General features: G+C 37.5%; 3 protein-coding genes across 3 annotated transcripts in view; 1 reads left to right on the top strand and 2 right to left on the bottom strand.

Annotated features, from left to right (window-relative positions):
* Positions 1–9,239, top strand: part of CLN5 (CLN5 intracellular trafficking protein) — a gene marked incomplete at its 5' end in the record, with an annotated part of 10,492 nt that extends 1,253 nt beyond the window's left edge. Inside the window, 3 exons of the mRNA XM_082496403.1 lie at positions 1,347–1,512; positions 4,073–4,298; positions 8,046–9,239. Of these exons, the coding sequence (XP_082352529.1) occupies positions 1,347–1,512; positions 4,073–4,298; positions 8,046–8,557 (904 nt within the window). The 3' untranslated portion in view covers positions 8,558–9,239. The remainder of the gene's footprint in view (positions 1–1,346; positions 1,513–4,072; positions 4,299–8,045) is intronic.
* Positions 9,240–15,117: 5,878 nt separating this feature from the next.
* Positions 15,118–32,651, bottom strand: FBXL3 (F-box and leucine rich repeat protein 3). The gene is made up of 5 exons (XM_082490189.1): positions 32,453–32,651; positions 27,535–27,898; positions 24,601–24,723; positions 21,351–21,522; positions 15,118–17,079 (listed from the first exon to the last, which is right to left on the bottom strand). Exons 2-5 carry the CDS (start codon positions 27,895–27,897, stop codon positions 16,436–16,438), a joined length of 1,302 nt encoding a protein of 433 aa, XP_082346315.1. The 5' UTR covers position 27,898; positions 32,453–32,651; the 3' UTR covers positions 15,118–16,435.
* A 13,149-nt stretch (positions 32,652–45,800) lies between these two features.
* On the bottom strand, positions 45,801–253,940 carry MYCBP2 (MYC binding protein 2; the record flags this gene model as incomplete). Its single annotated transcript, XM_082498138.1, has 82 exons — positions 45,801–46,604; positions 47,694–47,859; positions 48,063–48,170; positions 50,388–50,597; positions 51,622–51,729; positions 52,239–52,427; positions 53,533–53,636; positions 53,886–54,018; positions 56,359–56,487; positions 58,177–58,278; positions 60,023–60,142; positions 63,864–63,960; positions 64,243–64,526; positions 67,384–67,650; positions 68,969–69,049; positions 70,015–70,113; positions 70,252–70,491; positions 73,070–73,135; positions 73,759–73,983; positions 74,655–74,811; positions 75,411–75,571; positions 78,170–78,319; positions 79,505–79,704; positions 80,127–80,284; positions 81,961–82,128; positions 82,784–83,028; positions 83,835–84,004; positions 85,299–86,948; positions 100,270–100,395; positions 104,383–104,515; positions 114,414–114,554; positions 115,312–115,428; positions 119,621–119,718; positions 121,841–121,956; positions 122,409–122,464; positions 126,738–126,950; positions 128,697–128,841; positions 129,187–129,359; positions 130,654–130,703; positions 134,555–134,642; positions 137,638–137,756; positions 138,110–138,335; positions 139,782–140,000; positions 140,956–141,056; positions 141,870–142,012; positions 143,873–144,051; positions 144,568–144,699; positions 145,464–145,670; positions 146,841–147,032; positions 148,693–148,914; positions 149,891–150,165; positions 150,790–150,982; positions 153,069–153,165; positions 154,708–154,791; positions 154,874–155,008; positions 156,055–156,146; positions 157,901–158,028; positions 158,129–158,254; positions 159,374–159,546; positions 162,014–162,173; positions 162,524–162,728; positions 164,690–164,807; positions 170,947–171,028; positions 171,464–171,583; positions 180,393–180,500; positions 189,912–190,013; positions 192,156–192,301; positions 193,014–193,218; positions 193,969–194,127; positions 194,839–195,003; positions 197,277–197,481; positions 198,547–198,623; positions 199,440–199,578; positions 200,767–200,840; positions 205,190–205,286; positions 209,112–209,183; positions 209,453–209,695; positions 209,929–210,125; positions 211,484–211,637; positions 216,457–216,672; positions 227,025–227,100; positions 253,633–253,940. The coding sequence occupies 82 exons, from the start codon at positions 253,938–253,940 to the stop codon at positions 46,489–46,491; spliced, it is 13,830 nt and encodes a 4,609-aa protein (XP_082354264.1). The 3' UTR covers positions 45,801–46,488.
* Positions 253,941–288,358: the final 34,418 nt, after the last annotated feature.

Genomic DNA, 288,358 nt, shown 5'->3' with positions numbered 1-288,358 from the left:
TGGGCTTGCTGCTTGTGAAGGGAGGTGTTATAGTTTAACTGCTGTCTAGTGCGCGGCTGAAGTTTTGAAAGCCTGTTGTGTAATTCCTAGCAGTTCAGTTTGTATCAGGTGATGCCTGAAGGAGTCGATCTTGGCAGTCACGGGTCCTTGGGGGTTTTCCAGCAAGTTCAGTAGTTGCAAGGCTGGGTCTCGGGGTGGTCAAAATTGGGAGTACAAGCCTGTCGGCGTGAGACAGTCAGAAACATGGTGTTTTAATGCATCTTAACGTGCTTGTCACCTTCTTGTCACATGCAAGGTGCAGTGGGAGGGGAAATTGAAAATTTAAGATGTGGAGTTTAGAAACAGATCTTAAATATGTGGCTGGCGTAAGTCTGTTTTCTGTATGTTCTTTTTCCAGCCATACTCTTTTTTTTTTTTTTTTTTTTTTATTTCTTCCCCCCCCCGCCTCTGGACAAAACAGAGGCAGACATGATGAAGTACCCAGCAAGCTTAGAGAAGTCGTCCACTGGCCGTACTATGGCTCAGGAAGTCCTGTGTCCCTGAGTCATCTCATAGCTGTGGTATTTGTACCATTCAATAGCCCTGGGCAACTAAGTGTGTTTAGACTCTCGGGCTGTGCTCTGGGCAAGCTGTGTACACCAGTCCGTCTTGGTAAAAGGAATATAGAAACCTTGTTTTAAGTAAAATACAGTGAGTGAATTTGAAGAAAATTGGGAAAAGAAGACTTGTCAGAAAGGTTTTTACTGTTTGTACATAGTGTGATATGTAAGCAGATTTGGTCTTCAGTTTTTGAGGTTTAATAGGAATGATGAATGGAAATGGTGATCGTAGGTTTTTAGGCCTCTATCTAATAGAGGAATAGAATATTTCTTTCTGATATTGGCAATATTCTAGAGTTAAAACAACTCCATCTGGGAAGCTAATACTATAGAATAGTTTCCTGGTGCAAACTGGTGAATCCCTGTGTAGAGAAACTGCTGGGAGAATGTTTTTGAGGCAGCTCTCAAACCACCCTCTACGCAGCATCTATGTGTCTGTGATTTTGTTGAGTATGTCACCCTTTGTAATCTACATCATGCCCACTCCTTAGCTATCAGCACTGTGTACAACATGACTTGCATTTGCAAGTGCTGAGTCCGTAAGTCCTGTGTCTGCTGACATGCACACTGGCAGCCTTATGAACTTGTGTACTCCAAATGTTGCAGCGTCTGGATCACAGAATCTGTCTCTTTGGGGGTGGCTGCACACTTGAGCTCTCCCACTGAGATCCTTAGGAAGCCATGAGGCAGTTACTCCAGCTGTGAAGCTGTACTTATCATTCTGTGTGCTTCTCTTTCTCAACACAGGCGCTTTGATTACCGTCCAAAAACTGATCCTTACTGCCAAGCTCGTTACACCTTCTGTCCCACTGGCTCTGACATTCCAGTTATGAAAGAAGAGGATGTCATTGAAGTGTATCGATTACAGGCTCCAGTATGGGAATTCAAATATGGGGACCTACTAGGACATTTGGTAAGGTGGTGGTTTTGTTTAACAAAGTTAGAGGCAAATTCAGATGAACTCAACAGCAGGTGTCAAGAATGGGAGCTGTAAGGCTGGGATATGCTTGTATGGAAGAGTACTGAAACACACAGGCTAGGCTACGTATAGGGAGGATACCCAAAGAACTGTAAGTTTCTGTCGTGGTTTAGGCCAAATCCACCACTGGGGACCCGAGGGACCCCAGACGGGACCGACAGATGCTCCCCTCTACCCCTCTACAAAGAGAGAGGCAGAGGAGGAAAAAGAGACTTACGAGTTTAGAAGAAACTAAACTACTTTAATGAAATATTAATAATAAAATAAAAAGAAATAATGAAAAATATATACAAAACCGTATCAAGCTCCCGAGATGACAATCACGTCACCGGCTGGCACTGGGGCAGTCCCAGGCTGGACTCAGTGACGGACGGGAACTGGATTCCGGATCTGGAGTCAGGATTGGGATCACAGGCAGACAAACAGAGTCCTCCTCAGACGTCGGCCATTGAAGGAAGAGCCCGTGACCCTTTGATCCCTCAGCTTTTATACTGAGCGTGAGGCAGATGGGATGGAATACCCTGTTGGTCAGTTTTGGGTCACCTGTCCTGTCCGCTCCTCCCTGCAGGTGGGACCCCACTATGCTTTTCCGCTTCCGACCCTCCAACGGGGCAAATAACAAAGTTGGTTGGCCTTGGGTGGGATAGCAATAAGTATAAGCAAGAGCCTCTCTGCATACCATGCCTGGGCATCAGCTATAAACAATTGGTCTTATCACTCTGAGAGAGTGAACATTGTCTGCACAATATGCAGTTAATTTCAGTAGTTAGAAGAGGCCCAGCTAAGAAGCGAAGGTACTGAACAAAATTGGTTCTGTTTTACCTCAAACCAGGACAGTTTCAAACAAAGTTACAGAATTTAACTCAGCTAAAGAAAAGAGCGTGATCAGCACTGCTGGTGGCTTTGAATGTGTTCCCTCATGGAGCTGCGCATTGGGAGTGTTTTATATTAACACACCATTACATTTTGGGTGTCTTTTTTTCTGCACTAGCACTGCATCAAGAAAATACATTTATTTGTCCCCTTATGTCCTGGGGGCGTTGGTGGACAGCCGGCTGAATATGAGCTGGCAGTGTGCCCAGGTGGCCAAGAAGGCCAACAGCATCCTGGCCTGTATCAGGAATAGTGTGGTGAGCAAGACTAGGGAAGTGATCATCCCCCTATACTCGGCACTGGTGAGGCCCCACCTCGAATACTGCATTTAGTTTTGGGCCCCTCAGTACAAGAAGGACATTGAGGTGTTGGAGCACGTCCAGAGAAGGGCTACAAAGCTGGTGAGGGGTCTGGACGACAAATCTTATGAGGAACGACTGAGGGAACTGGAGAAGAGAAGGCTGAGGGGAGACCTTATCACCCTCTACAACTACCTGAAAGGAGGCTGTAGAGAGGTGGGGGCTGACCTCTTCTCCCTGGTGACAAGTGACAGGACGAGAGGAAATGGGTTCAAGTTATGTCAGGGGAGGTTTAGATTGAATATTAGGAAACACTTTTTCACTGAAAGGGTTATCAAACATTGGAATAGGCTGCCCAGGGAGGTGGTGGATTTACCATCCTTGGAGGTGTTTAAAAAAAGGGTAGATGTGGTACTTAGGGACATGGTTTAGAAGTGGTTTTTGTCAGGGTAGGTTAATGGTTGGACTCGATGATCTTAAAGGTCCCTTCCAACCTCAGCAATTCTATGATTCTATGAAATGCTCGCTTAGTGTAATAACTTTTCTGTTGTTAAAAAATTTTGTATTTGCATGAACATGGATATCTGTCAGAAAGCTGGTCAGAATGGTGGATCATAGGGAGTTGGTTGCTTTTAGGGTTGTTTCTTTAATGTTACGATCAGTATTGAATTAAAGTCTCCATTCATGGAGTCATGCAAATATGAATGAATCTCAACTCTAGTAATATTTATAGCTATAGCAGTAGCATAATTAAGCTTCAAAGCACGATCCTTAATGAATCAAGAAATACTAGTGAACATGAAATAGCAACATCAAAACCAAGCACACAGAGTCAAAAATGGAAATAGCATCAAATATCATTATCTCAGTTGTTAAACTAAGGTTCAATTTATTTATTTACTATACAGCTTTTAAAATAAATATCTCATTCCTTTTGTGTCTTTCCTTACTAAGATCTGGTTTTGGTAACTCAGTTCTGCTCTTTATTTCTTTGATACCCCTGTGAGGTTAAGGATTCAAAAGTAAGCTTGAGTTTTGATGGTGAGCTCCCACTGTGTATCTGCCTCCAAATAACATAATTTACAATGGATGGATATACAAGCGCTGAGACAATGTGACTCTGTGATAACAGTATGTGTGTGATACAACCTAGTATGTTATGCATCAGTGCTACTGAATCCAAGATGTTATAGGAGCCCCTTCCCCTCTTCTCACTCTGTTACACAACAGCTCACAAGTGTCTTATCTTCTGTACAGGTCAAGCCAAAGTGGGTTTTTTTGTTAAAATTTTGGCTTTGGGGGCTTTTTTTCTGCTTTTCCAGAAAATTATGCATGATGCTGTGGGTTTCAAGAGCTCTCTGACAGGCAAGAACTACACAATGGAGTGGTATGAGCTCTTCCAGCTTGGGAACTGCACATTTCCACATCTCCGACCTGGCATGGACGCACCATTCTGGTGTAACCAGGGAGCTGCCTGCTTTTATGAAGGAATAGATGATGCACACTGGAAGGAAAATGGAACTTTAGTTCTCATGACCACAATATCAGGTAGGTTTCAGATGCTTTGGACGGTGCTAATATCATAAAATACAGAGTCAGCCTTGTCGTCATGTAAAGCAGCATCTTTTAATTTATGTTTTGTAGGTTATTCACAATGTTAGTCACTGATGCTAATTTCAAACCATAATAACTATCTCTGCACTTTCTTTAATGCAAAGTGGTATGAGACTGCTGCCTTCTGAACAACACACACTGAAGAGTTGTTAAATGAGAGTCATTTGGTGTTGCTGCGCAAAAACACTTGAGTCTCTTGAGTGTAAAAATAGCAAAACAGCTTATACAGAATCATTATGGACTCTTTTCACATGGCTTCACCAAAACAAAGCCTTCTATTGTGAAGTGGGAGATGACTGCTGAGATAGAAAAACTGGTGAATATGTGTACATTACTGAGCAAACAAATAAGGCATATTTAGAAATAATCTCAAAAATATAAAAAATATTAATTTCTATTTGCATCTCCCCCATTATGTGTTATAAAAACTGTGCAAATATCCCCAGTCCTCTGTTGGGTGTAATAGAACAAAACCAGGATTTATAGCTATAAATGTGTGGATGATCACCAGAATAGCTTCCTGGTATATAATGAACACTGAAATTCTAAAACAAAAAGATCATTTAAATAAATCTGGTTGATTACTAGAAATACAGTGAATGACTTATAAACAGAGTCCCCTGAGGACTTAGAGTTGCATTTTGTGTGACCAAACCCACTGACTCTCGTACAAGGCACAATGGGGAGTCAGTTACAGCTGGTGTGATGTGATGCTTTATGTCTGCCCGCTTCCACCTTTAGCAGCTTTGCTGGACTCAGTCTGTAGATAACCTACCCAGTGCTGCTAAGAAATTCTAGGCTGTTCTTTAAGCAATGAAGTAAGCCGAGCTGCTTTCCTATGAGTTTATAGCTCATGACTGAAGTCTTTGACGCCTGATATGGTTGGATTCTCTTGTATGAATAACAAGTTAAATATTTTCATACGGTTGTGGAACTTGTAATGCTTCCTGCCCATGTGGATTATTTGGTGCCTAAGAAGGGTGAGGTTATGCTGGTGCCTTGCAGAGGCAGTGTTGCGGTCCTCCTTGTCCCTCTCGCTTTCTGTTTCCATGAAACTTTCAGGAAGGTAGCATCTGTGAGAGTTTTGAATTATCTGAATTTGACTAGGAATCTGAAAGTTCCCATGGAAGAAGGTGAATGGGTGCAAGCGCAGATGGACAGCATCCTGAGCTGAACTTGCTTCCTTCAGAGAGCAGGCAAAAAGCATCTCATCTCGCGGGAGGGGGCTTTAATGCATGAGACAGCTGCACCCTCTTTGTCCTTGCGAGATCCTACGGAGCTGTTTGTCAGCAGTGTCAGAGACCACAATGAGGCATTTTCATTTTCTTTTGAAGCCCATCAGCCAGGTTAATGTTACTTAAGGGCATGCTTCTTTTGTGGAAATAGAGCAGGAACATCCAAAGTCTGATTTTTGACTGTCTAGGCATCTTCCAACAGATTATCATGGAACCATGCATTAACCTGTAATATTTTTGTTTAATTTAAGATGTTAAGGCCAGAACTTCATATTAAGTACATCTTGGTCTTGTTAGGAAAAATGCTTTTTAATAACATGCCTTGCAGAATACACACTAGGAAGCTAATCTGGTAGAAATTAGAGAAGATAAAGGGGAGCTTCAAGCCCATCGACAGTGTATAGTAACTACAGTTCCTGATACAGATTTAAATGACTTGTTGGTTTATTAAACCAAGTCATGGGCAATTAAAAAAGAACGTATCCAACACATTCACTGAACAGAATGATTACTAATGTTTACTGTGAAGCCCAAAAGCTCTGAAGTGTGAAGAACAGTTATAGTGGGGTAGCCTAGGAGGTGAATGTGCAGACCTTTAGTTACTCTGAGGTAGTAGCTTGCGCATGTGCCTTACCTTAGGGTAAGCATGAGATTTGTTTACTCTCTGATGAAGAGTAGACCCAGCAATCTGACCTTTGCAGTTTGTTTTGGAGGGAGATGTGTGGCATACAGTGCTCTTAATTGGTCTTGAGGAATGCAACGTTGCAGTGAATTTAGACTTAATGCGAGAGGCTGGTTGTTGTGTGCAGGGTGGCGTTAGTGACACAGATCTGCGTGATGTCTGCCGCCCCTGAACTGCGAGGTAACTGCTTGCAACAGTCTTGCCTATCTTTCAGCAGCTACCAAGCCCAGTTACTGTACCCACAGCAGTGACACTGGCAGCTAAAGAGAGGTCGTGGCTTGGAATGCTGTCATGATTGCAAGCTGTCATCTGACTGTCTTCTGATGTATCACACAAAAAGAATGTGCAAAATTTGGCTGTGCTATGAATGCAAGGTGCTAGACAGATTTGAGTCATAGATAGTTGTACCCTGTGGCCCGTGGAAAGAGAGGGCAGGAAGGGCTAGGCTGAGGTGCGGTGCTAGGATTATGGAAAAAAAAAGAAGGAAGATTGAGCCTGGAGAAGAAAAGGCTCCAGGGAGACCTGATTGTGGCCTTCCAGTACCTAAAGGGGGCCTACAGGAGAGCTGGGGAAGAACTTTTTACTAGGGCATGTAGTGATAGGATGAGGCGTAATAGCTTCGAACTGGAAGAAGGGAGATTTAGATTAGATATTAGATATGAGGGTGGTGAGGCACTGGAACAGGTTGCCCAGAGACGTTCTCCATTAAAAGCACTATTCAGTTAAGACTGTTTCAGAAATAACAAGAATCTGACTGTAAATAAAAATTGATTTTACTATCAAAATTTTATATTACTATCCCCCGATAGGATGAAGGGGAATGGCTTCAAACTGGAAGAGGGTACATTTAGATTAGATATTAGGAAGAAATTTTTCACTCTGAGGGTGGTAAGGCACTGCAACAGGTTGCCCAGAGAGGTTGTGGATGCCCCATCCCTTTAGCTGTTTAAGACCAGGCTGGATGGGGTTTGAGCAACCTGGTCTAGTGGGAGGTGTCCCTGCCTATGGCAGGGGGGTTGGAACTCGATCTTCAAGGTCCCTTCCAACCTAAACCATTCTATGATTAGTCCTGTGCTTCAGCTCTGTTTTGGAGAGACAGATACATCACATGCCTGGAGCTACCACAGGGATGGGCGAGTTAGAGATGTCTTCCTCATTCCAGTTGTGAAATCACCAGAACACTCCAAGCATGTATTCTAAATAAAAAAAATAATCCACAAGGTCTTTAAGTTTACTGGTCTTCATGTCCCACTCATATCATTTGGCTTAGTTCACCTTTGCTAGCTGAGGAGCTGCTGAAACAACAGGGTGTCTCAGCTTAAGGTTTCTTGTGTGGAGGGGCACAAAAACTTCTGCCCCAAATTGCTGAATTTAGTTAAAATTTGAGGAAGTGCAGAAACACCTGTTGCACTGGTGAGCACTTTGTCAGCATCTCTTGTAGATTGTACTACCTGCCCTGTTTGTCTACATGGCTAAAACAAAACGAGAAGTGTCATGGTTCCCTGACGTTTGGATGTTCTGGCATAGTAGTGGGAAATGGGGCAGAAAAAGAAGTTACAGTTTAAATAACTTACATGTAAATACAGTTTATTCAGTGGGGTATCACTTCTCCCTCCAACCTAAGCCTTGTGTCTTTGTACGGCTAGGTAATGTTTTAGGTGAACTTTTGCAGGGAAGGGAGGCGAACCTTAAAATAGATGAAAAATATTTTGAGTCATGTATTTGTTACCTTGTCTCTGTAGTACTTATTTTTATCTCTTATAGGAACTATGTTTAATGAAATGGCAAAATGGGTGAAATACGACAATGAGACTGGCATTTACTATGAGACCTGGACAGTTCAAGCAAGTCCCGACAAACAATCAATAGTGTGGTTTGACTCTTACGAATGCTCTAAATTTATACTTAGAACATACCAGAAGCTTGCTGACTTAGGGGCTGTATTTAGGAAGATACAAACAAACTATACCAGCATAATTTTATTCAGTGGAGAACCAATTTATTTGGGAAATGAAACATCTATTTTTGGACCACAAGGAAACAAGACATTGGCAGCAGCTATAAGAGACTTCTACTATCCCTTCAAACCTCATCGGACAGTCAGAGAGTTTTTTGTGGATCTTTTTAAAATAATTGATCGTGTCATCTTGAATGGTCAGTTTTACCTCTTCTACAACTTGGAATACTGGTTTTTACCTATGAAGTTCCCTTATCTCAAAATAATTTATGAAGAAGTCCATTTACCTACTGGAAGCAAAACATCCTTTGGTGTATAATTGCTTAAAGAAGAACTGAACTCGCCCTTATGCCAGAATATCTTTAAGGATTTTGGAGCACTACCAGGGTGGTATTAAAGCGTTGTGTGTTTCACTGCTAACTGTAAAAGTTGTGTTGGGAAGGTTTTGCTAGACCACATGCAAGACTACACTTTTTTATTATTATTATTATTACTGCCTTCACAATACATTCATGAATGCTTCAGTGTCTCTGACTTGGCCACCTTCTGTGTAACCATGGACACCTGCTGCCTGAAGGTAGGCTGATGTGACTCCTCTTGGTGAAACTCTGCAGTGCCAGAGGGTGGATGGGAGACCACGTGCCTGCTCTGGTCTTAGACACACTCTACATACATGGCCACGTGGTGACAAATAGCACCTGACCACCCACAGAGATGGGACACAAGCATTACAAGGACCTTCTGGTCTGAGCAACTCAGCTGTCCATGTGTTGGAGCTAATAAACCCGAGTGCCTAGATGTGCCCAGTTCCTTCAACATGTGCCTTACGTGACTGTTTCTGTATTTCTTTGGTTTGTACAACTGGGACCTATGAATGCTTCTCTGGTTCACGAAGTAGGTGTGCAGAGGGGTGGGAAGGGGCAATGAATCCATTGCAAGGTGGCACAGGTGGTATCTGGTCAGCACTTTGTTTCCTTCACCTGCACTGTAAGCACAATACAGATGGCTCTTCCTAAGACTTGTGTGTGAGTTTTCTAGCACAGATAGAAGGGAAAGAACCTGTTTTCATGTCAGCTTTGATGCATAACTGCAGTGTTCTAGCAGACTCCTGTCTAAAAGTCTCCTTGAGGCTTTGATTAGGTCAGTTTCATAGAAGTCACATTTATATTCCTTTTACATTTCTTTAAAAAGCATGGAATCCTTAATATGAAAGAAGCAATGGCAGTTTGTAGGATGTCAAAGTCACAGTTAGAAATCAGTGCTTGTCACAGATTTGCCTATAAAAAGTGATGGCAGCCTCTTACCAACAGTGATGCTTGCAGTCATGGTGCTGTGCCAGCTGTGGTGTCCTTTGGTCCCATTCCTGGCTATGCCTAGAGCAGCTTGGCAACTGGTTCCCTTTAACCCCAACTGACCAATGCCAAGGGAACACTGGCTTTCTGGAGAGCAGTGAGATGCCTATACACAAAAAAAAAATACATCTGCAGCATCATGATCATCTCCAAGTGGACACAGCTCACTTTTTTTTTTTTTTAAACCAGTTGCAGAATGAGTAGCACTCCTGCAGAGGTTATTACTGCATCACGGCTAAGTAGTTAACAACAGAGGAACCCAACTCTGCATTTTATCCGGTTGGAGCGGAATTAATAGCCTGCTCCGGCCAAAGACAGGAGTACACAGTGATTTGATTCAAATTGTAAGAATAGCAGAAAATTGACCTTGTGTTATAAAAGTCACTAAAATTAATTAGTTGCATTGTATTATTATGTAATGGGATGAGCATGAGAGCTATTGTGAGAGGAAGTAGGTGATGAGAGCACCTCTGTTCTGCAGGGGAAAGCTGCTAATTAGTTCCACTGTTATGTGAAACTTCATCTTCTACCTCAACTTGAAAGAATCACTGAAGCCAAAGTCACAAGCCCGTGCTTTAACTAGCACAGCTTCAGATTCTTTAGATTACCCACCAAGAAGGTAATCCAGGAGGAACTAGGGAAGATAAAGGGGAGCAACAAACTTGTCTACAGAAGATGCATTTTTGTTGATGCATGTTTTTATGACACAGAACCCCTCAACATTGTTGAGTCCACATTTATCCTCTCAGGAAAAAGCCCCAACCTCAAAACCAGTGTCCCAAGCTCTGTAGGGGAAATAGGATCATGGAACCAAGCCAGTAGAAGTCCCCAAAGCTTCTTCTCTAGCATTTGCTACAAAGCTTGTAGCATCGATGCAGCTAGAGAGACCTTTTGGAGCCTGAAGCAGATGCCATGGTGAGGTGGGTCATGCTCTCTCTCTTCTAGTCAGTAAAAAGAGGGTCTCTGCTCAGCCTGACAGTGCTCTTCCTTCTCTGTGCAGTACTACTTTGTCTTCATATGGGATCTAGGGAGCCTAGACACCAAATTAATTCTTTTCCCCTAACAGTTGGGATATATAGAAGAGCGCCGCACAACTGGAAGTGCCAAATCCTCAAATGCACAGGAAAGGGTAGCTGAATCCCATCCATCAAAGCTGCCTGGTGCAGCTCCTAACGAAACGATGGGTGTTTCTGAGTTTCTAGTTTCTGAGACTAGTAGTGTCTCGAGAGATTATACCACAACTTGACATAGCTGACTAGTTACGGAGGTAAAACCTTCATGATTATTGAAGAACTTGATCAAAACCAATGGAAGTCTTTGAAAGAAGTCATCACTTTTCATGGCTGTGGGAAATGTAACTTCATGGTTCTGTCAGGACAAGTTTATAATATCTTGGGCTTTTTGTAACTAAAAAAACAGCCCTTCTCACTTTCCTAACTTAATCTGTACAATCTGCTTAATTTAGCTTGTTTTACTCTAACCCTAATACTCTGGATGGTAGAGGGAGCCGCTTCAAGGAAAAAGAGTTACATCCTACCATGTATTAGTTGTAAATTAGAGGACAGTAAATTTCAAGCAACAAAAAAAGGTAAAATGAAGACAACTGAACAGGGACACTGCATCCCTTCCAGTCAGAAGCAGGAAGAAGCAACTATTTAAGATAAAATATCTGAGTATATTCTGTAGTAGGTCACACTGACAATCATTTGATGATTCCTCCGTGCAGCCATGTGTGCATACAAGTTTGTGCCTCACTTTGGAAAAGGAACTCTATCATCAGTTTTAAGGTACTAATTACCAATGTAGTAGTTGTCCTCCATGAGTTTCTTCTGAGGCCAGTATTTATTCCTTCCATAGGCACAATATTTGGAGAGAGGACTCCTCACTTTCTCTGCTTCTCTCCATTTAGGAGTTTTAAGGTTCTGAACAAAAAGCCAACTGTTCAGAGGGAACGCACAGCCAAGCGGAAATAAACTCCACCAGCACAAACTGCAGTTCTGGAAGAGGTGCAGTTTTTGAAGCTGACCAATTATTGCACTGAAAATAGTTTCACTAATGGTTAGACTGAAGTTAGTGAGCGCAGTGCTCTCTTGTAGGCAGAATCCAGAAGCCTTGAGTTAGGTTTGTAAAGTTAGATCCAAAGTAACACTGAAGTGATGAGTAGGCTACTTCTGTGAAGTTTAGACAAGCCCTGAATAGATTCATAAAAATGACACTTTTATCACTTAAAAAGCTAATGTTGGCAATAGCTAACAGCTTCTGTACACCTGATAATCTGTTGTTGTTTGTGCCTGTAAACCACCTGTTTAGGTCAAGCATTTGAGGTGGAGATCTTCCTGCTGAAAGCCCCACAGGGGAGCAGAAATAACAGGATCACACCTGACATTCCACTCACAACCAACTGGTGATAGCACTTGCCTGATGGTAGGAACCAGGGGCTGTCCTAACTGCCCGCTCAAGGATAAGCTCCTACCTTCTCTTTTACCAGTCTCCAGCAAATGTGTCATTACTCATGTTTTGAATGCAGGAGGTACCAGCCACTTCAGCTGTGCTTGGTTCTGTTCTCCTCTTTTATGTGTGCTGCAGTTAAGAGTAGAAATACGCGATCATTTTGTATGATCATGATCAACAACCATGAATGTTGCATCATTCTGCAATACAAAAATTTTTAAGTCTGCACAGTGGACTTGTGCAAAGCTGCTTAATTTTCATACCCCTGAGCTGCTCAGGGCTGTAACTTACACTTCACTCCAGGAGGGTTCTCAAACAAGGCAGTTCCTGGCTTGTCATATATCAAGGTCAGACAGGGCATGCGGCTCCTGTTCTCCGAAGGGCCATGCAATGAAAACAGCTGGTACAAATGCTTCCTGCCTTCCTCCCCCCCTCCCCCAATCCACTCACAGATGTTCTGGATTAGGAGAGCTGCCGCCTTCAGTACGATAACTGAGGATGGTGTCAGTGATGTTGAGGTTCTTCTGGTTTTGAAGTAACCACAACTAGGGAAAAAACTTGAAACGCAGAGCTGATTTCTGTTCTTCCACTTACAATTTAGACTCTATTGTAAGTCTAAAGCATAAAAAAAAAAAAGGCCCACCAACAGCTGCTAATGGCAAATTAGGAATATCAGATTGTGAAAACAGACCTTACCAGCCATCCAGAGATCATGGTATTTTCAGTGTAGGATAAACGGCTAGAATGAAAAGAATCCTATGTCATGTTGTGCTTAAAGCACAGGTGGAAGACGAAGCAGAAAGCACACCACAGCCTCTGTTTCAAAGCACATGAACTGCAACAGCCAGCAGTGGATGTGATCCTGCAAGAGAAACCTAACGAAAAGAATGAACAGATGAACGTACAGAACATCTAAGGTTAATTGTGGTTTCCCTGTCCTAGTTTTGATACTATTAAACTTCAATCATATCTCCAAGGAATTTGTTTCTACAGCACCTGTATTTTAGGAAAGTTAATCTACAGTTTGTAGTCTGAACTACAGACACTGAAGTTTTGAGTCCCTTTAAGGTTTCACAAATTTCCTCATTAAACCAGTGCTCCAGTTTTAGGTCCAGCAGCAGTGCTTACTTTTACCATTCCGTGTGCAACCACCCAGGCCAGCCAAAGATCAAGACAGATCTCTCTGAAGTAACACAACAAAGTTTAGGTTGTAGTCAGGCCTACTCCAAATATAGAGGCCCAGGCAAACCCTGCTTTAAATTCACAGGAAATTAATTTGGCACACATCAAACAACAATTGGAGTAGATATAGCTAATTTTTATACCTATGTAGTTAGATCAGTTTGCATAGTATCAGTGAAAGTTTCTGACTAAAAATCCCTCCAAAAAGAAAAAACAAAGAAACAAACACTGAAATGCACAAGTTTGTAGCTTTGGGTAAATCACAGGAAATTACAGAGCTAATGTAAACAGCTGCTCTTAAATCATTCACCTTGTGACTTTTGATACAACTTCTCCCTGTAAAATAGCACAGTTGGCCAGGATTACCCCAGCTGTTTGGCATCAACAGCTTTCAAGAGTAATTTTATATCCAAAACTAAAACCCACAGTGGTGTAGCACTTGTGATCAGAGGTGAGATTTGGCACTGCACACATTAACAACTCAAACTGGACAACCAAAACTGGACAACCAAGCTAACGCTGGGCTATCTACTTCTGAAAACAAGAAATAAAGGTAAACACAGGAAAAAATATTTTATACAGCTATAAGACACCTGTGTTCATGTTTCTAGTGAACTTCATGACAGTCTGTGGTACTCATTACTACTACTGTCATGGATTATTTTTTTATTAATTTTTTCCAACATGTGTACAAGGCAAAATAAGAATTGTACAAGATTTGCTAAAAAGGAGCATTGTAGCTTTTCCCTGAAGCTACTTACAACATAGGCTTGCCTGGGAAGTTTGTTTTATAGCTGGATTATTTGAGATCAGGATGCTGTAATTTGATTGATGTATAAAACCTGCCAACCATCACTGGAAGAGAGACAACTGCTTTCAAGTGGTTTTCTTATCCTTGAACATTTTGATAACCGTTATGATACTGTGTCACATCTACGAAGGAGTTTTTGAAGTCTATGCAACAAGATGGAGACCTCCTCAGGAGAGGGCAGCCAAGTACCTTGCTGGAGAAAGCCATTCCACTACAAGTAAGCATAAAGCCTTCAACTGCTCACGTGTTCCCCACCTGAGGATCTGGCGGAGGTCTCTCTGTGGGAAGCAGAGCACTGGGTTTCAGAGACGTGAACTCCAGAAGCGAGGGAACTCGGGTATTTAGGCTGTGTCCTGCCTTTCAGTTGTTGCCACTATCACAGCAGTGAGCAACAGACCAACTTACCTTGCCAGCATCAGGACACCAGCGGTCAAGGTCCAAAGAGGTTTCAGCTGCGTTACTAATGAGATTACTTCACAACATTAATTTAGTGAAAACATGCCTTCCTCCCCAGATTAGTAGTGTTACTCCACCTTTACCACTCAGGCAATTCCCAGTCAGAATATAAAAAACACTGAGCTTTTTTAGTTTTACAGACTAAATATATTGACACCTTTTATACAAATAGAAGCTAATTATAGTATTACATTAATTTAACAAATTCTAATACAAAACCCGTGTATTTCATAAAATGTGATCTTTAAATCAAAGCTCTACAGAAACATACAACTCCCATATAAAGATGTCCAGTCTGCTGAGCAATCATTGCTCAAAATACAGTTATGAACTTAAATATGCTCGTAAGTGTATTACACTTGAACTATACATTTGGATAAACATTACTGAAATCAGAAATGAAGAAAATGTACTTATTACCAGAACCAGCTGTACAGCTCAAATGAGAAGCCACCGGCTAAGTTCGATACAGCCCCACAGCTGGAGCAGCTTTGCCCTGCTGGTGGTTGACCACACCTTCCAAGATGTTCAGCAGTCACATACTTCAGTGTTACCAACCAATAACGCAAAAGAGAAAAATAATGTAACTGTTGGCGGTAAGAAATGAAGACACAAGACACTCCCAGATCACAGGCAATACGTTGCCTACACTGATTACAGACTAAAATCTTTCTTTAATGAAATTGATTTACCAAATATTCAAAACAAAAATTTTTGCCTACTGCTCTACCTCACGCAAGTTTACTGCTTTTAGCAGTTTTAAATATTAAGAAATCATCAAACTAGCTGAATTAAAGGTATACAAAATGATCATCTATCAAACAGTCACTTTATACATAAACATTTCTGAAACAGATTTACAGTATACAATTAGTTTATACAGCTTAAGCAACTGTTACAATGTCATTTCTCTCCAATTGAAAGCAGCCAAGAGGTCTAAGATTTTGTTAAAAGGTTCTTGGTCACTATTCAAATTTTAACTTTCTTGTCTCACGCTGTTCATATCCACGTCATCACATTTAACACTGCAGGGTTCATTTAATAAACTATACATTATTCCATCTAACCCTATGCTGCAAAACCAGTTAATGTGCAAGAAAAGCTCATTAACTCCCATGTGTTTTTAAATACAATGTATCTACATTTTTCCCCAGAATGCTTTCGCTTCCTGAGCTAGACATAAAATACCTTAAAACAGGTTTAGACACAGATCTGAGCCCCCATAAGCAAACTACATTAAAATGCATAGAGGGGGGGGAAAAAACCAACCCACACCACTTTTGGTAGCTCGCACTATTTGTTTGCGCTCTCAATACATTTTAAATGGATCTAATAATCTGTTGAATAAGGTAGCAAACTTAATATTTTAATTGTCTAAACTATATTACTGTGTATTGCTCTTGCCTGTTATGACTTTTATATAAAAGAATGTGTACATTTCACAGCCTACTAAATACTCCTTATAATCTTAATCTTGTCATCTAGGTGACACGATTTAGAAACGCTACAGTCTGCAACAGAAGCATGCAATTTTGGTGGGGTTTTATTTGTTTTTTAAGATCAAATCTGATCATGCTCAATACTAGTATCTAAATCAAAGAAGGACAGCATATCAAAACTGATATTCTGCAGTTACATTTTAATTTTTTTAATACATTTTTTATTTCCATCAAAGTTTGAGGTCACTATCAATGAAAAAGAATAAATCTGAAACAGAAAACAGGTTTTTGTTTGGATGAAAACAGGTTTTGGAGCTAGCCATGATTTCTGTTTTTTAATCTGGATTTCATAAATCATTTTTGAATAAAAAATTACTTTTCTAATCAAGCAATGAAGTCACTTATAGTAAAAACTATAGTATTAAGTAAGCTTATACGGTAAATTGCAATATGGTAAGCTTGGGTTAAAGGTGCTATTCCATCCACCCTGAATTCTTTTAAGGACTTTACCATGTGGGCATCATGTCTGGAAACCAGACTCTACCGAGATGCTTTGAAACCTCCCAATGAATCTGCTCTAAGCTGTATTTTTGATCAGGGATCAAAACTTCCTCCATAATAGAAAGCTGAGAGAGACGACCGCCACACATCTTCACAAACTCAACAAAGGCACTGCAAGAGACTTCACACTCTCCTAGGCCAACAGCTGAGAGATACTTGCAACGTTCTGCAATACGGATCAGCTCCTCATCCAGTGGCCGCAATCCGTTGGCGCATACCACCAGTTCAACTAACCGAGGACACGTCATCCCAACGCGGCCAAGTACATCTTTGCTTACCGATCTTCCAAAGTAAAGGTGAGTGACAGGTATTTCGTAACGAAAGAATGGGTCAAACTCTTCTTCGTACAAGAAAAAGTACATTACTAAATTTACTTTAGGAGAATGTTTGATAAAAGCGTCCCAGCTGCTCTTCTGAATCGTGTGGAACTGAGTCTGTCCAGGATTTTCACTGACAACATCAATGCGTAAGTGTTCTAACCTGACATGTTTTTCAGAAGACAAAGCAAGCAGAAGCTCATCACTCAGCAGATGGTAGTTCAGCGCCAATTCACGTAAGCCATGACACTGGTCAGCCACACAAAGGATACCTGGGAAAAGAGAACATTATGAAAGGGGTTACACAGATAAATATATTAATACCTGAACAAGAAACCTAAGACTGAATTTGTTCATGTCTGTCAAGAGGGTGCAAAGACCATGTATTTCAACATGCAGTCAAGACCTAACATCAAAACAAAATCATACTGACAACCACAGCATGAATCTTTTTCACATAAGCATGGCCTTGTGATTTCATTGTATCTACACAGTAAGATACACATACACTATGCAACCACATCGCTATTTTGCTAGGGAAACATAAAAAAGTTAACATGTTGCATTGTATACTTTCCTGTGGGAGCTGATTCTCATGTGACAAATATATAAAAAGCATACTCTTGACTGTTCTGCCATCTTATAAGGCCACATACACTTAAATTCAATTTTGTAAGAGGGGTTTACTCATAATAAAAGTATCTCCCTCGCCTGCTCTGGAAGAACTGATGTCCCTCTCTGTGGCTGAAAAAGCAGCCATGAATGAAAACTGAAATCACCTGAGTGATGCAAATGTAAAATGAATGCCAGATTTTAATTCAATACAGAACTTGCTGCTGTCAGCATTTGTTCTTTCTAGCAAAGTATAAATATTTAAATTTGGAAAAGCAAGAGCAAAAAAGAAGGAAACACCAAAAATTGGGAGCAGTAATTCCTAGAACAGTGATTTTCAGACTCTCTGTTTAATGAATCAATATAACCTGCTGCTCATGGAAGACAAAGACATTAACAAAAAGCATTCAGTTTAGTCTATAAGGTTTCCATTCATCCAATTTCCTGATACAAGCAATGGTACCCACACTGGTAACAGTGCTAAAATAAAAAAAGCACTAAAAAAAGCATACTGTTCTCTGCATTTCATGTGACACAGAAAACTGCACGAAATTGAGGATACAGTCTATCCATTAATAGAGATGAGAACATAGCATTTAACATGCAACTGAAAAACCTGAACTCAGTACACTATAGCTTTGAAGCAATGGGAAGAAGTATAGAAAAAACAGCAGCTATTTTAAGATGCAGTTATTAAACTCAGAAGCCTATATTGAACCTAAAAACACTTTAACAAAATTACTGTAAAAATACTGCATTGCATGAATACACACACCAAAACGTATGCATTTTCCACCTGAGGATCTGCAAGAACACATGCATCAGAACCTCTTCGAACTGTAAATACTGTCATTTCAAATATGAAAAAAATTGTTAAATGAATAAAAAAGCAGAATTTAGGTAAACAGGATTTTAACCCAACTCTTATTGCAACCATTTCCTGTAAAAGCAGTTTATATATGTATGCATACCCATTACTTCATTCAGGGGCAAAGGGATGGTATCCAAAATGAGGGAAAAAAATCCACCTTTTTTTTTTTAATTAGCCTACAAAATTAGAATAACTAAGTATAACTACAAACTTGTGTGTACCTTCTACATGTTCCAGAGATCATTTCCTGTCCTTAAATCATAAAAAAGTTATTCTTACAGTAATACTCCCATAAGGGCCACTATGACCACTCCATTTAAGCAGACTCAGGCATGCTGCTTCATAGTAACTAGGTCTCTTCACACATGAAATATTTTAAACAGTTTCAAGATTGAGATACGTTGTCTCACCACTACACAGTTTCAGAAAATAACTTGCTATAAATTTAGCAGCCAAACAGCTCCTTACCCAGTCTGCCCTTCAAACAATCTTTGTTAACTTTAAGGCTATGTTATTGACCATTGTAATGCAAAAAGAGATGAACTGAAGTTCAACTTGCCATGACGTAGGCACTGCCTTTGTGGCACCAAGAGATAAATTGCTCTAATGTCATACAGCACAGATTTGCATCACCAAAACCCTCTACTAAACTGCTAATGCAAAGACACCCGACACACACTCTTCTCCCCTACTCCCCCACTCCAAGAGAAGCAACCCTCCTACCCTTGAAGCCGAGCAGAAACACAGCCTTTACAGAAACGCTTTCAGTTCCCTCTGTTCCAATAGCTAGCATTTCATGTCATAGACAACAGCACATCAACATGCATTTAAAAGTAACCATTACTTTGTTTTATAAGGTACTGCTGCAGTTCTAATGCAATTTAAAGTTCAGAGGGGAAACAGCAAGCAGAAGAAACTTCAGAGCTTACAAAGGTAAGAAATACATCACTGCCTTAGTTTCTCCAGCCCAAACCTAAACGTGCTTCTATCTTTGTACAGTAATTTAGGGATTATTCAGAGCATCTTCTGGAATCAATCTTCTTCCTTTATCCCTGCAGTAGTGGAGTCTCTCTTGCACTACTTGAATTACTCTCCTCTGTCCTTCACTAACAAAATCCTTAAGAACTGCTCTAGGACTGAACATTACCCCCACCCCCGAACTGCAATTTGAAGGCATCTTATACAATTTTAAGTGCATCTGTAAGTAATTAGTTTTGCATAACTCATGGCACTTTTGGGTCAATTAAAAGTTTTTTCCACATTTATAGCAGCCTGCTAATTATAACATTCCCATCAGGGAAAAAAAAAAAAAAATCCAGGTAAGTCTTGGTGCTCCAAGTTTCTCATTTTCCTTCAAAAGTCTCATTTTTGCAGCCTGCCTGCTCTGAAGCTAACTACCTTCATACCAGCTCCTTTCTTATGTTCCACTTTCTTCTCCATCTCAAGGCACACCCAGACACCTGAATTAAGTGATCAAATTCTCCTGCTGTTTGCTTAGCACTGTCTGGTTTTGTCACTAATGCATCTGATCCCGTTCTATTCACCTCCACTCCATGAAGGACAATAGCAGTTGTGCTCCTTGTCCCTTTAACAGGCGTTGCCATTTCTTACCCATTGTTCCTTCAATTTAAAACATCGTACAAAATACCTCAAACAGAATACACCAGTCAAACAGCTTCACAAATGCATGTCCTCTCCCAAATTATCAAGCGTACGATGTCTTGTAAAACCTTCTAGCAAGGATTAGCCGCAAGCCAGCAAAGTCTGCTACAGCTCACAGTTTGCTCTTGGATCCAAGTCCAAGGAAATCACTCTCTTTGCCTACCTACAAATTACTGCTGGAGCCTCTTCCTCTTCACAGACACATTATGGCTCCCTGTACTTCTCAGACATGAGGATTCTCAAATTAAATGTTAAGTCAGAAAAAAAAAAAAACAGTCACTCAAGCTAATTTAAACAACCCCCTGTCTATGATTACAAAGCTTTGAAGGAAATAACACTCTGGTTAACACGCTGGTGAACGCTCTGTCAGAAAAATCTGCTGCAAAACAAACCTGCCATTTCAGGACTTCTTATACAAAGCCAAACACTAGGTTTTGTCTGAGAGCTAACACCTGCAAAAGATACTAAGTTTGTGTTTTGTTTGTTATCACTACAGTAACATGCCCTCTGCTACAGTATCACTTTCCCCACTGGTGAATTTTACATATAACATACCTAATATTTACAGTTCCAACATATTTGCATGGAGAAAGTTATGGTGACTATAGTATTTTCTACTTATCCTCACGAGAGGAATTTAATTAAGTTGCCAGCATCTCATTTATAATTCCTCTTCCATTTCTCAGTGAAAAACTGATTCACAGCCCATCAACTTAACACTTAGAATCTTAAGCTTGCTGTGCACTGCATAAATGTTCCACAAACATTAATTCTATGAACTTCAACAATCTAAGTGCTTTCATTGCAATACGAGCTGGCTTCATGCTTGCTACAAACACACTTAGAGTGCTAATGAAGTAAATTTGGTAACAGCAAAAGTTCTGCAGTGCTCAGTCTCATCTCCCCTTTGTTGACACTGTCTGCACTTATCCTCCAGTAAAAGATTAAACTGCTTTCTTTCAGAATGACTAAACCAGCATCTTCATAATCCATGACATTGCAACACTCAAAACCCATACATAATGAACCGCGGAAAAGGGACTCGCGTTCTGAAAAGCTTGATCATACTGGAATACTTAAATAGTCATTGCAGAAACAGTGCACGATGAAGTCAATACATATTCTTTTAAGTTCCATAAGAAGTTAGTTACTTGTCCAGAACAGACATGCACTATTTTATTAGCTCAGTAGTCACTCTGCAAGTGGTGGAATGGACAGATGGATTGACAACCTGTTGAATTAGTATTTTCATCAGTGACAGTTGCTGCAGATTCATCCTCACTGTCACGCCACCCCTACTTTTTCAGAAGTTTACTGGTTTCAGACAGCATTTAATGCATACATTTAAAAAAAAAAAAAAAACACAAAAAAAAACCAACCCAAAACACAGTAGCTTACCAGCTGGAGAAACATGAGGACAACTGCTCATTTTCAACAGTTTCAACGTGTCACTGTTGTTAGCCACTAGCACTTTGAGAGACGGATCATCTACGGGTGTATCGTCAATCTTAAGTGAAGAGAGGGATTTGGAGTTTACAAACACCACTGTCAGTGCAGAAATAAAGTGAGACTGGAAAAAAAGAAAAGTTTAAATGAAACAGTAGTATCTGAAATGAAAATCTCAATGGTTTTACACTGTATACGGCAGTGCTAGTTTTCTTTTACTTACTGACAGCATTTGCACTAAAAGCATTCTTTTGATATTGCATAATTAAAAAGCAATACCAAAATTGACATATTTTTGAGTAGAGGAAGTATAATAAATTTTTGCTATCAGTCTATGTATTTGGCAGATCAGAATGTCTAACATTAAACATAAATGAAGAGCCTGACCCAGGACAATCCACTATACAAACTTAAATCTACAGGAAGACCACAAGCAAAGAAAAAGCTGAGAAGCTCTAATTTTGAAGATAATTTGCAAGTTGCAATCCAAAAGAAGCACCTTCTAGAACAGGGATTTCCACGTGGCGAGTTGTGCTGCACTGGTGAGATGCAAACACAGTCAAGAGTGGCAATCCTGTACTGTTAAGATGTGTCCAAAGCCAAACGTTACCACTGCCTGTCTACCATCCACACAGAGTATTTAGGGTTTGAATGGATTTATCTTGCAAAGCCAACTGGAGTGGTCCAAACAGAGCCAAGGTGCAGGTGATCAATTAATTACCCATTAAGCAGCATAGACAATGTAGGTGCAGTACTCGAGGTTGCTCCTCAGTGTTTCTACGTAACCACTGAAACTCAGCAGTAAAGACAGAGCCCAGGACACCTTAACTTGAGAAACAAGGACAAAGCAGATACAGCAGTGCTTGTAGAAATCATTGGTGGCACAACAGAAGTGAATAACTAGCTTATCTTCATGACTTCTCACAAAATTGACTGAATAGAAGACTTAAAAAAAAAAAAAAAGTACTTCCTCCATGCACTACATTAAGCATTCCATAAAATTATCTGCTACTTTGATTTCAATACTGTTTCACTCAGCCACATGCACCTGTCGAATCCTGAATATAGTTATCTGAGAGAAGGCAGCAGTATTTGCTCACTTTTCTGTTACGTTTGTAATTTTTGCTAAAACTCACACACGATTTGATTTAGAGCAGGAATCAATATTTTCACATTAATATAAACTGTCAATGTCAGTTCATGCAAATGGAAACAGAAAGTTCAAATCAGAAGCATTAGGCATTTTGGCTTTAGGGACCACTCCCAATTATACTGACAATAGGTTGGTTGTATACATTACATACTGAAGAAAATGTCCTTTAATAATATTTCCACTCTGTATTGTGAAAGTTTTAGTATAGTGTTTTTATTCTCTGTATTTAGGATGCAATTCCCTTCACTAAGAAGATGTTAAATAGAAAGACAGAGAAAGCTAACCATGTTTACAAAAACAGGTAACTTGAAACTGTAGTTTGAAGAGCTAATGGATGACAGGCAATATCCCAAAATGTAAAAGCTGGTGATTTAATGTCTTTTCAATATTGCCACATATACAGCCTATTGTATGATTCTTTAAAAAATTCACGTAGAACACACTTAGCAAAAAAACTAGGCAACACAATGCTAAACGTGATTTATAAATATGCCAGATGTCACTTTACTTGAACTCAGAAAAGCATTGATGAAGATAATGCAAAGGAGTTCAGACTTCCTATACAGTCTGATTAAAAATAAAAAATAAGGAAAACTGTGTAGTGTTAACCATTTTTCAGATCCACTCATCTTTGCCTGCTTGTCAGCCAATGAGCCTGTTACTAACAGCTTCCCACAAGAACTTACTCATGGTCCAATTCAATTCTTTAGCTTCCTTAGTGGTCTAAGAAACTTTAAAAATCATTGCTGGTACCATATGTCAGTGACATTATTGGAGTGGTAAACATCAAAAGGCAAATTATGGCTACAGTTGATTTTGGCTCATTTGGAACGTATTTTTTTAAAGGCCACATGTGAACCTGTTAGGAACAAAAAAGGAAGCCTGTATTTTAGAAGCCTTGAAGCTGAATAAGACCATAGCGTGAATGACTACAAATAATTATTCAGCAAGCTGAATAGGACCATAACATGGTCCAATGAAAACTAAGTAAAACAGCTAAAACAGCATTCAAATTAAGAAATAAAACAATATACAAGAGCTGAAAGGACAAAGTACTGCTAACACACTGAGACTGTTTTTTTTTTTCCACTACGTTCAGGTTTTCTTACAGTCACATCTCAAAGCACATCAAAAAAGGAAAAAATCATACCAAAACTAATTAAAGACCTGGAAAGACTCTTCGAAAATTAAGGATTAAAATACATATTCAAGAGAATTACATGACGCAGCTGTCAAGGATAATAATTGATAATCCTTCTGTAGCTAACCTTGCTTAAACCCTATAGCCTACTTCCCTTCCTGAGGCTGTCCCTACTTCTTCCTTGTCCTTGTTGCCATCATCAGCAATGACGTCACCGAGATCCAGCTAATAGTCTAGCTGTATCTGGCCCTTCACATATATGCAGATTGGATTCAAGAAGCGAGGCTGCGAGACATCCAAGACATTCCTGTCATAGAACAAGCAGCCCAGGTTACACCAACCACTCTCCTGCTCCTCAACAATAGTACATTTCTATCTCACTAGCAGGAATTCTTGTTTAGAAGCATATATGAGATTTGTTGTCTTCTAGATTAGATGCCTTCTAACAAAATCTAATTTTTCATGATCATATAATGATCACATAATTTTCTAAAGAGAGCTCAATGATAATATAATCCCTACAGCAAGTCCACACAGATGAAACGCTAGCACTCATTTGATTACAGTTGTCTCCTAAACATCCCCCATAGTCCTACATTACAATAAGACAGATGGGAATTGTCTAGCCTCCTGACTTGCAACATATTGCCCAGTATTACATCGAGGTCAATAGACAGGCAGGACTTGGAAGAACCAGGTCAGGACTAAGTTCTGACATGATACACAGAATAAGTAAAACAGTTGTCCATCTTGGTTCAATATCTTAGTTGCTCCCTTTAATAGAGCCCAGTAATGAAGTTTTCTTTACCAAAGATTTGTATTTTTACAATAAAACTTTACGTAAAGTTATAGAAATACTGTATGACTGCAATACTTGGCTATAGAAAAAAATATACATATTAAAATACCTTCGGTAAATCCATGAAGCTTGGCCGGGCAGTTGAAATTAGCCCAAGTGTTTTCAGAGAGCAATTCACAAGCTGTGACAAAATATCACAAGCAGCTTCTGCAGATTCCTTGCTACTGTCCACCTTAAACCAAAACAGATTTATTTTTCAGAAAACACTGCTTAAAACACACACTCCTTATGAAAAAGCAGAGTAGAGTAGACGTACTTGAACATTTGTTTTTTTTTTTTTTTTTTTCACTTTACCTTCTGAAACGTGATGTCAATAAAAAACACAAAACGCCACACTGGGAATCCAACAATGTCATTCTTTTTTCCCCCAAAAAAGTACATAGCAAAAATCCAAGATAATTTGCTATAAATTTAACACCATCCTAAACACTTTGGTAAAATTTAGCATGGTGAGGGGTCAGCTAAACAGTTTGTTCCAAGATGGGAGGTATCTAGAGCACAAGTCTTATGAGGAGCAGCTGAGGGAACTGGGGTTGTTTAACCCAGAGAAAAGGAGGCTGAGGGGAGACCTTATCGCTCTCCACAACTACCTGAAAGGAGGTTGTAGCGAGGTGGGAGTCTGACCCCTCCTCGAGACCCTTGGTCTCTTCTCTCAAGTAGCAGGCGATAGAACAAGAGGAAATGGCCTCCAGTTGCTCCAGGGGAGGTTTAGGTTGGATATTAGGAAACATTTCTTCACCAAAAGGGTTATCGAGCATTGGAACAGGCTGCCCAGGGAGGTGATTGAGCCACTGTCTATACAGGTATTTAAAAGCCATGTAGATGTAGTGCTGAGGGACATGGTTTAATGGTGGTTTTGGCACTGCTGGGTTAACAGTTGGACTTGATGATCTCAAAGGGCTCTTCCAACCATAACAATTCTATCATAAGATATTCAATCCACATCAAATAATAAGAAAGCGGAGGTTCATTTGGGTCCAGAGCCTACTCCACTTCCTCTTTACATTATTCCTTATCTGAATGCAGGAACTCTATAAATCTTCTGGTGTGTGAAAAAGCTGCTTCCTTTTACCGTGACTCAGCTCATAACATAGACCTGCTGGAGAGTTAAGTGCATTATCACATGAGCCTATACAACTGAGCCTTCATCATTAATATCACAACAGATATGCAATGGATACTCTGGGGAAAAAAAGAAATCTTCATTAGTCAGCTTGTTACACAACTGAATCACTTAATGTGCCTCCAGTGGATTTTCCCCAACACTCAGATGTGCTTTCTGGATAACCTCTTATATACAGTAGGTGTGACAGCTTTGCAAACCTACAGAACTATAAAAAAAAAAAAATTCAATCTTGTGATCAAGTTTAAGTCTACCATAAGCCATGCCACCTTGTCACTAACTGATCCAAGTCCAATGAATTGTTCTTTTTGTGCTCAAACACAAGCTGAAAAACCTTGATTTTCAACAATCCAATCTTTCCTCACCTCCAAAAAATGTCCCAAGTTTTCAGCCTTGACGGAGTAGCAGTCAGTGTTATATCCACTTCCTTGTGATTATCCTTACTTAGTATTTCCTATGATCTAGTGTTCATTTTGCAACACTGAAGGAGAACGGAAGGGACACGTGCAAGAAACGACACAGGTATCACCCAATCACTGAAGAGCACCTGAAATCCTTCAAAAACATTTGGTGCAAAGCAATGCAGACTGGAGACAGACACTGGAAGGTGATTTATTTGGACACTGATAAAAACCCTGCAAAACCTATAATAACCAGTTTGTATCTGATACCACATTAAGCAGTAGCAATAAACATGAACAGGCAGAGGTGCCCCAGCTACACACATGCTGATGACTCCTACATTAAAACTCCCAGATCTCAAACAAACAACTAGTAAGTCTACCTTGCTGCAAAGTAATTTCCTTTCCAAATTTGTCACACAGCCAATGCATAGGCAGCCATGACTGCTTCACAGCACCCTTCCAAAACAGTGATATGTAGGCTAATGTTAAAGGTTTTCATCTGCTAAAAATAATTCCATGATGTTAAAGCCAGTTCTCACCAAATGGTATTCCTCGGCCAAGCAGAATCAGTAGATATACCATTCTGTGCAAATCCCATGAACTTTTTCAGTTAACTGAAACTTAGCTGTGCTGCCTAGATGCCATACATGGACAATCCCACATAATTACTACTAAAACTACTAGTTGCTTACTAGTAGTACTGAAGTCACTATCTGTGCATTAAAAGTTTTTTTAATCATGAATATTAGATCCAGCTCCCTACAGGATGTGAAATGGAGAAATGCTCTATTTATGTATCCTGATAAAACTTAATTCTGAGGCAGGTAACCACATGTACAGTAGTATCAGAACTGAAGTACTTCTGCCCACTCATCAAGGCAAAATTCTAAGCAGCTAAGATGCTATAAGAAAAAAAGGAAAAAAGAACACCAATCCCCACCTAATGGAATTAAGACAATGAAAAGGTATGTTCAGAACTGCTATTCCAAGTTTTGATCCCAAAAATATATCCAAATAAATAAATGTATTGGGAGATAACCTCTATGTCTATATGCCCATTTAGAGATCCCATTTCTTCAGTATACTAGGCCTGAAAACAAGGCTTACTACACTGAGAGCTGCCATATTTCTTTTTAAATAACTGACAATCCTAATCACAAAACCAACACCATAGGCTTTTCCTAACAGTTAGTGATGTTCTTTAAATTTCAGCATGTTAAAATGTTTTGATCACAATTGTCAATTACCACTTATCATCAGTATATCAATTACTGACATTAAATCATACTTCTTGTGCTTTTATATATATAGATGAACCATCAAAACTGTCTCAAAAGTATCAGAGATTTCCTTAAAACATTCTGAATAAAATAGGAAAAAAAAAAAAAAGAACTAAATTTGACAGACGCTTTTTTTTTTATAAAATCACTTTTAAAAAGCCTCAAAAATACACTACCTTGAAGCTTACATACTGCAGGTGATTGGAATGCCTCTTTATTATTTGTTTGATTAGTTCAGGATGTGTTGCCCTCAAGTAAGACGTAGCTGGTTGATTCAGTTCAAACTCAAAACACCTCCAGAGATCAGGCATGTGAAACACTTGGTTCCAGCTTCGGCAGACCTGTGATGCATGAGCACGATCCAGAAGGGGCAAGTACTGAAACACCTGCAGGATAATGTCTTGAAGCAGGTTCGCCCAGTCAGGACTCCGCACAGCTATTGTTTTCTCGTCTAAAACCTTGTGTCTCTTGGATTCTTTCTCAGTTGTTTCTTCAGATGAACTGCTGTTGGCATCATTAGTTTTCCTTCCTCGTTTCATTCTATAAAAATAATACAAAAAAAAAAAACCAACTATGTTTTTTGTAAATGTAACAGAGCTGAGAAGAACAATATTAATAGAAAACTGTGGAGGTGAAGAAGCATGTTTTCTGTAACCACACTTTTGCGGGTTTTTTTCCCTCCCCTATATGAAGGAAAAAAACCCTCAAGTAACAATGAATTTGAAGTGGTAGTCTAAAAAGAACGTTACCATCTAAACAGGTACCTTTAATATTACTTCTTTAATCATTAACAGTGTTATATTTATTTATAAATACATATTTATAAACAATATAAAATTTATAAACAAAAATTTGTAACATTGCTTTTCAGTGTTTCACTTTTGTGTTTGAGAACACTTTGAACCTAATTTGTTTTACCGTTTTGTTGATTATCACTCTACTTTCCTACTAATGGAAAGATATTCTTCTAAGCAATTTTGTGAATGCTGACATTCATATTGATGACCCAGTCCTATTCACCAGAAACAACATTTGAAACTAGATGACAAAAGTCAGGCAAGAAAGTAAATAATGAGTGTGTGCATGTCTGCAGGCAGTGCATCTTGCAGATGTTGTATCTGTCCAATTAATTTTTATTCCCAGACAGGAAGAACCTTTCTGTTTGTTTATTTCTAAAAACATTACTTCAATATGCACCTATTTTAAGTCTGTATCCTTAAAAACATATTTCATTAAGAACACCAGTGTGCTTTCATTTTTCCAAATAACTATTAAATAGGGATTATGAAAGATTTCTAGTAACAGTCTGGAAGCTTCAACTCACAAAAAAGTTTACAGAAGAGTCAGCAAACTTGCTTCAAAATCATATTAAATTCATCAAGTCTGAAGCAAAAGGTTTTCTTGTTCTCAGTAGCATACACTTCTCCCATAGTGGTCCCACTTACACAAGTTCTACCATATATTACATTATTCAAGAGGAAAAAAAAACCCACCACTACATACATCTGAGATAAATCTAGCATTGGGCTTTGATCAGTGTTCTTTTGTAATGCCAGCTTACAATTGAACTTAGCATCCAATCATTCATTTTTAAAAGCCTCAGTGCGATGAACATCATGTCCTAAAGGGCTAGGAATGAGATCTCACACTAAACTACAATACACACAACTCTGGTCCCTAAAAAGGTAAGAGAATTCAGGGGTGGGGTGGTCTTGATATGTATAAGCACCCCCCAGACCCCATGATTTTTGTAAGATAAACATGGACTTCATACACAGTGAAATCATTCTGGTTTAACATTCAAGCACAATTACACACATAAGATTATCATATACTCAGTTCATTTGGGACCTGAACAATCAACATGCCCTGCTACATACTGTGACTAAGTAAAAGTTTAGAAGTCTTTTTTTTTTTAAAACTAAGTGTAATACACCAGACATACAAGTGAAAAATTACACTGTTTATCATCAAACGCATCATAGATTATTTTTTCAAAGCCAGCATCTCCTTGCCTCCTTTAAAACACTTTATTCCTACCTACTCACATGACAAAAGCAAGCTATCACTTATGGTCTGAAGTTATTCATAAAATGACATAAACAAACCTGAACATACTGTCATGAAGGACCGATGAACAGAATTTGTCTCTCAATTTTTTTCAACCACTAGCATTTGAGAGCAACCATAAGATGAAAACACTACTGGGCAAAAATCTCTACTTGCTTCCTGAGAACTACTTACTGTGATTCACAGCTCACGACTATGAGACTACGCAAAACATGACTCTTGTGCTGAAACAAGCTTTCTACCCGAGAGAGTTCTGTTGCTGAGCCACTAACTTCACTGGTACAGAAGAAAAGCAAGAAAACTGAATAGTGACTTAGAGCCATCTGCAACTAATAAAACAATGAAGTAACTGGATTTTGCAACTATGAAAACTTAAAACTAATCAAGAATTAGATTAGCAAATCCGCTGCAAACCTGTCATGTTTGTGTTTAACTGCTAAGAATAGTCCAAGAATATTATTTCTAATGCTAGTCTGAAATGCAATATTCCTTTAAACTTTAGGCTAAACAGATATTCCAAACAACTAGGCTATAACGAGCAATTACCATATGCAAGCTATTCACTTGCCAAATTTGGGATAGCGTGTTTGATGTCTAAGTCCTTCCAAAGCCATCTCTTGTTAATCTGTAAAAAACTGCACAAGGTAACTGTTAGACTTGGCTCTCCAAGTCTTCCTTTACAGAGATCCTGCGTCATCTTTTGCTAATAAGGTAATATATGTGCATAAATTTTCTAGTTAGTTAGGCTACTTTTACCACAGCATTAGAGAGTCAAGCATTTTCTCCCTTATTACATTATAGGGGCTATTGTGCATGTACAGTGGAGTTGATTCACATACACAGCACCTTTACTACAACTGATCTCAAAGACACGAACACTAGATCTGGCACTTTTCTTAAAAAAAAAACACAAAAAAAAAAAAAAACCAACAACAAAACCCCACCAAAATCAGGAGTGAGCTGCCACTGCCAAAGCAGTATGAAATTTTCAGCTGCAAAAATAACCTCTGAGACACAGCTGACAGAAGTGGACTGGATCATCAACAGCCAACTTAGAGGTTACACCTCTGAGCTAACTTTGATGAGTTCTAAGTAGTTAATATACGCTTGTTACAGATCAAAACCCACTCCTGAAGTTGTGGGGTACCATCTGAAGTTTTTATAGACAGCCAATGAAGAAGAGAGACAATACAGCCATCACTAGAGCTATACTGATGATGAATTTCAGATCACAATCTTCCAAGAAAATAAGATGCTACGCGTTCTAAGTGACAAGGCTTGAAAAGTAGGGGATGGTAAAAGATATTTCCAGACAACTTTTTTTGTTACTGACATTTTGGATGCTCCTGTAATTGAAAAGAGAGAATAACTAAGTTTTGAAAAATATTTCCTTGTGGCACTTTTTCAAAAGAGAAAAAAGTATCTAAGCTGAAGACCAAAAATTATGATTTTAAGAGTCAGATGACTGTTTGTCACCTAATTTCTAGTTAATTTGTTCATCTAATTTTTGTCATCTTGTTTCAGAATTTAAAGTATTGAAATAGCTTTTTAAAAACATAACTGGTTTCAACCTCTTAACATAACCAACAATAAAACAAATACAAATTTGAAAGAATGCGTATTTACCTACAGAAGATCACAGTAATCTAAAAAATATTTATAAAAAAACAGGGCAACTTAAGAGAGTAAACCTTTCTGCAAATTTAATACAGGAACAGGCAAATTCAATTAGGCAGTTCAGTTCACTTTGTTTTATGCATCTGATAGTCTAAAGACCTAACCATTCAAGATCACCTGCTATAGGTGAACCTGCTCTGGCAGGTGGGTTGGACTAGATGCTCTCCAGGGGTCCCTTCCAACTCTGACCATCCCGTGATTTTAAACCCAAGGCCAACAGAAATAATTTTGCAACGAGGAAAACACTGATACAAAATTCCGTGCTAGCATATTACAGTACAGGTACAACCTATTTTTCAAACAGTGATTGCTTATCACTTCTTGCAACACTTGAACTATCAATCTTGCTTTTCACTCTCTCTGGAACACTCAGGACACACTAAGCATTGATCAGATTTTCCAAATTGCTGCTATAATCAACTTCGCTTTAAAAATCTAAGATCTTGACAGAAGGGAGAAAAAAAAACCCAGTCAAACAAACAAGCCCCAAGAAAAAGAAACCCCAACTCTATCGGGGCAGAAAGATTTGTGAAATCAGGGTGCCCAACTCCTTAAGATTTTCCAAGTAAATTTCTCAACCTATTATAATAACTTTATTCTGAACTCAGTGTTCTGAACTCCGAATCTGGGCGCAACCCACGCTATCTTGTTTGCAATACAGTCATGTTCATCCACAATCACATAGTTCAGTCACCGAGTAGGAGGAGGAGCAAAGCACATGCTGAAGATTGTTTTTATTGCTGAGTAAGGTGCAGACAGAACGCAATGGCAGTTCAAATAATAATAAAAAAAAAAAAAAAACCACACAACCAAAACAAAACCCAAACAACTATGCACGGCTGTTTACATTCTGCGGATAACGCTTTCTCATGAACCAGCCTAACTGAGCTCGTTGTGTTGTTTCACACCTGAAGTTAAAGGCTGATCTAGAAACAAAAGGAGTGCGTGCGCTAAGGGGGACGGACCGAAAGAGGGGGCGACCCGGACATAAACCGAACCCCGAATCACCGCAAACAACTAGCTCTGGCTGAAAACAATGAGGGATTTACCATTCATGACTGGAAGCTGCGAGGCAGCGATAGTCTATGAACACCCAGGGTGGGTTTTAAGCCCCGGAGACGCTTCACCTCAGGGCCGGGTCTTTCCGGCCCAGCCCGGCGCCGCGGGGCTCGAACAGACCGGCGGGCGGGGGCTCCGCTCTCGGGGAGGGCCCCAAGCCCTGCCGCCCCCACTACTCCGACCCCCCGGCCCTTCTCCTCCCTACATCAGCAGCGCAGCCGAGCTCCAGAGGAAGGTCCTGCTGCGCTGCTGCTGCTGCCGCCGCCCGCCCCCTTCCAGCCCCTTCACCTGGCGGCTCCCTGCTGCGCTTCGCATTAACCGGGACTCGGGCCGCGCTGGCGCCTCCGCTCCGGCCACATCGGCTCCCTCCACAGCACCACCTCCTCCGCCGACCGGCTGTCCGTTCCGTCCCGCCCGCGTCGCTCCTTCCTTCCCTCCCTCTCTCTCTGTTTACTTCCCAGGGGCGGAAGCGACGCAAACCAGCCAAAATGGCGGCGGGCGGGCAACCAGGAAGGCGGTGCGTCCCCCCTTCCCCCCCCCCTCCGCGGGGGCGGTGCAAGCCAGGCGTTGAGGGGGCGGTTGCCCGCCGTAACGGTCGTCCTGCAGCCGTTATCCCGGCGGCGGGGGCCTCTGCCGCCTGGTCCCGCTGGGGGCAGCGGCTGCCGCGGGGGACAGCCGGCTTGTCCTGCTGTCCTTTTGCCGCCTGCCCGGCTGTCTGGGCTCGGCGCTAAGCGTCTCCTGCCTCGGTGTACGCCGCGTCAGCGGGCCGGCCCTTGGCTTCGCCTGGCTACCGCACTGCGGGGTGGCAAGGCCCGGGCTGCGTGGAGGCCTCCCCGCCTGGTGCTCGGCGGCCGGGAAAGGGAGGAGTGAAGCCTAGCAAAAATAGCGGGAGTAATACTGGCAGAGGAGTTGGATCTTCATCACCGATAGAGCCAATTAGATCAGTGATTTGGAAGCTCCATGTCGGAATGAGTGTAATGGAGAAAGCAAACAATCAATGCTTCGTGTGCCCAGCAGGCACTGGGAATGAAGTGCTTGGGATATTGCCAGGCAAAGCAGACAAAAGTGATGTGTGACCATTCCCTTGGGTTGCAAATGCTTTGTCGTGATGAGTTGCCTGCATACACGGGGCATCACGTACCACTCAGTTTTCAGTCCGGTACATGACTGAAATTTTTAAAGTTGTTAAGCTTCCCAAACTTTTTTTTTTTCCCCCAAGTTCTAATAAATTGCTGCTTGAATTTTTCATTTCAGGCTAGTGGGTTACGATCCCAGTTCCCATCATTAAGTTTCCTGGAAACAGCCAGATGTCACCCGATGCTCTCCCCAGTTTTGAAGTGGCTTCAAAACCAGCTAACAGTTCTTCAGTGATCTCTCAAATGTCGTCATCCCAGAGTTCTTCAAGAAGCACTTTATATGAAAAATTCATAGCATTTTCTTGCATACTTAAAGTCTGTTAAAAATGAATATTTTTTTTTTTTTTTAACTTTCAGTTCTAAGGCTAGTTCCTTGAGATTATTGGTGGGAAAAAAAAAACAACTTCCATAGAAACAGCAATGTTTTTCAGTGAGAAATACTCATTTTCATTTTGAATTTCTATGAGAGAATATTCTCTTTTTCTCCAATTCAAAATGTCTTGAGATATTTACTACAGCTCAGCCTTTATAGTTCCGTGTGCATTTATAAATCTACATCCAGCCTTCAGCTTTTCAGGAAATGCAATAAAAATCTGGAAATAAAAGGTGGGTTATCACCTCACCTTGAGCAGTTTAATGCGCATCTCAGACATGCTTGTCATAGCACATAATAGCAAATATGTGACTGTGTAATTTGTTCAGTTACACGGAACAGCTGCACAAACCTTGGTAGATAATGAGGTGTGTTTATGGCTGAAACCAGTGCTTTCAAGAAAACTGAAATAACCGTTTTGCTGTCCCCACCTGGAAATGTTCAGTGTCTTCCATTCTCGCTGTTTAGGAATTCTCCTTTCAGCCCCACATTGCAGTTCATAGCGGGTTCTCTAAAGGTGGGAAGATAACAGCCCCCAATTACAGTTTCTAGTAATGACAATTTATATTTGCAGGTATACAACTTGCAAGCTGCTGGAGATGTGGGAGAGGAAGGTAGACTTGGACTGCAAAGGGTTGACCCTGACCTGGGCCCAGTGCCTGGGGAGAAGGATCTATTATTTATCAATGAATGTGGTGCAAGCAGCTGCCACTTCTCCTGGTTGCCTTTCTTATTATTTTCAGGTAGCATTGCGCTGATGATGTGATGTGACTGATTCATGTCTTGTGAAGTCGGTAGAAATACCTTTTCACTAAGATTAGTGCTCTGATCAAATTCTGATGTCTGCAGAAAAACAAAAGGAACACCTTGTGGCAAAAAAAAATGTCTTTTCTATGTCTGTGTAGAAGTCTCAGGAGATGTAACAGGGCAGCAATTTCATTATTTTAAAACCCCTACCGCATTACCTGAGTTTAGATATATTGCCTTACTGGGGGAGACTTCTTACAGCACCTTGCAGTTTTATTTTGCTGCCTGATATTTGGAGTAAACAAAGATTGCTTCAATGCCTGTGCTCGTATTTACTTTGTTGTAAGTGCCTGTGTATGTTTTAGGCACACTAAATGTAGGAGGAGAGGGCAAGTGCAGAAGGAGCTCTCTCCATCCCACTATTTGGGGGCACAGCAGCCAAAAGCAGCAGGAAAGGCAGCCGCAGCTCTGTACTTGGAGCCAAATCAGGCCGCAAACACAGTACAGAGCACGGCCAACAGCATCTGTGGTGTCTGTTGGCAAAACATGAGAACCGGGGAGTTTACCAGAATTGAATAAAACTACAGGCAGCTGGTGGTATGGGCACCCTTTTCTGGCACCTGGTGAGCCCCCGTGGCTGGCTCTGACTTAGCTGGTAGGCAAAGCCATGTGGTTTGTAGAGCTCTTGGACTCTGAGGTAGCTGGACCAGAGAGAGGTGGAAGCAGGTTAAGAAAGGTCCAAGTAGCAAAGGTCTAAAGACAGCATTCAGAGATCTGGGCTGGTCTGTGAAAGAGCTGTGTTGTTGCCATCTGTGGTAGGGTCCCTTGAAGCTTTAGTTAGTAACTTGAAAATCTTTAACAGGTATGTCTTCATTAGGTGGTTTCTTTGCCTTACTTATCACTAAACTAACAGCAGATGAGTTTTTGAGAGGAGTATTTTAAATCATAGAAGCATAGAATGGTTTAGGTTGAAGTGACCTTGAAGATCATCAAGTTCCCACCCCCCTGCCATGGGCAGGGACACCTCCCACTAGACCGGGTTGCTCAAAGCCCCATCCAGCCTGGTCTTAAACACGTCCAGGGATGGGGCCTCCACAACTTCTCTGGGCAACATGTTCCAGTGCCTTACCACCCTTAAAGTGAAAAATTTCTTCCTAATATTTAATCTAAATCTCCCCTCTTCCAGTTTGAAGCCACTCCCCCTCGTTCCATCACTACATGCCCTAGTAAAAAGTCCTTCCCTAGCTCTCTTGTAGGCCCCCTTTAGGTACTGGAAAGCCGCAATAAGATCTCCCCGGAGCCTTATCTTCTCCAGGCTGAACAGCCCCAATTCTCTCAGCCTGTCCTCATAGGAGAGGTGCTCCAGCCCTTGGATCATCTTTGTGGCCCTCCTCTGGACCCGCTCCAACAGGTCCATGTCTTTCCTATGTTAGGGGCTGCAGAACTGGACGCAGTACTCCAGGTGGGGTCTCACGAGAGTGGAGTAGAGGGGCAGAATCACCTCCTTTGACCTGCTGGCCACATTTGATGCAGCTAAGGATACGGTTGGCCTTCTGGGCTGTGATCACACATTGCCGGCTCATGTTGAGCTTCTCATCAATTAGCACACCCAGGTCCTTCTCCTCAGGGCTGCTCTCCAGCCATTCCCCGCTGAGCCTGTATTTGTGCATGGGGTTGCCCCAACCCAGATGTAGGACCTTGCACTTGGCCTTGTTGAACTTCATGAGCTTGGCATGGGCCCACCTCTCCAGCTTGTCCAGGTCCCCCCTGGATGGCATCCCTCCCCTCCAGTGTGTCTACCTCACCACACAGCTTGGTATCATCGTCAAACTTGCTGAGGGTGCACTCAATCCCACTGTCCATGTCTCCAATAAAGATGTTGAACAGCACGGATCCCGGTACCAACCCCTGAGGAATGCCACTTGTCACTGGTCTCCACTTGGACATCGAGCTGTTGACCACAACCCTTTGAGTGCGCCCATCCAGCCAGTTCTTTATCCACCGAGTGGTCCATCTGTTGAATCCATGTCTCTTCAATTTAGAGACCAGGATATCGTGTGGGACAGCGTCAAACACTTTGCACAAGTCCAGGTAGATGACATAGGTTGCTCAAATGATAAAGGTGAAGTTATTTTTTTTGTGTATACTTTTAATAGTCCAGGGGCCTGTACTGAGCCCTGGTATGCAGAAACGAGACTATTGAGGAAACTACTTTGTAATTTTTTATTTTTCCAAAAGAGAAGAAGAAGCTGTCTGAAGTTTCAGCCTTTCTGGTCGGAGAGTCACACACTTATGGCAGATATTTGAAGCAGCCCTCACTATGAACATGTGAAGATGAGGAATAGCCCACAGAGACCCTTCCATAAAACCCAAGAGAAGGATTGCCGGTAACAGCCTAGCATCTAACGGGAGATCTCACCACGTCACGCTGAGGTCATACAGGTACACCTCTTCCTATTTCAGCTGACAGACTACCTGCCTGATGAAGCCTGCAGCAATGTTGCAACTGTGAGATCTTGGTTGTAAATGTTGCAGCTTTTAGCACTGAAAGTCTCATCTGTGCTGATTTTCTGGCTACATTCAAGTAGCTCTGAAGCAGTCACGCAGCAGCTGTACTCCACCGTAGGGCTAGGAAAAAAATGCAGAGGGGAAAATAATAGAAGCAGTTATAAGAGAGTTAAGCAACAATAAAATAGACCAGATCCAGCTATGATGGAAGTACGTGAGGCTGGCAGGGCACGAGTAGCCCACTCCAATTTAATGAAAATACAAGCTGTGAAAAATACAGGGAGATAAGTGTGATGAGTCATTGGCTGAAGGACCTGTTCTAGGTTGCCTGTGACAATCTTACTCCTCAGCAGACTGTGTTGAAAAAGAAAAGGACAGGAAAACAGAACTTGTTCTTTAACAATTCTAAATTAAGATATGCAGTTATTGTTTTCCAGCAATGGATGTCATCATTAGGGCATGTCTTTTTTTTATCCCCTATATGTCTATACAGGAAGATTTTCCAGGGGGTGGGGAGAGCTTACACTGTTAGAATACAATGTTAGGGACCATAAAATAAGTATATATTACCTATCACAAACAAGACCTTATAAACAGGAGCTGAAACTCACATGTTTTTCAAAAAGTAGCCACAGGTAAAGTGGTCCTTAAAACAGAAAGCCTCAACTTAAGGCCTCTTAGCCACAGAAAAATCAAAAAATAAAACTAAGGACGAGTGACAGCAGAGTAGAGCGTTGCCTGCAACAGGCTGGTTACTTGATATTGTTGTTCATGCTTCCATAAAAGCTGCTTTAAAAGGTTCCTCAAAACTCACTATCTAAATATTATTTCTGTCTCTGGAGTCTATAGTGATTGTTCCCGGATGAATGGCTCAGGTGGTCGCTTCGTAGTTAAAAGCTATCATATCACTCTGCTATATTTTGTAAGATAACATAGTAAAAATGGCCGTTTGCTGGAACATCTCTGATACAGGAGTATCATGGGCCTGGCTTTGTCTAGGAGCCCATACAAATGGGCTGAACATGCTGAGCCCTGCAAACAGCAGCGCAGACAAGAACTGAATGTTTCCATGATGTGGACCACGGGTGATCAGCTGACAGAAGAATACTACTGCTGGAAAGGGGTAGCACCATCTCATTGATGGGTTGACCTGACAACATGCAGATAGAGGAGCTTTTTGGTTTACTGGAATTTTCTCTGTGTTCTGTGGGTCTCTGCAAATCACTTCAGCTGTCTCAGCCAGTGGTTGAGGAGTTAACATAATTAGTGAGCTAGCAGTGGTAAAGTTAAAATCCCAAACAGGCTTATTGCTAAGAGGGAGCTAGCATTTGTATTAGGATTGGCCTTGGTACCAAGGCACTGAAGGAGGGTGCCTTATGTGGCATGTGAAATGGCTTTTGCATGGACACCCTAATGCTGGTTTTCAGATATGGGTCCCAGACCCCGTTTCTAACTTCTGTGTCCCAGCACTGGGGGCAAAATCCAGGTATTATTCATCAATTCCTTGAATGTACGAGTGTATCGGAAGAACAGATCCAGTGTCCTGCCGGTAGGCACTTATTCATGGGAAATGTCAAATTCAGTCAGCAGTAAGGCACTTGGGGCTTGCCAGAACGTGGGATTTGGCTAGTGGGCCATACATAGTTGTGCCCAGCCTCCATCAGGAGGGAAGTAAAGATTTATGAACCCAGACCATACGACGCCATGCCAGGAGTATGGGAAAACCCAAAGTAGTCTTGAGAGTAACCATGTCTTGAACTGGGATGTTGTTGCTCAAAACCTGTTTGTATTGGGGAAAATGGGGACAGACGTGGATGCAGATGCAATGTATCATCCTACATTATGTGTATTGCAGAAAAACCTATGGGAGTGAGTTGCATTTATCTTGTACTTGGCATTATCCCTGATGCTATTACTGCTCGTGGCAGGGTCCACTGGTACAACCTGCCTCCAGGCAAATGCTTTTAAAGGGTTGTTCAGGTTCACCAGTGAAGTTTCTAAGCCTCGTTGTTAGGAATCAGCATTAGGATGGCAAATTACTGGTAGTGGACTGTGGTGGATTAAAAGACACGGAATCCAATATGCAGGATCGAAATCAGCTTTATTAAGCAAGTGTGCTCTTTATATACTTTTCTACCAAGGCCAGTAATTTTCTACTTTACTTGTTTACACCATCGCGTACTCTAAAAGATCACGTTCCCACTGAAAAGGGAATCTCTCCTCCTTGTGAGCAGCACCTCCTTATCTAGGGAGTTGCTTCACACAACTTCATCCTCTGCCAAAACAGTGCTGCAGCTGCTTATTCCTCCCTATTAGTTCTACCACACTTAACCCTTCTTTTGCCCCAAAGTGGATGTACCCTGCCCTGCAGAAAGGATAAACTGTGCAGGGGAGGATGCACACAAAGCTACATCATGCTGTCTCAGGAAAGGAATATTACTGAATGAACAGAAGGAGAGGTGGAAATACTAGCCAAGAGCTAACATGGGCTAAGGATGCTGAAATCGGCTGGTCTGTCCCCCAGCAGGGAGCTCCTCCCCTACCAAGGAGTGGTGCTCACTCATGCAAATAGCTACAGCAAGAAGCCAAGCTGCAAGCAGGTAGCTGCATGGGGGATTCATGCAAAAAGGGAGCAGTTTGGCTCAGTTTGGCACAGCCCCAGTTGACCCTTAGCAGGGCAGTGTGCTTTCCTGTAGCCTCAGGTGCAGCAGTAGAGCTCGGGGTTCAGGGGCTACCTGCACCACTGCCATCCCTGCCAGATGGGGCTCCTGCAGGCTGGTTTGCTTCTCTGCCACATGTGATTGAGGAAGTCCATGGACGTAGCCCTGCGTTGGCGACTTTACTGATGTCAGAACAAACTGGAGCTGTAAATAACTGACCTGTGGATGCTACATTTGTCATTCCAGTGTTGTCTACCTTGTAGAGCCTTGTTTATTGTCTGGTTTGACTTATAGATAGGTGATGTGCTCTATGTAGAAGAAAAAGGGCAAGTAGTGACCAACAGAAATGATGCTTTGTGTATATCAGCTGTTACACCAGTGTCCAGGGAGGATGGCGCAAATGGTTGTCCCAGTGGGCTGCAGAAAGGAGTGGGAGTGTAGAAGCAATGCCATGATGGTGGTAGCAAATGGCACTGTGTGTGCTGCTCAGTGGCTAACCCAAAGCAATGCCTCAAGTACTGTTTAAGGCTTTTGGTGGCCAACCCCCTGTTAGGTCCAACATGGGAAGAAACCATTACATCCAAAGTGACTGAATTTCAGCTAGTGGCAGACAGCCTAAACGAAACCTTGTGGCAACAGCACAGAGCACCATCTCAGGTGCCTCCTCAATCCCAACAGACTGCAGAGGTGGCTGTTACCTGAGAAGACTCACTGGCTAGCTGCTGGGGGACATCTTTGGGGGATTATCAGTGACTTGTGATGCCCCGTTATACCTGATTGATGTGCTATTGATTGTAGTCTGTTTGTTGTTCTGTATTTGGTTGCATCTATGTAGGTATACCTGGTGAAGATCCTGCCACCTGGAACGCTTGGTAGCACAAGTTCATCACTAGACCCCAGCAGTGAGAGGCGATGTGCCAACGCAGCCCTTCTGGTATGCCTTGGGCTGAGGGACATGGGGCATCTGTGGTACAACTACTGCACGCTCAGTCACCTGCAACGTCTGGCATGGGTTAAGGAGGGGGCTGTGGCAAAAACCGACAAAGTTTGAGTTATATCCTGAATGACTGGGTGATCCTGAAGCTCCCTACTCCCTATCTAGCCTCTGCGTAGGTGAAACAACGAACTAACTTAGTACAATGTGATTAACGAAGACCGTTTCGTAAGGACCAAAATTATCAGGCCCTGATGGTGACTGGTTAATTGTCTGTGCCTTATTAACTTTTACTGTTTATTTTGTGCTCAGTGGGTGGATACACCCGTGAAAGTTTAAGCTATTTGTAAACTAATCGTGTATGATCCGAGTGGGAGTACTGTGGCCTCACCTTGGCCAGGGGCTGAGTTTGGTATGAATTAGCTGAGTGTGGTGAGCTGTGGCAAACCGGGTGGTGCAGACAAGAACAGAGTATTTCCATTGCGTGGGCTGTGGATCAACAGCTGACAGAAAAGCACGTGAGACTGCTGGAAAGGCATACAGCAATCTTATTGTGGACTGATCTGATTAGTGGCCTGTGCTGGCATCTGGCTATAATCGCCGGTAGAGATCGGTGCGGGGGGAGATGCGGTGACGTTAATGTCTGACACAGCGTAGGAACTGAGTGTCCGAGGTGCAACCATTATGCGTGGAAGCTGCACTCTACCCAAGAGCCTGATGCTCACGCTCCACTGTGCCATCTCCCTGGAGTAGTAATTGGGGATGGTCAGTCATGTGTGAGAGAAACATTTCCCTGACACTGCTTATCCCTTACTCAGTCCACTTAATAAACTCAACATAGCAGTGTTGTGTCCTTTCCCCGCTGTAATCTCTGTTTCCTAAATTAATACTTACATTAACCTAAAATGAAAGAGAAGGCTGGAAAATTAAAAACCATTTTTTTTGGGTTTTTTTTTCCCCAATTTTTTTTTCTAATTTTTTCTAACACTCAGAAATTTTCTATAAAGGATAGTGGGTCATACACCTTGGATTTATCTGCTCTCTGTAACTCATTTTTCCATAATTTAAGATCCACAGGGATCCATGTCAAGAACCTATGCATAAAACCACTTCAAATTATGTGCATTAATATTCCACTGTAGTTAATTTGTCTTTCTTCAACATCCTTTTTGGGCAGAAGTTTTCTTTTTGTATTTTCTTTTAATGATTCCTCATCAAGTCAGTTTACAATTAGAAAGATGACATTTCTAAACCAAATGCCCTCTGAATTAAGTTTCTATTGCAGACATCTAATCTATGACCTGGGAACATGGAAGCGCTGAAATCACTGTTGTAAATGCAGCTGTGACTTTTATGTATATGTTGACACCTGCATTTATGAGCACTTAAAATAAGGTCCCTCTTTGTGTACTTACACAGGAAAAAAAAATTCTTCCTTTTTGTAACATCTTATGTTGGCTTGAAAATGGTACAACATACACTGTACACCGGATTGAGCGGCAGTGCCCAGCCTGATTCAGGCACTGCTCCTCCACACGGCAGCTCCGCTCCTGCACACTGGGGTGGAGGAAGAGGCTCCTAAAGTAGAGAAACAGTAGCTAGAAAGCAATGAAAGGAGAAAAGGGGCTTGTCTGCGGTGGATTAGGACAGAAACCAGCACCTGAGAGTCCTGGTGAAGAGCGGGGGTGCAGTGACATGAGGCTTTGAGTGCAGATGAGAAGTGGGGAGTGAGGAGGGGGCCGGGTTGTGAAGGAGAGATATATCTGAATAGTGTGATAGGGAGAAGCCTTAACAAACACTCAGGGCTCTGTGCTCCTCCAGCTTCTGTCCTGTGTACACCCTGTTGTACTCTAACCACTGGTATAATCTAAATTTACTGCAGTACCTCCCAACTCATGGCTATATTAATTCTGATATCCATACAGCACATTTCTTGTATGATGAGAAGAGTCCTTAGAACCATTCGGAAGTGACTCAGGGTGTGTCTAGTAGGAGTTCACAGGTTGTACATACAGGATCATCGAGTACTGAGTAAGGAAGTTACTTTTTCAAATAAAGACACTTGGTCTTTCTGAGGTCCATAGTAGGTCTTCAGGAAATATCTAGCAATATTAAAAAATGAACTGTCAAACCTCAGGCCACAATGTCTACCCTTTACCCACCAGAATGTGTGGAGCACTAGGGCAGAGGAAAGGCTGATGATCTGTTTACAAAAAACCCCAATTAACCAGGGAACATGAAACCACAAACATGGAAGAACACTTCAAACTTTGACCTTTCACTCCTCATATCTCAATATCTTCTCAAAATTATCCCTGCCCCGGTGCTGAAGGCTGTGGTGTAATGGGTCCAAAATATTCCTTCTGCTTCAGACTGCAGAGTGAGTTGTGATGACTTTAACTTGAAAAATGCACGTTGCAGTCATCTACATCTGAGCTATTGAGGTGGCTTGTGTTTTATATTGAGATGAAATGAACCGCATCCCAGAAGTGCCTGCCCCTCTTCACTGAAGATGACTACTTCTGAGGTAAACATCTACAGCATGGACATAATCTGGACAGGTCAGTCATATTCTGTTTCTATAAGTGAAGTACAATGTAGGAAGAATCTTGATGCTTTAAGATGGTGAATAAAAACACCACATTGACTTCCTCTTAACATTCAAATAGAGTTAAACATGATTTGCAATTGTTGATGACTTTTTTGTGAAATGAAGGGCTTCATCATTGCTTAACCAATCTGATAGCTTTTTATGATGTTATAACTGGTTGGCTGGATGAGGGGAGAGTCGTGGATGTCATCTACCTTGACTTTAGCAAGGCTTTTGACACTGTCTCCCATGATATCCTCATTAGGAAGCTGAGGAAGTATGGGCTAGATGAGGTGACAGTGAGGTGGATTGAGAGTTGGCTGCGGGACAGAACTCAGAGGGTTGTGATCAGCGGCACAGAGTCTAGTTGGAGGCCTGTAACCAGTGGTGTCCCCCAGGGGTCAATACTTGGTCCAATTTTGTTTAATGTATTCATTAATGACCTGGATGAGGGAATAGAGTGTATTCTCAGCAAGTTTGCTGATGATACCAAACTGGGTGGGGTGGCTGACACCCCAGAGGGCCGTGCTGCCATCCAGCGTGACCTGGACAGGCTGGAGAGCTGGGCAGAGAAGAACCTAATGAGGTTCAACAAAACCAAGTGCAAGGTCCTGCACCTGGAGAGGAAGAATGCTAGGCACTAGTATAGGTTAGGGGCAGACCTGCTGGGAAGTAGCTCAGAGGAGAAGGATCTGGGGGTTGTGGTAGACAGTAAATTATCCATGGCTCAGCAATGTGCCCTTGCTGCCAAAAAGGCCAATGGAATCCTGGGCTGCATAGGGAAGAGTGTGGCCAGTAGGTCGAGGGAGGTCATTCTCCCCCTCTACTCGGCACTGGTGAGGCCACAACTGGAATACTGTGTCCAGTTTTGGGCTCCCCAGTTCAAGAGGGACAGGGAACTGCTGGAGCGAGTCCAGCAAAGGGCAACTAAGATGATTAAGGGCTTGGAGCATCTGCCTTATGAGGAAAGGCTGAGAGAGCTGGGACTCTTTAGCCTGGAGAAGAGAAGGCTGAGGGGAGACCTTATTATGGCGTACAAGTATCTAAAGGGTGGGTTGAAGGAGGATGGAGCCAGGCTCTTTTCAATGGTTCCAAGTAACAGGACGAGGGGCAATGGGCACAAGTTAGAACACAGGAAGTTCCGTTCAAATACACGGAAAAACTTCTTTACGGTGAGGGTGACAGAGCACTGGCACAGGCTGCCCAGGGAGGTTGTGGAGTCCCCTTCCCTGGAGATTTTCAAGACCTGCCTGGATGCAGTCCTGAGTAATGTGCTCTGGGCAATCCTGCTTTAGCAGGGCAGTTGGACTAGATGATCTCTAGAGGTCCCTTCCAACTCTGAAAATTCTGTGTGTGATTCTGTGTGTATGTACAGGACCAATCTGTCTCTTGGCTACTTGCTATTCTTTATGTCCATTGCAAATTAAGTTTTATCTTGTACTTTTTCTCCCCTGCTATTCATCTGTAGTAATTTGATTTTGTTTCCCTTTTTATTTTTAAAAAATATGTAATTCCTGACTGGGCCAAGCTGACTGCTTTAGTACAAGTTATATCCTGTTTGCACTAGGATAGCTGCTGGCTGTGATCTTAGTATAGTTGGTTGTTCTAAAGAAAACATCAACTACCCTAAATAATTTTTTTCTTTACCCTTGATTCCTACAGGATCTTACTTAAGACTTCTGTCAATTTACTGAATATAATTTCTTTATCTTGTTTTGTCTCTCCTTTCCTTTCAGAATCATGAATGTTGTTACTTCATGGTTGTTTTCATCTAAACCGCCTTTCGGTCATAATCAAATCTAGTAAAGCCACTTTCTAGTTGCTTTCTCAATGTCATATAGCTTATTTATTTCAAATATATTCCAAGAACTTACCAAGCAGCCTATCTCCTGATGTATATCATTCCATAGAGATACCCACTAGTTAAAATTCCTCACCGTCACAAGTTAGGTTGTTTGGATGACTGTTAGTTGCTCAAAAAACTGCGTATTTCTTTGCACGTCTAGCACAAGCCCTACGTTTGACAACCTTTGTCTCTATGCCTGCAGCTTCTCCCACCCCCACACTGCTACTGCGAGTAAGATAAATTGCACTTCGGAGGTGTGTCTTTTTTCCCAGCTAAAGTGCAGACAGATATATACATTATAGATCTGTGAAGTTCGGTGAGATGGATCCCATGGTTCCAGTCTGATCAAGGTCCTCTGACCTATCTGGGTCCCATCTACCTATACCCTATCTGTGAGAGCAGTTGTTCGTGTCTTTACTTGAAGTTATAGTTTGCTTTTCAATATAGAGGAGTAAAGGACTTGAGACTCTGATTAAATGAACATTTTGGGATCCATGGCAAAAGGCTATTTGTCCGAAAAGCAGGGGTAGTATTTGACTGAAGAGTCTTAATAACTGATAAAAATAATTTAAATGGAGTCTTCTTTTGTATTTTAAAGCATCACTGAAAACTGAAATGGAAATACAATACTTCATGTGAATGCTTGTACATTTATCCAGCTTAACTTTTGAAGATTTGAGCAGTGCTTTTTATGTCTTAAGTACTTCCATAACCACCAGTTTACCCAATAAGCTTTCCTACTTTTTAAAAGAACCTGCTGAAATAGTTATAAAGACCACACCCCTCTTCCCTGCCCCATGTAAAAAACATTTCTGAAAATGCAGGTTTACACATTCATTAGACTTTCACTGTATAAAAATGTACAGTGGCTTTATTGACATGTACATTCCATTATGTTTACAGCTGCAAGATATGAGGCACACTCAGTATTGCACTTCATTAAAATTTCAGGCTCAAACATAACCCAGAAGTTTAAATGAAACTGCTGTTGTAATTTAATAATTCTTATACAGGACAAACATTGATACCTTTATATACAGTGTGATACTTGTTACATTTATGCCTTCCTAACACAATTTTTTTTTTTTATAACAGTCTAGGAAATAAACCAGAATATTCCTCTTTCCCATCCCCAGTTGTGATGCGTTACAATTATACAAGATTACAAAAAGTCAGTATACAATAATCAATTTTTTTTTCTTTCTCCTGAAAGCCAGCATCATTCATAGTCCACAGACACAAAGATCCTTTAATAGCAATTATTTATTTGTAAATGTCCAATGTTTCCTAGCCGATGACTGTAATGGCCACATGCAAACACCTCACAAGTTTTGATGTCTCAGTTCAAAAAATGTCAATATCTCACAGCAAGAATTATGTACATGGTATTTGGCATCCTTCTTGCACTGTAAATTGTTCCTTTTATCTGGGTTATGAAATGGTCCCATCCTCATCCCAGCTGGACTTTATTTTCAGGACACTTGAGGGATGAGGGCACCTGTTTTGCTCTGGTAAAAAAAAAATGCTAGTCTAAAAAGTGTGAGCATTTCTGCAAACCCCACAACCCAGAGCAAATTCTTCACCAGTGGGTGGATGGACAACATGAAGTGGACATTCTGTTCCTTCAAGTTGTTTACCTTTGGGACCTACAGTGAATTTAAGGGTGAAGGGAAAAGAAAATTAAAAAAAAAAAAAAAAAAGAGGAAAAAAAGATTAATGCTAGCAGATTATGTTAATAAACATATATTACATTTCCTCAAAAAACATGCAAAGTGAAAGTAATACATCTATAAGATGAATTCATAAGGCATCAAAAATGAAAGCTTAAGAAACAGCAGATAGAAATGTGGTTTCACACAGTCATATTCAAGCAAGAAGTCTAAAGGCTTAATAGGCCAAGAGAAAAAAATGTCAATTAGATCTGACAAAATGTAATAAAAAACTGTTAACTCCTTAAAATAGTTATGTCAAATGCTGAAATGTTATTTGAAGAAAAAAACGAAATGATCAAACTGCCATGTAATTTAAAAAAAATCAAAGTAAAAAAAGACAAAAAGCTTTTTGGGAGAATCACTAAAATAACTTTCATCTCATTAATGCTGTGGAAGAAATTAGCACAATCTAAAAGCAAAGTCGATAAATATGAACAAGAATTACACTCTGCAGTAAATAATAATTTTAAGGTTATATCAGGATTTGTAAATTTTTTTTGTTTACTTATTTCATGTAAATATCTAATCAAAATATCTCTTTTTTTTTTTCCCAACAGCAACGTAAATTATATGATTTATTGAGATCAACTCAATGGCACATAAAGTTACAAACTAAAGCACTGGGGCAACAGTTTGCACATGACAGGTACCTAAGTATAGATAGATCATTTAACAGTAGTATGTTAATTTTTTCCAATGAAATTTTAAGACATCATTACACATCTGAAGTCTGAATGGGTGTAGGTAAATTTAAATGTCTTTCTGTATTGAAGTAGCTAATGTTTAAAGGATCAGTGTGATGACATTGCCTGTATTATTGCCATAAAAACAAAAAAACCAACCCCAAACCACGCACAGAACAAACCTACTCTAAAATCATTCAAGATACTGAATTTAAAATCTGCATGACTGATCCTGTGTTTTTTCCTAAAAATTATCAGCAAGAAAAAATAAGAATATCAATTAGAAGTAATTACTAGTGTCAGAATTCAGTGTGGTAAATTTGCTTTGTAAAAATACTACCTGCAGGACAGTGTGGGAGTTCTTCTTTAGGGATGCTTGTCATTCTTTGGAAATCATCATGGCAAGCATTGCAAAAATGCGTTGTCCCAAAACAGAAAAAAACAGCAACTGAACAGCAGTAGCGGCATTTGTACTCTAAGAAATCTGTACCGTGTTTGGGACACATCTAAACAGAAAGAAAACAAATGCCGATAAATGAAGTAGCCATGCTGTAACAATCCAAACAATACATTTCTACATTTGGTAGTATATATTAATATTATACAATATTATAGAATACATATAATTACAAATGACTGTGAATTATTGTACAGCTCAGGTACTTGGAGCTTCAGAATGAAATAACACGAAAACAAGTTCTTTGCTTACCTGAGCCCTTGAAACATCAGAGCATGCACCACAAATAAGCTCTCTTGGATCATAGTCATCTCCTTGTCCAGCCTCAGCATCACAACGAGCTTCGCCACCAAAATAAGCCTGCATTTCATATAGGAATGATTGGATATTAAACCAGAGACAACTATTATTTCAAAAAATTCAATTTGTAAGGAGAAAATGATGAATAAGGGTCATTACTGTAGCCTCCACTATTCTGGTATCTCTCGACTGACTCTAGATACATGTTTTTGAGGCGCTAAGACAGTGTCTCTCAATCTCAGGACAAACAAGACCAAAAATTGTGCAACGTACTCTGGTCTATGCAAGCGAATTTTTTTTTTTTTGCAAGGCTTTTGAAACAATATTTGGATGCTCTATGAACTGTATTTAAGAAAGACAGGACTGAAGCTGAAGGCAGCAAAGAAACATTCTACCATGAGGGATTTTTTACTAGCCAAAAGGAGTATCAGTTTTTATGCTTATGTGGGATCCCTTCTAATTAGAATTTTGCTATTTTTTACAAATTCATGCTAGTTTCTCATCTTATTCTACCAGAACACACTGAGAAAAAAATTGCATCAAGAAAGACTGCTAACTCCAATGAATTTCCTCATATACTAAAGCGTTACTAAGAGTAACTGAAGTTGTTACTAAGAGTGACTTCCTTCCTGCGTTACCATCTCATTAATTAATTAGACAATGCATAAAATTCTTGCTCTCAGCAATTCTCGCCTTTTTGCAGCAATTGTAAAAGGCAAGTGGTCCCAGGGCAACTATGAGGAAGGAAAAATTTAAGCAGGCCAGCTTCCCCCAAGCTCTGCAGACTGAAAGGAAAAAGGAGAGCCCTATGGAACGTATGTCAGGGAATTAGGTAGTACTTTGGGGTGAACAGCTGCTAGAGGAAGGAAAGAAGTTAGAAATTAGATAGTTGAATGTCGCGGTTCAGACATATGGACACAGTACAAAGGGGAATAAGATACAAGGGAAGGAAAAAAAGAGGGAAATAAAGACACTGAAATAACTGAGTGTTAAGTGTTGGAAAGAAATCATAATGAAAACCAGGGACAGGAATAAAAACTGGAGAAAGTAAGATAATAACAAGTATTTTTGTAAGGGAGGCACTAGGCAAGTTACTAAAGGATGAGAAGTGAAAATTGATTAACTGCGGGAGGCATGAACAAAAGGGAACTGAGTAACTGTGGTAATGACATGGAAGGATTCATTACTGCTCTTCCCTAGCACATGGAAGGGAAGTCAATCCTTTCTCCTCTTATTTCCAAATTGTGCACTGAAGATGCACTTATGTGCATTTAACATAAAAAATTATTGGGGTCTCCCTTGAAAATTTTACCCTGAAATTGCCTTATTCCATTCATTCCTAAGGAAAAAGATGTGATCAAGATGGGCACTAAAATCAGCTTCAGATAAAAGAAGCTATGGGAGGGGTCCAGTGAATAGCCAAAATTTCTCTAACCACAGAGAAAGAATGTTTGTCTTTGCTGGTGGGAAATCAGGGACTGTTTGTATACAATTTTTGTCTTCTGGATAAATTTCATATCCTCTACCTGAAGAAAACTGTACATATATGACCTGGAGTCCAGCAGGCTAGATCACGCACTTCCTTTTTCTTCTCCTTTTTCATTCTTCTAATGCATCTGGCCATCATGTCCATAGTTGCTGCACTTCAAAAGCCCTCAAGACGCTAAGATCTGAACTTAGCGCAATCGGTTAAGGATGGCACAGTTTCCTTATCCCCATCCTGAACAACTGCACTATCATGAATCTAAATGACAGAAGACTCTTCCCATCTTTTGAGACGATTACTGGTGAGAACCACACCAACAGGCTTGCAGTAGTGGTCATTTTTCTGCCCCAAATTCACTGTTTACTGCAGTTCCAATCAACTCCAGGTTGGATAAAAGTAATATTTAGGTGGAATCTTAGTGAGGAACTTTCCATATCAAAGTCAGAATGAAACCTATGTTTATACTATTTTAATGTTCATGTAAAGTATGAGTTGGAAGTGGGACAAAGGACGGTTGGTGTTCTAAGACAGTATCATCTGCACATTCTTCTAAGACGACTATCACCTCAATATGCTTTTGATTGCTGAACTGCTCTATATACACTTTTGAGCTTTACAAGATATGATACTACGTACATCTAATTTGCTCAACACAATTATGGTTTAACAGCAATTTCTTTTCCTGCTTTCCTACTCCATACACAATATATTAACTATACATTCCATTCTTTAAAAAATTACTTTTGAAACTATAACATACATTTAATTTGAGAACGTACTAATCGTCATACCTTTTTGCACTTGTAGCAAACGTAATAAGCGTATCTGTTCATAGCATAGCCAGCTGGGTCATTATAAAATCTAACACCTGGTGTTGTGATGGCCTCACTCTTGTGCAACCCTTCATACTCCAATCTCATTAGCGCTTTTCTCCTTACATCTTCATATAGTTCTTTGATTGGATCAAGCAAATCCTTTAATACTGTATGATTGATTTTGTTCTGAAATAAAAAACTGATTAAAGTATCTTGCACCTTTATTACAACTGTGATAATTTGTGTCGTGGTCAAACACAAATAGTGTAAAATGGATGTCATAAAAACCTAAGAGCTCAGGCAATGGACATATCAAAAAAATGGCTGATACTTTATTTGCTGCAAAAACAGTAACCAGGAATGCTTTTCACATGGCCTTTTGTTATATGAAATCATCAGCCCTTACAACAGACACTAACAACCACAGAGGGATGGGTAAAGAGTACATGAAATATTCACCACAGCACAGGAATATTCTGATTGTATGTTTTTTCTAATTTTGGTCCTTTTTGACTTACTGTTCAAGCGATTAAGAATGATGACTGACAGTCCTCTATGCCAGCTCTTTATCATAATTTAATAGTCACAAGCTATTGCTATAAATTACCCAAATACAGCACGGAGGAAGAAACACAGCATGCAGAAATGGCTGACCGTTCACAAATTTTATATTCTTAGGGTGTTAAGGTGCTCTCCTTCCCAGCAGCTATCATATGCTTTTGCTCACAGCAATTATGATCTTGTAGAGTACAAGATGAATTTTTAGTAATATAAGCTGAATTAAGTGCATACATTCTTCAGCTCTGTCCCTCTCATACTGAAAAGCAAAGCAGCTTTAAAAGGGGTTAGTAAAATAGAGAAGCCAAGTTTCCTGCTTCAGATGATCTGCATTAAGATTACTTCTTCCCCCCCTCCTGTTGGCCCCAAATATTGGGAATTTACAAGCTGACAAGGCTAAGAATAAAACAGCTTTATGTCTGCTTTATGCTTTCTATTTCAGAGGACCTTTACTTCAGGGAACAGTAGAAGAAGGTAAAAAGATTCATCAATGACACCTTTTCTTGAGTGACATGAGAAATTAAGGAAGCAAATGATGTTAAACTAATTTATATTGTAACAAACAATATATAATTAAAAAAAAAAAAAAGAAAACCAAAGACAGTATTAGGTAACTTGTTTGATGTAGGCAGTAAACACATAGCTCATTTACCTTGCAAATAGGACAGGACATAAACCCAAAAGTTATCCTTGGCCCAAGCCACCTGTTTTCTAGTACTCGTTGACAGCACTGCAAATGGAAAACGTGGCTGCAGTCCAGCTATAGAAAAGAATACATAGAAGTGAACACTGATGTTACATTAACCACTAAACCAGAGTTATTTTCTTTTAAGTGGCAACATATATCAATTCCAAAATTAATTTGTTTAAAATCCTAGAAGACCCCTATTTTTGTCTTAACAAAGAGAAAGAATATAATATGGTCGTTAAAGTCATAACCTTTCCATTCCAAACCCACCAGTGGATATATGAATTATATATGAAGTATATCCATTAATTACCTCAGCTGTTTTTTCTCATTTTTAAAATAACATATATTTTGAATAAAATACACACAAGAAACTAAATATAATCTGCTTTGTCAAAATAGCAGTAATGCCAGACAAAAAGAAAGCTTTTAAACTAACTTACGTATTGTTACAGTGTCTGTTTTAAAATTTTAGAAACTATAATTTGAGGGACTTAGTATTTTAACTTCTTACACACTTAACATTACAACCGTAATATTAATCTCTTAAAGAGGGGGGGTGGGTGGGGGGGAGATAAAACCTGGATGGCTGGTGCTGCTGAAAGTGCTTCAGTAAAGCAGATCATGCACATGTCATCAGCATCTTGTTTCAGAGTTGTAGCATTCTTATCGCAACCATGCAAGCATGGCAAACAGTGCTCTTCATTCTTAACGCCTCCACATGGATGACCACAGGGGTGTGTCTTGCTGCAGGCAATTTTAGCATACTCCTATTAAAAGTAAATAATTATTCTTTTTTTTCCCCCTCCACTGAACGGTTTGATATAGTGTCGCTTGTTGAAGGATTGTTGGTTCATGCAATAAACTAAGACGAGAGAATCATGATTTGTGTTGTCTACTGCTACGGCAGGTACTTGGGAAAAACTGCACATTTTGTGTACTGGAAGTAAAACCGATACCTTTGTTTACTTATGTTAGTCCTGAATAGCAATGGCATAATGAAACCATAATTTTTTATATTTTAATATTTAATTTTAATAGAAAGAGAAGTAGTCTTTAATCTGTATTTTGTATAAGCACCTCCTGCAAAAACATTGCTTGCCCTTCATTAACAGCCTTTAAGATGGCTGCAGGTTTTGGTCTTTCGGGAAAGGTATGAAGCAACCCACTCTTGAGAACACTTTATGAGCTGATCATTAACCAGCATAAAGCACTTTTGCATGGAAATGGTATTTTAACCACCTCCGATTCCTGTCCCTAGTAAGTAGAAGACTTATAAAAGTTGCCCAGAAGCTAACAATGAATTAATATAACAATAATATATATTCAATAGGCTGAGAGAGAAAAAAAGGAGACAGATTTGCCACACAAACAGAAATAAATAAAGTGAGATAAGAAACTGGTTAGGACTTGGCCTTCTACTAATTGTATCGATACTGTAGGGCACAAAAGCACTCAGGACACACAGATACAGTTGAAAAACCTGGCCAAGTCTTAAATGTTCTATGCTCACATAATAAACAGGCTGTTATGCACACTACTTTTTTATCAAGCTTTCCAGTACAGTAGACTTTATGTTGCCAATGTATATTTTACTCTATACTTAGAATGCTATTGTGAAAACTTGAGATACTTTTGAAGTTAATAATGAAACACTGTTGGTGTTTGTAGCCCGTAATTAAACTAAATGCTTACAAACTCTGAAGTATTTGAATTACAATTTAATATTCAATATTAAAACCTTTTCACATGAGAGGTCTGATTTAAAATTGGCCACAGGGATGAACAAGGTTTACTCAAAACAAAGAATCAATTTGATCCTGCAGTCTCTTCTATTTATGTAATTCATGATGATTGATATTTGGTAATACACACCTGGCAATCTGTATCAGAACAAACACTTCCCACTGCTGATAATTCTGTTCCACTCCTACAGCCACAGAAACGACATGCTTCAGAACTGCTGGTGGTCGGTTTGCCTAGGTCCGCAAAAGTAAACAAACCCCAAAATTGTTGTAACGAAACATAAGGGACCGATATTCTAACAGACATCTCAGCAACAATCACAGAAAACCAGAAAACCAGCAACCCTTAAACTGTTTTATTAACAATAAACAGCATCACCCTAAAGCAGTGGAAAATCCCGACTGATTTTTTTTTGGACAGATGCTTATGTAAAAGGTAAAAATAATCAGGATGAAGAGCAAGTAGTAACAGTTGTGTTTTACCTGTCTGTTCTCTAAACTCTACCATAGCCTTCATAGTTTTGGAATCTGCTAATGCCATCAGCCAGAAAAGTTTGGTCCTACCACAACCCTCGTGGAGATCAACTTTGATAGCTTCTTCTTCTTCTTTGAATACCTGTCAGGGTAACCAAAGAGACAATAAATAGCATCTCTGTGTTATTTTCGTCACTGTCTGTTTGGATTTTCTTCAGATGTTTAATAGATTCTGCGGAGATTGTCTACTGCAAGCTACTTTTCTTTTATATGTTTCATAATTTGTACATATCACAGAATGGAGAAAGGCTTTGTGTTTTTAGAAGTGAAATTATGTAAAATTAACACTTGAGCTAACATGGCTGGGAAACAGTAATGCAGCAATCCTAAGAAAAGAGCTGCACAACATATTTTCTAATTTAAAAAATACGGAGCTTTGGACTTTGTAACTACTATTCAACTCATCCAGTAGGCCACAGTATACCAAAAGCACAAGATAACATTAGAAATATCTTCACATAACCCTGTTAGTAGTTTATGAAAGCAATATTGATAATTATGGTCTTAATAATATGTACTATATAACAGAGATTATAAAAGTGTGTAATATCAGTACTTTTGACTGTTACATAAATGCACAGTGGATACTTTTGGCTACAATGAAGAAAATTTAAGTTTTTTGCAAAATCAAAAAACTGCATGAGATCCTTAGTGGACTTTATATAGTCTCTTCTTTTTCTTCTTTCCTAAGTTTTGAAGGCAGTTCTGTTTTCATTCATTTCACCTGCAATGCAACAAAAATTAGAATTTTCCCAGGTATGGATGTATACACTCAATTTAAACTTTGTTTTCATTCGTATTAGAATCAGGAAAAAAACAGCAATTGCTTCACAAAGGATTTGCATAAACGGGTCGTGGTAATTTACACGTTGTCCTTTCTTGGAAGGAGAGAAAATACATTAAAAAGGTACGTATGACAGAAGTTGGACAAAAACCAGGAAGCTAACAGAAAACAGGAGACAGGTAACGTGACAGAATTTAAAATTTAAATTGAGGAGCTTAACACGAGAGATGTAAAGGTAAAGGTGGTGAATAAAGAGTAAAAGTTTAAACATGCTTTTAGAAGTAAATAGGAAAAACTGATAAGTAGCTATTTTGGACAGATTAAAGGAGAGATGCGAGGACTTCTATGAGATGAGAACTTACTTTTTATCAACTGTAATCTGAACAGGCTATATAGGAGAAATCAGAAAAATAAATGAGACTAGACTCTGCTGTGCCATGATGGAAGAGTAGACATACAAAATCATCTTCGTAGGATAATCAAACAGGAAAAATTCAAAGGGGATTGCAAAGATTCTGGCTTAAAAAAATAGAAGATAACATATCCATGTGGAACTTCCAGGCTGAGTCTATGCTGCAAATGCTGAGGCACCAAGGAGGAGATCTGTAGAGTGAAACTTGGTGCCAACAATCTGAAATTTACATGACACGTGCTCTAGACTAGCTGATCCCTTGCACTGAATGACCATGAGGTGTGGCCCTGCATATATCTTTTTTTCGTTGTTTTTCGTTTCACCTGAAAGGAATCAAGTTTACGCATTCCAAGGCTGCTCTAGAACACAAATCAAAGCACAGTAAGGAGATAAGGATTCCTGATCCTAACTAAAAAAGTGAACGTAGATGCACTCTAGGAAAGGAAGAAGAGGAATGATTTCCACTGAATTAACTTTATTAATGAGGTTTATTATCTTAGGCTATGTACAAATGTAAGTAGTCAAAAGGAAAGGGGAAAATAAAGGGCCACAAAAACACACAAAAGAGAAATAGTGTCAAAAAAGAGGAACTGTTCAGTAGTTCCAGAAGTAAAGGCATCTTCAACATTAATTTCAACGAGAAAAAGAAATATTCTAAGGAGAATGTAGTTTCAGGTTTAGAGATGAAGAGGATAAAAGAATAACAACATATTTCTCTGTGAAAAGACAGCGAGAGCTGGAGGAATATTGAAAAATAAGACAATACTGATGTAAGGGAACATTTGCTGTCAAGTAGTCTTCCTGGATATTAAAAAACGTATATACATTAAAAATGGACGGGTTAACAAGCACCAACTCATATGATAGAAGTAGTAAAGGAGATATAATTTAACATGAATAAAGAACCAATATATACTTAAGAAAGTCTATACAGTTCCTAGGTTTTCCTAAAACGTTCCTGAACAACGTTAAAACAAGAGAGAAGCAAGCTGACGTAGCCCAAGAATTAGAATTAGGGACTGCTACATGATTTTCCAATCTTCAAGAGATAAAGGACAAGAGAATTTAACTAAAACCAGCTAAAATTATTAAACAGAAACTTATCTATCCCATCTCAAACATAAAAGAAAATACTGTTTTTAGATTTGGTTCTTGCTACTGCCTTTTGCTTATATATTAACTGGGGAAATGCACACAACGTATGCAGTGTATACAGCATACTCTACCTGTCTCTGATGAGTTTTTGTTCGTCGATGGAGATGAAGGAAGCGGTCACAATCTGTACACAGATTCCCACAGACATTACACAAAATGATTGCAGCAGTTTCACCATCATCATGGTTATCGCACATTGGCTGAAAAAATTAAGAAGATTTATGAAATAATTCTCTCTTTATTATACCTCTCATTTCCTTTCAGCATCTGTTTTTATTCTCCGTCAGTCACACCCCCCCTCCCCCAAATTAATAAGGGGGGATAAAGAGCTTTTTTAGACTCTTAATTGTATCTTTAGAATAATCAGTATTTAAGCAATTACTCCTGGACACAAAAAGCCCCAGTTTACTACATCAATTCTTCTGGTATTCTTCATCTCATATTTTGCATGATGTAGCAAAAGTGCGTTTTTCAACAACACAGTTGAGACATCATTTTCAACTAGCCTGAGAAAAGATTTATGTGGGTTATGGTCATGTTAACAGAAACGTTCAGAGATATGAGTACCCAGGTCAGTCAACATGCAAGACATTTAACCTTAATTACTTTGATATTGTACGTTTACTCTGTTCAAACAGCTAAGCAAAGCTGTAGATCATCTGTAACTTGGAGAGAATACAGTCCAAGCATCAAACTTAAAAATCCACCATAAAATTAACTTACTCTATTGATATATATATTTTTTTAGTTCAACACAGACAATTGTTTTACAGTTCAAAGTATCTGTACAAAAAGAGTTTGATGACTGACTTTTGTTATGCATATGAATATGTCCGAGAACAAGTTTCCATCATACCCCCAGAACATGTGGTTTCCATGAGATTGCTCATGCAACTTTGAACCAGAATCCTTTCAACAGCAGTCCTGGTAGGGGGAACACAGTTCACCTCAGTATTTGAATATCCTGGTACAAAATAGGACTGGGGAATCTCGGGCTAGGTTCAGCAGCTTATATCCCTGCTCGACTATGTCTTGGCTGTTCCTCTGACATTTCCAAAGCTCTACAGAAGTCTCTTGGTTTTCTTAATCACCTCAGAAGCCTTCATGTCTGCTTCCTTCTCAGCTGAGTTTTAGTCCTTGCTGCTGCTGCAGCTATCTCCTGTATTCTCTTTCTACCTACACTAAACTGTTTTGAAGGCTTCTTTGCTCTAAGCATCCTCAGTTGCTAGTGGGAAAGCACAATCTTCCCTTGCCTCCCACAGGGATCCACCTAACCAAGTTAAAAATAAACCAGCTTCATTATTTTGCTCTTTCCAGATTTGTATTTAAAAAATCATAAGCTTTTCTGTGACACTGAGAAATATATAGAGAAACTCGATTAATCCATCAAATTCAGTATTAAATTTGTAAATCCGTTGGATAAATAGTAGCTTTACTAAATTCAGTTAGAAAGAGTTTCTCTTTGGGGTAATCGCTCTCTACTGAGGTGGGGAAGAGGAAGCTAAATTACAGGGAAGTTATTGAGGAACACAAAATAATTGACTTTATTATGTGACAGAGATCCAGATAGAAAGAAAAAAAGCTCTGACAGAAGGTGTTGTATTAACTGAGTCAATCTATTCTCAAAAATCCATCCTATAGGTGTCAGGAAGGCTTTGCTCCATCCTGAATACCAGCAGAACTGCTAATTCAGCGTTTTAAGCTGCAATTTCTGTTTTCTGAGCAGTGCTTGTCTAAAACACAAATCCTTCAAACATATATGCAAAATTTCCATGGGTTACAAAAGAGAGGAATAAGGTTAGGCCAAATCTACCTTTCTCTATCGTTATTCTAAATTCTTTGACTACTGAATAAAAATAAACACAAAAAGATATGATTTTCAGTCTCACCATTTGTTTCTGTTGTCCATCCTTTCCCATCCATCTTCCTGAGGATAGTCTATCAACATGATCCTGATCAAGTACACAGAGGGACGCTAAAGCCAGCCATAGCTATTGAAAGGCAAGGTAGGATTAAATGTTTTAGAAATACGAAATTAAAAAATCCTAAATACTAAAAATATAAACTTTAGCAGATAAGAATGTAACTGTTACCTGCAAACTGTATCATTGTTAGCTGAAGCCTGCCCATACAACACAAGATTTCTTTTCCAAAAGAAGTCAAGCACACAATAAAACTTACTGAGCTTTTGGGAACTACCTTGTTTCTTTCAGGTGAAAGAAATACAGTAGTTAACACACAAGACAGAAACAGTAAAGAAAGATCAACCAGAGTATATTATAGAGGAATATGGCAAATAGAGACTTGCATATCACTCCCAAACATTGCAGGCTTCAGGGGAGAAGAAATTCAAGGAGACAGACTAATTAAAAAAACAAACCAAAACAAAAAAAAACCCAAGAAAACTTTAGCTCAGTGAGATTGGTTTCTCTATGTTCTCTCCTCACTGCACAGGGCTTTTGAGATTACCTAGAAAAGGGTTCTGAGCTAACTATTCTTCAGAGAAGCAGCTTTTCTTTCTTCCACTCCATTGACTAGAGTGAAATCCTAAAGAGAGATGCTATATGAGGGATAATTTGTCGGTAGGCCTGCAACCCAAAGCGAAATGCACTTGACAGCTGCATTTTGCAATAGTTTTTGATCAAAGGTTTGATTTGAACAAAATAGCTTTAATTAAAAAACTCTACTGGACTCCCCCCAGAAATGCACACCTCCATGACAGAACTAAGTTGGTTCACAAGGAGTGGCAGGCTGATGTTCAGGGCTCCTCTAAGACCTGATTAAACCAACACAGTGACAGCAGGAGCTGGTGGTACTTTGAGATCGTGTCCTTCCAAAGACTAGAGAATATATGAGTAAGGGGATGAGAAAAGGACAACTGGCACAGCCTTCTAAGATGAAAAACAACATGAGTGTCAAATGCTTGTAATCAGTGCAAACCTCTTCTTTTATGTGTAATTATTATGCCTGAGATGCCAAAAACTGTACTCCCTAAGATGGTAGGAATGTCAAAATTTACAAGCATGCTTTTTGTGGGATTTCAAGCAATCTATTAAGGTTAAATTAGTCCAAGTTTCTATAAAAGTCACGGAAAGACAAAATAAAAGCCACCCCAGGTAAACAATAAAGGGCTCAGCAAATGATGTTTCATTTTGAAACTAAAACACAGGGGAAGTTTAGCTTAATTGTCCCAGAGAACGTTTGTTGCTGTTTTTGTAACAGTATGCCTTGAGATGTAGCAGCTGATGACCTAGAAGTCAAACCAGTTAAAATAATGGTGTAGAGAGCTGGAAAAAGACAGCTGATACATACTGTACAATCTTCCATGCAGATGATCTCATAAATTCAGTAGAAGGCAAGTATCACAAACTTAAAGCAGAATTACCTCAAGGATAAAACCCCAAATGTATAAGCATAACACTTATTCTTCATTACTTGGGAGGTACCCAAGATACATATTGAACAGAAATTCAGTTTTTACTGGTGTATTTCAGCCACAAAGAAGGAAACTCAATCTGCTGTGACACAGAGAAAGAAAGACTTTTATTAGGGCAGTGATTGCCTTAGGAAACCTGTCCGTTATGCACACAGCTAGGTTTGGAGAACATAAACTGTATACTATACACACTGTTTCCTGAAAAAACCTATAAAAGGAAGTTTTTTCTAAAATGTAGGAAGGCTCTTGGGCTCCTACTGCACATTTACAATGTAAGTTAAGTTCAGTAAAGTTCTTACTCTAGTTGTTGCAATACACCTCACTGGTGATCTGTATTCTTCTTCCATTTTGGTCAGAGCTATGATGGTTTCAGCAATAGCATTCTTTGTCACACGGGACCAAGCTTCTGACAGATGACCCTGTTAAAGAGGAAACTCAATTTATTACAGCTTTTATTAATATTAAAAACAATTAAAATGGTAATTAGAGCTGCTACAAGCAACATCAGGTTAGGATCTCAAGTTAGAACAGAAAAAAAGAGTCAGGGATGACTTTGACAAATCAGGTGTGTTCAAATCAGACAGATCTGGTAAAAATTAGCCCTCAAATACTCAGGTGACTGACTGAGGTAGTCTCTGAGCCACTATTGGGATAACTAACTTGGAATAGATGGAGGCTGTATGATTTGAAGAATGAAAGGGTGTATTCTTAAAGCCCCCCCCTGCTCCTAGAGAAAGAAAGATGCTGAGCTGGAGCACAAATAAGTGCCTGTGAACAACACACAGGTTACAGTGGGTTCCTAGAGAAATCAGCTTCCTTCGCCTAGCTCAGCCTTCCTGAGTGCCCTCCACAGCTTCTATATTTGAAAGAAATAAAGAGAAGAACACATGAGACATCAAAACTATAGCACACTTTCCAAACGAACCTTTAAGATTCTGAGCCTATGGCACTGACTCATACCCAAAAGTTCCCGATTCAGAAACTGATGAACCCTTAAATTCTTAATACAATCTCTAAATTTCTAAACCTCATGCTAAAGTGACGGAAATATTTGACATTTACTGGACTCTAAAAAGGAAGCTACAGTGACTAACTCAGGTGTAGATACCTACCTATTGCAAATGCTGAAAAAGTGAAAGGAATCCCATTTGTAACTCTTACGAAGTGGCTAATAAGACTGATGTCACCCTACTGCTAATTAACAACTCTAAAAAGCCTCAAAGAAAGGTTTTTAAACCTTTTAGACCTTAAGGTTTATTTCTCCACCCTCTTTTGGGTAACAGGGCCAAAGCCTGAACGTATTTTGAGCATGCCTACACCATGTCCCTGACAAATCATAAGGAATGTTAGTACTCCCACCCTTGAGAGGCCTCAGTCAGGTCTCCCTCATGTAGAATGAAAGGGAATAAAGTTCAGATCTCTTCTTCATACAAAAGGAGAGGAGGGTCCTTATCGTTTGGCTACTGAATACTTTAGAGTAAACTCAGACCCAATCATTCCTTTCGGAGCTGCTACACTTCATGTAAGCAATTCAGAATCTACTGAAAGAGTGATTTATATCCACATCTGAGAGGACTTCGGTTTATGAGACTGACTTGATCCCTTTCTTTTTTGTAATAAATAATTATAGATTCATTCCAAGTAGAATGGTTTAAACAAGAGAATTCAAGAATCAGTATACCCAACAGCCAGCACTACTGGAAAACTATCAGGTACGTGGGAGATTGAGCCTAGCATATTCTGGATGTGCATGCAAGTTGCCATATCTGACTCCAGAGCTTTAAGAACTTTCCTACTAACTTCTGCACTGGTTTTGGAGAACCAGGTATTAGCCAAATGCAACATTTTCATGGGTAAAGGTCTTGAATGGCTAGAAGAGCTGCTTAGACAAAAATACGAACATCTGATTCTACTCAGCCAGCCACTTTACGTTTCTAATAATCTTTCTTTTATTCCTGGCAAAGGTCTGGGGTTAGCTTAGTTTTTAATCAGCTGTTCATTAAGGGACATGCTCTCCCATCATCACAGGAGTCAGAATTGCATAAAACAAGGACCACAGAGTTTGCTTCAAAAGATTTGCCCAGTCCTATTTAAAAATGCTGCAGAAGAGAATCCACTATTTCCCTGACATTCTCCCATTCACCCAAAACATACCTACTAACAATGGGTACAAATGATACTGGAAACGACCCTTGAAAAAATACCATCTCAATCAAATTACTGCCCTTACCCCCCCAGTTAATTCCTAATATGTTTCACATCTTATACGCGGAAAGAAGTGTGGTGCTTGAGAAAAACATATGGGCATATACATACAGGAGGGCACCATGTTGATCCTGGCATTTACTATCTTTTGAGTACTTGTCTTTGCTATTTTTTTTTGGTCCTAGTTTTTATATGCAATTTGCTAAAGTGTTGATACAGTAAGCAAAACCAAAAATCTATCATGTGGAATCACAGAGGTACCTACAAGAGACCTTTCCCCTCTAGTCACTGAAGCAACTGAAGCAAAGACCAAGTGATCATTTTATGCAATGCTGAGAGATGAGACACGCTTTAATCATAACTCTTAACTAAAGATGAACTGTGAGATTCTGAAATCTTGTGGTCAGAATCAACAGCAGCAACTGCAGAGAATTCCCATCCAGCTTCAGGAACTTTGACAAGGGATCTTCTTAGTCTAAACACTAGCAGTGTGCCCAGGCAGCCAAGAAGGCCAACACCATCCTGGCCTGCATCAGGAATAGTGTGGTGAGCCGGACTAGGGAAGTAATCATCCCCCTGTACTCGGCACTGGTGAGGCCTCACCTCGAGTACTGTGTTCAGTTTTGGGCCCCTCACTACAAGAAGGACATTGAGGTGTTGGAGCGTGTCCAGAGAAGGGCTACAAAGCTGGTGAAGGGTCTGGAGGACAAACCTTATGAGGAACGACTGAGGGATCTGGGGTTGTTTAGCCTGGAGAAGAGGAGGCTGAGGGGAGACCTTATCGCCCTCTACAACTACCTGAAAGGAGGTTTTAGAGAGATGGGAGCTGACCTCTTCTCCCTGGCGACAAGTGATAGGACAAGAGGAAATGGGTTCAAGTTATGTCAGGGCAGGTTTAGATTAGATGTTAGGAAGCATTTTTTCACTGAAAGGGTTATTAAACATTGGAATAAGCTGCCCAGAGAGGTGGTGGATTCACCATCCCTGGAGGTGTTTAAGAAAAGGGTAGATGAGGTGCTTAGGGACATGGTTTAGGAGTGGTGGTGTTTTTATCAGGGTAGGTTAATGGTTGGACTTGATGATCTTAAAGGTCCCTTCCAACCTCACTGATTCTATGATTCTATGATTCTAAACAGCATGAATGGTTTAGAAAATAGCACTCCAAAGCTGAACGTACTGAAACACAACTTTAAAAGGGTAATCACGGAGGAAAATCTGGGTCATTTAGAGCATTTCACGGAAGTAGGTACAGAATTAAGAAAAACAAAAACCACCCCCAACTAAACTCCTTTCCTGTAAACATATACAAAACCTTCCTCCCCCCCCCCCCCCCCCCCAATATTGTTTCTGGGAAATAGCTGAATCACTTTTCATCAAATCTTCTGACAAAAGACTTGTCTAAAGCAGAGACAACTATGGAAAATTTCAGCCCAGATGGTTAAAGTAATAACCAACTATAAATGTAGATTTTATTAAGACTGAAATAAGTCAATCTTAACATGCAGTCTTAATCAGAAACTCCACATACAAAAACTACACGCAGTTATGTGAAAACAACACTATTATCTTACTTCACAGACACTTTTAACTTTGCAATCAGGAGTTCTGAGTGCTCAAGACTTAAAAAATTAGGCTTCTAAGTTAATAAGGTAGAAAATGACACACAAGTATTGTTTACTACTTAAATTTCTGGCACAAGTAACTTATTTAAAAGCTTATTTCAAGACTGGATTTCTGTTTAGCAGAGTCAGAACTCAGTTCCTACTGCTCCTAGGCCTAGACTCTACCCAGAAGACTATAACTTTCTTCTTGAGACCAACTCACATTTAACAGCTCCACCCAATATTAACTGCAATAGAAAGTAATGAAAAAATGTATTCTTCATTATTAGAAATATTTGAATACCCCCCACACACTTGAAGGGTAGAAACTTACTGCTGCCATGTCTTTAATGAGTTTAATAATGATCTCTGAAATCTGTGTAGGTGTTGAACCCTTCATCCACCAATGGCTTTCACCTCGCCGAATATAGCTGCAAAGGACATACGGTAATACATGAAATCAGTTGAAGTAATTAGTTACTGTTTGTCCAAAACCCCAACAAAGAAATAGTGAATATTCAGCGTATGGTAAGTTGTTGGGGCTTTTTTTTTTTTTTAAAAATCAAACTCACTATAAACTTATGACATTGTCAGTGTTACAATTTTTTCCATTTAAAAAACAAAGATTATAAAAGACAACATAACTGACTTCAAAGAATGCAATTATTTTGTGCCTTTAGCTTAAGAATATATATACATATTTTAAAACAAACCTGGAATTGAAGATCATTGGAAGTGTGACTGTAGTAACTCCTTTGCCTGCAGTAGTGCCAGCTGTCCCTGTTATAGTAGTTCCTTTGGCTTTTAGCTGTACAGTGAGAGCTTTGGCAATGCATCCCAAAAACATGTCCAAGATACCTAGTTTATTCCAATCTCCTTTTTCTGTCGAGTGAATGATATCACTTATATCTGCTGGTGGAAGAGACTTCACTCCTATAATACTAGCCAGGCGATTAGGGGTTACCTCAGGCAAAACACGTCTTAGTAATGATGTTACCTGAAAAAAAAAAAAAAAAATCAGAACACCACAATTCTTACCAAGACAGCTGGAATTTTCAAGCAAAATCAAATAAAGTGTTTTTTCTTCCCAAGTTATTTCAATAAGAAGGACCGAATCTACTTTCTGTACTTAAATCACACCTGTAAGAAATTCTGTGAGGTTTCTATCTTGCTCTGAAGTATTTATTAATATACTCAGTGAGACAAGGCTGAAGAGTCCAGAACCAATCTCACTCAAACAATACTTAATCTTCATATAATAATAAAAATACGCTTAGTACTGGACTTATGATAACAGTGATACAGACGTTTGTACAACTCTGATTTGCTTGCATGTTACAGACATGTTACCCACTTTGCATATAATCTTTAGATGTCAGAAACTCTGTGGCAAAACAGCTAGAGACACTTTAGACTTCTGAAAACAAAGTACTTGCCTCGAGGTACTGGAAATCATGATTCTCTTCCACAATACTCTTTTCCCCCTCCTTTATTTTTCCTGGCAATATTCTAACTGGAATTTTCTGAAAAGGAAATCTGTGCCAACTGGCTCTGGATCTAGCAGGAGCTGTCTTGAAATGATATGCTTCAGCCTTACCAGCTGGTGGAATTGGGGTTGAAATTGGCTATATCATGCAAAGTTTAGTCCAAATCAGGATGTATGAAAGCTTAACGAGTTAACATTTCATATCTAATTTCTCAAGCTTTCAACGTTCTCTTGAAAAACTGTTTACATTTTAAGAAAAAACCTAACAGTAAGTATTTTGCATATCTGCAATATATCAGAATTACTAAGCGGGGCGATATCTGCCTCCAGGCAAGTTGAGATGTGACATTGTAACAGTTCAGAAAATTGGAAAAATAAAAGTAAAAAGTGTAAGACATAAAAATTTCTGAAACAGGCACTAAAAATTCACCTTGAGAAGGCATAACAACTAGCAACAACAAGCTAGTGCATTAACTATAGTAAAGCAAATATTTTATAGAGCTATATTTTTATGTTATATTATGTGCATGTAAATAAACATATACTCAGACAACATTCAAGTTCAGAAAGAAACAGATATTAAAACTCTACCAGAGGATACCAAGAGTAGAAAGGAATTGTCAAGTTCAACACTACTCATAGGCTGAATGTAAGACAAAGATGCTAAGGACTCATCCCAGATCAATACCAGATACTGCTAATTAAAAACCTCTGATCTTACCTATACAAGCTATGCAGGCACTATATATACATAGTATGAAATACCCGAACACCACTGGATTTTTAGGTCCTATCCCTTTGATAGACATTTCAACTCTGCTCTACTCTTTCAAGGTCGAAATTAGACCAGTGAAACCTCTGCTTCATCTGTTATGCTGTTTTAGCAAAACAGTCATTAGTTATCCCATGTCACCATTCCTTGAGGTCAAACATGATATTAAAAGGGCAAGAATTAACGATGACCTCCTCAAATGATGTAAATATTTACCAACATTTCGAGCATATGCAGCACATACAAATCGGTGTAACTCTGTAGCGCTCTCAGACCCTTTCCCCACCATGAAGTGGTGTGAGATCTTACTGAGAAATAAGCAGTCTCCTCACTAGCTTCCTTCCACACCTGAAAACTTAACTGCTTTTTATACAGAATTCTTATTTGCAATAAATGAATAAACAAACCAGATTTTAAACTTCACATTTGAGAAATTATATTTAAAAGGAGCACCCTCGGTTCTTGCAATTACATGTAATAATTCTGGATGACGCTGTCCTTTATAAATAAAGTAGACAAATGCAACACATGAACTTCAAGTCATCTCTTTTTTGGAACGTTACACAGAACACGGGTCTAAATTTAAGTATTGCCAGTCACACGGCAGTGCCAACTTCAGGATCTGAACTTTCATTTTAAAAAAGAGAATTCTTAGTCATTGTGACAGAAAGGGAATACCTTATAAACTAAAAATACGTAACAGGATGTGGATGAATCTGTTGAAAACATGAACAACTGGGTTACTGTGAAGTAAGATTTACTGAATACTGTGAAGTTCAGATTCCCTAAAGACTCCTTCACAGCATGACTCCAAAACACAGGCTGTGTGCTTATGTAAAAGACTCCCATTAGGAAACACAAAATGACTAATTGTTCTTCTGCAACCCCTGCGAAGAAAACCGTATATCCCTTTGATGTATGGTTTGAGAAAGTAATGTCCTATCCAACATCCTTCAGAATAAGGACAAGAAAGATGAACAGTGGTATTACTCAAAGGCATTTCAGAATAGTTTGCTGATTTAGCTTCATGATGACATAAGTGTTAAGCAATTTTGTGTTTGTACATTTCAGTTATACCTCTTGGAGACAAAGCATTAAAAACTTACTCAAAAGTGAGTTTATTTTAATTTCATAACTGTAGCCTTCATCACCTTCAACACTGTTTGTACCTCCTGCAAATAGTTTTATGCAGTCAAATTGTGGTGGTGCTAGGATATATATGTATTTACATATCAAACACAAACTTTGTAATTCAAATCCCATGCAAAAACCGGGAAAAAACCCAACAACTGACACTTAAATTCCAAAAAGAGATTCTGTAATGTGTTTTTAAATAAATTTCTATAATGTGTTTTACATAAATTTCTATTTGCCCTTTTCCTCGTGATTGCCGTAACAAAATGAGGTGCTTTATTTACAGTTATTCCCTATGTGGAATATGATTGGGAAAACATTTCTGAACTGAAAAAACACAACAGTGCATTTCACAAAAAACCAAGTCCAAATACATATTATGCTATTACACACACAATTATAGGATTCTAAAGACTTTTTTTCTAGGAATACCAAGACAGACAAGGAACAGTCAGGACTCACTTGTCTCTGCACCCTGGGAGAAGCGGTGTGTAGTAATGAGAAGAGATCCTGGAGCAGAGTCAGCTGCTGAGCCAGATACTGCCGGCCTACGTTGGAACCGCTCAACGCCAGAACCATTGACAGCAGCTCAAAGCAATAAGCGTCAGAAGAAGCATCTTCATCGTTAGGCTGCGAGTTGGCATTCTCTTTGCTAGAGATGGCATGCTCCCATTCCTCACGCACGCGGGTTGCTTCCATTCGTATGGCCTGGACTATATGAGCACATACCTATCCAGACAGAATCCAAATACACGGTAACTCTTAAAAACTTCTAGAAAGTGAAAGAGATAATGTTTTATACCTTCACAACTATGACTAAAAGGGAAAGCCTGTGAAGTTTGGCCTGTGCTTAAATTACTTTTCAACATAAATTCAAATGAAGAATAAAATTTAGATTTAAATTTAGAATAAAGATTAGATAAAATTCTTTAGAATTAAGATTCAGATTTAACAATGAATTAGCTCCTTAGAGTAAAGATTAGATAAAATTCTTTAGAATTAAGATTTATATTTAGTACTGAATTTGGTCCTTTTCATTCTGGAAAATGGCATTGAAATAAATATTTTTTTTTTTTTTAACTGTAGTTCCTGCCTTTTAATTTGCTTTTTACATAGAATTCCGGTTAAAAAAGAAAAAAAAAAATCAGAAAGAAATACATTATCTCAACACTCGTAAAAGAAAAAGGCCTTATTAAAAGACTTAATCTCTTGTTTAGTTTACTATTCAGGAAGCTTAAAAAAATTTAGAACCCATATTTTCATTCTACGAATAACATATTAAAAAGCATATTTAAAAGACTTTAAAGTTTGCTAAGATGGGTGACAAAAAAGTAGATTCTGCATGACTTACTAATCTAACAAACTTCAAAATGAATCTAATACCTCTGTACTACTGTGAAAACCTTCACAGCAATATTTGTCTTGTGATAGGTGTAATAAAGATAATATGAAAGATGCTTTAGTTGGTACATTTTAAAAAAATAAGTATTCAAAAGCAAAAGAAAAAAGCAAACTAACTACTGCTTTATGTTAAGAAAAGCAGGTTAAATAGAAAACCACAAACCCAAACTTTAATTGACTACAGGAAAGAATAGTTTAAGAATCTATGTACTGATTACCTTTTTAGGATTAAATTTTATCAAACCTAAATATTTTTTGATGACAGAAGTGGGAAGAAAACATGTGCAAAACTAAGAATCTAAACTCTGTCATCGAACCTCTCCTAGAAATTTGAGGGTCTACTATTATGCTACTATCAGCAAACACGAATAAGTACCATTTACAACGCAATTCTAAACCTTTTATTTTTAAATTGAGTGTAATAGGATATGTTTTTTATCATATTAAAATGGCTTTTTTCAGTGTCAATTTCAGCAGATTTTTCATATAAAGCACACACACATGCTATTTAAAACCAAAATTTGATTATAAAGAACAACAGAAGAACTGAAAATGTCAAGTAAGAAGTACTATATTCACTGAAGATGAACGTATTTATTACAACATACAAACATTTAATCCTCAAAGCATTTCAGAATTAACAAACCTGCTTCTGCAAATTTGTCAGTTTGCTCCGGCTGAATATGATCCCTACCATGTGCTCCTTCAGGTCTGCATCTGATGTTGCCTTCATAAAAAGCATATTTAATATTAGATCAGGAGTTTCAAGAACATTTCCTAATTACTATAGCAATTAACATGGAATAGCATAAAAGTTTGTTCTAAAAGTTTGTAGCTTTTTGTTAACAAGAAATAAGATATATAAGCAAGATCAATTTAGCTATGGTTAATAAATACCTCTTAGATGTATTTACTGTCCTTCTCTTTATAAGAGGAAATTTGAGCATGAAATAAAATAATCAATAAGGAAACCAAGTGAAGTATAATTATCTGAGATCCAGTGTCCTCACAAAGCTTAGTACAATCACTGATTAAGTCTTTGTAAAGCCATGCACAGAATAAACTTTTCAGTATATATTTCATAATAAAACAAACAGGGAACACACAATTAAGTTAACACACAGCAGGCGTGAGAAAAACATACTTTTACAATAATTTAGTCATGGAACTTATTGCCACAAGGTACTGGGTAGAGCAAAATCATATATCATCTGAAAAACTAAATTACTTTCATTGAGGACAGTCCAACTTTGGCTATTAAACATGACAGTCCAGATACAGTGACCTTTTCAGGAACACTTCTTAAACTAATCCTTGATGGAAGACAGGAGAGTATAATAGGTAAAAACCAGTGCGGTTTCTTAATACTTTTTCTCTAAACATCAACAGAGCCCCTCTTAAGCCACAAGATAGTAGGCAAGAAGGACTTTCAGGTTGACCATTACTGCATGTGTTATGTACTTCTGTAATTGTAGGCATAGTTTGTGCCACCATTGCTATGATGTTTCCATTAAACGCATATGCTTTTACTAATAAAAAAAGTCAATGATAATTTTTAAGAAATAAGCATTTGTGACATTTTACTTCTGCTTTGATCTGAAAATTATGTAGCATAAGACATCGGACAAATACTGAAAAGCATCCTGGATCATTTTTTCAGCAAAGTATTATTGATAGAATACAAATAAATACATTGTGTACTTTTTCTTCTCCTTCTGGGGAGGACAACAGTGCTTTTTCTTCTTGTTCTGGGGTTGGCTCAGCATCTCCAGAGATGAGTTTTCCAAATACCTGGAAGAAAGACAGTGACAATTAGTTTTTATCAATGACAAACTTGTGCAGATGTGACATTTTACATTAAAACATAAAGCACTGAAAGTCTAGGATTTATAGTAACTTTCACCGTATAACACATCATTAAAATCCCACCTGGGATGTAATAAGGCGGAATACGCGCAGCGTCTCAGATTCACAGTTTCTTTGTTGAGCTACACTTGCAGAAATCTGGCCTGCTATTTTAATGCTTTCACCGTCTTTCCATCCAAGAATTTTCACTTGTCGAACTCTTAGTGTGTTCTCTGGACCCTTCAATTCGATTTTGATTATGTGATTATCACCCCCAGGAAGTTCACTTGTTACCCAGCCAATATGTCTTGAATCCAAGTCTACCTATTAAACAGGAATATAAAGGTGGGAACTGACATTACATCAAACAGAAAGTCACCAACCTCTAAACCAAACACATCATATATCACTGGAACCAATACAGTGTTTGCTATGAAATTTTCAATCCTGATTAAATATGATTGTTTAATTATAAAAACATTCAACCTCATGAATTCGGATAAAAAAAATTCTCAAACTTAAGGAAATGATATATCGCCATTTAGTTTTTGTAGCTATTTAGTGTTTGCCTTTAAAGTCTATTAGAAATAGTGGGCTATCTATCCCTCGTATCCTCTAAGCAACAGTTCACATATTCAAGAAAACACTCTGAACTAATATTTGCTCAGTACTTTTAATTAAAAAAAGCCACCATAATTTAACTGAAAATATAACACACAATTATCAGTAGTTAAGTTATTTCATCCCTGTTCACATAAACCCCTGCCAAAGAAATTTTAACTCCATGGAAGTCAACATCTGATATCCTTATCAAGAGATGCAAGACTTAATTGTCAAAAAGAGAGAACTGTATCAAATTAAGTTCATTTGAAAATAAATATGGTTAAAAAAAGAAATGTAAATAACGTTATATGATTTGAACTGTGATGTCACTACTGGAAGCCAAAAACCGACCGGGTGCAGCACCTCACATCATTGCTCGGAGTGACCTGAGTGGGCTTAAGTGGGCCCTCTCTCATATCCATAGGCTCACTTATAATCAAGCTAATATTTATTCTTTCCCATTTGTAAGCTAATTCTCAGTGTCTGCATTGAACTGTGCTGCAGCAGACAATACTGACTTTTTTTTTTTAAATACCATGAGACAGGCTATGCATGAGTTTGGGTATAGTATGTGGGTGTGTTTGAAGATTTAAAAAAAAACAAACCAACACCTGTTGGAAAAGCATCAGAGGACTGTTTAGCAAAGAGAGAGCAAAGCTGAATCAAGTCCCACCTGTCTTCTGGGAGTGAACCATCCCTGGAAAAACACCTGGGTGCTGTGTTTGAGCAGACAGAAACAAGGCCAGGGAGCAAGCTAGTGAACTGTATGAACGATCAGGAGTCCAGCGCCTGAGCTCTGCCATAGCCTTCTTTTATTTAGTTGGACAGCCAGGCATACCAAGTCAGTCTTCTCACAAAAAAAAAAAAAGAATTCCCCAAGAGCAGGGGGTGTGTGTGTCCATCTATATTTTGTATCTACATATACAGACTCAGAGAAATACACACACACAAACTTGATATCTGTCTACACATATACACACACACTCACACTTCACTGTTTAGTACGAGCCCACTGTACTAAAGTTTTGTTTCTTCAGATTTAGAATCACATCCAGCCCCTTGAATACTTCCAGGGATGGGGCCTCCACAACTTCCCTGGGCAACCTGTTCCAGTGCCTCACTGCCCTCAGAGTGGAAAACTTCTTCCTAATATCTATTCTAAATCTCCACTCTTCCAATTTGAAGCTATTACCCTTCGTCCTATCATTTCATGCCCTTGTAAAAAGTCCCTCTCCAGTTTTCTTGTAGGCACCCTTCAGACACTGGAAAGCTGCTATAAAGTCTCCCTGGAGTCTTCTCAAAGAGAAGACTCAAAAGAATTTCTCTCTTCAAAGATTTGTAACATCTTCTGGAGCTGTATCTTTACCTTAAATGCTCTCTAAGGCTAAGAGGTAGAGAAAAGCAAACCATCTCCCTGCAATAAGACAATGCTTTTTCTTGAAGAATTTTACCACAGACAATCTAATCCAAATAATAAAGTTTTGAGCCCAAAATGGTAACTGCCTGCTTGAAATCTTAAATATCTTTGATCAGTGTCAAAATACAAAACATTGTTCTCTGTGTAAAAAACATAGATCTATCATTTGACTTAGCAACAGAAGTGCAAAGACTGAGTACCATTCTGAACTTGAGTCAGACAGAAGTCTTAAGCTACATGAAGTTGAGAATTAAAACGACGGGGTAAAACGTGTGCTATAAAAATGTAATAGACCATCTAACTAGAAAAACTTGTGCTGAGGGTAAATGATTTATTTTCTCCTTTCTCATGGCACTCTACTTCTGCTAACTCTTAAGCTGAATTTCTCTACTGAAAAATGATGCCGTGAAGCAGATAAAAGGCAATGACTGTGCAACACTAAGAAGCCAGGCATCAAAATATCTAACAACATGTAATACTACTTAATGCAATCATTTCAGGTATATCTATATATAGTACCCTAAAAGAAATCAAACACCTTGTTGGACCCTACAAAATGCAACCAAAACAGTCTTTTTTGGAAACTTCCTACACGATCACTATTCTTTCAGCTGTAGTAATTTAAAAAAAATAACTCTAAGGAACATTTCGTATTACCCTGTTCTGTTTCAGTAAAAGAGTAAAAATTTGATCAATATTCAGTATATATGACTGAAATCTGTCATCGATAACACAGTATTTTTCAAGAATATTATGATGCCTGATATTTGTAAAATTATTTAGCTACCATAAGAAATGGAAACTATTTGCTTAGAAAAATCTCTGCTATATGCAGCCAAAAAACCTTGACAATTTTTCAATGTCAACTGTTAAAATGTTTACCTGCTTTATTCTGCAGAGATCTTCTACTGCCTTGCCAGTTAGGAAGGTCATTGAAGTCACTTTGTTCTGCAACAGACAACCAGAATAAGAATAAAACACTTCAAATGAGGACCATTCTGACTATTTCTCCCGTATTAAACAGAATATGTACATAAAAGAGAGACAAGTTGTTTTGTTATGCAAAAAAAAATTAAAAAGTGGTCAAAACCAAGGACAAAGAATTCCGAAGCACAGCTCTCAAAAAATATATAATTTTCTCTTTGTATTAAAAGCTGTAGTTGAAATAAAGATATATTTGTAACATTACTGCACAGATCAATAAACTAGAAAAGAGTTTGGATTTTATGAAAACTTCTTATTTGAATGTTTCAACAGAAATCCTGAGCAGGAAAAGCAACTTATGAAATAATGAAATGCTTGAAAATGTATCTGAAATTGAACATGCCACTGAGAATCAAGTTTCTCAGTCTTAGGTTCACGCAAACTGCAAATTTAGTTGGATTGGTCTGATCACATCAGGTACTACTTTCAAAAGCACAGGAATTAGAAACTTTACTTTGAAATGTGAGCTTCTGAATTAGAATTACAAACCGAACCGGACAAAGAAAACAGTGGTTCTTCATTAATACATACAACTTCAACTATGCATATTCAATGAGAGATTTCATTTCATTTAATTTTCAACTTACCCCAAGATCTCTGGAATTGTCTACATGAACACACACATAACGTGCATTGATTCCTTTTACACAGTTGATTGTGATGTTTTTAGTTTTGTTTTTATCCTCATCTCCTGACTCCCAGAATGTTTCTGTAGACCCATCTGTTAAACTACCTATCATGGCAGGTCGGCTTGACGTTTTAATGTCAACAATGCTGGTTAGGTCTTTTAGACAAACCACTATACACAGCTCCTGTGAAAACACATGAAAATATTTAAAATATCTGAAAGTAAGCCCAAATACAGACATCATCTACAATTTTTAAAACCATACAGACAGACATTTCTGTTCTGAGGAATATGCTCTCTGAATTAAAGAAACAAAATAGTAATTTATTGGCTCAAATTATTCATCCCTTTAAACCAAAGAAAATATTAATACCTAACAGCTGAATATATCAGTAAATGCCTAAATGTGTTAATAAATGGAAGAAAATGCTTTAAAGATATTAATTGGGAGTTTTATTGGCATTCCTCAGAATAACAGAAGAAGAAGAAAAAAAAGATATAAGCAAGTAAGAACTGGAAGTACACAGCAATTAAAAATTGAACTAACTCAATGAACATAATGTATTAACTAAATGAACTAACTATAAGAGATCCCCAAACACTGTACTTGCAAACAAGCACTTACAAGCACTGCTTCAAAATTTCGGTTTGAGTGATATGCAGGCTAAGGATTGATATTTGAACCTCTAAAGCTAAATATGAGAACCTGAATATTAGCAACAAGATCCCTATCTGAGATACATCAAGGAAACATGACATTGCAATACAGAATGTTTTAATTCAAACAGAACGATCATAGGAAGCACAGGCTGTTACAATTGATCTCTGCTTCTGAGAGAGAAGTGTAATACTTGCCTGATTCATGACTTCAAAACCAGACTGAATACTGATACTGAAACTCTCTTCACTATCTCCATCATCAGATTTAGACAAAATATTGTTGATATGATGAAAAACATTGCTCTGGTGCAGGAACTGGTGATCAGATTGTTTGAATTTGAGACTCCAGCATCTGAAAATATATTTAGTGTATTGACACTTAGAATATCATTTGAAAGACATATCCTACCAGTGAAACTATTAATTACATTTTTGATTCTCAAAATATTTTCTATAAACCTTCAACTTCAAATTTTTGCAGGATCTTAAGTGTTTCTATGCATCATTTTGAGGAAAGCGGGGCAAAATTTTCTTAGAATTTTAACAGTGAATAGAATCCTTATTCGATTTGTAACTGAGATAGACACACAGGAAAAACAACAGTTTAAGGATACTATTTGGATGACAGATTTCTGAGCAAATGGTATTATTATACTACCATGCACATATACACAGATACCACCGTACTATCCAGTAACTGTTTTTTTCATAGTGGATACAGTACAGAATTTAAGAGCAAATAATTTTTTCTCTACTAAGTTGTATACTATTATATATTTATACATATATAACACATACATATATCGTTTACATATCTTTCCCTTGTGTAAGGACGGACAGGTTCCTTTTCACACAGGCACATTCAAACTTCCTATCTACATTGCAAAACCTGTTTGTCTATAATGTTACAACGTTTCTAGCCTTTTCAGAATTTTCTACATTTGTGCTTACCTTAAGGCCATTTGCTGTAACGCACTACCACTGGGAAGAGACATCATAAGATCGGAGATTGTCTGGAGAAGGCGATGAAAAGTGTGGGGTAATGGGTGAGCTGCTTCGCCAGCAATCACTATATCTGACAGAGGATGTTCACATACTCTTGTGTCTTTTTCCTAAGATGCAAAGCAATTTGTAGGTTGTTAGCAGACTTTCAGAGGAAAAAAGGTTAAATAAACAGAAATAAAAACATTTATGATATTTGGTTTAACTGCAACAATCCTATAATGAATGTGAACTTCAAAGCAGTTCCTGTCAGAGAATTTTTACAGTAACAAGTTATACATGAACACCAAACAAGGAATTTGGGAAGTATACTGTATACTACCACATATTACTCATGATTTAAAGATATGAAACATTTACATTACAATAATTTGAAAACCAGCAACCAAACTAGAAAAAAATAACATATTCCAGCTGTTACTAACAACTTTTTTGAGGAGCAAAAACCAGCCACAACAAATTTGCTAATTAAGCTAAGGTCATCAGCTGCTTTATTTCATTAGAGCTGTGAAAATAACGATCCTTAGTTAAGGTGTGTCAGTATCAGAACAGCTGTACATTGGGAGCCAAGTTCCATTGAGCAGTGGGTATGAAGGCAGCGGCAGAGGACTAAAGAGGGTGGTGGCCAGCAGGGTGTGTTATGGGGAAGAGTAGAAGGGAAAGAGAAGGTTCTGATCACAATATCCTATTTCAGAAAGCAGTGAGAGACTCATTTATGAAGGATACGAATGGTTTCCTCTGCTTCTTTTTTAAAAGAAAACCTGATCCTGCTTGAATCATGGAACCCAGCTGCATGCCCCCAACATACTGACATCCAGAGCCAGATTCAAAATTATCATTTTAAACCCATTAAATTGTATATTCTTGCAAGTAGACTTCCTATGGATCTCGACTGCTCGAATGCCTAGAAATGTTATGGTATTATTTGAAATGATTTATAGGCACATGCTTACCTAGACAAGAATCATCAAACCAGACACTGCTCTCTAATTTCCTGGAGGGCATAATGTGGTAAAGTGTACTCAGCATATGAAGTAGGAAGCATGAGATTGAATTCTATGCTAAACATAATCAATTATTCAGAAAAAGTTCAAAGCCTAGGTATTCCCCTTCCCTGCAACAATCCTGTCTACACAGATAGTATTCTGCTCCCCTCTGTCTCCTCTGTAATTCTTGCATTTTGTTTTGCTTTAGCAAGGACATTGCCCTTGAAACTACATCTTATGCATTAAACCATTTATGGTTCTAGATCCCCATACCCCATTTTTACAGAATTAATCACTGAGATCACTCCCAGCATATTAAAAGAACATGTAAAAATATTTCACATAAGGAAATGAATCCCAGCTGTGCAAAAGCACCAAGCTGCCTTGGATTTATTACATTGTGTATGTATATTTACATGGGTATTTTTATCATATGATCAGACTACTGAAGCAAGATATTGTGATTTGAGTATACACCACCTGAGTGATATTTAACAACTGGCTGAAAACTGTTGCCATTTTCTTGTATTCCATAAGATTATTCATCCTAGCCAAATGACCAAGGGGAATTTTTTTAAGTTGCCCTTCGTTACATCAAAAGAGAAGCAGCATTCCCACCAGAGCAGAAGCGGCATATTTTAACATTCCTTTCTAATGTCTTTTATCTTTCAGTCCATAATTATCCAAACTACAGCTAAGACATTATTTGTTTATTCTTTTCTATAGTAAAGGTTCTTCTTTTGGAGGCTGACCAGCACAAAGACCAGTGGGAACACATTTCCCTCACTCTAGCAGTGCTTTTGATGTAGCAGCTGAAATTATTACAAGGCAGAAGATTGTTGGAGCCAAGCACAGAAATAATAGCCAGAATACAATACACAGAGCTACTACAAATCAGCTTTACCGTATACATACAAGAATCTGGCACACTTAAAAATAAGGAAGTAGAATTATAAATCTATGTGTCAATATAGTAATATGGAAATTGCAATGATAAAAATTACCCTGACGTACTAACAGAACTTGCATGTTGTCATGACCACAATGAATAGCTCAAGAAAACTTTTTCAGAGCTAAACCTAGAAGAGATTGTATGAAGACACCTTCTGGAGGAGTGGTATGTTGGACTACACCATTTAACATGCTACATTTTCAGAACTAACTATAGATGTTTCTTAAAAATCACAAAATTAACTATATCTATTGCATATATAGTTACTAATACATATAATTATTTTTACATATCTAACTACTTAAATTAACTATAGACTTTTAAAGCACTGAAAGACATCAGACTGAACAACAAGCTTCTCTGAAAAATATTTTCTCTTTTCTTCTTTTTGGGGGGAAAAGAAAGAATAAAAAGCAAACTTTTTTTGTTACTGGATTAGCAATGTGCTTGTGTTTTGGGTTTTGGTCTTTTTTTTCCTTCTTTCCCATGAATACTGACAAAAATAATGCATTAAAAGACTGAAATTCATTAGCACACAAAATTTGGCAATTTTAGAAGAAGAATTAATTTATCTATGACTATCCAAAGAGTTCAACTACAATTTAAGACTAAGAATTTTCATTCCACAGTTAAGGTCCTGTTTCACAGAGAGAGGATTAAGGTGGTTTGATGTTGTTTTTTGGTTTGGCTTTTTTCATATAATAAAAAAATTTCTAAATTGACACAGAATCAACAGAGATACTGTATTCATAATACTGAACCTCACTTACTTGTTCTGCATTTTCTTTGTTTGATTTATTTTCTTCATCTTCCTCTTCTTCAGGCTCTGCAGGTGCAGGAGTCAGGGAAGCCACAAAATGCCATAAAATATCATGAAGAGAAGTTGTTTGAATGACATTACAAAGAAGCCAGTTGAAAGCCTAAAATAAAATACACACAAGGAGTTATAAATTGGTTAAGTAAACCTGGAGTAAAATGATTTCTTAAGCCATTTATGTCAGGAGGTACACTGATGCTTTTGGACAGGCAAATAATAATGCCTGAGCTCTTCAAGTAAAACACTGTAGCTAAACCATTTTACTAAAATGACAACTATATCACAGGGGACATAGCAAAGTAATTCATGAACACCATACACAAAAATAAGCTATTTGAAAAAAGATTTAAGGATTAACAAGCAAAGTTCTTATGTATTTTCAGAGATTGTTACAGGATGTGGTGGCAGCACTCCTTACTATTCAAATTGGTTAACTAAGTAAAAATCCTTTTGAATTTGAAATGAGATTTGGTTTGCTTCTTTGGTCTCTGCCATTGACTGAATTAATCAAAACAATTCACCCAGTTCAAAAAAAAAAAAAAAAAATCAACAGAGCAGGGGAAAAAGGTTTCTTAATAATCGTAACATTCTTATATTCTTCTAAAAGCTGCAATACTTCTGTGCTTTGATGTTTGGCAATTTGACAGGTGGTGCTTAACCACAGAAGTGTGTATTTTACTTTTTCTGGAAAATCCACCTGTATTTTCACGTGTTACAAATACTTGAAAAACAGCCATGCTATATACAAGTTCAGAAGAAACTCTACTAAAGCTTAGCTGAAATTTAAAAAATGGCCTCAACGAGGATGACTCTTGCAGCTTTTATTGAAGCAATTGATCTTCAAGGGATTTTTTGGTTGCTCATTCACTATCCACACAACAGGGGTAGCATTCACCCATCTCAGAAGGAATATTACCAGCACCAAAACGATTCTAAAAAAAGTACTCAGTCCAAGATTTGAAAAAGGAATGGCAAGTAAGACCAGGAAGATGCTGAACAAATGAGGACAAAACAGTATTTGTAAAATTGATTTTTACAGCCTTATTAATATTCTTTTATCACATTTTCTATGCAACAGATACAGTATTGATGAAGGCTTACAGGCAATACTTTTGTATTCATAACTTTTAGAGTTAATAATACAAATAAGTGAACTTTTAGAATAGGTTTATTGCACATCACATTTTTTTTTCTTTTTAATCTATATAAAAATTCTTTTAAAAAATTTTGAGACAGAATTTACAAATGTGTTATTTTCATCATACAAGATCCATTAGTACGTTAATACCTCCATGGCAAAGACTCGGCAAGCAGATTTCCGTAAGGCTTGTTTCATTGCTATTTCAAGTCCTTCCAGATCGTGATGCTGGATTACAAATGCCAATACTGGCCACTGGAAATTTCTCTCTCCTTTGGAAAGAGAGCTGTGGGCGGAGATTAACCGAGAAAGTTCAGGAGATGGATGTCTCAGGAGAGAGGACCCCACTTCTATTCAAAAGCATAAAAATACGCATACATTAGATTCTTTGTGCTTCTTAAGTTTATGGCCACAGTAAAAAAAAAAGCAATACAGCAATTTTAGAATTGATATTTTTGTTCATTTTTTCTATGAGAAAAATGCATTAAGAAAAGCAATGTGGAAAAATGATGCTTCAACTGAGAAAGAAAATACCACTTTAACTTTTAAATCAAGCACAAAAGATGCACCGCAAATTTCAGAACTGCAGTAATTCTTGAGCTGTCCACTGTGTGGATTAACAAACAGCTAATGTTTATTAATAAATCGAAATAAAAGCCATTACATGTATTTATAAAAATTTATATTGGTCTACAGTCTCCAAGAACAACTGCAAATCCAATGCCATATCCTTGAATATTTTTTTCACTGCTTCTGATGTCTGTGCTCTTACCCGCATCTCCACTGTTGACTCGTCTCCTAGGGATTGCCTTTACACGTGCTGGTAAAATTGAGTGCTGCTTGTCATATTCTGATGCAACAACTGAATATGATCTTTGAAAGACTGTACGCTTCGCAAGATCTGTATCTGTTATTGGACTGGTTTCCAAACTACAAAGAAATCGGTGAAGTTATAGACCCATTAATGAATATATAGAATATACTTGAATTATACATAAATATTAAATAAAGACACATGCATTTCATAATGACAATGCTACTACTGCATGGAAGTTTGTCTTATGTACCTAATAACTGTATAATGCTGGAAAAGAAGGAACACGTATTAGAATTACACATGGTGAAAAAGCATGCAAGTGCTTTATAAACAAATGCAGTGATGTACATGATAAGTTCCAAGAATTTAGGTATTTTTTAGAGAGAATACCAACATTCAGATCATGCCTGAATTCACGTTTCAGACCAAATTTGCCCTCAGAATGCACGTGAAAACATCTATGGAGTGAATTTTTAATAGGCAAGCCAGCTGAAATTTCGAACTTTAGGTGAAGTAGAAGTTTCTAACATCATTAGCCTTAAAGCCAATTTTCAATTGCTACAGCTATGCCTCTGACATGTTTTACTCCTTACCTTCAGTGGACTTCTTACAGTCTGCAGAAGAACTCCCAGCTTATGCTGTCCCTATAGGCCTCAGGAGACCATGGTGTCCACAGTTTTAATAAAGGAATATACCAATATGATGCACTCTTAAGGAGTTTTGTTAGAATAGTTCTATTTCTGAAAAGACTACATTGTAGACTGTAGTATTCCAATAAACTGTTTTTGCAGTCAGTATAAAATATAACAGATTGAAATAAAAACAGATTAAAAGCAAGTTTTCTCTTCATTACACCCTCATCGTAATATGAGGAATCACTGTTTGACATCTGAAAACACTGAGCATCTAAGTTGATTCTGGACTATTATTAAGTAACAGTAAAAGCATTTTCTGCCTTGGCAAAACAAAAATTTCTGTAAATCATAGTAAACTTAATGAGATAAGAAACTAGCTTAACTTGACAGAAACCATCTAGCACTCCTGGTCCTATACAGCATTACTTTGTAATTTCTGCAGTGACATTTTAACTTCCCCCAGAAAGCAGCAGTAACATTTGCTTTGAAAAATGTAAGGTAAAGAAATTCCCTCCTGCTCAAACTTTTCTTCAGAATGAAATCCTGGAAGGAGGATAACTGCTACTTCCTCTAAAAAGGCCATTAATCTGCACTACAGTCAGTTGTGTTAACGAATAGAAATAGAGGGAAAAAATACTACATTTTCAAGGAGTTCGCAACAGCGTGGACCTTGCTCTTTAGATCACTTCTTCAGTTCTGCAATTCTGGAGATTCTGGAAAAATTGTATTTGCCTCTATGGGGAAATAAGCAGACCTGATGTAAGGACTATGGATAAATTTTCCCTGAGGTATGCTTGGAGTCTTTATGTTTGTTCAGAAATTGATTTTTCATATTTAGATCGTAAACCCAAGACCTTTCCAGAGAGAAGCAATTGGCCGGCATCACAGTTAAAAATTTCAAATCCGATTTGCAAACTTGCATTGCTAGAGGTTGAAAATACACTTGATATGCTATGATTCACTGTTCTAATTACAGCATCATAACAATTTGGCTTTTTTGCTGTCATTTCAGAGATTGATCTGGGCTGATCTGATACTTTAGCTACTTAACTATAGCAAAGTTTTCCTTTTTCTTAAAAAATAAAATAAAAAAAATTAGTGTTATGCTAATGCTTTAGCATTTGTACAAAGTACTTAGAATTACAAGTAAGTACCTTGGGGGCATAGATTTCATGTTACTCTCTGGCTCTTCAAAGACATTAGGGCTTGCATCAGGAGTAACTGAGATGTACGGTGCAGGTACCGATGTTGAGCGCAGGTACCTCATCTCATCCTGGAAGAGGTTGTCATCCTGGTACCCAACAAAATTTTCATGATGATGCCTACATCAAACGAGATTTTAAAATTAGGATTGAGGATTACAAGTTCCTGAAACACACATATAGACAAAAGTCCTTTGACAATACATTTAAGCAGCCAATGCTATTCATTTACTCATCTACTACATTTAAGCTGGTTGTGACTGGCATTTTCAACCAACAAAGAGTGGGGATCACCCTTTGCTATCTTTCAATATTTTCACTAGGTATTTCCATTATGTATTTTAGGCCCAAATGTCTATCCCATCATAAACATGAGACACTACAGTGAAATCTACTTTGAAATACCAAGTAAGCACAAGTCCTCTGGTTTCCTTCTTACTATTTTTAACTGCGAAGAGAGAAAAATAGCATATATGTCTGCTACTAATGCAGCAAGTTAAACTTTTCAGGAAATGCTACATTCTTTGGACAGGAACTAAAGTCTTGTTAAAAAATATTTAGCATCCAAAAGCTACTCTGGGTATATTTGATCCTTGGAGCAAATACAGTCTAAGAAACTGAACAAGATCATGGAAACAGAACAGAAAGATGAGCAAATATCATAAAGAATTAGGAAAACATGTATTTTTCTATTTAAGTTTCAGTTTAGTTTATACACACATTTTTATCCAACACGGAGTATTAAAATCAGTATTTATAAACTTCCTTTCATTACCTTGCTAAAGTCTGTAGATAGAGACATGGCATTTTAATGGGAAAGTCTTCAGAAATTCCTTCTTTGACACTAGGAAGTTGAGATTGGAATGCTTTTGCAGGGTGATAGCAGAGGATACTGGGCTCAGCAGCGCTACTCAGCGACAGTAAATATAGTGCATTGGCTTTAATCACTTGATGAGCTTCCATAGTTGGCAAGGCACGAGGAGTCTTAACTTGCATTGGTTTTCTCCTAGATTGTTTAATCTAAAAAAATTTTAAAAAGGTATATTTAAATTATACTTCATCATAGCAAGAGCTGACAATGTCACTTATACTGAAGTTGCTTGATTCTTCCTGTTATAAAGTGCTTTGTTTTGCAAAATGGCACTTCTATTGTTTTCATAACTTCACAAACTTTTAATTAACAGCTGAAAGTTTTGATGTTTGCCTCAGGATGAATTTTGTGTGCAAAATGTTTTAACAATTTAGTTTCAAAACTAAAGGTAAATTAACATTGTTCTGTTTGTCTTAAAACCTCAACGTATTTGTATACTTTAAGCAAGAGTTTGAAACTGGTCATGGAAGACCAATACAAGAAGAATATCTTTTATATTATTTCTACTGAAAATTGCTCTAGTTTACCCAGTGTTTGGCATTTGTATCTAATGATCCGGATGATTAAGATGATTAAAGAAACTAGAAACATATGAAGTTAAAACAGTACTCATATTTCAGTAAACAAAACAGAATTCAAAGTTCAATAAACTGACACCCACTTCAACAAAATTAGGTACTACATTCGATACTGCAGTTGTATTGGGATAAAAAAGAGAATTACCTAAAAAATTTGAAAACACTACTGTCTAAAGGGAAGAAATCTGGTCAGAATTAATCAGCAAAGTTTCTATCTTACTGTTTTAAAGCTATCAATGACATAAGTGGATATTCCAAAACCTTCCAAAATTCTGAAGCGCCAAATTTTTAAACTGGCCCTACCTTATTTTCAAGTTGCGAACACAGTATTATTAAGCAGATAGAGAGCTAAGCGTACGAGGAAAAGATAAAAATACCTTCTCTCTTGCTGCTGCTTGCTTTTCACGGAGATATTTTTCTCTGCATCGGTCACAAACCAAATACCAAGTGCTTCCTCCGATACCACCATCACCACAATTACCAGCCCATCCTCCACAAAAATGCCCAATGCTATTATAACCTTGGCCACCAGCGTAACGGCCACAACCTACATCGGGGGAAAAAGATGAAAAAAAAAGTTATTTCAAAAGAAGGATTATTAATATAATATTTATTACTGTGAAAGAGAGATCAAGAGGGGAAAGGAAGATGCTTGTGTTTTCCTGGCCTCATTTTCTCCTTTTCTCTATCTCTGAGCTGATTAAAAAACAAGATGCATGTCCACATGTCCCACCACTGTCCAAAGATTCCACACACACTATAGTTTTCAGATTTTTACTATGAACTTGTCCAAAGCATCAACAGCTCCGTGTTCAGACAGCTAAGTGCCGGTAAGGTCAGTATTACATGTTAGCCAACATTATCTATAATTTAACAAACATACCCCCCCTGTCCAACAAAGCTTAAAAGGGAATGAACTGCATTCCTTTGACGACTACTGTTTCTCAGAAAGATTTGGGGCATTGACAATTGCTGAATAATAACTTTCCTTAATTCTGCTTTAACTTTGCATACAGTGCTAAAATGAGCCCACACAACATCAGCCTGAACTTTACTAACTGAAAAAATACTTACTTATGTTTACAAGCTAGAAAACACAGAAATAATTTTGTCTTTAACAAGGCTACTTATTACTAGTTATATTGTAGCTAATCCCTTCTATTAGTGATCCCTTTTCTAAAGAAAACACAATTTATGGATCTTTTGAACTCAGTTGACTAATGTCTAGCTAGCACTGGTTTACCTAATTTTCCTAAAATTAAACAAACTCCTGAAAAAAAATCAGGGACCCAGAGACAAAATAGCAGACTTGGGTTGTATTTTACAATACAAATTGTCTAGAGACTCAAAGTGGATTTAAACCCAAAAAATTAAGCCACTGATACCCAGTGCTGACAACAGATAAAGTTTTCTACGATTCACAGTCGAATAGTAATAGAAAACTTCTGACAACATAGAAACTCTAATTAAGCAATCTCATACTTTTTATTTCAAATTTTCTCAGCAGAGTTTCAAGTCCTGAAGAGCTGAAGAGTTACAAATGGCATGTTTCTGAAGAGCTACTGTAAAGTCAGCTCCTTATTTTGGCCTTGTTTCAAACAACTTTCATCAGCATCTTTAAAGCTCAGACCCATAACTACTTAAAATTACATACACAAACTGTAAATAATTTGTAAATAAGCATGTGTAGGTTTTAATTTAGCTTATATAGTCAACTTAACTGCGTTAAAATGTTAGGCAAGACAGTCTGACACATTTTCATAACAGTAACTAATACCAAAATGTCTGTGTGAAATCTATTTAACAGATGGACAAGGGAATTAAAACATATGTAATCTTACCTGGATGAGCTTGTCTCATGTGGTAAGTCACTGGATATGGATGGGATTCTCCACACAACTCACAGATGGTGTCTTTTTCAGGTCCTCCCACTGCAAGCTGAGCCATCTCACCAAAAAGATTTCCCCTTGGCCTAGTCTCAACCTTTTCTTTTTTCTTTTTCTCTTTTTTGGTTTTCTTGTTATCTTTGTCACTTTCCTTCTTCTTTAATACTGCGCAAGAACCAGGACTTGGAAAAATCATGTTTTGGGAAGCTGCTTTAATAGTTGCTAAAGAAATATCTTCCCAGAAAGCTACCAAGTGCTGCAGCGTTAATGGAAGAGGAGACTTAGATTTCATTGTGTGATGACTGGATGTTTCAAAGGAGGTAGTTTCAGTTTTTCCGTCCTCACACTTTTCATGCAGAGGTGGTTCCTTTAACATGGAGAGGACTTTGTTTTTATTGATGCTACCCATTTTAGATATATCTGGTCCATGCGGTGAGATGTTGAACATGTTAAGAGCAGACGATATTTCCAGTGAATGTCTATTTTTCAACTTGGTTTCTTTTTCCTCTGCAGGTTGTTGAGTAAGACTGCTTCGTATTGGTGCGTGCTCTTTAGACAGTTCTGGATTAAACTTCAAAAAAGATGAACACGCCATAGCATCATGAACTATTCCTTCATGCCAAAGAAACGCAGCAAATACAGCTCTAGCACATTCTGCAACGGAAGGTGACATTGCTTGCTTGGCAGGCTCCACAGGCTTGGAACCATCTCCTTTGAAAAGAAAGCTGGATTTCTCCTTTTTGGGTCTTGTGTGCCTACCAGCACATTTACGGCTTACTTTTGGAGATGCTCTCATGTCTTGCTCATCTTTCAGCGGTGCTTTTCCTATGCTGAAATGAACTTTATTAGAACCATCGTCCAGACTTCTGAATTCTGTGTTGTCTTCACAGGTGCTATCTGTAATGCTGTTAGTCTTTAAAGTACTTGAAGTACATACTTCAACTACCTCACTGTGAAGATTTTCTTGTACGACATGAGGGGAAGGAGCTCTATTTTCAGTTTCTGTAACAGGTTTTCCATCTTTTGCAATAATTTTTGGTTTGGGTGAAGTGGACCTCCCCCTTAAGGGTTCTGTTAGCGGTACTTTCTTTTTGCGAAGGGTGTCCGGATCTAATGTGTAAGAATCTGATTTGGAGCGTTCTCGAGGAGGATCAAGCTTTGTTTTTACAGGGGATGAAGGTTTCTGAGGTAGAGTTTTGTCATGTGGTGATGAGGATCGTGGAGAACTAGCACCAGATCTAACAGCTGTAAGCGTCTTTGTCTTTGGAGAAGACGACCGGGTTCCTGGCCCTGGAGATTCAGCTCTCAGACCAGTAGTTGTTCTTCCATCGGTTTTTAGTGTTTGCAAAGTGTTATGATTTGGAGACAAAGACCTGCTGTGAGAGTCTGACCGCAATTTTGCAGCATCTGATTTTAGCATAAGAGACTCACTGGCAGATAAGCCTTCTGTATTCCTAGGTTTCTTCTGGTCAGCAGCAGCAGCAGCTCTATTCATTCGCACATCAAGCTTGGGTGACCTGCTGTCAGCTCTGTGTTTTGATAACATGTCTGATTTTCCTGCTGGAGAAATAGGTCTAGCAGCTCCTGTGAAATTCATTCGGTCACCTGTGTAGAATATTTTATAATTAAATTATTACATGTCGACAGCGATACCTTTAATAATAGAAAACAAGGATTAAAGACCTGAACAAAAGATAACAATCAAAACTATGATTCTGTTCACATCAAAATGAAAGAAAATATAAAGGGATTTTTTTCCACTAAAATATTTTCAATACATTTCTTCTCCCAAAGATACATATAAACAAGTGTTAGGAAATATTTACAGAGGAAACACTACTATGGAGGTATCAAAAGGCACGGTTCATTAGTTCCACAAAACGCTAGTAAAGGACGCACAATTTACAACCTTAGGTAAAATGCCAGAAGTTAACTAAGTTTACCACAGTTGCAGCAGAAATCAGGGATTCTTTATTTATTATCTCTATGTGCGTCAGCCTGACTGTAACAACGGACGTATAGAAAGGTCAATTGTATTTATCTTCTTTAATGCTCAAATGTCAGGAAACATAGGAAGTAAATACAGCTATAAGGCAAATTGGGCAAGAGGTTTACAAACATGCTTAAAATGATTCACATTGATAATCTGAGGTATCTACCTTTCTAAGATCACAAATTATCAATGTTCTACTACCAGAACACAAGCTGCTTAAAAAAAACCCCACCTTTTTCAACCACTAAGTTAAGTGATCAACTCTGGGCTACGATGCTCTCTTATTTTGATGCACTAATTTATTGTACATACACACATTGACTTTGTACACACATCTACGGAACTATTAAAACTATGGGTAGCTTAATAGAAATACAGACAAAACAAGTATATGCAAGTAAGTAGCTAATTAAAGCAATCCGCTTCTAATAACTCTGTGAACACACTCAGTCTCTCTTGTAGAATTGTATTTTAAAAACTCAAACAAGCAATGTTGAAATTAGGGGCAAGCAATGCAGCAGTTGTGAATTAAATACAACTGTCTCTCCACAAAGCATTACATTGCAAAGTCTTGAATGTATAGTTAAGTCCTTCTGATTTGAATGGGTTTTCACTAGTTAAACATGAAGAAGTTTCTCTAGTAAAGCTTGTAGAATTAGGTCACAGTACTTTGGATGAATTTATTATTCCAGACACTAAAAAGGTTATTTCCACTCATCTGGGTACATTTTTGGGGAAATAACTATTTGCTAAAAGAAAAACAAACTTTCAATTAATCAGAGGATATTTGCAAATTTGGACCTTCATTTCTAATGGGAACAGAGAGGACAGGCAGTCATCTTTTATCCAGTGCCTTCAGTATTTACTTAGAAGGTGGAAAATATGCATTTACTTCCTTCTGCATTATGGCATCTGAACCAACTATTCTTCTAGTTCTCAATCATGAAGTCTTATCCCTGTGCTAGAAAATATATAGAAGCACAGAGTGATCTCAAATTTTCCTACTGTCATATCTCACAATACAAAACCAAATGGGTTTTTTTGAGTAAAGTCTAGCAACCCAGATGTTTCTTCGGGCTACAAAACAATTCTTTTTATTTTGCCATCTCCATATTTAAGTAGCTTATAATAATACAAACAGCAACAGGAAAAAGTGAAGGACACCTATATTGGAGTATTTAACAAGACTGAAGGTTAGGGTACTCTCCTGGTTTCCCAGGACACAGGACATGGTAGGAGTTCATACTTCTCTGTCTTTATTCTTTTTTCTTACAAGTTCTATCATATTTTTGGGGGGAGAGGAAGAGAAGAAATAGCATGGTACATCATGGTTTATAAAATGCTTGTTCTAGCTAAAAAGAAAAAAAAAAGACACCAACTAATAAGTTTCTTAAATATCAGTCCAAGCATTTCGCTCACGGCAGCTCAGTTATCCACCAGTTCTCCTGATGAGCTATTTTGAGATATCTACTTTGTGATATATTAATTCAGAAATGTAAATTATAAATACTTTAACACACACTTTTCCCAGAAACAAATGAAACTATGAATTTAAGGTCTGCCAGATGAGAAAATACTCTAGACAGAACCTTTTACAGAATTCCTCATAAAGGAAAAAATAGTGAAAAGAATAGTCTTCTAAGAGGACATAAAACAGTGCAAACCATTCAGCAATGTATAAAATTCAAAGTATATGCATGACTAGTGAATATCAAGCAGAAAAACATTCTAGAACAAAACTGCTTATGAAAGGCATAGCTTAACAGTAGCTTCCAGCAATAATAAAAAAAAATCTTATGTTTTTTAAAAGAAAAAGTTTGGACTTGCACATACACAGGCAAATTAGCATTCTAGACTAATTTTTTTTTTTCAGAAAAAAAAAATCTCCAAAAATAAAAAATGCATAATCATGTAGCAAACTGCTTTAACTGTAAACAAAAAACCACCCATATATTTTTTCCCTCTTTCTTCTTCCATATTTCATTTACCTATTGTTTGAAAACAGATGTTATTAGATTAGATTAACAGTCACCTTTCTGTTTACAAAGCAGAAAGAGATAGCTAGATCACGTATCACGAAGTTGCTGCAACTCAGGAAGGCAACACTGAACGGTTATATCAAACAAGCTCCCAACAAATACCAAACTTGAACGTTTACTTTCAAAACAATATTTTATTAAGCGAATGAAATGAAAATGAATGGAGGAAAAAAACCCCAAAAAACATTTTGAATGTAAAAACGTGAATAACCTTCCTATGTTGGCATGCATACCCACCCTTCAGTTTGTGAGAGAGAGATGAAATAGCAGAGGCAGGCCCAGCTACATCACTAGTTTTGTAAATACGCTCACGAGAAGCAAGGCAGCAGGATGGAGATTCTACAGTGGAAAACAGTTGCACAGAAGCAGCACAGGTTCAATGGAAAAAGCAGTAAAGATAAAAACAAGCATTTCAAATGATATGCATCTCCTTTATTCTGAATTCATTGTTTAGACTCCTACACTAGCTTGATGTGAGAAACAGTTACTTCAAAATATTTTTCCAGATCTAAATCTTAAAAGAATAAAAGATCTTCTGTGATTTTAGTATTAGTTTCTAGGATCTAAAAATGTAGTATGTGTAGACTAGCCAATGAAATTTATGGTTTATTATAAAATCCAGCAGTATTGAGTTTTGAACTGAACTCTGGTTTGAAATGTCAACTTCTAATCTGTAAATTCAGGGAATTATTTAAAACTGCAATATGGCCGTCTAGATGACCAATCCTTGTATTCTTTTGAGAAAATTAGAGAACCTCCAGATGCTTGTGTGGGAAACTCTCACTAATCACTGGAAAGAATGAAGAAAAATATATTAAATCCACCAAAACTATTTGTTTTCAAATCTGAATACACCTCAACAACATAACATTTTGAAAAACTTCATATATGTAACGTGAGCTGTAGTTTCTCAATACAATCAAGAGACACAACTACCAGCAGAAGAGTTTCTATCAAACAGTATAGACATACAAACAAATCCGTATCAACCCTTAAAAATAGTTTTTTTCTTAAGGCAAAATTAACAAAGTTCAATTCTGATATAACCCAAATTAATTTCAGTAGAGAGTCTACTGACACCAAATCTGTTAGAGGTACAGCTCCAAACAAAACTTGGAGTGAGATAACAGCAGGGACTTTTAGTTTCAAGTCTATCATTCAATTTTCCTATAATGTTTTTAATTCTAATTCCAATTCCTATTCCTTCCTTCAGAAAAAGAGAATTTGTATGTTAGAAGATACTCTAGAGGGTATCTTAGAGAGACCCGTTTGTATACGTGGAATAAGATAAGTGTATTGAAAGTAAGATATTTCAATTCCTGCAGTGCTTAAGACATCTTTTTGTCTGGTACTACAGTTACTAACTTGTACACCTAAATATATTAAAACCCCTATCTTACGCAATGAGCTATAGTTGTACAGACTCTACAATGAGAAGGTGTTCACACATTTGAAGTACAAATTTTATTTTTAAAAACAAGAAAATAATCTCTATTTTCTCAATCCAATATTAGCATAGATTTAAGAACACTATTACCTACTTCGACGCCTACAAATGATTTGGAGAGATCCTATACTAACTATAGAGCTTCTGAGTAACAGGATGTCACTCCACCAATTTTTAAAGGTAAAATGCAGAAAAACACACGAGGAGCACAAAGTAGCAGTAGAGGCAACCCTAAAATTTCATAGAATCACAGAATTGTCTAGGTTGGAAAGGACCTTTAAGATTGAGTCCAACCATATTTGATACACTATCATTCCACTCTGTGAATAATTAAATGACAATCTTTACTAAATCCACTTTCATGAAAGCATATTTACACTTCATTATTTCATTCTATGTTCGAGAATACTTACATTTTAAAATGTTGTCATCTAGTTTATGTTCAACAATGTAATACTTCTCAATCATTTCAAGGGGACTGTGGGTTGAAGAGAATGAGATTCCCACATAATCTCCTTGCTGCCTTGGCAAACAATGTATCCAGGATAACCAATCAGTCACAGGGAGCATTTTTTTTGTCAGGATTCCTTCTTTTTGAATCACCCTCAAAGTCTACAAAGACTTGAAATATAAGGTAGGCGAGGCCTGTCTCGCATCACATTCGACTGTGACAGCATATCTTTAGTCACACTCTTTCCTTCAACATGGGAATAGCTTGAAAAGCTACACAATATAGAGACATAGGAGGCAGTTCAATCCCAAAAGCAGGAAGCAGTCTTCTAACAGCCATGCCTACTTCCTCTGAGGAAACGCTGGTAAACCAATCCAGGAGGCATGACATACCACCAACTGGTCCACGTTTGGTTTTTTTTTTAAACAAACTTTAAAGCAAACCAGTAAAATGTCTCTGGAGAGTGGAGATAAGTCAAAGTTTCCTCCGAAATGAAACTGCTTTTCTGCATGATGATGAAGGAAACCACTGACCTGCTTTTGCCCTTTTGCCTAAGCAATGGATACCTCTTCAAAAAGAATGCATTCCTCTTTTGCTTGCTGTTACTGACATGGAAGCTACAATACGGCCGTTAGCCGAATTTTCTCAAGCACTGGAATCAATGTTTGGTTTTTTTTGCATTCTGAAAATGCCAAATGCCATAGTGACAGCTGGACAAGGACTTTTTTTTTTGGTGAGTAAAAGAATATACTGAAGTCAACAAACATTTGAATATTAAATATTAAAGATGGAGAAAAGTATTAGGTACTGTTATAGGAGGGGAATGAGTGAGTGAATGAAAGCAAAAGCTGAAATGCAGTATCATTAGACAAATATTAGCAATGTCCTTTACCCAAAGGTAGGGTTTGGAGCACCAATACTTGAGCCACAAGTTTATTAACGGAAAGAAGCGTTCTTGTGCTAGCAGGGTAGACAAAAATAATTCTGTAATTTTATGATCTGTAACTACAATTTCTGAAGATGTGATAAAACAAATTTATCTCTAAAGTAAAGCTTGACATAATTTATGCTCTTTCTCCAAACCTTACCCTACCAGTCCCTCAAGGATGGTTTTGGGTTGACCTAGACAAATGTATGCTTCATACGTATCTTTAATTATCAAATCCACAAAGCCTAGGGTATGAAACCGTTCAACTTACTAGCTCAAATTTTCAGAAATGATGCTTTGGCAATATGCAGCATCTGAAAAAACAGTTAAACCGAAGTAGCCAGAGAGCATTGTGTGGCAAGTCATTTCAACACGATATGGAAGAGATCAGTGTGCTTGGTTAAGAATACTCTCTCCCTTCAGAACGCTACTGAGCAGGGTTACATGCTCCACGTGTGTGCTGGCCTTTTGTGTGTTCTTAAACTGGTCTCCATAGTTTAGGAAACAGTGATAGAAGCACTGCAGGCAAAGTCAGCAGTTCTAAATGCTCTGTAACTAGCACGTAGAAAGGAAAGAACAAAACGAAAAAGAAAGTGGTAGCACAATACTAAAGGGCCAAGGAACTCCTGACATGAATGGTAGGGGCTGATCATATACTGTGGGACCATATGCATGGATTGGCAGGAAGCAGCCTGACGGGATACTATGAATGTATTGAACAGCATCTCAGCACTGCAGCTTCTGCCCAGACTGAGATGAGTCAGGAAGCAGTAGCTGTGCTGTGCAGCTGCTCAGAGAGCTGACAGGGCTGCACTGGGAGACGGAGAATGTGACAAATGAGGCTAATAAGGCGGGTCCAAAGCCTCTTCAGCCTATAAATCCATTCTTCATTTGCAATAGCAACTCAGATGTGAGGAAACACGGCATAGAGGTCTAACGTTGGTGGCTGCAGTGTCTCACACTTCCCTCCCCAAGTACAGAGTTCAACAGCCAATTGTGAAATTTTGATAACTGATGCACGGCAAGATCCCGTTTGCCTGACTTGTGTCATCTAAGGAGTTTTATGATCCAGCACACAGTGCTGAAGGTTGAGAAAAGAGATCTTCCTTGACGCTCCAGGTTTCCACCTATACTCAGAATTCAAGCAGAAATTTGAGTCTTCTGTGCCCTTCACAAAGTTCAAGGACAAATTAAGCAAGCAACCAGTCATAATCTTGCAGCTATGGGAAGCTGAAATCCTGAGCAAATCCGTTAATGATGATCCTACAAACTTCTCAGAAGCAAGCACACATGGGCTGGAGTAGTTATAGACTGTTTCGTTGAAATAATCAAGGAAGAAACATACATAAACTTATGGTCTTTCTGGAAAAAAAAAAATCCTTGCTAAGATTCCAAGTCTACACAGCTGTTCCTGAACTCCAAGTAGGTTATGCCATCTCTTATAGCTTTTTTTGACTTTTAACTGAATAAAAGACTGACAAGGAATTAAAATACATGACAAGAGCATCCTAATTTTGTCTGTCCCTGTGAAAAAGAAAACAATATCTCAGCTTTTTTCCTGTGTGTGACCATGCATGAAAATTTGCTAAGGAATTCAGTAGGACAGAACAATCAGCCCTTCACAGAGTTCTAGCAAATAACATAAAACTGAGTGACACAGTTCCCCCTTCTTTTTTATGTTATCCCTTCTGTAACAAGTTCTTTGACAAAACACACAGGGCTCTCGTTAGTTTACTTATTTATGATGTAACATATAACAGAGACTCTTCTCATCTTTTTAAGCATTATATCTGAGGAAGTGGTTGTCCAAAACTGTAGTCTTTCTGCAAAAAAATAACCAGACACTGTATCGGAAGATAAAAGGTTGTGACAAGCTGTTTCCCTCCTCAAATGAGTTTGGAAACCAAACCAAACCCCAAGCATAGAAAACGTTCCTCAGAAAGAACAGCTAGTTACAAACTCTGCTAAACAAAAACTACCATCTGTCACTGGCACAGAGTATGTTTTATAATTGGACCAACATTTTCCTTCCTATTATAAAAATCTAAATTAAAGAAATAACTTTAGAGAGCATTCAGCATGACCCTAACTTTCCTCAGAATCATGCTTCCAAATAAAATTTCTCCCCAGGACGACGGGTATCTGAGGAAGAACAGAAAACGTAAGACTTTCAATCAAGACCAGTATTTAGTATATAATCTCTGCTGCCATGGAAATCTAGGCTGGCCCAACTTTTTTCAATTATTAGACTATCATTAGTCACTTTATATAGCAGCTATTGACTAAACATAAATTTTAATTTTTTAGATCTAACTTTACTGCAGGAAGCACTCAAGGACAGAGCACATCATTTGAACTAAAACTAAGAATGTCTAGGGCAAATATCCAAGTGACTTGATATGGAGCCTTGGGATATGTTTTTAAATAGATTTAACTTTTGATTACATGTGTGATAACAGAAGGCTACAAAGTGCTTTGGAAACAAATGAAAATTGCGCACTTAAAAATAGTTTATGTTATAATTCTATTATAGCTGCATCAGGGTATAACACAGATTAGAAACCACACAGCAGAATTCGACCTAAATAGGACTTTTCTGCCTAATATTTTTATTGCATATATGTCTTACTATTCTAATTAATCTCATATTGCAAATTAATCCATTACTTTCTAATATGTAAAGTTTCAAGAAATATAACAATAATAGAATAACTGCTTAAAATAAAATGTTTAATCTAGACAGCCATATACCACTCAATTTCCTTGATTATTAACTGAAAAAGTATATGAATAGAGTCTTATAGGCCTCCCCTGACAATATTCTGAATTTGGATGAACTTGTAAATGGAGGATTAACAAATCTGCAAAAGACTAAGGACATTCAAACAGGAAATCTCCCCCAAATAATTCTTAAATTTTGATAGTGAAAACAAAAACGTCAATGTTTCTCTCCATTATGTATAATTTACATTATTTGCATGGAATCTTAAATCAGATAAACTGTTTGGAAGAAAGTGCTTATATCAAATCATAGTTAGTGCAACAGTATACCAGTTCTGGTTGACAATTTTTGCCCTTCTGGAAAGGCAAATAACCATATCAGTTGAGATCTTGTACTATGCTAAGGTCCCAAATCGGAGACAAACTTGAAAACTTTTTCCAGTTTCATTATGATTTTATTTTGTAGGCTACCAGTGCTCCCCCTATCTGACAAAAAGGGTTTCCTTTTGAATCAGATCCTTATTAAAACACAAGTCATGGATGTAGCTTACTGAATACAGTTTATCTACATCTGTTGGATTGGCAAATACCTTGAGCAAGTTCTTGTTGGGCAGCCAATAAAAAACATTGACAGCTTTTCATACAACACAGATCTAAATGCTAAAGGAAAAATAATCTGAAATTTGAAATAAGATGATTAGGGTTATTTTTGATGCAAAGCTGAATAAGAAACTCTTGAGTTTACTACTCTGGACACGAGAAGAAAATTAAAAGTGATAGGAATGAATATACAATTGACAAATTCTCAGTAATGGTGCACTGATGCCACTGGCAATCGGCTGTTTTATATGAGTAGATTTTGGAATATTCTGCTTTTAGGATGTTGGTTTAAGTCCAGCATAAGTACAGAAGATCATTGTCAGAGTATTTCTGATAGTCTTTATAAAAAGTTAATTAGATATTTTAATCTAGTCCTCACATGAAGCACTTCACTGTCACTTCAATAAGCTGAGCTGAATAGATCCAGGACTGCATAGGCATAGAGACTGAACTGACTGACAGGGTCCCACAAGAAAGAACCGAGGCGCTTCTGAAGGACAGTTTACGGGAGATGGGAGAAGACCAGTATTCCTGTGACCCATGCCATACCCGTTCCGTATGTAAGGAAGAATGTACTGCAATATCTGCTATCCATCGTGAAAGCTGAGCTCTTATTTATCATTAATCAAAACCTAAACAGTTTCCTGTCCTCCCATCAGTAACCAGGTTAACTGCTATTCACACCTAGGTGCAAACTTTCACATCCATGCCAATCCTATGAGCACTCAACAGAAGACTACCAAAGCCTTTCGTGTGAGTAGTGCCAGGTTGTTCCCACTTTCCAGCTACATCCCTAAAGTTAGAAGTGATGACAATAAAAGGAATTTAGGAGGCAAGAAAATTTAATAACTATGAATTTACAGCAGTCCATTTTTGAGGTTAAAAGAATTATCAACATTTTGTACCATATGAAATATTTACCTTAATTATAACCCCAGAGTTGCATAAAATATTGGAAATGCACTTTCATGACTTATCTACACTGCAGAACACACATAAAAGCAAAATATTGTCAATATTGAAATGAAAGTATACTTCTTTAGGAGCATTACCTCACATGCTTCTGAATCATGAAAAACTTAACAAAACAAAACCAGAAAGGTGCACTGAAGGATGATTAGTAGCTGGTAAGCAACTGAGAACAGCAACGTCAAAGCTGCAGAAATGGACTGATGAGGCAGGTAAGGCTGACAAACTTACTCTGAAGCTGTGGCTGAGGCTGCTGGAAGGAAAGGGGCTGTCCGAACACAAATGGACTGTGGACTAGGGAAGAGGGAGGTTTTGCAGCTTGATCAAAGATGGAAGGAGCTGGGAGATTTGGCCGTGACTGAATGGAATTCAGTATGGCACTCAGTTGGTCACCTGTAGTGGGCAAAACAGTCAAAACTACAACCTGTTACTTGTCATTCTCCAGAAAGGCAGAGTAAAATGGTGCTCAATTAAAGTTTAAATGATGATAATAGAGAAAGGTCATAAATCTTATTTAGCCACATACAATTCTGGTTGTGGCTAAACGTAAAAATCTCACCCCATGCACGGCAATAAAGTTGCTGAAAGGTACAAGCAGGGCTTTTAAGGATCATGGATATTTTACTGCAATTATTTAAAACATTTCAAAATAGAGATTTATATTCGCTTTGCTAAAAAATGAAGAGCAGCCAAATTAAAAACAGAAATCCCTAGCATTTACAATAATACACACATGCAACAGAACATGCAGAAAAAGATTAGAAAAACTGATGAGAAGGGAAAGATAACATGTAATCAGGCTTTGGCAAGTGTATTTCTGTGCCAAGGCTTTGGTAAATATTTGCTTATTTTTGCAAATATCTTTAAAAGCATTCTGTCATGCTGTTTTTCAAGATCAGATTGAAGATAATTTTAAAAAATAAGTACCACTTAGGATCTGGAACTGGTTTTCTGAAGAACTACATACATTTGTTGTGAGGCAAATGAAAGGCTTCAAAAAACTAGCATGTTAAAAATAGAGTTTTAATTTCTGAATGCCAATTCTCAAAAAACTCTATATGAGCATTAGAAATATAGGAAGCCTACAGTAAGAAGACAGAGTTTATCACACCATGTTATAACTTGAAGAATACTTAGTAGCACGAGCTGGGAGACACCAAGAGTTTGAGAGCATCTCAGATTTGAACCATCACCAAGCAAATCTTAACAGCATCACTTTATTCTGCAAATGCGTATCATTTTGACAGCATTCTAGAAATCCTAGTAAAAAAAAAATAGCAGCTAATACAGAATTTACAATTTACTGAATTGACAACATTTTGGGGTGATTATTAATTCTCTTTTTATGGAGTTACAGAAAGACCAATGGGTGTACAGAACCCTGTATTACTTGAAGAACTCCAAAATTAAATTGTGCACTTATTTTCTTTATATTTTGGTTTAAAAATTGAGAGAACAGAAATACCAGAAAATAGCTGGAACGCCTTTCTAAATAATCATCTACACGTATCAATAAATCAATTTTATTATTCCACTGTTTTGTAAGTAGTATACCTAAAAAAATATTGGAATCAGTGCTTGGGCAGCAATCATTCCTACCTTAATAATCCAGAAGTGATTGACACATTTAAGAATAAAAGTGGTTTGTCAAACATGACAGGCCTATTTCCTAAAATGAGCAATTATTTTTAAGGGAAGAACATCTGAGAAGAGACTGAAAGTCATCTGCCCACAATAATTAAATACAGAGGTGGGTAGGGCTATTAATGAGGAATATTAAAGACTTGCTTGCAATGTAGAAGGCTGGAATAGAGAAGACATAGCTAAGTCAAACAGAATGATTGTGGGAGTTACGTCTTCTGCCTTGCAAGTAATACCGTAAACACAGACCTACTATAATGGGGATCTTTACATTTGACCAGCAGTTTGAAATGCTCATAGATGGTGACTGAATTTTCATTGAAACTAGTGCATCCCTACAAAAGTTCTTTTAACAAACAAGCACCTCCAAAAGAACTGCTTCATTCAGAAATTCCCTTAAGAGGTCATGCTTGTGCATTCAGGTTTTTTATTTTCCACAAAACTCAAAGCTTCTTAGACCGGAGAATGCAAAAAGACTGTATACAAGTAATAATACAGCTGAAGAATTCTATTTTTGGGAAAGTATTATCATTATTCTTTCAATACAGTTGCCAACAACTCTCCAGTCCTGGGCAATTCAGACGGAATTACAGCACATGGAATTAATAAAGTCATCTAGCTGAGTGGCTCACTCACACTGAACATCACAGCTTGAGGGTATGTTGAGAGAATAATGTGTATAAAATGATATGGAATTCAATGCCAGGAGTAGCTTCCAAACTTTCTGTGACTGTAATATCCCAAAGAAACACCTTAGAAACTGTTTAAGATAGGATATAGTAAAAAAGAACCACGATGTTTTCAAAAGCTCGGATGACTATTAATATAGCATATTGATCTCCAAGATTCTACCTTTGGACAACACAGATTTTCCTAATATCTTTTCCTAATATGCTTCTGCAGAAAAAGAATAGGTAATACTTTTGCACTATTACACAATTGACATTGAGACAAAAGCTGTAATACTGCCTCATACGCTGAACATCTTAAACACTTTCAGTTTTGTGATTCAACCATTGCTTTGAAAGGAGTATGGCTAAACTGCAAAAAGCAGCTCTGTATAAAAGGCCCTATAAAATGAAAGGAAAACACTTCAACTTTTACAGTCTTTGTCCAAAAAAAAAAAAAGGTTCCTATAGCAATGCATGAACAAGTACAAACAGCTTCTTTATGCAGTAAAACACTGTGAAATGATATAGAACTATTTCATGTTATGAAAATAACACACTAGAACATTTAGGAATATTTTTTCCCTCATCTATTCTCCTTTAAAACAAGTCTTAAATCAAGTTATTTTATTTAGGAGACCACTAAGAATATATGCTGGTGTTAAAAACACATAGCACAACTTAGGCCCATGTTTGTACTGGCATGGACAGAGTACAGCGATGTAAGAGCAGAATGACAAAGCTTCATGTTTCCCTAATATTTCTCAAGGACACCTGCCTCAGCAGAAGTCCCTTCTGTATTATTAAATCTTCTAGATCTAATCAACAAATGAACAGAAGGCATGCAGTTTGAGTTTACTGTGATGGCTTATATATATTTACATCTTGCCAACAGAATAAACCATGGTTAAAAGAAACAATTATTTAATGTCAGTAAAATTAACAAGGTTTTATTTATTTCCCAGCATTTGTAACTGGTATCTATGTGACTGAAAGGTAACTTCAGGTTTACAACTTAAATCTCAAATGATATCTTTTATCTCGTCATCCCATTAAAGGCACTTAAAAAAAGTCAAGACAGGTGTCAAGTGTTTATACATGTTTCTGATCATTTTAAAACCCATGCTTTCTAAATTAAATAATTTTCACATCTTGTTTTACAAGCATCTATTTTTCATTTCTTCATTATAGCTTTGTGCCTACCACTATAGAAAGCCTCAACTGTAACTTTAAAAAGGATCATCAGCAACTTTTAACGGAGTACTTGGACGGAACAAAATTAAAGCAGACAAAAAAGCAGTTACAACGTTAACTACATATTTTGTAAAACCCCTTGCAATTCCTTGCACTGCTGCTTATGTCTTTGGGAAGACATCTGATGGCGCCTAAAAGAATAGGAAATTAGTAACAGAAATATAAGCAAAGTTAAGAAAAACATAATTTTCTAAAATGTGAGTGTAAAAACATACCTTTGTTATTTCCAAGGCCATAATCAAACCCTTGTCCATTACTACAGCTTGTCCCCTTACTGAAAGCTTGTATTGAAAAAGGACTTGGGGGAGGAGTCTGAACATTTTGATCTAGAAGGACTTGCTCTGTAAAAAAAGCACATCACTTCAGAATTAGACCTTCTTAGTAAGTGATTTATATTGGAAAGATGAAACACAAGGCAAAGGAGCGATACTGTTTTTCCATAGATAGCACTCTACCACTCTACCCCATTCTCTTAGAAAGAAAAGCACATCTCTTCTTTAGAGCTCATGCTCTAAAAATAAAAAGATGGAAGACTTAATACCATGCAGACTGTTTTATGTTTGACTGAGTTGCTGCCAGCTTTGCTATCTTATGCCAGTTAGGAACAGGCTTGACAGTTTGGTTTTTAGTAACATCCCATCATTCAACGTTCATTCTTTGGACAGCATATGTTAAATTCTTTCGACAAAGCAGGGTAAAGAAAAGATGGTTTTCAGAGTGACCAACTCGGAGCCAATAAACTTTTAATCCTGGTTATCCCCTTAATTAGTTCACGGGACAGAAAACATTTTTTCCCCTGACAGATTTACTCATATCTGATACTGAGTACTACAGTTTTGCTTTCCGTATGGTACTAAAAAGACCTCCAACTAAAACCAACCTGGGGTCTTTCAAAATATCCTTAACAAATAAAGAGCCAAAGTAAACGAGACACAGAATCCACTTTACTATTTGCATTTAGGGATTCACAATCAATCTTCCAAATGCAGGTTAAATGCTCAAGTTGCCACCTTGAACAACTTTTCCTTTTTTTAAATGTAGATTCAATTAAAAAAAAAAAAAAAAAAAATCACAACTCAGCTCTAAGAGCCATTTTTAGAAAACTGTATCTCAGGCCAGAAATGCATTTCAGAGTATGGACTTTTATATAACACATATGCACAAATTAAAAAAAAAAAAAATCAGGGAGAAGGTTGGAAATTTAAACTCAGTTTAAAAAAAGAAATAATCCAGAATTTTCTGAAGTATAAGCAACTCTAGATCTTGCTGTAGTGTTTCAGCTAAAGTATCTGGATACCTGCCTACAGACTTGGGCATTCAGTGTGACTTTTGCTCTGTCTCTGACAAATCCTACTTCTTTCTGAGAATTTAATTATCATTTTAGTAAATAATGAAAATCCAAAAGCAATCTGAAAGATGGTATTATTTATGGATAAAAATATAGACAGTTGCAAATCTAGTTGGAGCTCCTCCAAATGCTAATTATTTCCCTTCAGCGAAAGCATTGAAACTGATGACAGAGTACTTCTAATCAATTTCATGGCAAACAAAAGCAGTTTAAATCATTTTCAGATGTGGCTTAAGCTCATTAGTTTTACTTTGTACTGAGATGGATAAGGAATATAGAATAGATTGAAATATTTTACTAATTGCAACAATAACTACTTAAACTGCTTTAGCTAGATGCACAAGAGCCATCTATCTTCACCCTACTTCTAAAAAAAAGAGACTCATCTAGAAAAGAACAAAGCCAGGCATGTCAAGGCATAGTACTTGCACCAGAAGATCTAAGATGGTATCACAATGCATTGGATTGTAAAAATCCCACTACAGAGTTCTGTCCTCAAAGCTTGGAACTTGCATTTCTGTTCTTATGTGAGAACATCGATGCACTTGAAGACGTCCCTCAATAACTGCACATCAAGAAATTGAAGATGGACCTTCAAACGAGGGTCTTGTTTAAATTCTTCCAAATTTAGGAATTGTGTCTTAAAGCACAGATATGCCTCGAGAAATCATTTCTCATACAGAAAGGATGAAAAATATTACTGAAGCTGAAGAGTATTTAAGGTACACAAAGTACTGTCAAGTGACTTAAATGCAGGCTATATATATTCCTTAAAATAAGTAATCTTGAATGGAAGTTTTTGCACACTGCATAATTTATTAACTTCACAGAAATGGTTTTCTACTGGAAAAGCAAACAGTCTCATATTAGGATAGAAAACGATGAAGTTAACAACCTTACCACTGCATTAGTGTACTTTCAACAGTAAGGTATAGTTCCAATTCACAACTACTTAGTTTCTAGAATCTACTTGGGCTCTTTGCGCACCCTAGAACTTGACGTTACCAAACATAACTAAAAACAGAGAATCTATGACTTCAAAAAAGGTACTGTGCTAAGTATTAACTAAACACTTTTTTTCTTCACAATTCATACATTTTATGAAAAATTCCTGGTTATTCTCCTTCTTTCCAGAATGTTTTATACCTTAAAGTCAAGCAGCAGTCCCCTACAACAAACAGTTACATAGCAGCAAGGAATTACTTTGTTTTAATATGGTAACGTGATGATAAATATCAGAGTACCTAGGTGTGAAATAATTTCAGCACAAAATGTCAAAATCAGAAAAAGGGCAGAGAGTTTGTTATAATGAACAATTAAGAGGCTGACAATAAGTAGCACCTAAAGACACAAGCAGAACATGACTGCTGAGGTAGAGGTTTTTCATGAAGACATCTTTTCCAAAAGGGATGCATTAGATCCCATAAACGGAGTCGGAAGATTATAAATGGAAAATGTCCAGGTTTATTCAGAAAACAGAGAAACATATGTTGAAGAAAAAAAAAGAAAAGAAGGCTTGAAGAAACTAACTCTTCGAGTGAGTTGAAACCAACCAGCCTTTAGAGAACTCTACCACAATTTTAATATCAATGGAAGAGTCTTAAATATTTCACTCTGAGAATGTCTGTAACAAAATCATGCTAACGAAGAACCATAGTAATTTTTACTAGACATTGGAAAAACAAGAGGAATACACTGGACAGCTGGGATGCTGTGTCTAGTTTTAGGCTCCCCATCAGTAGACAGACTGAAATGAGTTCAGCAGAGGCCACCAAGACAGTCAGGGCAGTAGAGCACGCAACATCTAAGGAGAGGCTGAGAGACCTGGCTTTGTTCAGTCTTAAAAAGAGAAAGCTAATATGAGATCTTACTGTTCCCTTCAACCACCTAATCGAAGGGTTCAGATGAAGCCAGACTCATCTCAGAGGTTCACAGCGATAGCACAAGAGACAATAAACAGAAGTTGCAGCATGGGAAACTGTGATTTGGTATTAGGAAAACTTTTCACCATGAAGGCAAGCCAAATACTGGTACAGGTTGTCCAGAGAGACTGTAGATAGTTAGAAGTTGACTAGACAAGGGCCTGAGCAATCTGATCTAGCCGAATCCGCACTGACAGGGAGGTTGGACAGATGATCTCCTCCAGAAGTATAGATACTGACATAATACTTCCTGTCTCATCTTTTAAGGGAATATAAGTAGCCCATAATCTTGCACAGGAGAACCCATCCAGATTGGCTACCTGTTAATGACGTAACAGTTTCAGAATACCTCAAGTTGTTCACATGAAGCATTCAGGGTGAAAGAGGTATTTTAGACCAGTAATGGTAGTCTGTTTAGAGGGAGATCAATAAGAAGGATGATTTGGCAGGGGGGAGCAAGAAAAAAAACTGTGTATACTAACATCTTGTTTATGTTTTCTTTTATTATTTCTAGGTCTTACCCAATCTGAGCATGAATTATCAGGACAGAAATTTTGCTTTTTAAAAGAATGCAATCATACTTTGCTAACTAGAATAGTTAACTAATTTGATATTAATTTTAAATACAATGCTAAAACCCTGTTAACAGGTTTTTAACAGGATGCTCTGTGACAGAATTACTAAACTTAAAATCTAAAGGAACATAAGTAATTCATTCTGCTCTGCTTTTCATAGAGACACAAAGTAGAACAAAGAAAGCTAACAAAAATACACAATTACTTATTCAAAAATTATCCCCATAGCTAAAAGAAGGACAGTTAAAATATGATCCATAACTAGCACAGAAGAAAACATGGGGAAATACTTTAACTGTTCTTTTAAAAAAACACTTAGTGTTTATAAACAACCTTGAAATCCAACTGTGTAAAGTAACTCAAATGAAAAGTTTAAATTAATGGTATACCTGTTTAAAACTCAGTTTTGTCTTTATTTGTCCTGTTTAGATTGCTTATTTTTTCTAAGTTAATTCAATAAACCAAAACAAAACAACAACTTGCCATCTTCGTGTCGGAGGTACTGGTTTCCACCTCTGTCTCTAGCTAACGACCATGCCTCGCCTTCATCACTTTCACAGAACTCTACCATGCTGTTCTTATCCATCTGCACCCACGTACCTTCTGAATTAGTCACCTGATGCACAGACATAAAAAAAGCATAGTTTATTGACTTTTCAGATAATTCAGTAGCAGGATTCATCAATTATCGTATCTGAAAAACACAATTATTCCAATCTTTATATTATAAAGCAAATGTTAAAAAATGTTTCTTAAATTAAGGCCACAGGCTGAGGCAGATTGAAAGACCAAAACCATTTATAGCACATTTACAATTAGGTATGTTTCTAAAAATCTTAGACCTGTTTATGTTCAGAAGAAGCAAAACACCAACACCATAACTTCAGAACATCCAAAAAAGCTTGAAGGAGATATTCACCAAAATATACCTTTCTATTGGTGGCTGCAACAGTAGAATTGTAATACCAAGTTATATATGAAAGTTTGTACGAGTACTAATTTTGTTCCTGACGTTATATTTAGGAAATAGCATGACACACTTCATCCGTAAGCCCTTCCTAACCATAAAACACCACAGCTGGACAACTGGGAACAATAACAACAGTTCAGCAACTGAACAAATGAATACAATCAATACAGAGAAACAGAATAGTTTGTTAATTGGTTAGGTGCTAGAAAAACATTTTTTCAATGCAACAAAATTCTTTCAAAGAATATGACAAAAAAGTAGAACAAGAAACATCATTCTGTAAGGAATACTGTAACAGAAATATATAAGCAAGCATACATAACTGCAGCACAATTTTAACATTATTCCAATCAATGCACACATCTAAAAGGCAAAAGACATAATCGCATTAGTATATATAATATAAACCAAGTTCAAAGGTTAGTATTTATCATGAAGGTTGGAAAAGCAAACCTGTACAGGGGCAGATTCTTTGGTTGCGTTTATTACTGTTATATACTGGTATCTATGAAGACATGAACTGAAGCTACAAGGATCCATACCTCGCCCACTGCCTTGACTTTGTTTCCCAGAACTAACATTCCAATTGGGATACCTCTAAGGTTAGGGCAGCTTCTGATGTTGTGACCTGACGGGCCAGTCTTCACTACCTTGTACACTCCAGGTCCACCTCGAAGGAATGGCATATCTTGTTCTTGCATCACTGCTTCCTGTGGGCAGTGTGAATTTAGGTCTTTGAAAAAATCATCAGTATTAGACCTAGATTCCTGAGAAGTTAAAAGAAGGCAAAACAAAACAAAACAGAATAAAACCTATTAATAATACCTTTGAACTCTTTAGATAAGAAATACTTATTTCATGACTACAATAGCTAAATTGCAGAGCTAAAAGAGATACTAGTTACATTGCTAATTTTAGCGTGCAACGATAAACAACTAACTACTAATAAATTGCACATTAACTGAAAACTCATCCTATTACTCTCGAAACGAAAGTGGTATAAATGTCACCATTTATATAAAATGAATAATTCACATCTACCATTAGAGACAAATTATTTACTCTAGCTGCTTTCCCTAAACCTTGTTTCATACCGACACTTATCGGGATGCACACTCATTCCTCCTGCTGTATTTGTGAAATTTTGTGAAGTCTGGGACTATGTAAAGGGAATGGGAATATTATCTCTTTCCAAATGATAGGCTTCTTTTTTGATTTCACATTTAGAATATATTGTTAACTTAGAGCAAAGGTAAAATTACGACAAAGAGTAACAGCAACACCATAGATTCTTAAATGCACATGTAAATATTGGTGCATATTTATTATTTTCACTATGACAACAAAAATAGCCTGCAAATTTATTTCACCTGGTACCAATTACAGAGGAAATATATACCCAAAGCTGAACTGATAAAACACTTTTTGAGATTCCTACCAAGAAAAACTGGCAGCTACTAAAAGAAGAAATATATTAGCATAGATTTTTCAGCCAGCCATAACTTAATAAAAAGGCTACTGTACAGAAAAATATGAGGGACAGGAGTAATGTAACGCACACTTATATCAGAATAAAGCAAGTGAGAAGCAGGAGGAACAAGCTCTATTATGCTTATAATTCAAGTCATAGGTGCTTTTAAAGGAACGCCTGAAAGCTAATAACTAAGTAACTCCCCACAGGATGAAGCCAGTGATGCCATTTAGAAGTAGCATACAAATCTTTATTAATGGTCTGTACCTTATATACCAACAGCATTTAAAATTTTTTTATTATGGATGTTAAAGGGTATAACCTATTTTCTATAGTGTTCATTTATCAATGTGATTTCTGTAAATTTGTTTAATTTCTTCTGAATGTGCTGATAACTTCCTTCCTTCCACAATCCCCTTCCAGGAGTTCACTTCCTGCTGTGCAAAAGAATACTTTCTTTTATCAGTTTTAAACCAAACTTCTGCTAATGTTACTTCTTTTTTAATTAATGCAATCTCTTCTGATCTCAAATTATCAGTTTTTTTCAGCTTTTTTGTATTGAAGTCTGTGCACTATAACCAATGTAACACAGCGGTCTTTCCAAGAAGCCTTTATATAAAAATGAATCTGTTCTGCAAATAAGTAACTTTCAAAGCAAGTTAATGCAACCTGAGGTAAACAGATTCAAGGGAAAAAAAAATCTGTATGTTTTAAAGCTTAAACATTGTCTAGGTCTTGATATAAAGTTTGCTATTTTGGGGAAAAAGATTCGGTGAAAACCAAGTTTTTAAATCTCTAAACCACTATGTACAACATTGAGTGTCATCTTCATTACAAAGTTCATATGAAAAAATCAATTTCAAAAACACTATACTGCTGTAAAGAAATTTAGACAAGCACTTTTGTAGATAATTTAAATTGCTTAACTGTACATAACATAACCCCCTATGGCAGGGGGGTTGGAACTCAATGATCTTCAACATCCTTTCCAACCTAAAACATTCTATGATTCTGTAACTTGTTCCTATAATTATATAATTGTAAACAAAGATTAAGAATGGGCTGAGTATTTATTAAATGTCTGTGGCTTTACTCATACAAATACCATCTTATTAGATGCTGCAACTTCATGAACACCCTCCAGTAATAGAAAAAAATTAATAGTACATTCTCCATCAAAAAGGGAATGAAATACTTTATTATGTTATTAGGTCATCTCTCTGAATTTCTAATTTGGTTCATTAAAAAAGAAGAGTGCTACTTATGAATTCATGAAAATTCAATAATCTGCCCTGGTATTTTTTTTTTTTTCATCCTAAAGGAAGAGACACAGATACAGCATTCTATGCAAATGTGCTATTTCCTGTAAAAACAATTCAAAGTAAAACAGACTTCAAAGAATATTTAGCAGAAAGTTGAGTCATAAGGTACAATCTGAAAACACAAGATACAGTGTGACTGTTCCTGTCATTTAAACTCACCTTAGGGGGTAAAGCTTTGGAAGTCCATGAAAAAAAGTCCAAATCCCTTACTCCTTGGCTAGCATTAAAGACATTCTGAGCAACAAAGTTTAAAAAAAAAAAGACATATATCAACAAAGAAACGGGAACAAAGAAACACTGGAGGAAGAAGCTCGAGGTACTATAATGCAAACTTTCTCCACAAATAAATTTACTGGTAGAATGTTTTGCAAAAGGGGAAAATTTTGTTTTCCTAATCAAGTAACTTGAGTCCATTGCTCACCATGGCAAATCATCCATTAAACAAAAACAGTTTAGTATGTCAAAAGCTCAAAATGGATGTAGTGTGTCATGCCATTTACTGAAATTAAGAGCCAGACATTTCTTACAAAGCTTGAGACTTCGCGCACAGAAAAATCCCACACTTCTGTTACAAAGAAACAGTAGTTGGTCCCACCACAAACCACAGTTTTATAGCAAGACGGTCTGCTGTTCTGAAAGATAATTTCAACTATTGAAAGACAACTGCACATGGACTTGTAGTCACCGTCCGAACTGATAACATGCAGAAGGGCTCAGCTCACTATTGTTGAAAGCAATTCACTTGCACAGAGCGATTTCACCAGTTTTCACATCAAAATCGCACTCTTTACAAGAGCCAAAAATTTCAGAGTGCTGCAAGAAGATTGCTAAGGTTTCATTAGTTTTACAAAATATGCAATGCATTTACTAGTTTGTTGTGAATTATCATAAACCAAATAGAGCTGCCAGAGAGACTTCGCTAATTTTATAACCAATTGCCCGTACTATAGAAATGAACACTGCTGTTCTGTGCATTTTTTCCTCCCACAGAACAGCTAGGACAGCATTTTTTAATCACCAGAAAACATGAAAAAGAACCCATCTTTTCTCCATAAACTGTTTTCTGCCCATTTCAAAGACATTTTCACTGTTCCTGTCATATGAAAGAATTAATAGTACATATATAGTAATATTATATAATTGGTATTTGTGACAGAATCCCTTTGGCAAAGTAACCATTTTATCTGTATGAAGACAGGTATCAAAATCTTATTTCCTATCCCCATCCTGATAGGGGAACCAAGTGAAATCACTAGACAGCAGTCACATTAAAATTTAACAGTAGTTAAAAAAAGGCAATGAATCCCTTTCAGCAGAAACAAGTACAAAACAAAACACTCTTGGCCTGCCTCCTCTGAACTCCTTGAAAAAACATTAATGTGTTAAAAGTAAAACCATGCTTCTGTCTCACAATAGAAGCAAATCACCTAGCTATATACTGTTTGCAAAACTTCTGCTTACATCAAGTTTCAGTATTACAAATGATTTGCAATTTTGACAAAAACAGGGAAATTGTCAAACACCAGCGTTTCTTTAGAATTTCTTACCTCTACCCAAAATTGAAAGAGGTACCAATGCACTAGTGAGATATGTTTTGGGAAATTGGGGAAGGTGGGGAGAGTGTTAGATAGAAAGATTGGCAGAGTGAATTCTTATCAATTTGACATAAAACTATGACAACTATTAAAAGCCTACATTTCCCTCATGAGAGTGTACTTCATAGGCATCCAACATAGTTTAACGGACTAATTACATTACTTTGCAGCACATCTCCTATTTTGTGATGGACTTCTATTGTACAGAGAAACATGGACTATCCATACCTAAAATATTTAAGTATTATTTCAAAGATCTGCTTTTGTATGCTATAAAGCTGTATGTGTAAAACATAAAAAAGAAGCCAGCAGCAGTGAAGTGGGACCATGCCGGCTTAGCAACACTGAGAAGATCAAACTGGAAGGTCTCCTTTGCTCTGGGAACTTCAGATGTTCCTGTCTATTAGCACACTGTACACCAGTTTAGATGAACAGATCAGGCATGTACCTGGGAATTAAAGTTTTCATTCTGACAACACCACTGCGTACAAGCTTTATATTGAGTCCTTATGCTACCATCTGTAGATTTAGGTTTTTTTTTTTCTTTTCAAGCTTTCCTTTCCAAAACCTAAAAATAATTTCAGGAATTCATACTTTTTTCCAATAGAATTTAAGTTTCAGAAACAAATAAATAAATAAATAATTTCATTTCACCTTCAAAAATTGACAGACCATTAAGAAGCATTTAAAATCTCAATCAATATTACTTTCCAAAGCTAAGGCTTATCTTAAAGCTAATGCTTTTCTTAAAACAACCATCTTGATATTTTACTCTCCAATTGCTTTCCATCATGCCTAAAATGATGGTAGAAATCTATTGTGAATGTCCTTCAATGCTTCCACAGAACATTCAGCTTTCTGAGGTTCTGTGATCAAACACTGCAGTCTGGATACTAATTTTGTTTCTTTCTCCCACTGCAAGAGTGGTTTGAAAAACTTGCAGTTTCTCAATCCTGTTTGCCTATGGTGTTTGGTGAATATAATAGTAAAATTGGGTAGTAGGGTACAATATTCCCTATAATTATAAAGTTTGATATTTAAAATGAAGTAACAAAAACATATACAGAATAATATTTTTAAAAATAAGTCAAGTTCCAGAGCTTAACCAAGATAAAATTCTGTTTCTCCCTACTGTTTTATGCTGTATGTACCTTTCTACTAAGCTAGAATCTAGTGTAATCTAGTCCCTATATGTAACACTCTCTATCAGAACTTAACAAGTATTTTTTTCATAAACAGTTAACTGAATCATAGAATCGTTTAGGTTGGAAAAGACCTTTAAGATCATCAAGTCCAACCATTAACCTAGCACTGCCATGTCCCTCAGCACCAAGTCTACATGTCTTTTAAATGCTTAACAACCCTTTGGGTGAATATAATTTTCCTAATATTCAACCTAAACCTCCCCTGGAGCAACTGGAGGCTGTTTCCTCTAGTCCTATTGCCTGCTACTTGGGAGAATAGACCAACCCCCACCTTGCTACAACCTCCTTCCAGGTAGTTGTAGAGTGATAAGGTCTCCCCTGAACCTCCTGTTCTCCAGGCTAAACAATCCCAGCCACTCCTCATGTCACAAGACAGAAGGAAAAGTAACCACCAGGGAAGGAAGAAGCTTATCCAAAACATCAATCTATTAAGACTCATACTCTTATCCAAAATCACCATCTATTAAATTCATAGTCTCCTAACCATATTACCAACAATGGATTGGATGCTTGATTTTAGATCAATGGCTACATGGCAGCTTCTCAGGAAAGGATTTGACTATACAGCTTTTCTTGTGAAGATAAATGAACACAGCCCAAATGAATAGTTTGGCAGATACAATGGATCTCTGCTTTCCTGTGAAAAATCGTCTTTAAATATAATAGCTTTGATCAAAATACACAGAAGTATTGTATTTACTAGATCTAAGATACTCAATATTTGCTTTATCATAAAATATATAGTTAAGGTCTACAAAGAAACATAAAATGTAAATAGGGTATATGTGCCAGGAGGACAAGAGGGTGAAATCAACACTGCTGAAAAATTATACGCCTTTTTTTTTTGCTGTTCACTGTTCTATTAATACAGTGATGAAATACAATTCAAGCTTTCTTTAAAAAAGATACCTTAAATAAATTTTACAAAATGTACTGGAGATTATACTTAATTAAGGGATGATTAGAAAAAAGCCTATATGCTTGAACATGACAAAGTAAGGTAATCGGAGTTGCCAAGTCTGTGTGCTCGTGAGTTGAACAAAAATTGAGTACAATAAGAGTAATGTGACATTCATTTGAACAAGAATACAATGACTAATTCAGCCGCATGATTTTCCATTTGTATTTTCAGTCATGTAAGAGACCTTTTCCAGTCTGTTCCCTTCTTCTGAAACCAATACTGGTAGAATAGCTTTGGATTCCAAAAATCTTGTGTATTAACAGAGGGGTTTTTTTTACTACATTCTCCTTATGTCATTCAGTTACTTGAATCAACAGAAAATGATGAGCAGCTATGGATTATTTCACAATTTCATCTACAGAACCTTTAGTATTTATTGCTTAATTGAACATCTTTTGCAGCATGAATCATACACCCCTAGAAGGCTGCATGATCAGATTTGACAGTTTAACAAAAATACAGTTCTTTTCATAGAATAATTTGGGTTGGAAGGGACCTTTAAAGGTCATCTAATCCAACCTCCCCTGCAATGAGCAGGGACATCATTTTCTCAGACAGTTTAGAGAAAGACAGATGTATATTTTTGAATATTCTCAAATCAGTAATTACCTTAAAAGAGATTTTATTTTAAAACTTTCTATCAAGAAAGCAGTATCACTTTATGTGATCAAGATTTAGCAGGAAAGAGTTTTAAGCCATGTTACAAAAATCAGGAGCTTAAAAAAAAGAGTTTACTGAATTTCAGCGAGTTGTGTGGTGCATAATGCTCTAATAGCATGCACTAGAGACTAAAAGCATTCAAAAGCAAGCCACTGACTTTTGCTTTTTGGCCTTTAAAAAAGTACGAAAATGTTAGAGAACATCTTTTCATTTTTCCTCTTATTATTATGAATCAAACCAACAAATCATAATGCTTAAATACAGTCATAATGAAATTAAATAGGTTCAGGACATGCTAAGTCCTTTCAAAAATTTGAAAATATGAGAGATGCAAAGAAATCTTCCATCTGAAACTAGCTCAAAACACATCTCATTATACATCGCTACATTGCTATAACAGTTGCTTTTGGAAGACTTGCTATGTTGCCTCTGGCTGCTTACTGATCAGAAGCTAAGAAAGCATGCGACTTTTACCGTGTGCCATTAAGGATGTAATATAACCAGTTAGTTAAAAGAAAATAAGTAATATCTACCAACTCCTAATAGTTCAAATGGTATCAAAACTACTTCACAGCACTGTTGAAGAAAAAAAGATCTATAATGTTTTATCAGAACTTTACTGAAGCATTTAGAGTGAAATGTATGCAATTAAATGCTGTTTTCCAAATTTCATTGTACCTGACCTATTCAAACGAAATTTGAATTATCAAGATTATATTAATAAGACAGAATACTCAGTTTATTTATTTATGACAGCCATTTCCTTTCAAGCTTTTCTCAGAGAACCCAGGGTGTGTTCTTCTCTAGAAGTGTGTACGAGAGCTATTTGAAATGTACCAACTGGTAAGTTCTTGCTAACCACGTACCTGACTACTGAGCTCAAAACTTTTCCCCTCAGCAAGTAAAAAAAACATTAGGAGTAGAAAAAAATGAAACAAAATCTAACAAAACATAATACCCATCCAGGCTTACAATGCTGCTGCATACAAATATTAATGTTTTGTGGAAGTACACTATAGCTGTTTTCTAATGAGTATCAATTTCTAAGGCCAAAAATACGAGCAAGATTTTAAGCAAAGCTTAACTTTTTTCATATATTCTACAACAAACTAGACAAATATGCCCGTTGTCATAACATTCGAGTGACTGTTGACTGAGTACAGAAATAATTTGCTTGCCAAATACAATATGAAAGTACTTCCCAAAATAAGGATTTAATTGAAATAAGTCTCTAAATAGAGTTGTAACAAATAATTTATAGACAAGAAGGTGAATAGGAAGAAGATTTAGTTGTATTATATAACAGTGTTTGCCAGAACACGGGCTGCAGTCACAATGGACTTATGAATTGCCAGATTTGGCTACTAGCAAACAGCCCAGTTTCACTGGAACTGGGAATATCTCAGTTCTTCTATGACTGGAAAACATGAACAGGGTGACATTACTGGCTGCAGGTGTTCAGTTTGGCCAAATACTTGTTAACTGTCTTCAACCACAGCAGCAGCTCAGTCATATAAGAAGACAAATCAAACCTAAATAGCTGTATCAGCAAGTAGGTCTGGTTCTCACATTCTGCCCTGAAGAAACCAAGGTCCTGACCACTCTGGGGAACGCACAAAACCATATGAGCCACAAATGCTTGCATTTTCATAGATTTTTTGAGAAACATTGGTTTAGCTAATGTACTTTTTTATTTTTAAACTGTATCTTGTCTACAGAAAAGGTATAACCTTTGAACTGTAGTGAAGATGATCACCATTAAGGTTATCCAGATAAATTATGCCTACTCTTATGATAAATTCAAATTTTTACTCCGTCTTGGTGCTCTGGGATTCTTTGATTAGCAAATAAATTGGTAACTCAAGGATTCAAGTGTAAAACTCACAAAAAATATACACAAAAACCAAAGCCTAAAGAACTTTTCAAGTTTTTTTTTAAAAAGTCCCAATTACATTAAGTCACTGCAGGCTGTAAGCCTCTTCTGAAATCATGGCATCAGTAGGCTACTCTACAGAGAATGACACCTTGCATCAGAAACACCTGGCGCAGACCACAATCTAATATGATTATACTTTTGTACACTGTTATAGCGGTCCTTGCACTTTTGTTTCTTTTCTAGGAGAAGAGGCTTCAACCTAAAAAGCCTCAAACCTTTCTACACTCCACCCTCATTACACAATAGCCCTCAAAAATGCAAACACGTATAAGGTAGTATTTGGTAACTGAAACATTGTTTACCTCAGGACTCATTTGCAGCCTTAATTAAAGAAAGTCTAGTAATGAGGATAGAGTGTACTTTTGGATATTTTTCAAAGGCACCTTTTACTTACGTCAACAGGTACCAGAAGGCTCTTGCCAAGATGTTGGTTAAAAGAGAGACACCAGGCTTCAGTGTAACCATTCATGTTAGGAACATACTTCTTTATTGTCTCATCATTCAGCCTCAGCCAAACACCATCATCATTGTGGATCTATGGGAAACAAGCAACAAAAACGAGCCATGCCCTCCTGTAACTGTTCTGTAGCTAGTAAGAATTAACAGACTTCAGACAAACAGACAACGGTAGCAAGGAAGTAATGATCTTTGCTATGCTGACAGAATGTAAGAATAGGTAAAGACAAATCTCGCCAAAATCAAAACTTCAAAGCAATGGGAAGCATACTTTATTAGAAGGCACGGTGCAAAGATAAATTTAAATCAGATCATGCAATAATAGTAAGAGTTGATTTGAGAGAAAAGAGGAAAGAAAGCCAAGCCTTTGTAAGCTTTGTAAGTTCCCCACTTTCCATTTTTCCACTGCTGATATACTGTATATGAAGTTATGTAAGAAAAATACATGCATAGTAGTCTAACACACTAGTGATCTCTCAGCAGTGTAAGTGAAAAATGTAATGAAAATGACACCTACATCTGAATTTTTGTGTAGAGTTGAAATAGTAAGTCATGAACAGCTAAATCCTTAGAGATATTATTATGAGATGAACTCTAGGAATTTTGTTTCCTCATATTGGAGTCTCAAAAGTTTGTTACACAGGTTTTCAAGTGAGTAAATTAAAAGGAAATGACAGCTTGAAAAACTAAATTAGTAAATATTTAGATTTTTTGCAATTTATACTCTTACATTCTTAAGTTGTATGTATCAACATCTAAACATGAAAAAAACATAACTTGCATGAATTAGCTTTACATCTTAGCTCAATTTTCAACAGAAATGTCTTATTAATTACCTCGTCAATGAAAGTGATGGATCCATTGACTTTCACTATGCCTATTTGCTCACTCTGAAGGGAAGGGTGGCTACGGATACGAAGCCCTGCACTGTCCTTGGCCACAAATTTGCGGACCTAAGAGAAGCAAAGGAAGACAGTAAGGAAGAAAAAATTGGAACAGAGCTCTCAAAGAGTAAAAAGAAATAGGTTTAACAGATTCTGAAATGCTAGTGATGAGACGGCAGTCTTAGAGTTACAGTTTGTTGCTAGTTTCCCATGGCTGCTGTGTATAACTTCACTTTTTTTACTATAACCAATAAAATCACAATAATAATAAAAAAACCTTAAAAGTGCATTGACTCAGTCTTGGAAAGATCTGTTATACCACACAATATTCAGTACAAGCTTCTGATTCTTTTAACTGCTTTCTCCACCCCCCATTTTATGCATTCTTGCAAGTTTCAAGGGTTTTGCCTTTTCAAATTTAGTATTTCCAGTAACTGATCAACCTGGGATTGCCAGTTCTCATTTGTAGTACCATAACATTCTGTTTAGTCTGTTTGGCCTTTTGACCAAAATTTGACTATTTCCCTTAGCTGAAGAGTTTAAATAGCCATTTAAAAATAGAAAAACAGATCTTTCTACCTCTTTATTTTATTTTTCAAATAGCTATGTCAATAGTTTCTCTTTTTTTCACAGTAAGGTTGGATCAGATGCTCCTTGTTACTAGTTTGACGTACTACAGTCCCCAAAATCTCCCAGTTGTTATTCACTATCATTTTTTCACCATTCAAACACGTTATCAGGCAACTGTCCCATAGAGAACAAATGTAAACCATCCTTTTGGTCCCTGGGTTTAAGCGCATATATTCTATGCATATGGTATAAAGCCTTTTTCTGGGAAGGTTATTTTCAAACTCCACACGTAAAACTGAAGAAAGTATCAACTGAAGTATGGACTCAATCTGTAACAACATAAAGCTCAGAATGATATGGAAACAATAAACTTAGGAAAAGGCAAGTAATGAAAGGTAACAGTTAACAGCATGAATTCATGTTTTTTTTCCCTAAAGAAATTACTAATTTTAAGAAATGTTATTCATATTAAGGCTAATTTAAAAAAACAAAACAAAACAACAAAACACAGAAGCACGTAAAGAATTTCAGATGTAACTTACTCCAAAATGGTTTTGCTTACTAACAATTCTGTTACTCCAAGGATTTAGATTTCCTCTCAACAGGCAAAACTAAGGCTCCCAAGGTCCTTATAAAAATATAAGGCTGAATCACTGCTGAAAGCATTCTCAACATAGACAAGCCTATAAATAAAGCCTTGCAAATTAGAGGACCCTGCATTACTTTCCCAAAATGTTACTTCAGAAAATCATATGACAGGCTAGTTAGAACTTTAATTAATAATTTGAATTTAGAGGAAGAATAATTCACACTCAAGATTTGGATACGCACAGCCCTGGAAAAAGCATTCTTCTCCTTTGCAGCAGGTAATAAAAAACTTCCAAGCTGTAACTACAAACTGTTCAGGGATCAGATCCACTGACAGACAATACAACAAAAACCAGATTAAAAGTTCTCTTGTGCTCATTTCTGACCATCATGAAAAACTTAATTGTCTGAGTCTTCTTTCTAATACAGCACCTCTTTGCTTGCAATATTTCTATGGCACAACAGTTCAGTAACTGTCCTGTAACACCCCCATAGTCAGTTCTTTCATGGAGCATACACAACTTGACTCCAACTAAAAGCAGTGACTAATGCAGAAAAGTACAGCAATTAACATATACATCTCCATTACAGTGCACAGCAGTTTAAGACCTTTGTTGCTGTGCCTTCTTATTTGGTGAATAAGAGGTACACCTTACAGCACAGAAAGGTGCGCTGTAGTGGATACAGCAACCTTAACAAGGGGGTTAACCTTTTATGAAGGGATGCAAATAAACACTCCCTGCCAAGAGCTTTTGGGTTTGTTTTTTTTCTTTTCTTTTTTTTTTCCCCCAATTGATGCCAGCTACTCATTCAATCATGTGAGGACAGTAGAAACGGTCAAAGCATGTTAGCGACCAATCATTCTGGTACCATTTTTGCCCTTTCCATTTCAGCTAAATTAGGATTGTTTTCTTCTTGTTGTTTCCAACTACCCTGAATTACATTACATGGCTTGAAAGATAATATTTCCCTCAATAGGACGTGAAATGGAATTTCCTGCAAAGTAGTTAATATAAGTTTCACAGCCAACAAGGAGGCAGCAGTTATGGATCATACACTCCAGGCTGAATACATATCACTATGATAATCTCATTTACCAACTTGGATGGACAGGAAAACCAAACTTTCATCTGATTTCAAATAACAGAGAATGAAGAAATCAATACAAAATCATAATATAGTATCCATATTCACCTTGCAATTCAAGTAAGGTTTGACTACAAAATTTTCATGTTCCTAGTTGAGAACAGATCACCACTAAGAATGCACTGTTAGTGCCCTTTGGTTATAACTATCTGCAATTTCAGGCTGACAAAAAAGAGGAAGAAGCTTCCAGAGCTCAACTAAGCCCTTTTTCTCAGCGAAAAGGGTTTGGTATATCGGTATGATTTGGTATATTGGACTGCCTCTGACTGATACATGTCTAATCTGCATTCTTGGTTTCAGAAGCATGGAGCGCAGCACAATGATTATCTTTCTGTATGATTTATAATACTGCTGTTCATACACAAAGAATTATTCTAACCTGGTTTATGTGATTTAATACGACACAGAAGAAAAACGACGGATAACATGATTTACCATGAAATGTCTAGTGTATTTTTGCAGCAGGCTCTACAGACACTATATACAGGACAGAAAGATGGTTCCTCTTTCAAAGAGACTACAACTTGGAACAAGAAACAAGACATGAAAATAGAACAACACAGGGAGATAACTAAACACTAGGTAATGCCTCAGAACACCAGATGCTTAATTTTGTCAAGTATTTTTAACTGTCTTAAAGATCATTATTTATCAAAACGCATGTATTATGTATAAACCAGTCACCTCAATTCCCACTGTAATAAATGAAATGACAGAGAGCACTTACATCCAGCAATTTATCTCATCTTAGACCGGATGTGTCTCTCACTTTGGTGACAGCAAACAACACATATGATCATCAGCTTGGATGGAGATATTAAGTTCTGTGAGATGAATCTCACCCAGTAGGATTTGGGAGTTTTAATTAAGGTAATGAAGGAACCAGGAAGTCTTCCTCCAAGAGAAGGGAGGAAAGCCTAGAAGCTTCTTTTGGGGGAAAAAATGCAATGAGGGATAAAAAATTGTGTGGAAACTAAAGGTAAATTTATTGTTTTTATTTTGAGCTGTGGGTGCAGGGAAAAGAATCCTGTTAGTGGCAGAAGCAGACACTGGATGCATTCACAGACTGAGGAACAGTACAAGAAAGTTACTGTCTCTAGATTATTCAGAAAGTTGGAAACCAAATAAATCAGGACACACTGTATAGGTAAGAAGTTGGCAAACACCTGATCCTTTTTGTAACCATCTATTTCTTCGCCACCTTTGCAGTTCTAATAAGACAAGGAAGGATAACCTTGTGGTATTTCAGAATTCCACATCTTTTAATACAGGTTTATCCCATGAAAAAAAAGATCCAGCACCTCATTTAATATCCCTTCCCTTCATATCTAAGAGGAAGTGGAAGATAGTTCCCTCATCTGGGAATTTTCCTTATAGCACTGCCACACTACCTTTCAGCTTTCCTCTGTTATTTGTGCCTACTTTAGTCCTTCAGGTTGGAATGATGAGGTGAAATGAGAAAGTCAACAGCTACAGAAAGGGTAACTTTTAAAAACAAAATCATGATCTTCTAAGAAAAAAAAGATACCACTAAAGAAACTGATTTTGGATTTCATATAGACTGAAGAAAGATTTTTATCACAACACAAAATCTTTGTAAAGCCCTTTGTACAATTAATTTCATTGTACAATATCAAAGAAAAAGAACTAATAACAGTGCAGAATGCAGTCTTTGGCTTTCACAATGGTAGCACAGTGTTTGTGTGAAAAGCCAAGACTCAGTTTGTGTAGAACTTCTAACAGCTTTATTAATGGTTAGACAGAAAGAAAATTGGATTAATATCTTTCACATTATCCAATATATTAATTTCATTCCATTCAGCACACTAATGTGATTTGCAAATATCCTTAAGTCCTGCAACACTATAACATAATAAAGTATATATTAAGCTACAACAAATTCCCACCCAAGTATTACTATCTGGGGTTTGATGTTTTTTTTTTCAGTTCTCCAAACCTTGTTTGGCTGAGGCTCTGCTTTTGGTTTAATAAGTTGGGTTCCAGGAGGTATCATTCCCTTTGGAGGGTCTTTTACTTTCACTTCTAGTCCAGCATCTATAAGCAAACAAAGACTAAGTTTAAAAAAAAATAAATGTAAGTGGATATGTCAGTCAAACAGTAACTACAGTTTATCTATGCTACAACTCAGAGTAGGCAAAATAACCACTCACTTATCTGTCTGCCATAAACAACACTTGCAGTTGCTTCATGGTGCAAAGTATTACTTTTTCAACATTGGTATCTTCACATGTTGAAATTTACAGATATCTAATTTCATGGTGTTGATAGACATCTGTCATACCTTGTGCACATAGCAATATTAGGTAGTTTTGTATCCTAATAGTGTCCATAGAGGTATGTTTCAAGGAACGGTAAACACAGAAGAGTTAAATGTTTGAGGGGTGCAAGTAAAAGGTCTTGGAGAGGCGATAGCTTATGCATGCTGTACTGCTGCAGATGCTAATCGCAAAACGTGAGAAATGGGTAAGAGCTTCTGAATCCAAGTTACACAACCAGAAAAGGCCTACAATGTAAATAGCCAGCATCTTTAATTACCAACACTGTTATAAAACCAGAAGGCGCTGGAAAATATCTCAACACTAAAATTCTCAGATCATGAAGAAAAATCCATGTAAAGAAACAGTTCAAGCTTAAGTAACATATGGATATAACCTTGAGTAATAATTTTGAAATAAACTGTTTAGGCAATAACCATTAAAGCCAAACTAAAAACTTAATAGCCTTGGCAGATCTTTTGGGGGTTTTGTTTAATTTTACAGGGTCACCCTTTGAAGAGCACCAACTTGAGAAGAAATAACCAGATGTAGTGATAAACCTGTTGGTTTCATTAATGTTCTTTTAAACAAGCGTGGCAGTAACAGAAGGAATATAGAAGTATCAAAGAAGGCAAAAGGTTTGAAACACAGAAAAAACTGTTAAAACAGTTAAAAGTTGAGAGAATTATGGGTCAAGCCATGGGTACAGGAAAGCTTGAGAGGAGATAGTAAGCTACTATGATTCAACCAGAGCAGAAATAACTTTGAAGAAAGATGGTACAGGTAAGTATTAAAGGTTACTCACACCTGTTTAATAACTAAGGTTAACAACTCTATTCTATCATTTCTAGAATTTAAGCCTATGCAATGAATGAACATGTTAGAATCTGTGTAAAATTATAACAACAGCTGATTTCAATTATGGTGTAGATTTTGTCTCCGGGGATGGCAGACTAGAAAAAAAAATACAATCAAGTACACTGGAAGCTCCTACGTTCCTGTTTGAGGAATAAACATAACTATTAATAACCATCTTTTATTAATTTTATCTTCTGTAGGTAACACAAAACTGAGTATCCCATTCCAATCCTATGCATATTATGTGTATTTCTGAGTATCACTTTACACATTTACAAAAGGTGCTGTACAGTATTGGAAAAGAGGAATTGCTGGTCCTGGTGAACTTGCTTAAACCCTCTTGTGAGCTCTTGGCTTAACTACAATGTCTCTGCTACCATCTTCACCATACCACCAATGAGATTAACAAGTGACAATTCAAGATAGAGACATTTTTTGAAGGGGGAATCTTTCCATGGCATACCACAGTATCTTATGCTATAGTTCCCAGGACCAGCAAGACAGCTAAAATACAGCTAAAAGATTTTCAGCAAGGAAGAAACCCAAAGCATTTAAAATTAGTACAAATAACTGAAATTTAGTAGAGTTTCAATTAACACCACACTTTCTCGATTTTCCACAGAAGAAATTACATTATTTACCCCTGCATAGTCAGGAACAATATTCCCTTTTCCTAGGCTCTTCTGTGTTGTTTTTTTTTTCCCCTTTAGCTATACATCTTTGTTACTCTCGTCACCAAAATAAGACAATTTTCTTGCAACACTGAGAGCAGAGAATAAGAAGCTCTCTTCATCTTATAGTCCAACCACATTATAAACACATGACTTGCCAAATATATTCCTATTTCAAGGAGAGAATAGCTGTTGTCTTCTTTCTTTTGAGAAAACAGAGAGAATTATATATAGAAGGCTTCTGAACTAAAACTTGGGTGCCAGATTTTGCCATGAACTTTAATACTAAATCCTATGACCGCCAAGACATTTACTGGTGTACAAACTCAAAATAATATAAATTTCTGCTTAAGCATACAGAAAATTAAGTACCTATTTCAATGCCATCTATAGTAACATGGATGGTATAAAGACCAACAGCTCCAGGAGTCCAGTTTGCACAGTATGTACCATCGTTATTGACTCTGATCAACATGTTTTCACTGGGCCTAGGCATAAACAAAACAATTAAAACCATTAAACAATTATTGTCATCTTGAAAATTGTTTGTAATAGTTTGGAAACTCTTCTTGGTTTTGTTTGTTTGTTTTGGTTTATTTTCTTTCAGATGATCTAAATACCGTTTTCCACCCATCCAATGTACTAATCCCATATTATTTAAAAGTTACAAACCTCTGTACCGCATTTATTTATAGCAAATGATGAAAAAACACATTCAAAGAGTAGATAATACAAATAAGGAATCAACAAACAACTAAGAATGAAAGATTTTGAACAGAATCTCTAAATTTAAGAAAACAAAGTAATGCACAATTTTTGTAGTGTTTCCACCTTTAGACAAGATCATTTGGCAGTCAAGGCTTGTGACTCTGGGTGTAAGCAGAAGTGAGAGGACGTATTAATTTTAGTCCCTATTAAAAAGTAATTCTTTAACATTTACCTCTTTGGTGTTGGTGAAGCAAAGCGTAGTTCTTCAAAAGAATAATTTTCATATGCCTATAAACAGATGAAATTCAACAAACATAAAATCAATAGTTATCAATTATACTAAAGTCATGAATAAAAGAAAGCAGAGTATTTTCTCAAAGAACGTACTAATCTCATTTTACACTCACCAGAAGCATTGAGCAAAGAACCAGAAATCAATTTCAAAACACAGAAAGAGAAACATACACACATCTGTACATACATGAAACACTTTCCATTTAAATTGTCATTATTTAGATAATAAAGATACTTATTGCTAAAAAAAGCTTTGTTCACAGTCAAGTATCTGAATCTCTTCCAATCTCATTTGCATAAAAGCCCTTTGAATTATTTTAAAAAGCTAGATTTCAACTTCCTTGTAGGCACAAATATCCACATAGTATCTAAGGGATACAGCACCACGTTAAGTCAATCTAAGTCTGTGCTGGCATGATATCACCATAGTGCTCTCCTCATTTTTCATACCATAGAAGTATACAACAATTTATGTTGGAAGATACCTCCAGATGTAATAGGTCACCCCCCTGCTCAAAGTAGAGCCACCCTCAAAAATTACATCCAACTTTCAAATTAGGTCAGTTTGTTCAGGGATGTAACCAGTCAAGTTCTGAGCATCCCCATGGACAGAGATTCCTTAGCCTCTCTGGGCAGCCTGTTCCAGTGTTTGACAACTCTCACTGTAATTTTTTTCCTCCTAATATGCAACCAGAATTTCTCTTTTCACCAATCGCATCCATTGCCCCATATCCTTTCCCAGTGCAAGTCCAAGAAGAGTCTGACTTTGCCTTCTCTATAATCTCCCATAAGAATACCAGTGTCTACGCTAAGACTACTGAGCCAGTAGAAAACTAACCTTAAAAACTATAAAACTAAATAGTTAATACCAGTTTAATTCCCTAGTCCAGCCTGAGACCATATGCTTTCCAGAAAACGGATGGGATAAATAAGCCTAAACTGTTATGAAATCACTGCTTTAGAAATAAACCAAGTCATGACAAACTAAACGTATGTCACAGAACAAAAAAAAAAAAAAAAAAAGGAAGCTTTTCAGTAATCACTGTAAATTGAAAGCAGTGCATACACCTGTTCTGAGCATGGATGGGAGTGAGAATTTGAGAGAATGCTGTCAGAACATTAAATAGTTTAAGTGAAATTTAGAAAACACCTCTTAAACAGCTGGGAAGCAGCCATATGCCATTCAGAAAGCATATTGTATGTAAGATACCAGTTATAAAGGCCAGATTTCACTGTTGTCGCAGCAGAGAAAAATCAGAGACAGTTCAAGCAATGCAAACAGTTGCCTTATCTGACATAATCTGGGCTCTGTCCACCAATGCGAGGAAACCCCTGAGATTCTGGAGTTTTGAGTTTGAGTTGTCTGTGACACAGGACTTTTCCAACACTTTCTGTAGCCTACCCCTATAGCTTCCCAATGTGGGCAGAGAACACAATCCCAGCTCCTTGCCTAGGTGGGTCAGACATCAGCTATTTGCCTAGGCAGGTCATACTCAATCAATAAAGGATCCTCTTCAAACTCTTTTACCAAGCTCTGTAAAGTAGCAGAAAAAGGGATAAATTCCCTGAAACCACCTGAAACATCCTCTATCTCATGACCTGCCAGTAAGTGTACACCATCTACAGCACAAGATGCCAACCAGACTGCGTTGTCCTGCCTGGCTGTAGAAATCTTTTTAAATGTCTATTTGAAGAGGAGGGAGATGGCAAATTAAAAAACAAGGTCCAGAATACCTGATGACTCACGCTACTGCCACCAATAAGCCAAACACCGCCTCTCTTACCACTGTGGACATGGCTGACTGGTGCTTGGCTTAAGGAAATCTGAAGATATATGGGATACAGTAGTTTTGAGGTCAGCAGACAGTGGCATTGAAGACTGTGTGAAGATAAAATGAAGACCATGCAAAGATGAAGAAAGCAAATGCGTTGCAGGTCAAAAACTGCAAACCAGCCCAGTGGATTTACCAATGGAATTTTGGCTCCTCTTTCTTTCTACTCAAAGTGAAGAAGAAATTCCCTCTACATTGAGGTGATATTCCCATTGATTCCAACGAGAAATAAAATGGTTTACTTTCAGTTTCTTGTGCAATGACTGCACTGAAAAGCCCCATAAGAAGTAGATAATGGTAATCCCAGAACTGCATAAATTACATAAGCAATAACATCTTTGGGCTGCAATGGTTGCTGAGTTATCAGGTTCACATGTTAAATCAAAAAAACCAGGGGGAAAAGAGGTGGGATAAGAACATTTGAACATAGATGCAGATCAGCCATTTTGGATCTCTATACAAGATATGGTTTTGGCTATCAGTCCTCCAAACATGTCAATTCATTGTCATGAGGTGAGAAGCTACAGTTTCTAATCATATTTGAATGTTTCTATCAAGTACTGATACAACATGCAGACTGGTATAAAATGAAAAGGTCAGGGGACATCTGCGTTTTACACTGAAATGAGTGTGTTCACTAATGCAGGGAGGGAAGTGGAAGAGAATTTTCACACTTTCTTGAATCAGTACTCTCCTGGTTTAAGCGACACAGGATTAATTTCTCTTTCAGTGATTTTACTTTTCGGCAAGGTCTCTTCTAATGCTAGGGAAAATTGCATTTTTTAGAAGACTCTGGTGTTTGAATTTGTGAAAATATTGACTTTATAGCCAGATATGGTATGTGGGTTTCAAGGTCTCAGTGTTTTCAAGCTAGCTAGGTGCGGGGATGAGGAGGAGTGAGAGCCGGGCACTTGACCCAAGCTGGCCAACAGGATTATTTCATACCACGAACGTCACATTCAATATAAATTAGAAAGTTTGCTGAGGAGATTTTCTCTTCTACGATGGCTGCGATCCTGAGAACTTCTTGCCCCAGTGTGGACCCCTGAGGCCTTCCTTTCCTCCTGATGCAGTAGCGATGGCAGTGTCCAACATTTACTGTCCACTGCTGGGAGTGCACAGCTTCCTACTTATAGAATTGGCTGAGTATAATCCTCATATATTTTATATTGGTCTCAGGATCAACATTGGCTCTTTAGTATTGTTAATGTTAATTATTTAGTCTTATTCTATTAAATCTGTTTACATTTCAACCCTCGGGTTTCCTATTTTTTTCCCCGATTCCCCTTCCCAAGAGGGGAGGGGACACTGGGTGAGAGAATAATTGTCTAAACAACAATAAATTCTTGTGGGTTCTTCAAACTATAACAAGTTAAGTTATTAATAAGCTAATCAAGAATAGCTGGTAACACATCTGCATTTCCCACAATGTCAGACAGTCCAAGTAGTACCCCAAGTAAAAAAAAAAAACAGAGAAGCAAACCACACTTGTCTCCTTGATATACACTCCCTAGTTCTACATATCTTTTTAGACACGTGATTTAACAAGTTCTTAAACTATTTGTATATGGCATTTATTTCACAGCTCCTTCATCGATCCATTAAGGTGCTATTTAGTAGCCAGTTGCACTATTTATACATAGCTACTGCAGCACCATCCTCTCTAAAAATAGCCTTGTATACTCTAAAAGATGCTAGTTTGCTAATTCCCCCCCATACATCCACATTGATTATACTAAGTATTATCCTTCTCTAAGTCCTAATTAAAAATGTCTTATTAAGTTGTCTAACCGCTAGTTATATGCATCATGTCACATCTCTTAACTGGGTCAGTGTTATATATATATAAATATATCACAGGTTCTAATACACTCAAACCAATACTAAGTGTTCAGTTTTCATTTCTTTAAAAGCTGTTGCTGGCAAAGTCTCTGAGCTGATCCATCTGACTGGCTAATTTCAACAGATGTTGTTTAATATTTAGGCACCGATACACAAATCCTTCATATGGTCTTTTTACTATGCTGAGCTCCTCTTTTTTCCTACGTTCACCAGTTATAGTTTTTGACATAGATTCACTGCAACACTCCAATTCTATAGGGATACACTGGCTTGACTTCCCCTCCACCATTTCAATAGCTGTTTTCTTTTCTCCTGAGTTACTCAGACTAGTTTGTTAATGAGTGTAATCAAAATCAAAGACAACTTTTCTTTTTAAATGCTAATCCAGTTGATAACTGCTTTAGAGTTTAGGCAATTGGCCCTTTTGATGCACCTAGTTTTCTGTTGAAGTTAAACATAAAGGAAGCAATTTGTAATCAATGTATTTTTAGATTGTGACCAAACTGAAATATATATTCCTTCTCCTTTGCATACCTTTACACACTTTGAATGCTGAATTGCATAGTTACATTGCTAAAATGGCAGCAATTTACCTTCATCATTGTAATAGCAATATATCGAGCTTCTTTTACTATCATTGGCTCATAGGAAGAGTCAAGCTTTGGTGAAGGAAGTCCTCCAAAGGTCATATCACTGCTAGGGGAAGCAGCCGTTGCAGGACTCCCTGGTATCCGTTGCACCTTTTTAACTTGTTCTTGTTGTAAAGATGTTTTTTTCTGAGAAACAGGAATAGCTTTGACTTCTACCTGCAATAAGATGTGGTATACAGAAGATGATTTAGGGAGAAGACACACACACACTCTTTTAGATCTGATAAGGTACAGTGACAAAAGTGCTTAGACCACTCACTATAAATCCAGCTGTCTACACTTAACACTTTGCAAAGCCAAGCACAGTCTCTGAAATATGTAAATGTACAGGACAGAAGCATCCAACTGACGTTGCACATGATCAGTAAAGGCCAGTGTCAGTTCTGCCAGTCCCAGAGAACTCCCTGGGAAGCAGCACATAGTCTGGTATGCCTAGCCAAGTTTTCCCACAACAGAAAATCCTTGAACTTGGGAACAGAGCCTTCCAAATGTGTGCACAGGTTTCGGAGTGAGTGATCAGAGCCTGCTAGATCTGGCTAGATTGGATCTTGGCTAGCTCTGTCACCCCAATACATCAGCACATTTAACACCTATTTTATCTGACCTTTTTTTTCCCCCCAGAGACCTTCGTTAGTGCATGTAACAGTCAGCTGTACTTAGTTTTCTGAGGAAGAACAGACTATCTGGAAAATAAGTTTACTCACTGCTCATCCTAAATCCGCACTAAAATGCATTTAATTGTTGCAGATTTCATATGCTGTTTTAATTTATTAGAAGTTACATCAGTACACTGCACACTGAATGAATCCAGCAGCATGATTAAATTGAATTAAGATTTGTTACTTTAATACATTCGTGAAGAAAAATAGTAATTAAACAAGAAATCCAGCAACAATTTTGACGTGTATATTTTGACACAACCTTTTCCTGATTGATAAGAGTAAAATCACCTACTTAAAAAGTTTTTTACTTCCTTTGTCACATATTTAAGTCAGTAACCACACATCTAAATTGCAATCAAGCTTTGTTTGTGACTGATTCTTGTGTTACTGTTGTAGACTCACAGTTAATTAATGCATTTGCAGCTAAGCTGTGTGAGATAACTCTGGATTATTACATCCTATACAAAGAATAGATTTGAGAGTTCTTATGACAGGAATTATGCCTTTGTATAATTTACTTCACCTACTTTTGGTCTTAAACAAAAGCAAGTCTTGAAAATATTCATACTACTCCAGAGTAATAGTGGGCTTTAACACACAGATGTAACCTAATTTATTAAAACAACATTAAAACCATTTTGTGTTCAATTTGTTTTGTTTGCACGCTTTGCTAATTCAAATCAAGCAGTCAACTTTTATAACACACCACATATGTTTTACTCCAAAGACTGTAAGGGTTTTCCAATTCTAGCTGAGGCTGTCATGAATACTTCCTTTCTAGTACTTGAAGAGCAACAAAAAAACCAACCAACCAACACTACAGGAACTTTCAGATATTAAAAACAGAAAAGGGGGAAGTGCTGTACTAGTCTAAAATAAAGTGACTATAAAACGGTCTATCGGTGTGCTTCTGACTATTTTTTCCATCACATCATTCAGTTTAAGATTTATAATACTCTTTCCTGGCTTACAAGTTAAAAAATGGATTCTTGTCACTTTACATATCATCCCCATCAAACATTGTCTACAACTGATTATTTCCACAAGCTACACACGCGTACCTCATTACAGACAAGCTAAAAATAGAGAATTTAATAGATTTAGAGATAAAGTCTGAATGACTGCTGAATTTACACATGCCACTTTCTGCTCTATATGGGAGTATTCTGTGGACTATCTACGACAAATACTAAAAGAAGTCATGATCAAGTATAAGAACAGCCAATATGACAATAGTTACCTTCATATTAGGAACATGAACAACATCCCCATACTGGTCTTTTGTTTGTACTGTAATAACAGTTGGCCAACCACATCGAATGTCATCCTTATTCAAAATCAATGATGTTTTTTGAGGATCAGCGTATGAATCTGGCTGAAGCCACCTACAGCAAAGACAAACACTTAATATTAAAATCTCTTACAGGCCCTCGAGAGATAAATTTTTTTCTTACTCTGTACAAACATGACTTCCAGCTAAGAAAGGATGCAAAAGGTCCGAATACTCAAATTCTTTTACCTAATATATTAATAGAAACAATACAGTCAAATAGTTTTACTTAACTAATATTTGATGTAACTATTGAAGTTCTATAGCTAGCTGTATAGACAAGTAACTGCACAGGTTTTGAAATTTAACATATAACTAAACATTTTCTATTCTGTTGCAAAACTTAAACATTACAACTATAAAGTAATGGTTTTATTCATGCAGCACATAAATTTTTTACCTTGCAAGTCGTCCACCACTTGATCCTGGTACACAAGCAATGAAATCCTCCAGAAATGACTGCTCATTGCTTTGTACCTGCAGCGGAAGATTTCCTTCAAGAGCTTCCAAAATGGTTGGTGAGTGAGACAGTGCCAAGCCTTTCCCGAGAATTCCTGAGTGAGATTTGCACACCTTTTTTTTTCCAGGGGGAGGTTAGGGTGGGGATGAAAGGACAGAGACAAAACAGCTTTTCAGTATCTTATATGTAGACACTTTCCCATAACATGACACAACTGGCACAGACATTTTGGGCACTGAAAACCATAGGAGTAGTAAAAGAGAGGATAAACTTTACTCTGATGTAAATTTAAAAAAATGGTCAGTTCAGTTTAATCTCTCACATGAGATTACAGGAGCTTGAGTTGAGAGAGAATTTCCAGAAGAAAGAATAAGGTAACATGAACTGCCACGTTAAGAGTATCCTAAACTGCTGAATTGTGACCAGGAGAAGAATGAAGAAAGCCATTCTGAAAACGTGACCAATAAACATATTCCAAAAGAAAATAAAAGGATAGAGATATAACTTATAGACAGGCAGATCTCTTTAAAAAAAAAAAAGTATTTTGGGGTGAGACAAAGTAAAATAAATCCCTTCTTTGCAAGAAAGAAAGGAAGGTAGAAAGATGGAGAAAATATTTAACAAACAGGACTAAAAGAGAAAATGAATCCATTACTCGCATGCACACTCCTAGTTCACATTTGAATTAGAACAGAGTGAGTCCAAGAACAGATTACTGAAAATAATATTTCTTTTAAGGAACATCTGATTCCTCCTTGACAGTTTCTGTTTACTGTTCTGTCATCTAAGGTCTATGCAATGGTGTCATACCGCAGTACTGATACGTTCTTCTTCCAGCAAGTACTGTGACAATTAAATTTCAAAACAGTTGCACTGTATATAATTAGGAGAGAGATACAGAATGTGAAAACCCCTTTTTCACTGTACATCATCAGCTAGGGGCTATAATTAGGGAGCTATTGACCAGCATTAGCACTCATCAAAACAAATAAAATCTATCATCAATCCAGAACAACTACAATTATATTATTTGGTACTTGATAGATGTTACCATTCAACTGGAAAGCTGATTTTATTTCTGCAATTACAAAGACATGTGTAGGATTAATTTTTGGTAACATCTAAAATTTGTTAAATTGTGCAACCTTAGCCAGACACCTATATATTTTGACCTATATTTGGTTATCTAACTTCCTCTATATTTCATGAATTTTTTTCTAAGCAGAATTATTTTAAAAGAAGATTTAATGTACATACTACTGTAAGACTTTCTTAAACTGTTTTATAACGAGACAGATTCCCTCCTATTATAAAAACCTTACAAATTATTTTCTTCCATAGCAGTGAAAAAGTTTCAATGCAATTATGTGAAGTATGTTGCAATAGAAAAAAAAGAGCAGCCTGTACCTGTAAAGCAGCCTCTTCAAGAATCTCAAGATCTTCTTCAAATTCATTACCTGCTGTAAAAATAGGACTTATTTTCACAGCAAAAAATAAACTTATTGACACTGATATTATTGAGATTGATAATATTGACATTTAGCTACATATGATGGAACACGAAATTCAATTCTGTTTAGTGAAACCTTTTATATTACAAAATTTAAGTTCGCAAGACGATGCGTAACATTTTTTAACCAGCAGTTGAAAGATTAATATTTTCAAGTAACATAGTAACATGCAGTACTGTGTAGCTCAGTGCACAAGCAAATAAAGAATATACATTACACAAAACAAAAATTTGGCACTCGTCTTCTCATCTCCAAGACAGTATGTATGGCAAATCTTTGGATGTGACTAGATACTTTCAGAAAAAGATTTTGGAAGGTAAAGATGGTTTCTGGGAAGCAGTACCCATGAGTATGCACCAGCTGCTCCCTTTTAAGAACTTACCATAGTAACAGTATTTGAAAACCTGATAAACCCTGCACAATTTTGTAAATTATGATTCCTCCTAAAACATGAAACTCAAATATGTTTTATTATACAGTATTTCTTTCTCACAAATGCAACTCAAAAGTCTGATTCCAGAGTGACCAGAATTGCCAAACACAGTCTTTTAACAAAAAAGAAAAGCAAAACAGATAAGGTTACCATATTTCTACTCTCTCTCAAAAACATGTCAGGCAATTCTACTAGTAAGAGAGAAAGAGAAATGAGAAGAATCAAGTCCTAAGGCATTTTTAAAATTCAAAGAAATACATAAAACCTCTGCTCTTGGAAATAACTTCTATCAAATTTGAAACAATTAATAAGTAATGTTAAATGCACCTATGAATTCCACATTGCTGTTTAAGTTAGATCTTGGTCACAGACTGGACCTCTCTCTTGGTAGAAAGTATGTTAAATCTGAGCCTTGGAGAAATGGCAAAGAGGAATTGTGACTTTTTGAACATGGTAATTCAAACAGTACTTGGGTATACTTTCAAAGTTAAAGTTTTCCTAATACATGAAGGAGTCACTGTCTGGTCCACCTTCCTTATGAGTAAAAAAAAGCTAAAAGCCTTCTTGATGTCATTTCAAAACACTTTTTTTTCCTAATGGTTCTAGAGGAATATGTATACAAGTATTTGCCTACTTGTATACAGGATATACGCACTATAACAATTATTAAAAGCAAGGTCTTTCTGAAGGACAACCTCTTTAAAGTTAATAAACCAAGATAAATCATGCAAATAAAGCTGAAGATGGAAGGGTCCTGCAAGGATGCCAGTAACAACTATTAACGCTGATTTGAAGTCAGTTCAATCATTCTATTTTCCTTGACAGAAAGTTTCCAGACAAGTCTTTCTTTTTCTTATTCCTATGATGCCCTTTGCACAACCTTCCACAAACGTGCTTGCTGAGAATTTTCAACCATGTGTTTCCTATTTCCTTTTCTTAAAATTCTGCTACATTCACAAAGTTTCTTATTTGTCTTCATTAAAATCACAGGTTTTAAGAGCACTTTGTTAGATCTGAGGTCTAAAGAGCATCTGGGAAATAGGGCAGGATTTACTTCACCTACTTTTGGGCAGAGAAGCATGAGATAATGAGCTCAGGACTTAGATATTACAAGATCTCTTTACAGCAAATGAAGGAGAAACAGGTTCCTCCTTTGGGTGACGAATTTAATTTTTTCTTAAATCTTCATCTTAGGATGACATGAACCATTCTCTGAAGATGTCTACTTTAACTCTAAAAGAAGGTTAGAGCTACTAGCTTAGATACAGATGCCTAACTTCTAAATGCCAGACTTCAGGCATTGTAAGTTAAAGTTGCTAATTCTTTTCTAAAATAAGTCTTTTTCTTAGGTTACTTTCTTTAGCCCGTATACATCCACACAAGGAACAGAAGTAAAATTATAGAAGTTATAAAATAAAGTATGAAAAGTCTAACACAAAGGGTCTTCTTGTGTGTATGCAATACAAGACAGTCTTTTATAAGATTATATAGGTTTTTCTTAACGGCTACTGCATTCCAAGAATAAGATACTGCTCTGCAGATGAGCAATAGCAGTAGTACTGTATTTTTAAGACACCATTTCGTTCGCAGCAAAAGGTAGAAGATACATAATCTAGAATGCAGAAAAAGGACAAGTAGTCTGATACTAAGTCATTTAAAGGTTGCTCTAGAAAACCACATTTTACCTCTTCTCCTGCCACAGTGTTTTTCTGAGACACCAAGCAAAATACTTAAACAAAGCAAAATTACAGACAACTGAAATCCATCTTAAAAAGGCTGCACAGCGGTTTACATCTGCAAACACTACTGTTGCCTATAATTCATCAGTTTTCTTTATTCAGAGGCTCCAGTGGTCTTGCAGAGAAACAATACGCATGATGCCTATTTGTCATTAGCTTTATAATATTATCAGCAATATTAATAGACTTGGTTGAAGTCCTTGAGTTAGTGTTAAGTAAATGATCAGATGAATCAACTGTAATTATGTCAGTAATCAGGAAACTCTTTACAGTCAATGCACCTATCCCTCCCCTCTTGCAGATCATATGCAACCACTTTTATAGGTGGCTGAAGCTGCACATGTAATTTAACTGCATGTTTTATTTCAAATTCCTTCCATCTGAAAGCCTATAAAGCCAACCTGTATATCACCGTACCTTCCCTTCTTGTTTTAGACATTCAAAATTAGAACAAAACAAAAAACCTCTTTAGAAAGAAGTATGAAGTATTAGAAAACCTGGGAAATAGTTAGAAGCATTTCAATTTTAGCTTTTTGGTTCTTTTTTTTTTTCATAGGAGAACAGCAGGATAAATAGGTGCTAGGGAAGTCAACAAAACTAAGGAGTTAATGCAGCGGTTTGGAGGAAAACAGAGGGCACCACTTAAACTACAGAATTGCCTGTACTTTTGAGAGAGAAATACAGATCTACCAGTGCAATTGAGGTGCCTATTTACAACATAACGTAAGAAATCTGCACAAATACACAAGCAAAATACTGTTAAAAAATTCAAATCAGGTTTTGTGGTTATAACTGCACACTGATCACTGCCCTCCTGCTCATTAATACATACTTCCAGTCTCATTAACAACATTTGAGCTCTCATTTGTGCTCCTAAATTAAAAAGACCAAAAAAAAAATATCTTACAAATCTTACAGATTTTGAGACTATTTTTCCTATACATGAACATTAATTAGGAGAAATGCTATTACACAGAATATTGCTGCATTATTAGAAAGTTCTAATTCAATCTCTGTATCCATTAATTTTCATAAATTCGTATTTTTCCTTGCATTTTAAATTGCATTTGGGTTACTGTAAACTTTTATATGCTGCATCTGCTGTAAAAGTATGTAAATTTTTTTTGTGATTGTAAGAAAAAAACACTACAGCAGAAATATTTTAGGTTATAAGTTCTACAGATGCAATGCTTACTTTCAATTTTAAACAAGTAATTTTAAATTTTACAATTCAATGTTGCAGGTATTTTTCATTCACAAAGGCGTGGAGTGCAGGGGAAAAAAAACAGTGAAAGAGAAACACAAATAAGATACCTGCACATTTGTGAAGTACCACGAGGAAACTGTAGGACATAGCTCGTACACTGATACACTACCTGTGGATGGGGTGAGTTGGTTCAGATTTAAGTGACCAGGTTTCCCTCCTCCCCATACACACACGAAGGGAACAGTGTAAGCAGAAAACACCACCACTTTATTATCTTGTTTGATTAATTCAGTTTTAAGAATCAATTCTGTATGATCATCTCTAACTGAAAGCAACATTAAGACTTAAATGTAGTATTCATTCAGAAATCCAAAACCAATGATAAAATAACAAAGTACGTTCTTTGAGTAGGACTTACCAATAGGAAGTGCTAGATCTTTCTTCATCAAAGCTGCTGCACACGATCCTCCTAAATTGGCCAATTCTTTCTCCAGCTGAATAATGCCCTTCAAATTGAAACAAATTTTAAAACAAAAGAGTGTCTGAGAAAACAGGACAATGAATGTGTTTCCCTGACATTGCTTTAGACTAATTGTGCGTTCCAGTTTGACATTTCTCAGTGATATCGTTCCTGTCAAACAGCTAGACTGTCACATTTTGCTGTGACATGGGCCAGAGTACCAAATTTTTAGAACAATTTCAACTAGGTAATAGTATTAATAAATGGGTTACCATGCTTCTGGTAGCCTAGTAAGAACATCTGAAGATGATAATTGTCTTTTGTCTGTAATGTTAAAGAGAAAGGCAACTTCCTAATACAAAAAACCTACTGATACGTATTTGCATTGCAAAGCAATGCCTCTTCTAAGCTGTACATACCACATGAGTTCACATTACCATCTCGATTAAAGGTAGTACTGTTCATAAATTTTTCTCCTCTTCCCTTTCTCTAGTTGGAGAGGCAAGGATGGGAAAAATATTCCTTAATTTCCCTTTTTCCGTTATAAATCTTGGGAGAAGCCCTTGGCAGTTTCTCCCTTCTATTCACACTGGAAAGCTATTTATTCCCATTGACGCTGCTGTTTGAGGGAATGAGAAGACTCCTCCTCCCTCCTACCAGACTTGTCCTGAAAACACAGGAGTCTCTCCATCGGTATCTTTCAACCTTGTATGCAAGGAGGGTAAAAAAAAAAAAAAAAACACAAAAAACACCGAACGAATAAACCACATATATGGTTTTCAAATACATGGAGGGACGGAGGCTGAGTGCAAGGAATGGGGAGGGAGCAGTATGGCTAGGGAGGTTGTAGCTACTTTTTAAACCATACAGAAACATACCTGATATTTTCCCTTCAACTTTTCCCAGCTATTTGCAGGCACAACCTCTTTAACTTTGCTCACAAAAAGGTGTTGATGCTAAAACCAATTTTAAGTTTTAAAGAAATCTGTCTGTGGGTGGTTCAGCACACCTGGCAGTTGTCTCTCATGGAGGACAAAAACAACCCAAAACCCACCACCAAAAACCAGTGGGGGAGATGGGAAATATCCATCTGATGGATTTTCTAGGCAGACTTACAGAAACTGGCAATATATAAAGTAGGTAAAAAATCCTTCTTTTGGAAAGAGCCTTCAAAATCTAACTCTAGACTTGCCTTGTATTCTCTGGCACTCCCAAGCAGCCTGAAAAATCTCCAAAATGCATTTTAAACTAAACCCTTGAAAAACTGCATCTTTAGGACTTAAACCAGCAGGTTCTTAAATAGCAAGTAAGTAAAGATGTGAAATGTGGATCAACCCAGACAGTTCTCCGCTGTGTTAACACCCTTTATGCAGAAGGCGCTTTTTGCATATATTCTGTACATTTAATAATGACCATCAAAAAGCCTTCCTTTTCATTCATCAAAGCATAAATCTACGATTTCTGCAAAAATCCTAGCTTTAAACAAAGTTTAATAGTTCAACTACACCCGATTCCTTGATGCACTTGCTCACACTCAATGCCATCTTTCAGTTATTGCAGAGACTTCCCTGACGATGAATGTAATTCAATATACTATAGTTTCGTGACAGTACCAAAAGCTTGTCCTTTGGCAGTCTAGAGAATTAGATGGGCAAAAACTAATCGCACTGACTTGAATTAGGTCTTACTGATACTTTGTTCCTTTAAGCTAAAGAAAACAGCTAGAGTGGTCACCAGAGCATGTGCTGCTTCTTCTACCAGTGTTAACACTTCAGAAAACTGTCATCAAAAAGTTTCCAAAAAAATCCGGAGAAACTTGCACTGTGTGTCCAGTTAATTTAAGTTATTTATGGAGGCTTTAGTCCATAGCTCAAACACTGTAAAACTTGCTTTTCTATTTACAGAACTTTAGAGTGTTTGGGCTATAAAAAAGGTATGTTTGAAAATAATTATTTGCAACTTTTCTTTAGATGATATAGATAATATATTGGCTAGCATGTTTTAGCACTGAGTGTTCAAAACATGCCAGGAGCTTTGTTTGTAAATGCTTTAAAAAAATTAATGACATATGAAGCTGCATCTTTTTTTCTGCTTAAGCAAAAATTATTATTCTTATTTTTCAAACACAGACTAGTTAGATTATCTCTAGGACTTATAAATCTGGTTTGCTGCAAGCCAATGAGACCATCATAGTTAATAATCTTATGGTATGTTTTCTTATCTGATATGTTACGAAATTCCAAAGAATCTCACATTTTGAAAACCTGAAGACATGATTTAGCTTGAACAGAATTCAGGAATAAAATGAGGTAAATCTTCTGTGAGGGTTGTAGTGTAAGGAAGATGCAGACCTTGTGAAGTTCATGTGAAGCAACAGGCCCAAAGACTCCCAAGACATTTTTCTGGAATTCTTATAAAGTATATTAAGTATTTTCAGTAATCTCTTAAAATAAGCCAAAATTAAGCTCTGGCCCAAGGACACAAAGAAATTTTAGCTTCCCTTTGCAACAAAGAAACGGTGGAAATGACTCATGTCCCTAAGGGCAAGATGAGGTGACCACTGCACAAAGTCTCAGGTAGCTTAAACAAGCACAGCGTTTCCAGGGAGTCTGAGAGTTCGATATGAGTTAATACTGGAAAAATAATGCAAGTCTGTCATCCCATAATAGGTAGTGACAGTAAAATGCAAATCACTGTGTATCTGAAAGCCAGAACCCTTTGGATTTCTGAGGGAAGACTAGATCAGAATTTTAGGAAATTTCATATCCCATTGACATACTAAAAATCATGCTATGTATTTGCAGACTGTCACAGTTATTAAACAAACAAAAGCCATTCCACTAATATTTAGATTAAAGAATTCCAAATAAATAAAGTCGGTAACAACAAATGTTAAAAACCTACATGAAATTCATTTAAAAATATTTTGCTTATGTTATTTAGTCAGAAGTGTAAATACAAATATTTTTACCAAAAAAAGTTTGCCTTATAGGATGGAATTAATAAATGCAGCAATTGTAGCCATTTCACTTTTTTCTTACCTCATCAGATCCTGGACTAAATTCATATCCAATTGCATAACATTTGAAACCATAAAAACAAGCTTTTTCATCTTTCACATAATCTGATGCAGTCTCCAGAGAAAAAAGAGCTTCATTTCCTTATAGAAAATAAGAGAATACATAAAACAAATTAAAAAAAAAAAAAAAGAAATTAATATTTCTCCTCTGTTTGTATGTTTCTTCCACATGAGCATATACGAAACCCAGGCCTTATATGTAATATGTAAGGTAAAACCATGAATACCACATAGATTAACACTTCAAACAAGAAAACTAATATAAACATAATCAACTGATGTACAACCAATGGCTCATAATGAGCTTTTGCCAACTTGGATGAAGATACTTTTTCAACTTTGTTTTCTAAGATAATTCTGCAGAAAAATGAAACTTTATTTTGTTACTTTAATAATTCACATTACTAGATATTATCGCAGTATATATTTGTTACCTGGCAATACTAATACCATGGTAGGCCATCCTGAAGATCCAGAGAATTTTTTCAGTTCTATCCATGAATTAAGGTTTTCATGAACAGAAGCATGCTTTGGTCCAAATCCCAGACTCTGTGCAATTCTGACAGGAATTAGTAAACGAAGAACATCTTCTGATTGAGCAGTGCCACACTGAGTGTCAAACTCTATTGTTATCCACCTGACACATTCAGGAAAAGTCACCTAAAACAAAACAATAGTCTAAATATGTGCAAGTTTGGGGGGTTGGGTTTTTAAAATTTATTTCTTCATTTCCATTTAGTTTTAACCCTTTAAGCTATGAAAGTGATTCAACTACATAATTCTGTACAGTTCTTTCGATATGCTTTAGATTAACATCAACCTAATTTATTCTTTCGAATTCAGACGTACCTGAAATGCTTTACACCATACTGAATTATAATCATATATCATAACTTACATTCAGAGTAAGTATTTGCACTTACACCATTTGTGATTGTTTTTAAGAACGCTGCACAGGACAGTTAAACTAAACAACCACAGACTACTACAAACATTTAACTCTCAAACACATTTTTAAATGCAAACTTCAACAAAGGCATTCAATATCTGTTTTGTGCAATCCTAGAAAAGTACACAGCTTTACAAGCTGAATCACGCTTGTGAATATGGCCTGCAGTACGATAGCACATAGCTACAGAAATTCAAAAGCAGTAACAACTAAGCCTATGAAGTTCATTTGAAGCCTTAAACTTTTAGAACAACAATAAGCATCACTGCATTAGGAAGATCATATGATAACTATATTTTTCTGCAGTGGATGTCTTGCTGTCTCACAGGACAAGCAAGTGGAATAGTAATTAACAAACTCCAGCTCTTACTTGATTCCAGGTTTGCTACCTCTGGATTTACAGTCGTGGAATCAATACGACTGCAGAACTCACTACTTCAAGAACCGAAACACAAGATTTATCTCACAGGCCTGTAATTTATGCCTCAGCCCTTTACTCAGCTAGAAAAAACACCCTTTGTCTATTCATGTTAAGGAAAATCTAGGTTTATTGCAGCAGTCACCCATGTAAGGCAAAATGAATCCTACTCAGAGTGACAATACAGTTAAGAGGACTTCACAGACTTCTGCAATGCCAAATCACGGTCCAAGTGAAAGTAATTAATGAAGAATTTAAACTGGCAAACCAGCAATAGCCAGCATAGGGATCCCTACAATATAACGCATATTAATTTGACTAGAATGGACATTAGATTTTTTTTTACAAAGCATTGTTTTAGCATTAGGTAAGAAAGTCTGAGATATTATTAGATAATGTATACATAAAGACTTCCAGCTTCTACAATCTGTACAGTTAGAGCAAAGAAACTGCATGACAGTAGGAAAATCTAACACTGAGCACATTTAGGGACTTAGAGTAGATACCTGCACTAGGGAGTTAAAACTACACTAGTTTCCACTATACTTACTGGAAAAACAGAGGTTTCTCCAGAAAGCAGTACAGTAATAATATAGGAAATTGTCTCCTATATTAGACAGTATGAATGGCAACAATTCCATCCATGGCAACAATTTTTCAGAGAGTGAACACTGACGAAACAAAACCACATGTCAAAAGCTTTTCAGAAACTGCACGCGCACTTCAAAATGAGGCTTACCTTATAGTGTGTAACACAGGCAGGTTTATAGGGGTGCTCACTTTCTACAACAGCATAGTGATTGGAGGTAGTACAAGCTGAAAGCCCTTGCTCCGGTTGGTTTCCGGTGGTGCTGTCTGTGGACTGATTTGGGTTAAAAGCTGGAGGGGCGTATTTCTGATTCAGAACTGCCACAGAAGGAAGTAACTGTTGTACTAGGCCAAAGACCTCAACAGCAACCTGTAACATAACACCATACGCAATAACTTATTATTACTGGGTGAAAACCATACTCAAAAACTTACAATTCTCTACAATGGTTGCTTTGTATATTTTCAATTCATTCAGTCATTTTCCATTTCTGCATTTACATAATCCTGACAGAAAAAGCATCACTACATTAATGTCAAATACTCCTCTTGGAGACTTGCCAAAGCTGAAACAAAAATCCGTACACAACTGCAAAATACCTTCACTAAAACACCTTCTCTAACACTAAAAAGCCGTACCATTAACAAACAATAAGAATGAGTTGAGACAAAGCAAATACCATATTGAAGTCATAGTCCAGTTATATTTTGTCTTATAACAACATTAATAGTTTTTTTCAAATATTCAACATATTTTAATCATGTAGTGTTAAGCGCCACATTGTTCTCTGTAATCTTTATGACATATTCAAAGGAGAGGAACACTTCTAAAGCAAAACACTTGGTTCTAAATTCCAGTTCATCACAGTAACAAGATAATTAAAAACTGAAACTATTTTAATGAAATTAATCTGCTAGTGGCCAGTCCTCTTTCCCCCCCTTTAAAAAGAAGTTAGAAGAGAACTTACAGTTCATGAAAAAGCAGTAAAAGGCAACAATGTCTACTAGCTAAGGATTAATGACATTTGTAAATCTAATAATAGATTTCAAGACCATTCCGGACCAGGCACATGGAAAATGCTCTGCCACTGAAAAGTAATGATATTTTTATTTATAGTTGACACCCTCCCATCTCTAAAATTGATAGAAATAATCTTAATGGGCAGCTACCACTGCTTTGGATATTTATTGTAAAAATACGATTTACAGAATATAAAAAACATTTCATCCCATCAAAATTAATCAGTAAATGAGTCATACATCCAGATGTATGTTTTGTCTCTTCCTACTGTTAAAGCCTGTCATATTTCTATGGGGGAGCATACCTTGGGAATAGCTGCCGCTACTGGTCCTATATAGGCTATTATGAGGGGAAGCAGCATTGAAAACAGACTGGAAGAGCTGAGTAGTTCTGGAATGTCTTCAGCTAAACAAAGATGATCAAAACAAAGGCATTATTAATAAATGTACCATGGTTCAAAATACACCTTATTTTTCTGGTTTGCTTGTTATGAGTTAAACATGTAGTTTCTACAGTAATTTTTACTTCAAATTACAAATTTTAATTATCTAGGCATTGGCAAATTCTAAACCTGCAAAGTTCACGTGAGAAACATGCCATTATATACAGTTCTCTGAAAAAATTTCCTCCTCTTAAAGCATAATTTTATTGCATTCTTTGCCCTTTTGTGAAACTGTTCATACTTTCTACGGTATAAAAGCTAGCACAACAAGCTCCTCCCAGCCCTCCAAATCAATTTTTATTGCACTATGCAACATTCTGCACATTTTGACTAGAATGACTGAAGACGGTAGCTTAAAACTACTCAGTTTTAAGGCTAATAGCTGTTTCTCAAAAAGGGATGTTTAGGTGCTTATAAATGCATTATATCCACCAATCTTCCTGATTACCACCACTGTGCAAAACATGCAATACAATTTGGAACTGGTCCATCATAGCTTATCTTTCGGAAATAAAGAATCTTACCAGCTTTAATATGATGCTTGCTAAATTCACGAGCAAATTTATATGAGGTACCTGTCTATGATATCTCCAGTGCAACTCAATGACTTAGAAAGTTACAGTTTGATACCTACAGTAATAATGGGTTACAAAAATATTCTTTGGAAAGCAGAAGAGATATCACAATTTTTGTATCACCGGTTTTCTACTATTATCTCTTGCTATCAAAGAAGTTTTGAAAAGTAAATTTTGAAAGTCAATTTTCAAAAGCCTTACCATCTACAGCAAGAGCCCTGTGCAACAGGTCTTTGGCTGCTCGTACAACAGCACTCACAACAGAAAGAGCCCTGCTACAATTTTTATCTTCTTCATTAGCTCTGTTCAAAAGCTGTGATTGCAGATCTCCATCATATTCACTCCTGGATGGTGGATTAAGTTAAAGTAAGTTCACAAAATACAAAATTAGACTAAAATAACAAGACCAACTGATTTTTGGCACAGAATAAGTAAAACAACTAATTTATTATAAAGCAGTAAAGGAAACAATCATAGAAAACACAGGGTATATTTTGGAGGCAATGCCTCAGCGTTAGCCCGTTGCAATAATTTTATTTTTATTTATTGGCAGAAAATATGAAAAGCGTGTTTTGAAATGTTTCTTTTGACTAGATGCCTTTCAAACTACAGAAACATGTTAATTGCTATGCTCTTCCAAGCCCCACCACCTATCTTGATAAAAATAGAATAATACTAAATGCATCATAGAAACGAGTAAAACTCTTTTAATAGATATTTCCACATTACAGGGAAAAAGATTGTCCCTCCCCATTCTAGAGGTTAATTTTGGTTTTGAAACACACTCTTGGGGTTACCCTTAACAAATATTTTTTTCATTGAAATCCACTCTGTATGTCAAATTAGGTTCTCCTAAACAACTTATGCACAAAACTATTTCAATAATATATACAAAAGATCTGGTTTGATTTGCTTTTTCAAGGCAGCTGAATGATAATTATAAACTAATCGAAGCCCTCAATACGACAGGGATTCAGCCTTGGCATAGATAACCAAAATCACTTAGCCAACAAGTGAAGCAAAATTTCCCATTCTCTTTTGGACTTCTTATGTTTGTCCATAAAGATCTGATCTTTCAAAACACCATTCCAGAACATCAAGATTCCAGGACTGGCATCTCACAATGCTCAAAAACTTCACTTGGAGCAGTTCAGGGCACAACAAGGATACCCAACCTTCTCTATGACTTAAATTAACTACTCTCACAACAAGATTGCTTTTTTTTTTTTTTTTGTCAATGTGCTCTAGAAGTGTAGTTTTGCTGTAGCCTGAAGCCTTTTTAATTTGAATTATATAGTGACTGACAGTGGGTGCAATTCCAACTGGGTACAAGCTGGATCTTTGAGTACAGCCAATCACATGTTTTAAAAGAGTTTAGAACTATGCCGTAACTTCAAATACACTGTTACTATAATTTTGCTGGCAACTTTATTTCTTTGTATTTTAGTGCCTTTAAAACCTTAAAAGCAACATGTTCTTGTGATTGTTACTCCAAAACACACCATTTATTGTAGCATTACTTATTTCATCCTCTTCATCTTTTATTAGGTAGGTATATCTTGCACATAATTAAATATCAAAGTAAATTGCTGTTTCTTGCTCCTTTCACTCCTTGGATCTACTGATGATGCACCTTTTACCACAAAAATTGAGATTTGAGTAAGAGGCGTGACACATCTTTTTGCTGTACAGAAAATGGTAGTAATTCATATATTCAGGTTTTGTCACATTTTGAAAATCACGTCTTCATGCATATCAGGGTAAGCACCTCAAAAATTAAAGCAATGCTTTCTGCAACAGCATTACCTTAAGGTAATTCCTACTATCATCCTGTAAGGCTAATATAAATCTTTCCTGCAGGACAGTCAGATGTTTCAGTGGATTTTCTGTGGGCAGTTGCAATTTCTTTTTTTATACCTCCAATAAGAGAGGAGACATTTCCTATATAAACAGAACTTCCTTCCCTACATGTTGCAATCCTTTCTGACAACAGAGAAAGGAACTGAACAAAATCAGAGACAAACATTCCACTGATTAGTCTCTCTAAAAACGTCTTAGGTTATAGGAAAACACAGAGATTCAAGTACTGCACCTTACCAGTCTCCTATAATGCTTTAAAGCAGCGGACAATGGACCTTGTAAGAGATGTCTACAATCAAATTATTTGCAAAGTTAAAAAAAAAAAAAACAAACAAAAAACAAACCTGTAATAAAGAATCTGTGGAATTTGTCCTCGCGTTTGGTTTGTGCCGTTACTGCTCAGACTACATGTACTAAATGTAAATGTTACACCATCTGGACACTGAACTGTAGTCATTCCTCCATCTCCATTGGCAGTCCGGCTTCCATAGTTCCTCAAACGAACTGCATATTTCACATTTTCCTTAAAAAGGAGAGCCAAAAACAGTATGCAGTATAAAACAAATATGTAAGTTAGGCTTCACAGTATTATGAAAGCTATTATTTTACATTAATACTGGAGAGTCTGAAAAGTCCTTCAAAGCACTCGACAAATTAAATTAACTGAAAAAGGTCCAGCATTTAACAATAACCAATGCTGTTCCATGTTCCCAAACTATGGACCATAACTTAAGTAAAATATTACTTCTAATCACTTGCATTAGAAGTTAATTACTTGTGCTACCAAATTGCACACAAAAAAGTTGCCAATTCAAGAATATTCTAAATTACTAAGCAATTACAATCTATCTTATGCTATGACAAAAATTCAGACTTTTTCTTTTTGCTGCCGGAATTTGAAATTTTCAGTTACAGAGTGGAACCGAAAATTTAAAGCAAACATATCCAGATTAATTTGTAAATGTGTACATTAAAAAAACCTCCAATTTCGTTATCTAAAGAAGCCATGAAACTCCAGATGCGCACTTCTCTTATTTACCTTCAGTGGCACAACTTTGTCAAGTCTGATTTCAGCTATGTCACTGGGAGAATCATCTGTGGTGTAAGTTCCTTTAACCAACTCTAAAGATGTCCATCTATGAGAATGAGTTGAATCTCCAGAATGATCACTCTGATTCAAAGAAACAAAGTCATTTTAATACATTTATAATGTATAAAATGACACGACAAATTCATGCAATCGTGCAAGTTACACCTTCTTGTATAAATTGTAATACACCATATTACAAATAAAACAAAGCTGAAAAACCTGTTCAAAGTCAACAGTAAAGCCTTTCTGCTAAAAAGGAAGTTACTGAGCAGGGAAGTTAATTTCCCACCGCAACCTATGCTTGCCCTTTGGAAGAGATTAGAAAACTTGATTAATGTAACATCTGGGTATAAAAGGACAAAGGTTTTTCTTCATTACAAGAACACACAAACCAGTTTTATGCTTCTTCTAAGAAACTACTTCAACAACACATGAAATATCTGTAGCTACAGCATGACCATGCTGGTAGGCTACCCCTTTCTTTTGTTTAAAAATCTTTTAACTTGGTCTCCTTTATTTCTTTCCTTCACAGTTTGCACAAAGATAACGGGTACTAATTTATGTTTAGCTCCAGGAAGTGAAAAGCCCATTATACTTCAAATATTATTCATAATAAAGATTTCAATACCATATCCAAGAAAAGGACCCTGCTGGATATGATACGTAGCTTGCAGTACCACAAAAATCACCACCACAAGCAAACCAAAAAAACCTATTACCAGTGCACTGTTTTACTGGTAACCTAGACTGTCGAAGACTATTACAATATTACTTTGAAAAACATATTATGCAAATGCCTCTGAGGTTACTTTTGTTCAAATTGTATTGTCAAATGCAGTACTTACATCATCAACTAATACCTCCAACTCATACTCATGAATTCCTCCTCCACCATAAACAGAAAATCCTACTACAACCACACCAGGTTTGTCAACAGAGAAACATATTGCATCAGGAGATCCATTCCCAGTATTCCAGCTTCTTCCCTGACTTGTTTTAGTGAATCGGTTTGGAGTGGATTTGACAGAATGGAGAGAGTTTAGCCCATCAACCTGCAGAAAGTTAAATACAAGCACCAGAAGAAGTTAACAGCTAAATGTTAGACAACTTTAATAAAGCAAAGTGAAGTGAATTAAATTACTAGATTTTCAACTGGTTAAATTTTAGGTCAATTGATAAAACACAGAAGACGCTGCAACTGGGGTTTCTATTCAATATTGACTAAAAAGAAAATGTAATTCCGGTAATTGAGAATTAACTAGGAATAGTTAGAATCTGATTCCTAATTTTTTCAAGTATTTAAATATATACTTTATAGGATGAATTAGCACCAAACATAGTTAACTGTACTTCAAGAGTTAGGTATTTCTGCCTTCAGTAATTTCAAAATTAAGAGAGGACAGATACAAATCTTACATAATAATAAAATCATCTTTAATCAAGACGTTATCAAAAGTTGGGTTCTCTGTGAAAAAAGCCTGTTGATAATACAGTGACAATGACATCCCTTTACTAAAAAGCAAATTTCCATTATCTAACAACACAGACTTGATGATCTTAAAGGTCTTTCAAGCCATAACGATTCTATGATTCTACAATTATAGCCTCAATTAAAGTGTGTGATTATAAATCTTGGGATTTTAAGAAGCTGAACTCAGTACCACTCTCAATTTTGGAAAAACTCTACTTATAGGGACAAATGTAATACACACATTTTATAATATTAAATATATAAAGGAGGTATGTATAAGGACTATCTTACATATAAAGGAGACACAATGCATAAACGAAACACATTATAAATCCTGACCCATAGTCAAAAGCAGATAGAATTAGAACACACAAGGCAGCCGTGATACCATGAGAGGCACAGAGATGCTCAGGTATGCAGCACTGCCTCCAGTGAGCACCGAACAAATATATTTTGATTGTATATGTATGGAGACATGTATGAAAAAAGAGAAGCACTCAAAAGGAAATTGCCATTTTATGAACAAGTTGCAGTATTCTGCAGCCATAATGAAATAGCTAATTACCAACAGTACTTCCTTAATACAGTGAATACATGCTTTTAAATTTATGTTGAAACATCTGAAAGCTACTGAGAATTCCAGCATCTGTGAAAGATCTGCACATCTATATAATTCCTGCCACAGCCTCTATCACATTCATAATTAACTTGTCCCGAAAGACTTCTAGTAATGGTTTTATAGAAGCTTTACCTCAGATCCTAACGCCGATGCTGTAAGCTCACTCACAATACTAGCAAGCAACCCACAAGTATTAGAAACCAGGTGTGAAGAGAAAAGTTCGTTTTCTCTTCTAAGGCTGTTCCGTACTGGCAAAACAACAATGACCAACATCTTTTCCAGCACTTCCCGAAAGCTTGTCATCCCTGAAACATTTTCTTCACTCTGCATTGTGGAGAAAAATGATAAATGCCATTGCTCTTACTTAAAAGAAAACCACATTGATTTTCATATTTTATAAGCATTAGGTAATTGAAAAATCCATGACTTCTTAAAAATGTCTAGAGGGTAGAAAAAAATAATTAAAAATTCCCAAAGCCACTACAGTATATATTCCTTTGTGAAAAAGCTGATTAATAGTCTAGCTTCCAGAATGAGGTGGTGTGGACTCTGTTTATTGCATTGGAAAGATATATAGGTGCCCTTCTCAGGAGAGAGCTTTTCTTATAGCCCTCCTCGCCATAGTATCTGTAAAGCATATGTTAGAATACAACAGATATATAGCTACCTATGAAACTCTTCATATCATCATCTTCCCCATTGTCTAAAAAGAAACTTGGAAGATTTTGGCTTTGATGTTAGCAAAGAGAATCTTCTGTGCCAACAGGTAAGATAAAAACAGTGGTGGGATGCTTATACTGAATGAAGACTGCGAAACAAACCTAAACTTAGGCATCTACCATGTCTTCTACCTGGCAGTGACATTCAATGTTTTTCAAAATAGTTTATCCATACTGAAAGTCATTCTCAATAAGGAAAAATAAAATCAGCTCTACTGATGGAAATCAAAAGTTTGTCTTTCTCACCATTTTGTCTCCCCCAAAAATCCAAGTAGTGAACAGATAGGGAAGACAATCAGGTCAAGCAAACCTGTACAGATACCTGCACAGAACTCTTTCTGTCTTTAGCAGTTAAGAGGTAGCTGTACCCAAAATGGAAATGTTACCTTTGCATTTAATAGCTTTTGGTGATTTTTTTTTTTTTTCATTAATTTGTGCACATGCTTTCAAAGTCTCTGAAAGTTTTTAGCATGATAATGGCCTACAGGCACATGTTCTGCAGCTTAACTGTGTATTTTATGAAGAACACCAATCTTTCGAACTTACCTTTTGCTAAGGTCTCTGGTTGCTCAAAACTTTTGGTATTGGAAGACCCAACAACTATCCTTTATTTACCCTTCATGCAACATTCCTAATTTCATAAGATCTTAGCCCTCTTGTCTTCTAAAGTGAAGAATACTATTGAGCAGTCCCACCTTTGATTATCATCTTTACCCTTTTCATTCCTGTAAATCTATTCTGGTATAACAGAACTGCAAAAATACATCACTTGAGAGCCCTTGATTAGGAAACTGTTTAATAACCTTTGATAGAACTATATGAACTGGGCCTCCCTTGTTCACCTGCTTGTTGACTCCTTTAAAAACTCCGCTTTGAGACATGAATTTTTATTACCAAAGCTGTGCTGATTCTTCCTCAAAACACTAAATCTATCCACATGTTCATTCTTGTGACCACCCAAAAATCTAAAAAACTTGCAGGAAACACTATGCAACAGAAGACAACTTTAAACTATATTTCTGCCAATTTAATATTCCAAAATAAATAAGTTTTGCTCAGACATTCTCCAAACAAGAAATAATTGAAATATTTCAGACTGAATGAAGAAAATTGGATAAAATAGCAAGTTTCTGAAACAAGCCTTTTAGAAAGAAAACACTCAGGCCAATTCAACTACATCCTTATAAAGCTAAAACTTCAACTTACATAACTGTTTTTTGTTGCAAAGGAAAACAAGTTGTTAAATTTTTCATATATATTCTAACCTGACTAAGTTTTTCCATGTGTGCAACCAAAAGAGGAAAACGATGGGCCAGAGCAGAGTCATTCTCAGTGCTGACTTGTTTGACCATTGATCGCAGCAACGCCTCTCCATCATATGCAATCGGAAAGATAGAGGTCAGTTTTACTGAAGTATGGCAGAGAGCAGACATAACAGCAGCAAGAAGCCGGCTACTGGAAGTTTTGAAGTTTGCTTCCTGGATGTCCTAAAAACATAAAAAGAAATTAATAGAATGGGACCATTCTGTTAGAAGTAAATGAGGGAGAATGCTTTTGAAAGGAACTTTCCAGTTTTATAGTATCTCTAAAAATAATTTAAAGAAAGGATTTCATACGCTGTTAACTTTCCTGTGAATTTTACATTATATTCTTTCATGAGCTTCCATTTAGATCTTTCAAATTGGAGCAATTAAAATTTCTTGGTTGACATGTTTTAAAATATAAACCCATTTAAAATTACTTTAAAAATAACAGCACCCTTTGAATACAAAGCACTTACTATAATTAATCAAACAATTTAATTAGAATAATATATTAAAGAACTAATTCTTCCTTGAATTTTTATAGGCTAAATGAATTTCCACACAAAGAAGCAAATTGTTTACATCTCACTCCAATCAATGCAAGTAAGCAACTATACTGTTTAGATGTGGGATGCTCATTCATAATAAGGAAGATACTTAGAAGCAAGCTATTGATTATCGAAGATTGCCAGTTTCTCATATACTTTGCTGGATCACAGCACTGCTGTAGTATTTAATAATGAGAAATAACTCAAGTATTAGTGATAAGTATAAAAAATGCCACATGTATGCTCCTAAGCAACGCGCAGCAAGAGTAATGAAATAAGGCATGGCCTCAACACTAAAAATGCAGGTGCTGAGAGTTACCAGCACCACAATTTTTCTTCACTGTCCCAGAGGGAATCTTACTGCTAAGGGAGACAGAAGTTCCTAGGCTCTTGTTGAACTTGGACACTTTCTAACAAAAAAATAACAAAACAACAAAACCAAGCAAAACCCAAGTATTAACAAAAACAAACCACAAAACAGAAAAAACAGAATTCAAGTTGCAAACCAGGATGAACACAAGAAAGGAATAAAGGTTTTAAATACTGCTTGGCTTCTCTTTGAGCCAAAGGGCAAGCTAAGTTGTAATATTTACTTGCACCATTTAACGTACCTGGTCCAAGCAATTCAACAAGTCGCAAAGACATGCCCACTGGAGAGATGGTGTTGGATAAAAGGAATGAAAGCAAGCTGTGAATGTATTATGGCACTCTTGAAGAACAGCTTCTAAAAGACTGAGAGGCTGACTGAGATATCCTTGTGGATCGTTGTCCAACTTCACCATGCAATGATCGACCCCTTCAGATAAAATTTTTCTCAGCAAGGTCCTAGTTTTTCCAATGCAATCTGCTAGTTTGCTGGTTTCTTCTACAACTGCCTTAGCCGTAGCTAGAAGGTTACACAAAGAGGAGCATTAAATGTACAATAAATGAAACATTTTCACATTAACATGCACATTTTACATGCAAATAAAGCAACTAGAGTTTAGCAACACTGATGAACCTACATTCAGAGAAATTAATTTCAAAAGGAAAACAGTGAAGGCTATTAAACTACATCAAAGAAAACTGAACCAGAAACTTCCAATTTTCCAGTCTTTCATAATATATGCTGCATTTTAATATTAGCATTGTTAAACTACAGGCACGAAAAACAGATATACTGTCTTTCAAATTTAAATTGTGCTCCCCACCAAAGGAGCTACTATGTACAGAAATGGGAAAAAAGAAGATACAAATAGTCCAAAAGAACTCAACTGTAAAGCCAAACAAGAAATAAACTTTAAAATATACAAAAATTACCAGTGTAAACGTGGTGTTGGATGCCTGCTTATGCATATAATTGCAAATATCCCATTTCTGACAGCAAGTCTCGTAATTGCTCCAGTAAGACCATCTGTATAAGTAATTTCATCTTATACAATATCCTACATGAATACTTAGATCAAATTTTGAATGTCCTGTAGATTATTATTTATTGATAAATATAAAACAAGTGAATTAAGAGGAATACCTGATATTGGATATATTTCACAGGTATAGACCCTCAGCAACCTCAAGCAGCAAGTGCCCACAAAACGCAACCTTTCTAAATCTAAAAGAGTAGCAGTGTATTGGAATCCTTTAAGTCCACGAAGTTCTTCAACTCCCAGCACCAGTGTTGTCCAGCTCCAGTGAAGAATGCTCAATAAAGATTCAAAGCATTCCTATTTCAGGGTATGAAGGATATAGAAGACAGATTTTGTGTTAAAAACAAAAGCGGACTTTGAGCATCAGTGTAAGATGAAAAGCAAATAGCATCTATATCCATGTTTATTATGAAAACATATTTATATTTATACACATCTACCATACAACACACAAATCCTATTTGCTTGAGAATAAAAAGGAGCACTGAGAACGCGGGGAACACTTCACTGTAATACCATGCTAAAAGCAATTTATAATATGTGGTATAATATTACGTGTTTGGAAGTATCTCAATTATTTAAGAATTAGCAACTGTTTGTAGTCACCTGTAATGCAGATTTTTCGGTAAATTTTACTTGCTTCATCTGCACATGAATAGTGTAATACCTACTTTTAACAGAATACACTCTTGTCGTAACATTAAAGACTTATCAGGGCTGTCTTCGCTTTCTTTTTAAACAGTTATGATCTGCAGAATCATGGGAACTATACCACATTTACAGTACTTGAAAGTTCAGCCAAAGCACATGACAGTCCACAAGAAATTTGAGGATTTAAAGTTTTGTTTGTCCAAAAATTTGTTTCTACTATCATTAAATGTGGTTGATAATTTCATAAAGTTGTACCTCAGAAGGCAAACTACAAGTATTTGGTATTAAATACCTTCAAGTTGCAACAATCAAGCTGATTGTTCAAAGTTCATTATAAAATACTTAATGCTCCAGAAAGCCAAAATTCTCCTCTTATCCCAGTTCAGATCTATGGTGAGGGATAACAGCAGCAAGATAATGAAGAGGGAGGATACAAGCCACAGGAGTTCATAGCTTAATGCAAATATTTTTAAGCAAACATATAGTAAGAGTAGCTATTAATATGTCAATAATATGATTATTAAAAATGCAAATTGTGTAGATAATACATTTCTAGAAGAAACCTGAACAGGAGAAGATAATCAGACAATACTGAAGAAATGGAAAATACATAACAGAGAAAGCAAGCTGGTTAAGAAAATGGGACTATGAGTGTCCATATGGATGCAGTAACTTCAATGTAACTGTCAGTTGAGAATACTGACAGTACATGGAATGAGGTATAAAATATAAACTAGGATGGAACTGAAAATAAAATAATCATTGCTTGTAACAGATAAAGAAGGGACTGTACTTCAAAAACATGAAGACGGAATTGGCTTTATCCCGCATGATAATCGTAGAATCATAAGTCACCTAGGTTGGAAGGGACCTTTAATATCACCGAGTCCAATCATCACCTAACAGTGCCAAAACCACCACTGACCACCTCCCTAAGCACCATGTCTACCCATCTTTTAAATACCTCCAGGGATGGCAATTCCACCACTTCCCTTGGCAGCCTGCTGCAATGTTTGATAACCTGTTCAGTGAAGAAATTTTTCCTAATATCCCATCTAAACCTCCTCTAGCAAGCAGAATTTGCAGTTCAACCTAACGCAGTATTCCTCAAAATTTGACTAACCTCCTTGAATGTGAAGAACTGCTATCTTCTATTAATAGTTGCAGTTCTCTGCGCCTATTAATACTCCTTACCTCAGCTTACCAAAGTTTAATTAAATGCTATATGATCCTCAATGTATATCGGAATGCATCCAAGAGGAAGATGAATCTCACCAATGACTAATTAATGATAGTAGCTTAAAAGCCATGGAAGAGAGCATGTTGTAAAGCTCCCTCAAAACTCTAAATATCCTGCTAATATTAATTTCTTGGCAGGGAGCAAGGCTTGTACACTGAATACAACCAGTAAGTATAAACTCAACTCCACCACCCCACCTCCAAAAAAACCCCAAACTAAGTAGCTCAATCTTGTAAAAAAATACATTACTAAGCTCTAACTTTTAGGTCAATACCAAGCTTAGCTTAGATTTAAGTTTACATCTGAAATCTACAGAAAAAGTAAAAAAAAAAACAACAAAAAAAACCCCACAGTATTCTATGTATCAGTATAGCTGACTTCTGTTTGATAAAGTAGAAAGAAAAACTCCTTAGGTATTTCTACATGTATGTCTCTTGATTTTATAAGTGTGAATGAACTTGCAGAAAACAGAAGATTCTTGATAATACTCACCACTGAGACGGTTCTGGCAAAAGACCGCTTTAAAATATGCACAGGTTCACTGGTTTGCTGTTTTCCTTTGGATGCACTGCCATCACTTGTTGGCAGCCTGGAAGAACAATTTAAGAACTGACCTGAAATCTGCACTTTTTACTTTTAGCATTTTTACTGTTTGCCTTGTTCAAGTGGAACAGAAGTCAAAGAAAAGTTTAAGGTAATTATCCAAAAAATGTTCCATTTCAGCATAACTTCCTCCAGTTCCTAATCCTTCTAGACCAGTAATTAAATATCTTGAATTCTGTTCAACTGACAGAATTGTGACAATTGATAATAAAGTTGAGATTTAATTTCATATGAAATTATTACACATATTTAGGTCAAATGGGGTGATTCTGCCCCTCTACTCCACTCTCGTGAGACCCCACCTGGAGTACTGCATCCAGCTCTGGAGTCCCCAACAGAAGAAGGACATGGACCTGCTGGAGTGTGTCCAGAGAAGAGCCACGAGGATGATCTGAGGGCTGGAGCACCTCTCCTATGAAGAGAGGCTGAAAGAGTTGGGGCTGTTCAGCCTGGACAAGAGAAGGCTCCGGGAAGATCTTATTGCAGCCTTCCAGTACCTAAAGGGGGCCTACAGGAGAGCTGGGGAAGGACTTTTTACTAGGGCGTGTAGTGGTAGGACGAGGCGGAATGGCTTTAAACTGGAAGAGGGCAGGTTCAGATTGAAAATTAGGAAGAAGTTTTTCACTTTGAGGGTGGAAAGGCATTGGAACAGGTTGCCCAGAGAAGTTTTGAGGCCCCATCCCTGGAGGTGTTCAAGGCTGGACGTGACCTTGGGCAACCTGGTCTAATGGGAGGCGTCCCTACCTCTGGCAGGGGGGTTGGAACTCAATGATCTTCAAGGTCCTTTCCAACCCAAACCATTCTATGAGTCTATGATTTACTGTATTTCTTCAGATGACATTTTTAAGACTTGAAATATCTTAAAGAACACTAGTTTTGTGGAGGCAGAATATACGCAGAGGTAAAAAATACAGGCAGCACCCGTTACTGCAGCACCTTTATTTTTGTGCTACTCATGGCTCTTCAGCCATATCCATCCTTCAGAAGCCCCAGGGCTTGTTTGTCTTTGGCTACCAGCCATCCCTCCATAGAAATCACCCAAACAATTAATGGGTTATGCCAGGACTTTATGTGCATCAGTCAAAATGAAATCCTCCTCTGGAGAGATAGGGGTCTATGGACACAAAGCTTACCAGCAAAAGTAAGCAAGCTGTTCTGTTAAGTGACCCTGAAAAGGACATAGCAAGAGAACTGGCATGAAGAAATTCCAAGTTTCAGAAACAAGGTAGGGGTAGGGGGAAATATATAAATATATATGTATATACATATGTGTGTGCGTATATATACACATACACACAAAATACAGAAATTAGGTCTTATAAGTATCTGACGAAATCTGAAAAAAAATAATATTAGCAATACAGTGAAAGAGTTCCTGCTTTTTAAAACATAGTTACATAACATTTCTCATGGAAATAATAAATAGTTTAATACAATAATCATTTCATGAAGCATATGCTTACTTTAACAGGGCTTCTGTTTAAAAAACAAGTCAACAAATTGTTCTAAACAAAGGTCAAAATATTACCTGTATAGTAACTGTGGGATCTGCCCTGCATTAACATCTGTACCATTATTTGATTTCTTGGAACTTTTAAACTGAAATATAACACTGAAAGAGAAATAATCCAAATATTATTCAAGTAATACGAGATCTCTTCTTTGGCATTAAAAAATATATACAAAAATTTTACCCATCATCTGTAGTAATAGAGGCCTGTCCGTGAGATCCACAATCACTGCTAGGTCCTGACACTCTTGCCCAGGCTACATACCACCAGCCAGCTTGTAGAAGTACTGGTTCATCAAACATCATTGCATACTTCTCTCTGGGAGAAATAAATTTTGAAAAAAGATATATGTGAATCAATTTTTAGATTATTCTTTAAGGTATTACACCCTGCTTATAAAAGAAAATTGAAAATTAATGGAATTAAGTTATTAATCTCAACTATTTATTTATATTCAAAATTTTAAAATATGTCATTGAAAAATACTGTAGCAATTAAAAAAAAAACTAATTCAGAAGGACCTACAAATGCCTAAGTCTAGACTGATCTTGCATTTTGAAACATTCAGATATCAAATGACAAATATAGTAAGGACAGATTAAGTTAAATTAACACACACAAACCCAATTACATTTAATACATAATACTGCAAGTACTAATTATAAATATTAATTATATTTTTTAATTCAATTTCAGAAGAATTTTGTAAGCGACAAAAGCTTATACATAAGTTCTTAGGAATTACACGTGAATAGTTAAGAAAGTAGTAGAATACATATTTAGGGGTATTGATACGTGAGAATTAAACCTAAAAGAATCAGTCATGTATGATTTGAATGTTAAACTATTTCACAACACAGAATGAAAAAGCAGCCAAAACATGGCTAATCACATCCATATGCACAAAATCTTTCAAGCAATAACTGCTTGTATTCTAATAAGCTGAAGCACAATAACCCTTCTTTTGGCTATGATAATTTCATATTGCAATAAGTTTCATGATGAGTTGTTTAATGCAAATACCCATTTCTGCTTGAAAACATCCTTTTAATAGAAGTATTCAAAAGAGCTGCTGCAACATTTTGTCATATCTTCTCATCACAGGAATATGGGATTTGACTTGATTTGTACAAGAGCAAGTGTGAGATGATTATTCCTTCTTTTAATTTAGTACCAAAATGGCTTGGTGAGGTATTTGGTGTTTTAGTACTTTACTCAACACACTTTGTTTTACATCACTTCCTACAAACTTCTAATGATGTAGGCCATCTCTGTTGATATTTAAAGTGATTTTAAAACATCTATGAAGAAAGTAAAAATAAAGATCAAGAAGTAGGTAGAAGTAGGTAAGAAAAACATCTTACCTAGCAGCACAATCATACGCCAAGACATCAGTTTCAGCAAGAAGGTCTCCATCAGTCTCATGGTCTCCCCCATCTGGACCCAACTCAAACAACTGGTGGAGTAAGGAAAACGTAAAAATACATCTTAGGTGTTAAAAACCTCGTAATACCACTTTTTTTGTGTCTGGCATTCTGGAAACTGTGTACTACTATTCTTCCCCCTTCCCAAAAGTAATTGCTAGTTTCTATCACTGACAGGCAAATTCCCATCTGGAAGTCATGATTTTTTAATATCATTAACTGTTAAAAAATAGCAATTGACACTGACCTCCCAGCCTTACAGCCAGATATATTTTAAAGGGGAGACACTCCCTAAATCCTGCAGGCAAGTGAAATACAGAGCATCTAAACAAGGCAAAGTTGCGGGAAGGCGCAGGCTTTATGTCATAGATTGAAATGCACTGAAGATATACTCAACTTCTCTGGAAAGGGACAGCTTGCAGCTTGACTGTTTAGCACAGCTAGTCAATAGCATCATAAACAGCTGGTGACTAGGACAAAAGATGATACCTTTTTCAACAGAACTCATGTTTCCTACTCAGTCAGAAATAATTTCTACAGCTTGATGAGTTTGAAAGAGGACCACAATATGTGTCTATGACTTCTCTTGCGAATACCTAGTTAATACACAGTTTATCTGTGATAGGACTGGTAAATCTTATCTTGGCTATAAGCTAATCCTGGACAACCAGAAACAAAAAAATGCCACTAGAGTGCACTCACAAGGTTACTACCTTTAGTATTTAAAGCTTAGTCATGCTTTTTTTGTTGTTAAGTTTCTTGGCTTTCCTTAATAATTTGAAATTCTCAGTCATTGTGTCAAACTAGAATAAAGTACAACTTATTTTGGATCTCCTGTTGTCTTATGCAAATGTTACTGCTAAGCATACGCCATCAATTTCTCTAAAACAAACCTTAATACCTAGTCATCTCAAAATAGAAAAAGAAAACTCAATTACCTGCTAAATGACAAGTAACAATAACATATTCTGAATATACACATCTAATATAAATCTCAGACAGTTAATTAGATCCTTCCTTTACTTTGTCTTTCAGGGAGTTTCTGAAATAGTTATTAAATGCAGGAACAGAAGCTACTTATCAGAAACCAGAGCTCTGTTATCACACTGTGTGTTTATGTCAGCTTTTTCATCCAAAGCCGGGTTTGTTTATTTATTTAAAATCAATGCAGATGCTCTAGCCCTAATCATCCTTTTGTCTGCCACAAAGCAGAGTTAAGTATGTCTGGTGCCATTCACTCTCAGTTGAAGAATCCCAGCTGAGAAGCTGCCCAGAGAGCAGTCTGAGAAAGAAGTGGTAGGGACAGTGGAAAGCAACGGCTCAGCAGGCACCAAGGGAATTCCAGCTACTGATAAGTACGCTTTTTCTGTTTTTGCGAAGCAGTCCCTCGTGTATCCTGACATAGGACATGATTCTAACTTGAAGCCCACATCAATTTTCTGCAGGTGGACCTCAGAGCTTTGAAATCACAGAACCCTTCAACCCACTACTGTATCTGCTCAAGACACCTGTAACGTGGCACAGCATTTAGTGAAGGTAGGAATGAGCAAATTCTTGACATATTCTTAAGAATAGTAATTCTCAGATCTCTACTTCACCCACCTTACCTGCATAAGGTTCATTACTTCTCACTGAGAAGCTGCCTTCTAGTTCTATTACTAATGCTTTTAATATACAGTAAACCAGTAATTCATGAAGAAATAAAATTAATCATGGTTTTAGATGCATTTCTAAAGTTCTGATTTTGAGACACAATGTTGTTTAAAACAAAACCAAAAAAACTTACCTTTATTTTAGCAGTGTATTCACCCCTACCTCCAAAAAGACCAAGACCACCTAACAAAATATCCGTATCAGCACAGAAACGGATAGCTTCTACTGAGTGGGCTGAATAACCCCAGCCTCCTCCATGGCCTGCAGAAAAAAAAAACAACAAAAGTACAGTTAAGCTACCTTAGTCTTTCATTCCGCAAGCCTGATCAGCTTGTGCTATAAAATTTTACTGTGTACATACTTTCAAATCTGTTAACAACACTATAGTCTTCTTTAGAATAAACTTTCATTACTGCTTGAGTCTCCTCTTCTGTATTTGCTATACCCATTTTTAAGTCCTGCATAGCAGCCAAAGTATCAAGACAACCTAAAAGAAAGCAAAACCAAAAAGAACTCAAAATTTCTTACTGTTGACCATAATTAGTGAAATGGAAATGAATACAAGTTAAAAAGATCAAAGGAACCTAACTGTTTTGTCCCTAAACCACACATAGGCTACCAAATATCATTAGAATTTTGACTAAGTCAGGGGTCACGCTGCTGTAGGTTTGCTATTGAAGATACATTTCATTTAATTTATTCATTTTCTAGAACGACAAAGAAATGTGATCAAATCTACTTTGCAACTTTTCCAATGGTAAGTAAATTGCCAGCAACACTTTTTTTTTTTTTCTTCCCTTTTTACATTTCCCATGTTACTAAAAAAGAGTTGAAGTAGTAACTGAATTACAGGCAGATTTGAGAGACTTCATAAAAGGCATTTTGTTTCATATACATGGGTACCTAACATGCCTTACTCTGACTCAGACACAAAAAAGTACTGTTCAAGTGAACGTTTATCACCTCTCTAACACACAATGAAGAGAGCAGGACAATGAACTGATCACTCATCACAATCAGTAAGCAAGTGAGCTAAAATAACCTCCAAAGCTGTGCTTTGAAGGATTAGGTATGTTGTATACGGCCAGTTTATACATCAACACCACGGGATTATTTTTTGTTTTCGTAAGCTTTTTAGACTACGAAAGAAAAATCACATTACTCTTAGCACCCCATTATGCAAAACTGCAAAGAGTAAATTCTTATTTTATATATTGAATTTACTCTAAAATAAAAATAGCGTATTTAAGAGCACTTTTTTCCTGTCTTTTGGAGACTCCAGGTTAACTTAACAGTTCTAAATATTCTGCAGACTGTCCAAAAAGATCATTTAGGCATGTCTTTTACTTTATTATGCTGACCTCTAGTAGCAGGTTCCATCATAATTCTAAAATCCTCTAGCATCATTAAGTTGGCAGAAGATAACCATTTTGATTTAAATTAATGCATATCAGCCAGATCATAAGTGTTATGAGCAATGGTGAAAGATTACAAAGTAAAATTGTAACTCAAAGTCAGAAAGCTGTTAAATTACAGTTCATTTAAACATTAAGTAATGTTTCTTTATTTCATCTAAGCTTCTGACTCATCAACTATAAATGTATACCTAGAATGTGCAAAGCTGCATGAGATCTGGTGGTTAGAGCTTTGGAACCTGTTGGTAGAGCAAGTTCTGGACTCAAAATACTACACCGGGATTGCATGTCTGGAGCTGAGGGAAGTCTGGAATCAGCAACTACTGCATTGTAACTCCACAGTTCCCTAGCATTTGGTCGAAACCTAGAGCAAGACAAAACAGAGTAAAAAAACCCTTTCACTTACTAAAAAAATACAAAAATCTAAGTGATAATTAAATTTTATAAGCTATTTAATGTAAAATGTAGATCTGCTAGTACAAACTCTTAAAATTGAACATCATTACACCAAATACGTATAAATTTTACTAGCTTAACACACTAGCAAGTGGAAAGACAAAAACATTCTTATTGTACTTCAAGTCAAACAGTTATATTATGGGTTTACAAATTTCATATAATGTTAGGACAATTTTAAAAGCTAATAAATATTAAAACAGTATAATCTATTAAGAAGCATGAAGCAAAGTACTAGATATCATGGCAGATGGGCTCAAAACTTAAAAATGCCAAGTGAAAGTAAAAGGGTTACTCACCTTCAAATAAGAGTTTAAAAGATCTTAAGAAATCCAACATATTTTGTTTGGGCTTTTTTTTAAATGGATAACATCACCTTATGAGTTTTTAAGGGATTATACAAAAAGGGCAGCATAAACAAGGGAATTCAAAGACTTTATATACTACTGATTAACATGGAGAAAAAGAAAATGAAAAAAAAAAGTAGTCTCTGGTATCACTACATAAAAGGAAGAAACAGAAGATACAGGCCTTCGGGAACATTCTGAATAAGCACAAAAGGAACTGTCACTTGGTACAATGTTTGAAAAATCCAAATGGGACTAAGATGGTCTAAATAAAACTAAAGAAATAGTTTTACCTAAAAATATTATAGGACACCATATGTATTCAGGATTTCAATGAGTTTGCAATGTGCAAGTTTATACACACACACAAAATTAACTTAACTGCTTGAATTTCACTACTAACTGAAAAAGTAAGTCACAAAGCTGTGAAGAAAATCTTTAAAATCTACGTAATCAAGAATGCTGTCTCTCTGTACAGATAAAAACCCCCCTTCATTTAAATAGGCATGAATAAAACTACCCAGGAATAGTAATTAATATACCAAATATTTCGCTACTAATCATTAACATCTCTCTGCTTTAGATTGTTTTAGTATTTTCCATTAAACAAGAATGGGATATAACACAAATAAATCTGCACAGACTCCAAGAATCCATTTTTGAGTTAAGTATTTAAGCTCTAGATTTAGTTCTACAGTCCCCAAAATTTTGCAAGACAAAACACCTCAATTCATGCCATATTTACCCATATTATCTTTAACATGTGACTTTGAACTTCCTTGAGCTGAATAACCATTTTAGTGTGCTACATCAAGTTGAGTGTCATCACCTTTTCTCCCCTTGCTGCTTTCCCATGGCCATTGATAACTGCATTTTTCATAAATTGAGTCTTTTAGTGTGTTTAATCATGCTGATAGTATCATGACTGAGAGCTTTAAGGGATGTGGATGCTACTCTTCCTTATTTCAAATCTCAGCGTAATTTAAATAAGAACTGGTACCTAGTTAATGAGATTCAAACAATCCTGGGGATGTGCATAATCCAGAACTACAGTCATCCAAGTAATTTCAGACATCATAAAGGAACATGCCTAGCAAACATGCATGCTTCAATGTTAAGTGGCTATTAAGTTCTTGAATCTCAATTTTGGATTAAGACATCCAAAGCACAATGCAAGTAGCTTATAGACACAATGATCTTTTGAAGATATGACCTACATGATACTATCTTTCCCAGATGAATGCATACTAGCTGGTTCCCTGCTTTATTCTAACTCTAAGTGATTATTCCTGTTTTGCTTAAGTCTTCAAACAGTTTAAACTTCATCCATCACTTGCACTCCGATGACAGGTCAAATTTCTCTTCCACATCCTGGCTAACACAGCTTTTAAATCATTATAGAAGAACTGGATGTTACAATTCTGTTTTGGAACAAGGGCTTATGATCTACGCCTGCTCAAAGACTTCAGTGAAAGCAACCACCCCAAAGAATGTGAAATAAATACAACCGTAATTTCAATGTCTATGCCATCTAAATAAGTATCTTTATTTTGACCTCCCAAAATGTCAGAACTGAAAAGCATATTTTTACTCCACTCCTTCTCCTGTTTAAGTCTTAACCACTAAAGCCCAAGAGAAGGATGAAGATTTAAGAGACAAGGTTGTGGAAGCTGGGTATGGCAAGAAAATTATTTAGTGAAATGTTAAGTAGATGGAGGAAAGCAAGGGATAAAAATAAAGAAAGGAATAAAAATAATAAATAAGTGGAATAGATTAGAGTCCCCCACACATCACGGGACTAGAATGAGAATGATAAAAAAGCAAAGAGAAATTAAAAAAATTCGGGCAAGAAATTGTTTGTTTCAGGCTTACTTGAACAAATCATCCAAAAATAAAAGTGAAAAAAGATACATGGAACACTAAAAATTATTTTTCATTTACTAGGGTAAGGAGCATAATCAAATCTCCAGCCTCCCAAAATGCATTAAAAAGAATTTCTATACTACAACCTTAATAGCTATAATCCACACTTGCCTCCAAATAACATCATAGACAGGATCCAGACACACACCAGAACCTTGAAGGTCTTCCTGCTCAGAATCATTGAATGTTTTGCAACTGCCATCTACTTTGTTTATCAGAAGACATTTAAAAGGAGGAGGTTCTGATATTGAAGCTGGTACCAAACCTAGATCAAGGACCAAAAAGAGCAGAAAAACATGAAGACTCCGCTCATTACATGACATTTTCTATGCATGAAACATTAAGTTAGTAGGGAAGAACAGATATACTGCTACAGCAAAAAATAAAACGTAAGATTTATGCAAGAAAAGTTTAGACTTTTACATTCTTATTTTTAATAAAATTAATTTCTAAAGGAGCTAGGATCACTATGTGCAGTATAACTAGAAAGTAAAAATATTTTAATTCTCTCTATTCACATTTTTGATTTGTTGTTGCTCTGTTGTTCACATGACTGAAGCTATTTTTTCTCCAATACTTCTATAAGCATTTAAAATATTATAGAGGTGTTCTTGCCTATTATATGCCTGCTTGCAAATATCTCTGATGTAGCAAGCACATGAGAATTAATGAGAGCTTCGTCAATCCGGAGAAAAGTCTGGTCTCCACTCGCTCCAATCCATGTTGCTTTGCGTCCATATTTAGAGCCTATATTAGGCATAGGTGCTGGTTTTGCATTCCAGTAGGGCATATCCAGAATTGGTCTACCAAGCTGACCTTTCTATAGAGAGAATATAAGAATTAATAACAATAACAATGAATCTCAAAGAGGAACATAGTACTTCAGTAGTTTCAGCATACAAAATTAGTAATTTGGAAGAAAGAGCCTGCCACAAAATTACCTTCAAAAAGCAGTGGCTACCTTAAGTGAAGCATTACACATTTAAATACAAGGAACAAGTTAGAGAGATACTCTTCTCCCTATTCAGTTAGGTTTTTGAGTGAACGTTTTTTTGTTTTAACACAACTCAAACTCTCCATGATGGATAATCCTCCTTTCCATCCTCAGAATCAAATATAAAAGTTTTACTCTCCTTCAATACTCAATACCCTGAATAACTTCAGTGCTAACCAAGGAACAAATTAATAGGAAAATGTTCATTCAGTTTCAGACAGTCTAAATTCCACTCAATTCTGAAATTCTGAATTTACATGGACTGTAAGTCTTACACACCAAATACCTCTTAGAAGTACCTAGAAAACGAGTAGCACACCAAACTCAAGCTAAAAAGAGTATAAAGTGCCTAAGCAAGCACCTCTGCATATGCTCATTAACATCCTCACCTAGGATGTAGGGCCTTATCTCCTATGTATAACTAGCTACTGAGAGATCGACCAACAGTTCTTATAGTGTAACTAAGTATATAGTAAGAACTGCTGCAATAAATCTGTTCAGACTCCATCTATCTAAGAAAATTCATTACAGGCTAATGAAGTCAAGGTAACACTTTATTTAAAGTGGTAAGGGAGAGGAAACATGCATATACAGCAAATACCCTCTGTCCAGCATGTTACTCATCTCTCTACCTAACACTGTAAGTAAACTTAGTGAAGACATTTTCAAGAAACATGCTTGCTTTTGAGCTTGTCTTGACTTTATGATGCTTTCAACAAGCTTTCAAGTACGACAATATTAAAATCAGACACATAGAACAGGTGGTCTAAATTTATTTTTTCTTTTAGAAAAAGAAAAAAAACCCTCCGTCAACAGACAGGCTTTTAAATCCTGTGAATTTGGTTTTTCAGGGGATAATTTTCACTGCAAGTCAACAAAGCTTAAACTTTTATGTGTCCAAGTCACTTTTGACAAAAACATGGGACACCAAAGCTCTTAAAGTCTGAAAAACAACAAAATATTACCTAATCAAAGAGCCATCTTGTGGTACACAATTCAAAACATGATTTTCCACTGCTACAATTTCAGTTTTCACCTTTTATTATTTTTCGTAAAAAGACAGATTTCAAAAGGTACAATTTCTCTTCTGTTATGTTTGGCAGTACGCAGTTTTTAAAGCATCTAAAAATAGCTCAATACCTATATCCCAGCTTTTGCCAAAAGAACATTAGTGGGAAAGCACAAACAGCAGATGACTATGGAGAGATTGCAGTGAGGGGGGTGCAAGGAGGCACAAAGGCCTAAAGTCAGGATGAAGGGGAACTAAATGATGTTGAAGTGTTTATTCAATGAATATAAGAATGGATTCCACATGGACACAGGAGAATATACACCATGTGGATATGAAAGAAGAGCACCAGAGTTACACTGTGTTATACTGAGCAATAATGTCCCCTCAAGTGTAAGCATAACTTCTGCAACTCATTGCCATTTCTATGAAAGAAAACAGGACACTTTTTTCTAATGAATGCAGACAGACAGGCAATAGAATATGCAATAGATAGTTACTTGCAACAATAAGAGTTTGAGAAAACTGGTGCACCTTATAAAATAATCCAGTTTTAAACCAACATCTTCATTAAAGTATAAAACCCAGCAAGAATTTCTGACATCATATTTTTCTAACCACAACAATATTAGAGGCCACATTTTTAAACATAACAGACACAAAAGACATGCAGAAGTCACAAGCAGTTCCATAAGAGCAAATATAAGCAGTTTTGAAAGGTATTTAAATAATACATTAATTACTAGCTTATTGACATAAGTAAATATTATTTCCTTACTGAGAAACTTCCAAATGTGAAAACCTGGCCATCCATTAGGAGAATAGCTGTATGGTTGCTTCCAGCAGTAACTTGTGTACTAGGACCTGGTAACGCTTGCACCAATGTGGGACATCCCCTATATCAAAATAAATTAATTATATATCAATATATGCTTATGCAACATTTAACACATACATTAGTATTATAAGGATTTCAATCACTGTGAAATATATTCGCTACGTTCATATACTATGCGAAATCAGAGTCAAGCAACATCTTGCGTATTAAATGAACAGAGATTTGAAAGACTGTACCAGTTTATGCCCTCTTGTTACAGGGAACCAGACCAAGTAACACCTCTTCAGTTAAACTCAGAAAGTAGCATAGAATAAAAATCGTTAACTTAATATATAATTGTAAGATTATGTTAACATTACTGTAGTTAAATAAATATGTGCATGTGTATATGCACATATATAAAATACATAGCAATAAAAAAATTCTGTTATGAGTATGCTGGTTAAGCACTTAAAAAACCTGTTTGCATTATGAAGCAATTAAAGGTTTATGTGGTTGGTACTCTACTACGACTACCAGAAGCAATATTGATACATCCCTCCACAAATCACTGTCTAGGGAATTATAAAAGAAAGAGAAGGTCTACCCACATCCATCAGCTTTCTAATGGAGAATAAGGCATTAGAAAACTGATCTCCATCAAACTCAGACTCAAGAAAGAAAGAACAAACCTCTCCAAACTGTTTTCCAGAAAGATCTGAAAAAGTCTAACCCCTGTGCCTCCCAAATATGGACAGGTATAAGGAAATAAATTTCCCATTCCAGTAAAAATGAAGGGAAAAAAACTAACAGGATGATCAAGAAGCAAAGAAAGAAAACTTAAAGTTATGACTTAGAATAGAAATAGCAGAAAAGATAAAAAAAAACACTAAAATTTTTATCTCAACCCCAACAAAGTGAACAGGAGCCTACACAAACTGTACCAGACTTTGAATCCTATAATGAATTTCTAGGTTGAAACAGACTTAACATTTATTGTGAACTTAGAAAGACTGTGAATTTGAAGAACAAGATATTCCCAAATAACTCTATGCTGGGGAACTCTGACCCCAGAGAACAGCATCCCTATTCAAACTTACTTTTAAACATGCACTTCAAAAGTAGGTTAGTCTAAAATAAGAACAGGTTGTCTTATGCTGAAATGTGTCATCCCACAGTTTCCTAGTGATGGTTTAGCAGCTGATGTGCAAAAAGATGGGTTATCTGCATGTTCTGATTTTGGCTGAATTGCAGGTAAAACAGAAATTGAGAAAGCAGGAGGAAGGAGAGGCATCGTGTTCAGTAGGGAAAGGGAAAGGGTACTTGAGAAGATGTGAACATATGGAAATGTGGAACAGAGGAATACAGGATGCAGACAGGTTGATGACCTGAAGGAGGGGGAACACAGGTATACGGAAAGAAATTATTCCTTTGTCATGAATGTAGCTTCCAGTGGGTGATTCTAGTGGAGATGGAGAGACTGAAGGGCACCATAAAATTTGGTAGAAGATGCACAACATGACATTCATAAATTTAGAAGCCTCTGTTGGTCTACAGGCACATTGGTTTGGACATCAGTAAGATTATATGCAGAGCAACACCAATGATGAAACATTTTAAAACTAGAAAAAATATTACATTTGCCTCCCATTAACTTTAAGGAAGCTCAAAAAGGCACTGAAGCAGAAACAAAACCATAGTTAAGAACTAATTCAAAAGCATTGCTGTTAAAGGGAAATATTTTTATTATTGTTTTTTCTCTCCCTCAAAATGATGACAGCTGCAGACAGAGTTATCAATCCTATGCTTGTAAAAAAAAAAAAGTGAACATTTCATCTCTTTGACGCATAAAAGCTAAGATATTATCACCAAAACTATTTATCTTTCTGTTTTCCCAATTGAATCTGTCAGCAGTGTTACCTGAATGCCGTGTATGATATTCCCTTGGCAGCAGCAGAGCAAAACCAGAGAAGCAACTAATGTAGAGATATGTAGTATGTTATCCTCTTAAATAGCTCTTTTAAGATCACCCAGCTTTTGGAATGACCAACTACAATGTATCAACTGATGAAATGAACAGCAAAAAGCTTAAGACACTTAGCTACATCAAAAAAAAAAAAAAGTAAAATTACAGAAAAATAGTTTTCATAAAAGGAGGAGTGATTTTTGAAAAATACAGTAAGTTAGTTTGACTGATGTATATGGAATTTAAAACGTGTGATACTACTGAGTATTTGCCAATCACTCGGAAACTCAACATAGAAAAGCTCAGCATAGACACTTAAGAGTCTGACAGACTCTTTGGACAAAGTTTTGATAACTAGGGTTTATCCATTTGAATGGGAGAAAGCAAGAAGTATTCTTCTGGGATGGAGCCGAAGGACACATTGGTGTCAAACTCACGGATTCTTTGGCTTCTGGATATTACACAGGTACTTGACACTGGTCAATCACAAAAGACTGACCTCAACTATAAAGGCAGTAACCTGAGGTCCCTTGGGAAAATGTAATATTACTGAATGAAAAGCAGCAGATATACACGCATCAGCTAACTCAGGATCCTGCAGAAGCTCCAAATGCATTTCGGCTGTCCACACCAAAACCCTCTTCCATCCTGAAGGATAAGCATTTCTGGAAGCAGATGTGTTCTTTGAAAACTTGTCCTGCATTAACCGTTGGAACAATCGCTGTCCATGGTACTTATCCAGCCAACAGCTGGCTGCCAGGAAGATGTCACTTGGGGCAGCTGACCGTGGTGCTGTAAATTCAGGTTCACTGTGGGCTGCGACTGTGTAATGGGTAAAAGGAAACCAGTAGCAACTTCTGTCGATGGCAGGCAGAGTTGGATAGTATGGAGTTAAGAAGCAAATGGAAATTTTTAGGTTTTAGGGGTAACTGAAGTCTGGTGAAAATGATGTAAATGAGAGACCTGCGCTCCACTGCTGAAGTAAAATAATCAGACAATGCACCTAGAAACACAGTCCTATCAGAGATGATAGAATACCTTTTTTTTTTTCCTAGAGATATTAATAGGATATAGTCTCTACGTTTTGTCTTCAAATAGAACATAGCTGACTGCCCACAGAATGTCTGCTCAGTTTTCTTCCTTGTTATTGTTGAACCTTTGGAAGCAAAAAAAATCACATCAGGATTGTCTTACTTCAGTTGTTCCATTTCTGGAGCTTGACTGCCAAATCATGTGCTTGCTAAGGTACTGCTGAAGTCAGCAGTTTGGATAAGAAATGCAGGCAAATATTGAACAATAACAAAAAGAACCTGGAGTTTTAAGTCCCAGCTTCTTGAGAGAAGCACCAGCAACAAACAGGCCTTTGCTTACCTGAATACAAGACATGCTATTTTTCACTAAGACTAGATACAGCAAAGCATTTTTTGCTTCCACTGGGTTTCTATCCACCAGCATCTAGTTTGAGGAGAATGTAAGCAGAGACTGACAAATCCTTCATGCAGTGGATAGTTCATCAACATCTGCCACTGTGGATTTTGCAACAGAAAGCCTATGCAGACTAGTTTAACGGCTCCAGCATACTGATATGGAAAAAATGGTCTCCCAGGAACCAGATCACTTGCATTTTAAAGTGGTCCATCTGTAAACGGTTGAAGTCTTTGCTGGAGGAAGAAAACTAACATCACCTTGTGCATATTGCTTGTTCCTCCACACCATTTTAGTTCCATTAACGATATATTGAGAATCACATCATCCTGTTCATCTGCTGTTTTGTTTGCTTGTATGCATTAAAAAAATAGTCTGAATTCCTTCTAGGGTATCTAATATGCCTCATTCCTACTGAAGTAGGAGGAAGAATTTGTGGTGTTTACCATACTCTAATAAGGGGGTCCAGAATCCCCTTAATGAAGGAGTCTGACATGTCTGGACAGGTGCTTAGAACTCAAAATAGTTAAGCATTTTCAAGACTTTTAAAAATATAGCTCACTACTAAACCTTTTACACTGCAAGACAGAAGTCTCTGAAAGAGTAAGACATCAATCACTGCCCAGGAACGTCCATCATTGCTTCATCTGGCAATGAAGATTGCTCCCTCAGATGAAAATGAGAGTTCCTGCACTTTCCCTGACAGTTCTTGTTTTCACGGTCCTCCATATTTAGATATACTAGCTAGGCTGCCTAAATATTACTACTTTTTTTTTTCTCCCCTGTCTCTCTCTGCCGGAAACACAGTCGAGTATCAGTTCCTGGATTCAGAAGATGATGGTCTTCCTGAGGTCAATACAGGCAATGTGACACACTGCATGACTGACATACCACTGACCTGGCTGGAGCTGGCCATCTGAGCACCACTGCGTCCCAACTGAGGTGGAACTCTGCATAAGGATTCCCTGTTTCCTTCTCTGAATCCCTTACTGTGAGGGCAGAGGAGAGATCTCTACTTAAAGCTGGAAAAAGAAGTACATCAATGAGGAAATTATCATTTGAATGAGGGTGCTAAACAGCAATGTAGTACTATAGCCAGTTCTCATGCACAGGACATACTCCAAATTTCTTCAAGGCTTTTTCAGACACTCTCTAGGGTCTGTTGCAGAATGACACAAAGGTCAGTGCCAAGTCACTTGTACCTCATCAGCTTCTAGGCCCAGTCAAGCACTATCCTTTGGCACAGGATGTTTCGTGTCCTTTTCTAGGATCTCAGTTAGAACTACATTTGGTCTCCATCCAGTTTCTGTCTAAATAAGCAAGAGATGCGGGGTTTATTGCCTGAAATACTGACAGATACAGCAGATAGCTCCGATGCCTTTGGAAAAGCCAAGCGATTTCATCAACGTTGGAAATAGGAGACAGTGAGTTACCAGTACAAATGCCACTGCTATTCGTATCTCTTCAGTCTTTAAGACAGAAACTGGCCTTATTCTAGTAGTGACTCGAATTGCCAGCTAAAGCAGTTGTAGCTTGGAACAAGTATCCAAGAATTTCCAGGAATCAAAAACAGAGTGATATGGCTCTACCACAGGCAGAAACACAGACTACATTCACCAGTCCAATGCAAACTGAGTAGGGGTAACACTTTAGAGACTACCATCAGACACAGCAGTCATTACAAAAGTAACACTTCCAGTAAAGTTTCTTTCTTCCTTCCCTCTCCCCCATTTGTTTAGTGAATCCAATGAAAGTGTTAAGAAGATGAAGATTTCTTCAGAAACTTGACAAAAGAAATGAAGTCTCCAAAGAGATTAGGAGGACAGATGTTCAGTAATTTTCATCTCACTGCTACAAGAGAAATGACAGAACTGAAGACAGGTCATGGATGGTCCACTCTGTATGCCTTTTACATAAGGATACTGGGCATTACTGGACATATACAAAGCCTCAGTGATTCCCACTATTTAAAATCCCCTGCCTTATGTGTTATACGGTATCTGTACATGCCCAAAGAACATTATTATGTTTCTTTTTATGGCAGGACACTGATTTTTTTATTTTAGCAAATAGATAAGATACTAAAGATGAAATACTAAGGGTGAGATTGAGCTTCACAATAAAGATACCTATATTTAATTATCTATGCTCTCACTGTAGTCGATGAAGATCAAGCCCATAAAGCTTACAGGGCTACTGAGCATACCTAAAGTAGATAAGTAGTGGGTGGTCAGTCAAATAGCTCTCCACACTCTGTTGACTTCTCTATTTCCATTGACCACAAAGAAAGCACCCTCGTGCTGACATCCAAATTAAGTGTCAATATACGCTGAGACCCAAGCTTAGTCACTTAATTTTGGAAATTAATAATAAAACAAAAAAATGAGATTTTATCATAACTGAACTACTGTCAATGACGTAACAGAAACAGGGTAATCTAGGTTTATGGCATAATACTATTTGAATTATTGCATGTGTAGTATTTTACAGAAATAATGATCTCTTAAGGAGATTTCAATGTCTTTCTCATATATGTAGGGAGTATTGAAGAGACAGAAGTATTTCAAACTCAATTACCAAAGCTACGTTAGTAGTTATGCACAGAAGCCTTCATGTATTAAACAAGTTACTCACTCAGTACAGAAGTACTGTTACTGTATCTATATGCAGAGGGTTATGGAGAATAAGGGTAGAACAAGAGCTTATCAACTTTATTTGGACAATATTTGAGTTTTCACACTTGCTACCTAAGAAGAAACAAAAATTTTGCCACCTTTTATGCAGCCGTACAGCAATACACAACCACGTCCGTCAATCACCAGCTCACCTGGAATTAACATCACCGTGTCCAAGTTGCCCATGCTGCCCATATCCAAATGTGTAAACATCACCACTCTCCATCAAAACCACTGAAAACCAAACAAAATAAAATAATATTTTTCTGACATACGCACATGTTAACATGGTACTGCACCAGTGCTGGTTAGGCTTTCTGAGCAGCGCAGCTAACGATCTCTACTGAAACACTAAGAGATCTATACCAGATTCCACAACCCATCACAGCTAGCATCTTGCATTTATGCAAGGCTAGAGCTGTACCATGCAGATGTTTTCAAATGACTTAAAAATTGTGTAAAAGCTCTGATGTAGCTCAATATATGATACTTATAGTCCTTTCCACTGTTGAAGGACAGTGTAATAGGCTACAAAATGATACTGAAACCTTTTCAACCTTTAACATTCCTGCATACATCATTACTGAAAAGTAAACACAAAGCATTGAACACACATATGACAACATTAAAAAATAAAATTCTTTGCTATAATTAACACTTTTTTTTTACCTGAATGGTGAAATCCACAACTGACTTGTACGGCTCTCAGTTCACAGTCAAAGCGGACAGCCCCTGGTGGATAGGTTGTGATTTTGCTGGCATCCTTCTCACCTCTTTCTCCACTTCCATCTACAAACAAAGCTTATAATTATATCCCATGCCTTCTAAAAGACTTCTATTAGACAAATGAATAGAACAAGAAGAGTAAATAACTACCCACCCCGCCATTTGTAAGGTAGGGGAAAGAACTGACAGAATAGTAAGAAAGACAGCTCAAAATGCGGCATCAAAGTAGATGTGAAAGATGACAGAAACTCTACTTATAAACAACCTACTACAAAGGTACACGCTGGAAAATATCACATCCTCTAAAGCAGAAGCTTCCAAAGAGCAGACAAAAATGACCAGCAAAACAGGAAATTCAAACAACTTCAGAAGTTTTGCTTAATAACCCTTATTCTTCAATAAAATAGCGTAATGAAGTAGACAGAAAGCGCTGCAGTTAAACTCAACAGGTATAGCCTGGTCTATTTTTTTTTCCAATTACTACTCATTAAAGACTTTACTTGACTCCATCTTGGCCATATAGCCCTTGTTCTACATAACTAAGAATTACTTATGCAGCCTATTTCTAATGATGCCAACATATCAACTACTAGCATATCTGTTTCATGTCTGTTTACAATGCATTTTTAGACATTGTTTCTGCGATTTCTTTTAGTAAGCATGAAGGGCATTATTGGTTCCTAAAGTCAAACTGCTCTTGCATCAGATAAAAGCACTGAAGTGACAAATAAGCGTATTATTTATAAACTTCTTGAAAGCCACTGTCTTCTCCAGAAATCAGAATGTTTACAGCATCTAACAATTACAGTATCATTACACTATATGGTCATAGTATAACAAAGGACGGCAGTTTCATAATACTTGCAGGAAACCAACAAGAATGACAGAGAAATAGACAACATGCTCTTCACTATTCAAACACCTATACCTGTGTAGAAAGCAGGCAATGAAAGCTCTAAAGAAAGTGCATTTTCACAATTAAAAATTTTCTATATGACTGCAGACTCACTGTCTCTAGAATAGAAAAAATATATTCAGTGAAAAATAACTGCACAAATGAGATTCCATATTCTTTCTGTGATATTTCTGACCGATTACTTCTTTACAAACAAAATTGATACAGGGAAACAATTGCTGGTCGAAGCATTCAAGGTGTTGTTAATTTAGATTTATATTTATAATTTCTACATTTTTTCCTGAATAATCATTAGCAGAAGTCTGAACTCTGAGACTTCATTATTCAGTGTGTAGCGTAGCACTGAGACTTAGAACTCTTTTAGACTTAAAATATTATTGTTTTCATACATATTGCTCAAACTTTATTTCCTTTTTATTGCATGGAAACTGCTGATACAGTAAAGTAATTTCAGTACTTTTATTAGAAATCAGTTTTAACAAATCTTATTGTTTTGGAAATAAAGTTTTCTTTCTAGTGATGACCAAGTACTGAAATTATATGAATCTCCATGTAGTTTACATCTGTAAAGGAATATTACATGTAGGTATTAAGTAATGCTTTTGAAGAATTAGGTTTAATACCATAAGTAAAAATCCCTTTGAAAATGTGGGTACCCTGCACCAAAAAGAATTACACTTGCCCTACACGTTGGCTATGTGTGAAATGGAGACACGGTAAAGGAATTGCCTGGCTCTAAGAATTGCCATGGGATTTTTGAGGTTTTTCGAACAGCATCAGTTGTGTACTATTAGACTGTATGCACATTAGAAGAAACTTTTCTGAAGTCTGCAGCTTTTTTTATATTAACAACAAAAGCAAATACAAAGAGACAGAACCACTATTTAACAACAAAAAGCCCTGAAAATACAGATTTTTTTTTTCTTTCTACTCGTGTAAATCTGCCTTAACATTCTTCTAGTGTTTTAGTTAACAATTTGGCTATTTCTCAAATAGACTACCTTTGAACTTTTTATGCCTACTTTCACATTAAACTTTACATGTCAAAGTAATCAAGAGGCAGTTCAAAGGGCTAACATTGCCACCAGAATTATTTATTCAGCAATCAGCCTTACTGCTTCCCTCTTTCATATAAGCTGTCTGGACAGGAGCAGAAAAAAAGCTAATTGTTCGGGAGGTCTATGTGTGGCCCCTGTCTCCCCTTGTCCCTCAATCATTGATGACTGTAATCAAAAATGTAAGCTCCCCCACTGCGCAAATGCACTTGAACAGTCATCTGCCAGGAATGCATATGTCCAGTAAGTTTGTGTCATGGCTGCGTGCACTTCCTAGAATAAAATGAACTAGACACACAGCAACCATGTCACCTAGGTACAGTTTATATTAGCAAAATTTAGCAGATGTTGTATTCTGCTGCCATAACAGTGGCACATCAAATGATCTGCAGACACCTGAACATGTGAGGTACGTGTGTATTTCCTGCTTCATTGTAAGAAAAACACACTGCTCTTAAGTGCTTCAACAATTACTTATAAATAGTTGAGGACTGCTGTTTTCTCAAATGATAAATATGTGATACTGCCTTTAAATAAAAGATGATCCTAGATATATTACCATTTTTTCCAAAGTTGCAAGATATACAAACAAGTACATTCACATGAAACAAATTGTGCAATTCTTTGGGGGAAATAGGTTTATTTTAAAGGAAAAAGTTTTACAGAGTTCACATTTTCCTATTTCAAAGCTAACTTTTCAAAGCCTTTAAGAATGCAGGAATGGAAGCAACTGACTTCCATGCATACTGTTGCTTAAGTGTGAAATTTGCAAACTGAAAATGGAACTCCTCTCAGCCTTCATTGTATGGTTAGTAAATGTCTCATGAATTTTCAATCAGCTGCATCTTCAGAACTTGATAAGCACTCGAAAATAATTTATGTGCGGTGAGTACAACCCCCTTGTAACTAAAAAAAGTAAGATTCAGCTAGTCTTGTTTAGGGAAAAAATGTCTTTTGACTAAAATATACAAAACTAAATAGAACATCACTACTCGCCTTTAGGGCATACTTTTGGGCTATACTGTTTATCTGTATACTCCATTACATGGCCAATGCATATCACATTTTTCCAGCAGCACTGGCCAGGAGAACCAAGTTCTACCAGCTCTTACACTTAAGAGATAAGGCTGGAAATAAACTGGGTCATCCCCTTTCCTTTCTGCACTTTCAGAGTCAACATTTTTTTTTGATATGTGAGTGAAAGCTGGATGCAGAAAGCTTATTAGCATGTGTCTCAAGGAACAATTTTAACTACGGAGATACATGCTTGCTTTTCTTCAAACAATTGTGCATATATTCTTTTCATTAGAAATAATATCAAAACAACCATTCCTAAAAGGGAAGCATAGACTGAATGAAAGACTACTGAAGCAGAGGCTCTTCTGTTTGAATGAATGGAACTTTATAAGCAGAGCTTCAGACTACTACTGAACAGAAACTTTGACTCTTCCATCTCTCAGTGAGGACAAAGCACGAAGGAAAAGCTCCAAAGTGCATGCTTCCTGCTGTCAACACTGAAGTGTGAGCTCCATGAACAACTTCACAATGATGGGTTTTCATCTTGCCTATCTTATACAGTTGGGGGAAGGAAAGCAAGATAACTGGAAATACAACCAACCCACCCCCTCCCACCTCTCCATTTTCCTTAGAAAATTCTTAACTCCTGAAGACACATTTTCACTCTTGAAACATGCTCAAAAGTTCTCTTGGCTGATATGGCTACCACATACACACTAAAAAAAAAAAAAAAAAAAAAAGCAAGCTTCTTTCCAGGAATGAAGAAAAAGCTCATTCAGTCCCAACAGCAAGTGAAGTCATAATCTATAAATGAGAGTTCTGCTGGCAAAAAAAACCCCAACATTGTTACAGAATGGCATCTCAGACCCTTGGTCCAGATCTGAGGAAAAACATTTTGTTAGTGTTCCTCAGCTGCAGTAAGTGTAATGATATTTCATTTCTCACTGACCATCTCTGGAGGAGGGATAAAGTGTTTCTAAATGTGTTTCTTCTCCTTTAATGCAATGCAACCATACACAAGAAATTCTTAGAATAACTGCCTCTTTTTACCACATCATTTGCCAAGAAATCTTTGTTCCATTCAGCAGCGATTACCTAAATAAAGCACGTCAGTCAAATTACTGGTTAGTATCTGTGATGTTCAACCCTCACAGGATGTTCTGAATGCCTTAATAACATCTATAGGCTTTATACGCAACTTGAACAAATCAGCCTATGACTTCAGCTTCTTGCCTGTCCACCACAGGCTTCATTTGAAATACTTGCAACCAGTATTATAGCTACAGCACAGGGGGGAAAGAAACCTACTTCTGGCTGTGAAAATCATCCATCCTATGAGGGCAGAAAAAACCCCAAGTCTATTGGATGTTTGAGAGGTTGCTACAGAGCTTATTTGAGCTTGTAGGTGAAATCTGATATGCAGAATCACAAGTGTACAATGCTTATGATAATGTGATAATAAACTTGCATTGTAATTACAAAATCAGTAATAATTGTGTCCTGAATTTTTGTACTAGGATTGGCTTACCTCTTCAGCACAGCCAAAAAGCAAATGCAAACAGGAATTTACTGGCCAAATCACGTATTGCATTATCTAACCTGGATGCAAATAAAACTGAAATACTGAGCAATGGCAAAGCGCATCCGTCATCTCCATGTACTTATTTTTCTACACTATATGAATACAAACCAAAAGATGTGTATTTGACTGAGAGTATGAATTCTCAAGTATTTCCTGTGCCTTGGATAGCTTGCCAAATAGAAATGTGTTTTGAAGGAGTAGAGATCCAACTCTAGACTCTTTGCAATAGAAAACAGAAATGAGGAAAGCTATGTTCAATGCTGTCTTCTTAAATGAGGTATTCAGCTTTAATTCACTAGTGGACAAAAAGGCACACATTTCTGAGTTACTTTATTCTCCACAGATACCAAAAGGACCTTACAAAATGACAAAAGTAACTTTTCAAATCATTTAACAAGTGTAACTTCTGAGGTAAGTCATTCAAGTGGTGGGTTTATTTGAGAGACAAGGAAGCAGCAACAATTCTTGAATTCTAGAGAATGAATAAAAGCTCGTATTGATGCTATACTTTATCTACTTATTCAATAGAGGGAATTTCTTCAGCAATTTCTTCCCCAGCTGACCAGCTACTGCTGGTCCTCCTTTGTTTGTGATTTGCAGCGGTTCACAGGTGTAAGTCCCCATTTGTTGTATATGACGTGAAGAGTTATTCGTAACCTCTTCAGAATTCTGGGCAACTTCATCTAATTAAATTTAACCCTCCAAAAAGAATTGCTGAATGATGGGGAAGAGAGGGGCTGGTATGAAAGATAAGGAAGTCTGAATAGAGAGAGAGAACTCATGATAGCAAAAATGGTATGTATAGAGAAAGCAAACCTTGTTATTAATAATTATTTTAACAAATTAGTATTTGTTGTCATAATAAAATATGACAACAGCTGCTGATTATGTATGCTTGGGAGGTTTGACATACTCTCACATTCTTCAAGCCTCAAATTCCAAGAAAGTCCCTGTCTAAAGCATCTCCTTATTGATGTCAGTGTGCAAAAAACATAGTAAAGAAAAAGCAGCTCTGAAACAGTTTTGGTACAACTTATATCTTCTTAAGCAAATAGCAAAAGTCTTAAGCAACATATCTTTAGTTGTGTTTTGAACTCCTTTAGGAATACTTAGCACACAAAAACAAGACTAGGAGACTATGGAAAAATATGAAACATATAAAGACTTCAGTATCATTCACTTCTATTAAGTCTTAGATGAAGGTTTTCATTGTCAGCTGTCTTTCTACGGGGAGTGCTTCGAACTACTTTACCTTTCAGACGGTGTATTTTACAGTTAAAAAATAAATTACAAGTAAGTTTTCTTGAACATCTGATGTATTAGCATTTGCAAAAATGGTAGATATATAGCTTGTTCCATCCATGCAGGTTCAGCTTCACGTAACCTTTGTTCTTTTGAGGGTATTTGGTTTCATATTGTTTAGAACTTTTTTTTTCATTGGCACTACTCCCAAATACAGGAAAAAGGTGCCATTTTACTTGCAGAACCTCAATTGACTCAAGGAGTTTACTTTGTTTTTAATTGCAACTCAGTTCATTTCTACCGTTGAGAAAATTCTACAGACTTCCATTTATCTTTTTTACTCATATCCCCAATGATAAAGTCCACAGGGATTGGAGATGCAGATTGGGAACTCACCTCATTAAAGAATGAGGATGAAGCACAAAAACACTTTTCTTAGCGTCAAAGCACTCCATGAACAACAAGAAGTTGGTACCTACTCCTTTCTATCTATACTTGTGATGGATACACAAACATAGATCAGAAAGACTATGATTATGCTTAATATGCATGTTTTGTAATAACAAGGACCTTGATATGCAGACCCTATAAATGTGAAATGAGTAGATGACAATGGCAAGCTTTCCAGAAAACAGGTATTTTGATGAAGTTGAAGGAGTTTTCAACTGGGCAATTCAACAGAAGAATTCCACAAGTGAAAAATATGTCGATTTGATAATATGTACAAGTACATATCAAATATTCTATTTAAGTTAGGCCATAATTGTCAGTCCTGAAGAAGCTGTTTACATTTAAGTTTATATGTCATTATCAAGAAAAGTTCTGCAGCTGCAAAGAGAGAAGCAGGAACAGGTACTGGCAAATTTAGTACTGGCCTCATCAGTACTACCAGTTGAAATAAATTTTCCTTCCCCAAAGGTCTGGAAGGTGTGGTTGGTGTGAAGAGTTACAAAGCTACTTTAGCAGAAACCTCTGGAGTAAAAATGCCAGTTTGGAAAGCATCACATTCAAAAGTAAACCAAAAGAACATGCTTATTTCAACGTTACAGTGTCCTTTTACTGAAGCCAACATCCCTGCCTCAGACTGATGATTGCTTTTACATTCTATGTATAGTTAAGATTTTTAGATGAGGTCTACTTCTTGTCTTTTTCATGATTCCCACCTTCCCCATTACTTTGACAACAAACTACTTCACCAGTTTTCCTTCTTCCTTTGGAAGCTTTTCCAAAACTTAGGGAGCATTTATAGTTTCTAGTGGAATTTAAGGTCATTTTTTGAGAAGCAATCTTCTGAGGCACACAAGGGTCTCAAAATTTACTTATTCAGAGATGTTTCAGTCTTCTTTATCTGTTTAGCATGAGACACAAAAAACTAAAGAAACTGATGGTTTCTTTGCATATAGCCTTCCTCGAGGAGAATGTTCAGTTCTACAGAGCATATCTGACAAAATCTTTCACCACAATGCAGACCTTTGCATTGTTCTTACAACTGCAAGCAGCAATGCCAACCTTAAACTGACACTATGAATGTCTTGTAAGGAGATACTTGAGCTCCAACTACTAACACATGCCAAAAAAGTACAGATGTAGGCAGGATGAGCGCGCTCCTTTATGCCCTTGCCTATGAGGTCATGGGCTTGCAAGTAGTACAAATAGCAGTACTATCCAGCCCAAGAATGCTGGTCATCAGCAAACTGTCAACAAATGACAGCATTTAGGTTCTGTATGTTTTGTCTTTCAGCATTCAATCTCTCCCAGGGAGATGACAGGTTATTCTATTTAATCCATCAAGACTTACAGCTCAGATGATGTGTTTTCCAAATAGACTGAATATATGTTATGCAAATACAAAGGATCAGATTCTGCTTTCATTTCCCTAAAATAAACTCGAGACCATTTTATGATCCAGTATATTCATAAGTAGGTAGGCCTATCACCCCCACACACTGAGATTATATCCCAAAAGATTTCAAACTGTCATACAATTTGTTTGCACACATGCCAAATACTATCACTAATTTCTGTTGATTCAACTGAAATGCCATTCTAACAATTCTTGTCATATTTAGCTATTCTTTAAAAAGTAGTTGAAGCGTTCTGGGCCCTCAGCATTTTAGGAGTTTCTACTTACTTTGATCAGGTCTGTAATCTACATTTTATGTATTTATCCTTTATATATAAATACATATGTACATAAACATCTAGATACAGATATATACAAACTACAACCAGATTTGATACAGCTGAACTTTAATATATTCAGCTTTTCAGTTTTTTGGTAATACACTGCTTTTACCTAAAAAAAAAAAAAAAAAAAAAAAATCACTTATATCTGAACAAACTACACATTTAGAAATTCAAGGTATAATCAATTGGCCTTCCAAACATACAAAAACTTAAGAAATATCAGATGCCTCCCTACGCACATTCTGCAAAAGAACGTTTAACTCAAGAATATTGCAGTATAAAACCTGTACTTTACTTTGCATTCTCCCCAGTCAAAGCTAGAAAAAAAAAAAAGTGTTGTTTACATTATTTTTAGTATTTCACTTCTAAGAAAAGTCTTGTTAGAATATAACATAGCTATGAAAAAATTTATGCTAGAATAACAAGTCTGAAATTGGTATGTTAAAGCAATCACCCCAGATATACAACACAAACATTCATAAAACCAACACAAATTCTACGCAGCAGTCTGAGTCACTGGAAGAAGCTCAGGTTTCCTACAGTAAAATTAAAGAACCTTCAGAATGAGACAGCATTAGAAATGAGAAGAGACACACAGAAAGACAATGCATATTTCATCAAAAAAAAAAAAAAAAAAAAAGAAAAAAAGGAAAGGAAAACAAAGATGATGCAGACTACCAAACATTGACACTTTTTAAAAAAGGTTCAAAGAAAACAAAAATGTTTTCTTTCTCCTCAGGTAACAAGATACTAACAAGAAGAAAGGCAGAACCCTTTTTGTGCAGTTCTTTGAAAAGACAGATTCAGCACATGGAAGAAGTGACTAGGAAGATGGGCTTATTTCCACCCTAGCCAATAAGGAAGACCAAATACCTTTGTGCTTGTCCCGTTTATGCTTTAGCTGTGCTGGATGGGGTCTGATTCTGGCTAGAGCCTGTTCTCGATGGTTCATAAAAATAGGACCAGGAAATACAAGGGGGCCTGAGGAGAAACATTTTGCACATGCATAGGAAAGCTCACAAAATGGAAACAGTGTGTTAAACAAAATTCAAATTAAAAGCAATGAAAAAAATGAGTAATAACTACATAATAATCCTGTTTTCCTAAATTCAAAAAGCCCTAAATAAAAGAAAGTTGCCATTTCTTGATAAGACCAAAATAATATGCAAAGAAGCAATAAATATCCCACAGTGACACTTTTATGTAACTTACATATACAACTGTACTCCAAGTGAGAGAAATACAAGACTCACACTGGAGTAAAATTTGATAGCAAATATCCATTACTGTCTCTAATAGTTAAAAAAATAATTATCACGCCTTACTTCCTACAAAATTACATATACTCATTTGGAACATCATCATATCAATGCTAAATTTAAAAAACAACTGTACATGTATTCATAATTACCATATTTAAAATGCAGAGTTATCACTTATAATAAAAACAGCTATCAAAAAACACCTGTTCCATGAAGAAAATTACTCAAATAGTATGATTTTTTTCTTATCTACTTACTGATTTTGAAATCTATTTAAGTTATTTTAAAATTATTTCCCATTTACATAAAGGCATCCAAGAGAAGATTTCTATTTGAAGAAAGCAATTAGGTATGTATTTAAAATTTTCTCCAGACTACTTTCTCTTTTTAAAATCTAGACCAAAGCAGTGCTGTATTAAGTTTAATTGAGGCTGATTATGTGTACATCATGGAACAGCAATCTGTTCCTTAAAACTGTTTTTCCTCTATTTAAAGGTTAAACACACCACCAAGAATTTCTTTGGAGGCATCTCCTCCTTCCAGAAGTCTCCCGTTCAATGGAAACTATGAATTAGGAGCAGCTAATTCTGCCAAGTGCCACTCTCGCCACTCCACAAGTTCCCAGACCCTGGCCTTACATGGACTTTCAAAAAAACAACAACAACAAAAAAAAACACTACAAAGAACCCCCCCCCCCCAACCCCCAAAAATCCAACCAAAACGAATAAACACACACACCAAACAACCCTAAATCAGACTTTGTGTCATGTTATTAACAGCTTATGTGAAGCTCTGAAAAATGTAGTCGTCCTCCCCCTTCCCCAAAAATCATTGATACTCTATTTCCTTAGCTGAACTTTATTGACAAGTCAATGTAGGCTAACTTTTCATAAATGCCCATTGTCTCAGGTTTCCTGCTGTCAGCTTTAGTCCATCAGTTCCTTCACTAATAGTAAATAGTACAGAAAGAAATTTAAGTGGAAGTTAGGCCAAATCTATCTTGCTTTAGAACCTTCAGATGAAGCAGCCTGTCTTCACACAAAGATGTTCCCAAATTTCAGCATTAACTTAAAAAAAAGAAAATAAAAAATATTTTAAAAATCCACAACTGCCTATCGTTGAGATTTATACCTACATTAGCTAATATAATGGCAAAAAACCTCATTAATCATGTATGTTTCTACACACAGCATAGACTTCTTTTGTTTTGGTTCTACTGCATTTATCTGGACTCTCTTTATCCCAGAACAGGTCCCCTTGTTAATTAAGAACTCCTTCTGATGATCAAGTATATTTATTTGCTTTTGCTTTACCTTCATCTTACAGATTCTTCCTTTAGTTGTCTTGCTATTTCTCCCACTTATCACAGTCTCCTCTCAATAGATATATTTTTGGTAAAGATTACCTACTGCCAGGCCACTTGCTGTGTTTAATATCCTATTTCCCAGTGTTTAGACTTACACAAAAAATTATACCACTCTTTCCTTCTGTTCAAGTTGCAAGGCAGATAACTGAAGAGTATACTGAGGCAGAGCAAGAAAAGGCAAGAAAGGAGAGAGAGATGAATGATAAGCAGATTGTGAAAGCTAAAAATGTTTGAAGGGCAAAAGATACAGGGGAAAGCTGGATGAAGAACAGGAAAAAAAAATGAAGGAAAAAGAGGGAAGAAAGAGAAAAGTAATGGGACTTGCTTGTTGAGAAGTTCTTAATGAAATGAAGAGCCTGAGAAATAGAGAATGGACATGACTATCACACAAGTGAAACACAGATTAGAAAAGTTGCAAAAAGAGATGGAAGGACTGCAAAGAATGCTGCTTGAAGCATGGCGATCTAAGATATTCGCGGGTGATCAAATAGAAGAGGTGATCTCTAGGTAACTTATGCAAAAAAACTCTGAAGTTCCAGAAAATACCTGTGCAACAAACAGCCCAGGGGATGAGAAACAGCCCTGAAGGCAGCCTTTGGCATTTTAGTGCTAAGAGCAAAGATGGCAAAAAAGAGAGAATTTCAGGAGGCCAGAAGGAAGTGAAGTAAATTAGGGTGAGTAAAAGAACTACAGGAGATTTGGGACATAGCGAATGTTTAGGAAGCAGAAAAGGCTGGCAGTTCCAGCATGGTGCTAGCACACGGCTGCCTTTAGTTGCTAAGCCACTCATCTGAATTGCACTTCGCTAGTCAAGATGACAACTCTGTAACAGCATCTAACCTCCTGACCAAAGCAGGATTTATCTTTGCTTCTGGATATTCCTATATACTCTGCATTCCCACCTATTATGTAAAAGAACTTGAATCCAAAATAAAATTAAATGCAATATATCTCCATTTCATAATAATTTGTACCAAATCGATGCAACAGGATGTGCAAGTCTGTCATCCTCTTTGGCTTTTTATGCATGCTAAATCTTAACGCAATCAGAATATGATAGGAAATATCTACATTTTGATTACATTATGTTGCCTGCATGTTTAGTTATAGGCTGGAACAATGTAAAGTACCTCCTCTCCCTCCAAAATAACACCACAGGAAACAAAACACTGGAGTGCAGATATGGTCTGTATTGAATTGTTCTACTTACATCGGAGGTTGTCTGTACAAAGGGAGCCATTTGGGTACTATGAATTATTCTGGTGGAACAATTCAGCCATCCATTATACACTTCCTTAATTTTGTTAAAAAATGCCTACAGAGTATTGTTTGAAATACTCTTCTGGAATCCTCTAATATAGATCTACATGGGGATAATTGCTATTCTCAGTTATTTTAGTAGCTTAAGTTACAGACACAAGCAAAGGAGAGTCACTGGTAGACTACAGTGCTGCTATTTTAAATCAGTTGCTACATAATGCAAAATGACATTCACTCTCTCCCTTTATTTTTCACAGAATGTTTTTCCATAGCTAAGCTGCGAGGTTAAATATCCCTAGCCTGAGAAATGTCAAGATTAGCTTTTCTTTCTTGGTCCTGCAGGATGCAGGCCTTTCGAGACAGACTTTGTCTGGCAGTGAATTAAGAGCATAAATGAAAAAAAGCATTTATCCACAGAAATAATTTCACTTTTAGCAAAATAGAATGCATTTATTAAATAATGCAGTGGACTACAGCAAAACATACCCAATTAATACAATCCTACATGCACATATGTGCTTTTGCATTTTGCTGGGCCATCTAAGCACTTAGACAGAACTCTCAAAGAGTTTACTATTTGATTTGAATTTATATTACACAATTTGATTTCTTCTAGTACCTTTCCCTAAACAAATGCTATTTGGCAAGCTGTGATTACAGAAGACTGAAATCAATGATCTCAAATGGTGACTTCTACACCAGTGCACTGAATGTAGCAGGCTACCTGAAAAAACAGTACACGACCACACAGTACAAATTAAGGTTGCACAGGAGAAGTCCTAGGTTGGATGCCACTTTATGTTGTAAAACCCTATTTTTGGCATCCGGAATACTTGTAAGAGAAAAACCAGGCAGGTGTTGTTTTGGGGTTTAAAATAATAAATTACGGAGGCAACCCACTAATACAGAAAAAATAGTTATCTAATAGGTTAACAGGTGGTAAATTTTGAAGAAAAATATTTCTGAAAATGAAACTGGGGACAAATGCTTAGTTTCAATTCTACTAAAAGTAGAAAACTTTATACTGAGATAATGTCCCAGATCTATAGCCTTAAGGGAAACAAAACTTATATTCCTACGAGGCAGGGATAATAGTTAAGGCGCATGCTCTTTAAAATAGTATTTTTCAGACTATGACTAGCAGTATATTATTATGGCAGAAATATTCACAGAGAATGTCACTGTGCCATGCAGACAACTACAGTTAATTGCAGTTTGCTTCTTTTGGTCAAAACACCGAAAATAAAAACAGGATACATGCCTCTTTCTGTGTTCTGAGAGCTCTTTTCTACTGACACTTAAATCCTCCAAATCAGACGTGGAAGAAAAGTTATCAGGGCTTTTAATACTGGAAAAAGAGATGCAGGCTAACAGAAACAAGCAAGCAGGGCAATTTGGGTGTGAGAGAATGAGATGGAAGTAAGTTTTATGATAATCATAATTTTGACACTTTCTCTCTTCTGAATACTTGACTTGTATATATTATTAAATAAATGTGCAAGATTCATTTCTGTATATAAACACATAAGGTAAATCAAAACACTAAATATAAACTGGAACTGTTCTCATTAAGTCTATTGCAAATCTGAGTTCTAAAACTATAACAGAAATATAAATATTTCTACTTTAAAAATCACCTTGTTAACAATCGCATTGTTAACAATAATCACCTCTTTCAGACAGAAATCACAAACTCAAATACAACAATGTAATTTCACAGAACCATACCTGCTGGTCATTCAGGACAAAATCCTATAGCTTTTTCTTGAAAGCATTCTTGAAAAGAAAGTCATGTATGGATTTGATATTGCTTTAATTAAAAAGAGGGGGGGTTTGTTTGTTTTTTTATTTGTTTAAAGAAACTTTGAAACAAATGTGACCTCCAGGTCCTGAAAGTATCAAAACAACTATTTAGCTAAAACTATAGAAAGAAGCTGCAATAGTATTTAATAAAAAATATTGCATTTGAATAAATAGTTCTGATGTACATTTAGGTATATGTTCAGCAATGAACTTAGAATAGCGTTCCTGACAAACTGATTCTAAGCCAGTAGTGGATTGGGAAGATGTTAAACAGACTTATATGATATTACCATATTTATTTATTACCTATGTTTATATTATATTATGTTACCACAGTAAAACCAATTACTGAATCATTTACAGTTCAGAAAAATCAAAAATTGCCTAAACACAGGCAGCCTCAGATAATATTGTCTCAATACATGGCAGTTTTGACTAAAATTAATCAATGTCCTGTGGAGTTTTTTTGTTGTCCCAAGTAAGACTGAAGGAAAATAATTCTCCCTTTCTGCAAGGGCATCTTTAGCTAAACATTAGTTAATTACACACCAAATCCGTATCTCAGTAATGATCATCTAAAGGTTTTTACATCATTGGCTGAGAAAGAGAAATTGTGAAATACTAGTGAACCACAAGACCATTTATTATCATCATATTTTTTAGCTTATTAAATATAGTTTGTTTAAAAAGCTATTTTCACATTCTCACAGCCTTCTATAAAAAAAAAAAAAACAACAAACAACAGAATTCTGTTTAAGCAATAAATTGAAAAATTTGACTACTTCTAAATTCTGTTACTTCAAATACCAATCTGAAAAAGTTGCAGGAATGACTTTCAAGATTAGCTCACTCAGTAAACTGTAATCTTAGGTTGAGTACGTTAATTGCACAATATGACCCAGGGATTTCTGTAATCCATTAAGACATGTTTTCATGCCCCCAATACTAAAAAATTAGTGTTTGATAGGAAATGAAAAATAATCTAACCATGTTCTGAACATGCTAACATACAAAACTTCCTCATTACCATGGAGAAAGAATAAAGTGCAACCAACTCTATACTCATGTCCTACCACTCCCATCAAGCTCTAAACCAGCTTGAAAAATCAACAAGCATTTCTTCATATGGTCCATCAGCTCCTTCACTTCTCACCAGAACTTGAGAGACAGTGAAAAGCTGAAAAACATTCATCAATAATTAGGTTGGGAAATTATGATTTAGCATAGAAGCTGGGCTTTATTTTTCAAGAGGTCATACACCAGACTCAAAAATGCTGAATTGATTTTGAGCCCTCTTCACTGCTCTTGTGACAGCTAGAAGAAGAAAGAAGCACTTGAGCGAAGTAATTCTACCACTGTCATAGAAAAGAAGTAAAAATGGCCATCTGAATACACTGTATGTACTTGTTGCAGTGAAAAGAGTAAAGAAATATAACCAATATTAAGAAAGTCTTAAGTTCTTTGAAATAACAGATTCATTATCCCAAACACACACTTTTTTCCACTGTTAATTTTAAGGATCTAATTTGTCACTAAAGTAGAATTTCTTAAAGTGAAGCAACACGAACAACTGGTTCTAAACATAAAAATTATTTTCTGGTTATACTTGCTATGATAGAATTGTAATCTAATCTGAGAATTGTAATCTAATCTGTTGTGACTGTCATTTCAGATTAAAAAAAACTCAGAGAAATCTTCAGTATAAGAACCTAAAATTTCTGAAGTTACTTACCCCTCAGCACGGTGCTACTGAACAGCAGGTCCGTTACAACAGTAGTAGGCTACTTTGACTTGGAAGATGTTTGAGAGATGAATTAACTGCTCTTGATTGAAAATACAGTAATGTTTAACTAGGGCATTGGTATTGTAGCTATTAATGACAACTACTTCTCCTTCCCAGAATACTGAAATTCATACTTTATATTTGCAGAAACATGCAAATAAGGATGAGCATACTCGTCTTCTTCCATACAAGAGACCAGAACTGAACTCATGAAGGAGTTAAATGATTGTCATACCTGTAGACATAAACATCACTTTCTCCCTTAACTTCAGTGGACCATGGGGACATATTTTTAAATCAGAGGCCACTGTAACAGGACTAAATTTGGAGCTTTAATAAAGAAGCATGAACAATTAGACCACTTAAAAACCTGCAGTGTGGAAACCAATATACTACCAGTATTTGTGCTCTTACATGTCTATCCTCAATTTTATTCCTATTTAAACACATTCAGTAGGCAAATGAGTAAGAGGTTTCTTTGTGATTTTCTGTTTGTTTTGTTCTGCTTGCTTGCTTGAGGAATGAAATATTCCTATATTTACTTAAAAAGCTTTCAGAGTCCTCTTGTTTATAAGACACTCAAGATCTACTGAAGATATTTGTACTGAATAAAGGTCACCAATTGTAACTAAAGAGTGATCAGCAACACGCAGTGATAGATCCTATTCTTGACTATCAAAAACTGCACATGCTTTGCTTTTCACTGGTGTGGCATAAAAGAACAAAAGCCACACATTAACATTACAACCCAGAAATTATTATCCTGACAAACAAAATAGTGTGTACCTGAAGGAAAGACCCTAACAGAGCTAATCTGGCCTTTAACTGACTAAGCAATCTTTTCAGAGAAGTGAAAGGTTGAAAACTTTCTTTGGATCTCCAAATAGCTTCTTCCTTAACAAAGATTTTTTCAGTCACATATGCACAAATACCAGAACTTTCTGGGAAAACTGAGCAGTCTGTCTGTTCGTTTTAACTTTAGTATAACTAAAGTTAAATGAGGCTGAAAAAAATCTTTTGCACAGCAAAATGAAACTCTAGTGGATTACTTAAACGTTCTTGGTCTCTCTCAGGAAAAGAAGAGCATCATAAGAGTTCTTAAGAATGGTGCTATTCTTTCCACCAACTCACGGAAAACTGCAACATTTGGATGGAGAAGCAACAAAAATCCAACTTTTTCATTATGTAAATTGAGATTGATTATCAAATCACATTTTCACACCTGATTATGTAAATCAAGATCTCTAAGTATTTGTGAAACACTATTCCCAGCTTTACCATGTAAGTCACTCTGACCTGAAACAGGAGACTAATCCCCAAGCCTTCCAGCTAGAAATACCCACTACCTCCAATAGCCATCTCCATAGAATTTCAATGTTCTTTTGATACAGAATATAATATGGATGTATGCAACATCTTTTTAGCTACAGCTCCTATACACCTATCAAACCAACAAGAAGAACACATTCCTGATATTGATCACCTGAGACTCTTAGAGCCAAAACTTTCTCTTTCTCTCTCCACCCTGATACAGACAGCATACAAAAGTGATAAGCTGCTCTGGTTCTACTTCTAACCACAGGAATGGAAGCAAATTGAAATGTTTCTCTGCTGCTCTTTTTGGTTTTTTACTCCCTAACTGAAATATACTTTCCAGCTCTGTCATCATTACCTTACTGGGCTGAACAGCAGCAGTTTTCAATAATATCCAGGCATTCAATGACAGTTTAAGAAAAAGCAATTGTTAGCTGCCAGCAGCATGCAATGCAGCTCCAACATGACTTAGACAAAGGAAGAAAAAAGGCTCTCCAGCTCACAGCTAAAGTTAACCACAGACTCAAAGAAAAATACATATTTCATCCTTTTCTGCGTGCATAGGAAACTATAAGGTTTCTCTTCCTTGTTCCTCATTATTTCTGGTAAGACCAGTAATTTCTTACATTCAAGTGAAATAAAGCCACAATTTGCCCCCACAAGGTTCACTGGCATGGAGCCTAGAAACAAAAGTTTGATCACAATGCACATTTTGTATCTGAGTAAAAACAGTATCTAATTCCTAAAAGAATCAAAATGGCATTTACTAACACAGCAGGAACTTGAAGAGCATAAAATTCCAATGAAGTTTTTCCTCTTCTCAACACACAATAATCTTACCAACCACATTATCATGCTTCACTAAAATATTATGTTTTGTATCAGTTTAAATCTCTCAACTTAAACTATTTACCAGATCAAGACACTGAGGTATTTTAAAACAAGAGGAGTACTGAAAAACTATTAAAGTATGTATTGTTTGTGTGGAAAATCAACAATGATTCCCAAGGTAGATAACACACAAGGCAAGAAAATTTGGAAGTGACAGTGTTTTTTTGGGTTTTGGTTTTTTTTTTTTGTTCAGTCAGCATGTCGATTTTTTAAATGCTATTCAAATATAAAAAAGTTCATTTTATAAAACAAGAAATTCTGCTTACTACTATACAACAGACATTCAATAATTTATAATAATTAAGTAATTCATATTATAGGTAATGGGTTAGAAAGGCTTGCAGTTATTTCAACTCTTTTATATAAAAGCATATAAACTTCATATAAAAATGTTTTAGGATCTACATTTTAAAAAACTACTATTTAACTAGGAAACAGCAAAAAATGAAAATTAACTATATGAAAGTGATACAAAATGCTACTCTTCACCATTAAAATTCTGATTCTTATGAGTAGACTTTTTTAAACATACAGGTTTTTCACAATTTTCCAAAAGCTTGCTAAATTACAAAAGCTAGGTATTTAGGTTCCGATTTTTGTTTGGTTACTGTATTGCCTCACTGGAGCAAACTAATTAATTTCCATTCTTAGAAAACAGACTAAGAAGTTTGCTTAAAGTGTTCAATCCTCTCATCAATAAGAAAGTCACTTACCTCTTCCTTCTTCCAATCTATGTCTCCTATTTACACGTTGCCGCTTTTCTTCTTGCCGTAATTGAAGGTGTTCTTCAATATTAACTCCAGGAACAGGGACAGCTACATAGATTAAGAAAATAAAATACATAAAACTATCTTTAAAATTGTTCTGATGGTAATAAACCCTAGAAGAAGTTAAGTAAATCAAAACTGAAGCTTGCTTACTCCCTGCTCTTTACATGGCTCTGACATAGTATTTAGAAATAAAGAAAGGAGCTGAGTAAATTTGGAAGAGTTTTACGCCTTATTTCTGAATTTCCCAGTTTTCATGAATCTGCACAATTCCAACATCACTGAATAGCATTTAGAACTTACTTTCTACTAGACATATACATATTTATATCTAATTATCTGTTGTCATGGTTATCTCAATTTTTTCCCAAAAAAGTTTCTGAAAGGATTATTATTAAAACAAGCATCATATTGCTTACATTTTAAAAGCGTTTAAAGTAGATTAGATATTTTTTAGTTTAAGAATGCTTGACCACTATATGCTGTGTGCTCACTAAGAAGCATGTGATTACTTTTAATACATTTATACATCTGTATGTAAATCTGACTTATTTACCAAGCTAGCTAAATTTAATAAGAATTTGAAACAAATTGGTAAGCACTTTTTTTTTTTAAATAGAAAACATGACTTGAATGAATACCACAATAAAACTACTATAAGCACAACCTTTTCCCAATGTTTTTTCAGCAAACTGCAACAACGTAAGAAAATATACTTTGCCTCCAATATCAAACAAAAACTCCACCTGGAAGCACTGTCACTTTTCCCCAGACAAATGTGGTCAATCAGTTCAACACCCTCACCTCAAACTATGTCAAGCCCACCACAGGACCAAGAGCTGTTATCCATCCTGCTAGGAGAGGAGTTAGCAAAGCAGAGGTTAGCTCAAAAACCGTAACTCCTCCCTGGTCATGCATGAGAACAGAGCTGTGAAGCAGAGCTGCTATTGCCACATTCACCATCAGTATAAACCTACTTCTGTAATAGCCATATATAAGCAAATTCCATTTAGAAATATCTGAACGAAAGTACCAGGACTGCACAGTGAGGTTATTCGGGACTCTTAGTGTTAACTTATCAAGAGAACCACTTCTAGTTTCTATTTAACTTTTGCTTGGGGAAAAAGAAATCCCACAGTCGAAGTACAGCATATAGTTTTCTGTTATTGCTATTCCCCTCCCTCCCCAGATAAACTGGTGAGGTGTATAAATATTTAAAGTCACGCATCTGATTATTTTATGGTCCTTTCCTATACCAGATACTATATCCATATAGCCATGCAGGATTAAGGGCTCTACATAAATCTAAACATAAAGAGTAAGGAAGGAAAGTCTGATCTCCAAAAATGTGTAATTGCCCAGTTGTAAGAACAGAGAATACAATATTAAAAATGCTGTGATAACAGATCTTACAAGGCAAGATCCCAAACTGTATTTTCCAATAATCATACAAGTTGGTATTTTTTATGCTAAGGTAGATATTTCTGGGGAGGGGGGAGGCAGGGTGGGAGGTGTTTGGGGTTTGTTTTTTTTTGTTTGTGTGTTGTTTGTTGTTGTGTTTTTTTTTTTTTTTTTTTTTTTTTTTAAAGTAATTTCCACATTCCTGGCAGCTCTTTCTCTCTGAAACTTCTAAGAGAAAAAAGAAAAAAGTTTCCAAAAACCAATATCCCCTGTCTTTTATGTGACTGGAAAAAAGCCTGATAAAAGGATTACAGAAGAATTTTCAGGCTATCAAAAAAGGACAAGAACAACTTCGTAGTTTCAGCATTAGTATCATAACCGCACAGGTCAAAATGGCACACGTGTTTATAGTAAAATATTTCACTTACCAGAATGATTCCACTTTGGTATATCACCAATAAATAAATCTGCCTGATACGCAACATTTTATCCATTTTTACAATATTAAACTAAAACTGTCCTGTAAGTCTAAAAGTTCAGCAATTTGATTTGAAAGAATGAACTGCATTACTCAAGATACGAAGTTTTGTTATACAGAAGAATCAAAATACTAGCTGAAATATTAACTGAAAAGAACAAGCCTATTTCTAAACTAACCTGTTATTCCAATTCAAGTTTCAAAAGTCAGCAGTGGGATTGATTTTATTAAAGATGTATGGAGGAAAAAAAAAAAAAAAGTGCAGTAAAAAAGAAAATTAAAAGCCACCTTGTTAGTGTCATACCACTTACCCAGCAAGAGATCTAAAGGTATCATCTCTTTTACAGCATCAAGGATTCCTCTTTGCCTTGCTTCCTGGCCATCCAGTTCTCTAGCACACGCCTTGCAGCAGCCACATACAGCGCAGCCTGACTCACCTGAGCCACAGCCACAGATTCTGCAGCAAACAGAGTTGCTTTATCACTACCTTTTATTTTCATGCATTACTGATGTGTTGGTAATTAAAACATACATTATTAGTTTGTTCTATCTGTGGACACATAATTTTTCCTGAGATAAACAGAAAGTATAGATAGTGTAAATCCTAGCTGCTGCTGCATGGATCCAAGGAGCATACACTGACCATTCATATCTGAACTGGCTTCTCAGCATGAACTTTTCTTCATTTAATTAAACATACAGCACATGAAAACACAAACAAGGAAACAACGAGGACATGCAACGCTGGAGAAATAGTAATGGCAATAGGTAAAGCAGTGGCCCTTTATGCAGGTCAATCCTGAATTAACAAGTAAAAGCAACTGGAACTGCAAGACAAAAAACTTCCATCATAGGATGAAGAAAGGTTATCCCAAAGCCAGCAGTTCTGTCAAGAGACAGATTATGTTAGTGTTCATATTCAACAGCTTCTAGTGCAGAACTATACACTGAAGAAATATAAAAAAATGCATTTAAATCTACATCACCTGCAACCATCACAAGCTATTTAGAAAATTTTTAGCCTACTTCTGGTTTTAAAAATCACAGACTCTTTTTAGATATAATGTTACCTTAGATTGAAGTTTAAGAACAGATCAACTCAGTTTACATTTAACATGTGGTTTCGTGGTTAAACACACTACCACAAGTATATTTCCATGTTTGCTTACCCTCCAGGTACTCTGTCAGGACGCCCACTACTGACACAGCTAGCTCCATAGCCCGTGCAATCTCCACATACAGTGCATACCATACACTGCTCCAGCTTCCATTTATGCATGCCTGGAGGACACATCATGGACTTCTCATCTTTTTCATCCAGTTCCTCTTCTAGGTCTTCATCCATTGCCGTTGCCATGTTCTCAACTCCAAAACCTAATTAAGATATTGAAACATGAAACAGCTGTTTTCTGAGGCCAACAGGGGCTACTGAGGAAGCTCTGAAGAACACTCACAGATCAGATTTTAAAAGGAATGACTAGGCATGCCTGATATGCGTGCTCAGCCAGCACAATGACACTTTTGAAACCTCTCTGAGCATGGGCTGGGGTATACAGCTAGGTTTCACAACTGAAAGGAAAATGACACATTTATATTCAGTACACAAGTAACAGGTCATTTACTTGTCACGTGTAAAATATTCTAATCTGGCAAAAGCAAATAGGTATGTTTTTTCATACAAATATTTTGGAGTAACGGAAACGTTCAGTTGTGTGGAGGAAGATGTAGACTTGAATTCATGCCCTGGTTAAACAAACAACAGCCTCAACACTGAATGCAAACAAGGAAATGTAGACATTTTTTCCTTACTAGGACAACAGCACATAGTATGACAAAGAGTGACAAGGTTTGGTTTTATTCATTCAAAAGCTTTTTCACTGACCAAAGAAAAGATATTGTGACTTTTATTTTTTTTTAACATAACTAAGCTTATTAGTATGTGCAGAACACCAAATACCTGACAGTTGAAGTAAAAGCATCCATGCTTGTGGGGGGTTTTTAAGCATGTTGCATGTACTTAAGCTTTAGTATTGGAATTATATTTTATAATTAAATGCTTAGCTATGTTTTAACTTGTGATATTTTCCAGCATGCAAAACAAAAGGAAAAAACTAGGTCCCTCACCTTTTCCTCCCTGGCTCATGGAGCCTGTGTCCCGTCCACACTGGCCTTTATTATTTACGCCAAATGTCCAAACTTCTCCGTTCTTCATTAACACACAGGTGTGAGCTTTGCCCATGGCTACTTGAGTCACAAAATGGCCTTTTAAATCTGTTACTAAACCTGTAAGACATAAAGCAGTTAAACTGCACTTTCTACCTGAGAAGGAAACTTCAGCGATATAACAAAATTACTGGTGGATACTGACAATTTTTAAATTAACAGTAAGGGAGAAAAACAGCAGATATAAAAAACAAGTGCTAGAATAAGAAGTGAAGAAAGACTTAGGCCTAGGCCATTTGTCCTGCAAAGAAAGGAAAGCCGGAATGAAACCAAACCCTTCTGCAAATCACATGTTCTGAAAAACAATTCTAAAGAAGTCATAATGCCACCGGAGTTTATTTCTTTAATATTTTAATTGAGATGTACTGGATCACCTGCAAATTCAAAATAGGCTGTCTTGTGAGCAGAGAAGTGTATAAGGCCTGGTTTCTTGTAGCCTTTGTTCTAAGAAAACATGTCTAATTTCTGTGACTTTTCCCTGTGTGGCCTTCTACTGTCAGATTAATTTAACAAATAATCCCCCCCCCCCCCCCCCTTAGGGGAAGCATTAAATTCATGTATTTGTAACCAGTGCTGCTATATATTTTTTCAGAATTTAAGGAAACTGTCTTCTTTTTCTGTCCTTCTGCCGTATTTGGCTGAATCAGCAGAAATTCAGTAATCTATTAGAGTAAGAAACACACAAACATAATTTCCACATGCTAAAAACTTCCAGACTGATTTCAATTACTCTTGTTGAGAAATAACTTAAAAGACAAATATTTAACTTACTTGTACTATCAGAGTAAATGGCATCTTTTCCAAACATGTAGAGTTCTCCATCTTTTGAAATTACAGAACTGCTTCCATTATTGCACGCTGTAGATATGACAATCTTTCCTTCCATTTTAATAATTTTTTTAGGCTTATATGGTTTTGACTGCCGTCTGCTTTTAGCTTGAAACAAATAAGTAAATTGCAAGTCATTCTACCAAACAAATCTTCAAATGCACAATAAAATTTATTTGATAATTAGGTGTTAAGTTTTCAGACTGCTACCAATAAAAAATCCATCCATGATCTCCTGGTCTATCAGGATTATTGGATTACACTGGATTCTATCAAAAAATTCAATGGCAAGCAAAGTCATTATTAGATAGGTATCTTTCAGTAATGATTCTTCAAGCGTTTCTTTTACATATATCTATACTAAACTAACTTTATGAATTTTACAAAGCAGCACATAATAAAAAAAAAAAGTCCTCATGGCCATCTCAGAAGATACATAACAATACATACACAATAGGTTCACAGAGAAATGTTACACAAGTTCGTTCTTTTTTTTTTTTAAAGAAAAATTTTAAATTCTCTATTTATTAAAACCACATTCAGAAAACCTTTGAGTCACAACGGATTCCCACAAGAGGAAAAAGGGAAGAAAAAGTACTTAAAAAACCAAACCTATCCCGGAACCATTGTTTCCAATCTGGCCTCAAACAAAATGGTAACAACATAGCTAAAGACTGGAGAAAACGATTAACAGCTACTACTACTGTCTGTGAATTTTTGCCCAAGTCAGTTTGGGTATCTTCCCAATAACTATGCAAAGAAATCTTGAAATTTGTGTTTTTAGATGTATTTCCTGAAATCTTTTTGTTTGAATCTCTTAAATTTACCCTACATTTACTGGAGAAAGTAGTATGATTTTGTCCCACACAGTATTTTTCAGTAGCTTTGCATTTAAGAAGACTCGACAAAGTTACTATAGCACATACCAAGTTTGTTATCCAGACTTTTACACAGGAGTACTACTATAAACTTCCTCTCCCTTGAACACATTCAAGTATCCACTCCATAAGCAATTATCAAACCTTAAAATATGTTCTTTGCCTGTATTTTAGTTATATTTAATGGGAAAACCCACATGTTCTTGGGGAATACTGTCAGTGTAGTTAGTCTTTCATGGTAACAGTAAGTTAAATATGCTTTGTTTCTGCACGAGCTATGCCATACCCCACATATGCAGCCCACTGAGTTTTTGTTAACAACTTTCTTGAAAGGTAAAACTTTTACACAGTTGATTGAGACAAAGCTGGACTCTACTGCTGTTGCTTATCAAGATTTTAAATCTATTTTTAAATTCTATTTTAAATAAATTTTTAAATTCTAACCATCTACTACTACCTATAGACTTGAATTTTATACCAACATTTAAGTATTGTTTATCGTATTTCTAACTGACTGCACTAAGGCAGAAAAAAATCCAGTCTTATTAAATCTGTGTTTAAATTCTATGGCTAGCAGACCAAACTTTTCCACAAATCTGCTTTGTGAAAAATATATTCATTTTAATGATAACATCAAACTACGCTACTAAAACAGAAAATTATTGAGAGATTAATTTGAATTTGAGTTAGGCTTCAATACTATATAAAAATGCTATTTATGAAATATACATTACATTATCCTATTAAAACTTACACATCATGAGGCTAACAACTCAAAAATACGTTTTAAGATCCTCAGGAGTTAGTTATTCATCAAAACACATTCTTTACCTTTTTTTTTATTAATCTAACACAATATAACACAACAGTGATTCCTAAAGTGCTTAATTTAATATCACAGCTTTTTTTAGCTTTAGTCATCCTTCTTTGCCTTATAAAGTGTATTTAAACCTAAACACACAACTTCAGAGATCAAAACTAGAAAACTTGTTAAATTTTATATTTAAGAGGCATTTGTTAGCCTGAAGATAAATTAACCTGTCTTCTTTAATGTCTGAAAAGTTGTGCTTGATCAAGCACAGAAGACTGTGCTTCTATAACTTCTAATCAATGTACCTCTCCATTACGGAGAGGCATTTTTGACAGAACACCTATTTCCAAAATTCTCTAAAACAACAGTGAAGAGTAAAAAGTTTGGCTCTTCAGTTTTTCAGAGACAGTCCAAGGCAGATGGCATAGCCTCTTGACCAAACCCGTGACTGTCTTTTCTCAGGACAACTGTAAAATAGCGCTCTCACCACACAATCCAAACTGTGCTCAAACTGAGATTAACTTCTCTAGCTGGGAGAGGCGGTGACACTGGATGTAAGGACCTGTGGCTGCCATAAAATTCAAATGCAATGGCATGCTTACACATTCTTGGAAAACATTAAAACTCTTTTCAAATTAAAAGGTGGTTAATAGGCTTTTATCAACCATTGATCAAGCAAGCGTAATACATACTTGATTCTCCATCCTCTCCTTTACTAGCAGAACCTGTGAAAAATATGCTTCCATCCTCAGCAACAAGTAAGGCATGTGACCCATCATGTCCAACAGAGAACTGAATAATCTTTGGAGATTTTGTGATTGGGAGTTCCACCCATTTTCCTGCTGAAGGACCACCTTGTTTGATTCCAAGGCTCTGATATTTGCCAGTATAATAAATCTAGAAGAAAACAGTTCATCATTTTCAGTTATGCCACAGCACTTTAGACTTGCATCATTTTTGAAACTGCATTGTTTTCAAATCCTGTAATTTCAAACCATACAGAACTTTTCCTGATATTGTTTACACCACTTCAGTATCTCCATCTTAAAGCCATCTTTATTGTCTTATAATAAAAGTGTATTTCATACCTAATAACACAGCTTTAAAGATCAAAACTAGGAAATTTGTTAATTTTATATTGAAGAGGCATTTGTTAGACTGAAGATCAAATTAACTCTCTCCTCTAATGTCTCGAGAGTTATGCTTGATCAAATTCTGTTTCATGCTATTAAATTTTATTAGGAAAAAATAGTTAAGTTTACTATGAACATTTTTATCAATTTCACTGTTTTGCTAGAGGCAGAGCAAGGCCTCCGTTCCAATAAAGCAAAACAATTCCAAACACAGGAAAACAAAGAACTATGCTTACGCAAGTAAAATAGCATTAGTTTCCCAAACTGAAATAGAAACACAGTAAATAATGTAAAAATTCAAAGTGGCAGTAAGCAAAATTATTTCTAAATTTCAATGAATATGCAAATGCCTCTCAAAAAACAGTCTCCATTGGACAGAAAACTTTCCATAGGGGAAGTTAACAATTCTCTGAAGCATCAGAAAAAAAAATCTTGCTGGGATTTAAATAAATTACTATGGTCATACTGTTTATGGAGAGTTCGGAGGTAAAAAATTTTGCAAATGTGCTAATACATCCTTTGTAGACAAAAGGTAATTTTGTCCCCCAAATCTAAAAAGCCCTATGCTGTCTCTAAGTAAGACTGACTGTAGAAATTCCTATAAATTCAAGCCACAGATTTCTCAATGGTTCCAAGACCATCTGTTTATGTTTTCAAATAACCATTTGCCTTTTTCCCTTTAAGGTGGACTCTGAACACGTATTTAAATACAGCTATATAAATTCAGTCTAACATACTAAAAAGGCAAAAAACCCATCCAGAAATACATTGATGCAATTTGCTATTGTCCTGGTTAGAGGTAAAACAGACAACAGAACATTTTCAGTACCTTTCCACTAGCAGTTTTCATTAGTGCAAACTCTCTTCCAGCACCAAGAACAGCTGATTCCTCATCGAACCCTGTACCTGCATGAGTAAGATTGCATTAACCGGACAGCTTCACATACCAGTTTACTGACCTAACTCTGCCAGGGAGGGTTTGTCAGGAGAAGAAAAAAAAAAAAAAAAAAAAAAAAAAAAGTTCTATGAAAGTTACAAGTGGAAAAAAAATTTTTGCTGCCACAAGAAGGCTTACTGGGCTAGACCTGGCAGAGTTGTTCAAAGAGGAAAAAAGCACGAGCAAAAAAGCAACTGCACTTGGTCAGACAAAAGGTCCATGTAACCAAATATAGTTTTGTTCTGATAGTGCCAAAAGCAGACACCTAACAGAGCAAACAAAAAAAAAAAAACCCCAAGCGAAGGCCAAGCGATATTTCTCCAAAATACCTCCATGGACACCAACAATTTTGTATCTCAAATTCTGATGCAAAGGTGATTTCCATGTATTTAGTACCTTTCAATGCATTTCTTTTGCATTAATCCAGCCAGTGGTCCTTTTAACTTTTGTCAACTTTGACTCACAGAAAGGAGTTCTATATGTGTTATATGAGCACTATTATGAAGTCCAAGCTTCAAACAATTATATATTTATTATACAACTAGAGGAAAATACTGGAAAACCATGGACAGTGCTATAGACAAAAAGCTGTTTCAAAATGAGCGTATGGATCACTATGAGTCAAAGAACACTTCAGCCATTTCAAAACCCTTGTACTTCTCCATGTTTATAATGGACCTCTACCTTCCTGCACATAATAAAGGCAAACAAAGGGAAAAGCAGCGTTTCAGTCTCTGTATTTCAATTAGTAGGCTTGTTATTAATCTTCAAAGAAGAGGACTTACTGATAATGTGCAAGTCTTTCTCCAGATCAAACAATGAGATGCCACAGGCATGTAAGCATTTTCTTGCAAGCTTAAGCTGCAGTTCTTGTTGCAGTACTGGCTCAGTACTTGTTGCAAATATTCGCACTACAAAGCCATCCTGTAAAAAGTAAAATACAAATCTACTTTATACTGTATAATAAATGCATTAATTTACTTTTCATGTCTTAAGTTCATCAGTATAATGCTATTTCAGAGTAAATTATCAGAGGACACATTGACAAAGTAACATTATTACAGAGGAGAAAAGAGGAAAGTGCCAAACAGGATGAGCTGAAGATAAGCAGCTGAAAGACCTTAAACATATACTGAAAACACTACAAACAGTAAGAAAATGGTGAGTTGCTATAGAAATATTTCACTCTGAATCTCACTATAGAAATATTTCTTTTACAACTACTTACATCTATCTTTTAAGCCCTCAACTTCTGATTCAGAACCCAAAATTCTGCATGCAGTTTAAGAGTGACTGCTTTAAAGAATAGCTAAAACAGGAGTCTGTTTACAAGTGCAAGTGAAGTATCTTCATCTGGCCATATTAAAAAAAAAAACAGTTGTTCCGTTACCAGGGAAATGGATTAATCCTTGTTGTCCTATAGTTGCATGTCTGGCATTTCTTGCCAACCCCTGTCTCACCGCACCCCTGCCTGATCCCTGTTTTACAGCTTTCTCACTGTCAAAAACCTGATCACTCCAGAATTAAGAATGTAACAACCGCCTGCTGAACAAAACATAAGCTAGCTAGAACTGTTTTGCCCCTAATAGAAGCACTTATTTGGGTTTCCACAGCTTTGGCCCATAGGCAATCTTCATATAAAAATATTGGAATGTAGTATCTTTCATACCTCTTCCATTAAATCTGGCTGAAATTCTCCAACAAGTACCAAAGCAATTACAGGAAATGAAGTTAGAAAAAAAGATATAATTAAGCTCTGAGAAGCTTATTCCACAGAGACCCTGTAAACTAACATGTTAAAAAGCCATTATTCCACGTACAAGATTTTTTTCCTCAGAGAGAGCAACAAAGTTTGTATTAAAACTTATCTGAAAAATAAAAAAGATCTGAAAAATCCATCACAAATCAAAATTGTATGGATAAATACCAAAATACTGCTGTTTTAATCACAAATATGGCAGTTTCTCATTATCTCTAGTTACATGGATTTCTTCCTTAGTTGTGTTAGTGAAGAAAAAGCCAAACACTAAACAAAAAGGAAGCTATAAGTACTGTAAAATAAAACAATTCATTTCAGAGGAAAATAGTTTACCCATCATATATAACACTTACATCTCTAGATGCTGCTATTTGATTAATATATTCTCCATCAGTGAAAAGGATATTCTGCCCTTCAGTATGACAATCTGGGAGAGAAAGATGAAATGCACTGCATCAGTTTATATTAACATATATACACCGTTCTCCGTTTCTGTCTAATTCATTCTCAATGCAGTAAGACTATGAGAGTTCCAGCTTGTCTAAAGAGAGATCTGTTCTTATAACATGTTGTTTTATCCTGGGATCTCCTCCCTCACCAAAAGCATATAATACTCCTTTGTCCCTTTAAGAGTTACTAAAGCACTTCCCATTGTATCAAATGTAAGGGTTTACCCCAATGTTTATCTGCAAAAGTATTTAGAATTCATCCATGAGGGGTATTCTAAACTATTATAACACCACTAAATCCTGATTTTCTGGGAGTGTTAGTCTTTCTCCTTCCCCAAAGATATTTTTTTTTTAATAAGGGCCATTATCTTTAAAGAAAAGTCCAGCATATAAAACCTACAAAATTAAATGAAACAGAATCAAACTTTTCATTATTCATCTCATTTTTCCATTGTTTATAAATTTCACCAAACTATTAACTGAAAAAAATCTAGGGGTTTTGTAAACTATAAAGCATATACTTGAATGCATCACACATTTTTTCTTGAAAATAGCTGACCTGTTTTCAATAAAAGGTAGGAAAAGACTTCTGCCCATATAAGAGAAACAAGAGATCACTTTCTCTACAAGTATGTCCCTACATCATCTCTTCTTCCCTTCCTGCTCTGCTGATGGAGCTACTAACAAAGAGACTGATATCACTTGGCTTGTAAGGTGCTTGTTTCACTGATTACACACAGGAAAGAGACCTTTTCCAAAAATACTACAGGACAACTACTTTACACACTAAGTGTAAAGTTCATAACCTGAACAAAGATCCAGTATCAGCCATTTTATCTAACAAACTTAATGCTAAATGAAGCACACCTAATATCATTCTGGCATAACCAGGAAGTTTGCTACTTTTTTCCTTGCTAGCTGGAGTGTTTTATGAAAAATAATACAGCTGAAAAAAAAAAAAACAACAGTATTCACAAACCCATACGCTTGTTTACTTTTTCCTGCTATACTGCCCAGTCCAATACAGTATCTTACCAGGAATAGAATATGCATTAGGTGGCCTTCTCTAATTCTCACATTTTGAAGCGACAGACTTATAGTAGACAACTTCACCCTTAGAAGTTCATACACACACAGGTATGAATCACAGAGGGTAAGCAGCAAGAAGCATGGAGAAAGGCAGATACACAAGTTTGAAATACTGCACTCTCAAAAATAATCTCGTATTTAATGATCAAAGTCAGTTCACGTTACTAATTCTCTATGCTGCAAAGTGATATTAGTGATAAAAGACTTGTGAATAGAAGTTCCAAAAATAATCTAAATGACATTTCTGAAAGGTTATGGGAAGTTGCTAAACGTTAAGATCCCTTGAATAGCTGAAAATTACATGCTCACATAAGCATAACAGTCAAGGAAATGGGATATTCTGGCCACCAGCAGGTCCGCATTATACTGTTTGGCCTATTTCTTGAGTCATTTCAAGAAGAGGCGAGTCTCCTAATGAACATTTTGGGGGATTGTTTATATGCTTGGTAGGTGTGTTCACAAAGGAAATCTGGAACAGGGATATTTATTTTTTTAAAAATATGTTCTTCAGAAGACTTCCTAAAAAATTAGAACTTGATTAGATAACATCCAGACCCAGTATTAAATATCAAATTAATGAGAAGGGTAGAAAATGGAAGGCAAACGGAATAACTGCAAAAAGTAGGATAGTATAGTGGCTCAGCTAGCAAGCAGCTCTTAGGATTAACTGCAGTCTTATTCAATCTGACTTTGGAAAATTACTCTGGGGATGAAAATATCCAAGGTTTCTGTCTGGAGATCACTATAACAGAAAGGGCCTATGTTTTACTTAAAGGACAATACTACAGTCACCTGTTAATCACAGACTCCTTAGAGGCTTCAAGAGAAGATCATTATCAAACATCACCTTCTGTATTTATGTAGTGCAACCTGTGCTTGCTTCCAAGTACTCTTGAGCTCATCTAGACTACCCTCAGTTAGCAGTGCTTTTCAGACTAAGGGGACAGTCCTGAATTCCAAGATATTAACATATAATTTCAAACAATGAAACCATATACCCATAACTTCAACCTTTTCAGCTGCACATAGCAACCTCTTTTTAAAGTATGCATTACTGTTAAAGAAAGGGTCAAGATGAAAACCTCCTCTATAAATTCAGGTCCAATCACCTAGAAAATCTCATACAACTCAGGGATTCTTTTATGATATTTGGACTGGGAAGACAGATCCACAGCTCAAGGACAGTCTGTGAAGCTTGGCAAAGGCATTAGATACACAAATGTTGACACACAGTCTGGTAGTTCAGATACACCATCAGATTTGCTAGATCATCTGTAAGAGCAGAAAGACTGTCCTTTGAAATATAAGTTTCAAGAAGATGGTGGATCCCACTGTCTGAGAAAGGAGAAGATAATCTTCCATGGTTAACTGAGTTTTCTAAGGTCATATGACTTCTAGCTAGGATCAACTCCTAATCACATCTCCTAATGAACTCCTAATCTCCTACACATCCTTGTACGAATAAATACAAATACCTTATTTAAATGCATTATCACCGACCCAGGCATTTGAAAAAGATTAACTCCAGACAGAGCCATATCTGAATACCATACCAACTAGGAGGAAATAGTTGGAGTCATATCAGTGTTCAGCTGTTAGCAAGGTTACTGCCCTCTAGTTCTATCTGGTGTGATTTTTCAGAACTACAGCATGTTATTATCAAGATTACAGTGGGGGAGTTATGAACCTACTCGGGTTTCCTCAGGATAGGTTACATACCTTCCCCCCACCTTTACTTCTTTCTTTCTAACAGGAAATGGAAATAATCAGAAGTGGACCCCTTTGAATTTGTCCTAGCCAAAAGAACAAGGCCGTATCTGCTCACAATAAAGCACTGAGATAAATGTGTAGAAGTGGAGAAAGTAAAACAGCAAAGTTCAAGGGCTGAAATACAAAGGGTAATAGTTATGAAGACCTTCTAGCATCCACTTTGACACCAACATAAATCACACAAAATGCAATTGTGTGAAATAGTTTCAGCGATTTCTGAATAGGTATTCCCACAGTTAATAAGATTTTCTTTGGCACTGAAAGATTAATACATTTTTGTTTAGAAGGCATACTCTTGTTTAATTTGTGCCTTTTTATAGTAGAAACACAAGGCTGTCTTGCAGAATGACACTTGTCACTGGGATTTGCAAAAGAAAGCTAACAGCTCAGAGGTGTAGACTTTAAATATGCTCAAATATCTCTCAATACTTGCATGAAGAGTAACAATTTGTTTACTAATGGTAACATAATCAAGTACCTCAAATGACCCTACTGGTTGAAGAAGCTGCTTTGAGGTGAAGAAAGTAGAAAAACAATCCAACAAGGCAATATGTTAGGTCCTTGAATGTGCTTTCACTCAAATTTCTCATACAGCCCCACAAAGACCAAGCAGCTTAAACAGACATCCATATTTTAAGGACTTACAGAAAGTTGCACAAATTAAATTCTACATTCATAGTTTTTTTCAAAAATTACTGTTTGAAACACAAAAAGCTTAGAGAATTTTTCTGAGGTTTCAGTCACTGGTTTCTTATTTATGTCAGGATGCAACACAAAATCTTTCTTCTGATCTACAGAATAAGCCTGTCATTGTTCACTCAAAAGATATTCTTGTGCCCTTCTACTGTTTACATGAATGGCTAAGAACATATGTGTTTCACCAGGAGGCCACTAAAGCAAGTTCCAGGAACATCTTCATTTTCTAAACAGAGACAGAATTTATGAGGCTCCTGTGCAAAAAGCCCAAACAAAAACAAAACTACCAAAAAAAAAAAATCCAAAACAACTAAACAAAAACCCACCACCAATTTAAATATCAGAAGCATGGTCCAGTGTTCATTAGCCTCGTTTGTTTTTTTTGATAAATTTCAATCTATATTAAAAACCACGTAGTTTTGGTCATAGTTTATAACTACCTACATAAAAGAGACGCTGAAAACAAAGTCATATCTGAGCAAAATATCAAAGTTCAAATGAGGAAGAAATAAAAATTCTTTAAGAAGGAAGTCAAGCTCTTGGAGTCTTTAAATTAAGACCACCATACATTCTAAAATGTGGCAATATTATTCCAGTAGTTGGAGTAAGATGCAAGACCTCTGAATGAAATACTGCAGCAAACTGAAGTCAATAACAAAAGCATTCTCTTTTTGATCCCCAAATCTGTCTCAATTTCTCTTCTGCTTACCTGAAAGTACATAGCATGTAAACAGTAAACTATAACCATCTTCTCATATCTGGAGGTTCATACCTGGCAAAGCAACTGTACCGTCTTGTTCCAAAGATTCAGGGTTTATTCTTATGGCTGTCATACTGTGATTATTTGCATCTCTATATAATAAATAACCCTGGTAAAAAGTAAGAATATATATTGGTATGAAAATATTCTGAAATACATCAAAGAATATTGTCAAAAGTGAAAAAAATGCAAACCCTATTTTAGGCATTGTTTAAAAACTTTGGAAACCTTTTACTTTTACATCAAATTTGCTTCATTTTGATAATCAACATTTTTCCACTAATCAAATTCTGCAATGAAAACCGTAAATGTAACCCCTTTCTTCCACACTTTTTACATACTGTAGATCAGTGTGCTGAAGCTTGTATACAGCTTTTGAAGCTACACATAGTAATTCTATTCTACGCATGTGTATACAATTACAAGTAAAAGCCACAGCCACAGTATAAATCAATGGTTTTGTCCCTACTTTCCAAATCAACAGAGTCACAGGAATTCCAGGAAGGAGATACACATATTGCACTATATAGAAGAGTGATTATTACTGAACATTAATATGTGCATTAAAAACTAGAGAATCTTCGAAAAACGTTAGTTAACTACTTTGACTCCCACACTAACAAGATTCCATGTCTTTATTCTTTCTGAGCTCTTCCTGCGAAGTACATGGTGATTTTGGTGACAGCAGCCATGACGCAGTTACATATGACTAGTTCTTATACTGCTCAACTCCCAACTCCTAACCAGACCTAGGGGAAGGGAGATATTCAGAACTAATTATTTTCTCTTGCCATTTCTCCACATGCAGAATAATTTAATTTCCCCAAAATTATCTATTCTGGTCAGCAGTCCACATCAATAAGTCTCCTTTGGTATACCAAAATAGTATCTTCTCTCTGTTCATAGGTATATATTTTTAAAGGTTTGATTCAGTTACCAGTTTAAATTTCTTAGTAAGATTTGCTTACCTGAAACTCACCTTTAAAGTTTATTGTTTATACTTGTAACTTTAAGTGCACTTTTAAACAAATAGTCAAATGAGCTTTGCTTTACTTAAACTAGATAGGTTGCATAAGCCCCCATGTTTGCATAATGCACACAGATCTGTAAGAGAGGCAATATGGCAACTTTGCTCTTGTACCTTTTTCCATCCTACAATGCCTGTGAACCCTTCAACAATTTTGAGGGAGCATAGTAGAAACACAGTTGGGGAATTTACACTTAGAAAGCACTTCTGCTATAAAAGCAGCTACAGGAAAGGAAAAATATTACTTACAGGCACTTGTGAAAATATTCAAGGTGACCGAGGCCAAGCAAAGTGGCATTCACTATAGCAGGGTCGCAGAGGCCAACATGAATAATGACTAAGTAATGATTCTGACAACACAGTGTCATAGCAGGAGATATGACAATGGCTTGCACTTGCTTGAACCATAGAATCATAGGATTGGAAGGGACCTCTGGAGATCATCTAGTCCAACCCCCCTGCCAGAGCAAGGACACCTTAGAGCAGGTTGCACAGGAACGCATCCAGGTGGGTTTTGAATGTCTCCAGAGTGGGAGACTCCACAACCTCTCTGGGCAGCCTGTTCCAGTGCTCTGCCACCCTCAAAGTAAAGAAGTTCCTCCTCAGGTTTAGGTGGAACTTCCTATACTCAAGTTTGTGCCTGTTACCTCTTGTCCTATCACTGGGCACCACTGAAAAGAGCCTGGCCCCATCCTCCTGGCACCCACCCTTTAAGTATTTATAAGCATTGATCAGGTCCCCTCTCAACAGTCTTTTTTCCAGACTAAAGAGACCCAATTCCCTCAGTCTTTCTTCATAAGAGAGGTGTTCCAGTTCCCTAATCATCTTGGTAGCCCTATGCTGCACCCTCTCCAGCAGTTCCCTGTCCTTCTTGAGCTGGGGAGCCCAGAACTGGACACAGTACTCCAGATGCGGCCTCACCAGGGCAGAGTAGAGGGGGAGGATGACCTCCCTCGACCTGCTGGCCACACTCTTCTTGATTCACCCCAGGATGCCATTGGCCTTCTTGGCTACCAGGGCACATTGCTGGCTCATGGTCATCCTGTTGTCCACCAGGACTCCCAGGTCTCTTTTTACAGAGCTGCTCTCCAGGAGGTCAGCGCCCAACCTGTACTGATGCATGGGGTTATTCCTCCCCAGGTGCAGCACCCTACACTTGCCCTTATTGAATTTATTAGGATTCCTCTCCGCCCTACTCTCCAGCCTGTGCAGGTCTCTCTGTATGGTGGTACAGCCTTCTGGTGCGTCAGCCACCCCTCCCAGCTTTGTATCATCAGCAAACTTGCTGAGGGTGCACTCTATCCCCTCATCCAAGTTGTTGATGAATATATTGAACAGGACTGGACCCAATACTGACCCCTGGGGAACACCACTCGTCACTGACCTCCAACTAGACTCTGCGTCCCTAACCACAGCCCTCTGAGCTCTGTCTTGCAACCAGTTTTCTATCCACCTTACTGTCCATCTAACCCACTCTTTCTAAGCTTCCCTATGAGGATGCTGTGGGAGACCGTGACTGGCCTCAGGTGGGGGATTCTACACATCTTAGAATAGATGCATTTCACAGGGATGTCACTAAAGCTTAACCTCAGAGTATCTTCATTTGTCAGAGACCCTAATTACAATCATCTAGCAACAACAGAAAAATCCAACCAACCCTCTTCCTTCCATCTAAATTGCTTGAATTTTCCTGAATAAATCAATCTGTGAAAAGCCCTACACAGACTAGGAAAAATAAGTAAAGAACATTAAAGTTTATAGAAAAGCTTTAGTCTGAAATAACTTACATGATGAAGTAAGAAAAAACATTTGAATTTGAGCTGACTTAACCAAGCAACTGAAGGGAAATGAGACTGAGCGCACATACTTAGCAATAAGCGCAACTTACATATCTTCCTATAAGTATAGCCCAGAGTGACATGTTTCCAAATAGCAGTGCCTTTGGGTACAGTCACTGTGCGAGTGCATACACCTGTACAAGCACTCAAAGAACATCAAATATATTTGTAGCTATGTACAGAATGTCCAAATGTGTGACAGTATATAGTAAAACTGTATGGATCCTACTTCTTTCAAACTGGTAAAACAGGCACCTGAATGAATGCATCTGCACACATTTGTATTGTGCCAGTATAACTTTTGGTGATCTGTTTTAATAATAAACAAAACCAGATTTCACATATATAGATGTATATATAAAATAACTATAATAATAGAATATATATTTGTAATTAACAACGTCACTTCCAAAGTGTGCCAAGGAATACACTTAATTTCACACTGGGACAACAACATCACTCAGTAAATATACAATAATAATTGCTCGGTAGTTAAAAAATTAAGCAAAATGATTTTTCTCTGAAATATATTTTTTGGAGTTTGCATTGGGTTTGGTTTTAGTTTGGTTTTTCTTGAGAGAATGCGCACTCAGTAGTAATAACAGGATTCTAAAAAACCCGCTATTTTTATAATGAATGGCAGAGGTATAACAAAAAGTGGTTGATATTCCAGAAACTGATGAACTCTAAAAAACCAAAACATCCAAATATTGTTACCTTTGCAGTGGTAACGTCAACAATTGACTGTATAATTCATAAATTAACACGTTAAATCATCACATTTATAAATTGTACAGTCAACTGATGTGTGCTTCTTAAATAATAAAGTCTTTAGAGTGACAACACAAATTCATGACGCTTTTCATTACTCTTTTCTATGTGCAAGTACCATCAGATGCCCCTCATCTTCCACAATTTAATAGTCAGTACGAAAAAATGCATTTTTATAACTAAAGCCAAAGGAATGATACAATAGCCATGTAAGATTACTCTAAGCCAAAGTCTACTTAAATTACTCATGACGGATGATGGGTGGGGCAAACATTTTATGTCTTAATTAATCACTTACCTGAGCGTAGCCTAACCAAGACTTTTTTTCTTTTCTGTTTTTGATGCGGGATGTAGAATTGTATATATGGCCCTGAAAAGCAAATAACTCCAATCTTTTAAAAAATATCAGTGACAATTTTACACAGTCATTTACAATCTAAATAACAATGTCTTCAACCATATTGAGAAGTTAACATTGTAAGAAAATGCTGTAAATTCTTACAGAAATCATCAGAAAAATTTAGACAAAATGTAAAAGAACTGATCATTAGTAAGCTACAGAAGATTCTCAATGGAAACAGGACATCATAAAAGTTAAAATCGTAACTATCTTCATCAGACAAGAAGAAATCACATTACCCTCACTGTCCCGCTATATCCAGAGCCAATTTTGTAAAGTCCATCTTTACATAAGAGATAGAGGAAAAAACCATCACTCTGAAGTAGGCACTGGTCATCTTCATCTACAGATATTTCTTTCAATGGCCATTTGTGCATCAAGGCTGCCTTCTTTATCCCATTACTGAACCAGTCCTGGATTTGGATTTTGCCCACCAGAACTGCCTGTACACTCCGCTGAAGAGAGTTTAAAATGGTTGGCACCTAAACAGTAAAAGAAATAGTGAGTAAGTGAAAAATATGACTGTTTTTTAAATGCTGTGTTTTCTGTTCTATCTCCAAATCAAGAGAGACAAAGAAATACCTACTCTTATCTCAAAAATAGCGAGGGAAAAAAAGTTAAAAAGTTAACTGAATTTACACAATAGATCTTCTCAGAACTCATGTACACGTCATTTACATAAATTCCCAGATACAGAGAAGTTTTAGTGCAAGACCTGAATAGTCTGACAAGCATGGCTGCCATTATTGGTGAGGATAGCAGAGATCGCTTGCAACGTTCTTCCCGTCTCTCCCCACGCAGCTACCAAACTGAAGAGGCAAGCGCAGGAAAGTGCTGTCAGGGACTGTCCTGTACTGTCATTCATTCCTGTGCTACGGACAGTTATCTCCAGAAGAAGCTGGAACAAGGATTCTGCAGATAAAACACAGCAATTACATAGATGAGTCACAAAAATCACACCAAGCATTTTGCCAGTCAATGGGAAATTAAACTTATATCATACAACTTTCCTCAGCCATTAAGTTTAGCCCTATTTCTAGACAGAAAAGAAAGCATACAACTTAAATAGGCCTTCAGCATCCTTAACTTTTCATTCTTTTTCAGCTAGAAAACGTTCAGTCTTGATAATCCCAATGGCTGGAGAACAAGAAAAACTAAGTCCTTCTGTTACAGTGGAACATATTAATAAGAAATGGTCCAGAAGGAGTTACTTTACCTCCCTATTCAGTCTACCTCGTCACTGAGATGATGTGTAGGTCTTGACCAATCTTGTCTAATCTTTATGACCATTAACCACATTGAAGCACATCCCATTTCTCAGAAACAAGCATTTCAAATCAAAGCTTGAAAATTATTTTGATTGTATGTCTCTTTTCAAGCACTGTTTAGCAGTTGAAAATCTGTAACAATCAAGGTGTGAACAGAAATCCACCTCAATTTTTTATAGTATATAAAAATAATCACTAAGGTAGTAATCAAAACAAAGTCTTCTTTGTAGCGTTTTAATACTCTGTGCATCAATACAAAATAAAAGCTTTCTGTAGCAAATTACTATCATCTTTGGACACAGAATACTGTCATAGGAAAGTCAACATAGAAAGTCTTAAGATATATTTTTATTTTGAACAACAGATGCTACAGCCTAGCCCAGATCTGTACACCAGTAAAAACTATGAATTAACACAAGATAACTTGATTTTAACTTAAAGGACATAATGATACATTCAAAGCCATCAGGAGTTCAACTTTTATTTTCAATAAAAAGCAAAACAAATTTTCAGGGAAACTTTCAGATGGCCAGAGGAAACAAAAGCAAGAACTCTGATGCTTTGTTTAGCAGCTTTATATAAATTACAACATTAAATATCTAAGCTATAGATTATAACAGCAAGACCGCAAGTTCACTGTAGAACTATCATCTTCTTTCCACTAAGACCAAGTATTTTATAGCTTCAGTAAGACAAATAAATCACAATTTGTAAGGTTTGCTACATTTCAGTTAAACTCTGCATTACACAGCAATATACATATATATATATACATATATATATATATATATATACACCTTTACATGCCAACGGCCCTGTTCTACAAAAGATTAACTGAAAAAGTACTGGTTACATACACCATAAAGAGTTTACACTCCAGACTAAAGTCAGTCTGCTGAGAACAAGCATGTTACTATCTCACAAATACATGCTAGGAGCCATTTTATTCTGTCCAATGCAATAACAGATGTATATTAATATAAACACAGTACCAGATATTACCTAGGACTTCAGGTGGCTCTGATTGCAGGCCTTCTGGTTGCTGGCCCTGGAGCACATTAAGTAGGGCTTGTAGGCTCCTGAGACACAAGGATGGATGAGAAAATCTTGTCTCCTTTATCAGTTCAAAGACTTCACATAATCCAACTTCAATGATCTAAAGAAGTACAGATATTTCAGAATATCTGTTAATTTAATATTTTTGGGACTTCATCAATAAAGGTGTATCCCAATGTTCACAGAACAAGACAGTTATTCAAATAACAAAAACATAATAAAAAATACAATGGTGGTTCAAATGAGAATCAAAATCAAGAATCCACCTACACAACTGTACTAGAAAATATTACACAGAAGTAATGCCATTATATGAAAGGCCGTATCTAAACGGAGTAATAGTTCCCTGAAAAAATAAACTTAAATTTTTTGGACAATGTAATACAAACTATACCTCTGAGCCATTCTAATTTCTATTGAGTTCACACTTCATTGACAGACCTCTTTTTCCTTTTTCCTTGCTCATTAGTGTAAACCAGCAAGCTAGAATTGGCTTGCAACCTGACTTCCCAACTTGAGTAATGATACGTTTGACAGCTGATACTGGCAGCACTAGTACCTTCCCCTAAAGTCTGTAAGATTGCTCTTGTGACAATATAAAAAATAAAGATTAACTACTTGTCACTAAAACTCTATATATACTCACAGATGTGAATTACGCCAACTAATACAACATCTGTAAAAGCACTGTTACTGACACTCCTAACTTTCCCTTTTAGCATTCCTGAATATTCTGAGATTACAATTACGCTTCTCTCCACTGACTGTTCCCTGTCACTTTCTTCTCAAACTCAGTATATGATAATGATGAGGATGAAAGAAAAATGAACAGGGTTAACTCATTACAAATAAACAACTATATCTTCAAAACTTCACTATGTGTTACTGTCAGGAGCAGATCCCCAATGTTGAGTGTTTAATATAGATTCACCCCTGAGTAAAATCTAAGGAAAAAGACTGAAATGTGAAAATAAATAAAATTGTTAATGGAACTGTCACTCGTGCTCAAAATACATCTATTCTGACAGTCAGCTGGAAGTTATACTGGATGCCTTGTAACTGTCTCTGCTGTCATTCAATTTATTTCAATTCCTATCTTTCTGAAGTTATTTTACCACTTGTTTGATTTTTGGAGGAAGAATAGAAACATAATCAAATCAAGTCTTCAAAGCGCAACAGCAATTTTCCTGCAAATTGCACCTTACATTTCATACCTTCAGTGAAGTAGGGGAAGACATATGCATGGAATCTACAGGAAAAAAAAGTCAACAAAATAATAGCACAGATGGTTTTTCCAGGATCCAAACTCAGCGTCATCTTGCAGACTAAAGAATAAAATACACTGTAGTACATTTTTAGAAATACTTTTTCTTTTCAGTGATAGTATCTCTGAGAGAAACTGGGAAGATTACCCAATCTTCAGACAGCAGCTGACAGGCAGCTGGAGAAAGCAGAGAACCTAACACAGTGGAGAAAATAATTCGGTGAACTTCCACTACCGTAGGAATTGACGATTGATAGTTCTGCTGGGATTCTGCTTGATCTGCACGGGTTTGGGGGTGTTTTGTTTTGTTTTTTTTTTTCCCCTATCTGAAATCAACAGACTGGGTAGACTTCTCAAAACAGGTCTCTTCACCTTAATATATATATGTGTGTGTGTATACATATCATATATACATACATACATGTATATATATATATGTATATAATGTGGTTGTCTTGCTCTCGCTGTCTCTCAGCACCTCCAAACTGTGCAGTGAAGGACAGAATAAACAAACAGTTCTTTTCAAGACATCTTAAACTTGTTCCCACTGAAGGCTCTCCAAGCCAAAACCAGCACTCCTGCAGCCTCAGTCAGTGTCACAGCCTGCCAGCTCTTACTGATGCTCTCTCCATGCAGCCATCCTCCCATTCCCTCTGCAACATCTTTGAGACTTCAGATCAAAAGCTAAGCCTACCTTACAACAGGTACACAAAATTCTAGGCTGGATGTGGACATAATGACCCATAAATTAATGCCTCCAAAAAAACTGTTTCTTCAAGAAGTCTTATCTACACTATTGCTTTATTTCCTTTCTCTTCCCTCTCTCATAATTGTCCAATACCTGCATTTCTATGTTTATTTAAGAATGCATAATACTTCATGTATGTAATCTATAATAACTTACAGGTATATTATATGCATACAAAAATAATACTTTACATAGGTAACACATTCTTCTAATGAATTTTAAAAGACTTAAAAGTCAGTTTCTAAAGAGAGTAATTATGTTTCTTTTATTTTTTGTTACAACTTGAAAATTTTCATTTTTGCTTATGCTCATTAGCTAAACAGCAAAATGTGTGCTACTGCAGGAACAAAGAATATTTATTACAAATCAAATCAAACCAGTAGAACTGAATCTGCCTTATTTCAAGTAGAAAGAATTCCCCATCATTAGCTAAGGTAGTAAAGAAGTAAGTCACGCAAAGGCAAATATTTCATGTAAATCCAAAATTTTGAAGCTCTTTTAAAGCAAGTTACTAAACTGACCAAACACAACCAAAACACAAACTTTATTGTACTAATATCTGAAGACCAGCAAACTGTGTCTCTGTCTCTTTTAACATTTGTTAAAAACAATTGTTTTCAATCTTATTCTAGAAATTGCATAGGACAACTTTTAATTCTGTTATCTATTCTAATTAAAAGCTCTAACAAACCTGACTTCCTCAAGTTTAAGATTAAAAAAAAAAAAAAAGATACTTCAGCAGAACACCTAAGGTGTTCAGCAGAACACCTAAAAATTAGAATGTTTTCAATGTCTTCTCAATTAAATGAAGAATTTTCGTGAACAAAAAAAACCCTGACCAAGGACTAACTTCACCAATTTAACTGGAGAATCTGGAAAAGCACAAATCCTGGTTGCACCCTTTTTGACTCTGACTTTCACCTCACTATCAAAAGACATCAGTATTCTTTTTAATAAGCTATTACTTTCAGAAACTGGTCTAGTAAATATTGTAAGCATTAGAAACTTCAATCACTTTCTTCTTTATACTTAACAAACTAAGCCCAACCCAATATTGTTCATTATACGTAAGAACCAGACCATAATATACTCAAAGCATGAGACAGATGCCAATATTCAGGATACAAAGACATTTACATAGTTAGCCTCTAAAAGTTTTACCACCTGTGAGACAGCTCCAAATGAATGCCTTTTTCAAATGTATGGATGCAAGTGAAATTAATAATAAAAAGCATCTTACCTTAGAGGGACCTAAACAATCCAATATTAGCTACTTAGTTATTAAAAAATACTGAGGTTGTACCAAATGTCTAAGTCATTGTTGAATCAGTAAAAATTCCTGAACTCTTTTATATTTTGTAGATTCTTTGATAAAAATGAATAGCCTGAAACCATACTGATTTTCATCAATTTTCTATTTGCTGTATCAAATGTAACAAAATAGCTGATTTTCTGTTTTGAGAAAGGAAAAGTAAAGTTTCCTGCCTAGAAAAAATGGTATGGAAACTGTAAGCCACTATCTTTTTAAAACTGCGCCACTCCTCCACATCTCTATCATAAACTCTCCAACACCTTTAACAATACCACTGTTTAGTTTCAACACGCAAGTGTTCTGTCCATATCACTGGTAAACCTCAACCTTCTCTGAACCTCTTTTAATTTCAAAATCTCTTTAAAACTCCATTCCAGTCTTTATAAATGCTAATAGGTACATTGCCTTTTACTAAAAATTTCAAATTAACCATCTACAAGCACTTGCTGATTCATTTAATATAACCCACAAGGAATCAGATGGCGTTCACAAACAATGCTAACTTGACTCCTACTGACTGCACGTTATTTCGCAACTATCAAGCATGAAATTTCAGTTATCAAGTTGCAGCTACTCAACTTGGTTATGTTCCTCTGCAATCCTCCACCACTATTTCCAGAGTGCCAACTTTACCTTCAGATAATACCACCTAAGCACAATCTACAAAATTCTAATTTTCTAAGCAACTAGAACATTCTACATAATCACTGCTGCAACAACCTTTTAAATTCAGTATTCGTATTGGTTTTAGAGCAAATACAAACAAGGAAAGTTACTCTGAATCTGCTTTTTAGACTCAGCATCATAAAAGGCAGGACTTACAGCATTAATAAGCTAGCAACGAACAAAACTGAATGCACAGAAGTTACACAGTACAAAACAAGTGAATCAACAAATTAAAAAAAACAACTCAGTAACTCCTATATAGATAATTTCTGACTTTCCACCATTAATCCAAGCATAGAAGTAGTAAATAGTAAAAAACCTACCCTAACTGTTGAACTATAGTGTCCAAAAATCTTAATATGCATTACTAACTATCCATAGTTATCAGTGCCAAAAGGCACTAAAGCCAAAAAAGGGGAAAGATTAAAAAAATAAGGTAGTAAGAATAATTGACAATTACTGCAATTACATGTAGACCTGGCAAATCACCTTAGAAAACACTCTACCAACTGAATTCCAATAGCAGAAAGATTTATTCCTTTTTGGCAGTAAAGCAAGAGAAAGTACCCTTGAACGTACCAGCTAGTAGCCTCTGACAGACCTAAGAGCTGCCTTATTTTCAAGTACCAGTACTTACATAGGAGTGCAAGTTGAATGTTTACCTAACATTTAATTGAATTAATTATTGGACAGATACATAGATCCTCGTAATTCATAGATCCTCGTAATTCATAGATCCTCGTAATTCATAGATCCTCGTAATTCATCAAATCAGATGATTCTGGACTAGATGGACTACAAAAAAAAAAAAAACCCTATAGCTATTTTCTGAGCAGCTGGTTCACAATGCTGTTCCTTATTCCCCACAAAGAACACAACCACTTCAGATCACATACATGGCACGCTTCAGACAGTATCCAGTTACTTGCCTTTGGAAGTTTAATAGGTGGCTCTTTGGATTCCTCCTCTTCATCACTGTCCGAATCCCCACTCTGTACACTGTTCTTTGAAGCCAAAGATACAGATGCTTCCTTTTTTTGCCACTCCAACACACAATGGCGGACATTGCAGTAAACATTAAAAGCTGAAGGGTTGCTATGCAGTCTGATATCTGGTATGGTTATTGTACTTTCTAGGTTTTCAGTCTGAAAAACAAGATTAGTTTTGAAAAACAAGAAAAGTGAAAATTGAAAAACAAGATTAAGTTTATTAGCAGTTTCAAGCTTTACTAAATACAAACAATCTCAACAGTCTCAATAATTTTGGACAACCAAGTAATTCTCAAACTAGACACAAACATTCCTGTTGAAGTACCACTTATATTTCAAGCAGGAAAAAAAGGAGGAAGAGGAAGAAATTTCAGTATGTTCCATCTGGCTTTAGTCTCTACCTCTCATAACCTGAAGAGGACACTGGGATAGAAAATGAAAGTAGTTCAGGCTACAGAATGGTCCAAACCTGTGCCACAGCCAAAAGTAGAAGAATTCTGGGTTTATCTTCTTAACAGGGGTCAGTTTGGGTTTTTTTAATTATTATTATTGAATTTTAAAATGCATTATTTGTTGCTCTATTTGTAACTTTAATCTATTGTTATCTAATAAAAATTTAAGCTGTTTGCTAAATGTATATTAGAAATTAAAAATACCATTATTTGTTTTGACATTAAATGTAAACACATGGCAAGTTCAAAAACTCCCACAGCAGGATGCTGAGATAACTTTGTATAACCAGAGAAGAAATAAAAACCTGCCGGACAAAGTACTGAATAAAAAAAAAAAAAAAAAAAAAAAAAAATCTATCCAGGCCTATGAAGTAAGAGGACACCATCTTGTTTCAGAAGCCCTGAGCCACAAAGTAAGAGCTGGGAAACTGCTTTGAGAAACTACCACAACCCATGCCCTACCCTACCCCACCCTTTCCTTGATCTCTACTACTGGTATATTACTGTCAGCCACTTCCAAGACACAGATGAGCCTTCATGAGATTGTCATTAGACTTGGAAAAAATGTTAAGAAAAAACGTGTTTGGTTTTTTTTAAAAAAACATCTTTTAAGTGCTGCCTCATACTTTCCCTTTCTGCAACAGTAAGATACGACAGGAAGAATGGCAGACTTAAATAAACAAACAAGACCCCACAACTGAAAAAAAAAAATCCCCAGGCAGGGTTATACTTTATTTTAGGTCGTGTACTACAAAGACTAGGTTGGTTTGAGCACAGGCTATGAAAAACTGGACTTCAGACATATGGGAGGAAGCAAATCCCTACAACACCTCGGTGTAGACAGAGAACACAAACTACAGAAGGAGAGAAGGCCTAGGTTAAAAGTGCAGGACAAATTTGCTTGAACATACAAGGCAAAATTTGGAGGAGCATTAGGCTAGACTGAGTCAGGGTCATGACTAACTTACCAAGGTTATTTTAGTTTGTTTCTTGTATTCTTGGGGGGCAGTGAGGGTGAAGGCTTTTTGCCTTATTCTTTCTTTTTATTTAAGGGGGATACATACTGTGAATTACCACATTCATTTGGCAGGGGAGTACACAGTGAATTATATTACAGTGATTTAGAACAGATCAGAGTGAAAATACTCATACAACTCAAAGCAGTGATGGGAAAGAGGACTAGCAGAGAAGACGGGAAAAGAAGTTTGGGAACCAGTGAACTGGATAATGTTTTAATGGGGTGATGATTTATTTTTCTACAATATAGTAGACCCAACTTTGTACATCAAAACACAGCAATGATTCACAACACATTTTTATCTGCACTTACCTTTTTATTATTACCAGAAATAACATGGGCTTCTAAATTAGACTATTTAACACCGTATGTTACAAAACTTAACAGAAAATTCAAAATAACTTCAAAATATTTCATAGTTTACATGTTTCCTTTTATTTATGAATATAGTATTATTCTAACTGTACTGGTACATATTTGCATATTCTTCCTTGCAAAATCATTGCAAGCTAAAACATTAAGAAGCAATGGTTTACTCTGTAGCCTATTTTATCCAACACAGACAACGTGTTAATTTATCTTACCCATGTCAGTGTTAGCAGTAAGCACAAAGATAAAAATAATGGGGGGGGAGCTGGAAAAAGTTCCCTACATACATACTGAAAGTTTGGGTTGGTTTTGTTTTGTTGTGTGTCGTCCCCACCCCACCCCCCCTCCTTTTTTTTTAGCACAACAGAACTTCTGCAGTTAGGTATTAAGAGACAACATAAGTTTAGACTTTGTTCAACATGAGTATCTTCAAAATAATAAAGCTGCTGTTAAAACCACACAATATTAATCAGTGCAAGAACTCAAGATACAACTTCCTATGCTGTTCCAGTATCAAACTGCATCAAAATAGATTTGGTCCAATACCAATGATAATGAGCTACTACATTCTTTAAAATGTATTTGGCAACAGAAAACTAAACAGTAATAACATATGACTCTTCTGTATGTCAAATATCCATACACATACCTCAAGAGTTTTTGCAGCTGCTAAGGCAAACACACAATATCAGCTTTCAGCTTTAAAGCTAATTCAGTTGAACTGCACAGGTTAAATTATTTAGCAAGTTTACTAAGTATTTCCTAGTTTACTGACAGTTACAGGAAGATAAAAATATCTAGATCTTCTGAAATATCTCTATTTGAAGTTCATTTATCTAATTAGTATCATGTATTGTAATTATAATTTCTGTGAAGTTTTCATTTCAGTTCTTTCTTGTCAGCAGTTCCTCTTTTGAAATAGGATGGCCAAATTGTTTAACCAGCACAGATAATTTTAGACATTATAGTGTTAGATAAAATATCACTGTATGTTTTCTTGTCTATTAATAATAAGCTGACTAATTTTCAGAAATAAACTCCTTCCTTATTCTTTAAAAAAGTTGTAAAGTCCCTTACCTAATGCTTTAGCTTTTAAACAGTAAGCACTTTAACCATTCTATCTGTGTTTAGTGTCTCTCTTTTACAACAGGGCACAAATTATAGTTACAATTATCTCCTACCCAGACTTCAGTACAGTGTAACATTCTCCAGAAAACCCTGCTCTATCTGAGCAGTGTAGCACTAGATTACACGACTCAGAACTAGAGTTTAATTCCTAGCTGTGATGTTAACCCACTGTTTACATTTCACAGTTCATACCTCCACTTTCCCTTCACAATACCTTATCTGTGAGAACTGTAAATTCTTTGAAAATAGAAGTATTTGTATTCCATTGTTATACGCTTGACAAATACAGTAGCAATCCTAACAATGTGCCTTAGGAATAATTTTGAAATTCATTACCTGGTTTTGTCAGTTTAAAAACACCGGCCTTCTGACTACACTAAATAAAGCCCTTTATGAACAATAAATTGTTGGGTTGTAAAAACAGGTTAAAGCTTAAGGATAATTATGACTTTCACTGTTAACTGTCTTTCATTTTGGGGGAAAAAACTCGATGGAACTACCATTAAATTTAAGCATACAAATGCTTAGCATGTCTCAAGGCAAAAGAAAGATGCCGACTGACAAGACACATTGTTTCTGGTTGAAGAGCAGGAAGGGAACTTTTGATCACCATGTTGTTTTCTCTCTCTCCCCCCACAAACTTCACCATAAGGTAAAAAACAATGACAATTAATTTGTGATCAATTTCCTCAAGTCTCTGAGGGGCTCTAACTATAATATTTATAGTTTCCAAGTCTTCAAAAGAAATATCTGTTCAAAAGTGGAGGCATATGAGCAGGTTGTATAAACATCACTTTCTTAGATTTTTTTTTTTTTTTTTTTTTTTTTTTTTTACAAAAGGCAGAGACAGAAATGATTTAAAAAAAAAAAAAGTTTTTTTCCACATGATGCAAGCTTTTTCCTTTCCAGATTACAACAGATTCCTAACTTCACTGAGGTCAGATACACTGATCAAGTTATGAAACTGGGACTTAAGTTCATCCTATCATCAACTGGAAGTTTCCTTTCCTGCAATTAATGAGAGCCATGGCACTGGGTGGCTCTTCTACACAGCCAGACAAACTTGCCCAATAGTATGAGATTTGCAATACCACCTGTGTAATCTTGCTATTGGCTCATATATTTTGAGGTAGAACAGATCACTATGACACCCTAACAACCAACTGTGCATACAGAACCCCACTTAGTAATTCTTCTATCAAACTAATAAAGTCTTTTTTAAGTTATAACAATTCTCTTAGTGATACTGCATTTCATGTTAACACAAAATACTTCTATATGGCCAAGGAAAATGGTGGAACTTCAGAGCCAAAAATGTTAATCAACTTCTAAAAATTCAGTGAAGCAACTTCTTAATTTCGTGCAGATCTAGGATTGTTAATAATCTTGATCTCTTAAGCTATAGGTTACAATATTTCAAGAAAAAAAAAAATCTCACCCTAACAGCTTGTTTTCTTGGTATGAAGAGTATCAAGATCCACAGATGTATGAAACATCTTTTCGTGACATTGTGGACAAGGTGAAGAGCAACAATCACTTTTTCCACACCTCTAAATGTCCTTTTCTTAGTGGCTACCAGAATATTGCAATCCAAAGCACTCACTAAGTGTAAGAATGACTAGAAGTCCAGCTTCTAGGATGTCTGAGCAGAACATGAGACAATAGGGTCTACATTTTTTTTCTCCCAAAGCATTTGGTTTCTTGGAATACAAAATTGCTATCACTTTCAAAAAGAATGAAGCTTCAAGACTGTAAAACAGAATTACGCATTTTGATTTAGTGGTTTTCATATGAGCTGTAACGAAGTGGCACATTCTGAAATCTTTTATCTTTGTTGTTTCACCTGGTATCATCATTAATTGAAAATGCACCTTCTCAAATCAAGACGCATGATGAAACATACATCGTAAAACTTAACAGATGCCCAGTATTCATCACATCATCTGTCTCGAGTGCTGGAAAAATTTATTTGTGCTAGACAGAACATGTAAATTTTCGTGGAAAGGAAGAGCAATTTTTAAACATGATGTCATTCTTCGAAAACGTGCAATGCTAAAATTCAAAAAGTAGATTCTCAACTGAAACAATACAAGGTGACGTAACAGTGATGAAAGGTCATTTCAGCGGTCAGAAGGACTAAGGTGTCTTTTTCAGATGGATAGACAGAAAAACTGTAAAGGCAGTAAATCTGATTAAATCGCTCACAAAAGTTTTCTGTGTTTTAGCTAGACGACACAGAAGTAGATGACGCTCTCCAAACATTTAAGATAAAAGTAGAAAAGCCTTTCTCTTGAAGTTCTAAAAGACACTGAAGAAATAACAATTCAATCCTGAACTGCTGAATAATGAAATCTAAATGCAAGTCTGAGAAATTGTAATGCCAGTGTAAATAAAGAATCACGAACATAGTTTTAATACATGAAGGTAGAATTCTATTTCTTACGTGCTAGTTTTTTTTCCTAAAAGGCAAGAGGCTATCTTATGAGAGAGAGAATGAAGCACAGATGTGACTTGTCCTTGTAAACATACAGTCCCCGCTAAATGGAAGGATGCATTATGTAGGAGAGGTTAACCAGCACAGGTTTCATTCATAAAATAGAGCGACCAGACTCACGAGGGCTCTTCTCAGTTAACCTTTTGTAATGTTCCAGTAGAGTCAAAGGAAGAAGTTGGAAAAACAAAACCCTCTGGTCTCCTTTGCACTCGTCTCACACCTAAACAAATAGTTTTCCCAAAAGATGAAATCCATACACAGCTTATTTTCTGATGAATTTATTTCCTTCCTCTTGAACCAGATGACTGCAATAATGGTTTATTCTCAGGCGTGATGCAAAATAGACTACAATCTAGGAGCGGAAAATTAATCTGTTGTTAAAGATAGGTAAGGCTATAACCATCTGATCTAACCTGTGCTTAACATGGAACATAGAACCCCACCAAATTCTTTGAACAGTTCAAAGATCTCTTAGAAACGGATGCCCTCTTGAGGCTGAAACACCAAATAATACAAAAGCCATTGAAAACACTGCCAAATTATTTGAGAAGCTACATTTTTTTTTTTAATGAGACCAACATTCATCCCCTTGTAAATCTAATCATTATCTTACAATAAATTTCTCTGCTACATGAACTGTCCTTTCCCAAGGTTCTATTCCTGCCATTTGTATAAAGCTGAACAGGTCATAGTTTAAAACTTCTGCATAAACTAAACAGGTGGATGCTGATCATTGGCAGTACATTCTCTGTCTCTGGTGGACTCCAATTTTTCAGTGTTCTTCAAGTAATATTATAAGAACAGAAGACGGTGAACTCTGCTTTCCATCTAGTCTCTCAACTCAGCCTCCTAAGCAGCACTTTTATGAGTTAACAGTAAAGTGGGAAAACTTGAGAGTGAAAAGCGGGAGGGAGGGGAAGCAGCAATATTCATACAACTGATACTAAACCACAAAATCAAAAGTTAACACTAGTTCAAATAGAAGTGATCAGAACACGACCCCGGATTAGAATCAGAATAAGGTTCAAACTACTGGGCTGCAGTAAACACAAATTAATGTTTCATACTTAAAATGTTATAACACTTAATGCTTAACTGATAGAAATAATTTTCTTCCAGTTGCTCAACAATGACTTTTTTAATGTTCTCTTCAATTATTCAATTATCATTTGTAGTAAGCGCAGGGTATAACTAACAATTTTTGGGTTCCTTCATCTTATTCTTAATTTAAGGCCCTTCCTGCCTCTACCAAGCAGAATCACAGAATGGTCAGGGTTGGAAGGGACCTCTGGAGATCATCTAGTCCAACCCCCCTGCCAGAGCAGGGTCACCTACAGCAAGTTGCACAGGACGGCATCCAGGCGGGTTTTGAATGTCTCCAGAGTGGGAGACTCCACAACCTCTCTGGGCAGCCTGTTCCAGTGCTCTGCCACCCTCAAAGTAAAGAAGTTCCTCCTCATGTTTAGATGGAACTTCCTATATCCAAGTTTGTGCCCGTTACCTCTTGTCCTATCACTGGGTACCATTGAAAAAAGACTGTTCCCATCCCCCTGGCACCCTCCCTTTAAGTATTTGTAAGTATTTACAAGAGCCCCCCCTCAATCTTCTTTTCCCTAGACTAAAAAGACTCAAGTCCCTCAGCCTTTCCTCATAAGAAAGATGCTCCAATCTCCAAATCATCTTGGTAGCCCTATGCTGCACCCTCTCCAGAAGTTCCCTGTCCTTCTTGAGCTGGGAAGCCCAGAACTGGACACAGTATTCCAGGTGCGGCCTCACCAGGGCAGAGTAGAGGGGGAGGATGACCTCCCTCGACCTGCTGGCCACACTCTTTTTGATGCACCCCAGGATGCCATTGGCCTTCTTGGCTGCCAGGGCACATTGCTGGCTCATGGTCATCCTGTTGTCCACCAGGACTCCCAGGTCCCTTTCCACAGAGCTGCTCTCCAGGAGATCAGCCCCCAACCTGTACTGCTGCATGGGGTTATTCCTCCCCAGATGCAGGACCCTACACTTGCCCTCGTTGAATTTCATTAGGTTCCTCTCCGCCCAACTCTCCAGCCTGTCCAGGTCACACCGAATGGCGGCACAGCCTTCCGGTGTGTCAGCCACTCCTCCCAGTTACACTCTATCCCTTCATCCAGGTCATTGATGAATATATTGAACAGGACTGGACTCCATACTCACCCCTGAGGGACACCACTTGCGACTGACCTCCAACCAGACTCTGCACCACTAACCACGACCCTCTGAGCTCTATCTGTCAGCCACTGTTCAATCCACACCACTGTCCATTCATCTAACCCACACTTCCTAAGCTTGCCTGTGAGGATGATGTGGGAGACAGCATCGAAAACCTCGCCGAAGTCGAGGTGGACAACATCCACTGCCCTCCCCTCATCCACCCATCCAGTCACACCATCACAGAAGGCTATCAGATTCGTCAGACATAACTTCCCCTTGGTGAATCCGTGTTGACTACTTCTGATAACCTTCTTTTCTTCCAGGTGCTTTGAGATGACGCCCAGAACAAGCTGTTCCATCATCTTTCGAGGGATGGAGGTGAGGCTGACCAGCCTGTAGTTTCCCGGGTCATCCTTCTTGCCCTTTTTGAAGACCTGAGTGACATTGGCTTTCCTCCATTCCTCAGGCACCTCACCTGTTCTCCAGGACCTTTCAAAGATGGAGAGTGGCCCAGCAATGACTTCCCCCAGCTCCCTCAGCACTCGAGGGTGCATCCCATCGGGCCCCATGGACTTGTGGATATCCAGTTTACCTAACTGATCTCTAACTTTTTCCTTATCAACCAAGGGAAAGTCTTGCTCCCTCCAGACTTTCTCTGTTACCCGCAAAGTCTGGGTCTCCTGAGGACTGGCCCGAACAGTGAAGACAGAAGCGAAGAATGCATTCAGCAACTCCGCCTTCTCTGCATCATCTGTCAACACAGCACCTGTCTTGTTCAACAGTGGGACCACATTTTCCCTTATGAAGGGAGTATAGCATAAAAGAGAATTAAGAGCATATTAAGAGAAAGCTTCCATTGCTGTTCAGACTAAAATACCCTGGTTCTTAAAATATAAACTGATGCACACAAGCTCTTCTGCTTAAAATGTCCAGTAGCAATGGGCTTTTCAATCTGCCCTCTTATAAGGCTTCAAATGTTTCCAGACATTCCAGTGCAAAAATGATCATTGTGCTTATTCTGCACTGGTAAGCATGGGGATGCATTGAAAAACATATAGGGAAAAAATGCCAAACCAACCACAAAAAAAATAAGGAAACAACCAAAACCAAAAACCAAACCCTTCCCACTTTGTCAGTAAACAAAGTCTGATAACCTAAAGGTATGAAGCTGATTTTATCTTTCCCTCTTCAGCTACATTTTTCAGGATATACACAATTTCCTGCTATCAAGCTGGAGTGCCTTTCTGTACCTCATTGACTTAGAACAAACACCAACAGCTCTGCTGGTCAACCCTGGCCTGCTTCAAAGACTGTCTAGAGGCAACAAAGACATGCAAAAACCCATTATGCCCATCAAAGGTAGATAAATCTCACTTAATGCTTCAAGTAGAAGCTGTTCAAAATCCAAGAAAAATCTTGAAAACAACCCCGCATAGGCATGAGATGCAGAATTGATGTTAGTGCCAAATCTATAACTACTGACAAGAACCAGCCTTTAATATGCTCATGGTCCTTGGCCGTTCAGAAGGGATCCTGCCAATCCATTTATCCAATGCAACTAAATCCAAGAAGCACATTCGACTGCCAAGCTTGTGAAGCAGTTCTGGATTTAGCTTCCTACTTGGCAGTTCAACTACGCCACCACTATCCAGAAACACAACATTCTCTTTATATAACAATGATCAAAGCTGAAGAGTTACCTTATTTTAAAAACACAAGTTTCTGTCACTAGACAGAACACACAAAGACTAACTATATCCTGTAAAATTTCTTCAAATTTCTAACTTGGTTTTCTGTATACAGTGAGTCTGATAAGATCCTGAGAGGAACAAGGCTTCTAATATCATAGTAACTGAAGGAGGGGCTAAAAAATTCAGTTTGTACCGGAAGTATTTCACTGTACAGTACTGACAACAGAAGTGAAGATAAGCCCCTTCTATGCCATAGTCTAGAGCTGCACTACTTGAGATAAGCAGAACTATCTGGTAAGTATCCAAAAAGGCAATACCAAATGAAGAGATACAGGGCTTGCTTCACCCTCCCAAAGTCATCTGTCTTGAGATAGAGTAACCACATGAGGTTTGGCAAATAGGGATAAGATGGCCAATTTAATCAACAGTGTATTTGTATTATAGGGGCATTTAACTGACTAGAAAGCGTTTTCACTGGACATTTCGGCAGTTCTGTCCTTCAGAACCATTCCAGAAATTAGTTACTTTCTCTTTACTGACTACAATGGGAACCTAGGAAGAAGCCTTCATGAAAATCCCTCCAAGACTCTAGCTTAAACAGAGAAATAATAGCTCTCTAATAGAGAAAGAATGCATAAGAGCAGTAATTTAAAATACTGTTGCTTCTGTCTAGACTTCTCTACAACAAGTAAACATTTTTATGAAGTTCACTATTCTGCTCCATGCATTTAAAGTGATGGGGGCAGGGGTTATACAGGGAGAAAACATCAATAAAAACAGATAAGTATCATCTATTCCATTATGAAGGAATTTTAAAAGGTAACTTTGGATTACTTCGACACTGAATGCTCCCTTTCTCCTTTAGCTAATACGGATTGAAGTCTTTACAGCAGTAGTCTCTAACTCTCGGCTAGACATGTTTAGCTACATTTACAGTTTCGGAACTGGAGAACCAAAAATGTTGTTCATATTATTTCATGCTAAATGTTAGTAGCAAACAGAGTTGAATAAGGTAACATTAGTATCACAGTCATGTAGAATACAGTAAACAAACAAACAATACTGGCCTATTATTATTTTTTCTAAACAGTTTACACTATTTTTCTTTTATTTCTCTCAATTGGAATGATTTTCATTTTTGAGTCAGGACTTTGTCAAGTCAGTTACAGACTTACCTTGTTGCGTGTTTTTACTTTCAATTTAGTCTTCTGTTTTCTTTTCAATTTTTTCTTGCTAAAAAGTTTCTTACTTCTGAAAAAGAACAGAAAAGCCATGAGAACAAAAGAATTAAACTCCCTTCCATATCCCACGGTAAAAAGCAGCACTAGCAGAGGAAAAAGTCAGAAGTCCTCTAAAATTTTTTCACCAAAGCAAACAGAACCAATTTCAGAGTATAAACCACAATATAAAGCACTTAAAACAATGCTTTCCTAATGCTCCACTGAATTAAGGGCCTTTACTCTCATCAATTTAAGCAAAATATATGCCACAACAGACAAAAAAATCCCTACGTTTTATAGTGTTTTACCCTACTGTTTCTACTACAAGTCCAGTAGTGCCACACCAATGCTAGAAGCAGGAATTATTGATGATTCCCAGTAATATAATCTGTAAGTAAAGAAGATCTATGTTTTGTGAAGCCTTTACCAGATAAAGCCTTCCAAGACAAAAAGGTAACTTTAAAACTATCATTTGGCAGAAAATTCAGTTGGTGGAAGAAACTGCAAGTTTTGAACACAGCTTTTTTAATTTTGTCTGGACTTTTCCCACCCTCATCTTACAGACTTTTCGTTTCCATCCCTCTACATAAAGCTCTAGTTAACACACGCTCCCCTAATCCTCTTCTGCCCCCACCTCATTCCCATCACATTCTTTTTCTCCTCCATTTTACTACTACTACTAAAAAGAAAAAGACACCATACACACGTACAATTGTTTTGTCACCACCACTGAGATTACTCTGTTTGAGATGCATGCTTTTTAACCTACTTTACATTTCTCTGGTCCTTTCAGATTATAAACTCTCCACAAAAAAAAAGGCAGGTGTTATCTGTGCAGCATACACCTCATCCTAAGCAACAGCTACTAACATTCCCCTGTGCCACTCAAACATTGCTCAAATAGTTTACAGTTCAGATTAGTTGGAAAAAATAAAACTATGGAATCTGAAAGTCACAGGCAGTAAGAAGTTGCACTTTCAGGTAACAAACTGGAATGAGATTGAGAATCAGGAGAATCTTAGTATTTTATTCAAACAGCTTTGTTCTAAATAAAAATTTTGAGGGACTAAAAACATATTGCTTACTATTCTCTCCTGTACAGCATTCAGACTGCAAGAGTATACAAGTCCATGGTCCAGCAGTCAAAAGCCGGGAACCAAAGTTTGAGCAGTGGCCACCAGTCAGAAAACAAGCTCAAACAAACAAACCCTGCAGAATATCCCAAGAAAGCTGCTGCTAGAAATTTCTTTACCTTTCCCATCTTCACCTATTAACAAAGAGGGAGGTACATTCCTTATCAAGACACTTCCTGCAGGAACAAATCAGCTCACCACTTTTCTTACAAGGAACCATCACCATTATCCTGGAGTTAAGGAAAGCAATTCAGGGAGGAGGAACTCTCCACCCTCCTCAGTAAATTAAAGTTTACAAGGAGGACCCAAATAACCTCCTAAGGTGCCTTCAACAGTCAAGTTTCAGTATACAACATATTTAAGAAGGGGGGAAGAAATTTCATATAACCTTTAATGTCCAAATTTCTACAATCAAACTCCATAGTCCATTTCACTATTTAGTTATTCTTACATTGGACAGGTTTTTCTTCCTTATTAGAGTTCAATGCAGTTAATTTTTATTCTGTCAGATATGAACAATGCAGTTTCTTCCATTCTGTAGCTACTCAATCTTCTTCTCCTGGCCAAACGACCTTTTATAAAACTTTCACCCTAACTTTTACACTTAAACTCCCAATTTAATTTGGACTTCTGGGCTCTCTCAGTCCATACCACAAGTAAATTGCATTGATCAAAACTGAAACCAGTACTTATTACTTGCTGTTGAGAAGAGGAAGCAGAATTGCTTTGTATGTCTCCAAGGTCACACTTCTAACTGTATTCCAAGTATTATTTGGCAGCTTCCCAGCAATATGGCATAGCAGACCTATGTAACCCAGAGTAACTTGAAAACACTTTCCTGCAAACCTCCAATTTGAGCTTCCAATACTCTTCATGTAGTTGTGCTGTTAATTATGCCTTTTAGACTCAGTACAATTTGCACTTACCAGAGACAATTTAATAAGCATTGCTTTTTTTTTTTTTAAAAAAGGACACTAACTCAAGTAGCCAAGACATTTCAAATTTAATCCTGCCTGCCAAAATCCTTGCAAGCTCTCAAAATCTTTTATAGTCTGCAAACATTATAAGCACTTATTCATCTTGTATATATTTCACAGGACCAGTCCCTATATTTTTTGTATGTGTTTCTCCGTGTACATATATCTATCGAGAAACCCCCAAAATTCAGCCTTCCCCCACCCCCTGCTAAGATTGGGCACATTTCCAAAGGGACAAAAGCCCTACCATTTTGCAGACTAACTTAATTTGTCAATGATGCCTAGACAATGTTTTCTGCAATTAGCAAGCAGGAAAGATCAGCAATGGGCTTACTTCCTCTTTCAGATTCCAAGTTGTGGTGCTATGATCTCCCTCATTCATACATCATACATTAAAGATGCTGCAAATATAAACTTCTCCTAGTCACTCCACTGTAGCAGTCATTATCTTCAGCAAGCTTTAGGCTTGAGCGATATTTTACATGGAAGCATGTATAGAAATGCCATGTTGAGAATCCACATTTATCTCCCTATTTTTTCTTAAAACAAAACCTCAAGGATACTGAAATACCAACACTTTCGTTGGGAAGTATACTTTCCCCCTCTATCCAAACAAAACTTCAGAACCAGTAGGTGATTAATTAAAAAAAAAAAAACAACCAAAAACCCTTCATCAACACTAATTTAATAAACAGTTCTGAGAAACCTATCATTACAATGTATAATTCTAATATTAGTATGTTTCTAATGTATCTGCATATAACATATAAAGATATATATGATTAACCACAGTTTTACTGCTATATATCACCGTGCTAGGAGGTTTTAATATTCACATAGAAAGGATAAAATATGGGCAAGTATATTCATGAAAAACAACATTAAGCAGATTATGAGTAATTTCCTGTTGGAAACCACAGGTGTTAATTATAAGACTGACTCTTCTACTGCCTGAAGATTAACAAGACCTGATACGGCTTGGTTGGATTTTTTAGTTAAATTATTAATTATGGTTTTGGTTAACAATTGTAAATTGCTGTAAGCTGTCATTTGTAAAGGTCCTGAAACTCCATGCTGACAATCTGCTTCCAGTGTCAGAAGGCTTTAAGCCTCTAACTTCTAACTCAGCTGTTGATACCATTTAGTTCACACAAACCAAATACTGATTATCAGCAAATCTTAGGCAGGTTTTCTGCAAACTGCTTCAAGGCTTTTTAACATTTGAGACTAAGTTAGCAGTTTTGAATTGGACCACAAAGGAAGTGCAAATCAAATAAGTGCAGAACATGAAGATACCTTGACAAGAAAATACTTGTGGAAAATGGACCCAAAGAAAGAGTGAATGGTGCTACTACAGCCTTCATCGAAAAAATCTGTTGAGAATAAAAGCAAAGACCTAAAATGTTCACAACCCTGAAATACGGAAAAACTGTCTCAAACAAAAGGTGGGGAAAAAAAAAGTGTGGGGGGGCTACAACCGATTGCTGGAAAACTTAAAATAGGTAAAATAAGTATTAAATGACAGGATTGCAGCTTCTATTCAGCTTTGTGGCACCCGTAGTAGAAGGCAATAAAAGCATGCTTAGTTCATTTGTTTTCAAATCAGAAGCAGCATTAGCTAGTACTTGCAGTATTTGCTACATTACCAGGGGAACACTCCTCAGTTGTCAACGCCACTGCTCTTACGCTGTTCAAAAGAGCCGAGGAAACGCAAACAGAACAATCTTCCCTCAAAGTCACAATATTGCTGAATTGCAATTCATAAGCTTAAATTTGAGCAAAAAGTTTTGTGTTGAGTGTTCCCCTCCACTCACTGTCATTACCGAATTACTCAATATGGGTTAACATTATGTCAACCTTATGTTAATAGTGTCACACCTGTATAAACTCTTCCAGGCTGTATGTTACACTAGAAGTGTCACTGACAAGTGGAAAAATAATTATTTCTGTCTCCGCTGCTGAGGCAGAAGAGGAGCAACAAAAGTGTTACCTGCTGACCTAAAACCTTTGCTTCTATTTGAAATGCATTACCAAAGGTCATGGCAGCTAATACAGCATTAGACTCAGTTATTCTACTGATGATTAAATCTTTTGAGTACATTTTTGAAAAACTACTCAATTCAGTAAGCCACATGCTAGTGCCTGCTAAAATTTTTAAATCTTCCAACTGACTTTGACTCAGTGTATTTGTCTAAACTTGCTTGCTTTGGTTCGACAGCTAAGTATCTTCAGGAAGAGGTAAACTGTTGACAGGAGAGGTCTATCAAAGTCATGCTGTGTCCAGACAAATGACAAATATAATGCGTTATTTTGTTTCCAGTATTTTGCATAGTTAGCTTAAGCATCCAAGGGACAGTGGAAACGACAGTGAAATGAACCACTGCCAGATTTGTGATATCAAATAATTCTTTTGTTCCCTCCTCCCCTTGGTGAATTATTGCTGCTGGTGGTCAATTTGGTTGGACCAGAAGCAGCAAGCATTTGCATTTGAACAGCCCAAAGTGAAGCCCCAAGCTGAAATTGTCAAGTATCCTGCAAGTCCAAAGTTATTATCATTCTTGTAGTCACCACCATGTCTCAGGGTCTTTCATCACAGCATCAAGTTCCTTAAAAAGCTCTAAATCTGCCAACAGACTTTACTCAAGGGCAGTGAAATGCAAGTACCAACATGTGGATGTTGACTGAAAAGTAATGAACTGATGTTTCCTCTACTGTTTTCCTCAGCTGCGCCATACTGAGTAACACTGCAAGATCAGCAATACTCGTTTTTTATGTGCAGACATCACATAACAACTAGTGCTGTTTAGCAGCTTTCTTTGTACAGGTATATTACTGCCATAAAGGATCTACAAATAACAAAACACATTATCCAGAGGCTGTCACGACATGACGGAATGTCATGTTTCCCATAAAGGCAGTGGGACTGGAGGAAGATTAATTGGTCCAAAGCAGTTAGACATCAGCCACGGTGCCTCATCGTATCTACCTTAAGTTATGCCCAGCAAACTGTCAGGGTAGTATTTGATTTGCGTAAGTCTACATGCCTTTGTGATTTTCTTTTTGAATAAGCTTATTACAATATCCCATTGCCACAATTTTTTCCAAAGATTTTTCTTTAAAATTACTCAGTGGCACACAGAAGCACCACTACTCCTAAGTCACCACCGGAGAACTGAAGTACTAGAAACTTATTTACAAAAGGGAGATGAGGAAGACAAGACTATTTTGAGCAAGCAAAGCTGTGTCAACATAGAATTACTGCCCAGAATATGTGATGATTTTGTTAACTCTCTTTTTTAGTCTCTGTGAGGTACAGTATTAGAGAGGGAGGATTAATATCAGAGAGCAGACCAATACGACCTTTATGGTTTTGTGTCTGCTACGCAGTCCAATCAGGAAGGAGCAGATGACGCCTGCAAGAAACATCACATTCACAGGCCCTGGTCCTTATGGGGGATGTTAACTATCCCCGTATCTGCTGGAAGGGAACAGAGAATGGCATAAGCAATGCAGGAGGTTTCTGGTGCACATGGATGATATGACGCAGGTGATTGAGGAGTCAATGAAGGAAGGCACTTTGTTGGACTTGACACTTAAACAAGTAAGAATCCGTTGGATGCGTGAAGGCTGGGGGCAGTCATAGATGCAGTGACAATGCAGGCAAAGTTCAGGAACTTGAAAGAAGGGAGCAAGGCAAAAGCAGGATCGCAACCCTAGACTTCAGAAGAACACACTTTGACCTGTTCAGTCACCTACTTTAAAGAATTCCCATGGGATATAGTCCTCTGGAAAGAAAGGGGTGCAGGAGAGCTGGCTGATTTTCGAGGATCGCTTCCAAGCTCAAGATGAGTCTGTTCACACATGCAGGAAATCAAGCAAAGGGGACAGGAGGCCTACATGGACGAACAAGGAGCTCCTGACAAAACTCAATCATAAAAAGGAAGCTTACAAGAGGTGGAAACAGGGTCATATCACCCAGGAGAAATACAGAGACACTGTCTGAGTGTTCAGGGATGGATTTACAAAAGCCAAAGCCCACCTGGAGTTTAATCTGGCAAGAGACATGAAGGGCAAGATTGGCATCTATAGATGTACCAGTAGCAAAATGAAGACTAGGGAAAAATGTGAGCTCAGTGCTGAATGAGGTAAGAGCTTGGTTACAGGGGACACTGATCACCTACATGTTTACTGGTAAAACTAGCCTTCAGCAATGCCATGTCCCTAAGACCAGAAGGAAAGTCTAAGTAATGATGACTTACCCTCAGTGAAGGAAGTTCAGGTCAGGGAACATTTAAATAATTCAATAGCACCTGACAGAATGCACCCATAAATGTTGAGGGAGGTGGCCAATGATATTGCAAGGCCACTCACAGTCTTTCAAAGGTCACAGTGATTAGCATAGGTTCCCGAGAACTGGATGAAAACAAATGCCACTCCTATCTTCAAGAAGAGCAAGAGGGAAGATCGGGGGATCCAAACACACAAAGGACAAGATGGTGAAAGCAAATAGTCAACCTGAATTTATGAAGAGGAAATCATGCTTGACCAACCTGGTAGCCTTCTACAGCGAGATGGCAGGCTTAATGCCTGACTGGAGAGTAGTGGATTTTGTTTCTTTCAACTTTAGTACGGCTTTTGACACTGTCAGTCACAACATCCCCATACACAAATTGATGAAGTACAAGCTAGATAAACATGGACTGAAAACAGGCCAAACTGCTAGTGTCAGAGTTGTCAATGATGGACAGAGTGCACCATCAAGCCAGTTTGCAGACAGTACACAACTTGGAGGAGTGGTTGATAAATCCAGCGGGTTGTGCTGCCATTCAGAGGGACCTCAGACTGAAGAAATGGACCACTAGTAATCTCATCAAGTTTAACAAAAGGAAATGCAAAGTCTAGGGAGGAGTAACCTCTGGCACCTGTACATACCGCCAGCCAGCTGGCTAGAAAGTGGCTTTACAGAAAAAGACCTGAGTCCTCATGGTGGACATATTGAACAAGAGCCAGCACACTGCCCCTGAAGTACAGAGGGCACATAGCCGCCTGGGCTGGGTTAGGAAAAGCGTTGCCAGCAGGTTGAGGAAGTGGGCTCTTAAGCTCTACACAGCACTGGCAACACCACCTCTGTAGTACTGTGATCAGTTTTGGGCGCCTCAGTATAAGAGAGACTTGCTTACCGGAGCAAGTCCTGAGAACGGCCACTAAGATGCTTAAGGGCCTAGAGCGTCTGTCATATGAGGGGAAACTGAGCAGGCAGAGTTGGGGAACGGCCGGGGCGGGGAGGTGGAATTTTATCAATGTGGATGAATACCTGATGGGAGACAGTAAAGGCGATAGAGCCAGACTCTTCTGAGCAATAACCAGTGACACGCCAAGAGACAATGGGAAAAAAGTGAAATACAGTTCCATTTAAACATAAGAAGTGTAAGAGTGGTCAAAGACTGGAACAGGTTGCCCTGAGAGGCTATAGATTCTCTGTTCTTGAAGATATTAAAAATCCAACTGGAAAACATCCAGAGCAAGCTGCTTTAGTTGATCCTACTTTGAGCAGGATAGTTGGACTAGACAGTCTTCAGAGGTCCCTTCCAATCTCAACTATTCTGTGATCCTCACTGCTTGTTTACATATCAAAGTAAAATTTGACTGCGCAATAAATCTGCTTGTACATTGTGGAAAGAGTACATTTTTTTCCCATTCCAAGCTTAGCATTTTTCCTGGTGCCATGCCATGTTTCTGATTACGCTTCCAAGTAGAGACATACTGAGCTTTTCATCTGTTCACCATCTGGATCAGCAAACATACAGCAAATTCAGGCATAAGAGCAGACTTCTATGGGAATTAGTCAGCATAATCAAACCTACAATACTATACAAAGCTAACAAGAGAATAAGGTATGAAAACCACTCTACCACACTTAAAATCTATGCCTGTGTTAAGACAAGGCAGTCACTTGAATTGATCCACACTTTCCTGGATAAAACCGATGCCCAAGGGTATATGCTAAGTGCATGACAAAGAACATGCTTACATCCAACAATCAAGAGTTTCTCTGTGCAAACATATCAACGTGGACATTGTGTACAGGATCTTTAACATGACTTTCCCAAACCCCCAGGTAATCTAAGTTGACAAATGGAAGGTACTCTAGAATCATTAAAAATATTCTGGAAAGGACCCCAAAAGGTCAGTCTTTCCATTCCCTGGTCCAGCACAGGAATAGTCAAATTGGACTTTATTCCTGACAGGCATTTTCCCTGTGGAAATATTAAACACTACCAATGGTCACACTTCCACCATGTCCTAAGTAATCCAACTAGAAAGCTCTTTATGAGGGCTTTTCTAAATTACCCTTATGGCAATTAAATGCTTTTTTTTTTACATCTTTATTGTAGAAAAATCAGTTTATTTTCCTCCTTTCCCACAGCTAGCTTGAATTTATTTCAAGTCTGAGAAGAAATAAGTCATCTGTCAATTAAGCAGTCTCAGTTCCTTCAGACTAAACCACAAACCATTTACATCACTGACATTTAATTTCATTCCTCTCATGCTCGTAACTAGTCTTTGTTGCTGGGGGGGGGGGGGGGGGGGGGGTCGGGGGGTGGGTGAAGAGAGAGAGAGAGAGAGAGAGACAAAATAAGCCCCGCAATCCTGAAGTGCAAAAACAAGGTCAAGAATTACTTCAGGTTTCCTACACAAAAGAATCTCTCTCTCATGCATTTTGAGGAAAACAAAACAAAACCCCAAAGATTCCAGCAGCATGACACTGCTGAATCATATTCACTTTATAATTCCATACAATGTGTAGAACCTGTCATAAGGATTTCTGCCTCGCCTTTTATTCACAGTTGGTTTTAGATTTGTGCTTACTGATTTTTTTTCTTGATGCTAAGCATTTGTTGAGGTTATTCTCTTCAGCATACCTGCAATCTTTCCCAGCTATAAGTCCTCTATAAATGTTTACAGCTACAATCTAAATTCCAACACTGAAGTTGTCAATAACAAGACTGACCAGTTCAGGACCTAGGACAGATCCAGGTGCAGAACAAGCACTGCTACCTCTTCTCGAATGCTTACCCTTGACAGCCATTCCGCAGCACCTCTCCAGGGTGGTCTTCCATGTAGTTTTAAGCCCACCTTACAGTAGTTCCATCTAAAACACAGGTAGCCAAATTGACATGTGGAAGGAAACACACCCAAAAATTCCTCTTGAGGAAAGCTGCAATCTAGCCGATAAAACGACTGGGGCAAGAGCAGCTTTTCTCACTTGCGTCTGCTTGAAGATCAGCTTCTTGGTGCAGGCCCAAGGATAGAAGTAGAGCTCTGGTATACTCCCGGCTGATCTGCTATAACAAAGTATTCTAAGGTCTGATTCAATTCAGAGCAAGCTCTGAGTGTAAGTATAGACTACGTGGCACTGGGTCCAAACTCAATCATCATCTGATTTTAGAACAAGCTTAGCACTTAAAATTAAGATTTCTTTTGAAGAAATGCTAATTATTTTCCATATTTATTTCAAAAAATGAGTTTTACACAACTGTTAATAGTGGCTAAACATTACATTTCCCAGACAGGGCTCATCATAAACCCATTTTGCATCTAATTTATCACCTTCATTTACATAATATTTCATTTTTCCAGTACTTTTAGAAATGTAGTCAACAGAAACTCAGTACCCTGAGTCCTTCTTTATCTACTTTTTAGCCAGGCACTGTTTAGCAATTTGTTTTATATATCTTCTATGAATTCTCCAAGGTAATTCCCAATAGCTTTGAAATTGCCTCAGCCAGTTTTTCCAACCACTCCAAGGGGGAATTTCATCATAATTGTGAAAATACCTACCTAATAATTGAAACTACTGCCTAGCCTGTTCTTTCTCTATTCTTGCCTTCATCACTGACTGCAATTGTTTTAACTTACTATAAGGCAGAGCTATATTTTCTATCAGATCTGCATCAGAGTTTTCAGCCATGGAGGTACTCTTCTGATGAACTACAATAATGTGCATTTTGACATTTTTTTTCCTTAGCTTCTGTAAGCAGATAATCTATCTGACGTGATCACACAGACGAAGGGCAGAGCCATTACAGAGACACATTAAACCAATCAGAGTCTCTGCTGGGCTTCCCTGTCTCCCATGCTATTTACTCCATCCTCCAAAGTACTCCAAAACAGCTGTTCATTTGTAATCTAGCTTCAAGGCATCTTAATATCAAATACAATAATGGAGAACCACAGCTGATAAATACCAGTGCATTTGTCAGCGAGAAGCTTACTATTCACTGTCTCATTGCTACAGAAGTTCAGCTATAAGGGCTTCAAAATATAGGAAAAGGAATAGTAAAGAAAAAAGGGTTCTCAAGGCTGATCAGAAGATCTGAATAGATCTCAAAATTGTGGAACCATATTTCCTCCCTTATTGCAACAAATAAGTTGCTTTTTAATCATGTTTTACAGGGCACCCAGGCATGCTGTTAGCAACTGAAAAGCATCTGGCAAACAAAAAGCCAAAGGAAAAACAAACGCAAAGAGAAATTTCAACAGTGTTTGGGACAAACAAGCAATGGCTCACATAAGGGAGTTGACAATGATAGGAAACAAAACAAATGAAGCAGGCAGAGCTTTAATGGCCTAATCAATAGATGGAGAATAGGTTTTATCACCACAAAACTAAATAGCAAGAAAAACGTGTAGTCTAGATGTTGGCAAGGAGATAAGAGGTACGAGTGACAAAATGCAAAGACTGAATATTGTTGTTAAACATACCCAAGTTGCTGCTTGTCTTTCATACTCCCCATTTTGGTACCTCTCCATATTTAAAGAAGCTACAATCTTTAGCAGTCTTACTTTCACTTGAAAGCAACTACTTCTCTTATGAGCCCCCGTGTACAAAACCTCCCACAATCAGATATGCAATAGGTGTCCTTCCAATTAAAATCTCCTTTGATTTCTCCAAATTCAATGTGACCTCTGCACTAGCATTGCTTCAGCTGCCAAGAATCCTACATATCTACAATGAGAAACTGCCTTACAACATGCCCCACAAAGCAACTCAAGTAAACAACTCACGTAATCAAAACACTATATATGTTTCTACAAAGTTGGCATACAGAATGTGTCACTTAAGGCTAGGTGCTTTAAGTTTATATCTATAATTGTTAAGTGAAAGATGCTCAGAAAATGGCTCAAGTACTAGGTCCAATCTATACCACTTAAGTCCTAATTCTGTCCTTAGCTCACTTGTGGGTTACTCCATCTAACTCCTTCCAACACAAACCTACCAATTTGTGTGAAAGTGGTTCGAGTCAACTGGACTCAGCAGATGTTTCATTACATTTAGAGGTTGCCCTAAAGTACCCTACAACTGAACTTTCCTAAGGCTTTCCACGTTTTACTTTTTGCCTTTGCAGATACCTCCCTTTGATGACTAAGTAGCCACAGTAGATATTTCTACCACTGAAATATCCAACACGCTTTCAACCATGGAGACAGTGCCAGTAGACTGCAAAAATAAAGAAGGAAAATAAATACCACCCAAAAACCCCAATCTGTTCTTGTCTTGATAAACAAAAGGTCTACTTAAAAACAGTAGTTCCAAAAACTTTTTAATGCTTCATTTTTCATTATCACCTACAATAACACGTATCAAGTTTCCAAAAGGACTTGCCATTATACAGGTGACAGGGAACAAAATATATATATTCGAACTTAAACCTGGCACACATATATATTATACAAATACACATAAACTCTCTCAGTATAATGCAAAAATAAGTATTAGCAAGCTTTATGAAATACACATGCACAGACAGTATCTATTATATCATATACTTCCACCAAACTGACTCAAAATTTGACCTTACAAATAAAAAATAAATAAATAGAAAAAAATCCAAGAATGTACATTTCTGAATAAATAAATACACTCCTCTAAATCCTTCCACTATAACCTGGCAACAAAATCTACAAAACACTTCAGACAAAATGTCTTTTGCAAACAAAATTCAGTAGCCACTGGTTAGTATCCCTGGGATCTAGAATACCTCTGAAAAGGGAACACTTGCTCTGGGAAGTACTTCATCAAAAATACCTCCATGAAGCAGTTGTTTGACCTTCCCTTCTTCTTTGCATAGTTGCAGGCAGGGTAGGAAAAATGACTTACTGATTCTGCCAAAATCACAGTCAAAGTAGCTCACTTGCATGGCAGTTGGCTCGCAGACCGTATTTTTGCCTGTTGTGATACATTAGACATTTGAATATGCTATCTGCTAGCAAAACAAAAACAAACAAAAAAGTGGAAGACAGGTTGCAGAACAGGAAAGCCAGGATTTTTGGAGTAATATCCCCAAACTGGGGACTAATTACCACTAGATATCCACCCGCTACCCCAGCAAGTCTCTAATACATAAGAGACCTTAAAACATCTTAAAAATACTCTAAGTAATAAATGACTTACATTTGGATCTTGTTACTCTGCACTTCCTTCTACAAGAATGTTAGGAAAAATATGTAGCTTTAACTTACTTAAAACTCCAACTGTTGCTACCTTTTCAGTTTCCCTCTTATTTCCTTTATTTCTATCGAGCAATAGCATGGAGGTCCAATACATGTTTTCAGTAACATTACCACATCTTGCAACACAGCTCTGCTGCAAGAACTGATTGTTCAGCATTCCATGTATTTGTTCCCTGTGACACCTCCTGTCAGAAAACAGACAGGTAAACCTCATAAAGATCCCCTCTCTTCATGGTCTATTTTCCTAGGAATTACAAAATCATGAATCATTCAGGTTAGAATGGGCCTCTTGAGAGAATGCTTTTCATACTGTGAGGGTGACTGTAAGGGTTGCCCAGAATGGTTGTGGAGTTTCCATCCTTCATGATACTGAAAAGCCACCTGAATATGGTCCTACGCAACCCACTTTAGGAGGCCCTGCTTGAGCAGAAGGGAGGGGACCAGATGATCTCCAGAGGTCCTTCCCAACCTCAACCATTCTGTAATTCTCTGACTGATTCTATGAACGCCCTGCTCAAGCAGGGCCAGCCACAGTATGTTACCCAGTACCATGTGCAGCTGGATTTTGAATATCTCCACGGATGGAGACTTCACAACCTGTCCCAGGGCTTGACCACCCCCACAGTAAAAAAGTGTTTCTTGTGTTCAGATGGAATATCATTATTTGTAATTTATGCCCATTGCCTTTTGTCCTGTTGATGGGCACTACTGAGAAGAGTCTGGCTCCCTCTTCTTCATTCCCTCCCTACATTGATAAGATTGCCCCTGAGCCTTCTCTTCTCCAGGCTGAACACTGCCAGGTCTCTCAGCCTTTCCTCATAGGAGAAATGCTCCAGACCCCTAATGACATTTACGGCCCTGCACTGGACTCTCTCCAGTATGTCTGTTTTTCCCTTATACTGGGAAGCCCAGAACTCAACGCTCCAGATACAGCCTCATGAGTGCTGAGCAGAGAGTACCACCTTTAACCTGCTGGCAACACTCTTCCTAACCCAGTCCAGAAGGCTGCCTGCCCTCTTTGCCATGGTGGTCAAGCTGGCTCATGGCCAGCTTGCTGTCCACCAGTATGCTAAGGTACTTCTCTGCAGAGCTGCCTTCCAGCTGGTCAGACCCCCTGGGGTTATTCCTCCCCTGATGCAGGATTCTGCAATTCCCCTTGTTGCACTTCATGCGATTCCCGTCAGCCCAATTCTCCATCCTGTCCAGGTCCCTGTGAATGGAAACACAACCATGGGATGTATGAACAACTCCTCCCAGTTTTGTACCATCTCTGAAGTTGCTGGGGGTGTGCTCTGTCCCAGAATCCTGATCATTAATGAAGATGCCAAACAGTATTGGACCCAGTATCAGCTCATATGGTACACTATTGATGACTTGCCTCCAGATGGACTTTGTGTCACTGATGACAAACCTCCAGGCCCAGTCATTCTCTTATCTACTTCACTGTCCACTTATTTAACCCATACTTTGTCAGCCCGGGGATGCTATGGGACACAATGTCAAAAGCCCTTACTCAAGCTGACATAAAGAACATCCACTGCTCTCCCTGCCCTGAAGGTATCTGCAGACAAGAGGTAATGGCTTCAAACTAGAACAAGGTAGATTTAGATTAGATACTAGGAAGAAATTTTTCACTGAGGGTGGTGAGGCACTGGAACAAATTGCCCAGGGAAGTTGGGGGGGTCCCACCCCTGGAAGCGTTCAGGTCCAGGCTGGACAGGGCTTTGAGCAACCTGGTCTAGTGAAAGGCGTCCCTGCTTATGGCAGGAGGGTTGGAACTAGATGATCTTTAAGGTCCTTTCCAATCTAAACCATTCTATGATTACCTACTGTTACTGAAAACTACTGGGAGTACTTTTATTTTTCATCAAGTGCTACAGAAATTTTTTTATGAACTCAACAGTGAGAATCATTGAAGAAGAAAACTGATCAGCTTGACAGGCAGATCTCAAAACACTAGAGAGGACAATTGTTTTTTCCCCCAAATAATAAAAGCTTGGTATTTTTTTGATTGCCAACAATGACAACATTATCCTCAGATGACTTCAAATATTTAAAGTTATTGCCATCATCTTCATTTAGTAACCCTGAGATCTAACGCTTGAGGAACTCCAATTTTTAGTAAGGTGGGCAATAGATCAACTGTCATTCTAACAGCCATATGTATGCCCTCCAAGCATTCTGATGTGACTTTTCAACCATGCCAATATAAAAGGAAAGTCGGGGCTTAAGCAGTATATCTACAAATGGAAAAATCATTAAAATCCTGTCACCTAAATCCATAAACTAGGGTAAGGAACATCAACTGCAATCCAATTAAAACAGGCTTAGAGGAAAACAGAGGCAGACTAGTCGGACAGGCTACACTGGGCTTCTAAGGCATCTGAAAAGAAAAGGTTAAGAAAACTCAAAACAAAAGGAGATTGAAGGATTTGAGAACATTGCCTGGGGAGGAATACAGAGCTACATATAGTTAAGACATCAAACATGTGGAAGATGAGTAAGACTAACAGCCACATTACTATGGTCTGGAATTCCTCCCTGCACACTCCGATACAGAAGCAAAAGGTCATCTTACTACTTGACTGTTCAGTTAGGACTTTAATGTGCTAGTGTTTGTGAGCAGAAATTGCACATCTTTTTAATCATGACTTTAGTTTCATAACTCAGAACTATTTTTCAAGCCTATGACATTAACCTGTATTATCTTTACTAACACATTAACCCATATTATTATCTTTACTATCACATTAACTTTTTAAACTAGCTTTTTTTAAAAAAAAACCCAAAAATTATGGAGGCTTAAGAGAGCAATTATTCCAGCTGCTGGAATATCCTTTCTAAGGCCTCTCCCCTACAATCTGAAATGTAAATACTGCAGGTTCTATAAACGAAATTAAAACCCAACTACACATGTAAAATTAAACTGATTTTCATTTAACCACAACAAAAGTGCAAAAGTACAAAACAGTATCTGGATCCCTTTTATAACTGAAAAGGCTTCTGAAACAGCATAAATCTATCTCAAATAAACAAAGAGAACACACAAGAAAGCACCCCTACAAAGTGTTCTCCACACAAAGAGAATGGTCTCTCAGTACAACCATTGACAGTTGTAGTTTCTTTCCTGTAATTATCCGATTTTTCTTTATTCACTGCAATGTTATCTATGAAATTAGATCTGTAAGAACACATGCAAGGAAAATATTCTACTTCAAGTTGTGTAGAGGAAAATATTTCTCTATTTCTTACCCTTAACATTTTTATTAAAAAAATAGAGAGTCCTTAAAAACTCATTCAACCATAGCAAAGATGACAATATCTGCACCTTTGGGCACTTTCCTATCTAAACACAACCACCAAAACCAAAGTGCATATAAAGCTATCTTACATAGAATCATACCAGCAGAATTTTAATTTAGGGAAGGTGCTCCATGAAGTTTAGGAAGAACTGTACTGATTAAGAAAAAGCAAATTATCAGTGGTTAATGACAGCATAACATCCTTGGAGTGATTACTATTGCAAGTAAACCAAATAAATCCTACGTTGTCTCCACTGAATAGCAGAAGACCCAACCACCTAGTGCAAGCAAGTGAAAACTCACCAGTTTACAGCTGTCAATGGTCTACCCTGTATAACAGTATATTCTAGAAATAAAATGGGATAGAGAATTGATTGGTTTGAAGAGAAATGGAATAGGGACACGACTACTCTGAAAGCATACAAGCGTAATGAAGACATACGAGCCCACCTGTTAGAAAGAATGATGCATTGGCTAGTGGGAGAGAAAGGAAATGTAAAACCAGGTAAGAGGTGAGTCATAACTAACACCACACATAACTCATGGCAAAACAATCAAAATAAAAAAGAGGCTGAAATAATACAAACAGGAGAATAAGTAATTTATTCAAGAACAAGCTCATCTCAACATTATGTAAATGACTGGCTGCAGATCTGTGTAAAGACAGTCGTTGCCTTAAAGGCTCAGCAACAAAAAAGATGAGTGATGTTACCAACTGCAACAAGGAGAACACTGAAGAAGTAAAATGAAGAGTTCATGGTTTGACCCTGTTAAGGTTAAAACACTTGGCTAGACATTTTTCCAGACTGACAGAGATCATGACCAAAATAACCTAGATACTATGGCACTGCAGCACAAGTTAGAGAAGAGGCTTCCAATTATTTTCATTTGCAAACTTCTGAAAATTTTCAGTAGTGATTTGGATTATTCTAATGAATTTAAGCTACGAACAACAGGTTTATTATACTTTTTGACCTTATCTTACTTTCTCATTGTACTGTCTTTGGCTGGGATAGAATTAATTTTCTTCAGACTAGCTTGTATGTTTTGGATTTGTGATGGAAACAGTGCTGGTAACACACCTATGCTTTAGCTGCTGCTGAACAGTAGTTACACAGCATCAAGGCCTTTTCTGTTTCTCACACCGCCCTGCCCGTGAGTAGGCCGGGGGTGCCCAAGAAACTGAGAGGGAATACAGCTGGGACAGTTGACCCCAGCTGACCAAAGGGATATTCCATACCACATGATATCATGCTCAGCAATAGAAGCCATGGGGAAGAAGGAGGAAGGGGGGGGCATTCACAGTTATGGGGCTTGTCTTCCCAAGTGACCATTATGCACCATGCAGTCCTGCTTTCCTGGAGATGGCTAAACATTGGCCTGCTGATGGGAAGTCATGAATTCCTTATTTTGCTTTGCTTGCACACCCAGTTTGTTTTACCTATTAAACTGTCTTAATCTCAACCCACGAGTTTTTGCACTTTTATGTCTCCAGCTGTTTCCCCATCCCACTGCAGGGAGGAGTGAGCAAGCAGCTGTGTGATGCTTAGCTGCCTACTGGGGTTTAACCACAACACCCTTTCATAGAATCTATAAAGAATTTTCCGAGAGTTCAAAAACCTCAGTTCAAAAACCATTACCTTAGACAACTGTGCTTGGGAACACAAGTCAAGGAAAGTTAAAGGAAGAAAATAAGGAAAAGCACTAATCTAACCACGGGGCTCATTTTATGTGGGAACAAGGAAGCTGAATTTTTGTTTCTTTTCTAAGGTGTACAACTGGTACAGATTTAGATTTATTAAATTAATAACAAAAGAAAAAAATCCTCACATTATTCTCAGGCCAAAGTAGTCATAGATATACTAGATGCAAAGAAAGAAGTATCAGTCAGTTATAACAATAAAAACCAATTAATTCCATCAACACATTCATCAGTCTGAAGGGAGGCAGTGAGCTATAACACGTTATTTACTATGAAATACTTGATACTCAGAAAAAAAGCATATTAAGCATATTAGTATGCTTCATAATATACAAAACATTAAATCTAAATGTACAGAAACCATATACCTTAATGTAGCCATTTATGGCACAAGGAGCCCATTCTCCTGTGCCATTTTCTAGTATTCATCCTTTGAAGAGGCACAATGGTAGGAATTGGCTGTGAAAGACCACTGGGAAAGACTAGCTGGGAAAAAGTATGTTTACAGCATAAAAACTGTAGTTAATTATAAGACTACTATTCCAATCAGCACCTCACTGCGAAGCGGTGTTTATGGCAAACAAAGTAAGAAAGAAAAAGACAAAAATGCAAACATGTATTTAAGAGATGCTGCAAGGGATCAAGTTTCCAAAGCAAACAGAGGACGCAGAAAACAGTTTGCATGAAGTACTTCAGTACCATAGACTGTATTACAGATGTCATATGTACTTTCTATAAAGACATAAATAGTCTTTAAATTATGGGTTTGATGAAACATACCTAGTCATATGTCAGGAAAAGAATTTACTAAAGAAACATCTTCAAAACATTTTAACCAGGAGAAAGATCATAATATGGGAGGAAAAACAAAATCAAACCCCACAACTGATTGTTAACATAGCAGAAACACAAATTCAACCTCAAGTAAAGTATGCAGGAAGCACATTTACTACATTTAACACAGCTAGCAGTGAGGAATGGTAACTTCTTAAATTGCTCCAGTTCCAGACTAACTTTAACTGCTTATATTTGCCATTTAACAGACCAGAGCATGCCAGAGCAGATAGGGTAAACTTTAACTGGCAGTTCCTCTCCGTTTGAAAACAGAAAAAGAACGCCCCAAAAACCCCACCACAAACCAACTACATAAAAGGAAAAAAAAATAGAACATACACACAGACAGTTTCAAATCAGTAGGTGTAAGAATCCCAGGGACACACAGATTAGAAAGTCTGAAGATTACTGAGAACACGAAACCAGACTTTATGTGAAAGCTGCCTACAGAACTCACACGCCTTTAAAAAATGGAAGCAAAGTCCAACTTCAGTTAAGCAAAAATAACTCTTTGATTATTCCTTGAATTTCCAGCTGTAGCTATTTTGAAATAAATTAGAAAAAAAATATCAGTCACTGTTTGAAATATTAAGCATAATAAACCACAATCGTTGCAAATCTAATATGCTGATACCTCTCCTGTCCCACTTAGGAGTTGTATTTACTTATGTTTGCATATTAAAATCCTAAATTCTTGTTAACTTCTGCAGAATATTCAGGCAATGTCTGCTGGTTTAAAGTAGAAGAGACTTCATTATCCACAGGAAAAAAAAAAATTCATGCCATGTCCTCGTATGGATTTAATTTCTGAAATTATAATGCTAATACATGAGCCAGACACGGTGCCACTGTTAAGAACTTTGCCATTGTATAGATACCAACACCTACAACCACGTGCCCACAAATATTGTCATCAGCAATCCCCAACTGACATTCAGAAAGGATAAATTACTTTAAAAGTTTAAAAACACATTAAATACAGTATTTTGGAACACAGCTGAGCAGCCAAGATCCTCAAAGGTGGCAACAATATCAAGAGATCACCAAACATCAAGAATTCATCTAGCAATAAGGAAAATGACACAAGGGCTCATGTACATTTGAAAAGCATCTACAAGAACGCCGAAACCCAAAAGCAGATAATAGGAACTGGAAGAGAGGTGATATAATCTGCTGTCACTATTATTTACCTTACTAAAGAGACACTTCCTGAGACAATTACTATACAAACACGAAAAAGGCATAACTAAAAGGCATAATAGAATCTATGATTCTATGGTAACCAATAATGACCAAAATATCACAGCTAAACAGTTGTGTCCAATACAAATGATTCAGTAACAAATTGACTGAATGGAAAACATGCCAATCATCTGCATAGGTGCATATTCAGAATGTCACTATTGAACAGTACAAACACTGTAGTTGCTGCTACTTGACACGCTCTCACACAAGCATGCTCTCATAGCTAAAAAAACTAGCTGAACAGTGTTTTGTAACTTCTCTTCAATTCCAGTTTGAGTTTGGCCTATACCTGAATTTTTAACTGAAGAGCAAAAGGGTCCACATAGTGTTATTTTGTAATCCAAAACAAGTAAGGGGCATGGAGGGGGGAAAATCACACAATGGAATTCTATCACATGCACTAATTCCTTTCCAAACTACACATTTCCCTTCTAAATCAAGAAGGGGAACACATGACTACAAAAGACAACGGTGTCTTTTAGCACCACTAAATTTCTAAGGCTGTTTCAGCCCCTATTTTTGTGAAAAGGAAACACACTTCTACCAGCACACAAAACCTGAAAATTCTTATGGATTCCAGTTTTTTTTTTAATTTTTCAAATCTTTTATATAAATTATGATATATTATTTATATATATTCACATAAAATAAACATTCTAAGCTGCTCCACATAATATTGTTAGCTTCTTTCCAGCTTCCATTATTATGTTTTCTACAGTAACACTGCACAAATACAAACACTGTTAGGCTAAGCAACTACCACAGTATTTTTAAAAGAACTACTATGTGAAACTGTTTTCCTTATCAGAATATAAGGTATAAAAGACAAGTAAAAATACACAGTTCTAGTCGTTAGTTAATACTTATTAAACAAGAGCACAATCTACTATTAGAAATTTACTATATCGCAGCTAAAAAGACTACAGCAGATACCAACTCTTACCAGCTTTTCTAATGCACAGGTTAACTTAATGCAAGACTCAACAGCACATCTATTTTCCAATTAAATAAAGCTTTAGGTTTACATAAGGACTTAAACATTTTTTTTAAATAACATTTACAAAATATAAGAATTGAAAAACAGAGGAGAATAGAATAGAATAGAATAGAATAGAATAGAATAGAATAGAATAGAATAGAATAGAATAGAATAGAATAGAATAGAATAGAATAGAATAGAATAGAATAGAATAGAATAGAATAGAATAGAATAATTTCAGTTGGAAGGGACCTACAGAGCAAGTCTTTTCACAGGCACAAGCAGGAAAATGCAATATGGAATGCATAATACTTCACAAGAAACACCATTATCATTTTATTAGTATTTATGTATAACCTTTATTTTTTCAATCAAATGAATGCTTCCAAACTTTCTGCAATTATAACTTCATTTTTAAAAATCATCAAGTCCCAAACAAAAAGTACCTTACAGCTTTTGTAAGGGCTTTAGATCTGAAGAAATTAAGGCATTCTGGTGTACCAACAATCAGATTAACACAATTTTTACATATCTAAATTTACTAAACATGGTTTTACAAATCTTTTAATAACTTGGCAGTGCAAAGGTGAAGTGTTTCAGTAGTGTTTCTCCAACAAGTTTTGAAAAATATATACTTAAAACATCGCAGGGCCAAATAAGCATTGCATTACTGGGCATAAGAAGGGGCATAAGGGAAGACTGGGTCAACTTTGAAAAGCCTAAAGACTAACCTAATGATCAATTTTCTCCAGGGAATGTATGATTTACAACTATGAGCGCGGATTAGCTGGCCTACTTCCAAAAATTTCTTTTACCATCCAGTAGAAAGAATCACCATAAAAATGAAAGAAAGTTAGCTGCCTCTTCTCCAGCCAAAATGGATGGAAAAAACAGCCATCTGATTTCTGGTTAATAGCAGAAATCTTACATCCCAGTCATCACTGAAATCTTCCTGATGCCAATCAAGTGACTTCACAACATTAGATTTGTTAGGGGGTTTTGTCCCCACAATACAAATAGAAGCTTTTCTCCTCTGAAGGATCCAAGTTAAAAGAAGCAACTTTAGCAGCAAAATAACGAACAAAAAAAGTAAACCCCCAAAAGCATTTGTATTTTCAAATGGTTCATGTTTTTAAACGAATTTATAGAATGTTTCTACTGAACTTTATACAGCAAACAAATTAAGCACCTGAGAAGCTCAGTAGGATGTCCCCCTTTAGTAAGGGGTATAAGAAATTTTCAATACTGAATATTATTCAACAAATACTGCTGCATCCCCGACACCTAATATTAATACAGAAATCCAGACGCTGTCCTCAAGTAATTTAAAATGCTAATAGAACCAAAGAAGGACCTATTCAGAAATGCTTCTTGGATCTGCATAATGTTACTTTTACAGTTGCTGAGTTGATGTCCTACAGACACACACAAAAAAAGATAAGAATTTTTTGGTAAAGATCACTTGATAAACTGTAAAATAGATGAAACACACTTTGACACGAGTATGAAATTACTGCCATTTTACAGTACATTGTCATTGCAATATTAATTAAATTAATAAAATATTAAATAATATTATAATAAAAATTAAATATTAAAGTTAGTCAAAATTACGTAGTGTACATTTTCATTACAAAACAGACCACAATAAAGCCATTACAAATTTGTATATCTATCCATATTTGACAAAAAGTCTCAAAGAACACACTGAGCCTAACTGATACTTCTGGCAGTATCATAGGTACAAAAAGAGTAAAGGGACTGACAGTTTATGGAAGACCCTGAGACGTATAAGAGAGAATAGCAACAATTCAGCGGAATAGAGAGGTTTGTTATGATTAAGTTACACAACAGAAAAAAAATGTATATTTGTAGACAGCAAAAACGTGAAATCAGAAATACTTTTAAACTACCTTACTTTGCAAATACAAATCTTTCAGTCCTGAAAGTAGTTAACAACTTACATTACTTCAGTAACAGAGAGCAGAATTCCAGTTTCACCCACTCAGAACCCAGCATATGAGACAACACTCCAACAACATGAAGTTTTTACTTGCCCTCTGAAGAGGCTTATGCTTCCTACTAGTGCTTTACAGACTTTCATGGATACACTAGCCATTATGCCATTACTAGTCATTTTCACATATTTCAGTAGCCACAAAGCAGAGACTACAAATTAAGCGCAGAGTAGATTTATCTTCCAAACCAGTCTTGACTTGACAAGTACATTTCCCACTGTTAGTAGTACTGTAACAGATTCTTAACATTGTTATGTGAGAAAAGACAGTTGTACATTAAATTGCAGGATTAGATACTTTTTCCTGTTTCCTTTCATAAAATTATTAGGCTGGCACTAGTGACAAAACCAGCAGTTTCTCTGCTCCTGCTTCTCTGTACATAGATCTTTGTGCAACCCTTCACCTCCTGCTGTCACAAGCACAATCACAAGGTGAGCCAGACCAGGGAATTAGTCTGGATTACAACAAACCATTTTTGCCAAGTTAATTTTAACCCAGAGCGAGTCTCTAATCTGCTACTGCAAGAGACTATATAAATGATTATGTCAACATGGCAGGGGGAACAAGCACAGCGACCGAACAGTCTCCTTTGGAGACCGAAGTGTTCGTGACACTGCAGCCAGTATCACATGAGGAAATGCAAAGCACTGCTAGTTCTGTTTCAAAGTCAATTACCGAATTACCGCATCCTACTCAACACATTATATTCATCACTTGCAGATGACAACCAGCACAAACACCTTGCAAATATGGAATTAATCTTACTTGTGACTTTCAGATAATCTCCACAATGTTTAAATTTCCTTGTCTACACACAAGGATTTTCACACTGCTTTCTAGTTCTTCATGAACATTAAAGTCAGGTTTGGAATAAAAGCACTCACAGATGCAGAAGTTGGTCACACCACGTGAAGTGAACTTTTCAGAGTTCAAGCAAAAATTCTACGTTGACATATTGCAAGTAGGTTGCACTATCATTCTTCAAATTAGTCTTCTCAGAGCACAGGAAGAATTTTATTAATGTTCATAAGCCAATTCATTTAGATTTTAAGCTACTTCAAGATATTTTTCTCGTCACACTCTTACTGACAGAATAAGAGGCTTCAGATTTTCCACACAGATAAAAATCAAGTTAAGACTCTTGTTACAAGCTATATTATCTTACCACCCGTTTATTTATCTGGCACTATTATCTACTATAGCAACTAGATGCAGTCACAAATTACTTTAAAGTATTTCTTTAGGAAACGTTTGGGATTGTTACCTTTTTTGTGAAAAAGCATTTCTGACCATTTCTTTTTAAGACTACCAGGTGGCTGATGTTCTCAAACTTTAAATGTGAGTATTTTGACACTAGTATGGATAAAGGACAGAGATCATGAGCAGTACCTTGGCTGCCATCAGTCTGATACATGAGATACTGGAAGTGAGTACAGAGAGACAGCGGGCAACTAGCCGATTATTTAAATATTCCTCCTCTCAAAAGTCCTACTATACACACTGGCTATATTTACCAGTATTAACTAGCTGTCATTTACTTGCCAAGAGCCTATATAACCTGTTTCCTCTGTACTGGCTTCTTTGATTTGCTCTAAGATGACACAATCTAGCCAAGATATCTGACTAAATCTAGCCTTCAAGAACTGAGACATACAGTAACTGCAAATGTCACCGCTTCTTTTAACAGGTATTTTCATAAGAATCTGCTAATAAGAAAGAGAACCCAAAAGAATGCAATCTATGGTATCTTGGAATTAAAAGTAATTATTTTAAGAATGTCAATTAAAAGAAACATTAACATTTACACCCACCTTAAGCTAGTATTTTCTAAAACAGTAATTAGAAGATATACCAGTTGAATTCTCCTAAAACCAAAAAATATGGAGGGCAACGAATTCAAAACTACAGCTTTAAAAAATACAGACACACTAAGGCAAAATTCAGACAAATAGCTGAACCCCTGAACACCATGGAGCAATCAGCACGGCTGATTTCCTTACATTTGGTAGCTCCCTTACATTTAGCACTTGCAGTCCCGAGGTTAAATGATACAAAGGTCAAAAGCAGGAAGAGAAGATTTACAGGAAAAAGCATGGGCACCGAACTAAGGAATACATGGGGTAAGAAAAATCTCACAGGTCTATACAGGGGGAAAAAGAACTATAGGTTCCTTGCCATACACTCTGAAAAGAACTCATTAATTGAAAAGATGTCAAACGCCAAAGCTAACATTCCGCATTTCCAGCATTTGCCATAAGCAAATTGGGAAAGTTATGTTATTCGTTTAGGTTGTTACGTTAATGCCACTCCCAGGCGGAGCCTTTCGGGAGGATGGGGGGAGGATGGTGATGGTGGTGGCATAAGCTCTGCTGTTCCAGTCAGACTGAAAAAAGAAAAACCTAAACCAAAAAAAAATCCCGAACCGAAGCAGCGAACCACCTAGTGCTTCACAACCGTTAACAAACTTAAAACAAGGGTGGTGACTCAAAGCTCTCCTTACGATCGGGCCACCCACATCACAGCTTAAGGCCAGCAAAAAGGCTGAGAACACAGGAAAGGTGCCGCTTTGGTGTCGTTCCGCAGCCTCGGCGACCTCCGGAGGGAAACAATAGGGGAGCGCCCGGGCACAGCACGGGGGGAGCCCGCCCTTCGCCCCCCTCACACACACACAGAGCAGCCGCCGGGCCGGGTCTCCGACGGGGCAACCCGCCCTCGCCTCCGCCGGCGGGAGGGGGGGACTGACCGGGCCGGGGGGGGTGGGGGGGTGTTAAGCGCACCGCCCGCCGCCCCTCCTTCCCTTCCCCACCGCCCCTCATCGCCTCAGCCCGCAGCCTCCTCCCCGCCCTCCCCCCTCCCCCCGTCTGTCAGGCGGCCGACGGGCAGCCAGGCTGGGGGGGGCGGGGAAGGGCGGCGAGGCGCCCCGAGCGAAAGCGTCAAGGAGCAACAGGCACCCTGCCGAGCCCCAGAGCCGGCCGGCGGGAAAGGCGGCCCCGAGGGGCACCATCCCCCGGGGGAGGGCGATCAGGAACCCAACACCCCTCCAACACCCCCCGCCCCCGGCAAGCCCTGCCTAGGAGGCAGCCTCCCTCCAGAGACCGAGATTATCGAAGGCGGAGGGAAAAACAAGGCAGGGCGGCTAAAGGCAGGGCAAAAGCACCCGAGCTCCCCCGCTCCGCCGCCAGCGGGATCCACGGGTGCCCCACACAGCGGCGTGTCGCGGTAGAGATCCGCGAGGTTCTCTGCCCGTTTCAGTGACACGACAGGCCCCGGGCGGAGCGAGGTCCGCCTGAGGTCTCAACATGGCACACCGTGAGGAAAAACTCCATCCTTCCCTCCCACCCCGCCCCGGCTTTACCCCGCTACCCTCCGCCGCAAGGGCGTGACGGAGCCCCCGGCCTCCGCGCTGGGGGAGGGGAGCGGGGACAGGTAACTCCCCCCCGCCCCTCCCGGGCCCCGGGAAGGGGAGGTGGCAGCGCCATCTGCACGGTAACACCGGCCAAGATAGCGGCAGGGCCCGGGCGGGCACCTGGGCTGCCGCCGGGTTACATCACCACCCCCTCCGTCCCCCGGGGGCCCGGCGGGGGGGGTCACACGGCGGGGGGGGGGGGGGGAAGAGGAGGGGGCAACGCCGCTGCCTGACGGGGGGGGGGGGGGGCGACACGAGGAGGGAGGATGAGGAGGGCGGTGGCCGGGGGAGAAGAGGCGTGCCGCCGCCACAGGGAGGAAGGTGCATGCACGGGGTCCGGGGACGGGGGGGGTGAGGAGCCGCCGGGGGAAGGGCCGCTCCAGGCCGGCAATGAGAGGGAGGGACCACCGGGGCTGCCCGTCTCGCCCGGGAGGGAGCTCGGCGCACGTTACCTGCCCGGGTGGCTCCCCAGCTCCCGGTCGCTCAGCGCCGCCGTGTAAATCTTCCGGTATCTGTCGGCCAGGGCCTTCCCGGAGAGCAGCAGCTGGTAGCGGCTCCGGCAGCCCAGCGGCGGCGGCGCCAGGGCGCCGGGAAGGGCTCCCAGCCCGCCGGCTGAGCCCTCTTCAGGCCCCATGGGCCCCGCCGAACCAGAGCCGCTGGAAAAGAAGAAGAAGCCGCCCTCGGCCCCGGTGCAGGCGGCGACGGCGGCTCCCGCAGAGGAGGAGGAGGACGAGGCGGCGGCGGCGGCTGCGGCGCTCATCCCCCTCCCCGCCCGCCCCCTGGTGGCTGCGCTGCCTCCCGGCGCGACGCGGACACAGGCGGCTCCCGCTGCCTTCACCGCCGGGGCCCAGCCATGGAGAGGCCGCAAAAGCCGCCGCCGCCACCCCGAAGGCTGGTCATCCACCCGGGCCTGGGCCGGGGGTGCGGGAACACCCCTCTCCTCCCCTCAGGCGGCGGCTGGAGGCCCCGGCTGCCCGCTCGCCCTCCGCCCCGGGGCGTAGCGCCGGCCGGCCGCCGCTCCCTGCCGCCGGCGGGCGCGCTGAGCTCTGGGCAGGACCGTATACCTCAGGACGGGGCGGGGGAGAGGGTGGGGGGGTGGTGGAGGGCCGGTTATTCGTTCCCCTCGTCCCGCTACGGGGGCGGAGGCCGGCGGCCGCCGCTTCCCCTCCGGAGTTTCTCCTCAGCGGCGGCGGCGCCACCGCCCTCTCTCCGCACAGCCGCCCCGGCCCCGCCTCCCTCCCGCCGCCAAGCCCGACCGGCGGGCGCATGCGCCGCCCAGCCCCGCCTCACCACCACCACCACCACCCCCCCCTCGGGAAATCCGGGGCAGAGCGGGAGCCCGCCCGTCCGCACCTGCTGTGCGGGGTCGCCGGGGGCTCCCGGGGCCCGCAAGTACCCGCGGAGAACCCCGAAGTCACTCCCGCCAGCGGTCGGGGTTTGCGGGGCCTGTACGTCCTGGGTCATACTCTGTTGAGGGTGTGTGTCTGTCGTATTTTACTTAGGTAAAAGTGGTGTTCCTCAGGGGTCGGTATTGCGACAGCTGCTGTTCAACGTCTTCGTCGGCGACATGGACAGGGGTATTGAGTGCAGTCTCAGTAGTTTGCCCACGACCCCAAGCTGTATGGAGCAGTCGACATGCTGGAGGGGAGGGATGCCATCCAGAGGGACCTGGACAAGCTGGCAAAGTGGGCCTATGCAAACCTCATGAATTTCAACAAGGCCAAGTGCAAGGGCCTGCATGTGTGCCGGGGCAATCCCGTGCATAAATACAGGCTGGGCAGAGAATGGATGGAGAGCAGCCATGAGGAGAAGGACTTGGGGGTATTGGTGGATGAGAAGCTCAACGTGAGCCGGCAGTGTGCACTCACAGTCCATAAAGCCAACTACATCCTGGGCTGCATCAAAAGAAGTGTGGCCAGCAGGTCAAGGGAGGTGATTCTGCCCCTCTCCTATGAAGACAGGCTAAGAGAGTTGGGGTTGTTCAGCCTGGAGAAGAGAAAGCTCCGGGGAGAACTTATGGTGGCCTTTCAGTACCTAAAGGGACCCTACATGAAAGATGGAGAGGGACTCTGCCAGGGAGTGTAGCAATAGGATGGGGGGTAACGGCTTTAAACTAGAAGAGGGTAAATTTAGATTAGATATTAGGAAGAAATTCTTTACTTTGAGGGTGGTGAAACACTGGAACAGGTTTCCCAGAGAAGTTGTGGAGGCCCCATCCCTGGAGGTGTTCAAGGCCAGACTGGATGGGGCTTTGAGCAACCTGGTCTAGTGGGAGGTGTCCCTGCCCATGGCAGGGGGGTTGGAACTAGATGATCTTTAAGATCCCTTCCAACTCTAACCATTCCATGATTCTTTGATAGGTGTCCAGCTGTAGTTGCACAAGATGCAGAACCTCACAGTTTGAATGGGGGCAGCCCTTGCAGCCTCACTGCATCTCCATGAGGCCCTGTGCCAGAGCATCAGCATATGACTTGGGTGCAAGAAATCTGGCGTGATCAACTGCAGCAGCTGAGTTGTGATGTACCAACTCCCCACACCTGTTTCTGTGCTCTATAACACCAGACAGGATCTTTTCAAGGAACAGTAAATACTCTCTCTTTCTTATTTACTGCAGAGTTCACTAAATCCCATTGCAACATTAGGCCAAAATTTCCTTATATCATCTTTGCTGGTTCCAAGGTACCTTGCCTGCTTTTAGAGGATAAAGGAGACATGGCAGTAGGCACTCTTACAGTATATCTTGTTGTATTACCTCCTTTCACCCAGATTAGTTTTTTTACATAGTTGCTTTTTATCTGTTGGAATTGTAGCCCTGCAGTTTTGCCTTACTTTTTACTGCTTTACACTGTTGAAAACTTCAGGTATACAAACTAGAGTACATGTTATTAACGTAAAAAAAGAAGTCTGCATGCCAAAAGTGGCTTGGATTGCAGTCTGCTGAAAACTGTCATCCAATGAAAGTGCATGCTGTCATATTTTCTTCTCCCCTCCAAAAGAGGGCCTAAAGCCTGGAATTCTACTGATTCTGAATACAGATAAATGTTTTTGCAAACAATTTCTTTCTGCATAACAGCAAATACAAGAGAACTATGCAACTGTCATCTTTCTTAAGGTTGTGTATTGCCTACCAGTGCTTACACATTCAAGCCAAGCCAAATTTCAAGTACTTTTGTTTTTTTCTTCTGCAGAGAGCTGGGGATGTCAAAACCAGTAAACTCATACAGGTTTTCTCAAAGGTAGCTCTCCAGGTAGCAGAAAGACAGACAGATTAGTGCCATCATGGAAGAAAAAGCTACTTTCTGAATGCAGTTAGAAGCACCAGAGACAATCCAAGAAGTATTTAAAATACTAACTACATAAAAAGCTTTCAATTATAATTCTTATAATTGAAAAGAAAAAGAAAAGAATAATCCAGCAGTGATAAAAGGAGCCACATGAAAACAAGCACTGCATCTTATGGTGCTAACCACCTCCAAATTGAATTCCTTCTGAGAATCAGAGTAATAAGACTTTCTAGCTCCTCTTTTAGCTATTACCTAAAATCATTCCTACAGGCAAGAACCAGGAAAAAAAACAACCAAAACCCCCACCTTTTAGCTCACTTTTGTATTTTGTTATAAGCTGCTACTTAATATCCAATTTTTCCTTCACCAAATGCACACTACCTGACAAATGTGCTATCTTCTGGTGTAACATTATCTGTCGTACCTCAAAATTATTCTTCTGCACTAATGCTGTTGTAGCCATCTTCATGCATGTGCCATAAAAGCTCGGTGCTGGCAAAGTTTTACGAAAGTGATGCAATTTATTTCAATTCTTGCATATTGCTCCAAACTCTGGAATTTGTCTGGGCTTGTGTTGTACAGAGCCACACACAACGTGGTGAGAATTACTCTTCCCAAGCTGCAACTGCTACTCTGCATCTCTTTTTACCACAAGTCTTTTTACTTTTGGGGTGAATCTTGCTAAGTGTCCACAGAGCAGAGTCCACCTTCCATAAGCTTCAGCCTGTGATGAGCAATAGTGGTTGACAATGTAATTAGGAATTGCCAAGCAGGAATAACTCTGGACCTTCTTATAGTCCACCTCCAAGCTCTTTCTCTTCACTCAAAACACAAAGTAGTCTCCAACCTGTGAGGCTGTTAATGGCACCAATTGGGAGCTACTTCTTGTTTGGTCCTCAGAGGAAGCCACCTCTTCTTTTTCCTTTTTTTAATATGACTGTGGTACTCATATTCTTTCTCCGAGACGGATTCTGAGCAATAATACCAGTACTATGCCATGGAAGAACATTCAGTACACATTTCATCCGGACCAGCCTTATGCTAGGTGTGATATTGACTATACTTCTGTAGTTAGCATAAGATTATTATAGGTACAAATTTGGTTTTTTTGGTTGTATGTTTAAAAGAAAAAAAGTGGTAGTATACTTTTGGAGTCTCTGTTTGCACCAGTTAGCTTTTCGCTTTATGTAGCTGCAGAGTTTTTGATCTAGCAGTACATGTTTGAAAGGCGGATTTATTATACCATCAAAACAAACTCAGTCAACTGAAAGCTACTATTAAGTGCTTTTAACCAGAACGTGTCTTCTGACAATACTCAACTCTTTCCCTGTTTGCTAACATCTGCTTGCTGTTACAGAATGAAGCACTTTGCCAGTCAGCCTCTCCCTTTAAGGTGGGGTTTCCAGCAGTTGCGTTCATTCACTTGGCACCTTTATAAATAAGTTTTAGCAGAACAAGTTGTTCAGAAGTCATCCAGAATTGGAGTCTGGCAGTCTGTCTTGTTCACTATCATTGCTCACATGGATCAGCATTATACAAACGTTAGTTTCAGCACAGCAGAACGAGAATTTCCACCAGGTAATTGGAAAGCTCCAGTACCCTGCATGACTGGGCATAAGGGGGAAAGTTCCGTGACTTCATAAGCTAACCCTTGTACTTTTGAATTATATTTCTAGGCCATGTTTTTTTAATCTTTCAAAATATGATATAAACTGATATAGTAATTTCTTCACAAGCAAGCAGGGAATCTGGAATAAGATAACTTCAAAATATGTAAACTAGACAGTTAACATATCAAATTGCAGCCAGGGAATTATAAACCACAGAATTCAGTACTTCTGCAATAAAACTTGCAATTTACTACAATCAGGTGATGTTAGAGTTCTTCGTTCACCTCGAGCAGCTAGCTCTTACCATCACATACTCTTCCACAAATAGAACTTAAACCAGTAATAATGGGGAAAAAAAATATCTCAGCTTCTGTCACTGTCAAGATGTGTTGTGAAGCTGTTAATGTGATTAGTTAGATTCTTCATCACATAGTTCCAACAAAGCTAAAGTCTATTTTGTTGGTTTTGCTCCATAATGTACATATATCTTTATTTTAAGTTGTTAGTATTTACTTTGAGACCTCATTATTACTGGGGGAAAAAAAAAAACCAACCAAACAAACAAAAATCCCCCAAACCAGCACAACCCATAAAACTTTACAACATAATTCTGATCCTGTACTTTTCAATTATAAAGAGTTCTTTAATGATAAAAAGCACAGGGCAGGCACTATACTGCCTCCATATTAGAGACAAGGCCGCCTTCTCCATTCCTACAATTGAGATGCTTGTTCCTCTCTATCCAACTGTTTTCCAGGTCAAATAGCAACACCGACTTTTACTTACTCATGTTTAGATTCTATATACAGCACAAGTGAAGGAAAACAAAGATCACATATTCAAAAAATAATATTTTTTTAAAGAAAATTAACTAATTCAACTCTCCAAATTTATTTGCTCTGTCATGTTTGTGCAAGTCAAGTTTACCCAACCTTAATTGTAGAGACACGCTAAGGGAAAACAAACAAAAAAACCCCACCCCACTTCATTTTTATGCCAGCTGTCACAAACCCAAAGAGCTTGCTCACCAAAAGGTCCCTCTGTGCACCCCTTCACCCACTTTTGTCTTTATACTTTCTATTGCGTTAATGCTTAGACTTTAACTCTACCTTAGCCAAACTCTGTTGTCTTCTTTAAAACTCGCTTGGTACAGACACACACACAAAAAGTGCAAAGTAAAAGCTTACAGCTCCAGCATTTTGTAATACTGAACCACATATATTACCTCTTGAAGTTAAGATCACGACTTCTTTTAGGTACGGGGGGGAATCAATAAAGAAAACACCAGCATCTGCCGTGGTGACGTGACTGGTATTAAAATAAATAAGAATAGGTGCGCATTCAAGTAAAAGTGGTACTCATGAGTAACTTTTTCCTTTCAAGATTGTAACAATTAATTATTTAACAGTGTTCCACCAGATTTCCCCTTACATAGAAATTCAGACTTTTCCTATATATATTTCTTTAAACCCGCTATGCATTACATGAAGACAAACGCAGTTGAAGAAATATTACCAGGGCATGATCTGCAATCGCCCTGATGAGTGAAAAAAGTTACCCAGAACATTTTAACCAACAGCACTGTAGTGCATGAATGAAGTGGAAAAATTTAAAAGGAAAAAAAAAATGTATTAGAAACCCACAAAGATGACATGTTAGCAATGTATTGTAAGATATTATTGCTTTGAAAATATTATCTAGGTTAAAAGGAAGATATAGTGTGATCTGACATTCAAATCTACATATGCCAGTAATCTTTGAAACTGGACCTTGGACTGAAACTTGGAAATCTCAAGTCCCCTCAAAGATAACACATGGAATAATGCTTATTGGATTGTCACATAGGATGAAGAAGTAAAACATAGACTAGGATGTAATCCTTTTGAAAAGTCCTTCCATAGAAACACCGGACTGGAAAAATTCACTTGGGTCATCAAGACCAGTCTTCTGCCAGAAATGATGCAATATACATGAGAACTATAAATCCTGCATCCTTTATGAGGCATGGAACACCTGAACTCTATTGGAAACTAAATTGGCTTGGCAGAAAGAAATCCCTAGCAGTTCAGACGTGCTGATCTGCAAGCCATAATCTTGTGTATCCCAAGAAGAAAAATGGGATGAGATTATATTTTCATTTCTACTGCGTTTTTACACAAGACTGAAATCACGTTATTGAGACTTTCTCAAATGGATAAAACAGGTCAATTTTAAATTCAAATCCCAGACTCAGAGCAGGATGCCAGGGATATATTTAGGACAACTTTGTTGTCAGTGAAAGCTTTGAAAGTTTAGCTAGGAAACTGAAGATGTGGTCATAGAAAAAAGTAGTCTAGGGCATAACTAACTGCTTAAAAACTCACACAATTATCCATGGATATATTTTTAGTAACTGTAAGTTACTTAAAACAGTTTTCTTGAGCAACTGTAAATTAAATTAAGCTCTTTCAAGCTTTGTGTTGTTTTTAATGTTCAGAGTCCCAGAGTTCAGTTAAACTGATAGCTCAGTGAACTTTCTCAACCATAAGTTCAAACACGAAAGACTTTCTGCACATGAATCATCACATTGCATTTACTAAACTCCGAGATTTATGCATGTACCTGCTGCTGCACTAGCCACATTATTCCCTGTGGGATTTTATTTATTCCCCCCTACCCCCCCCGTAGACTTATAATTACTAATAACTACTACATTAGGCACTTGACATTATTTTCTTACTAATATGTATCAGTAGGGCAGCCAAAAAATGAGCTTCCTATTTCAACTGGTCCTGAGAATAAGCACTGTTCCTGATAGTTCTAGGATCATAGAGTAGACGGTTAAACCAAGAGGCAAGCAAGCAACACACAAGTTATTATTCTAGTAAGATTTCAACATGTTTCAAAACATTTGGACAAAGCCTACTCGGCCATTATTTGTGGGACGTTCTCCATCTCTACTGCTTCCCGTGTTAGAGACTGCAGCTGAAGGTATGGATTTTGCCAGTTCTGCTATACTGCAGTTTCTCATGCAGTTTAGTAACATGCTTATCGTACTTTGGGAATAGGGCCTTTACTCTGGAGGCTCATGACTGACCTGATAAGACAGGGAACGGATCTTATCCAACTGGCTTCTTCGAGCCTTTCTCTCCCTTCCACTCTCATTCCTCTAACTCAGAATTAGGAGTCCGTTTAATTCTCTTCTTCCCAAAATTCTTGTGCTACAAGCGGCTTTGCTCACCTGTATTGAGAAGAATCAGATGCTGTGCCTACAACAGTTTTGAAGAATTTCCCTCAGATCACCCTCCGCTATAAATTAATCCATCCTATTGCTGTTGTATTTTTCACCTGCTGTCATTTTATTTACTTGTTCTTAAAGCTTTAGCATGATTTATATAGAGGTATCACTTCTAGAGTCTTTGAAATCTCAGCTCTTATGGTTTAGTGTAAATTGACATCTACAGGTGCAGGATGCATGAACTATTTATAACGTGTAGCATCCGCTGCAGGTAGATTATCAGGATCTCTTCCTTTAGTTGGAAAAAGTAGGGGAAAAAAACCTGGGTATTCTCATAGCCAGTGTGGTACATGGTCTCTCAAAGGACATCAGGAAAGCCTCCACAAAGTCACCTTCCCTCTGCAAGAGATGCATTTCAAAGCTGGTAGTCTGAATGCACAGCAACGAGATACTTCCTTGCATCTTAGTTTTCTTGAGTCAGAGTTTTCTTCTATTTCTTTGTCTCTAACATGGAGCATAACTCCACCATTCCTTTTTCATCTTCTTTGCTAGCCTGTTTTATAAAGAAAACAGGGCACAGATCCCCCCTGATAAGACTGCTGTCACATTTAATACCACATTAACTTTAAAGCCCACGCTGGGAAAGCGTCTTCTCTCTCTTTACTACCAGCTTAGGCCCACTGAGGAAAAATTCTTCTTCACTGGGAAGCAAGTCCTAGGTAATACAACTAAATTGACCTCTGTGACTTATTAGGCCCAATCAAGGCATCAAGTACTGAGTGAAATAGATAGGATCTTTCATTTACTTCCCTCCATCATGTTCATGCACACACACACACTCAGAAGAGTCAAAGCAGAGCTATGTCTCTCTGTAGTTAAGAAGCTGTGCAAGAATAAAGTCCACTCACATCAGGTGGGGATAATTTTTAAAGTTCTCTCGCCTCGGGGGGGTGTGTGGGGAGGAAGTACGTTCTCGACTCAAAAATAATGTTTTGTTATCCAGTCATTTGTAGCAGCATACAAAGAAACTGGTACAGCTTCGCAAGGTTAGTTTAATGCTCATGCTCCCTGTCAATGAACTCGAGAACAGATCATCTGCATCGTATGCCACATCTTCCACTTCCTAGGAAATTGTTCTGGTCACCTTAAATGAAAGGTTATCTTCATGTTTGTTTGTTTGTTTTTTTTTCTCTGATTTCTTGCTGAATTTGTTCTATTTTTTCATGGACTATTTAAATGTATAGCTATGCCTGAGATGTGAGAGGGCAGGAAATTAAAAGAATAATTAAAAAAAGAACCAAACCTCCACAGCCTCTTTATTCACCTATTTGAAGAAATACAAGAAATATAAGCTCTTGGTTAAAACTGAGGATTTGAATCAGAGTGAATTTCAGTGTCCTTCTGTATTTCATATTTGGAAGAATGCTATAATTGGTAGGCTAGTGGATCCCTAAGGAAGGGACATCTATACTGAGCTAATTCTAGGCACACCATGTTTCAGCATGTTGTATTGTGACTAGTGAAGTAATTTACAGAGGCAGAGTTAACAGACGAAGGTGTGTTTCTCTCCTTCTAACCCCAGAGGGTTGAGCAAACAAAGAAACTAACTCCCACCTCCCACCCCCAAAAGCCTGCCAAACTTCTATCTCATCAGTTCCTTCCAAAAAGGTTCTCTGTGGTAATATAAGAAAAGGAAGAAACACAAGGCTATTGAAGGGTGTGTACTGTAACAGAGGAGTGAAAAATTTAAAAAGGGGAGAGGGATAAGAAGACAATTCAGGAACCTGGTTTAACTAGAATTCTCCTAGAAGTTATTACAACAGGAGAGATTCATATAAGAATCTAGTTCCATTCACGTTCATATAGGTATCAAACTAATAAAAAGAAAAAAAGAAACACTAAACCCACCCAACCCAAACAAAAAAATACCCCAAGCCCCAAGGATCAAAAGAATAGTAGAATTTTACATCAAAAACAACAACAAAAAAAATGCAACTATCTGAAGCATTCAACTTCAGTTGCTCATGAGGAAGAACAAGGTAATCTATTTGAAGAGTGTCACATTTTAGGGAAAGCTGCTTTTGAAAGTTACTAGATTAATATAAGACATGCGAGGGAGAATTTTTTGAAGGCTTTATTAAAGAAATGACTGTTCAGGCAGAAATATGCTTTTGGAAGACCATGAAATCTCTAATTTGGGACCAGACTGTAATGTGAATCAGAAACCAACAAACAGAAGAAAACTGTCAGAATCCTCCATCAGATGTAGGGCAGGCGTGGACTTCAGTTACCCAGGCACATCTGTATTTTAGGTTACAAGCTCTGACAAGAAAATAAAGTGATATAGCAGACTGAGCTAGAGAACTACAAAGATACATGCAGGGATTAAGTGAAATTCATACACCAAGAGTAAAAAATACAAACAGAAACATCTTTGCAAGAAGCAGAGCATATAGTGTGAGAAGAAGCTGACCTAAGCACCTTTCTGAGAGTTTCTGTATTTGGGATAACCAAAAATCACATTGAAGAAACTTAGACAATGCCATAAATAAACCATGTATCTTCTTAGAACATACAGACATATATGGACCAGAGTTGTAGCTATAGCAAAAATTTAGTGGCTTGTTCAAGAAACAGCTATAGCCGGTGACTAAAGTGTTACTCTGAACACGAATGGAACACATGCTTAATTTTAATTAACTTTTTAACGTGTATTTCCAATGCTATTAATTGTTTTAGGATAAAGAATAATTATGAAAGCAAAAAAGTAACATAATCAGTCTTTGGAAAGATTCATCCTAATTTGGAAGTCTGAGAACTAGATACAACTTCTTGAGAAAGTGCCCTAACACCAGTTACAACCTACTAAACAGTCCTTGATTTTGCTGTTGCTTTTAAAAATAGCTTCTGTTTTAGAAGGAGGAATACCTGAAGATAGAAAAATCAAAAAAACTACCAAAAGAGGGATGACACAGGAAAGAAAAAACTAAAACTCCTGCAAATTGACAGAAATCACGAGGAATAAATGATAGTAAACAGAGCTATGACAAACAAGAAGTAGTAACATCACACCAGAGTACGATGGGATACATATACATACACTCAAAAAAATTGTCTGCATCCATCGACCTTTCTTACTTACACTGACCCACCTACATAAAGTTATTTTCTTGGAGTACTTACGCTACCTTGAAGCAGCCAGGCACTTTTCATTCCATTAACACTGAAGACAGATATTACGAATATCTACAGGACTAAGCTTTTTAAAACTAACTGATCATAGAGATGAGCCACAATAAGAATTCTAAAAGCCCTAGCTCAAGATTCAAAGATTTTACCCCCCTCCCACCCCCCCCAAGACTGTCCTAGTCCTTAAAAATCTTTTAGAAGAAGAGAACTAGAACACTAAATTTGTGGTAGCATCAGAAGTACAAACAGAGTGACAACAATAATTACTGTATAATTATTTTAATGTCACTCCTTAGGTAACAGAAAGTACTGCAGTGCTAGACAATCAAAGATGAAATAGCATTAGTTATGCTCTTATATAAAAGTAGGTCTCATTAGGTACATCTTCTTTCTCTCTTTGACAGAACTACAGGTATAGGCTTCCAGGTTAGTACTACACAATATTCTGACTCAGATATCACCACCTTATAGACCATAGAATAAATAAATTATTAACTACCTGATTAACAAGTACTTCTTAAGATTTATCAGTACATGTGATTTATCCTTTAATAGAATTTACTTCTACCATTGCCCAGATTCCAGTTCTACTCTTATACTATACCATAACTCAAAAATTACTGCTCTACAAAAAAAAAACCCCAGCAAAACAAAAAACAACTACCCCCAAAAAACCCACAAAACTACGTAATGCTTTCATTTTCACAAGTTAATTAGTAGTGTTTTTTCCCCCTCAAAAATAAGCTTTTTAATACCAATATTAAAAAAATAACAATTACCTCTATCAGAGCTTGGTTTTTCTTTTTTAATGAGAAACAAGACCACTAAAGTAGCACAATTGTGATAGCTTCCAGCCCTGTACAACTACTGCAATTAAACAGACAGGCTGTGTTTTACAAACAAACTCAAAAAGAAAGTATTATTCAGTTCATCAAGCAGAGAAAAACCTACTGCTACCCTTTAGTTCACACACCATGTCTCATCTTCTTTTCCTTCCAATTCTCACCCCATCATTCTCTCTGAGCTTGGACTGCCTTTAGGGTTATCAGCTGGGAATCATATACCTTGGATGATTCACAGCTGTGTACTATTTTTTCACAAAGTGAGGCAGGCTATTTTCCTAAGTCTTTAAAGAATCCACATTCTGTTACCATAACATCCAAGCACAGTGTTTTATCAAAAAGGACTTAATGTAATCCTTAATTACAGAATGGAGAAGTGAAGAAAGGAGAAGTGATTCTATCTTTATATACCCTGTTGTTGAGTTGTACCTGTTCCTCCTGCCATTGAACTTCATAGAAGTACTCCTTACTGACTTTGGATTGCCAGAAAAAAGTTTGGATTCCTGTAAGCAAGATAGAAACAACTTTCAGGTTGTAATGCAAAGGTGCTTAGCTGGAACAAGGAGTACATCTGACCCTATCCATTGTCCATGCCCCAAAGGTCAGCAATGACATGCAGGATCTTATAATTTTGTATGTTTATCGGTATATCAGAATCACTATTCATGTATATATATTATGTGTTTCTATGAAGATGTTAAAGAAGTATTTAGAAAGAAATGATTCATCAGCAAGCATCAATGTGGGCAACTATAAGGTCTGGTCACAAAATTTAAGGTTTTAAAAATAGCAACTTTAAAAGTAACAACCGTGTAAACTGTATTATATTATTTGTTGCATTAATGCAAATAGGAATCAAAGATTATGACTTCTCAAATATTATGTGAAAAAGAGTGTTCACTAAATCACATTCTTGTTATATAAATTTAATGCCAGACTAATATTCTGTGTTGTAAAAATCATTAGACATCAGGTGAAGGACCAGCTATGCTTTTTAAGTAGAAATGTATCTATTTGAGTTACATTTGTGTCTGTTTACACACCCTGTATTTTTATAGTCTGCAGAGCAAAAAGTAGAATGAATTTATATGTTCTAGAATTTAATGTTGACATATTTGTCTTCTGTATTTTTTAAACAAACTTCTTAATTTATGATTGATTGACTCCTGAGTAGCTGTAGAGCAGGTGGACTATAAGCCAGTTAGTTTAATTTTGAATTTTGAGTGCTTTGCTTCTTAAAAACTGGTGTAGCACATTTAATAACTGAAAAAAAAAACCCAAAACAAACAAAGAACAGAAATACAGGAATGATATTCAGTGAAGTTTTACCCAGAAAAGAATCATCAGCTTTGTGAATGCTGTGTCCTTATGTCTGTATAAAGCCATATAGATACAGGTATTTGGAGCAAGGTACAAAATAAATAGTCATATACAGATGGAGTATCTCCACTCCTTTCTTCCAGAGCCACTTACAGGTGATGTAAGACCAGGACTGTTTGAAACATAGTGCTCAGAAATAACCTGGAAGGGCCGTGTGTAACTGTTGAATTTAGGATAACCTGACAAGCCTCTTAGCACCTCCCTCCATTCAAAACAGTTATTGGAATAATGATTTTAAAGCAATGAAGTATAATATAAAATTAGTTAGCTACATTTTGATGAATTTCAAGTATTTCCTGCTCACACTTGGAATAAGTTGGAAGATGACTTACAAGCCCTTCTCTAGGGTAGTCGTTCTTGTTATAAAAAGGGAAGGCGCTTTTTTTATCTAATTTTAGTCATCTAAAGGTTAGGCATCTCAGACTAATCTGGCTTGAAATTTAAGTACATAACATATCTGAGTCTATCACTAGCAGCTAATAATCACTATCCTCCAGGTAGGATTCATTCATTTTAACCACCTATGTACGTATTAGCTGTGTTGCTTACACTAGGCAAGCTCTTTCCGTAGTAAATGAAAAGAGACAAGTATCTCCAAAGAGCAATTCATCCCACCTGTCTTAGGCATCTGTTTTTATGGTGGAATGAATCGCCCTCCAGAGGTGCCCACCATATTTTAATTATAGCTTGAAACAGATAAATAGTACGTTAAAGCTTTAGACATCTTTTAATCAGGCGGTTATGATGCTTTTCCAGTTTCTTTACTCATATTGATGCAATGCAAAGTAGCAAAATATGAAAGCAGATATGGCCTCTGGTGCAAGTCTTTCTAGAATGGGGTGATGGAGCCATGCTTTTGATTTCTGCTGTTAGCAGGCCATTTACTTTGATTATAGGTGAGCATTGAATGCAATTTACCTTTGGCTGTAGCTCTGTTCTGTTGTAAGAGCACGTAAAATCAAAATATGTTCATTCTTTTTAGCCCTTAAACTCTTGTCATTTTTGCAGAAGGTCGTCCAGCAAGCCCTACCAATCTCATTCCTTGACCTCCACAATAGAAAAAGTATTTCAAAGGTCAGGAATCTTGCTAATCAGCTACTGTCATTTTATTTTCCAAACTAGTTCACCTTTAGCTGAAGCTATATCCAGTGTAGGCCTCAGACTTTAATTATTGGAAAGCTCCTACCTGCAACTCATTTTATTAATTTTCCATTGCACTTAAACCAGTTTTGTTTCAATATAGGAACTGCTGTTGACTGCTGCTTTAAGTTGCTGGGTTGGCTGATCCCTTAACTTGTCCCATTTTTAGAAAGTTCTGCAACAAGTTTCCTCTGCTTCTAAAATTTGTAATTTTGGTTTTTCTAGATCTTTTTTACCTCATGAATTTCCAGAATTTTACTTCTGCTATACTCTGAGAAAAATAGAAAACTGGGACTATATTTATTCTTGTCTGAACCTCGGTTAACATGTTTATGCTGAAGCTGCAGGCGATATAGCCCCATGCAATTTTTAGATATATGCAAAGATAAGGTGATCTCTCTCGTGGGGATATTAAAGAACATCCCAGGAATAGCTCTTAAAAATTCAAGACCTTCTGAATTTTTACTTAGCAACAGCTCTGTATAAAAGTGATGATGAAGCTACTAAGGCTATTTGGCATTGCTGAAATGCAATGAGGGAAAATTTCAGTTTAAGAAGTTTGCTTTATTTGGATAAAATGAACTGAAGCATGTTGATAAGTAGAATTTATGAAGCATGCTGATAAATAGAAGTTAGTTTACTAGCAGGACTCTAGTTACCATTTAAAAATCTTACTTGATGTCTAGTAAGGAAAGGAAAGCTATATCTTTATGAAGTTGGAATGTCTTGGATGCTTAGTAATTTGTTCTTGAAAGCACCCAAGTTCAAAGTTGTTATATTAGTAACTTAGCTATAGCAATTTGATAATAGAAGCTAATATAAATTCAGTTTAAATGAGTGTAGCTAATAGCAGGTAACCTAATGTTTTAGAAATGCTTTGAAAATTAATATGTTGTGCAGTTTAGGATGTCTAAAAGGTATGAAGAGAAACAAAACATATTTCTTTGAAGATTTCCCCATAATTTTTTATGAACATGAAGCTATGCTTTCTGTCAGGTCATTTTAGAGGTAAACGAGCAACCAGGCTGGAGCTTTGATTCTAGTAACTAAATAAATTTAACCTTGGTTCTTGATTTCTACTGAATTAAACCTATAACTACCTTTAATAATCCTGAAGTGACTAGCCTAGGATGAATGCAGCACAAGAAACAAGTAGTGACTGAGCCGTATCTAGTCAAAATCTGAACTGACAGCCAGAATTTTAGAGCATTAAACATTGGTTCTGGGAAGAGATGGATCAGCCATTACTAGGCTTTTGAAAGGTAGGTCACAGGAAGCCTCATAAAAAATCCCCAAATTTATACTCTTTATTTTCTTATTTGACTTCCTTTCCTCTGTACTAATAGCAATTAAGGCAATCTGAACTGTGGAACATGACGGCATGTCCCAAGGTCTGGGTCCAGCTGCAAACTCCAGCTGTGTTCCAGCTTCATGTCAAATGGAGAGCAAGCCTTCATCACCCTCCCTTTCCCCCTCCTGTTTGTGTATGAAACACGACCTGACTTATTTGTGTTTCAGCCATACAGCTAGGGCTCACAAATGCTGGCATGCAGGAGTTTTTTTCAAAACCATTAAAACATGCCTTGCAACATAATTTATCAGGAGATAATAAGAAACAAGGACACTCAACAAGAAACAATGATTAAGATAGACAGGGAAATGGATTAGTAAAATGTTAAGAATATTAGCAAATCAAAGAAAGATCAGCCAGTCAGTCTGATAAAATTAACCAAAGAAATTAGTTGCAAACTAGATTAGCTCAACTGCTTTGGGCAAAATTTAAGGCACTTTTGTTAAAAGAAAAATCCTTTGGGATTGATGGTGATGAAAAGAATGGAAAACTTTTTTAGGACTGCTGAACTTGAAACAGTGCTTCATCTGACTATTTGGTTTACTTATACAGAAGAAATATAGATGTTAGTGTTTTTTTCCAACTCTGCTTTCTGCTCTGCAGATTGCAGTTCATTCTGTAGGAGTCAACAGTAGTTTAATCAGCCAGTATATTGAAATATTTTAGAGTCCAGATTTTCCCAAACTAATTTCAGACAAATAACCAAAGATCTACTACCAGGAATGTAATTGCCTTTGATTTTCAGCAGTCAGTGGGTGACTCAGATGATAGGTGGGCTAGTTTGCCATCTGGAGGTGCTATTGAGAGTACATGAGGACGTGCATGAGTCTTCTATCTCTTCTCCCATGTCTTTAAATGGAGGCTATGACCTAAATTACAAGCCTGGTATTCGATAGGGTAAATCCACAGACTGTTTCTGGTGTCATTCAGACTGCAGGATCCTCAGGTTTCAACAGTAAAAAGGTAAAATTTTAGTCTGATAAGTGAGGCCACCTTTCAATTAATAGCAAAACAAAAGTCATCTTGCTGGAATATTTCCCATGAAAGAAGGTTTATTCCTGTCTTTCCAATCAGAGTTTGAGTTGATGAGGAAATCTGCATGATGAATCTATGTTCCAAAACAGATTACACAAATGGGGAATTCTTGCTGAAACACACAATAACTGTTGCAACTGGATACAGCTTCTCATGCCTTATATAAACTGGATTCAGCTACGTCACTAGAGTCCCATGATCTGGACTCTGTAGTCCCATATAGACATGTAAAGACCAGATTCTCCCCAGCACTATTTTTTGTGCCTAATGCTCCATAAAGAGGGGAGGAGATGAGTTCATCTGACTGTGTCTCCTCTGTAAGAAACATGAGAGGAAACAGCAAAATCATAAAACAATGAACATGCTTGGCTCCACTTATTCTCCTGTATACTGTTCATAACTTATTCTCCAGGGTTTTGTCATGGTTTCAGCTTTAATCTTCATTTAAATGTTTTAAGGGATAGCCTGAGATGCTACTGGCTAAAGATCTGACTGGAGAGCAGCCTTTCCACAGCAAAAGTACTGAAAGAACTGACAGCCTTTGCTAGGAGTTAAATTATCTAGCTCTGGTCTCCTGTCAGAAAGTCATCACCCAAACATAACTGATAAGTGCCATTTGAGAAGCCCTAGAGAATTCAGGATGCCTTTGATATCCTATACAAAGGACGAGCAGGTTATGACACAAGTCCTGTGAGAGACCTGCACCTTTCTTCAGTGGAAGCTGAAGGCAGGGAGGTACCCTTGGTGCCTTTGCTTAGGAGACTGAATCAGGTCCATGTTGACCATTGAAATGAACAGACATTCAGGATGGATCTCAAATCATTGGGCTAACACAGCAGATTTCTGTCATAAGCAGAAACGGTCTCTTGAAATGCTTTCTGGACCCAGCAGGTTATTCAGAATATGTCAGAGATGGTGAAGCAGCAGTCTGGCTGAGTGGCTAGCACTGGGCTAACTATGCTTTAGGTGATTCTCCCTGCAACTGTCATCCCAAAGATGATAACATACTGTGAGATAAGAGACATAATTTAATTGGACTTATGAACTTTGATACTCTGCAGGTTGCTCTGTAGTTGAATGAAAAACACAAGTTGCCTATGAGGTCCCAGAGCAGACTATTTTAATGGATTTTGGTCAGTTAAAAACCAAAAGGTTAGACTATTTGGATACTAATGATCTCATGACAGTCCCTTGTGGGGAATCCCTTTGTCTAGACCCATGCAAATTTCACACAGATTTTCTGAGACTCTGCCTGGGGCTGTCTGAAACTAGTCATCTCAGCACTGCTTAGTGATGGGATTTAGTAGTCTGAACGCGGTTTACTCAATATCTTCATTCCGCTTAGCAGGCTGAAAAGGTCAATCTGATCATTTCACCACAGCTCAAATTGTGCAACAGCTGTCCAGGAATGCAAAGGAGAAAGGGAACCACTGACTTTTCACTTCATATCCCCACAAAACCCCAGACTGAGTTTGGTCACGTGAGTGCATGTCCCGTTTCTACTTTGCCTGCTGAGTCCAGAGGCTCAGTGGCGAGTCACGCATCTTGCAACTGCTGCAAGCCAACAGTTCCTGGCCTGGCAATCATCTGCGTTGTTCTCTAATCCAGACAAACACCACAAAGCTCAGCTCAGGGGTAAAGTTCAAATCATCCCACTGGATTTTTCAATTCTCATTCAACTCATATCTTAAGGGAGATCCTGCTGAAAGGCTTGAAAAGCATATAACTAAATTCTTGATAAAAGAAATTATTGTATTTGCACCCTCGTTCTTTCTTTGACTGACCTTGATGGTCTCAGGAATTAATACAGAGGGAAGTCTGCAACAAAGCCTTCAAAACCTTTGGAATTCTGTCCTGTCCACAGCTGTGTACAGCTTTCCAAATGAGTTTGTCGTATAGACAGTCACTTCAGAGACAGGGAACAGCGCATGTTGTTCCAGAAGGTTAATGGAGACGGGCACGTGATCTATTTGTGAGTCAGAGGCTGTTCCCGTGGGAGAATATTTGCTGAAGGAGTGTTTAGCCATTAAATGGGAACAAAATTGGTAAAATGTTTTTTACCAAAGATGTAAACTCTCATTCAAAATAACCTCTCCCTTTCCTGAAATGACCAAATGCAATTAGGATGTTAACGACCAGATTAATAGATGGTATTAGGATTGTTGCTGGAAGCATACCAAGTATTGGACATACAATTGCACATACAGTTAGAGACAGCTGTCAGACTATGTGGGCATTTCAAACAGGAGGGCAAGGAACGGTTTGGGCTCTACATGTAACATTAAGAGCAGAGAGACTGTAGGAGACTACTAAAACTACTGTTGTGCAATGCACTTGTTCTGTGTGCCCCTTTTGGAAGGCAGAATTAATGCCAGATAGCTGGAAGCGAGCTGGGACCAAACTGCTATTTCTTCATAAGAATGTAAATAGGAAACAGCAGGGGGCTTGATGTCAATGTCTATGAAAGCAAGCACCTTTCGAGTCCAGTCTTTGTGGTTCTAGCTTGGCCTCAGCTCTATTCACTCAGAAGCTGATCCTAAACTTGGGTATTTAGTTTAGAGGATATGTGTAGATTACGGCTTGAAGCCTGGTAGGTGGCTCTTCTTTCTGTAGTGAAGAGTCAAATGTTGACTCTGTACCTCTGTTTTGGTCTAAACTCCAGAAATCAAATAACTTTTCAAGAACTTTTACAAGTCAATACTTTGTAATAATTTTTTTTAAAGTCTGTGCATAATTAAAAAGGACAATAAAAATGTCCTACATGTAGAGAATAAGAAGAATACTTTAAAAAAAAAGTTTCCCTTGTTCACTCGGCAATGAACTTATTTAGGACAAGTTTCTCATGGTGGTATGTTCTTCGGAGTTTGTCCCTTTCCTGTTTCCTTTGGGGATTCATTAACTCACTGCTGCCGAGTGTATCCTTCTCATAACTGGATTCCCTGGTAATATCTCCCAGAAAGACAAATAAGCAACCACTGTCACCTTTTCTTTGAAGAACAGGTCATATTTTAAAAATTTCTCTACAGTTTTGTTCCCTAAAGTAATTGTCAGGAAGATTTCTTGTTCTATTATGCCTATACATTTTTTTTCCTGCGAAAGTGATGTCCCTTAGCCATAGAAAAATCTCAGCTTTTGCTCTTAAAGGAAGTCTGGGAAGAGATTGTCATGCTGAAGATTGTATTAGATTTAAAACTAATGAAAATGGTGGAATAAATGTCATGGGGTAGTTCAGGGTAGTTCACATTGACTTGTTATTCAGTTGCTTTTCAGAATAAATGTAATTATAATTTTGTGTTACCTGGACAGTAAATCAAAGGCAAAATAGAATATTTTAAAGGTGGAATGAACCTAGGTGAATGTGTTTGTGAGAGAAGAATGGTTTTATCCTACACACGTCTATCAGTTGGCTTTTCTATTACAGATTTTAGGAAAGTATTTGCCTTGGAAAGAAGAGACAAATTCAGCCACTATCTGGAAACAAGTTGCAAGGAAGCACCTTCTCCATGAAAACAAAAATAAAAAATTTGGAAATAGGAGATCAACTGAACTCAAAACCCACATCAAGCAGAACCCTCATTTAAATCAAAAAGAAAGGCAAGTGAAAACTGTGCATGAGAAAGGACTGCAGGATGAGATGTACAGATGTTTGTCCAACATAATGGCTTTTAACCTGTGATACCCAGGCTTCTGGGTACTGTAAATTCCTTCAAAAGAATAAAAAACCCTAGGTATTTAAGAAAAACAGGATGATTATTTGTCAGTGAGATTAAATTGTTCTATATGCTACTGAAAAATGGCTTAGCTTCCAAAAGTAGAAAAGGTTGAAAACCACATCTCTAGCTTATCATTTGAACTGACGCTGTCTTTGGTGTAGCTGTATTCAGTTACAAGGTCATCCTCTGGCTGTGGAGCCCTTTTATGAACCAGAATGCTCTGAGTTTATTCCAAGTAGGACTGCTGGTTTCAAAATGAAATTATTTACTTTATTAAAAATAAAATTATTAAAATAAAATTATTAAAATTATTAAATTATTCGGTCTCTCATTATTAAAATATAAAATTATTACTTTATTAAAGTAAAACAAGAGATTTCTAACTTTAACTCTTAGCCAAATATTTTTTAAGCCTTTATAACATTTTGAAAACTTTGAGAAAACATAAGCACTAACTTATCGGTGTTCTTGTATATCTGTCGTGAAATAAAAAGGGAGCCACAGGGTGATCTTGAGCGTGCTACTTAAATGTCTCTGTGTTTGATTACCTCCATCCAAGACAAATCTCCATCCAAGACATCCTCCATCCAAGACAGGCGCCAGCACTAAGCAGCGCAGATTTGAGGTGGTTAGTGCCATTTGTCCTTGGCTTCCTGGCCCTTTACGTAGGTTAACAGTATGGGCCAAGTTATTGTTTAAATATATTTAGTTAAATGCTGTTAACAGCAGTGTTAAACGCTCTTCTGTCAGTGACCAGGCCAAACACATTATATATGTTTTGTGGCTTCTTTTATGGTTTCCATTATTTTATCATCTTATCCACTTGCAGGAAAATGTATTTAGCAGACTGAAAGCTTACAGAGCAGCGCAGAGTGCCTGAGAAAGCTTTTACTTGAGAGTAAGCACCAACAGTCGCTTCCTTAGAGAACTCAGCTGGTCTCACTCTTTTCTTTCACGGAATAACCTAATGGTTAGCACAGTTGCCAAGGAAATGAGAGACTTATATCCTATTACCTCCTCTAGCTGAAAGGGCTGTAAACCAAAACTTCCCAGGAGAATATATCAAAAGAATGGATATGGGGATACTCTTCAAAATTACAGAGAAAAAGCTTCCTCTTTCTTAAGAGCCATGGAAAAATAGTGGAAGGATATTTAATTTTGAAGCCTAGGGTGTAAGGCACCCACTTGTATGGCAGAATACCACAGATCAAGTCACTGGATAGTTTCTGTATTTTCTTTAATGAAGGTTTCACTGATGCTGTATGTCTCTCTTTTAACAGAACTGGCACTCTCTGGGTATTTTCTTTCAAGTTATTCCTAGAAGATATTAAACCTATGGAAACAGTTTAGCTAACTAAAAAATTATTCTTTGAGTTTTGCTTATCTTGCCTAAGCCTCTAAATCCCATGACGTATTGTTTCTCTTGCTGTGATAATTTCTCAATTTCTTTCTCTTTGTCTCATGTCTCGGATGGAAAATGAGGACAACTTTGATGGATCTCAGTCCCTATAGGAAGTAAACCCACAGTCTCAGAGACCCAAAAGATCTGGGCTTCCTGCACATAATTCACAAAGTTCACTATTACGGTGAAGAGCTACATAATGTCACATAATATCACAACCTTTTCAACCTTTGTATTGAGTTTGAAGCTGTAGGCTGTGTCCAGAACTCAGTAACTTGGGTCCAAAATAGCTAAGAGACTGGGACTATCAGTGAGTAATATCTGTCCTGTGCTATTTGTCAATAGTTATGAAGAAAATTGTTGTCTGGTAACTAGAAAGGGCAACACTGACAATGCTACGATGTTAACAGTTAATAGGAACATGTTTTCAGAGTATTTTTGCAATCCATATAATCATGTACAATAGGAGTGGAGTGTTTGTTGCAAACATTGCTTAATTACAGTCCAATTTTATTCACACACATTATGCACCTTAGATTCCAGTGAGTTTTAATTAAACAGAACATCTAAAGGTTGAAGTGAGTGTTTTTCAGAAAATTTCATGAAGGAATGCTGCTTTTGGGAAGGTTTTTTTGCTTTCTATAGTTCCAAGAGCACAAAATGCAAAGTTGCTGTTAGGTAAAATGGCAGGGTTTGCCCTTTTGGAACTGGAGGATAGTAGTGGAAAGAAGGAAATGGACGTCTTTGCTAAAGTAACCTTCATCTCGTTCCCATTCAGTACAAAAGAACACAGAAATTCCTAAAGAATACATTCTTCAGTGAATTCATTGTCTGGGGGATATTTTTCCTCCATCTGTGTTAAAGGAGAAACTAAATACATGAAGAGAGAAAGAAAACGTTATCACGTGTAGTACTTAGATATTTAAATAACGCAGAAGATTTCAGTGAATTTTAGCACCCTGGCAAGTTTTAAAATTCTGCTATTCTCTTGTTAATATCATGAGGAACAAGAAAAGACGTAGCATTGGGTGTTATATTTCTTAGAAGAGCCTTTTGAAGTAATTTTTCATCCCTAACAAACCACTGCATGTATTTCCTCTCCTCACAGAAACTGTTAAGCTCAGAGTGAGCATTGCTATGGTGATAATGTATTGACTTTCTCTCACAGAGCAAAAAAATGGAATCCCTCCTATGTCTGAAAAAGATGCATTTTTTATTGCTTACCTGTGACTGGTGCCTTCAGTCCCTGCCAGGAAAGGCTTCCAGTAATAGTAATACATTTGTTTTCAATACAGCAAAAGTTACGGTACAAGCAAAGAAAACAGTGTTACTAACTATTCTAAACATAAAGGCCAAGCATAGCTGTGAATAATGAAGCAGTACAAAATATCACTTAATTTTTCAGGTTGCACTGTGACTCATTGTTTAGAAAGAAGAAAACACAGAGAATAAATCAGTTTACTGATAAAGATAGTTCATCTGGAGCTCAGGAGAAAATGACTTTGAAAAAAGACTGACATAGGGCTGCATAGGGAAGAGTGTGGCCAGTAGGTCAAGGGAGGTCATTCTCCCCCTCTACTCTGCCCTGGTGAGGCCACAACTGGAATACTGTGTCCAGTTTTGGGCTCCCCAGTTCAAGAGGGACAGGGAACTGCTGGAGCGAGTCCAGCGAAGGGCAACTAAGATGATTAAGGGCTTGGAGCATCTGCCTTATGAGGAAAGGCTGAGAGAGCTGGGACTCTTTAGCCTGGAGAAGAGAAGGCTGACCTTATTATGGCGTACAAGTATCTAAAGGGTGGGTTGAGGGAGGATGGAGCCAGGCTCTTTTCAATGGTTCCCAGTGACAGGACGAGGGGTAATGGACACAAGTTAGAACACAGGAAGTTCCGTTCAAATACACGGAAAACTTCTTTACGGTGAGGGTGACAGAGCACTGGCACAGGCTGCCCAGGGAGGTTGTGGAGTCCCCTTCTCTGGAGATTTTCAAGACCCGCCTGGATGCAGTCCTGAGTAATGTGCTCTGGGCAATCCTGCTTTAGCAGGGGAGTTGGACTAGATGATCTCTAGAGGTCCCTTCCAACTCTGAAAATTCCGTGATTGCGGGGCAGAGGCATCCACCATGTAAGTGGGAACTCAGCCTCTCTCCACTTTCCTCATCAGGCGTGTTTCTGTGTCGTACCAAAGTAATGAAACAACTCTATGATACAGAGAGGTCTCGTTATTTAAAAACAAACATGGAATGATTAATATCTGACATTAGTATGAAACACATTACAATACAATGCAGATCATACTAAAAATAACTGTCAAAACACTGAAATTTCTTCTTAAATGCTCGTGAAACAATTTCTAACTAATAAACAAATTCAAAACCTAATTCCCCAAATTTAACATTTGAGGCAAATAAGGAGAGAATTGTATGAAAAAGCACTTATCAGTAGCCATAATCAGGGAAGAATCAATAATATTAGAAAGTATAGGATAAATCAAACTTTTTTTATTTGTCAGTATAAGTTTGGTTTTAGTGTAAGCATTTTAACATGCATTGCCATGCATTTTGGGCCCAAGAGAAGACCAAGGAAACTACAGGCCCATTAGTCTTACTTCAGTCCCTTGGAAAATAATGAAATTAGTCCTCCTAAGCAACTATTACTATCCAAATGAAGCAGGTGATTGGGAAAAGCCAGCACATATTTACCAAGGGTGAATCATGCCAGACTAACCAGATCACCTTCTACAACAAAATAACATCTTCAGTCGACATGGGGAGAGCAGTAGACATTGTTTACCAGGACTTCAGGAAAGCATTTGGTGCTGTTTCCCACAGCCTTCTCCTAGACAAGCTGGCAAGATACAGATTGGATAGGTGCTCTGTGAGATGGGTAGGAAACTGGCTAACAGGCTGCACTCAGAGGGTGATGATCAGTGGTTGTTACTCAGGCTGGCAGCCTGTCAAAAGTGGGATCCTCTAGGGATCGATACTGGGCCCCATGCTGTTTGACATCTTCATAAATGATCTGGATGGTGGGACTGAAAGCACCCTCACCAAGTATGCTGATGACACCAGAGTGGTGAGGTGGAAATGTAGGAAGGGAGAGCCATCTGACAGAGGGACATGGACAAGCTGGGAGGGTGGGCTAGCAAGATCTGTATGAAGTTTAACAAACACAAGTACAAAGTCCTGCACCTGGGATAATATAACCAAAGAAGCCAGTACAGGGTAGGATCTGTGTGGCAGGGGAGCAGCCTTGCTGAAAGGGACCTGAGGGTCCTGGTGGAAAACAAGCTGAACACAGGTCAACAGTGTACTGCTGTAGCAACAAAGGCTAATTGGGTCTTGGGCTGCACCTGCAGGGGCATTACTAGCAGATACAAAGATGTGTTCACCCCACTGTACTCAGCATGTGTTGGGCCGCACCAGGAGTACTGTGTCCAGGTCTGGTCCCAACAGTTCAAGAAAGATGCGGTCAGACTGGAGAGGGTCCGTGTCGTGGTTTGGCCTCAGCCAGCAACAAAGAACCACAAAGCCGCTCACTGGACTCCCACAGCCTGGCCTCCCCTGCCGGCTCCTTGGGGAAATTAACCCCATCCTTGCCGGAACTGGGACAGTCCAAAAGAAGGCCACGAAGATGATCAAAGGGCTGGAGAACCTGCCCTGTGGGGAAAGACTGAAGGAGTTAGGTCTTTTCACCCTGGAGAAGAGAAGGCGCTGGGGGGACCTTATCATCGTATTCCACTGCCTAAAGGGTGGCTGCAAAGAGGACGGAGGCTCTCTCTTCACAAGGAGCCACATGGAGAAGACAAGGGGCAATGGGTACAAGTTGCACCAGGTTTCATCTTGATATAGGAGAGACATGTTTTACAGAGAGAACAATCATTCACTGGAACAGCCTTCCCAGGGATGTGGTAAAGTCCCCATCACTGGAGGTGTTCAAGATGCACTTGGACAGAGTGCTAGAAAATTTCATTTAGGCTCCTTTTCCCATGAAAGATTGGACCAGATGATCTTTTGTGGTCCCGTCCTGAAGATGACAACAGCCTGCTTGTTTAGCTGTCTTGTACAAAGACCATGTCAAATAATTTCTTGGATATATTGTCATCAATAGTATGTTCCTGGGAGAAATTGAAATGCTGTTTTAACCAGATGGTCAGATGGACATCTGAAGTAGTCACCTGCTGCGTGATAGGACAGGATTCAATGTTCCTTTTAACTGAATGTGTACAAGTTTGTGTTGGATCTCCATGGCAAGGTATCAGCAGCAAGGGGTGGCCTCTGTGAGGAGAGGCCCCATGTCAGACACAGTTGGTTCCAGCTAGCTCCAACAGATCCACCACAGGGCACAGCTGAGCCCATCAGCCAAGATTGTGGTGCCTCAGGGAAAACGTGTTTTAGAAAAGGCAAAACAAAAAAAAAAGACAGAGAGTAGAGAAGAGGACAAAAAGAGTGAGAAACAACAAAGGGAACAGCAAGGTCAGAGGAGGGAAGGAGGTGCTCCAGGCGCTGGAACAGAGATTCCCCTTCAGCCATGGTGGAGCAGGTCCTGAGGGACTGCAGCCCATGGAGAGCCCACACTGGACCAGGAAAAATGTGTGAGAGGGAAGGAATAGCAGAGAGAAACCGCCATGTACTGACCACCCCACCACACCCCCTGTACTGCTCAGCATGGGGGGAGGTAGAGGTGTTGGGAATGAAGTTGGGCCTGAGAAAGGCAGGAGGAAGGGCTTAGCTTTAATGTTTGTCTTTGTTTCTCACTACCTGAATCGATTTTAATTGCCAATAAATTAAAGTAATTTTCCCCAGGCAAAGTCTGGTTTACCCATGACAGTAACTGGTAAGTGATCTCCCTGTCTCTATCTCGACCCACACGTCCTCACATCCCACTTCCTCCCCCTGTCCCACTGAGGAGGGGGAGTGAGTGGGCAACTGGGAGGGAGTGTGGCCCTTAGCCAAGGTTAACCCACCACAATGTTTTGAATAAAAATAAATTATTTTTAAATGCATATTTCAGCAATCATTATGATGTTCAATGCTGTCCTGGTTTGAGGTAAAACAGAACCAATTTTGTTCAGTAACTTCGCTTCTTAGCTGGGCCTCTTCTAACTACTGAAATTAACAGCATATTCTGCAGACAGTGTTCACTCTCTCAGAGTGATAAGACCGATGTTTATAGCTGATGCCCAGGCATGGTATGCAGAGAGGCTCTCGCTTATACCTATTGCTATCCCACCCAAGGCCAACCAACTTTGTTATTTGCCCCGTTGGAGGGTCGGAAGCGGAAAAGCATAGTGGGGTCCCACCTGTGGGGAGGAGCGGACAGGACAGGTGACCCAAAACTGACCAACAGGGTATTCCATCCCATCTGCCTCATGCTCAGTATAAAAGCTGAGGGATCAAGGGGTCAGCTCTCTTCCTTCAATGGCCGACGTCTGAGGAGGACTCTGTTTGTCTGCCTGTGATCCCGATCCCGAATCCAGATCCGGAATCCAGTTCCCATCCATCACTGAGTCCAGCCTGTGACTGCCCCAGTGCCAGCCGGTGATGTGATTGTCATCTCAGGAGCTTGATATGGTTTTGTATATTTTTTTCATTATTTCTTTTTATTTTATTATTAATATTTCATTAAAGTAGTTTAGTTCCTTCTAAACTCATAAGTCTCTTTTTCCTCCTCTGCCTCTCTCTTTGAAGAGGGGTAGAGGGGAGCATCTGTCGGTCCCATCTGGGGTCCCTCAGTTCCCCAGTAGTGGATTTTGGCCTAAACTGCGACAAATGCTAATTGTCTTCTGTGTTTTATTGTCCAAGGATCGTTATTATTAATTAATTGGTATGGCTTTGTTTTGTGTTGGGCATTTAAAATTTATATGTAATAAATGGAGACTTTAGAGTTCAGAGTAAGTGTTTAACTTTAGATGCAAAATTAACTAAAACAGAACTGCTAAAATACTTCTGTGACCTAATTTGGGGATGAAATAAAAATTTTCCCATTTTATTATAGGCCAGGCATATATAATGATTCTAATATGACAAGTGAATTACTTTTGTTTAGCTCATCTGTAGTAATTTTGTATGACAAAATTCTTGGTCAAGGACACTGAATCTTGTCATTCTGATCATGATGGATGCTATAAACCACCAGATCTCACTGAACTCAATATCTTAGAAACCTGAATCTCTCCTGAGAGAAAGGCATTGCCTGGTAATTTAAGCGCTATATTATGAATCAGAAATATCTTTGTTTTGCCTTACCAGACTTCAGTGTGGTCTCCAATTAGCTAGTGTGGGAGCCTTCATGAACAAAAACTGCAGCGTTTGTCAACAATGCAATGTTGCTTTTCATTTTAGAGTGCACTGGTATGCAATAGTAGGAACGCCATGTCCTGTTTTGGTCACGATGTTTTTCTAAGCTTTAGATGAACTGGAAAGAGTTCAGGGGAAATCAAAAGAATGATAAAAGTGTTAGAAACATTTATCTGTGAGGAAAAGTTGAAGACCTTACTGATACCACTGTGAGGTCACTCTTTATTATCTTTGAAGGGTCATGGTGATTGAAGGAGGTCCCTGATGACTGGGAAAAAGCAGATGTTATATACATTTCTAAAAGGTCAGGAAGAATGATACAGTGAACTGTAGGTCAGTCAGCCTCCCTTCAGTCTCTCAGAAGATTATGGAGAAAGACTTCATGGAAGCCATTATCAAGCACAGGAAGTACAAGAATATGTTTGGGACCAGGCAGCATGGGTTTACCAAGGCCAAGTATGTTTGACTGATTGCCTTCTATGATATTACTGGTTCTTTGTATTGGATGGAGGGAGTGGCACCCGTCACTTGCCTTGAATTAAGCAAGGCCTTTGACATAGTCTCCCGTAACAAATGTGTAGCCTAGATGCAGACTGGATGGACTACAAACTGGATGAAAAACTCTCTGGAACACCAGACTTAATGGGTAGTGGTCAACAAATAGAAGTCTAACTAGCAGTGACATTCCTCAGGGGCCAGTATTGGGATTGATTCTACTTCATACTTTCATCAATGACTTGGATGATGAAACCTTTAACAGTGCAAGTTTGTAATCACACTAAAATGGCAGGGGGTGGGGAAGGCTGTGAGGGAGGAGAACAACACTCATCAATGCACGGTAAGGAAAGGCTTGCCATTTGGAGCAACCTTGGGATCCTGGAGAAATGGACTGAGGGGAACCTCATGGAGTTTAGCAAAGGCAAATGCAAAGTCCTGCATCTAAGACAGAACAACCACATGCAACAATACAGGCTGCTGAGGTAGCAGCATTACAGAAAAGGACCTTGGGGTGCTGGTGAACAACAGATTAAATGCAAATCACCAGTGTGCCCTGGGGGTCATGAAGACCAATCTCATACCGAGGTACATTAATAAAAGTGTAGCCAGCAAGCCAAATAAAATCTTTTTTCCCCTTTACCTGGTACTCTTAAGGCCACATCTGGTGTACTGTGTCCAGCTTTGTGCGTCCCAGTACTGGAGAAAGTTAGTCCAGCAAAGCATCATTAAGAAGACTGAGTGGCTGGAGCATATTATGCATGAGTCTGTGACCTGGATTTGCTTGGTCTGAAGAAAAGAAAGTTAAAAGGGGATCAAATTGCTGTCTTCAGTGACCTAGAAGAGTCTTATAGAGCCAGACTCTTGAAGGAGGTGCACAGCAAAAGGACAAGAGGTTTTGGTCGCAGGTTGCAATAACGAAAATTGTAACTAACTATAAGGAAGAAAATTTCAGGGTGAAAATTGTTAAGCACTGGAACAGATTACCAAGGCGGGTAATGAAATTTCCATCCTTGGAAGCTTCCTCAAACCACCTGATCTAACTTTGAAGTTCGCTCTGCCATTAACACTTCTAGAAGGACAAATTGGTCAATGTGTTTCTGGTTTAAAAAATAAAATCTGATCTTCCTTAGGAGCACAAGAGAGATCTTTGAGGTCCTTTCCAGAGCTTCACTTCTATGAATCTTTTAAGGATACCTATAAAAAATAAATTGTGTTTCAAAGCATCTAGCTGTTTGGTTCTTTGACGAATACTGGAATTTGTGCCTGTGAATAAGGTGCCTATGCTTTGTCTGGAGTTTTGGAGTATTCAGACAGCCTTAGGTGTTATAAAAATCAGTGTGTGGATGCACACAGTGAAATGTATACACAACATAAATATGTACATGACAGATTTATCAGGTCTTAAGTTTAGGGAATTTATCCACCTTTGTCTGAATTTCTGATATGGGCAGTTTCTGTTCACAGTAGGAACCTATTTCAGGAGCTGTATGCCTATGTGAATATTACAGAGCAGAGGTAGAAACTAGAAACTGAGGTGTGGTCTCTCTCTCTCTTTTTTTTTTTTTTTTTTTTTTTGTTTAATCAGCTGCTCAATTGTTAGTATACTTAGCAAGGTTAGAGAAGATGTTGTGAGAATTAACAACAAGTCAGCATTTCTTAAGTGCTTTGAAGATAAAAGGCAATATAAAGCACTAATTATCGTCACTAATTAGCATCACACCAAACTTGACTCACTAACTGGTTTTTCAAGTCTTAAAAGGGTTGTCAGCAATCTTCTGGAAAACTTGAAAACCTTTTTCTCACAGACAGAAAGTGAGAGCTGGAAAGCATTGATATAAAGCCAGTGAACAGCTCTGGGTTTATCTGGCTCCAATCAGAGTAAATTCAGTGTCAGGTGACTCAGAGGCTGGCCTTTAATTTGGGGCCATTCTCCAAGCTGAGAAGGTAATTGTTAAACAAACCTAATGGGGCCAGACTCATAACTTGTGCAATTCTATGAAATCAAAGATTCTCCATTCCAGGATCTATACCTAGTGTGTCGGCTCAATAGGTATGATTGATTCCTTGGCTTCCATACTCTGCCTCTATCATTGTAGATATATACACCTGCTGAGGACATTTTTCAACTGGAGGTGTTGAACCTGTTCTTGTGCTACTCCAGTCTCATGAGTATGGCTCACCCTTTTCCATCATATTTTTTAATACAGATACATTACATTTTAATGCAGATACATTTTTAATACAACTTATCTTAATTTTAGGGCTGTTGCCTATGTGTGAACTAGGTGTCTCAGATCTAATTATATTATATCTAGAGCTAGATTATGTCTAGAGCTAGACATACTAGATAGCTATCCAGAGCTGGAGTGGTATTCAGATGATGAAATGTGAGTGTCCACCCCAGGATGACATTAATAGCTTTCTAGAGTCCATTGACTGGACCAATTATCTCTCTGCTGAACAGAAGCCCTCCAATTTCTCTTAGACGTAGACCATCTACATTATAGAAACTTAGGCTTTGGCAGGGCGAATCCCACCTGTGTATGTCAGGTATGTTTATGTTAAATATCCCCATTAACCTAATCAATTACAATTGCCCTGAGCAAGCCCAGCACACATGAGCAGAATTAACCCCTTCTCAAAGGGCAATAGAAGGACCTTTATGAGACAGAGGGGTTGTTAGTGATGCGTTTCCTTACTGTTATAGCAGAGGGTGCCATGTGATATTACCCATTCACACACCAGTGTAGATGTTGGAGCATTTGGGAAAGAAATAGGTGGTTGGGTTGAATACCATCGCATCCCTGAGAGGTTCAAATCTATATCTCTAGAGAGTCAGTCTAAACAGTGGATGGTCTGTTTTGAAAGCAGATGCTTTCCATCTCATTTCCCAAAAAGGTGCCAGACATCGCAGCAAGAACTTCGAAGTTTATTGCACCATAAAAAGGTAACTGAGTTTCTTCCTGGAAGAACCACGTGACCATCAGATTGCATTTTGTGAGGAACCTGGTCCCATCATTTATCAATGGGCAGGTATTTTTATTAATTAGCTATTCCCTGATGTAACTTCTAATAGCCTGCCACTTTCACTTACTTATCTCAGAAGACGGGAATTGCCACACCTGCATTTTGTGCAATGTCTGCACCTAGCTTTCACTGCCTATGAGACTGAGCCTGTCATGGATGAAGGCGGAGGAGTGCTTAATTGCTGATCATGGTCAGGCTTGGGCCAAATTACTTAGCTTTTTAAGACTGTTGCACTTCTAGGCATGCATTTAAACTCAAAATATGTGAGGAACCTGCAGAGTTTAAAGAGTTATGCAGAAACCGAGGGAAGATTTTGACAATCTCAGTTTTGGTTTTATATGTACAAGCTTATATGTAAGTGCTTTTTAGGCTTCTGCCCAAGATGTTATCATAACTACTAAAAATAATTCATGGCATCTGTCTGCAGGCACAGTTTTAAATTAGAACTGTTTCTCATTCATAAACTTGCACGTGTGTGTTCAGGGTAAAGACATTCTTCAAACCTTTATTGATTTCTGGGATGAACAGATCTGACAGTAACAGGAGGCAGACCTGCTAACTTCTGCAAGCTTCCAAGATTTAATGTACTTTCTATAATCCCTGAGAGTGCGAGAAGACCAACCTTAGCCTATTAATTACCAGCGTCAACACATAAGATATAAATCAAAACATGCATTTCCTTAGACAAGAGGGTTTCCAGAAAAGAAAGTATATTGGCACTGTTCCTGAAGGAGTAAATGGAAAAACAGGATTACTGTAGTATGTGAAGCTCACAAAACAGGTTACAATGCTCTATAGGCTTTGAAAGGAAATGCTGTTACAGGCAAAGGTTGTGGACAGTGAACAACATAGCTGTTTAAAGTCAGGGGTCTTAGATGCTTTTAGGCATCTGCACCTATGAGTGGTGTACAAGAAAGCTAGGCTAGTGACCTGTACTGTGAATTTCAGACTGGGAAGCAGTGTATCTGACTTCATGGAGCATGCCGCTACAGAGTAATAGGCATTTAGAAATTACAATTGAGAAAGGTATCTAAATTCTGCTCTTCTCTGAAGAGCCTGGACAGGCCGCATAGAAATGTCTTCTCATGCTAGAAGTGTACAGACTTGAATTCCATGTAAAAGACTTTGTTTATATATTATTTTTTTCCTAACAATCAAGTAAAAGTCATGTTCTATTTAAAAAGAGAGGTGTAGGCTGAATTATTTCACTCTTTTGTCTTCTAAGCCATGATTTGGGATGCTATCCAAGGCGAGCTGAAACAGGAAAATTTGAGTCGTATGGATTTATCTTCATAGTTTAAGTAGTGTCTTTTTATATGTGGTATGACTGCATGGCTTTTGAAATGACCACCAAAATGAAAACCAAATGTCACGGTACCAGTTTTGTTGCCATAGTTGCTATAATCTGTGCACAGCTGTTCATATTCTTGTTTACAAGATGCTGATATTTTTTTTTGTTTGCAATTTATGATACTGTTATATTGTAGTTTTGAGGATACATGTCATATCTAAGAGGCTGACCAAAGAAGGAGGAGCAAGTGTATACCATTTCAGTTGAGTGCTGAAGGCATTTAATTTATACAACTTCTGAAGGTCCAAGTGTCATTAAGACAGAGTCCTGATATGCTTTTCTGGGAGCTGTCTGTATCTGTGATCATCTTCCAATTTGGGGTGCTGTTGGAACTTGAACAAGGGTAAAATATCTGTTGAGAAAGCTGAAAAGTAAATAAACTACTTGCAAAGATAAAACATGAAGTGTTGCAAGGAAGAGATGAGTGGCAGGATCCTCCCATTGTCAGTGAGGCTGCAAAAGCTCGTTATCAAGTATACATTACCGTTTAGGGGGGAAAATAACGATGTTAAAGGATTGTTCATTAATCACTCATTTTGAAATAGAAAGCGCTATGTACTACAAATGGTTGTAGTCATCATAAATTATTTAGTTTATCTGGAAGTGATAAAAAGGACTGACCTCACAGCAAAAAAACAACCTTCTTTGGAGTCACATGGAAGTGAACTCCCAAAGAGTCAAACCCCATCTATGTTATAAGCTAGAAACCAAGCTAGTTGTGATAAGAAAGCTAAGATGAATTGTAGTTGGAGAATGGGTGGCGTGTTTACCTTAATTACATGTAGGTGAGGTTTGAAATGGGGCTGAATCTTACTACAAAGGCCTTAAAGTACATATAATGTACGGTCATAAAGAGAAAATTTTGATGTTGTTTATGGTACATTCCATTGATATTTTTCAGTTTTCTACTTACAGAATAAATCTCTTCACCAAGAAATACATAAAATATGCTATATTGCAAATACTTGTTTATACCGTTATCCGTCTCTCTATATATATCTATCTACCACCAGATAGGAAGGTGAGTCATTCAGAAGCTAGTATCATCACATCTGAGCAAAAGTTATAGGCATGTATGTCTTAAAGAATCATCATCAGGTTTCACCACCTTAGCTGGTACTGCTGTCTCAGATTTCATGTTCACTGAGTCACTGATTCAAACCAAGAGCTCCTATTTCTGAGGAGTGACCTCACTGTCAGGATGTGAGGAGGATGGTGGCAAAAAGCGTTTCTTTCAAAGCTGCAGTACTTGGCAGAAAATAATTCAAGATTTATTATGCTGCTGAGAAATAAATAAAAGAGGGGTTTTGAACCTAGCAGACTGGCTATGACCTCGGAGGGCAGAGACTGGTATTCCAGTTACTGAATTGCTTATGGGTGTTAAATAGGTATGGGCTAGTCCTTGGTGTTTATGCATGTCTAATAGTCTTCTGAGATGGGAGATGGTACTGCTTAGGAAGAAAGCATTATTTTATTCACTTTTTCAGACAGAAAGTAGAGGTAAAGTGAACTGAGGTGGGCTAGCTCATGTAATTAAAAAACTATAATTCAAGTGTATTTTCATATAGTCTTAAACTGACAGCTGAAGGCAGTAACTTCAATTTTTTTCTGCAGGTTTGCAGCTGATAGTGAACTTTCATCGCATCGTTACTATCAAAGAATTATTTGTAACAAAAAACTAATATCAAAGAGTACTATCAAAGAATTATTCAAAACATCTCTCCTAATCCAGATATTGGCAAGTAATCTTTTTCTTTGGTTGTACAGCCACCCTTGTATTAGGCGAATTAATTTTTTTCATTTGGAAAAATTGCCGCCTTCAACTTTAATTCAGTGTGATTGAT

The sequence above is a fragment of the Vanellus vanellus genome, assembly GCF_965231255.1.
Source record: "Vanellus vanellus genome assembly, chromosome: 1".
Lineage (NCBI taxonomy): Eukaryota > Metazoa > Chordata > Aves > Charadriiformes > Charadriidae > Vanellus > Vanellus vanellus.
Note: the sequence above shows the minus strand (reverse complement) of the source record. Positions and strands in the feature narration are given on the sequence as shown.

Bases quoted from the DNA above. Each gene is read 5' to 3' on its own strand.
- FBXL3 (XM_082490189.1), bottom strand. From the start codon at position 27,897: ATGAAACGAGGAAGGAAAACTAATGATGCCAACAGCAGTTCATCTGAA. The intron at 24,724-27,534 runs GTAGTGTATTTT...TTTTGGTTTAAG, and splicing joins TGCAGTATGTAAGCTTCAAG to GTGGACAGTAGCAAGGAATC. The intron at 17,080-21,350 runs GTAAGCTACTGT...CTCTTTTCCCAG, and splicing joins TCCTCATGTTTCTCCAGCTG to GTATCCTTTGTGTGGCTGAC.